Genomic DNA, 285456 nt, shown 5'->3' with positions numbered 1-285456 from the left:
CATCCAGAAATTTAATCATAGTCATTCAAATTTGATTTATTTTACTATTAAATAATTTTTAAAATTTTAAATTACAAAAATTATTGCATACATATGAATACTTAATTTCTTAGTATTAGCATCAATGAAATAATCGAAGTCTTTCACATCCAGTTAATAATTTTTAAAATTCCAAGTTATTATGCATATATACTTACTTTCTCTTAGTGTTATCATCAAACAAAATAATCATAATAGTCATTCACATCCAATTATTTCATTATTAAATAATTTTAAAATTCCAAGTTATAAAAACAATTAGATCAGGTATACTTAATTTCTTGTTATCTCGAAATGAAATAATATTTATATTTCATATCTAATAATATTATTAAATACCTCTTATAATTCTAAGTTGTAAAAACGACTACATGCATATATATTGTTACTTTCTTAGTGTTATTACCCAACGAAGTAATAATAGCATTTTACATCTAATTATTTTATTATTAAATAATTATTAAATTTCCAAGTTAAAATTACAACATTATACTTAATTTCTTAGTGTTATCATCAAACGAAATAATCATAGTTATTCACATCCGGTTATCTTAATATTAAATAATTTTTAAAATTTTAAACAATCATAATCATTCACATCTAATTATTTTATTTCTATAAAGTTATAAATTAAAATAATTTTTAAAATTTTAAATAATCATAACTATTCCTATCAAATTATATTTTGTGTATAAACACTATAAGAAACTAATTTATGATTATAAAATAATTATATTTTCAATCTATTTTAGAATTGTTTAAGTGCAATTTAAAAATCAGAAATAATTACACCTTGAATAAGATACAATTGCAAGTAGATGGAATAAATTACTAGACAAATTATATGATGCAACACTACTAAAATCGGTTATTATACTTCAATTTATGAAAATTCTCTAATTAAATGGCACCATTTTGTTGCATTGGTCATCCATATTTTTCATATTTCCATGTATAATCCATGTAATTGGTAGTGATTTAACTTAACAAATATAACAAAAGGGTAATCAAGTAAAGGAATAAGTAGTTTATAAGAAAATCGGTTTAAATATAAACCGGTTAAAAATTTAAGGGCAATTTGTATATAAATTTTTTTGTTAATTTATCTTTACTCTTTAATTTATTCGTTCTTAAATACATATTTCTAAATTACTATATTCAATGACTCAATGACCTCTCTTTAATTGGATTTCAGTTCTCTCTTTAATTGGATTCCTATGTTGTATTTCCTATATCCCTTATTCATACTTATTTTTAATTCGTATATTTTTCAAAAAATTAATCATATACTGAATTTTTCTGGCACTACAACAAATCCATCACAAAATTGGAGACACAATCATTTGTATTGGATTTTTTATAAAAGAGAACGAATTTTAAGGTATGAATAAAAGCATTTTTAGGTTAATGCATCTTTTAATCTTTTCTTTTTTCTCATATGATTTTATTTGCGTCTTTTAAATTTAATTGGAATACAAAAAATGAGACATTTTTTAAAACTATGTTTGAAACACAAAGTAATGATTGAGGGGTGAAAATTTAAGTCTCGGGTTTCGGGTATACCCGATCCCGACCCAATACCCGGCGGGTTTTGGGTACCCGAAACCCGAAATTATGGGTTCGGGTACGAGTTTGGGTAGTTAATGTTAGGATTTTTCGGGTTTAGGGTACCTGAAACCAGTATTAAGGTACCCGACTAATACCCAAGTAAACCCGATTAATTATGTATATTTGATAATATTTTTATTTAGTATAGGGTCTAAGGCCTGTAGGGTAAATTTATTTAATCACATTTAGATTTATGAATGCTTTTAGCATAATGCAACCCGATTTAGGGTTGGTTTGACGTATTATTGTTCTATTATCTAAAATTTAATACTTCTTTACATTGATGTTATGTTTTATTTAAACATCATGTTGCGTTATTTATGTTCTTACTTGTTATCTTTTCAATATATCGTTATGATTTTACTATTTTATTTACATGTTTATTTAAATCTTAAAAAATTATTTTAATCTCTTTCGAGTTTCAATTTATGCCAAAAGTTTCTTTATTTTAAAATTAAGTAGTATCTATTTGTCTAATGTCTATTATATATATATATGGTCATAGAATCATAATCTAGAGAAAGCTAAAGCATTAAAATTAAAGTTTAAACTTTTAATAATAGTCAATATATAGTAGTATTGTATTATTTTTAATAGATTCTATTCTCATCACAAAATAATTTATATAAATAGAATAAATTTAAAATATAATAATTTCGGGTTTATGGGTACCCGATTAGTTGGGTTCGGGTACCTGCATCGGATATAGGTAGCCGAATTCATATACGGATCGGGTATTGGGTATGATATTTTTGAGATTTTGGGTTTAAGTACCCGCAGGTACCCGAATTTGCAGGCCTACTCAATTGAATTAAAAATGTTCATAGCCATTTCTTTTAATCTGGTCAAGACTTATTAGTAAATACTAACATATACCAAAAAGATAGTATAAATTATTATACATCAACGCTCTATTCTATTATACACCCATATTTCTTCAGATTCTTATCTAATTTAAATCATACATTTAGTTTCTTTATATTTACGTCAATTCTTTTTCTTTTAAAAGTTGTATAAGTCTATAGATATTGATTGATGTAAATACACATAATAATAGATAAAGCAAAAATACCTCTAAGAGATAGTATAATTTTTATTGGAGATTAATTTGATGTAAAGCTAAACAGTGGTAATGAATGGAGATCATAAAAATTAAAGTTGTGGGATAGCTAGCCACCAAGAGTGGTGCCCAATCAAAGTTGAGAGAGAACTAATTTCAAATCATAATTTCTCATTCATTAATTTCAAATTGCGTTCACGAATCTATTTCTCCACAGTAGTTGTGTTTCTTGACCCCTCACTTTATAGGGCTGCATATATTTTGTGACAAAAATAGGAGAATGTAGGCATAAATTTGAATAAAGAAAATCAAGGGGCTGTTCTGTTTGTGAGTGAATTTTGGTGCAATAAGTGAAGATGGTGTGATCCAACAAAAGCAGGTAAAATCAATTGGACTCATTGTTGTATTGCTTTAATTTGTAGGTAATAATTATCTCCATCATTATTAACAACCTACTTGTATTTAATACTTTTAGGTATAAATGAAATTATTACAATTCAACTACATGCTACCTACATGATATTTTGGAAAGATATTACATACTAGACTTAAATACTAAAACAACAAACACAATTCAATAAATTTTAGCCTTTAGTTTGGTACTAGTATACTAGTGTATACTTATTTTGTTGATATATGCCGTCGAATTCAGAACTAGAAATCCACGTCCTTTTCCGACGTGACAACATGTATTAAAAGATACTCCCTTCGTTCCATAGCAGTCGAACTGTAATACTGTTTTTACTTTTATAACATTTTGAACCATAGTATTTTAGACTTTGGTAAATTTTCACAACTTTCTATAGAATTCTTCTGATACAAATTGACCTAACATAACAAGACAGCCGTCCAATGTATAAAAATAATATTGGAAATCTGTCAAACGAAGTGATAACGATATTAGACAATTATATTACACTGCTGATTGCAAATTAATAGACGTAGACAGACTCTTCATTTATTTTATCAATTTATAAAGTGAAAACGAAATTTCTCCCATAAATATTCCATTCTCTTCGAAAATCAAATTCGTATACTCCCAACACGTGGCGTGGTATAGATTCTCCACGACTTAACTATTACTATTATTATAGGCTGACTTTGCTTAGATACACAAATGAGGTATACTGTATTAAGTCATTGATTTTAAGTACAACCAAAAATTCACTAAAATACAAAATCATTGGCCCTCATATATTAAATTAGTAGTATAATATATGTATCATATAGTAATACGCAAAGGTTACAGTGTGTATAAACCAAAAATTTACACTCTACGCTACGGTTGTTAGTCAAAACAATTCACCTTAATTAACGCAGAATGAAAACTAATTAGCGCCGACAAATCCGCTGTCACGCACTAACACAGATCCACGTAGAAAATCATATTTATAGATTATGATTTTAATCATGATTAAATCAATCAAGCTGTCACCGATTTACATTTATTGATGAACTAGAATATTCTCATTTACCCTACAAATACTAAGGTTATGAACTTTTGGAATATACAAGTTGAATGAATGAAATTCTTCTTTTCCATAATTTATTCTTTTAACAAGGCATCAGAAAAAGGCTCAGAATAAGATTCATCACAGCCTGAGAATACCAAATCTCAGTCATGGCAGATCATTCAGACGATGAAGAAAAGCCCAACAACAACAACGAGTCAAGACTGAGAATGAGTAAGAACGTTACTCTGGCGGTCAAACTTAATGGAAACAACTACCCTCTCTGGCAGAAACTAATGAGGATAGCCGTTGTGGGCAGACCAGCTCTTCGGCACCTCACAAGTATACCTGCGCCTCCGAAACTAGGGGCGAAAGGCTATACTGAATGGGAAGAGACCGACATGATCGTGTTCTCTTGGATAATCGACAATATCGAAACTGATATCGTCGTCGACTTCGCACACCACCAAACCACTCAGGCCCTGTGGGAAAGCTTGTTCATCACGTTTGCAAGCACCGCTGATCCGTACCTGTTATACGACTTGGAGGAAAGAGCAAGTAAGATCGCGCAAGGAGAACAAGGACTCAAAACTTACTGACGTCGTCTCCATGGGATCTGGATTGAGATAGATCGGTGTGAGAATCGCCCAATTGGTTGTTGCGACAAAGGAGTCGGACAATTCCGAACATACATAGGAACAAGACGTCTTTTCAAGTTCCTCACCGGACTGAACGAATGATACGACGGAATCCGACGTGATATCCTCAAAGAGCATCCCCTGCCCTCAGCCGAGACCGCATACGGGCGGGTGAAACGAGAAGCTACCCGGCTCAAAATCATGTCGTCGGCAGCAAACTCAGATTCCCTAACAGGAACAGCCAGTGACGACTCATCATCGGGCGGTGTGGGGCTAGGATTCACTGCCCGAAACCAACCCCAGCAGCAGCAACGCGTCAACCAACAACCACCGCCACGCGCCGCCGGACCCAACCAAAAGGGAGGAGGATTCAAACAAGATAAATCAAAATTGTGGTGCTCTCATTGCGGGAAGCAGAAGCATGCCAGCGAATTATGCTTTCTCTTGGTCGGATTTCCCAAATGGTGGGACGAAGCTCAGAAGGAGAAAGCTCGATTGGCAATCGGCATGGATGACATCGGCGGCGGTGGATTATTCCCGACGGGAGGCAACCGGGAGGCTACCAATCCTCGTGGGAGAACAGGAGACAGGGACTCCCGGAATGGTGGGGGCGGCAGACATGGGGAGGCGACGGAGGTGATCGGAGAGGCGGCGTTCGCTGAGAGAAAAAGGGGCGCCACATATGGAGGTAACGGGTTAGGGCTTAACAACCCTAATCCTCCAATTTTTTTGCAACAAGGTCCCCCAGATTTATGTGATGTTAAAATTATACCCCCCCATGCATCTGATTTGCTATCTGCCCCCTGTAGAAATAAATATGTGCAAATTAGCCCTAAGCATGTGAAAAATCAAAAATCTGCCCCAAAGTTATCTGAAATATCATATGTGACTCCGAACCCATTTGCACCCCTAGAAAAAATTTCTATTGCTTGTATGACTCCGAACCCATCCTCGGGTTATCTTAATATACTTTTTCCTAAATTTTCTCGATTTAAAGACATTTCTTGTGAATCTTGTGTTTTGGCAAAAAGCCATAGACAATCCTTCAAATCCAGTGATACACGGGTTAAGGATATTTTTTCTTTAGTTCATGTTGATGTGTGGGCCCAGTGCCTATTATTGGTGACCATGAGTTTAAGTATTTTCTCATATTTGTTGATGAGTACACTAGGTTAACTTGGATATATTTTATGAAAAACAAGTCTGAGGTTTTTGAAAAAATTACCCTTTTCTTCACCTTGATTCAAACACAATTCCAAACCAAAATTAAGATACTCCAGTCTGATAATGGTAGGGAATTTGTTAACAAAGAAATGGCAGAGTTTTTTTAGGAGTAAAGGTCTAGTTCATCAAACAACTTGCCCTTATACCCCTGAACAAAATGGAGTTGCAGAATGGAAAAACAGTCTGAACTTAGAAGTCACTAGAGCCATGTTTTTTTTATTCAAATGTCCCAAAATTTTTGTGGCCCGAAGCTGTAGCTACTGCCGTGTATTTAATAAACCGTCTTCCTACTAAAATCTTGGTTATGCGAACACCCCTGCAGCTACTTTCAACACTAGCTAAAATTCCTGAACCCCTCACACTTCCGCTTAGAGTTTTTGGTTGCTCTGTTTATGTTCATATTCCCAAACAAGAAAGAAGTAAATTTTATGCTTGTGCGCTTAAGTGTATGTTTTTGGGATATGAGACTAATCAAAAGGGATATCGTTGCTATGATTCTGTTTCCAAAAAATAATAACAACCATGAACTGTAACTTCCTGGAATGTGATTATTTTTTCCACACCCAAACTCGGGGTCAGGGGGAAAGTTGTATTAGTCAGGGGGAGAATCCGAGTGATAGCATTAGACCCCTTAGTTGGGATGTGTTGCCACAGTCAGACAACTCAATTGTGGAACCAACAGATCAAGCTAGTGCCACCGCCGAGCAGATCACATCCGCCGTAGGGCCTCATCAGCCGCCTACACCGCAGTTATGTCCTCCTCCAGTGATATCTGAGGTAATTCCTGAAACTAGCTCATATAGTACAATTATTACTCCTAACAATCCTGGTGTAGAAGAGAATGCGGAAATCGACGGTGACACAGGACGATACATACTCCCTCCAAGGAGCACTCGTGGTGTACCGCCTAAGCGTTATAGCCCAGAGAAGACGAACTCAAGAAGCCGATACTCTGTGGCAAATCTGGCTAAGGCGAATCTGAGTGAGATGGCGAGGGCGTTCGCAGCAGCGCTCTATAAAGAAGAAGAAGAGCTCCCTCGAACAGCAGAGGAAGCCATAAAAATCGCCTATTGGAGAGAGGCGGTGTTGGTGGAAATCAAGGCTCTAATGAAGAACAAAACATGGGAAGTTTGCCTGAAACCTGAGGGAATCCATAACGTGGGATGTCGATGGGTATTCACCATCAAAAGGAGTCCAGATGGGTCAATTGAACGATATAAGGCGAGGTTGGTAGCAAAGGGGTACACCCAAACTTATGGAGTTAACTATGCTGAAACATTCTCACCTGTGGCGAAGATGAGTACCATTCGAGTTCTCTTCTCTATAGCGGCGAACAGAGAGTGGCCACTACACCAATTTGACGTGACCAATGCATTCCTACATGGGGAGCTGTCAAAACCTATATACATGGAGGTACCACCTGGCTTCACAGGGGAGTTTGAAGGAGGAAAGGTCTGCAAACTGAAGAAGACCTTATATGGGCTCAAACAGTCACCCAGAGTATGGTTTGGGAGATTCAAAGAAGTGATGAAGAAGTATGGGTACAAGCAGAGCAACTCCGACCACACACTATTCTTGAAGAAGGGAGAATGGAAGATTACATGCTTGATTATTTATGTGGATGATATGATACTTACAGGAGATGATGCAGATGAGATTGATCAGTTAAGGAAAAATTTGTTTGCAGAATTTCAGATGAAGGACTTGGGCTTGCTCAAGTATTTTTTGGGGATAGAGGTATTAAGGTCAGGGAGGAAATCTTCATCAATCAGAGAAAATATGTGCTCGACTTATTGGCAGAAACAGGATTGTTAGATTGCAAGTGAGCCGACACCCCTATGGTACAGAATCACAATCTACAGATAGTTGAAGGGGCAGAGTCAACTCCCCGAACTAGGTATCAACGTCTGGTTGGGAAGTTGATCTACCTATCCCATACCAGGCCTGACATCGATTATGCTGTGGGAGTGGTCAGTCAGTTCATGCATACACCTCAAGCAGCTGACTGGGAAGCAGCCCTGAGGATAGTTCGATATCTAAAGGGGACACCGAGACATGGGATTATGTTCGAAAAACATGGGCACCTAGAAATTCATGGTTTCACGGATGCTGATTGGGCTGAAAATCCGAATGATAGAAAGTCGACTGTTGGCTACTTTACCTTTGTAGGAGGGAATCTTGTCACTTGGCGGAGCAAAAAGCATAAAGTGGTAGCCTTGTCAAGTGCTGAACCAGAGTTTCGAGGGATTAGGAGTAAGCTAACCGAGATCCTGTGGTTGAAGAAGCTAATGACGGAGTTGAGTATAGACTCACAGAAGTCATGCAAATTGTTCTGCGATAACAAGGCAACAATCGGTATTTCTGAGAACCCAATTCAACATGATCGGACGAAGCATGTCGAGGTGGATCGACACTTCATCAAGGACAACAAAGAAGCCAAGATAGTAGAACTTCCCTTCGTGAAGTCTGAAGATCAGTTGACAGATATCCTAACCAAGGGTGTGGACTCAAGAAGCTTCCGCGAAGTATTGGACAAGTTAAGAATGGGTGATCCCATTGCTTAACTTGAGGGGAGTGTTGGAAAGTGTTGGAAAGAGAGACAACATTAATATGCCGCCCAACATTCATTATGAAGAGTTCCTAAGTGGTGCATAGTTCCTAAACTTTATAGAGTATCAATTTACATTTATTGATGAACTAGAATATTCTTATTTACCCTATAAATACTAGAGTGATGCACTTTTGAAATATACAAGTTGAATGAATGAAATTCTTTTTTTCACAATTTATTCTTTTTAACAGTTGGGAAGCAAACAAAATCAAGAAAACGCCATCTTATCCATTTTACATAATAAATTAGTTACTACTTTTATTTTATAATAATATAATATGATTTGGGACAGCACCAGAGTGACCAGACATCCCAAATTCCCAATCCTCCCTCTGACATCATTCTTCACCATATAATTTATAATGCTATATTTTATAATTCGTTTTTTTATTTATACTACTAAATAATTTGAACACCAAACCTGCCGGATTCAATTATAATGCAACTTGCTCTCACCAAACACTCTCCAAATTATATACTACTACTACTATACAACATTAAATGCAGCAATTGGAGTTTCAAAACCAATTAACAAACCTCAAATCCATGATTCCTTTCCCACAAAAAAAAAGAACAATAGATACTACCTAATTGCGTTTTTTTCAAAAAAAGGACAGATTAAATAACCTAGCTTCGAATTGATTCACCTAGCAAAGAATGCCTCTGCCTCACCGGCCATCGGCCGATGTGAACGAATCTGCGAAGCCGGAGGGCCGGGTGGGTATGCTCGTCTGAGTGTTGTCGTTGCTCCCCATGTAAGACGAGGAGGCATCGCCGTCCATCAAGCTCATTCCCTCTAGCGCTTGCCACTTCTTGAGCGCCTGAGGCAAGGTCATGTCGTAGTCGATTCCATACACATCCTCTGGATCAGCGGGCTCGGATGGCTTCCACATCTCCGCGAGAGACGAGAGCACGTTCACCACATGCCCCATGTCTGGCCTCTGGTATGGCTCCCTAGCTGAGCAGTGCCCGGCCAGCTCTCCCACCGTGCAGATGCTACCGAACGTCTCCTCTGTCAGTTCAATCGTTTGATCAATGGCTTTGCGGAATGTCTCCTTGTTGATCAGCATGCGCCTGAACCACGGAACCAAATGCTGGCTGTCGTCTGGGAACGACTCGTCTAATGCTTTTCTTCCCGTGATCATCTCCATTAGAATCACCCCAAAGCTGAACACATCGATCTTAGTACTCACTCGCCCCGTTACTACAACAAGTGCAAAACACATTTTAAACCAATAAACACCAACAATTCTGTGCTAAATCAACATAATCATACAAGTATTCAACAAGAATCAGCTATCCAACTCATTTCTTTGAAACATGTAACAACTCACAGCTAAAAATGTGACCTTTGAAACAGAGGTATCACATAAAAGCATTTATAATCTCATGGCTACCAAGAATCTTAGCAAAATAAGAAAAGCAATAGATAGCATCAAAGGAAACAAGTGAACCACCTGCATACTCAGGGGCAAGATAGCCAAAGGTTCCGGCCAGTTTGGTAGCAATCGAAGCTTTTCCGTCAGGAGCAAGCCTTACAAGTCCAAAATCTCCTACTTTAGCCCTCATATCATCTCCAAGAAGAATATTAGACGGTTTAAGATCCCGGTGAATAAAGCTCTGCTGAGCCAAACCATGGAGATATTCGACCCCTCTAGCAACGTCAAGCGCGATCGTGAGCCTCTTCATCCATTCCAGAGGCTGCAAACCCTCATCTTTCCAGTTGAACAAGAACCGGCTAAGCGTCCCCTGAGGCATGTACTCGAAAACGAGCAGCCTCTCATTCCCATCCAAGCAATACCCCAACAGAGCAACCAAATGCCTATGCCTCACTTTTGTAAGAACAGCAATCTCAGACCTAAACTCATCCAACCCCTTCTCACTGATCACGCCTGACTCCATCCGCTTCACTGCAATCTTAGTCCCGTCGTGCAGCTCCCCCTTGTAGACAGTCCCGAATCCGCCCCTCCCCAGTATGTTCCGCTCACTGAAATTGTCCGTCACGTTTCTCAGTACTTGGATGGAGATCACCATGTTACCAGCCTCGACAATGTGGAGGTCGCTCGTCCCACCACTCCCGTGGCTGTAGGTCTCACTCGTCCCACCACCACCGCCATTGACACTCGATCCAGCAATGGTGATCTTGACAGCGTCCTCAGAGCCCGAGAGGCGCGGATGGATGACTGTCGTGTGAGGAGACTGAACCCTCCCACTGTGCTTGCGCTTACCTCTGTAAGCGCAGAAGACCAGCGTTCCAGCAAGGGCAAGCGCGCACACTCCCCCAACAACCGAACCTACAACTACTCCCGTAGTAGATTTCTTCTCATTGCCACTCCCCAACCCACCACCGGTGGATGACCCACCCAAGTTCCCTTTTCCACCGCCTCCACTAGGCGTCACCGGGCCATCCTTGCCAAGGTTCACATTCCCAGCAGTCTTCAAATCAAAACCAGGCTTGAACTGAGGAACCTTCCCATAAATCTGATTATTAGAAATATCCAGCTCCACAAGATCAGGCAATTGGGTAAGCTCATTCGGAATAGCTCCGGTCAAGTTATTATTCGACAGAACCAGCCTCTGCAAAGACGTAAGCTTAGCGAAATTCGGAGAAATAACCCCGGAGAGGGCCAATCCTTTAAAATTCACCACAGTGATGTTCTTGCCAATGCAGGTGATCCCCTTCCACGAAACGCAGGGATCATTCCCTTTCCAGTTATCAGCAAATGTAGCAGGATATCCGAAATCCTTCACCACATCGAGCAAAGTATTAACACGAGGATCACATTCTACCCCGGGATCAGGCAAGCAGAAGCTGTTGCTACCGGGAAACATATCAACCGGCACGCTGAATTTGGGGGTTTTCCCTTGGAGCTTGTTATTGGTCAAATTGACTGAAATTAGGGTTTTCATTCCAACCAAAGAGTCGGGAACTGGACCAGTCAAGCTATTATCCCTTAACGACAGCTTCTGCAATTGAATCAATCCCGTGAAATCGGGCAAGGGGCCGGAGAAAGCATTGCTGTGCAGCCAGATATCAGTCAATTGAGTCATGTTTTGCACAACCGAAATGGAGCCGTTCATTCCGACCTTCTGCCCGTTCAGCCACAGACTCTGCATCGAGGAGCCGGAAAACGACGCCGGCAGCGGCCCCTCCAGATTGTTGAACGCCAAGTGCAGAGTAGTCAAGCTCGGAAACGTCTCGGAATCGAAGAAATCGGGCAATTGTCCGGAGACATTAGCGTTCGTGGCGGAGAAGGATTGCAAATTGGAGGCGCTCTTGAGGCTGGCCGGAATTTGCCACGAGCTGAAGTGGTTTTGATCCAAATTGACATTTGACAGCGAGTTCATACCGTCGAAGAAGTCAGGAGGGATGGAGGTGAAGTTGTTGTTGTTGAGGAGGATCCTCTGGAGCGAGCTCAACCCGGCGAGGCTCGGGAGCGGGCCGGAGAGCTGGTTGTTCATGACCTCGAAGATTTGCAGAGAGGTGAGTTTGCCGAGGGAGGGGGGAAGCGAGCCCTGCAGCTTTTGGTTCCCGATTTGGATCCGTTCGACGCGGCCGTCTCTGGAGCAGGAGACGGACTTCCACTTGCAGGGGTCCGCGTCAGTCCACCCGAGTTGACTCGGCGCGTTGATGCTCTTCTTCAGTTCCTGCATCACCGCCGCGTCGCCGGATTGGGAGCGGCTGGCAGCGGCTAGGAACGAGCAGACGGCGAAAAAAAGCAATCTTGATGCCATCCGGCGAGGAATTGGAAGGCGATTAGCACTTTTTAGGCTTCGATTTTGGGCGATGAAGAGAAGAATGAGGGTTGGAGAAAAGTAAAATGGTGTAATTTGTAGAAGAGATTATTTTCCTAATTTGTTTCCGTTTTTAATTTTTGGTAAAAGAGAGTAGGGTTTTTGGAGTTGGGGAGAGGGAGAAAGGGGGAATCTGGAAAGTGGTGAGTGCCATAAAAGAGGAGTCGGAGATAGAGAGTTTGTGTTTATTGAGAGGAGAAGTGGAAGAAGATGAGGATTACAGTTGGCACATGCGTCTGGGACCATTTTCGATTTTCTCTTTTTTCTTTTTTTTGGGGGAAATTTGTTAATCTGTTTTTTTTTTAATTTTTAAAATATATTCTCTATATCAATTATTGCTCCTGATTTTGGTATGTCTAAATTGTTGTAGTAATAATAATTAATCACATTTATGATTCAGTACTGTTTTTACGTTTGACTTTCATCAATTACAGCTAATTTTCGGACCCTAATCAGTAATCACAATCTGTGGGTTTGTAATATTTATTTTGAAATTGATAGTGATATCATAATTTTATAAATTAGTAAAACAATATTAGCCTATTAGGGAATGAGAATTCTGAAATGTAAAGGTTGAATACCAAAAATTTGAATATTACAAATTCATGTGTTTATATAATTCTTGAGCATTCAGAAAATTGAGCACTTAAAATATTTACCTACTATTGTATTTTTCTTAATTTTAACTCATTTTATTTATAACTTTTGATTAAATTGATTTATGTTTAAATAAAAATTACTAACATTTTATTAAAACAACAACAATTATACAATTAGATCCAAAAAATGGGAAGTGTGTCTTTACAAATAAAAAATGAGAATAATAATTTAATACTATATTTTGATTAATTTGAATTATTATATAATGAAATATATGATAAATTACATAGCTAATCCATGTAAGTTAAAAAATTAAAATTGAAATTGAGTATTTATAGATGAAAAACAACAAATTAAAATTATAGTAAATTTTTTTAGATTATTAAAAAAACTAAATCAACGTTACCCAGTGCCTTAGGGCATCCACTATAAAGCGGACACTTCCAATAGCCCCGCCCCTTCTCCTGTTCACAACCTCAGTTTATTTGTCTGCGCCCACAAAAAAAATAGTGTCTGCAACTATAAAGTGGACACTTCCAATAACCCCAAAATTTTTAGTCACTTTTCATTTTATTTATAACTTTTGATTAAATTGATTTATGTTTAAATAAAAATTACTAACATTTTATTAAAACAACAACAATTATACAATTAGATCCAAAAAATGGGAAGTGTGTCTTTACAAATAAAAAATGAGAATAATAATTTAATACTATATTTTGATTAATTTGAATTATTATTTAATGAAATATATGATATATTACATAGCTAATCCACGTAAGTTAAAAAATTAAAATTGAAATTGAGTATTTATAGATGAAAAACAACAAATTAAAATTATAGTAAATTTTTTTAGATTATTAAAAAAACTAAATCAACGTTACCCAGTGCCTTAGGGCATCCACTATAAAGCGGACACTTCCAATAGCCCCGCCCCCTCTCTTGTTCACAACCCCAGTTTATTTGTCTGCGCCCACAAAAAAAATAGTGTCTGCAACTATAAAGTGGACACTTCCAATAGCCCCAAAATTTGTAGTCACTTTTCTTTTCATTTTATTTATAACTTTTATTTTAAATCAATTATAATTAAAATTATTGGAATGTAAATAATTAGAAAACGAGGTGTAAAATGGGTGGTGGAGGAGTGGTATTTATAATACAATTTTTGAAAATAATAATAATAAAAAATTCCAAGGGCGGCCGGTGCGCCAATGACCGGCGCACTATAGGCGCGGCGAGGCGTGACCGGCGCGTCCTCGCACCCTTATGGTCGGAGGGCCTTCCGCCCCAAAAATGTTGTCCGCCTCGGGGCGGACGCTCCATGCACTATAGATCGGCGGGGCAGCGGCGGATTGGGGGCGGTCGGCGCGCCGCCCCTATAGTGGATGCCCTAACGCATCGTCCCAGCTTTATGTGTGTTTAAGGGCATCCACTATAAGGCGGACACTTCCAATAGCCCCCCACTTTTTTTGTCCATAGCCCCAGTTTATTTGTCCGCGCCCACAAAAAAAGTGTCCGCAGCTATAAGCCGGACACTTCCAATAGTCCCGCCACATTTCACTTTATTTTATTTTTTATATTTTAATTCAGTTATAATAAAATTTTAATTGAATTAACCCAGCTCATTTTTTAACTCAAAACAAAAAAAAACAGAAAACTAAAAAAAAGGAAATCAAAAAATAAAACAAAAAATCAAAAAATCTATCTCATTCATCTCCTTCATCAACCCATCTTCTCTTCACTGTAATTTGTTGCATTCTCTCAAAAAAATCAAAAGAAAACGAAAAAAAGGAAATCCGGCGACCGGCGCGCCGCTCGTGCACCGGCGTGTCCTAGCCGCCTGCTCGCCGATGGAGCTTCCGCCCCCTCCCAATCGTCCGCGTCAGGGCAGACGTGTTGGATTCTACTGATTACAAGAGATAACAGAACCGGACGTAATACAACCCAAAAGAAAGGAAAAGAAGGAACTGAACTTTAGAAATTACAACGTAGAATCGAAACTACTAAACCAGTATGATTAGCTGAGTCGAGGAGGCCTCTTCCCGCAAGACGAGATACGCCCCGGTAGTGCTCTTCGGTTTGTCGTGTCGTCCCCAAAGGTAAAACGGCTACGTCTCTATTGATGCAGCACCGCAATCAGTAGAGCTCCGGCGAACGGGATGGAGGAGAGGGCAGAGCTTCGACAGAAAACAATGCAGAGAGAGGGAGAGAGCTTATGATGCAGAATGCTTGGATGTGTGTCTCCTAATGCAGTGGTATGGCTAGCCTATTTATAGGCCAAGCCACCATGCAGGGTCAACTAGCCATTGAAGGCTCATCATGGCAATTCGTAACCGACGCCGGTTACAGGCGTGTGGCTGGAGTGTGCCACCCGTGTGTGGAGCGTGTGGATTTCTCACGTGGCAGCCGTGACTGTGCCTCGCTTGACGACGTGTCAAGCCACTTGGATTGCTGACTCGGCGGTGGTCTAAAAAGAATAGTTTGGGCCAAGCACCAAGCCCAAAGACCACCCAAAGACCAATTGCCAAGATCCAAGATCCAAGATCCAAGTTCAAGATCAAGATCAAGATCGGGATCGGGATCGGATTTGAGAAAGTGAATATACTACATTTATCTACGTAAAATGTAGATCGACGCTATGTCATTTAATCTCACAAAATTAAATGTCTCGTCACATTTATTATGTGGTCAAAATCCATTGACCGGGCATATTTATTACCATGATTTCTACAATCCCCCACATGAGTGGAAATAGCCGAATGCATATGCATGCAGACACAAGTTCAACCCTCGAGAGGTATAAAAGCATAAGGATAGGTAGTTGTTGGCCTTGAACCTTCCATAGTCGACACCATCGGATACACAGGCGGCTTATTAGCGCGATGCTTTGAACTAATCCCCCACGGCGTGCACCGAGACAATGGTGTTAACGCTTAAACACCTCAACCTCATTCGTTCTCACGTTTTGTGTCCATTGCGGTCTTGGACACCACTTTGGATTCATAAGTGTGTTTTATGAAGCGACCACACTTCACACTTACATAGATGATTCTTAGTCAAGTACCTTGCCATACTTGGTCTCTTTGAGAACTCCATCTCTTTGAGATTCATAAGAACCATTAGAAGTCATAGACTTGGCCTTTACCACTAGGCAAGTTCTCCAACACTCTATTGTTCTCTAGGGAATAGATATAGTTGAGTGTTTCTCATGAACTCTCATAGCTTAGTTGTCCCTTTGAATCAAGTTCTTGGGATCTCCAGTCATCATGGTTGGGTTACCACTATGATAATTCTTTAGTTTGTGGATTTCAAACCCATTCCCTCTAGCAACTTATTCATTTGATCACGGTTTAACCCTTTGGTTAGCTGATCCGCTAGATTATCTATTGACTTCACATAGTCAATTGTAATCACGCCAGTTGTGATCAAATGTCTCACGGTGTTATGTCGTCGACGAATATGTCGAGACTTACCGTTATAGAAGCCATTGTTTGCCCTTCCAATAGCCGCTTGGCTATCGCAGTGGATTAGCACTGGTGGCACTGGCTTAGACCAACATGGAATATCTTCAAGGAAGTTCTTAAGCCACTCGGCTTCCTCACCCGCCTTATCTAAGGCAATGAACTCCGATTCCATTGTTGATCGGGCTATACATGTTTGTTTTGTGGATTTCCACGATACAGCACCACCCCCAATAGTAAAGACGTATCCACTTGTTGAAAGTGAGTCTCTATTATCGGATATCCAATTGGCATCACAGTACCCTTCAAGTACCGGGGGTATCTCGAGAAGTGTAGCCCAAGATTTTGAGTATGTTTTAAATATCTCAAAACCCTCACAAGAGCTCTCCAATGCTCTTTGCTTGGATTGCTCGTGTAACGACTCAACTTGTTCACGGCACAAGCAATGTCAGGTCGAGTGCAATTAGTCAAGTACATAATGCACCCGATGACCCGTGCATACTCTTCTTGTGCAACGGGCTCGCCTTTGTTCTTGCTCAAGTGAACGTCGAGTTCAATTGGAGTCTTAACCGGCGCGCCATCATAGGCTTTGAATTTATTCAATATCTTCTCAACATAATGTGATTGTGTTAAGATGATTCCATCATTCGTTCTTAGAATCTTCATTCCAAGAATTACATCGGCTAGACCCATGTCTTTCATGTCAAAGTTTCTCTTTAACATGACCTTTGTATCGTTAATTACTTGAGTGTTGCTACCCAAGATTAACATATCATCAACGTAGAGACACACTATAACATGACCGTTATTAGTGCTCTTGATGTAGACACATTTGTCGCACTCGTTGATTTTAAACCCATTTGATAACATCACATTATCAAACTTCAAGTGCCACTGCAATGGCGCTTGTTTCAATCCATATAGAGATTTTACTAGCTTGCATACCTTTTTCTCTTGTCCAGGTACTACAAACCCTTCGGGTTGTTCCATATAGATTTCATCTTCTAGTTCACCATTTAGAAACGCGGTCTTTACATCCATTTGATGAATCTCAAGATTGTGCAATGCAGCAATAGCGAGAAGCACTCGGATAGATGTAATCCTTGTTACAGGTGAATAGGTATCGAAGAAGTCATGTCCTTCCTTTTGTTTAAAACCCTTTACTACTAATCGGGCTTTATACTTATCCACTGTTCCATCGGCCTTAAATTTCCTTTTAAGTACCCATTTGCAACCTAGAGGTTTCGCACCTTCAGGTAGATCTACCAACACTCAAGTGTGGTTTAGCAAAATTGAATCAATTTCGCTTTGAACAGCTTCTCTCCAATGCAGCCCGTCTGGGCCAGCAAAGGCTACTTTTATCGATGTTGGTTCTTCATCCAACATGAAAGCAATGTAGTCAGGACCAAAAGTTTTTGGTGTTCTGACTCTATTACCACGTCTTAGTACTGTATCTTTTGGATCGGGCCTTGCACGCTTGCGCGATTCAGGTTCCGCATCCGCTGATTTAGAACTAGTGGCTTCTTCTTCCACTGGTTTAGAACTAGTGGCTTCTTCAATTCTTGTCTCAGAATTGGTTGAGACGCATTCCTCGACTCAAATGTTGTTCCTACTGTGATAGTCGATATTTCAGACTTGTGAACAACAAATCGATATGCACTACTGTTAAGTGCATATCCAATGAAGATGCAATCAACCGTCTTAGGTCCGATTGTAACTTCTTTGGGCGGAGGAACCATCACCTTTGCCAAACACCCCCACACTTTGAGGTATTTGTAGGATGGTTTCCTTCCCTTCCACAACTCATAAGGAGTGACATCTTTTCCTTTGAGAGGGATCTTATTCAAGATATAGTTGGCTGTCAAAACAGCTTCCCCCCACATGTTATGTGATAATCCTGAAGTTAGAAGCAGTGCATTCATCATCTCTTTTAGAGTTCGATTTTTGCGTTCTGCAACACCATTAGATTGTGGTGAATATGGAGCAGTTGTTTGATGAATTATACCACTTGCGTTGCATAACTCCTCAAACGGGGCTACATATTCTCCTCCTCTATCGCTTCGAATCACTTTGATTTTACAACCAAGTTGATTCTCAACTTCGTTCTTATAATTTTTGAACGCCTCTATTGCTTCATCTTTACTTCTTAAAAGATAAATGTAGCAATATCTTGTGCAATCATCTATGAAAATGATAAAGTACTTTTTACCACCTCTTGTTTGCACCATCTTTAAATCACATACATCCGTGTGAATTAATTCAAGGGGTTTTGTGCTTCGTTCAACCGAATGAAACGACAACTTAGTCATTTTTGCTTCAAGACAAAATTCACATTTGTCTTGATTATCCACTTCATTAGCCTTTAGTAAATCTAAATTTACTAATCTTTTAATGGCTTTTGAATTTACATGTCCCAATCTACAATGCCACAAATTTGAAGACTCGGTCAAATAAGAGGAAGTAGATGCTTTATTCTTATTAGCCAATGGCTTTGGAACACGCAGTGATGCTACACTAAGCTTGAAAAGTCCATCGGTTACATAACCTTTTCCGAGGGACTTCCCAAACTTATACAATGCAAACCTATCGGATTCAAATACAAGTTTAAAACCCTTATTCACTAGTATTGATCCTGAAACTAGGTTCTTCCGGATGTCCGGAACGTGCAGCGCATCCTTCAAGGTGATTGAGACGCCAGACGTCATCTTGAGGATTACATCACCAACTCCGAGGATTTCAGACGAGGCTTGATTCCCCATGTTTATCTTTCTCCCTTCAACGTTGTTGTAGGTGGAGAACATACTTCTATCTGCGCAGACGTGTGCAGTAGCGCCGGTATCAATATACCAGCCACCCTTGTTGTTGTTAACCAGGTTGACCTCTTCAGTGACCACAACAATGAGGTCGTTCTCATCCCAGTCCTTGAACTCCTTCTCAACGACGTGGGCAGCCGGCTTCTTCTTCTTGCTGCGGCAGTCTTCAGCAAAGTGGCCTGGTTTGCCACACTTGTAGCAGTCGCCTTCAAACTTCTTTGAAGACTGCTTTCACTTCCCTTTGTCGTTTGGACGGTTTGGGCGAGGGCGTTTGTTGGAGGGACCGCTCCGCTCCAACAGGTTGGCTTTGGCTTCATTTGGGGTAAATCCCTTAGCCTTTTGGTCGCTTTTGCGCACATCTGCCTCAATGCGCAACTTCATGATCAAGTCTTCAAGGGTCATCTGCTTTCGCTTGTGCTTGAGATAACTCTTGAAGTCCTTCCAACTTGGAGGGAGCTTGTCAATGATCGTGCACCTTAGGAACTTATCGGGCAAGGTCATCCCTTCAACCACTAAGGAGTGGATGATCATTTGGAGCTCTTGGACTTGCTCCATGATGGGTCGAGAGTCGACCATTTTGTAGTCCATAAACTTGGACGCTACGACCTGTTCAGTCCCTGCAGCATTATCTATGCTGTATTTCTTTTCTAGGCTTTCCCACATTTGTTTAGATGTGGTTACATTGGAGTATACATTGTACAAACTATCATCTAATGCACTTAGAATGAAATTTTTACAAAGATAATCTCCTTTCCTCCAAGCTTCATAGTCTGCCATGACTTCGAGCCTAGTCTCTTGGTCGCTTGGCGCGGGCGGCTCGTTCTCCGTAAGGAAGTTGGCGACACCCAATGTTGTCAAGTAGAACAACATCTTTTGATACCACATCTTGAAGTCTGATCCTCCAAACTTGGGTAGTTTCTCGGCAGGTGGCATCATTCTTGGTGCCAAAGTTGCCGCAGTTGGTCCTTGGAAGGAACCAATTCCGTTGCCCCCGAAGGAGCCAACAACATGGTTGGGCATATGGCCCCCACCATTCATGTTAGGCATAGAGCCCGCCATGAACGTACTATCCCCGAAGGGACTAGCACTCGCATGAGACCCGAAGGCCCCAGCATTCGTGTGAGGCCCGAAGGCCACAACACTCGATCCATTAAAGGATCCGAAGGAACCACTAAAAGTGGAACCAACCGATCCACTCGAGGTGGATCCACCAGTGAGCCCAAGGGGGTTAACGAACTCCCAAGGGGTTGTTGATGAAGAGGGATAGCGTCCGGGAGTGGGCATCATCGTTGGAATCAACGACGTGTTGACCGGTCCAGTGGTCACCATGGTGGAAGGAATGGCGGAGGTGGTGGCAGCAGCAGCAGTGTTGGATTCCGTCGACATCTCCAGCAAAGGTGTTTTTAAGTTTCGAAAGTTATAGTTCAGTTTTATGGTCCAAAGTCCTTCAAAAGCAAGTTATCTCGTCTTGCGATTATTGGATTCTACTGATTACAAGAGATAACAGAACCGGGCGTAATACAACCCAAAAGAAAGGAAAAGAAGGAACTGAACTTTAGAAATTACAACGTAGAATCGAAACTACTAAACTAGTATGATTAGCCGAGTCGAGGAGGCCTCTTCCCGCAAGACGAGATACGCCCCGGTAGTGCTCTTCGGTTTGGCGTGTCGTCTCCAAAGGTAAAACGGCTACGTCTCTATTGATGCAGCACCGCAATCAGTAGAGCTCCGGCGAACGGGATGGAGGAGAGGGCAGAGCTTCGACAGAAAACAATGCAGAGAGAGGGAGAGAGCTTATGATGCAGAATGCTTGGATGTGTGTCTCCTAATGCAGTGGTATGGCTAGCCTATTTATAGGCCAAGCCACCATGCAGGGTCAACCAGCCATTGAAGGCTCATCATGGCAATTCGTAACCGACGTCGGTTACAGGCGTGTGGCTGGAGTGTGCCACCCGTGTGTGGAGCGTGTGGATTTCTCACGTGGCAGCCGTGACTGTGCCTCGCTTGACGACGTGTCAAGCCACTTGGATTGCTGACTCGGCGGTGGTCTAAAAAGAATAGTTTGGGCCAAGCACCAAGCCCAAAGACCAATTGCCAAGATCGAGATCGAGATCGAGATCGAGATCGGGATCGGGCACGAGGCCCGCGACCGCGAGCACGGGCTCGGGCTCGGACGGGCGGGCGGCGGCGCGCGCGTGTGCGCGCGTGTGGGCTCTTTCACCTATCTTGGTCCACTATAATTATTAAGTAACATAAAGTCACTTAATTTATACACATTAAAAGATGTGTTAATCCTCCAATGTGGGATAATTAACACTAGTTAATTATTCCTTAAGCTCCAACTCCAAGCTTTAATTAAAAGCTAATTATGCCCAACTTTAATCCACTATTTCTCACTCACCGGAAATCGGATTTGAGAAAGTGAATATACTACATTTATCTACGTAAAATGTAGATCGACGCTATGTCGTTTAATTTCACAAAATTAAATGTCTCGTCACATTTATTATGTGGTCAAAATCCATTGACCGGGCATATTTATTACCATGATTTCTACAAGATGCTTCCAACAATAGACAGTCGGGGCGGGCGGCCGGCGCGCCGCCCCTATTGTGGATGCCCTAATTATGGTCGGTTTGAACCAGCATGATCAACTGTAATTGCCCTATATTAAAAAAAAAAGATGATGAGGAAATGATTTTACTTTATTTGTGAGTAGTTATCAAATGGTCTCTTATGTTTATTGTATTGTTGAGGTGCATATGATCTTGACTAGCTAAATATCAGTGGGTTTTATAATAACATATGGCATTTTAGATTTTACGCCTTTTGTATACATAAAAAAATGTCATTTACATATGCTCTTTCCATAAAATTTGAAATAATATCATGTGATTCAGTGATTGGGACTACGGGGTTAAAAAATAAAGTAACGATAAACAACCAAATTTTGAATGACCAAAATAAAGTTATATTAGTATTTTGATGTATTAACTATATATTAAAATAATAAACGTAGTTGGTGGACAAGTTAAAAAGATTTGATTAGCCTTCAACTTCAACTTCAACTTCATTTTCAATTTTTTATTTTTATATTTGATAACTCTTAATTGCTTTTTAAATTTTAATTAAAATATGCATTAATTACATTTTATAATTTAAAAAAAGAAAAAAATTTATACACAAATTATTAATATATGACCACAATATTATGCACGTTCCATGTACGTACTATATATGCATTCATATATTTTAATTAAATGCATAAATAAACTAATTTTTTCTCAAATAAACCAATTTTTGGTTTATTGTTAAAAAAATATGTAAAACAATTCTTTCGTATGGATTGCTTCTTGTCGACAATTATTATGGGAGAATGAATGAGGAAATGCTTGACAGGAAAGACTAAATGTAAAAAAATTATGTGGCATTTTAACAATTATAGGAATAAATTTATTACAATATTGAATATAAATCATAAATGATGGAGTACAAAATGTAAGTCAATATTTATATTTTAAAATTTAGTGGTAGTAATTAATTTGAAACAAGTATCATAAAATTAATTTCTAAAGCTCTATGAATCACCCGGATAAAAAAGTGATCGATTTGTCTATTAGTATCGCCATAATCTTTTCCAAAGTATATTTAATGTATTTTTCCAAAGTATATGCAATTCTTGCCAACTGAGTGGAATAAAAGCTATGCATTGAGTTGATATTTTGGCATTTTATATATAGTCAAAATTTTGACTATTTTGAATGTACATATATTTATGTATAGAATTTTCGATTATTTTCATGTATTTATACTTAATTTTGGCTATTTTCATTTCGGCTCAACATTTTTATGTGATGCGAAGCGAAATCAATTTACCTAGCCAAAATTTTGACTACTCCTATTTTTAAAAATAATTTCATTTAATTTCCCTATTAAATTGGTGTTCAACAAGATACTATATAAAGTTCTTTAAGAGCGTCCACTATAATGTGGACGCAGCTATAGCCGCGTTTGGGGCGGAAGCGGGGCGGCTTATAGTGGGAAGGGTGTCCGCCGCGGGGGTGGACGCGGCGGGTGGGGGGAGGGGCGGCGGACGCGCGATCGCTGACTCCGGGGCGAGGACGCGGCTGAGGGTGGCTGGACAGAGAAAGAGTGGGGCTATAGCCGCGGCTGACGCGGCGGCGCGGCGGTTCGATTCGGGGGCGGCGGTGGGAGGGGGCTGTCCGCCCCCTATAGTGGACACTCTAATGTGTATGTAGTCACATCAAAGCCATACAGTAGAGTCGATGTTCGAAAAAATATTCACTGTCTAATTTCAACAAGAAGACATACTTAGTGAAAGCATTTGTTCATAAACGACAAAAAAATGTGATGAGAAGATTATCTCCAGCCAAATTTGGTGAGGTCAACGTTTAATGAGAATACAAGAAGTTGTAAATTGATACACTAAATTATATTATTACAATATTATAAAGATTATTAGAATTAATACAACAAGCTATTCCCTCCCCATCACTTAGAAATGGACTACATTTGCAATTTTGAGATAGCCTTCTATTCGAGAAAACTTTTTTCTCTCTAAACAATAGACCACATTGTCTTATGTTTCTTGTTTCTTTGGGTTCGTTAAGGTCCATATTTATTACTTGTGTCACTTCTTTTTCAGTTTTCACTTAGAAATGGACTACATTTGCAATTTTGAGATAGTCTTCTATTCGAGAAAACTTTTTTCTCTCTAAAAAATGGACCACATCGTCTTATGTTTCTTGTTTGTTTGGGTTCGTTAAGGTCCATATTTATTACTTGTGTCACTTCTTTTTCAGTTTTCATTTAGTTTGAATGGTGATTTCAGTTTTCATTTAGTTTGAATGGTGATGTAAGAGTAAGAGGGGATCATTCTATCAATACAGGGTGGTTAGATAATGACCCATGATTATGTTATTAAAAATGAGTCACTCACCTCTTAAAAAGCTTTATAAGGTGGAGGGTTATCCACACTTATATAGATTAGATGGGATCTTCACCAAGTCGATGTAGGACAGAATTTAGAGTTTTAACACGCCCCTACACGTGTGGGCCGGAATGACACATCGAACTTCCATCACGTGGGTAGGCAAGATAAGAGAACCATCATCGATATGGGTCGGAAAGGACATCGGTTTTCCACTCGTGAGGTAGATAAGAGATGAAGAGAAAACCATTATCGACTTGGGCCCGCTCTAATACCATATTAGAAATGGGTCACTCACCCCTTAAAAGGCCTTATAAGGGGGATGGTTATCCGTACTTATATAGATGAGCTAGGATCATGACCAAGTCGATGTGAGACAAGATTTAAGAGTTTTAACATGCCCCATCACGTGTGGGCCGAAATGACACATCGAACTTCCATCACGTGAGTAGGCAAGAGAAGAGATAAAAAGATAAAATTCATCTTCAACATTTGTAAATCATCCACTTGCTGGAATTAGAGTTGCTACCCTCGACAAATGCAGCCTTTTTCTCAAGCTAACGAAGGGGTTTCACACATGGTTGAGGCATAGGCAGTTTGATGTTCCTAAGCCAACAATTGCTTACAAGCTTCTAAAAATTGATCTCAACTCCCCTTGGCAGAAGGAATCAGAGACTTATGTATCTGCGTACAACTTCTCTATGAAGAGCAAAATCACATTTCAAACCAAGCTTTATAGAAAATCAAATCATGTCACATACTACCAAGACTGACATTAATCAGTGAAGATAATCTGGTCTATTGGATCAGTGACAAGAGATCGAGAAGACAAACTAGAGATAGAAAAACACCCTTGTTGATTGACGAAAATCAAAGAAACTGCCGATTATATCGGCGAGAGATAGACAAAGACAGGTCAAAGGTGTATAGGAGGATGAACACATATATCTAGAGCAGAAGATGATAAATACCAAAGAAAACATAGTGTAGAGAGGGTCGTACTAAACTGCGAGAAAACCGAAAATCAATCGGCTAAAAGAAAAAGGAAAACAAGAGATAGATCCGATAAAATAGGAAGAACAGAACAGACTTACAATCAACCGATTTAATCGGGCAGAAGACAAACTGATGCACAGATCAGAAACAGATAGACAATCAACCGATTCAATTGGCAGAAAACACAATCAACCAATTCCTTCGGGCAGAAAACACAATCAACCAATTCAATCGGGCATAATACAGAATCAACCGATTCAAACATCGGAATTGAACAAACAAAGAGAGATTTGAAGAGAGAAAAATCAGAACCTGAAAAGATATCAACCGCAAAAGAAGAGCGAGCAAATTCTACAGCAAAACTCACCAAACCACAACTGTACTGAGCCGAGCACATACTCTTCGGCAAAAATATAGAAACCTAACGAAAAACACCAACCCTAGATCTATGAAAATCAAATGGAAAATTCCAAAAAAGGATAGAGGAGATAGACGTAATCAGAGGCGCAGCGGATTTGCGCTCTGATACCATGTTGAAAATGGTGAATTGAATTGCATGGAGAAACCTCCATTGAAGAGCATGAATAAATGCAGAAACTGCCGATTACGGGAGAGAAAAGAGAAAATATCTTTTATTGACAACATTTTGACAAAAGTTACAGCAAATTACAATCAAGAGTCATATATAGGCTAAGTAAAAGGCTAACTAACTAATAAAATGGTAACTAATTACATTTGAGCACATATTAGAAATGGGACACTCACCCTTTAAAAGGCCTTATAAGGGGGAGGGTTATCCACACTTATATAGATTAGATGAGATCTTCACCAAGTCGATGTGGGATAGAATTTAGAGCCTTAACACGCCCCCGGACGTGTGGGCCCGAATGACACATCGGACTTCCATCACGTGGGTAGGCAAGATAAGAGAACCATCATCGATGTGGGCCAGAAAGGACATTGGTCTTCCACTCGTGAGGTAGATAAGAGATGAAGAGAAAACCATCATCTACTTAGGCCCGCTCTGATACCATATTAGAAATGAGTCACTCACCCCTTAAAAGACCATATAAGGGGGAGGGTTATCGATACTTATATAGATGAGCTAGGATCATGATGCTTGCTAGTATAAAAATTCAATACGAATTTCAAGAAATTAAAATACTAATACTCCCTCCGTCCCATAATAGATGACACACTTGGGAAATGGTACGAGATTTTAAGAGATTTTATTTTGTGTGTAAGACGAAGAGAGAAAATAATATATTTATATTCATGTGAGTGGGAGCTTTTTCCATAAAAGAAAATGTAACATCTTTTGTGGGACAAACTAAAAAGGAAAGTGTGACATCTATTATGGGACGAATGGATTACTATTTATTACATTTTTCAATTAAGGATTTCAATCTTACTTTATCCAATTAAAATGAGATTATTATTTAACATCAACTTTATAATTAAGAAGATGAAACTCTAATAGACATAATTATGTAGTCTATTATAATTACTTAACTATAAAAAAACAATTATAAAATAATGAATATAAAACTTAAACAAAGATATAATCTAATAGCTATAAATATAGTAGTAAAAAACATACGTATTTACTTGACTAAAAGTTACAAAAAGATGGAGATTGCATATATGCATTGTGTGTATGATTGTATATACTCCATATATGGTAATTGTAAAAATTTCCTTAAAACATTATATTATGCTATAATCATTGGCTATGTATGCCATATATTTTCATTTGGCAAAATAATATTGGTGGGACATACCACATCACATTGCCATGTGGTATGCCTATATTAGGGATTTTTTTCTCATTATTCTGGACGTAGATTATCTGTTAACAATGAATTCTAGCTAGAATCATGGGAATTATATAATTTTTTAAATTATTTTACCTTATATGACAAATTTTTTAGGTGAAATATCAAGATTCAATTAGTAACTTTTTTTTCCAATTATAGTGAATTTGAAACTAATCGATTTCAATTTTAGTTAATTAGTTTACCTTATACATTTGAAATTTAGTTTTGTAAAGGAAATGAAAACTAAAATAAAAGCAATAACACGAAAGATTTTTTCCCAAGGCACAAATCATTTTGTTTCCATGTCAAAATTATTTTGCCAAATTTCATCTTTATCCCTATGAGATATATAGTATTTTGTTTCCATGTGAAGATAATTTAGTCAAATTTAATCTTTTTCCCTATGAGATGGTAAATTATTTTCCGTGTCAAGATTTTATCTTATTATTATTATTAATAATTATTTTGTTTACTTGTCAAAGCTAGGGTTTGAATTTATTTTGAGTCGTATTTTGAATGTAGAGGTAGTTTCAGGTGTGGTTTTTGAAGAGTATTGCGTTCTGTCCTTCATCACTTGATCAAGTAATGATGAAGGAAGATTTGTTGAGTAATCTGCGGCAAGAGGTTATCTCAAAGATTCTGATAAAACTCCCTAGTATAAGCATTGCGATCTGCTAATTATTGCGCAATTTGATAAAAGGGGATGTGCAACCTTGGGGTATGCAGGGGATTGTTTTCGGTCATCAAGTCATGGGGTATGCAGTCTGTGATGAGGCCTGCCTACCACTTTCCAATTCGGTTTGCCTCCTCCTATTCAAATCCCGATCATAATCGTCTTGTAATTGATTCAACTGATGGTTTGGTTTTGGTGTGGGACGAATTGAAAAAGAAATACAATATTCTTTTTATATGCAATCCAATGACTGAGGAGTATATTGAGCTTCCTCCTTTGCCTGCTACAAAATGTATATTTAGATTTGAAGTGAGCAAGTTAAGTCAACAATATAAGGTTTTATGTGTTGAAGGTAAAACTAATTCATGTCATATATATACACTAGGAGGAGGAGGAGACTTTTGGAGAAGCATCGCGCCGCCACAAGCTGCTCCAATCTTTAGAGTTCTTGCAAATCGAGTGTCATGTCTTGATTTTGCTTTATTTTTTAACGGAAATCTCCACTGGTTAGTATCCGATTATGATAAGCACTTCTTGATTTGTTGCTTTGATCTTGAAACAGAGCGTTTCATGAGTTTTTCGGTTACTCCACCTCCTCCTGAAGAAGTATTAGCTGAGCATTTTTTATGACTTTTTCGGTTCCTCCGACTCCTAGTGAAGAAGTATTTATGAGATTCTTTTATGGACTATATCAAATGTATGTTTTGAAGGGTCAGCTATGTTTATGCGATAATACAGATAACTTGATTGTTGTTATTTGGATGATGAATAACTATGGACATACAAATTCTTGGGTAAAGGAATATGAGTTTAGCTTCCAGTTAACTCCGGATATCCTCTACTAAGTTTTTCCGCTTAAAGTTTTGGCAAATGGAGACTTATTATTCATTAGTAAAGAACGAGTATTCATCTATTCCAAAGTCAAAAGAAGTTTTGAGACATATAGTCCTTTTCCACACCTATTTTCATATCATAATTTGCCCAATGTTACTACTTATACTTCAAGCTTTGTTTTGCTCAAAAGCATGAGGATTTCCAGTGTTCGGTCCTTAAGTCTTTGTTTTGATTCAACATCTATGACGATAAGGAGGCTGATGGAGTCGCAATCGACAATGGTAAGGAGGCTGATGGAGTCACCATCGATGACGGCATAGTTACGGGAAGTGGCTAAAGAAGAGATCTGCAGCCATGGAAGAAAATTGAAGAAATATGGAACTTTGGATAGGAAGGAAAGGATTTGCTAATTTTAGGGTTTTTCGGCTGAAATGATTGAAGGTTTGAATATTGTTGATTTTCTGAATCAGGAGGGTCCAGTGTTTTGATTTGCATTAAGAATATATTGCTCGAGTAGATAGAGATTACTGATTTACAGGGACATTTTGTGTTTTCTCAATGGTTTAGGGTTTAGGGCATTTTTTTGTATTCGTGCTAAAGTAATGATAGTTTTTGGCATTTTTATTTCACCTTCTCTCTTAGTCTTGGTGTTTTGGTTACAAATCAAATATTTATTGGAAGAATTGCATGCTAGAAAGAGTTTATGATACTATATTTTTCTTGATAATTTGGCATCAATCTAGGTCCTCATACTTGGAGTGTCCACGGTGGAAGGCCGCGGCGGTGGGCGCCGCGACAGAGGAGATTGTGCGGGGAAGGCTGTGTGGACGGGGCGGAGGCAGCGCCGCAGCGGTGTCCGACTTATCTATAAAATATCTATCCCAATTCATTTTTTTCATTCCAATCCATTCTGTTTATTTTTATCCAATTAATTTTGTTCCAATCCAATTAAAATAATGTGATTTGTGGCTGTTATTGGGCTGGACAAAGTTTTTGTGGTTGTACTGACTGATCGGACAAGTTTTTGTGACTATGGCGTGGCTATTCCGCCTTATTGAGGACAATCTTATTTATTCGTTTATTTTAGTAGCTCAGGCAAACACTTTGTCAGCAATGCACTGTTTGCTATGCTTGTCTTGTCTCTAATAATTTTGCTTAAATTAAAAGCAACGTGTTCAAACGTGGCAGTAAGGACAACTGAGTTTCATACTCCCTTGTAGCCCTATTAACGGGCACTAATTTTTTTTCATCCTCAATTAATTGACATTTATTTTTTTTATTTTTGGTAATAAATCTTATATTTTAATAATTAATTTCACTCATATTTTGTAATAAAATTAATATACTTCATAAAATTAAGACAGACATCCCATTAATTTTTTCAATTCATTTTCTACAATAATTTTAAAATATGTGATAAGTCAAACAGTGTCAATTAATGGGGGACGTAGTGAAGTGAGTAACTGTTTTCTCAAATACTTTCATACGCAATTTAATGTAGCCTGCAAATACTTTCAGATTGGGGCAACATGTCTCAATAACTCATTGTGGGAAGACTCTATTTCATTTAGTAAAACGAATAAATGTAACCCTAACACATGACTCTTTTATGTCGATTTCGTGAGACAAGATTCAGTTGAACCCTAACATAATAGTACAACATTTGTACTGTTTGTTTTAGCTCAAAATATGCTAGAAGCGGAAGGTCCTTGATTTGAAAACTACCTTTGTATGAGTTACAATGCAAGTTATTACATAATCATGAAACAAATTACAACTAACTAAATTTTGTTTAAACAATATATTATCGATATATTGTAATCTCATATTCTACACAAAGAAGACTATTATAATTAGTTTTTTAAAATTATAAAATCAATTATTTAAAATAATATTTAATTTTTTAATAAATAAAAAAATCAATATTCAATATTAATTCTAATTTAAAATGTATATGCATCATTTATTATGAATGAAGTTACTAATTTAGGAACTAAGGAAATTATTCAAAGATTCTACTTTTCAAAAAATAAATTGTGTATATGGACAAATTTCAAAATACTCCCCGTACATGATTAAATGTCCTATATGGGTGTCAATTATGCAACTTTTTATTCAAATATTAAATTATCAATTAATGTGAGCACAACATCTATCAGTACTCTGATAAAAACATTACTTCACAGTTCACGGCGTAAATTATTTACATCGTATTTGGCAAATACATAGTAATAATAAAATTGCACTATGACAATAATTTTATCCAGTTCAAAGAATATAAACAAACTAATAAAAATAAAATTAATAAGATCGAAACTTCTCAAATCAATTGTGCTAATATAGCGGATGATCAATTCACAATTTCGAAGAAGGTAAACTTAAAAAATTTCAAAATTAATTATAATAAAAAATGAATATGCATCATTTTATTAAGAATAAAGTTACCGTTGTAGAATCTAATAGGCACTGATGTCATTAATCATAACTAATGCTTATATGGGTGAGAATTTCTTAAATCAAATTTCAAATTAATTACCTAATTTTTATTTATATATTAAACTAATCTATCTATACAAAGATACAATACCACAAACAAAAAATAGTTGCAAAATTTATCAATGAATCACATTAAAAATGAACAGATATAGAGACACACCAAGAATACAACATAGCGTACTAGAATTTCAGTCCATACAAACCACACCTAGATAACTTTTCAAATAATCTAAACCAAAAAATGAACATATATATACAAACACACCTTGAAGACAATATATGCACCCACAAAATTAGCAAAAAAACAATCAATGCAAATATCAACCCAAAACACATGAACAATAAAACTAAGCAAAATACCAAATAAGAGAATAAAGAACAAATTTCAAAATAATTATCCAGTTTTTAATTTAAATATTAAATTATCAATTATTGTGATCACAACAAAGATAATAACAAAGGCTCCGATCAGAATTGAACATAACATTTACGCGCGAATGTTATTACAGCTGGAAATAAATAAAAATAATAGAATTAATAAAATTACAAGACAAGCCATCATAGGATTATACCCGGGCAAGTTGTGTATAGTCGTAGAATATAACATTCTGAATTTAACATTAAATGGGCCGACACATTTGGGCCTGGTGAAAAAAGAGGCGGGTTTTTTCAAAAAATCAATGAGAACAATAAAATCTCTCACGAGCAAAATATAGTATACTCCATACTAAGGAAATTCTGAATAGGGAAGGAAACTATACAAAAAATCGTTAAATAATATAAATAACAAAAAAAAAATTGAAATCCAAGACTCCATAGATCTTCGGAAGGGAATTAATGTCAGAAGAATAAAGAACAAAAGTTATGATTAAATCATCTGCCAACAATATAGAAAATTGAAAAATAAAACTGATTATAAAAAGGAAGTGAAAAGATTAGATAGAATGGTCTCTTCATATATTTAGACTCAACGGGTAAAATTTATCTAATGAGATAAATGGTGTTGAGACAAATCCATCATGAGAGTAACAAATAAAAACAAAAGAATTTGCAAGAATGAAGAAGACAAGTACACGTATGAGATAAAGTGAAGAGGGTGGGGACATATATATACTTATTTCAATGTCAAACCCTGGAGCCCAATTTGATTTAGACTGAGCAAACATGTTTGGTTGGGCCTTGAAATATTTTGAAAATAAATAAAATTATAGTACTCCGGTTGGAAACTAATTAATTGTATAATTATAAGTTTTGTTTCCGGTTGGAAACTAATTGGCACTTGCGTGATTTACATTGTTGCGATTTCATGTCTAGTAAAGTTAAAGAAGACTAATAAATTATATTAATTCACTATATTCAGTCACCCTAAAAGATTACTCTTACTCCAAATGATTGAAAATTTATGTACCTTCAAAGATCATATTATTACCCTCTCCGTCTCATTCTAAATAGACCATTTCTTTTATCTCCTATAGTCCTATTTTTAATGACATATTTTTTAAAATAGAAACATCATTCTTTCTAACTTTTCTCTTTTTCACTTTATTCTCTTTACTTAACTCACAAATAACACTACATAAAATCTCGTACCAAAATAAAAATGTTCCACTTAAAATGGGACGGAAGGTGTATTACGTTGGTAGTAAAACCATATTAGACATTGATATCATAGTAATGTAAAGAGAAAAAAAGTAATGTCATCATCCACGTCTACTAAAATATGTGAAAGACATTTAAATAGATATATCGAATACTATAATAGTAGTCATATTTGGTGTAGACATGAATTTTAATAAATATAAAGAATAGTGTTCTTGAAAAAGTTAATGGAATATGTAGTCCATTTTTTTATATTGATTTTGTAATAGAATGCGAGTGAAGTTAGTTAGTTGAATGTGAGACATATGTGACTCTTATTGTGGGATGAATCGAAATGACAAAATGTGATTCTTATTATGAGACGGAGATGTATATCATTAAAAATACTACCACTCTACCACCGAACATAAATTCTAGAAAAATGATAAAGTAAATACTCCCTCCGTCCCACTTTAGAAGTCTCAGTTTACCTTTTTGTGTGTCCCACTTTAAGAGCCCCGATTGAAATGTTTCATATATGGTAATAGGCCCCACATTCCACTAATTTTTTCTCACTCATATTTTATTATAAAACTAATATATAAAAAAGTATGACTCACATTCCATTATCTTTTTTCACCAACTTCCCTTTACATTTCTTAAAACTCGTGTCAAACTCAAATAGAACTCATAAAATGGGGACGGAGGGAGTAGATAATATGTTAAAATAATCTCATTTCTATAAAAAATTTCTTTTATATGTACTTTTTTTCCTCTCTTTCAATACTTATTTACTTTTCCTCATCTCTATTATTTTACATATTTTTTCCTAATTCTCTCTTAATTTATTAATTTATCACTGAAATTTGTATCATCCATAAATAAAACTATTTTTTTGGATGGAGGAAATAATTCACTCCAACTAGGATTCAAGGAATTAACAATAAACAAATAAAGAGTCTCTATAGTTATTTTCTTATTCTAAAATTAATAGAAATGCATATTACAATTAATCGAACATAAGAGCTCCATCGTATAACCACTACGTATAAGAGCTCCCTGCTCTCAACCTTCTTGGGTTTTTTCTTTTATTGTTCTAAACTAGAACTTACATTCCTTGTTTGTTCTAGCCTTTTTTTTTATTCCGTGTTTGGGAGAGACGCATGACCCTCATGCGTCTCCTTTTAATGAGACGCATGACGGAGATGCGTCTTTCAGAGAGACGCATGAGGGACATGCGTCTCTCATTTTTTTCAATTTTTTTTGAACGACGCATGACCGTCATGCGTCTTAGGGAGAGACACATGAGGGTCATGCGTCTCTAATACATACACTACAGTAATGATTGCTATGAATACTGTGCTGATGGAGGCATGCATACTCCATTTGACCGAAGCATCAATTCATGAATAAAACATGAATAATAATGCTACTAGCCTACTATTTCCCAATTTCTCACTCTTCCACTTTCCCACTTTTCCACTTTTCACGCTTCCACTTTTTCCACGCTTTCACTTTTTTCCAATTTTAATAGAGGCATGCATTTACTCCATTCTCACTCTTCCACTTTTTCCCAACCCTGACCCAATCAATAGCAATCCCATTTTCTCAGCTTTCCAGAATTGAGAAGTAAAACAAAATTATGTGCTTTCGAATCACAAGAAATGAGACATAACATTATTGCACCCCATTTCCCTTTTATGACTTATTTTCAGAGAGCTGGCCAACACTTTCATTCACAAAGTCAAAACCAAAATAAATAACATCATTGTGATGCAAGTCCTTCAAGTCCTAATAATATTACAGTGATGCAGACCTAAATGACTTTTCTCTGTCATCGTTGTGGAATTATTTGGCAGGTGGTATGAATATAATGATAATTTTGAAAATGGTGAATGTCAGATATAACAATTATTTGGCCCCCACTTGTACCTTTTTAATAATATTTTGACGTGATAGACTTTATACCTTGAGTGTCACAGTATCCATACAATTTCTCCATCATTACACAATGGTCATTACACAATGGCTTACAGGTGCAGTGTATGTATTAGAGACGCATGACTTTTATGCATCTCTCCCTGACGGTCATGCGTCGTTTAAAAAAAATTGAAAAAAATGAGAGACGCATGTCCCACATGCGTCTCTCTGAAAGACGCATCTCCGTCATGCGTCTCATTAAAAGGAGACGCATGAGATGCGTCTCTCTCAAACACGGAATAAAAAAAAAGCTAGAACAAACAAGGAATGTAAGTTCTAGTCTAGAAAAAACCCCAACATTCTTCAACCGTTTCACACAGTTCCGCCAACCCCACACGCACAGACACAAACGCACTTGAAAAAGGCATCTCCCGCAATCTTCCTTCAAGGATGAAGCGCAAGCTCACTGCTAAATTCATACGTTTCAGAAATCGAAGAGCAATCTCTCTGTTTCAGGCTGAAGCAGCTCCGATCGCAGCTTTGTCGCCGGCGGCGGCTTCACATCTTACCTCTCGTTGTATTTTCCGGAAACGATTTACATTTTGCCACAGTTAATGAGGTCTCGTGTGACTCTAGTACCTCCTCGGTGAGCAAGCCAAATCCGGGGGAGATTCAGGATAAGGTTCGGAGAATTGTTACTAGATCATATTATATGAAGAATTTGAGGAATGCGAGCACACGATGAAACGATGGAGTTATCGGATGTTTCATGCGTGGAATCGTGTTCAGTAACGAACAGACTTAAATATGAAGAGATCGAATGTGAAGGAACTACAACTTGAAGAAGCCGAGGTCACCAAATCTGACGTTTCTAGCGCTTTGCGGTTTTCGTTTCCCGCGAACGACGCGATGGTGAAGGAAAATCAGAGTTCCGTTGGAATGCAGAAAGCGAGATCGTATTGGAGAGTACTGGCGTTAACGAGATTTCCTGCCAAGAATTATCAGATTCCGAAGCTGAAAATGACAATTCAGCTAATCACAGCGGCGTATCACTCAATTCCGCAGCGAAAGCAACCAAAAACAATGAAAATGAACACGCGCCTGAAGAAATCCGACCTCCACATCTCGTCGCATTGGACTTCGATTTAGCTTGCTCGGAGCAGTTCTCCAGCGGCGCCGTTACTAATCGTGGTGAAGAAGTATATGAAGAAGAGGAGCATAACTCCTCGTCGTCGGGAATTTGTTATGCAATTTCGGATTCTGAATTCAGTTCTGATGGTTGGGCGAATTTTTGATGGTAGTAAATGCAGGTAATGAATATAGATCACGACACAAGGAATTACGTGGTTCGATTTACTGAGGTAAATCTACGTCCACGGGAAGAAAGGAGGGCAAGATTGTATTGCTTGATCTGATTTTCCAGCTTACAAATACAGACTTGCTATATGATATTTGATGTCTCGAGAGCTCTCCCCTAGTCTATCTGATCTAAGTTCTATTTATACATTGAACTAAGATCGTGGCTTGCATCACCACTAACTAGGTCATGGCTTACATCACCACTAACTAGGTCGTGGCTTACATCATCAGTAATTAGGTCGTGGATGTCGTGGAGGTCATGAGATCCTGCATGGGTCCACTATCTCTTTGTTTGGTCCGCTATCCTGCATGAGATCCTGTATGAGTTGACACCACTATCTCCCAGTTCTGTCGAATAATGAGACCGAACTGCTGAACTATTACCGAACAGCTTTTGCCAATCTGAGAGTAGAGCTTGATTGGTCGGCTTTTACCGAGCTGTAGGCTGGGGCCGAACTCTTTGGTAATGCCGAACTGATACTCTTCATTGGAGACCGAACTGCTGAGCTATTGCCGAGCAGCTTTTGCCAATCTGAGAGTAGAGCTTGATTGGTCGGCTTTTACCGAGCTGTAGGCTGGGGCCGAACTCTTTGGTAATGCCGAACTGATACTCTTCCTTGGGCTTTGGGCTGATGGGCCGTCACTGCTATTGGGCTTGTTTAGTACGTACCCCATCACTACCCCCCCCGAAAAGCGAAGTGAATCACTTCGGCGAAGCGAGTCACTTCGGCATTCTGGATAAAGGTACGGGGAAGGCTGACGTCAGGGGACGTGCCTTGCGCGTGACTGCATTAAATGCGACAGTAAAATCCGGCCGTTGAATCCTGAAAAGGTGGGATTCGAAACGGTGCGATGATTTTGAAATCTTCTCCGAATCTGATAAATACGTCCTTTCTTCATCATTTGAACACTTTTGCTATTGCTTCTTCTGCATTCTCTCTCTTCCGCGTAAAAATTTCCTTCCGCTTTCAAGAATTTCTTCAGAATTTCTTCAGACTTTCAAAGAGTAAGAACCATGTCTTCTTCTTCTTCTTCTGAGTCAGGTAGCGGTAGGAAAGGGGGTAAGGGGTCTTCTAGCCGGAAAGAATCCGGGGAGAAGACCGTAGAGTATTTTCACAGCATCTTGAGTAAGGATACTGTGATATCCCTACACGAAAAATATTTTTTTCCTGGGGGGAAGGTTGCGATTCCCGACGACCTTCATAGGGCTGACTCGCCGCCGGAGGGTTACGCCACCGTTTACGAAGCCGGCTTGGAATGCGGGCTTCGTTTCCCTCTTCCCCCTGCCTTTGTAGAGCTGCTTGATTTTTTTCAACTCCCTTTAGGTCAGGTGACTCCGAATTCTTGGAGGCACTTATCGGCCTTTGCTGCCGAACTGCGTAGGCTAGATAAGGATCTGTCTCTGAGGGCAATCCTTAATTTCTTCCAGTTTAAGAGGAAAGGATCTTGGTTTTACTTGATCCCTTTACAGCCTTTTAGGGCCTTCTGCAAAACCAAGTGGCCAAAGTGGCAACATCGTTTCTTTTTTTATAATAGGACAGCGGCTTCGGGCTTTCCCTGGAGAGGGACGAAGTCCGTGATTCCTCATCCTCGGTTAGAACCGTTGGACGAGCTCGAGGGCGAGCTCAATAAGATTCCTATGATTAGGAAGCAGTACCTGGAGTCTGAGCTCGTCAAGGGCGACTTCGTGTTCGACTCCTCGTCTTCGGACGAAGAGACCGAGGGTGAGGAATTCTTTTTTGTGCCTTACTGCTTTTGTGGCGAAAACTAACCTTGCTTTCTTGCTTTTTGGCAGTGAACATGCTAAATAAGATTAGCCGCAAATCCTCCGAGCTTAAGGAGCCGGAGAAACAGAAGGCTACCAGCTCGGCGCCTGATGCCGAGAAGAATCCGAAGAGGCAGAAGACCTCTTCTTCGGATCCAAAAGAGCCGGAGTCCACTTCGGCAAAGAGGAAGGGGAAGACCCAGAAGCCCCCAAGAGCGCCGGAGAGAGACATCGTCTTGGCGCCCCCTTCGGAGCATGTCTGTGAGCCTTTTGCATGGCCAACGGACTTTGCCGAGGTGAATTCTCTTCTTGATTTTCTGGCCTCGCTTTTTTCCTGTATTTTTTGTGGCCCCTCGGTTGACTTTTTCCTTTTTCCATTTTCAGAGGAACGATATGCTCTCCAAGCTCGTCGCCGTTGAACTCTCCAAAGCGTCCAACGATTATGCTGAGATGCAGAGGAAGTTGGCGGCTGCTCGTCACCAGGCCGAACAGGCTAAGGCAGACTTTGAGAAGGCCAGAGCTGCTAGGATCTCGGCCCAGGATGAAGCCCAGTTTGCCAAAAACCAGCTCGTCATCCAGCGAGAGCAGACGAAACGGAGGGATGCTGCCGCCGTGGTTGCCCAAGGGGAGGTTCTCCGTGCTTTCGCGGAGAAACTCTTTCTGAGCAATCAATTTTCGGCCTTTGTCGGGGATCTGCTGAAACTGATGACCGATAATGCCGAGCAGGGGCCCGAAGTCGTCCTGCCGTTGTACGGCCGAGAGATAGCAGCTCGTCTCCAGAGTCTGCCGCTCCTTGAGGAGCTTGCTTCGTCCTCGGTCCTGCTTTCTGCTGACCGAGTTCGTAGTTGCCGAGCTGATCGGGACGAGAATATGGAGGCTATCTTTGCCTCCTTAGGGCCAGTTTCACCCGCTCCAATTTTCCACGGAGATGGTGAGACCGAGCAGCTTGATCAGCAGACCAGAGACAGGCAGGCCGAGCAAGAGGTGCTGCTGATCGGTGATGGGGGCACCGAGCAGACTGGGGGGAGCAGGGAGGCCGAGGCTGAAGCTGAGGCAGACAAGGAGAAGGAAGCTGAACCTCACCGAGGAGCCGGAGACGAAGCTGGCGGAGTATGATTTCGTCTCTCTTCTCTTAGTTTAGTTTCTTCCTTCTTGTAAAATGGCCTTGAAGCCCTCCTTGTGTAAAAAAAAATTTTTTTCTTATGAATGAAAAAATTCTTCTTTCTGCACTTGTGTCTTCGTATAGCTTTTCGTACTCTCTTTTACTCCTGTTGTGGTTTACTACCTGCTCAGTAAACTGAAATGCCGAACTGACATAGCTGCTTTGTATTCTTAACTCTTAAGGAGCTGGAGGTACTTCACTGGAAGCGGCTGTACTCTTCCGCTTTAGACGAAGCTGAGAAAAAAGCCATGGCTGACCAGATGAAGAATGACGAACTCTTGGCTTGTTTAGTAAAGCTGGAGGCCGACAATAAGGACTTAGAGTCCGAAAAGAAAGATCTGGAGGCCGAGCTGAACACTGCCGTCGCTGAGAGGACTGCGTATGAGGATTTCATCTGCAGGCGCGGGGGAATGACCATCTCTGAAGTTCAGGAACGAGTTGACGAATTGTGGGATGAATATCATGTACTCCGGAGGAACAATGCGCTGGAGAGCTCGGCTTGCCAACAAGTCGTGAAATCATTGCGGCGCTGGGCTTCTCGGTACGACATCATTCTTTCCCGGTGTCCCTCAATCGAGAGATTCCTTAGGCATTTCCCGCCAACAGATGCTCGCACTCCAGCTCAAACCTCTGATTCACTTGCTCAAAACCCTACTCCAAGTCAGCAACGAACTCAGGAGCAACCGGAAACGTCAAGACGAGAACGGACTCAGGAGCAACCGGAAACGTCAAGACGAGGACGGACTGAAGTTCGTAGAGGAGCTGTGATTATGAGTGAGCAAGATCAACAAATGATTCGTGAAGAGACTCTTCGCCGCCGAGGTGCTAGAGCTTCCCGGGCTCAGGGAAGAGGCGGTAGGTCGATTAGAGCATCTCGTCGACCTGCTTATTCTTCAGCTGCCCGGAATGACCGAACTCGGCTTCACGAGGATTTTGTGAATAGATGGCTCAACTTTAGCAACCAGGGACAGTAGAATAGTCCTTTGTAATGGCGTAACGCCTTCTTGTAGGGCAGCAGAATTATATGCCGAACAAGATTTAATAAATGAAATTTTCATTTCGCTTCTATCACTGCGTATTTACAGCTCAGCGAAAAAATTTCATCGTGCTCGTCCTCGGTCTTATGAAGTAAACTTCTTTGACCGGACTCGTCCTCGGTCTTATGAAGTAAGCTTCTTTGACCGGACTCGTCTTTGGTCTTATGAAGTAAACTTCTTTGACCGGACTTGGTCCTCGGTCTTATGAAATAAACTTCTTTGACCGGACTCGTCTTTGGTCTTATGAAGTAAACTTCTTTGACCGGACTCGTCTTTGGTCTTATGAAGTAAATTTCTTTGACCGGACTAAGCTTGTGTCCTAATTTGGCGAGTTTTATCGCTCGGATCGGACTTTCCCTTGTCCTAATTTGGGGATCGGACTTTCCCTTGTCCTAATTCGGCGAGTTTTATCGCGTGGATCAGACTTTCCCTTGTCCTAATTCGGCGAGTTTTATCGCGTGGATCGGACTTTCCCTTTGTTGCAGTTCGTTTCAGACGGACTGCTTGTTTCTTAAGCTGAATTGTGGTCTTGTATCCTCCTTAGAAGCTTGGACTCACAATCGTTGGCTTATATATGTTCTAAAAAGGGGATCAGCTTTCGAAGAACAAGATACCTCAGTAACATTTGTAAGAGACGACACGCATATAGACAGACAAAACGCACATAGACAAATAAAAAGGACGAACAAGATTTTAAACTTTTATAAAACAAGCACAAAGAACAAGTAAAAAACAAAGAAAGCACATACCTTTTAAGCGCAATCTGCAGACACTCTTTTGCTCTTTTTTGATCACCTCGGATGACCGCTATCCCACCTTTAGTGGGAATCTTGATGGTGAGGTGATAAGTAGAGCAAACGGCCCGAACTGCGTTGAGCCAGTCTCTTCCCAAGATGATGTTGTACGGGGACCGAGCTTTTACCACAAAGAACTCGATCATCGTACTGGAGCTTGTAGGCGCTTTTCCCACCGTGATCGGAAGGCTGATAATACCTTCAGGGCGGGTGTCCTCCTGGGCGAAACTTTTCAGAGGAAGTGGAGCCGGACTGAGCCGAGCTGGATCCACTTCTAGTTTATCGAAACATTCTTTAAAAAGAATGCTGACTGACGCTCCGGTATCCACAAACACTCTGTGGATCAGTTTGTTTGCCACTCCGGCTTGGATGACAATAGCGTCTTGATGAGGAGAGATGGCCGGGACGGGATCTGCATCTGAAAATGTAATCACTTCGTCCTGCTTCAGCCTTTTATGCGTTGGCTCCTCTCGATTGAAGCCTCTGCGCTCTGACTTCAGGGACGATTTAGTCTTCCCGGCAGGGAGAGCATCAATAGTCAGGATTACTTCATCATATTGCAGCTCGTCATCGTCTTCGGGGTCCTGTTGCTTTTTCAGATCCTGAGGAGCGCAGTTTGCACCTCTCTGCTTTTTGTTCTTTTTCGGCTGCTTGCTTTGGTATTTTTTTAACGTTCCTGCTTTCACAAGAGCGTCAATACCTGCAGCCAAATGTCGGCACTCCTCGGTATCGTGACCGTGGTCTTGATGGAAGGAGCAATATTGATCCTGAGGTCGACGCGCGGCCGATTTCGTCATCCGCTTTGGTTTTTCGAACATATCGGAATGCAGTTCGAAAATTTCCGCTCTCGACTTGTTCAATGGTACGAACTGAGCGGGCGGCTTCTCGGGATTGAGACGTGGCCCCAATCGGTCTTGCACCGGAGTCCTTTGAATCCTTTCAAAAGGAGTTCGGCGAGGATGTCCCTGATCGCCAAAAGGAGTTCGGCGAGGATGTCCCTGATCGCTATGATCGGGCTTCCTCCTGTCTCCTCGGGATGAGCTGTCTAAAGACCGTTTGCGACGGTCTGCCTCATCGGCACGGGAGAACTGGTCCGCAATGTCCCACATCTCTTGAGCTGTTTGCGGACTGCATTCCACGAGCTTTCTGTAGAGAGCTCCGGGCAGGATTCCATTTTGGAATGCCGAAATGACAAGTAGATCATTGAGATCATCTACTTGTAGGCATTCCTTGTGGAATCTCGTCATAAAGTCGCTGATCTTTTCGTCACGACCTTGACGTATAGAAAGCAGCTGAGCCGAAGTGATTCGGGCTTCCGCTTTCTGAAAGAACCTCCTGTGGAAAGCATCCATTAGATCTCGGTAAGATCTAATGCTGCCTTGGGGGAGGCTATCGAACCACCTTCTTGCGTTCCCGATAAGCAGCTCGGGAAACAGCTTGCACATATGGACCTCATTGAGACCTTGGTTCGCCATGTTATACTGATAGCGTCCCAGGAAGTCATGAGGATTCACTAACCCGTCATAAGTCATCGACGGAGTTCGGTAGTTCTGTGGCAAGGGAGTTCGGGTGATATCGTCCGAGAACGGAGTCTTCAATGCTCCGTACATGGCGAACCCGACATCTCTTCGGTATGGAGGAGATGGAGTTCTCCTGTGATTCCGGTACCAAGGAGGAACAGGAACATGTCGGGGTTGAGGATTCTTCTTCCTGGAAGACACGGCACTACTGCGGTAGTGACTTTCATGTCTGGATGAGGAGGGAGAATCCACCGTTTTCGTCTCCGGCTTTTGGCCCTTTTGCAGGAAAATTAAGAACTCTTCCTGCTTCTCGGCCAAAAACAACTTGACAGCCTCGTTCAAATCGGGCTGCTGGGAAGACTCGGGGCGATGAGTCTTTGAGCGGCTTGTTCCTTCTCCGTGAGAACTGGAAGTAGATTTCTCCCGAGGCTGTTTTCCAGACCTGCGGGCTGGACTAGCTTCCTCAGGGTTATCACGAACGGTATTATGGGTGTTATGTGATCTGGTATGCATTTTTTTTTTTTTTTTTTTTTTGGGGTGGAAAAAGGGTCAAAAATTCGCTTTATCACAAATTTGGTTCTCTGTTTCCCACAGACGGCGCCAGTGATGGTTGGGCGAATTTTTGATGGTAGTAAATGCAGGTAATGAATATAGATCACGACACAAGGAATTACGTGGTTCGATTTACTGAGGTAAATCTACGTCCACGGGAAGAAAGGAGGGCAAGATTGTATTGCTTGATCTGATTTTCCAGCTTACAAATACAGACTTGCTATATGATATTTGATGTCTCGATAGCTCTCCCCTAATCTATCTGATCTAAGTTCTATTTATACATTGAACTAAGATCGTGGCTTGCATCACCACTAACTAGGTCGTGGCTTACATCACCACTAACTAGGTCGTGGCTTACATCATCAGTAATTAGGTCGTGGATGTCGTGGAGGTCATGAGATCCTGCATGGGTCCACTATCTCTTTGTTTGGTCCGCTATCCTGCATGAGATCCTGTATGAGTTGACACCACTATCTCCCAGTTCGGTCGAATACTGAGACCGAACTGCTGAACTATTACCGAGCAGCTTTTGCCAATCTGAGAGTAGAGCTTGATTGGTCGGCTTTTACCGAGCTGTAGGCTGGGGCCGAACTCTTTGGTAATGCCGAACTGATACTCTTCCTTGGAGACCGAACTGCTGAGCTATTGCCGAGCAGCTTTTGCCAATCTGAGAGTAGAGCTTGATTGGTCGGCTTTTACCGAGCTGTAGGCTGGGGCCGAACTCTTTGGTAATGCCGAACTGATACTCTTCCTTGGGCTTTGGGCTGATGGGCCGTCACTGCTATTGGGCTTGTTTAGTACGTACCCCATCAAGTTCCGACTAGTCGCCGTCAATCTGGAGTTGCACTTCTGGAAGTCAATTTTCCGAGAGATCGTACGGAAATGAGAGTTCTTCGCCTACTTTTGAGTTATTCGGGCAATTTAAACAGCAGTTTTGCAGATCGACCTTTACCTTGAAGGAATGTGATGATCATAATTCGGATGAAATCAATGTGAGTTCCAAAATGAGTTAATTGTCACATTCGCATAGAATTGTTATAATTTTAGTTGTTTCTTCGTATTCTAAAATGATATGATGCGCATGCGCATACACCATTACTCTTCCTAGCAAATTGATCCATAGTAAACACAAGAGGCATACTTGAAAATTTAAAGTTAGATCTTATTTTTTCCGATATTTCATTTGGCAATTGTTTGTGGTTTTGTGGATTAGGGATTGGGGCTCGAAGATGAAGAGATCTTCAGGATGATGGGGATGAGAGAGAGAGAGGAGGCAAGCATATGTACATGATTATGCAGAGGGATACTGTAATGATAATGCCTACGGAGACCTAGTCATTCAGCAACGCTTGCAAATGGTACACTGGATGTTGAGGTCTGTGACTCTGCAGATTACTTCCTAGTATTTTGGTTTCATTTCATCCTCAAATTGCAAGAGTTAGAAAAAATATAAGAGTGAGATCATGCTTCCTTCAAATGGTACACTGGATGTTGAGGTCTGTGACTCTACAGGAAGTCCTCAACTTCAAATGCTTCCTTCCCACTGTGTACAACTTCCTTTGGTACATACATGGCTTCTCCAATTGCTTTCAGTGTATAACCTTCAGATTTAGATAATTAGATGCAGATCTTTTTTACTCGTCCTTATAGTATCAGTTTACTCTAGGATGCAAATGAGTGTTTGCTCAGGCTGTTTCGACTTTCAATGTGCGCAGGTTCTACCTTAAAGCTGCAAAAGCTAACGAGAACATGGAGAAGACAGCCAAATACCTTGCAGTACTCACACTGATGGGACACCAGCAGCTCTGCTACTGGCCATCAACGGTGGCAGCTGCACTTGTTATTATTGCTTCAATTGCAACTGATCAAGATGCTTTCTCCCACTTGGCCATGAAGGTAGGCATTTACAGTCTTGCTTCTGACTCTGAGCATTTTACTTTTGATAGTTGCGAAATTTGATGGTTGTACTCTCGTACCTCGACTATACAGATACATGCAATAAATGATGATAAAGATTTACCAGAATGCATTAAGGTATTTGTCATATTGCATGTATAGATTTCTCATATTCTACTTGTTAAGAAATTCAGCACTTTTCACCCTTAAACTCTGTGACAGAGTATGGAATGGTTGGTGAAGTACCTGTAGTAGCTGTAGCATTCATGAATCAAATTGTGAAGGCCAATCACTTTTGTGCAGTAGTTTCATTCGTTCATGTATACCGATCGTCATAAACATCCAATACGAGCAAGATTGTAAATTCGAATAGAATTTGTAAGCAACACATAGAATTCCTACTCTACTGTAAGGATCCCCTGATAAACTGTAGGGTGATCTTATTCTTTTCAACTGATCATAAACCAGTTACCACATTTAATCGCAGTACATTTAACACGCTGTCATTGTTTTGGTAGGTATGAAATCTTCAGTTTTTTTTCTGGAATACTCAAACCAATCAAAGATGCTTGCTACTCACATCAGCTGAACTGACCGGAAGAGCTGGTGACGAGTTGTAACGACTGGCATTGATGAATTGGGAATATATTGCATCCCCCTCTTTTCCTAGGCTCTTCCTCTTCTCCTCCTCCTCGACCCTCTCTGCCTTCTGCATTGTCATCGCCCCTACATCCTCGACCGCCTTTGTGATGGCTATGTATGCATTAGTGACCCACGAAGCTCCAGTCAAGACATAGCTATTGCCCTTGATGACAGATCCTGCACTGCTGGCTGTATCCTCAACAGCTGAATAGGCGGACTTTGTAATATCAGATACTTGAAACAGCTCATCCATTTCTCTCACCATCTCGTTTACTACAGCTGTCCCCACGCTTAGCGTCTTCCTCAGCCCAAATCTTCGGTCTAGGGAAGCAACGGTAGCCAAGGCGTGTACTGTCAATTTGTGCTTCCCGTCAAATGACTTCGCCCTTTTGAGGCTATCCTTTCCCAAGAGAAAGCCCCTAGCTAGCACGGTGCTCACCACATCCTCAGCCTTCTTCACAGCACTCGACTTGGGCGGCTTCAATGGAAGGAAACATCAAATGCACAAGTTACTAGATGCCAGAATGTCATTTATAGTTTGTTTTTTGATTTATTTGCGAGTAGAGTTAACTTACTGATGTGAAGGAAGCAGCATCTGGAGGCAGTTGATAATTCTTAATTAGAGTTATCGACACATAGTGATCAGCTAACTTGGATCCCTGAAATTTTGATTTATCTGAATATACTCAATTTTGATTTATCTGAATATACTCAATTTTGATCATTACTAGTTTCTCTGATCCATAAAATGAATAGTAATGCTCACATTCAAAAGTGCAGCTCTGTATGCTCCTTCAGAATCTATGAAGGTGATACAAGCAACCTGAGTTGCTTCACTTTCCCTGAAGAATGTAACATTACTCGTGTCAACCACACACGTCGCGTTTATTTGACAACGTTACAAGCTCAAGAAACACTGACCTCTGCATCTCAATATATACTATGCTCCCAGAAGAGGTAAAGAAGTCAAATATATTGCGTTCCGACACATGCAGCGAGACATTGCTGACCTTAATCGTCCTAACCTGTCAATATTGGATATTACGTAAGAATATCTGAAACTAAGGTTATAGTTATAGCTAAAACAAGTTTTATTTGTTAGGACATAAACCTCACATCTGAATCTGAAACGTCGATCGTCCAGCTAGGAGAAGTTGGCTGCAATTCTCCTTCTATTGTCTCGTTGTGATCCATCAATTCTGCACATTAACGTAGCCTAATTGTTACATTTCGATATATAGGTGTAATGATAAATATATAAAACTGGATCTGATCTTGAGAAAAATATACAATTGCACAACAATTTGTTTAAAGAAATGCAGATTCTTCCTTAGCCACATACATGTTCATTGCAAACCAACTCATGAAATGATCAAATGCAGCACAAAAAGAGAGGGATTAGGCATTAACTTTCCGATTGATTTGTTCAAGAACTAAAAATTACTGGTGATAAAGGGATTGATCTGAATCATCTGATCTGCTTACATATGAAATGATCTTGAGAATCTCCTCTGCTATCATTCCTATAAACTTTGGTTCTATACTCATATTTTAGTGTTACATAGGAAATTTATAAATCTGAAGGAGAAAAGTTGAGCTTCACATTAGAGAATTGATAAATTAATGGCCACTGTCAAATACCAACATAATATTAGCAAATGTCATCATAGAAGTAATATTGTAAGGATGAAAAAAAAATCCGGCAATTAAATATCTAGTACAAATTTAAACTAATCATATTTTGTGAATTTATCAAAAAGATTATAATTAGTATTAGCAAATACTCCAGAAATTACCTACAAAAAGGAAGAGGTATTCAATTCAATCACATCTCAAAATTTAATATTGTTATTTTAAAGAAATACTACTCGCGACGTGTACTCCTACATTTCAATTTGCTTTCAAAAACCCATGTAATCGATATCGATCATTCTTTATTGATATACACTAACGTTCTCTATCTATAAATATTTTACTCCTATCACTTACTAGTATTTTCATATGAATCACAGATTTAAACGTCTCCTCTTCCTTATTTGGCAAATTCACGGTACTGAAGAAGGAAGGATTTAAACGTCTCCTCTTCCTTATTCGACAAATTTGTCTTAATTTGACAAATGCAAAAAGTAGGAAGAACAAATAGACTGAAATTGTTGATTCATTGTTAGTAATTGATCACCCAACCTCGCTTTGATTACCACAATAGTTTTGATTTTATTACTAAAGTAAAATTTAGAAAATAAAGTTTAGGAAAAAATCAAAACAATATTACTAAAAGTTAGTGTATTTAAAAAAAATCATCCTAAAATTTATTCATGTATCAACATCGAAATAGCCTGTCTTGATCTGTTTTTGGGATTGGTGGGTTCGTGAACTAAAATATAAATGCTCGTATTAATTATATTCATGGACATTGTCTACATGTAATTTGGCAGTTTTATACATAAAAGGGTAGTTTATATCACAACAATTACTTATTTTAAAATTATCTGTAGTTAAGTTAATTAATACTATTATTAATAATGTCCAAAAGTCTTGTTACACCCAACCTCAATCCTTATTAGACGGCTTTGATTACCACAATAGTTTTGATTTTATTACTAAAGTAAAATTTAGAAAATAAAGTTTAGGAAAAAATCAAAACAATATTACTAAAAGTTAGTGTATTTAAAAAAAATCATCCTAAAATTTATTCATGTATCAACATCGAAATAGCCTGTCTTGATCTGTTTTTGGGATTGGTGGGTTCGTGAACTAAAATATAAATGCTCGTATTAATTACATTCATGGACATTGTCTACATGTAATTTGGCAGTTTTATACATAAAAGGGTAGTTTATATCACAACAATTACTCATTTTAAAATTATCTGTAGTTAAGTTAATTAATACTATTATTAATAATGTCCAAAAGTCTTGTTACACCCAACCTCAATCCTTATTAGACGGCTTTGATTACCACAATAGTTTTGATTTTATTACTAAAGTAAAATTTAGAAAATAAAGTTTAGGAAAAAATCAAAACAATATTACTAAAAGTTAGTGTATTTAAAAAAAATCATCCTAAAATTTATTCATGTATCAACATCGAAATAGCCTGTCTTGATCTGTTTTTGGGATTGGTGGGTTCGTGAACTAAAATATAAATGCTCGTATTAATTACATTCATGGACATTGTCTACATGTAATTTGGCAGTTTTATACATAAAAGGGTAGTTTATATCACAACAATTACTCATTTTAAAATTATCTGTAGTTAAGTTAATTAATACTATTATTAATAATGTCCAAAAGTCTTGTTACACCCAACCTCAATCCTTATTAGACGGCTTTGATTACCACAATAGTTTTGATTTTATTACTAAAGTAAAATTTAGAAAATAAAGTTTAGGAAAAAATCAAAACAATATTACTAAAAGTTAGTGTATTTAAAAAAAATCATCCTAAAATTTATTCATGTATCAACATCGAAATAGCCTGTCTTGATCTGTTTTTGGGATTGGTGGGTTCGTGAACTAAAATATAAATGCTCGTATTAATTATATTCATGGACATTGTCTACATGTAATTTGGCAGTTTTATACATAAAAGGGTAGTTTATATCACAACAATTACTCATTTTAAAATTATCTGTAGTTAAGTTAATTAATACTATTATTAATAATGTCCAAAAGTCTTGTTACACCCAACCTCAATCCTTATTAGGCAGCTTTGATTACCACAATAGTTTTGATTTTATTACTAAAGTAAAATTTAGAAAAGTTGGAAAATTGTGTATTATATGTCAAAAATAAAGTTTAGAAAAAAATCAAAACAATATTACTAAAAGTTAGTGTATTTATATATATAAAAAAACCATCCTAGAATTTATTCGTGTATCAACATCGAAATAGCCTGTCCTGACCTATTTTTGGTATTGGTGGGTTCGTGAATGCTCGTATTAATTATATTCATGGACATTGTCTACTTGTAATTTGGCAGTTTTATGCATCAAGTTGCAGCTATAATAACGATTTAATTAATGCCAAATACAGAGATTTCAATTACGGTTGAATAATTTGCATTAGATCATTATCATTTGACTAATCAAGAAAATGGGAAAAATTAAAGACATGAATCTTCTGCCGACTAGAGCTTACGTCCAAGAGTAAAAGACACAAATTCTTCACCTTACCATTATTTAAGCAGACATACATCCATTGCTCCGTTTGAATGAGAGAGATAAGATGGCGAATGTAACCAAAAAAAGAGTGTGTGTGACTGGTGGAACAGGTTTTCTTGGATCATGGACGATCAAGAGGCTACTCGAAGACGGCTACTCCGTTAACGCCACTGTCAGGCTCCATCCAGGTTCCTATTTTTTCCTCGCTTCTATAATAACGTGTCAATAAAGAACATAAAGTGAGATCATGCAAGTGGTTAGAAACATGATCAAGCAGTGGCGGATACACATATGAATGTCTAGATGCTTAAGCCCCTAATAAACTTTGTTTTTTTTTTATAATTTTCTTTTATAGTCTTTTTAATTTATATCAATTTCATGTAAATTCTTATATAAAATCCTCTGTTAATGAGCTATATTACATGATTATAGTTTGTATATTTTTTTTTATAAAATAGCCCGTATCAGTGATGATTTCTGCATCCGCCATATGGACCAAGTCATGTGCGTCAGACCAAGGATTCTAGTTTGCGTTTTTAATATGCGTCTCTCACAACTTGCATAATCAGACGCTTATGTATTTCAAGTACACGTTAATATGCGTCTCTTATTAACACACAGTGTTACCATTTCTCTATATTCGTCTACTTCGAGAAAAAAATCCTCGATTTTGAACTTTTTTTTTATTAATAGACCAAAAGAGGGACATTAGCTACCTCACGAATCTCCCCGGCGCGGCCGAGCGGCTGCAGATCTTCAGCGCCGACTTGGACGAGCCGGACACCTTCGCGGCCGCCATCAAAGGATGCGACGGCGTCTTCCACATGGCCCACCCGCTCGACTTCGCCGAGAAAGACACCGAAGAGGTGAAGCTCAAGCGCGTCACCACGGCCCTACGCACCATCCTACGCGCCTGCGCCGACTCCAAATCGGTCCGCCGCGTCGTCTACACCTCCAGCATCTCCGCCGCCCTCTTCAGCGCCGCCGCCGTCCCCGAGGACGAAAACTCGTGGACCGACGTGGAGCTCATCCGCAGCCTGAACACCTTCGGAGGGGCCTACGTCGTGACGAAGACGGTGGCGGAGAGAGCCGCCGTCGATCTGGCGGCGGAGCTGGATTTGGACCTCGTCTCCGTGTTGCCGACGTGGATCACCGGCCCTTTCATTTGCCCTAATTTGCCGGATACTGTTCACATCTCCATGGCCTTGATTAATGGTACATTATTTCAAAATTGTATATTTTAGTTGAGCAACAAGCAAACCTTAATTCGAATTGGAATTGATAATGTAGGTGATAAGGGACACTACCAGCACCTGAAAGAAGCGAGTTTAGTCCACGTGGACGACGTTGCTCGGGCGCATATCCATCTGCTGGAGTATCCGGCAGCGAAGGGGCGATACATTGTTGCTGCGGCTCAGTTCACTATTCAAGAGCTTTCTCATTTCCTTGCTGCTAAATATCCACATTATCAGATGCCTTCTCCTGAGTAAATTCAATTACTCCTACTTTTTTTCAAAATAATACTTACTATATAAATTGATTATGATTTATGCATTAATTTGTGTTTTTTTGGGGTGCAGTTTGTGGAAGGATGTGACGGCGGTGAAATCGTCGGGGCTGTCGACGAAGAAACTGGAGGCAACGGGATTCAAGTATGAGAATGGATTGGATGAAATGTTTGACGACGCAATTAAAGCATGCAAAGAGAAAGGGCTTATGTAGATTATTTGAATGAATTCGATTATGATAGATGGGCTCTTGAGCCCAGTTTGTGTCTCCTTTTTTTAAAAGTTTAAACTATATGATATATTAAAATTGAGATAATTACGTGTTTTATACAAAATGTTTCACATTTGTTTCAATTTAGTACAAAACGTATTAAGTTTACGTATTTCATATAAAAAATTTACCTAGTGTTTTAAAATAATGCATTATGTCAAGTCCGACTAACACCGTTAATTCTACTTACATCATACATACAAAATGTTTCACAAATATTTCAAATTAGTACAAAATGTTTTAATTTTATATGAATCATATCATTAGTGTTTTCAATTAACATTTCGTTAAATATTTTAAACATGGTTAGTTAGTTTTGTAATCTGTCCAACTTATCAACATAATGGGAATAATAATTAGAGATTTAATACAATTAATCACTCCAAAAAATAACAGTCAATATCATTTCTTCTAGCAATTGCTCGTGGTTTAAAAAAGTTTGTCTCTCAATATTCTACTTTTTTTATTGTATTCTTTATAGAACATATATAAAATAAGTCCATATTTCATCTTCACAAAATGGTTAATTTGAGCTTCGAACAATCAATAAGTATTTAACTTTTATGAAAAAGAGTCAATATTCTTTTGGTTTTATTCTCCATTGTTACGTTAGAAAGCTTCGAACAATAAAATGCAATTCGCTAATTTGATGGAAAACAGTGGTGATTTGTTTTTTCTATGTATTTTTCATTTTTTGAGTAATAAAAGTAATATTATTTGAAATAATTAATGTATAATTTTAAACTTTTTGTACGAATGCGAAACACTGGTGAAACTTTTTGTATGTATGATGTAATTGGAATTAACGGTGTTAGTAGGAAATTGACGGATGTATAGTTTTGAAACACTAGGTAAACTTTATGTACGAAATATGTAAAATTAATACTTTTTGTACTAAATTGAAATAAATGTGAAACATTTTGTATAAAACATGTAATTACCCCTATCAAAAATTAATTCTGAATAAAATTTTGAGGTGGTTGTTTTGAACTAGCTTGCTATTAATGAGTATTTGAAAAGGTATTTGTAATGCCCATTATAATGTAAGGTATCAATACTATATTTGATCACATTCACCTATATTAAATTAGGATAGTGATAAAATACAAATTCTAAATATTGTATAAACTTCAAATTATGATTTGGACCGTTAAAAAATGTCAACAAATGACAAAATAATAGCAAAAAAAGTGTCGAACACATTTTCAACATAGCATCAACAGTTGACACTGGTTGACATTTTTTTTTGCTACTACTATTATTTTATCATCTATTGACATTTTTTAATGGTCCAGGTCATAATTTGAAGTTTGTACATTATTTAGAGTTTGCATTTGATTACATCCCTATTAAATTATATGCTAAAAGTAAAAACTAAATAATGGTGAAAGAATGATAATTATCAATTAATTTATGATAAGAAATTCAAATTATAATAATTTAATCTATAGTAATAAGTTGAATAACTAAGATTTATATTATCTATAAGGTGGGATACAAAAGTCAAAAGATTTATACATAAGACATTATGGCTTTGGTTATCGAAAAGTTGTACACTTGGCAAAATTTATTGGGTAGGCCTCGCCGGCGAAGGAATATCCATTAGCATATATCAAAAAAATTCAAAAGGTGTAGATCAATTGTCTAGAGCGCAACCCCACACGCAGTAATATGAGTTTGTCGAAGCTACTAGCTTATTAATTAAATATTTATGGATAAAGCATTATATTATCCAATATTTTATCATCTCATTAACTTGTCTAACTCATCTCCTCTCACAAAGAGATTAGAAAATAAAAAGAACAAGAACAAAAGGGAAAGCCTTTTCATTCATTTCTCACTATATATGTATGTGATGGAGTACTAAGCACTACTGCTATTTCTTCAACAAATTTGAATACTACTATAAATTATGTCATCACTTTGCCGACTAAGTAGTAGTCGAGTAGTATTTTTTTAATATCAACACTTAAATGATTTATTTTAACACTTGCAAATGGCATGTTATTGCTTGGTATAATTGATCCAATTAAATACAAGGGGTTACGGCTGGACCTTCTAAGGCCAAAACTGTGACTAGTTTAGTGGTAGCACACTCATTTATTATAGAAAGACTTAAATTCGAATCCTGTGAAGCCTATTTTTTGGCTTTGTGCTATCAAAAAAAAAAACAATTTTCTATTTGATATTATTGTATTATAACATTATTTCATACCCCACCTCATTGTCATTAAATAAAACTATATACTACCAATTAATGTTAGTAAAATAAATAGAGATAACCATTGATAGAAGGGCCCCCGCCCGGCCAAAGACTGTGTAATTAGGCGAAAGAGATAAGGGTATTTGAGCACGTGGTATTTGATGATTTGGGGTTTGGATTTATTGCGGCCTAGCAGTTCAGAGTTATCGAGACACACTGGATAAAATCTCTTTCCAACAACCCTCACCTCTCATTTACCGTTGACTTTGACCGACTTTTTAACTACTTCCTCCTTCATTTAATTATGAGTTTTAAAAAATTGTAAATAAAAGTGAATACAATTTAATAAAAAATAAATCTATTAATATGAATATTACAAGTTAGTGAAAGGTGAAATTCATATAAGAAAAAAGATAATAATAAAACACTCATATTACATTATTTTGTGAACAAGCTAAAATGACAAATGTATTATTTCATGGACAAAAAGAGTGAATTAATTTGAAATTTAATTATCATACATATAGATTTATCACTCAAGTATATTTATATATATGTTGACCAAATTTTATTATAACTTAATACATCAATATTCTAAAATAAATTAGTGTAAGTTTTTTTTTTCGTGAAGTGAATATACGCTAAATTGTAAATACAAAAAAAAGATAAATCAAATATTTCATCCCACTCACAATAAATAGAATATTTCTCCATCCCAAGTTTTTATGCAGTTTTGTTTTATGAGCTGAGTAGAGATAGAATATTAAGAGATGTGTCATTTAGAATGACTCGTTCAAAAAATTAAAATATCACATAGAGGAGGACAGAAAGAGTAATAACTTTAATTCCATATGAGTTGAAAGGTAAAGGAAAATAGATTAAAATTGTTGGAACATGAGTTCTACTTTTATATAATAAGTATTATATTTATTTCATTATTAAGTGAAAGATTTTTTATTTAGCACAAGATTTTATGTAAAATTATTTTATAATTTAATTGAGATAATAAAGTAAGAGAATAAAATTAAGAATAATATTTATATTTCAAGACTATGTCTTTTGTACGCCTTTTGACTAACAAAACCCCTTTTGACTTCTCACCTAACCTCTCGTCTCTCTTTCTCTCTGAAATTCACCTCTCATCCCTCCATTCCCGCTCCCTTTCTTCCTCCTACTCCCCCTCTTCCTCCTGAAACCAGCGGCCACTCGCCTCGCAAGTCAGTCAAGGCACTCTCCCTCTTCCTCCAACAACCTCCATTTTCGTCTTAGATAGGGTAATGCATAATGCCTCCAAAAAAAGAGCACCAGCATCATCTTCGAGAAACCAGAATGACGACACAGGCACGGGCTATCGGAAACCAGTGGTGATAGATGTAGAACAAGAGACATGGGATATCCGTTCCACAAAAATCTCCGTCTTCAACCCGAAGTCTGAATATGGTATGGTTTTTTTCTGACTTATTTTGCTCCGCCAAAGCTAAATTGCGAAATTGACTAGTCCAGGGCTTATGGTAGATATTGTTAACTTGGTGGTATGGCATTTGTGTATTAATTTATTTTTTCAGTTAAGGGTTTAAATAAAGTGATAGTTACTTTGAATGCTTTGAATGTTGAACAGAGGCTAGGCCTGATCGGTTTAGTGTGGCTCTTCACCATGAAGGTATATTTTACAAGGAAGAATATATTGAGGGCAAACTGAACTACGTGGATGAATGTAGTGTTTTACGATTTGATTTGCTGGAATTGGTAAGTATGCTGGTGAAATTAGGATATGATAGGAAGATGATTTGTGAGTTTTACTACTGTCACCCTGCCTATAGTGATGCATGCATAGGCCCTGAAGTTGGACCTCTACAACCCCTTATTGATGACGATCAAGTGCCCCAATTTCTATCATTGGCTACCGAGAAAGAGGAGCTCGTACATATTTACGCGGTTGCAATAACGATGGCTGAAGCAGAAGCGAAAAAAAAGCTGGCCCATGATGAAATATGGAAGGAGATTTTCAGTCCTAAATCGAAGGGTGTTGTGATTGAAGAAATAGAAGAGCCACCATTGGTTGTACCAAAGCGAAAGCCGAGAAAGAAGGCGGAGTTTAATCAAGATTGATTGGGTGGTATGAACGTGATATTGAATTTGAAGACTTCCTTGAAGATAGTTTGGCGAAAGCACGAGATGAATGGATGAAGGCAGATTCTAAGAAAGAAGACATTGTGAAAGATCTGCTTGATGAATTTAATACAAATGTGGAGCAGGTACTGAGTTTGATATTTTGTTGTTTGTTTTTTTATTTGTGTAATTGCTGAGATAACTAATGTCGACATTATTTTGTAGGTTCATTCACTTTGTGCTTCATTATTATTAGGGTGTGTGCTTCATTGTTAGGGAGTAATTATATGTGTGATATTTATTTGACTTTACTCTTTTTTCAATGATGAAGATATTCTATATTTGAACCTAAGTTAGGGGTTTAGGAGTACTAAGTTTGATATTTAATTGATTTTCTGGACTGATTTTGATATTCCAAATTGTTAACTGAAATTGATATTTATCATACTAAATTTTTCTTTTGAACCTAGGCTTGGCTTTGCTAACTAAATTTTCCTTTTGTAGTCAGCTGAAGGGATGGCACCAGCACGTCCCGTTGTTGAGACTAATGAACCCTCACACTCAGTTGTTGAGAAAACAGAAGCTGCACAAGTTGAGAAAGCACAGGGTAGAGGTACAACCTGCAGAATATGAAGATGTTTACATGCCAAATATGGACCACTTGGAAGAACTACAACCTCAATATGTCGAAAACTTGGCCTCCGAAGCAGAAGGTCAGTTTATGGCAAATTTGGTCGAAGCAAACACTCATTTTGAGGAATACTTTGTGGGACAAGCAATTCATTTTGAGGAAAACTTAGATGAAGCACACGCACATGCTCGGATTGAGGAGTTCAACACAAGGTTGGCAGATTGCCAACTCGAGGAGGAAGGTCACTGTGAGGAAAACTTGGATGAAGCACATTCACATGCTCGAGTTGAGGAGTTGAACACAAACTTTGAAGACTGCCAGCTCGAGGAGGAAGTATACATGAATGACTGCCCTCTGCATAATAATGGCTTTGATGGTGATGGTGATGAAAATTAGGACTTCGACCAGTTCTTATCTCTAGCAAACATGTGTCGTGATGAGCTAATGTTTGCATCATTTTTAGCCGAACTGACCCAGCAACACAAAGATGTTGTGGAACATCACGATGAAGAACATCCTAGTGGTAGAATGGGTATAGGCACTGATTGCACCAGGCCATCTACCTCAAATACAAGGAAGACCAATAAACGCCGCAAGTTTTCTCCTATAATTGAGAAATCGGTTCTGAACACACGGCAGATGGCAGAAGAAGCTTATAAGCTAAATGATTTGGCCAATACCGGTCTTATGGATTTAGATTCATCGGATGAAGAAAGTGGGGCCAAGACTGGTATTCTTGTCCGCTCGTTCAAGTTAACTGATGAGTTACCATATTGGAATGTTGGAGATGTTTTCGGCGACAGAGAATACTTTAGAGAGGTCCTCCAACAGTACGCAGTGATGTATAAGAGGCCCGTTCATATCAAAGTAAACGACAACGATAGGTTACGAGCTGTGTGTCGTGGTAGTGGTGGTGACTGCAAATGGTTTGTGCATTTGAATAAACAATCAAATGGGGACTACGTGGTTCGAACATTGAAAAGAGACCATGTTCACACTTGTTCAGAGGTAACACACAACAAATGGATCACGTCTAAGTGGTTAGGGAAACGGTTCACTGAAAAAATCAAAGCAAACCCTCACATTCCACTAGTCGCTATTAGACAATGTGTTGATGAGCAATTCAGATCTACAGTTAGTCGAATGACGACATACATGGCTAGAGAAATTGCACTTAAAGGCATATATGGGGACACCTCGCAACAATACAAGAAGCTTTTCTATTACAAGAATGAGTTGATTCGGACGCATCCTGACTCAAGTGTTCACATACATTATGAGAATTACAGACGCACACAGAGCTCAAGTCCTAGGTTTCTGGAGATATATCTTTGCTTAGGGGCCATTGAAGATTGAATGGAAGCGCTTTTGTCGACCTATCATTTTCCTAAATGTATGTTTTATGCGTGGGATGTATAAGGGACAGATATTCACAGCCATCGGGGTTGACCCAAACAATGGTTGGTGGCCAATTGCTTGGGCAGTAGCCGAAACGGAAAGCTACGAGCAGTGGAAGTGGTTTCTAGATCATCTTGACGATGACTTGGAGCTATCAGCTAATGGTCCAAGATATGTCTTCATGTCTGATCAGCAAAAGGTAAACTAAATAAATTATCACATGTAACACATGATATATGTTTCATTTATGATATTGTTTAATAAAATTAAAGGCAGCTCTAGCTAGATTCTTTAAATATTGTTGTTTAACTGTCATTGTTCCCTTTACAGGGTTTGCAGAAGATCATTACAGAGAAATATCCTCAAAGTGAGCACCGTTTCTGTGTACAATATATGTACAACAATTTCAAGAAGAACTTTTCAGGGGATGTCTTGAAGAAAAAGATGTAGGCAATATCAGATAGCACAACTGAGGACGTTTACTTGAAGCATATGGATGCAATGCGAGTGTACAACCAAGCTGCATATCGGCATTTGGTGGGGGTGGCTCCGAAAGAAAGATGGGTGAGGGCGTACTTCTCTGGACATGCTAAGTGTGATACACAGGTGAACAACTATTACTAGAAAAGTTTCTTGTCATGATTTATGAATTAAATATAGGCTAATATTTAAAATATTGCGCAGCTAAACAACATGTGTGAGACGTTTAATTCGAAGATCGTAGAAGCTCGTGAGAAGCCAATTTTAACATTGTTGGAGGAACTTCAAACACAACAACTAGAGCGCATACAGATTAGAGGGCAGTGGGTGAAACAATACAATTTCCCAGTACATCCTGTGATAAAGGAGATTCTTGATGAGACAGCTGGCAAGTCTACCTCTTGGAGATCGTTGTGGAATGGTGAGAATGAGTATCAGGTCACGAGTCCTACTGGTCAGTTTGTGGTGAATATGCGATGAAGGACATGCACTTGTAGGCTTTGGCAAATCAGTGAGATCCCTTGCGTGCATGCGACATCATGCATTTTGAAGACTCAGAAACCCCTAACGGATTATGTTTCACCCTATTACTCGAGGATCAGCATGGTTGCTCTATTTGAGCATGTCTTGTACCCTATAAACGAGATGGAAAATTGGTCGAGGAGTTCAGATGTTGGTTTTGAGCTAGACCCACCGAACACTAAAAGGCAACGTGGGTGCCCAAGGAAGATTAGGAGAGAACAACCTCAGGTACGACTTCTTTTTGGGGAATACAATTTGAGATCGTTTAAATGTAGGTCATATGTGTGATGTGTTGTTGGGCATTGATTATGAATGCAATGCAATCTGATATGATGGTAGGTACGATATCATGAGAATGGAGTTGAGTCACTTCAGCGGGCACCCGTAATGACATGCGGTCGGTGTGGACAGTCTGGTCACAACAAGAGGTCATGTCAAAACGACCCTAGAGTATCCACCAGACAAACTAGTGACCCATCTCCATCATCAAGCAATCAGGTGCCAAACGCCTCAAGTCGTCAAGCCCCAAGGACTGCTACATCGTCTCGCAATGTTAGGAACGCTTAGAGATGTGGGAGTCGCAGAACGGCTGATTAAATATGTAATGCTTCTGTGGTCAACTTTGGAATACTGTCTTTTGACTTTTTGCTAAAATCACATACCGTCTGTTTTTTTGTCTTAAGTATTTGGGCTCCATGATTATTTTGTTTTTGGCCATGGAATATGAATGCAGATTGATGCTGATTTTACTGTACTGTGTATGTAGGATTCAAGAATTTATGTTGGTTATCAAAATCTTTTATGTATGATTTATTGCAAAGGTTGATATTTATATATTGTTTTGGAAATGAATACACATTCCAACTAACACCAAACTATCAAAATCTTTTTACTAAATACGATATTATGTTGTACTGGAAATGAATACACATTCCAACTAACACCAAATTCATTTATGGCTTTAAATTCGACTAAAATAAATACACATTCATCTCCATCGGTTTGCATATCTTAAACTACCAAACTTATATACAATGGAAGAAAATTGTAATCCAAAAGCTTATGGTGGTGGAAAATTGTCCGAGGAAAAGTTGAAAAGTATCTTCGCAAGACTAAAGCGTCCCCAAAATCAGAAGGAAAAAACATGAAATACTGATATTAGTTTCTCTGCTCGACTTTCAGAAACTACTGGCAATATCACACATGTTTCGAGCTCAACTATGAAAGCGAAGTGGAAGAATCAACAGCCAATCGAATGGGCAATGGAATGGGAACAGTGGTTGGAAGAGGATGAACAAGATCCCTTTTGAGTAGCCCATATTTTTTATTATGTATGAAGCTTTTCTAGATTTCCAATGTTCACATTTTGAAGTTTGTTTCACATTCCTTCTTCGACGAACATGGCAAACATATCCATAATTCATACAACACATTTTATTCCACCAAATCAAAAAGTACAACCTATTTCATCAAACTAACAAACAAAGCTAAAATTGCAACAAAAAAAGAACACCCAACAACCAAGATAAAAAAAAACATCTTTCCGTTTCCCATCCCTACCTTCACATTGAATCTGCCTAGATTGAACTTCTTCCTCCCCATCCCCACCTTCACGTCGAATCCGCCCAACCCAATCAACGTCCACAGACTTCGGATAACACCACCGAAAGTAATTGCAACCTCCAACCTTGCCTTTCTTCTCACAACACAAAGTATAGTATTCTGTTTGTTTCCTTTCTTGCACGACAACGATTTTCAGAATCGTTCTTTGGCGACACCAACAAGTATCGTATTGAAATCAAAGCCATCTACAACCATTTCCCCCTTCACCTGAGTTATTTACTGACACAGTAGACATTAGGAAAAAAACACGAAGAGGGAAGAAGAAGAAGAAGAAGAAGAAGAAGAAATTGGGTATTTTGATGAAGAAAAGAAATTGGGTATACTTTAAAGAGAGATAGATGGAAGAGAGAGAAAGGGTAATTGGAATTGGAACGTAAACATATTCTTGAAAGTAAAAGTGTGACATTGACCCATTTTTTGTATGGACAAAAATACCCTCCTAGCTTTTGGGGGGTATTTTTGGTATAAAATTAGACTGGAAAGTGAAAAAAGTATAAAAATGTGATTATTCCTTAGTTCAGAGACTATCAACGAAATTTTTAAAGTTCAGAGACCATTGGCGTGCAAAAAGGCATAGTTCAGGGACTATTTGCGTAGTTCAATCTTAAAAAATCTTTCAAAATGGTTCTTACTTTAAAGTATTTCCGGAAAATAAAATACGGAGTACTAGTAAAATATGCTTTGTAAATTATAAACAAAGGAAGAGTGTTAAGACACAAAAGCAAGAATGTGATCGTGTACTAACCAAAGATTTGTATATTTTATTAGTCAGAGGATATCTCCTTTACTTAATTCCATTGCTTCAAGATTTTGCTAACAAAATTAGAATTAATGATTTATTAAATCATTAATTTGGGTGATTTTATAAAAAAAATCCGTAAATGACATTTTGTTATTATGTGAAAGGAACACACCAATGTTATAATTATTGGCGTGTTTAACTAAAAAGACAACCAATAATGTTGGCGTGGTCAGGTTTTATTTTACTTTTCAAATGAAGTATACCAATATCATTGATGTTTTCTCTTTGCATAAAGTACAAAAAAAATCCCATTTAGAGACCTTAATTCAAAATAACTATTAATTCAAATTTTGGCCTACTAATAATGTGAGTCCGATTATACACATATATCATTTTTTTTCACATTTCTCTATTTTAGAAAATAGATGTAGTACTTATTTTGCACACTATTTATAAAATTTAATATAATCCATCATTATCTACTTTTACTAGCATAAAATAATAAAATAAGATTATTTTTAATTGAGAAAACACACTACATACATAAACAATATAAATATAAAGCTGCTAAAAACATGTCAGTTAAATAGATCAAACATGTCAGTTAAATGAAATTAATAATCATGAAAGTACTCTATTGTGTAGCACAGTACCAAAACTGAAAATTAAAATGCATATTTAGAAGAAATACACGCGCACAATATATAACCATACAATTTTCCATTACGTGTTATCTATGTGTGTATGTGATTAAGATGTCTCAACGTTAATTTTGGAAGCTGAAATTAAACTTAGGCCCCTCGATTTAATAGACTTGTGTTTAATTTTGAACTAGTTAAGTCTGTCTTATTAATGACTTAAGATTGTGCCATGACATACTCGAAATTTAAATTATTTATCTTATGCAATAGCGATTAACTACAACTCTGGATTCTATAGTATAATTTGTGTTTTATTGCACATAATTATATCATGAGGACTAAGAGACAATTTATTTCCTTCCCTCTAGAAGATATAAATTTTAATTCGAAATTAGTAATGTAAAATTGAGAAAATTAGTTTGGTATTGTTTTGTTGGGGGACGATGAAGAAATCTGTACTATTCAATAGCAAAATAAACATAAAATAGTAAAAGCATTGGTAGAATCAAGAATTGAAATTGTCATTTTGTTTTTCTTGATTTTCAATTACCATTTGACTTATAAAAGGAGGAATCTAAGCTGGCTAAGCTGCAACAATGGACCACTTTGCCAGCTATTTACTGTAATTATTTTAAATTATCTAAAGAGTTATCCATTAGAGCATTGAGCTAGACTGACAAAAATCCAAAGTCGAAGCACATAAAAAATTAAGCCAAGTTTTTATTGATTTGCTCTGATGATTTCCACTGTACTGCATTTCCAGTGTATATAAGCTTTTGAAACACACCCTTTTATCACATTTTTTTCCTTTCTCCATAGACTAGGGTTCTTCCCCCACTTTTTTTTTCTGGTTTTATTTAAACTAAATTTGGATGAACTGGTTCTTGAAATATAACCAGTTGTTTGTCCCTTGCTCTTCTTTGTGTCACATCTTTATGTGGGCTCTTGCTGTTTACTCCTAACAGGTGAGTTCTTATCTTATACATGCCCCTTTTCATGGTTATCTGTTTTGTGATCAGAAATTTATTCAATTTCCTGAATTCCAAATTTTTACTCATGTGTTGCAGTGTGTAGCTTGATTGGATCCTCACAAAGTCAAATCTTGAGAGCACCCTTTTTGATCTTATCTTGGTAGGCATACAGTTGAACCTTATTTCTTGCTCTATGTTTGGAGACAGAGAGATTTATCATGCATGTTAGTAACTGATTGTTCAGTTTCAAGCTTAATTTCACTCTCAGAAGGGGTCTTTATTGGTATGTTCTTGGATACTTGTTTTGAGAAAATAAGGTTTGAGGTTGTTGGGGTAGTGCTCTAGATAGAGATAGAGAGAGAGAGAGAGTGTGTGTGTTTGTGCTGTCTGTTTCAAGCAGAATTTCACTCTCAAAAGGGTCTTTTTTTTATGTCATTGGATGGTTTTTTAGAAACTAAGGTTTGAGGTTGTTGGGGTAGTGCTCTAGAGAGAGGGGGAGAGAAATGGTGTCTAGATCATACTCAAATTTGTTAGAGCTAGCTTCTGGGGAAGCTCCATCACCATCTTTTAGCCGTATGAGTCGGCGTATCCCTCATATTATGACAGTAGCGGGGATAATGTCCGATATTGATGATGATGGTTCAGACAGTGTATTGTCGGATCCATCGTCGTCTTCTCAAAAGGAGAGGATAATTATTGTGGCCAATCAGTTGCCTATAAAGGTGCACAAGAAAACGGATAGTAGTAAAGGTTGGACTTTTAGCTGGGATGATAATTCACTTTATCTCCAACTAAAAGATTGTTTAGGAGATGAAGACACTGAGTTCATTTATGTGGGGTGCCTTAAGGAGGAAATTCATCCCAATGACCAAGATGAGGTGTCTCAGATACTCCTCGAGACGTTCAAGTGCATCCCCACCTTTTTGCCACCTGATCTGTATAGCAGGTACTACCATGGATTCTGCAAACAGCAGCTATGGCCTTTGTTCCACTATATGTTGCCCCTGTCGCCCGATCTAGGTGGTAGGTTTAACCGCTCATTGTGGCAGGCTTATGTATCGGTGAACAAGATTTTCGCTGATAGGATCATGGAAGTGATTAATCCGGAAGATGACTTTGTTTGGGTCCATGATTACCATCTGATGGTACTGCCTACTTTCTTGAGGAAGAGGTTTAATCGGGTGAAGCTTGGCTTTTTCCTGCATAGTCCGTTTCCATCTTCGGAGATTTATAAGACGTTACCAATAAGAGAGGAGATTCTGCGAGGTCTGCTTAATTCTGATTTGATTGGTTTTCACACATTTGATTATGCCAGGCATTTCCTCTCCTGCTGCAGTCGAATGTTGGGGATTTCGTATGAGTCGAAGAGGGGTTACATAGGCCTCGATTATTATGGCCGCACTGTTAGTATCAAGATTCTTCCTGTTGGCATTCATATGGGTCAGCTTCAATCGGTTTTGAGCCTTCCAGAGACAGAGGCGAAGGTAGCAGAGCTCGTTAAGCAATTTTCAGGGCAGGGACGGACACTGTTACTGGGTGTTGATGATTTGGATATTTTCAAGGGCATCAGCTTAAAGCTATTAGCAATGGAGCAGCTCCTACTGCAGCACCCCGAGAAGAAAGGAAAGGTCGTTTTAGTTCAGATAGCTCTTCCTGCTCGGGGCAAGGGAAAGGAAGTCAAAGAAGTACAGGATGAGATATATGCAACGGTGAAGCGGATAAATGAGACATTTGGGGAACCTGGATATGATCCGGTCATCCTGATTGATAGGCCGCCTAAATTTTATGAAAGAGTTGCTTATTACGTTGTTGCTGAATGTTGTTTGGTTACTGCAGTTAGGGACGGAATGAATCTTATACCGTATGAGTATGTTATCAGTCGGCAAGGAAATGAGAGATTGGATAAGATATTGGGACCCGAAGCATCCATCCCAAAAAAGAGCATGTTGGTTGTGTCCGAGTTTATTGGATGTTCGCCGTCTCTAAGTGGAGCGATTCGAGTCAACCCATGGAATATTGATGTGGTAGCAGAGGCGATGGAATCAGCCATTGTAATGGAGGAACCGGAAAAACATCTGAGGCATGAAAAACACTATAAGTATGTGAGCACACACGACGTCTCGTATTGGGGTAAAAGCTTCTTGCAAGATCTGGAAAGGACTTGTAAGGATCATGTGCGACGCAGATGCTGGGGTATTGGATTTGGCTTGAGCTTTAGGGTCGTTGCACTCGATCCTAATTTCAGGAAACTGGCCATGGAGCACATAGTTTCAGCATACAAAAGGACTAAAACTAGAGCTATACTTCTCGACTATGATGGAACTCTAATGCCTCAAGATTCAATCGACAAGAAACCAAGCTCGAAAACACTCGATATCTTAAATAGTTTGTGCAGAGACAAGAACAATGTGGTGTTTATCGTAAGTTCTAGACGGCGAGACAAGCTGGATGCGTGGTTTTCATCATGTGATAAACTGGGAATTGCAGCTGAGCATGGTTATTTTATAAGGTATATGAGTTTACTTTATTTAGTACTAGTTTGTATTATACATGGAAATGTTTATAGGAACTAAATCACGAAAACTGGTAATTGGTATTTCCAGGATGAAGCGGGACGAGGAATGGGAAACCAGTATTCCGGCAGTAGAATGCAACTGGAAGCAAATAGCAGAGCCAGTAATGCAACTTTATACCGAGACGACTGATGGATCAGTGATTGAACCTAAGGAAATATCGATGGCTTGGTGTTATGAGGACGCTGATCCCGATTTTGGATCTTGCCAAGCGAAAGAACTTCTCGATCACTTAGAGAGTGTGCTCGCCAACGAACCTGTCACAGTGAAGAGCGATTCAAACTGTGTAGAAGTTAAGCCGCAGGTATTCTATCTTTTCTTTCACAGTCAGTTGAACATTCTCCTTAACAACAATTAAGCCACTTTTAGGCTATTATATAGTATACGATATACTTGCCAACATGTCACATCGATGTATGCTTCGTTTGCTTTGGAATCAATTATCTTTGATATCAATATTTATGTTCCTTGATTCAGTGTGTGGTATGAAATTCTGCTGTGACTAATGTGAATAGTTACATAACATTTTCATCATTTAGTAGTAATTGTATTTGAAATATAATCTTTTGATATCTGTTCCAGACATTACCTCTAAAAGTCTAAATACTGTCATAATTGATTAGCTATTTATCCCAATTTAGTGATTCAGGAGACTTATCAGAACCCGGTTGTCGTAACGAGTTTGATGAATGCAGGGGGTGAGCAAAGGTCTTGTAGCGAAACGGCTGCTATCCTCGATGCAGGAGAGAGGAATGTTGCCCGATTTTGTGCTGTGCATCGGAGACGACCGGTCTGACGAAGATATGTTCGAGGTCATAAGCAGCTCCACCACCGGCCCGTCCATAGCTCCGAACGCGGAAGTGTTTGCATGTACGGTGGGGCGGAAGCCAAGCAAGGCCAAGTACTATCTGGACGACACGGCTGAGATCGTGAGGCTGATGAAGGGACTGGCTTCTGTTTCGGAGCTTATGATACCTGTGTTGTAAGCATTCATCTTTCTGTCTCTCTTAATGGTTTGGAATTGTAAATTATAGACTAAAAAAAAGCTGCAATATTGTTGTCTTCCTTGTTTGGTGAAGTTTGGGTGAGCTGTATATATAAGCCTTCGATATATTTTGATCTCTCTCTCTATCAATTGTTTGAGGAAGCAAGATTGCAACACAACCTAAGATATGTTATTACTTTGAAAAATCTACATTTTTCTGAAAAAGTTTGATTTATTTCATGTTTTACAAATTCTAATGCCGGGATAATGTGCCATTCAATCAGAATTTGCATCATTGAAGTACTATAAAATTATGGAAAAATATTCGTTCACAACTAGTTAATCTGTGACAAGAAAAAGTTTTTAAGTTTTTATCTACTGAATTCAATAGTCCATCCCAATCCGCAAAGATATATGGATGTCTCACACAACTAATCCACATCAATATTGACTCAAATAATTAGCTAATTGTAAAGATTTTCTTGACGAGCGAGTAGCTAAGCCACCATATTTCGTACATAGACGGATTATATATGCATCTCATAAGTTTATAAGCAAATTATTTGGACCAGTTCCAGACACGTACGCAGAAATATTTATTGATAGGAGCTGAGATTTCTAAATTTTATTTTAAAGTATATTTTTAAGTAAGCTTGAGGAGGCTTTTACATTATAATTACACTAAACTTGAAAAAATTTTGTAAAAAATTAATTACAATGAGGGCTTTAGCCCCTCCTTCCTTTTCACTTGGGTCCGCCCATGACCTGTTGTAAGCTAGCTGCCTTGGCTAGCTTATCTGACCAAGTTATAAGCTTAGATCACCAAGTTTATCACTTAGGTAAAGAAAAACGAAAATTTTTAATTGGTGTATCCCTCCTCCTTTTCTTGATATATAGAACCACTATTTATGTTTCACAATTATTCAGCATGTCTATTTGAAAACTCTATTTTTGAAATATCACCATTTACTTTATTTTGCTAGCATAAAAATTAGAAACTAGTAACTACTATAATAGGGCGTCGACTCTTTGAACCTCATAGCATCCACAACCGTGCTCTTGCCAGTGGCACGGTTGTGGGCCCGGCCCCACTTTTTCTGCCTGCTCTCTGGCAAGAGCGCAACACCCACAGCTATGCTCTTCCGCAAGAACGAGCACAATTCAATTTAAAATTTAATTAAACAAAAACATTTCCATAATATGAAAATTCATTAAAAAATCGAAATAACATTACAAATTACAAATAAATTTAAAAAGACATAATTAAAAGCCTAAAAATTTAAAATTACATAATTAAAATCCTTAAAATTAAAAATTACATAATTAAAATCCTAAAATTAAAAAAACCACCACGCGTTGCCGAATTTCGCCCACATGTGTTTGATTAGGTCTTCTTGTAGCTCAATGTGGGTTCGGGCATTCGCCGCGACATATGCGTCGTAAGCGGCACGATGTTGTTCGTAGTATTCTTGTTCTTCGCGCTCCGCTTCCGCCATAAGATGGGTGAAATCCATTTGAGGTTTTGAGTGAGAGATGAAGGTGTAGATAGTTTGTATGAGAATTATGAATGAGAGATGAATGAGAGATGATTTGAAGTGATAAATGGATGATGAATGTGTGTATTTATAGATGAATTTGGAGGAAAAAAAATCAAAAAAATCAAAAAAATTCAGAAAAACGGGCAAAAAAACGGCCATATTTTTGGGATTTGAAAAATATTTTTTTTATTTTTTATCATTTTTAAAAATTAAATACCGAATTTTTAATTAAAAAAAATCAAAGGCAACGGCTATGTCGTTGCCCAATCGCGTGCCGCCACGTCGCCTGCTCGCTGGCACGGACATGCTCTTCGCAGCGAGCAGCTAATGCCAGCGGCGGTGGAGCTTGTCCGTGCCAGAGGCACGGACGGACGGACGCCGTCCGTCCACCGTCGCGCATGCTCTCATGATTGACATATATGAAAAGCTACAACCACATGTGGTAAGTCATCATCAATGGACATGGACCAATATATAGTCATACAACAAAGATGGCATAAATTCAAGTTTACACCATTTTCAGTCAGTGCCAACATCCACAATTCCACACCATCTACCCCCAATTTTAAAATTACTATAAAAATAAGTCGATATTGAAAAATTGAGCTTAAATTCGTGATTTATTTTGTAAATAATCGTAAAATATATACTCCATCCGTTTCATAATAATGGAGACGTTTCTTTTCGTCACGGAGATTAAGAAAAATTGTGTTAGATGAATAAGTAAAGGGAGAATAAAGTGAGAATTGAAAAAGGTAGGGAGATTAAGAGAAAAAAATGTAAGAGAGATTAAAGTAGGGGTGGAAAAATATGTTCACTTTAACTAAAAAGGGAAATGACTCTATTACTATGGAACGTACCAAAATGGTAAATGACTTTATTACTATAGAACGGATGAAGTAATAAATTATACTTCATCCGTCCCCAAAGAATATGCACTTTGGGGTCGCCACGGGTTTTAATGTAAAATTAGTGGAGAATGAGTTATACCGCATTACAGAGAAAAGACTTTCCAAAATTAAAAAGTGCATATTTTTTGGACGGACTAAAAAAGGAAAGAGTGCATATTCTTCGGGGACGGAAGGAGTAAATAAAGTTAAATAAGGAGTACAACTTAGTACGTGCATCATCATGGTTGGAATTTGAGAACTTTGGACGACTTCTTGTCCTTTATTTTCTGTAATCTTGACTAGCAAATAAGATAAGAAGACCTAGAAAGAATTAGAAAAAGAAAATGTGTGTTCATACTTGAAATTGAGTTCCAAAAAAAAGTTCACACATAAATGTCTCTTTCTCCTTACCCACACGCAAATGGCTATCATCAAAACCTCAATAATTAATTGCACTGATTAAAGACTACTTGGTGTTATGTTCACCTTTTGTTTCCAACATTCACACCCTGTTTTTGTTTGGACGATATTAAAGCATTTGGCTAAGGCTTTGTATCGAGTCCATCCATATCATTTAGGTTTTATCGTGTTATTATGTGATATATTGTTCTTTGTCGAGGTTTATAGATTATCATTATGTTGGAAACTATTTAACATCATATATTCAATAATACATAATTGAATATAAATAAAGCAAGATCTTCGAACATGTATTTCACGTATTAACCATAAACATGATGGATCGAAAACTTACCTTGACGATCCATAGCGGAAGCGATTGGAGAAGACGGAGAGAACTTCCTCGGACTTTCTTTGGCTTAGTGGCGCAACTCCAACTCCAAGGATTTGTTTCTCTCTCTTTCCCTCGTTTATGTGTTCTCTGTAATGTGTGTGATTTGATGGGATCACTACACTTGTATTTATAGGCAGAGAGAGGACAAACCCTACTTATCAAACCTTAAAGCTCTTTCCATCAAAGTGGCTACTTAATTTATGACGTTTCTTTTTGACCAAGTAATACCAAAAATCAAATGAAATAATTGATCACAATAATTTGATTTGTTAGTCAATACTACATCAAAACCAATTAAACCATAATATATGCGTCCATTTTCCTTGATCAAAGAAATGAAATATTCCTTCCACTTAATGACTACAATCAAATACGCATACATATGCTCATAATTATATGTCCTCCTTTTCCGTACTTGTATAGGAACATATATTTAGTCAATCTTAATGACTAATTTAGAGAATAAATTATGGCTAATTTAATTGTGATAATTGAGGGAAACGTCACATTCCAATTATACATTAATAGCTAATTGATAGCTAATTAATTAGGGAAAGTGTGTCTTATATCAAGGTTATGTATTTTATTAAAAATCCAACTCTATTTAGGATTCTATCACATGTCACATATGTGAGACTTAAAACTTACATATTAAACTTTTTATTAATCGAACCAAGGATTTTGAGACTATGTATGAAGATATGAGAGATCTTCAGAGCTTTTAGGAGTTATAATTCTCGTAACTCGTAATATGGTCAACACTACAACCAACAATCATAACGGGAGTTTAATGATATTTATGTTTATCCTAGTAAAGATTAAGTCGGAAATGGAATAATAAATTTATAATTTGAATTCTATCGAGAGTTGAGGAAATCAATACCAATTCTCTTTGTACTTGAACTTTAATTGTTATCTTTTTATGTGTTTCACTTTATTTGCATTAGTTTAATCAAAACACTCTTGAATCTAGTGATGGAGATAGTGTTAGACGTTTAATTACAGTACTTAAAGCTAATCATTAATCTTCGTGGATACAATACTCCTACATATACCTTTAGTTATACTATATGTATATCATGTTTCGACTAGACATGATACCATTATGATAGTTATCATAATTTTGATTAGTAAATTAATTAATTTACATAAATTGAGTGTTTAGTAGATTAAGATAATTGTGAGTTATCTTATTGTAGTGTTTGGTACAATAAGTCACAAGCAAGGATTAAAATTATGATTGCCAAAATTATCCTCATTAATTTAAGTTAATTACTAAACTATCCTCCTTACAAAAATTAGAATCTTTTCAAGCTAAACCTTACAAAAATAGCATATTTTCAGACTAAACTCCTTACGTATCAAAAAACGTATATTTATTCTACCAAAAAAAATATATTTTAGTTTGGTATTCTATTTTTGTAAGCAATGATTATTTTGGTCAAATTTTATGAATAAGCATTGATTATTTTGGACAATCTATATGAAAATATTTTATCAAGTGTCAAATTTTGTACGTTCAAATTTTTTGAAGTTTAAAGCATTTGTGGATTGAACAAAATCGTACATATTTTTGTTTTAAAAAAAACAATTGCCTTCAAGTATTACGTAATTATAATTAGAATATAATATAATGAAAATAAAGTGAGAACAACAAATTGACATCAACAAAAATCATAACATGATTTAATAGGAAAATTACGTCTTTCAATACAACAACATAAGTAAAACCAACACATATTTTGGTTTAGGGTTAGAAATTTTGATGGGTAAAACTGTATTTTGCTAAAATTAACTAGGCTTCCACTACTAGAAAAACAGCATAATACTACACCAAATTTGTGGCACTTAATTAAAACTGCCATTACAGACAATCACTCATTACACCAATATTTCACCACACTTATATCCTAAACTAATACTACGTCTCCAAATAAGTGTCATAAAGAGAATCATTTAGTGGCACTTGTGAGTCGTACAATGTATCCTAAATTATTGAGAACTTTGTTTCACCTCAAAAAAAAGAAAAAAAAGGCTCCAAATATTCAGAAGTTTTCCCTTCAAATTTTCGCCCAACGTTTCCCCCTAATTCTCAAATTTCTAATTATTCAGTTTTCAACTCATTTTGCCCTGAAATTTCAATCAGCTTTCGCCTAACATTTTCCCCTGATTCTCTAATTTCTAATTATTCAATTTTCAACTCATTTTGCCCTGAAATTTCAATCAGCTACGGAGAAATCTGCTACTCTGCAATCTGCTTCCCAGAGATAGCAATAGCAAGATGGAAAGCCTAATAATTTTCATAGTCTCGATTTTTTTATTTATTTGTGAAGATTTAACCTTTTTGATTGTGTTTAAATTGTGAAGCCTGCAAGGAAATTGGATTCGACCACCGACAAAGTAAAGAAGCCACGTCGCTACCGCCGGGAACGGTTGCTTTTAGGTTCCACAAATGTTACCACAAATTGAAATTACTCCTAAGAAGGTCTCCTAACTTCGTATACAAATCTTTATTTCAATTCTAGTGACAAAATAAGGATCTTCACAAGTTTATGTGCCATCACAAAACAGTGTACTAATATATGTTCCTTATTTCTTCTTGTAAAATGCTCCTTATTTGCTTATGATTGAAGCAACAGTTGTGAAAGAAATGTTTTGTGCTTGTGCAGTTGTGCTTTAAAAGTTATTGGTGCTACTGCTTTTTGATTTTTTTCTACAATTGGAGTAGTTTGTCACCGTTTCTGTGGAATCCTGTACGTATTTGGAACTAAGTAGGCTATATTTGCTGTGTTTTGGTTTGCAGGATTTGAAAAACATGAGAACATGAATAATGGCTTACTTTCTGTTGCAGCTGCTTCAACAAATAGTGCTTATGGTACTTAATTTTCTTATGTTTGTGTGCTTGTTAGTTCACATCCTTTTTTGGGAGGGGAAAAGCTGAATTTTTTATAGGTAGTTGCTTCAACAAATATTACTTACGGTACTAAATTTTCTTATCTTTGTTTGCTTGTTAGTTCACATTCCTTTTTTGAGAAGGGAAAAGCTGAACTTTTTTATAGGTAGTTGTTTATGGGGGCTCTGGACTGTGCTATCTTGCTTGGTAGTTTTCATTTATTGGTTTTTAGTGTTCAAAGGTCGTAGTACGGTTTATAAAAAGTTTAAACACACATGGATGCATTTAGTATTTGATAATTCAGATTTTGTTCCTGTAGTTAGGATCCACCATATACTTACAGTATGTTAGTAGAATAAACATTTATAAATAATTTATCCTATATTAATTAGGTTTCAATATTAGTTGATGTGAATATATATGCTTAGTATTGATTGTTATTCATAGTATTTGTTTATTGGCTTATTAATCAGATAGTAATATGACGACGACATACATTTACTTGAGGAAATGTTGATTTTCTGGAACTTCTGCATATTCTGGTTTGAGTTCATCGAAAGTTAAGAAGTAGATGAATGTGAATATGTTGTTAAAATACTTGGTCAATATGGATCTTGTAAGTTATAAATATTAATGATTAAGTTGAAACAACTAACTTTATATTTTACTATTTAGTTTTAATTTTTTGAAGCATTGAATCTAAGTGTATTATGTAAATTATGCGTCCTTAGTATTTAAGTGGTAACAACTTTATGTTTAACTTCCATCACTATTAAACAACTATTTCAAAGTCAATTTTTTTGGCTTTTTCTCTGAACTGCTATTCTCTTTCCACTTCAAGCATGTGCTAGTTGCATATTAGATCCTTGATTCTGCCAAGCTTTTAGAAAATAGAGTAACCGATAAAGATCTTATTCTATATTACAATGCTTAAGTATTCCAGGGAGCAATAGTGATTATGTCAAATACGCCTCCTACTGCGAGACATATTGTTGATGCTACTTTTGACCGACAACACCATGTAAATGGTGGTAAAAAGTGTATCAAAAGAATAAGACATCAAAGATTACTCTAGTTTTTCTTGAATTGCTAATTATTGTTTTCTATCTCTTACAGAAATGGGAACAAAGATGCATTACAAAAGCTACTTCCCAGGGGTTAAGATGGTGAGACCTTAATGATGATTCTAGCAGTAGTAGTTGGACCTTATCTTACAGGACCAATATGGTGGCAAAGAATGCTTGTTGTATTTAAGAATCTGGTACTTTTATCATCTTTTATCATTATATTTCTCATTCTAAGATCAACTTCCAATTGCTTTGATCAACTATATAATGCATAGCTTCTTAGAATTTCTTTGGGCCCATGTTTTTTAACTCCATCGTATTTATATAATTTATAGGGACATATGGAATAGTTCAATATGAGTGATCTTCATAATGGTTTTCCTTTATTAAATTCTTTTCATGGCAGAACATATGTTGCTCCAGTTAGATTTGGACACTTTATACACATAATAATCTGCTTCATTTTCTGGAATACTTGTGTTCTTATGTACCTATAAATTAATCATCTCTTTGGATATTTCTGTAGCAGGAAAGAGTGATGGATTTTTTGGAGGGTATACAACTCTATTAAATAAAGATTTATAGGTAACCATCCTCATTTACAAAGTTTTTGGGCATCCATTTTCTGACATGTGTGTTTTCATCCCATGTAGTTATATTTTATTCTTTGATATAGTTTCTTTCTTTCAGTTTTTTCATTCTTCTTGTACATAGTACATTGGTTTATGTAGTAACTCCAAGTTTTAAAACTGAAATGTTTCAGGTTGCGTCGCAGAGAACATTTGCTCATTTGACAGCAATAAGAGACTCACGTATCTAAAGAAGCAAGCATGTCTCGTGCAAATATGTTATGCACTTTTGGATAGATAGGACTTTACAGTTTTTACTACATGGAAGATGAACAACACTTAATATGTTCAGTATGCGTGTGAAAAAACACATTACATTTTGGCATTAGATACTTGGAATTTTTGTTACTTAAATATGACATTTTATTTTAATGAGTTGTTTATGTAATTTTGTTGGATGAATAATTATAGTTTAATATGAATTTTTTATATGTTGGAAATGAAATTGAAATATTATTTATGTTTATAAAGGTAAAATGTAAAATGTAAATTTTACGTATTTGAAGGATGTAAATATAAATTATAGAAATTTGTAGACTAGATTGTAAATTATATAAAATGCAGGATGAAATTGTAATAATATATATTTATGGGGGGTATTCCTTAAATTTTCGTCCAAGTATATTGGTGTAGTCTAATAGAACATGTTGTGGCAATTGCTAGTGCCATTAGATGTGATTCTTCATTACATTTTTTTAGTGTAACAATGATTGATCTTTACTTACACATGAACTATTACTACATGTGTTGGGGCTGACACTTGCTTCAAGTGCCATTATAGATAAAGTGTAATGTTAACATAATTCTTGTGGCATTTTAAAGTGCCATAAAAAGCCAATTTTCTAGTAGTGTTCCATGATAAATAACATAGGATTTTGGGTAGTTACAAATATGAGTGAAACATAGGATTTTCAGTGGGCTTTGTGCGGACCGGATATAAAACACGGGCTATTAGTTTGGTAACATAACTACCAAACACATAAATAAACCCAGATTATTCCCTTATCTAGGAGTAACATAGCTACCAAATGGCCCTAACTATTTTGTACACTTATGGTTAATTATTAATGTTAATAAAAAGTGAATCACATGTGTCTGCACAATTAGCTGAGTTTATAGTTCTTATATCTTCGTGCACATCTTGAGTGATGTAGTTTCAGTCCGTTTATATTTGCAACTTTCAATAGTATTTTCTTCCTCTCTGTCATTTGAATAGTTTTGTAGTTGCTCTAATTTTTTTTATTTGACCACAGATGTTTCGAATCCGCCTTCAACGGAATCGTATTAATCCTGCTCGACTGAGCTTGCGGATTAAGACCGAAAGTCTCCCAACAGGTTGCTCTATTAGTTGTGAGAGTGACTATCTCACTAAACAGTTAATAAAAAGAGATCTCAATTAGCAAGTGCATTTTGAAAGAGGTCTCGTTTAACAAGTGAATCTTGCTGATAGTCTCCTTAATTACAATGATTCTAGCTATTAATCGGCCCTACTATTATTTATGTTTTAATGCTTCTGTTGATATATAGTCTTTATTAGATGCGTTGACTTCTTAGAATAACTTTCGTGCTTATAATTTTGCAATTAATTCTCGGGGAAAAACAAGGAAAAAACAACTTGATATGTAGTGCTTGAGTTTATTACTAGTAGGTAAAAAAAATATCAGCAATTAATCAGATACCAAATCTAGATTATTAAATACTGCATTTGTCCAAAATAAGAAGTCTTCGGCCAAAACTGGTAAGTAAGAGAGATATTGACAAAAAAAATGATAGAAATAGTAAACATGTTGTGTCAAATTGCCAATATATATACTAAGATATATAATACGAGAATATCACGCAGAGGATCATCATTTCCCTTTTTCACGTCAAACTATACGACTTAAAACAAAAATAAATCTAAATTTGTGGATTAATTATTATAGCTTTGTCCAAAATAACTATTACACTCAACTCTCAATAAGAATTTCGATTTTTATTAGGGTGTCCACTATGGGATAGCCGCGGCTATAGCCCCGGGCGGGGCGGCCTATAGTGGGGAGAACGTCCGCCCCGAGGCAGACGAAATTTCCAGGGCGGGCGGTCATCCGGCGTTTTCGGGGCGAGGACGCACTGGTCCGGCGGGGGCGGGGCGGAAGTGGGGCGACCTATAGTGGGGGCGGGGCGGACGTTTCTTCATTTTTTTTTGTATTTTTTTATAATTCAATTTAATTTACCTATAAATACACATCATTTCACTCATTATTTTTACACCATTCCAATTCTTCACTCATACTTTCTCTCATTAAAATTTTTGGATTCTATTTGTATTTAAAATGGACGATTTCTAGAACGACGCGTGGAATTTCCAGTACTTTAATACGACGAAAATGTAGTGTTCAATTTTAATTTCTTCACTTATGGCCGTTTTCTTCTAATTACGTATAGTACGATAAATTTAATTATAATTGAATTAACATAAATGAAAAAAAGATAGGGGCTATTGAAAGTGTCCACCATAGTGGTGGAAACAAAAATTTGAAACTGTAGACAATAAATTTGGGGCTATGAAAAAAAAAGAGTGGGGCTATTGGAGTTTCCACATGGACACTTGAAAGTTTACCCAATCAACCACACGGAAACGTGAGACAGTTGCATCAGTCAACTTCCCCTATTTATTGTATAAATTTTCTTCAAACAAGACAAGAAACCTATTTAATCAAGTCTCTTCCAATTTTAATATTATACTACTACTACTACTATATATATTAGCCAAACTCCATACACAACATTTGTGTGCAGAAATCGACTTTTGGGAGAAAAAAAAAATAAAAACTAGATATTTTTTTTAATAAAGAAAGAATGGGTGATGGAATTGTGCAAAGGGCTCTCTCGAGCCTTGGCAAAGGCTTCGATTTATCATCCGATTTCCGACTGAAATACTGCAAGGGCGACGGCCGCCTCGTCCTCCTCAACGAGTCCGACACCCGGGAGCTTCGGGTCCCGGGGTTCGGATCCCTGGCTGACGTGTCAAACGACATAAAATGCGACAAGGGTGACCGTACGAGGTACCAGACCGACATCCTTGACTTCAAGCAGGTTAAAACATGAACCAGTAGCTTCTTTGGTTGAACTACGAACCAATAGCTTAAGCAGTTCGTTTTCTGATCCGGTTTTTTATTATTTTTCAGATGTCGGAATTTTTCAACCAGAAAAGCTCGGTTGGCGGGAAGATCCCGTCAGGGCTTTTCAATGCGATGTTCGGGTTTCAGAGCGGGTCGTGGGCTGTGGATGCTTCGAATACGAAGAATCTAGGGCTAGATGGGTATTACATCGTGCTGTTTACACTTCGTATTGATCGACATCCTTTGATTCTTGCTGATCATGTAAGAAATGAAGTTCCTTCCAAGTGGGACCCAGCTGCTCTTGCCAGGTAATTAATTACTGATTTGCATTAATCTGCTTATTAGTATTCAAATTGAAAATAGATGCAAGTGGAGTTGAAATTTACAAATTATAGTAGAGTTTTATTTTTGTGAATTGATTGTCGTTTATACCATTGTGGCAAAAGATGTTAGAATTAGGGAACTTTTTTTTTGGAATTTGTTTCTACAATTTGCCAAAGAAATAAGCTTAGTCAATCCTCAAAATGAATTTCTTCCAAAGGAGTATTAATGTTGACCCACAAATATATTTAAAAAATATTAATGCGTACATATAATGTGAGGTCGAAAACATAGTCGGTCTCTGTCTCTAAGTACTAATTGCATGCGACATTATGAAGACTTATAAGTTAATTGAACATTTCAAACTTGTAAATGTACTTCAAATTTTCAAAATCCTATAAAGAATATCAACGTTGCCTCTTTAATTACTTTAATTAATTTTCTATTTGACCACTTCAATTGATTTTTTTAGATCTTTTTTTTTTTGGTTCTTGACATGTCTTTGTAAGTCATTTAGTTGAAATCTCCATTATTTTAGATGTGGACATAATATTGTTTTTTCTAAAAAAAATTTAACATAAAACCAACAGTGTGGAGTAGCAAAGTTGGATTGTTGCTTTCACCGTAGTTTGAGGCTTGGTCCGTTTACCTTAAAAAATTCTTATCTGTCAACTTTTCCATAAGTCGGCTATATCAATTTAAGAAAATGACATTACTCTAGGGAGCTTTGATTAATATGGTCATAATGTAGTACTACTAGTGTATTTTCTTAAAATAAAATTTTTATTTCCAGATATGAGTTCCACCGATAAATAAATTATTGGGAAATTGTGGTATAGATTACAGTATTAGAAAAAGCAATGTTAATTTGATGAATAATTTTGGAATGTGACAGATTTATTGAAAAATATGGTACTCACATAATTGTGGGGCTGAGCATAGGTGGAAAGGATGTAGTATTAGTAAAGCAAGATAAATGTTCAAACATGGACTCATCACAGCTCAAGAATCATTTGGATAATCTTGGTGATCAGTTGTTCACTGGGGCCTGCCCCTTTTCTCCAAATCATCCCAATCAACTACTACAAAACAACAAGGTTTTGTTTCTTTCTTCCAATTTCCTTTTTTCCCCCTTATTATGTCATTATTATTGAGACTAGTGTTTATTAATTAATCACAGGCACCGCAAGCTTTCCGTGAGATCTTTGATCCACAGCCAAATCTCTTCAGCAATTACGCTTCAAAAGATGTACTATGTTTGATCACTTTTAATCTTACATGTAGAGATGTGATCAAATTCAATAGTTTCCAATTTAAATGAATGTCAAAGCAGAGCCCCTAAGTTGGACTTTAAGTCTGGCATGGGAGGTATTTATGGTAAATGTGAGAGAAAAGAGAAATAAATGGAAATTGGGATGTGTGTAGGGGATAAGAGTGATATGTTCAAGAAGAGGTGGAGATCCAAGAGTGAGCACACATTCTGAATGGCTGCCAACCGTTGGATCAAAGCCAGATGCCATTCATTTCAACTTCATTCCAATCACTTCTCTTCTTAGAGGTCTCCCTGGCAGAGGCTTCTTGTCCCATGCCATCAACCTCTACCTTCGTTGTAAGTCACTCTCACTTAAATCATCTCACATTCATATTAAATAATTTCTTAAAATTTAAAAAATAAATAAATTATGGACAGATAAGCCTCCAATTGGAGACTTACAGTACTTCCTGGACTTTCAAGCCCATAAAATATGGGCCCCAATTCACAACGACCTCCCTTTGGGCCCGAAATTGAATAAGGCTTTGCAAACTCCATCTCTCAGTTTCAACTTGATGTGGCCAAAGCTATATGTCAATACTACTCAGGTGAATAAACATAAATTTGCATAAATTTATTCATAACTCAATGATTTATTAGTAGAATTATGTTTTTTTTTTTCAAATTTTAAGGTCCCATTATTGAATGTGAATAGGTCACGGCGGGAAACACCCCTGTCACTGGAATGCGATTATATCTCGAGGGAATCAAATCTAACAGGTATGAATTTACAATCAATTTTGGATCAGTTGCAGATTTAATCTATCTTTATAACTAAGTGTTATATTTATAGTAGCAAAATGAATAATATCTTGCTTGGTGGAGTAACATTCACATGTGTATTCAGGTTGGGAATACACCTCCAACAGTTGGTAAACCCACCGGTGCTCCTAGAAGACAAGCTCCACCAGCCAGGCACGTGGCGGGGCACGGAGGACACACCCGACCACCACCGCTACCTCGAGCCAATCCACTGGAAGAAATTCTCCCACGTGTGCACCGCCCCAGTCAAGTACGACCCGCGGTGGCTCAACCCAGGGGCCGAGGCCGCCTTCATCGTCACCGGAGCCCAGCTCCACGTCGAGAAGGATGTCCTCCACCTCCGCCTCCTCTACACCAGAGTCTCCGCCGCCTGCATCATCCAGTCCAACTGGATGCAGACCGCTTCCGCCAACCACTCGTTCAAATCGGGGTTTTTCTCCTCGATCAGCACTTCCATTACCGGGACCACTGACAAGGACAAGTCGGAGCCGGTGATCATGGACTCCGCCGTGTACCCAACCGGGCCGCCCGCACAAATGCAGAAGATGCTCAAATTTGTGGACACGACGGAGCTTTGCCGGGGGCCGTCAGATAGCCCCGGGCATTGGCTGGTGACGGGGGCCAAGTTGGACGTCGAGAAGAGGAAGATATGCTTACGGGTTAAGTTCTCTTTGTTGAACCTTTCCTCGCAGGCAAACACTATAAACTAATACGTCACGTGCACACAGAGAAAGGAAAAGAGGGTTAGCATTTCTTCATTCTTTTAATGGACTTTTTTTGTCCAATAAATAGTATTTTCTGCATTCGTTACAAGTAGAAGATGCTGTTGCAGAATCTTAAATAAGATCAACAAAGTTTCCCAAACGAAAATACTCTCTTTTTATTGAAAAAATAAGGTAGTAAACTAACATAGGAGTTGCTGCTACATAGCAGCTGTTAACCGCATACAAAATTTCTCATCATAACTTTAGCAAACAAATAGAAGTACAATTCTACAGCAACAATTCAGCAATCTGGACGGCATTTAACGCAGCACCCTTGCGTATTTGGTCTCCACAAACAAATATGTCCAACCTATTTTCACAAGAGACGTTCGTGTTGATAATCATACCAAATTTTATAAACAAGTCGAATATAAGCAGATTCTTACCCGTAGTTCCCTTCTTGAGACACATCTTGCCGTATTCTTCCTACTGCAACATCATCTTTGTTAGAAACTTCTAGCGGGGTGGGGAAGTTGTTCCCTGCACGATCATCAATCACCACAACACCCGGGGCATTGCTAAGAATCTCCCTTGCTGCAACCTGATGGAAATAAGAGGTCAGTATTGAAGAGGAATATATTACTTCTTGCACATTATTATTCGTAGATATCTGAGCTGCAGCAGCTAAGTATAAAAATCGGGCAAATATGATGTGACTGTTTCATCGGAACCTTGCACCGGATAAGAGAGAAATAGTCCAAGTAACAAATTTACCTCGTCTAGAGGTGTCTCGAACTGAAGATTGACACTCTCAGCATGAGCACGCATGACAGGTACTCGAATACATGTAGCAGTAACTTTGACATCATTATTATTCTGCAGGGAATGACAGCGAAATCGCTTAGACAGCTGATGTAGTATGCTAATACATCAAATACAATCTGTAGAACTAAAACAAAAATGTTACCCATATCTTCCTTGTCTCTTTAACTAGTTTCATCTCCTCTTCATTGTATCCATTTGAAAGAATGGGTGCATTATGCGAGAACAAGTTGAAGGCATACTGTAGATTTAAGAAATTTATACAAAGCAATATTGAGAAGATGGAAGAATGGTTTATGAAACTGATCAGAGTTGCAATACAAAAATAAAGAAGAGAGATTTGTTGACCTGCTGGCTAAAGATGTTACAAGTGGGCTCTTTGCCTTCCAGTACCTGTTAGGAAACAATGTTGTTTCATTCACCCACAAGTTGGAAGATAGATTTAGATCAAAACATGGAAAAGAAAAGAAGAGAAAAATACCTCACGAGTCTGCTGTTCCAGCTCTTCCATTGCTGCAGCACCTGCACCACTAGCTGCCTGGTATGTGCTGACAACCATACGCGTTACCTGCATAGCATAATCAGCAACATTCGACAATGAGACACGCACAGTCCATGAGAACATGACTAAATATATGCCAAATACAAGGAGAATAATATACATTCTGAATAGTATTCTGGGGATGCAAAAAAGAGGGATAAACGACACAGCTAAGGTGCTACAAGAGGGCAATGCAACTTATTAAACAAAATGCCAAGACTCTGCAGCAAGTTTCAAATAAGATTTTTACTGAAGCAGTAGAGTCTAAAGTCTGCCACTTGGGTAAATCAAACAGCACAAACAATGGCTTTCATTAATCAGGTTTCATGATTTTAGGGTGCATATTGTTGCTCAAATTAGATGAGACAGTACTTAACGAGGATAACAAAAACCAAATACATTATCCAGTATGCGAAGATGAAAATTTTGAAAGTATCTCAGATCAAAAATACAATTTCACTTTCCCTAAATGAATAGCGTGCAATAGACCTTAATCAGAACTTGGGTATTCAGCGTGAGATCTATTGTATCTATGCAGTTCACTTAATATGTACAATTACGAACATCATGTCAGTCACCGACTGTAAGCAGCTTTCCTGCACTGAACTTAAGAAAATCGATGCCTCTCCCTTTCGTAGATTAAACTGCAAAATGTTGATAGTATAGGCGCTTGTCCATTTATCCAGCCCCATCTGTAACAATTCTTTAACCAGACAATGTAGCTATCACAGCATACCCGTTCGAGACTACTAAACCAACACTCCACGAGCTACTACAATTAATTAAGGGATCAGAAACAAAATCTAAATGTCTTATTTCTCCTCAACTCCTTATGCAACCAACCACCTTACTAGCATAGAAAGCACACTAATTCAAATTGCACTTAAAATTTAGCTTCAAATAGAGCATGATAATAAAAATAAATTTAAAAAAAAAAAGAACTTTACTTTAGCACGGCGATGCAAAGGCGTGGCGGCCATGAGACAAATAATCGTGGAGCAATTCGGATTGGCAATGAGCGCCCCTTTCCTGCTCCCGAGCTTAATTCCGTCCATGGCCTCGGGATTGACCTCCGGTATGACGAGCGGAACCCCCTCGTGCATCCTGAAGGCGGAGCTGTTATCCACCACAATGGTGCCCTTCTCGGCCGCAATCGGGCCGAACTTCTTGCTGATGCTCCCTCCGGCGCTGAACAGGGCAATGTCGACGCCGTCGAAGCTGTTCTCGGTCAATTCCTCGACGGTGTAGTCCCGATTCTCGTAATTGAGGGATTTTCCGGCGGAGCGTTTGGAGGCGAGGAGCTTGAGGGATCGGTAGGGGAAGTCTCGGTCGGACAGGACGGAGAGGAACTCCTGGCCGACGGCGCCGGTGACTCCGACGATGGCGATGGAGGGGCCGTCGTCGCGGAGGGACATGCGGACATTGGAAGAGCGGGAAACGGGGAGCGTGGTGGTTTTGTGGAGGAAGGGAGGGGTGGTGAGGTGGTGGTGTTGGTGCAGAGAGAGTGCGGGGAGCTTCATTTCTTTGGATATTGGAAAATGGGTGGCGCCGGCGGCCTTTGGTTTTGTAGGGTTAAATGGGGCAGATAGATATTCAGTCACCTGTCGTCGGCGGCGGCGGATTCACTTTTTTAAACACAAATCAAATACTACTCCATTAATCATTAGTATTAATCTAAAGTCCTATACAAAATACAACTAATATGTACGTAGATTGAAATGCATAGTAAATATTAACATAATTTAAATTAAATTATTTACATTTAGTTCATCAAATTAAAAACAATTCAAAATTGAGATAATAATTATTGCTAGCAAATTTAACCAAAAGAAATTGTCATAGTGCAAATGAACTCCAACTAAAATAAACAATAAATCAATCTATTCAAAAGTTATTTTAAAAAATCACTTAGATTTATTTCAATGAAACTTTTAACATAAATCGACTACAATAATTCACAGTTGGCTATATTTAATCACACAGTTATTACAAAAAACCAGAAGTTTTTAACCATAGACTCGATACTTCCTCCGGAACCATATCGAAAACCAAAAAAAAGTTTTGCAGAGTAGTACTCCCTCCATTCTATAGTAATAGAATCATTTTGTTATTTTGGTACGTTCCATAATAATATAATCATTTCTTTTATTTTTTAGTAAAAGTCAACACATATCTCCATATTTACTTTACTCTCTCTTACTTTATTCTCTCTTCATCTCTCTACCTTATTCATTTTCCACTTTATTCTTCATTTACTTAACTCACCTAACACAATTTTTCTTAATCTCTGTGCCGAAAAGAAACACCTCCATTACTATGGAACGGATGAAGTAGTATTTAATAATGCAACGGAAAAAGGTAGTAGCAAATAAGTGAATATTTAGTTATTTTCGATATCGTAGGAATTCTATTGTTGTCATGTTTGTTTTTGGTTTTAGAGCACCCACAACCGTGCTCTTGCCAACGAGCATGGTTGTGGGCCAGGCCCCACTTTTTCTGTCTGCTCTTAGGCAAGAGCATAACACACACAGTCGTGCTCTTCCGCAAGGACGAGCACAAGGGTCCCACCATTCTATTATTCAATTTAAATAAAAACATTTCCATAATATTAAAATTCATTAAAAAAATCGAAATAATATTACAAATTACAAATAAAATAAAAATTACATAATTAAAATCCTAAAAATTAAAAATTACATAATTAAAATCTTAAAAATTAAAAATTACATAATTAAACTCTTAAAAATTAAAAATTACATAATTAAAGGCTAAAAATACCCCATGTAAGACTATTCATCCGGCGGCATACCCCCAATTGTTTTTAGAGACCCAATATCATGGTCTCATGCGATCGAAGTTGCGCGAGGGTCATAGTTGATCTATCGGCCATATTGAGTTGGGCCAAAATCGCCCACAACGAGTTGGTGGGGGGTGGAGGTGACGCATAGGGAACGGGAACGGGAGCGGGTTCGGGAGCATCGCCGGATGGAGTCGCGGCGCGACGGCGGTTGGTCGCCGGCTTCTTCCTTCCTTGTGGTCGGCGTTGGGAACCGCTCGGGCCGGCATCGGGGCTACCCAAGTTAGCTCCGGCAAGTTGGCTAGCCATGTCTTCAGAGCCGGCGTCGGATATGGATACCAACCTTGACCGTTTGGAGGAGCCGCTAGAGGAGGATGTTACGTCTCCCCTATACTTCAGATGCGACCGCGTCTATTGCTAAATGTTGAGGTACTTGAACGGCTTGTAGTTCATGGATTGGTAGGTCGACAAGGCGGAACTGATGATGTCGACCTCGCTCCGGACGCTCCCCGCCGACCGCTCTTCCTGGATGTAATACCCCTGGAACTTTTGGATTTCTTCGTTGGCTCTGTATATGGCGTTGCTCACCATACTCTCGTTGCGCTCGATTGTTCCCACCGGCCGGTTTTCATTGTACCGGCGACAGATGCGCAACCTCCGGATCTTCGGAGATTGACAAGAAAGCCTTGAACAATTGCTCTATCTCCGCCGGAGTGTACGGTGTGCGGACACCGCGAGTATGAGGAGTCGAAGTTTGGGAGGGGCCGCTCGGCCTCGCTCTAGGTTCGGTGCCCACTCGTATTGCCCTTCGGGGCATCTTGGTCGTCGATCGGGTAAGGCCGGTAGCCACCCAAAACTCCCGAACTTTGGGTTTGAGGATGGGCCGAATATTCTGTTTCCAGACTAGGAAACGGTTGTGAACCGAACCAATCGAGGTTCCAACCGTGGGAGCCCGGAGGGTGATCGCCATGGCCGGACATTGTTATGTTGTAGGAGTGGAAGAAAGATTGAGAATGGAGAAAACGGATATACTTTTTTTAGAAAGTGGGAAAATATTTTTTTTTATTTTTAATCGGTTTTTTAATTAAAAACCGATTTAAAAAAAAAAAAACAAAATTGCCAACGGCTAAGCCGTTGGCCAATCTGCGCCGTCCACGTCACCTGCTCGCTGGCACGGACGTGCTCGATGCATCGAGCAGCGCCGTGCCAGCGAAGCGAGCGCAGCAGCGAACAGCGTCTCCGTACCGCTGGCACGGACAGACGGACGCCATCCTGCTTACCGTTGTGCATGCTCTTAAGTTTTTAACGATAGACTCTAATACTTCCTCCGGACCTTTATTGATATCCATATTTGATCGGGTTTTAAGAAACTATATTTGACTTTATGAAAAAAAATGAAAGGAAAAAATTAATGGAGCGTATTTTTTGGTTTTTCATTTGAATTATTTTAATGGTTCAGATTATTTACATATAGTAAGAATAAAGGGTTGTGATAAATGACAACTCCTAGGCCATTTTGCAATTACAATAGTAGTACTACAACTTTATAAAATATGTAGTAGCTTTGTTTTATTATATGTTCCTGTTTATAATACTCCATAAAAGATAGAGGACCTCGTTTTCACATAGACAAACCTGCATACTAGGATGAATTTGACAACAACATATATAATAATTCACCACATTAGTGTGCAGATTCAATACACCTAAAACCATTAATCTCTTGATCTTGCATGCGTTCCTCTCTCATTCTTCTTGATAAATCCATAGATGGAAGCTACTAAATCAGCAAGTGGTTAGGATCATGTCAAATAACTTAAGTCAGTCATTCCGTTAACGGCTGAAGCTCCACGTCTTGAAGAAGGGTCAGCTTCGCTTTCCCACCATACTCCTCCGGCAACACCTCCTCACCAACTTCCCTAACGAATTCCTCTTGTTCCTCCTCGTTTGTCACGATCACAATCTGAAAGTATATGGAATGTCTGCTCAGTTCTTCAAAACAAGACGTATAATCTAAAACCAGACCGATTCTAGTTTTAGCTTATCTGAAGTATCAGCGTTTCTATATACTCCTTCCGTCCCACTCTAAGTATATCATTTTCCTTTTTGGGATGTCTCACTCTAAATGACACATTTCTAAAAATAGAAATATCACTCTCTCTACTTTTTCCCTCTCTCATGAGTACTTTATTATCTTCACTTAACTCACAAAACAACACTACATAAAATCATGTGCCGGAATAGAAATGCTCCACTTAGAGTGGGACTGGGGAAGTATTAAGGTTCGTCATCATCCCATTCTATACCTTTTCCAAAGTTGCTTTCTCAAGGAAGCGCGAAACCAGCCTCCAAACGCGCACAAAAAATCCCGGCATGTGTAGCAGGTAACATTTGGCTAGGCGCTCGGGATAATATGCCTATTCAGACGAATCATAATGTGACAATCTGTGTACAAATATATGTAGGAACATAACAACAATACATGAATGACTTAAATTTCCATGGCCATGTTCTTTGAAAATGCAATCTGCGTGATCAAATATCCGCAGCAAACATGCAATTCTTTAGTTTTGCGACAATGAGAGATTTTAATCCAGAAAACGGTGGTAAGAGCTGAGCACTTACTTGCAAGAACTGAAATCCAGTGATCAAACCACGAGCATCAACGTTCTTGTAGCCAATTTGTTGTAGATCAAGAATGGCAATCAGCTTTTCATTTCCTATTTCTTTGCCTCTAAAGCCACTGAAATCATCCAAACAAGTCCACACCATAAATTCTAAATTTATTAAACAAAATAAGGAATCATAGTAACTCCTGATTCTCAAATTATTGGAGAAGCACAGAATTTGATCACCGATGACACATCAAGTAGCACCAACCTTAAAATGAGGCAACTTATACAAGTGTGGAAATAAAAGAAAATTGTTCAGAGCAGTGTATAGACCCTTTAAAACACAAAATGAACCTAAACGAATGTAGCTCACGAAACATTCAATTTTTTTATAAATGCAAACAACCTAATGATAATTGTAATAAAAAAACATTCTAGGCCAGCATCTGGAATGACTTGAAGAATATTATGGAGCGAAAACTATACCTTGCTACGGTTTTGTCAAGCAGATGAACCACAAATTCTGCACCATGGGAAAGGTTTGCATCAGAACAAAGTTTAGTCACCGCAATTCTATCAAAGCAGCACCTTATTCAGAAAAGGGTTGGGTTCGGAATGTATTGGCTATCCCTTAACCATTATTTCATCGAAACTCATATTGAATACATCTACTAGTGTTTATCTTTCTGTTAACAAAATTCTGCCCAGTTGAGTCCAAAATGGAACATGATATATCTAATAGCATGTGGTTATGTCTAGCAATTTCTCATATTGTAGAAAGCACACAATTAGGCCCACATACCAGTCCACATCCATCCCACAAAATTCCACTAACCTCCCTTAGCCTATCAACCAACCAATGACGAGGACAACATTTTCCCAAAGTTCAGCACATATTATAAGATGAAAAAGCTAGTCCAAAAACAGCCACTTGCACCACTTATTCATACACACAATATCAACCAATCGACAAGTAGCCTAATTATAGCAAACCATCGTTTAACAAAAAGAGCCAAAAAAAGTTCATCAAGATACTACTTGAGGGTGGTAGATGTTGCCTACTTATGGAGGAGAGGACCATCAATCCATCATATTCAAACTTATCATCAATGGCCCCACAATAAAAATTTTTTTAAAAAAATCAGTAGGTGAATAATGCTCAAACTTCTCCACAGTTCTTTAATCTCTCCCCATTCTCCCACCCAACAAAAAGATGATCGAATTCGAATCCATACAAACTAAACAACAAACTCAAAATTCAATTTTGAAAACCTAAACAAAAGAAAATGTCACAAACTCTTGAATTGAAGAGCATCCTTGGCAGGAAAATGCTTGTTGGCTTTGCAAATCACCAAAGGATGGCCTTTTGTGGAAGGGCCCTGCAAAAAGATCTTTTCCGCGCTTAGTTCATCGGGAATTTCCGATTCAGGGATGGAATTTAGGGGCACAAAGGAAGCCCTCCAATCCCGCCACTGCACAAACATCTTTGCAGCCTTGTCGATGTCAAATGATCTTGCGATCAGGAATCTCGTGAGAGTTATATCCCCATATCTCTGCACAAAATTGTCCCTTTTTGGTCAAAAACTAACCAATTTCTCTCCCAATCTGTGAAAATGTGAAGGATCAGAGAGTACCTCAGTGGAAGAGCCAAGATTGTGAACTGCCCTCCTGAGCTGGGCGACTGCAAGTTCTTGATTTTGGTCCATTTTTGGTCTTACACTTGCAAAAAAGCTCTAGTCTTGCAGTAGCAAGCACCCAACCCAATGTGTGGAGCGGAGAGAGAGAGGTACGGTTGGAAAATGCTAAATTCTCTCCGTTTTAATGTGAATGCAGATGCCAGTTTATTTAATGCAAAATAGGCTTTTTATTTTTTTTCCTTGATTTTCTGTTTTTTGTGGGAGTGGAATAACATTGACTTCATAACTGAATGGTCTTATTTAAGTTTAATGCATCCACAGTGGCTTTCGTCCACCCATAGCCCAGCCATAAATTTATCCTACCATATCATCAGTACTAAAAATTCTTCTGCCACATCATCAGGACAAGCAAATAGCTCAGCAATAGCCCAACCACATCACCCCTAATTATATAAAACAAATAATTGACAATCACACAAAATACGGAATTAAATTTACGACACAGATACGGGAAAGTTCAATTATATTATTAAAATTAAAAAGTACATTAATTAAAAAAATTACATTAATTTAAAAAAAAGAAGGTACATTAAAAAAATTACATAATTAAAAAAAAAACTAACACCATGCAATCCTCCGCGCCCACAACTTTTCAATTAAATCCTTTTGGAGTCGAATATGAGCATCCACTTGGCGCATGTCGGCATGTGCTTGGAGGAGACCAGCTTCATCGTGCGGGATCCCATTTCGTACGTTGGGGGCGGCTATGCCGTGGCTTGGACCGGCTTCATTATCGCCGTTGGCCCAACTAGTCAGTCGTACACCTTCATCTTCGACAATCATGTTGTGCATGATAATACAGGCGTACATTATATCAGCAATGCAGTCGATATGCCACAAACGCGTTGGACCCCTAATTGCCGCCCATCGAGACTGAAGCACACCAAATGCGCGCTCCACGTCCTTGCGCGCCGACTCCAGGCGTTCCACAAAGTAGGTCTTCCTCTCATCCGATGCGCATCTGATCGTCTTCACAAAGACGGGCCACCTAGGGTATATCACATCCGCCAAGTAGTAGCCCATATCATATTGGGTCTCGTTGGCGACAAAACTGATGGCTGGACCGACGCCCTGGCACTGCTCGTTGAAAAGGGGCGACGAGTTGAGGACGTTGAGGTCGTTGTTCGACCCGGCTATCCCAAAATACGCATGCCAAATCCATAGCCGATAGTCAGCAACGACCTCCAGGATCATCGTGGGATTCTTTCCTTGTAGCCGGTCGTGTAGAACCCCTTCCAGGCAGCGGGACAGTTCTTCAACTTCCAATGCATACAATCTATGCTGCCTAACATACCCGGGAACCCATGCTTCTTCCCGTGCATCTGCATCAGATACTGGCAGTCTTCGTGAGTAGGGCTTCGAAGGTACTGATCACGAAAAATTTCAATCACGCCCTGACAGAAATACTTCATACAGTCAAGGGCAGTCGTCTCACCAATGTGGAGGTACTCGTCCCACATGTCTCCCGCCCCTCCGTAGGCCAACTGCCTGATTGCCGCAGTGCACTTTTAAATAGGTGTGTGGCCGGGTATGCCAGCCGCATCGCGCCTAAAGCGGAAATACAGATATCGCTGCTCCAAGGAGTTAATAATACGTATAAACAGGGCTCTGCTCATCCTAAAACGGCGCCTGAAATGGTTGTCGTTGAACCGCGGCTCCTGTGCGAAGTAGTCTGCGTATAGGCGCTGATGTGTAACTACGTGATCACGTTCAATCACTGTTCGGCGGTGGACAACTGGTCGTGGTCGAGGTACCGCCGGCTGCAAGGCCCTCTGCATCAGCCGATCAATCTCACGGTTCGTATAGGCCTCTAATGCTTCGTTCATTCGACGTTCGTACTCCTCAGCATCCCCACCACTACCACCAACGTTGCTCATTTCTCGTTGTTGATCTTGTACAGAAATTAAGATAGAGAGAGTACTCGTTAAAACAAATTGTGCGAATGAAAATGAGGTGCAAATCGCGTATATATAGTGTTTCGAAAATTTTTAAAAAAAATAAATTGGCTCGCCGACCGCTCGCCGGTCCGCCCCCTACAATGGCGGCTAGCGGACCGGCGAGCGCTCGCTGATCCGCCAGTGCTAGCCGATTTTTTCGCCGAAATGGCGCTCGCCGGTTCCAATGGTTCGGCGAGCGCCGGAAATCGGCTAGCCGGCCCGCTCGCCACCATTGGAGATGCTCTTATTTCTTTTTGTGTAATTGAAGTTGTGAAAACTCTAATCAAAGTGTGTTTTTTAATATAAATTAAATAAAACAGGACTCGTGCAGCAGCAATTTTATGATGTTTGACCAAGTTACTGACAGCTAATGACTAAAGTTAAAGTGTGATTCAATTAATGATTCTAGACTAATCTTTATTAATTTAACTTAATGTGTTTAATTCGATTTGTTTTGAGTGCCGGTATTTTTAATGCGTTCACCGTTACTGACGGAGGTAGACAATTAATGATCATTGAATTTTTCATTTTCTAATAAAAAAGTCAAATGCAACTAAGATCTCTATGATATTATCTACTCCCTAGAGTCGTTCAATCATACACAGACATGCATATCACACGTAATTAAGATATTTCTTTATATAATTATATTTTACAAAAAATCATGACTTTGTATTTATAAATAAAAATATGTTTGGATGATTAACGGTATTACCATTTGGGTAGGTGCAGCGCCGGTCCTGAGGTTCCAAAGACCCGGGGCGAGACTAAAAGTTGAGGCCCTATTTATATATTTTTTCCTTCCATTTTATAATAAGTTTCATCCAGCAAAAAACTAATAGCATATCAAAAGAAATTCACTTCAAATAATTATTACATATTACCTTCAAAAATTTCTTCTAACATTTCTTGATGCGAAGTCGTTGATGATGGTGTTGCTGTCAACCTCGTCTAATAATTTCTTCTCAATACATAAAGTGGCAAGCCCGTTCAGCCGTTGTTGAGACATCGTAGATCTTAAATAATTCTTCAACAGTTTCAACTTTGAAAAGCTTCTTTCTGCCGATGCCACAGTCACAGGCACAGTAAATAATATGCGATAAGCAATTGAGATATTTGGATAAGAATCCATTTTTCTAACATACTCAAAAATGTCCATAGAAGACATTGGCCTTTCCGGCAAACTTAGCTTCAAAACCTTCAACTCAGATATTAGATCATTTACCTCCACATCAGATGTGTCATGCGAACAGTTATAAACAAACAATCGAAGAAATAAACAGTCGACTACGCCCAATCCTGTGAAAATATACCCCAAAGCCAGGCGATCGATCAAACAAATCAAAATACAACAAAAAAGAAGAGTTTTGCAGGTGCAAATAACGGGGGAAAGGACCACAATTCCACAAACGAGCTCAAATAAATCAAAAGAGAATCGAATGAAGAAAAAATCGAATTTCAATTGCATACCGACATGGCGACATGACTCTTGAGCGAGAGATATTCCAAAGCATAAAATTAGTTGAGGAGCGAATTGTAAAGAGAGAAAGGTAGAAAAGGATATATGGGTTTACATATATAATATATATATATACCTGAGGCTAGGGAGGGGCCCTGCAAATTTGGGGGCCCAGGGCGGCCGCTCCACTTGCCCCCCCTCAGGTCCGGCCCTGGGTAGGTGTTGAGTTTGGGATGGGTATGGAGAGTAGTCACTTTAAATCCAATTATGGATGAGCATGTTAAGTGACCAAGAAGAGAGGTTTTTGGTGTAATGTTTGATGATGATTCTCATTACAGACGTTCCCTTTAGATAGGGATACAAGACATGTACAAGGAAGATTTCCAATATGGTAACTAGATCACTATTATTCTAAACATAATTCGATCAATCTCTTGAAGTATGGAATTGATCCTTGATTTATTCTTTCATATTCTAATCAAATCTTTTCTTTATTCTAACACCCCCCTCAAATTGAGTAGTGGGATCCCCGATACTCAATTTGCCAAGAACCTCTTCAAAGCTCCTTGAGCTAACTGTCTTGGTCAATATATCAGTCAATTGATCTTCAGAACACACAAACGGGAATTCGACCACTCCATCTTCAATCTTTTCCTTGATGAAGCGTCTATCCACCTCAACGTGCTTTGTCCGGTCATGCTGAACTGGATTCTCTGAAATGCTTATGGCAGCTTTGTTATCGCAGTATAACTGGCTTTTCCTTGGAGTAGAATCAATCTCTGTCATCAACTTCCTTAGCCACATGATCTCAGTCAGACCATTCTTGATTCCTCTAAATTCTGCCTCTGCACTGGACAGAGCTACCACCTTCTGCTTCTTACTTTTCCACGTTACCAAGTTTCCTCCAACGAATGTAAAGTAGCCTGAGGTCGACCTTCTATCCACTGGATTACCTGCCCAATCTGCATCAGTATATCCATGGATTTCTAAGCCCCCATTTTTCTTGAACACTATTCCATGTCCAACGGTTCCCTTCAAATATCGAACTATCCTCAGTACAACTTCTAAATGCTCGGCCTGGGGTTGATGCATAAATTGACTTACCACCCCCACAGCGTAAGCAATATCAGGCCTAGTGTGAGATAGATAGATGAGTCTCCCAACCAATCGTTGATATCGCCCTCGATCTGCTGCCTCGGCTCCATCTCATATCTTCAAGCCATGATTTTGCGCAATCGGGGTCTCAGTTGGCTTACACTCTAGGAGGCCTATCTCTGCTAGGATGTCCAAGATATATTTTTTCTGCCTCAAAAATATTCCTCGTGGTGAGCGAAGGACTTCAATCCCCAAGAAGTACTTAAGATCACCTAAATCCTTCATCTCAAATTCCTTAAAAAGATTCTCCTTCAAACTCTTAATCTCTTCTGCATCATCACCTGTAATAATCATGTCATCAACGTACACAATTAAACAGGTAGTCTTTCCCTCGTGTCTCTTCAGGAATAGTGTATGATCTGAATTGCTTTGCCTGTATCCATAGCTCTTCATTGCGTCTGCAAATCTACCAAACCAGACTCTCGGTGACTGCTTCAGCCCATATAGAGTTTTCCTCAATCTGGATCCTTCGCCCGCCTTGAACTCATTTGAGAAGCATGGTGGTGCCTCCATGTATATTTCTTTCTTCAACTCACCATAAAGAAAGGCATTTGTGACGTTGAACTGGTACAGTGGCCAGTCTCGATTGGCGGCAATGGAGAGGAGTACTCGGACCGTGTCCATCTTAGCTACTGGAGAAAAAGTTTCTGAGTAGTCTATTCCATAAGTCTGAGTGTATCCTTTAGCCACCAGCCAAGCTTTATACCACTCAACACTTCCATCCGGTCTCCGCTTGATAGTGAAAACCCATCTACACACAACTGGCCTCTTTCCTTCGGGTAGTGTTGGATATTTTAGTGTAATTAGATTAACTTGATTGATCAACGTGATCATAATGAGACATCAAATAAGTTGGAAGTGCGGAGTGTACACTTATTTCAATTCCTTATGATTAGACGGGGGTTCGGCGGTAGCGCCCCCGAGTAGCGGGGTCCAAGGGGCAGAGCCCCTGGCTGGGGTCGAAAGTTGTTGTACAGAAAATTCTTTCGGAAACGTAATTTCTGAAAGTTGAAGGACTATTTTGTAATTTCCTATTCCCGCCAAAAACTGTTAAAAACAGTTATGAAACGAAGAGACGCGACTCTTCGTTTTCAGCCTCTTCTTATGATCAATTTCTGGGTTCAAAGTTTGACAGGATCTACATACGAATATCTTCGAAACCTGAATTGTATCCGATCAAATATTGGTAGAACCGCCAAATTGATTTGATCTGAAAGTATTTCACGCCTTTCAAGACATCCGATTTGTTCACGTTTTGTTTAAACTCCCTAACAAAGATCAAATCAATTTCTAAAAATGTCGAACAAGGAAATGGCGAAGGAAGCAACGAAAGGTTTTGCGAAGTTGGACAAGTTTGCTGGCCAGGATTTCAGACGCTGGCAGAAGAAGATACATTTCATGTTAATGGGTCTGAAGGTCGTGTACGTTCTGAGTACTCCCATGCCCGAGGCTATTGATAATGAAACTCTGGAACATGCAAGAAGGCGGATGAAATGGGAGAACGATGACTACATATGTCATGGTCACATTTTAAATGGTATGTCTGATTCCCTTTTTGATGTGTATCAAAACGTAGAGTCTGCTAAAGAGTTGTGGGATTCCCTCGAAGCCAAATATATGGCAGAAGATGCCTCTAGCAAGAAATTTCTTGTTGGAAATTTTATTAACTATAAAATGGTTGATTCGAGGCCTGTCATGGAACAATACAACGAATTGTTGAGGATATTGGGACAGTTTTCCCAATATGATATGAAAATGGATGAATCCATTTATGTTTCTAGCATTATCGATAAACTGCCACCCTCCTGGAAGGATTTTAAAAATAATTTGAAACACAAGAAGGAGGAGTTGAATCTGGTCGAACTTGGAAGTGACATCCAAATCGAACAGTACATACGTGATATGGAAAAGAGCTCTGTCGGTAGTGGGAAAACAATGGTTGGTTCTTCTGTGAACATGGTGGAAGAGGGTGAATCTTCCAAGGCTGAAAAAGAGAAACGATTATTTAAAGGAAAACGGAAGTTTCAAGCATACAACAGTAAGGCTGGAGATAAGAAGCCTAAACTGATGTGCTGGAAGTGCGGTAAATCTAGGCACTTCAAGAGGGATTGCAAGTCTGGAAACGGAAGAAGTAAGGGAAAGAACGAGGCTGGTACAAGTGGATCCAAGGATCCGGGAAAACAATCAGGTTCGTTTTCTGTACCTAATGATCATTCTGTTGAGAATTATTATGCATCAATAATTTCTGAAGCACTTTATGTGCAGGATGATGATCTCTCGTGGTGGGTTGATTCGGGTGCAACGTGTCATGTGTGCAAGGATCGTCAATGGTTCAAAGATTTCAAACCAATTGAAGATGGATCTTCTTTGAAGATGGGCAACGTTGCAACTGAACCAATCAAAGGAATATGAAATGTTAGTCTAGTATTTACTTGCGGAAACTCTTTAGTTTTAGAAAATGCTGTGTATGTACCTGGAATTCATAAAAACTTAGTATCTGGTATTGTATTAAATAATTGTGGTTATAAACAAGTGTTAGAAAGTGATAAATACATTCTATCTAGACATGGTACTTTTATTGGATTTGGTTATCTATGTGGCATGTTTAGGTTGAATCTAGATGTTTCTTTTGTTAATAATTCTGTTTGCATGACTTCTACTAGTTCTAGTAATCATGTTAGTAAATCAGAATTGTGGCATGCTAGATTAGGACATGTTCATTATAAGAGATTGAAAGACATGTCGAAAATGAGTTTAACACCAGCTTTTGAATTGAATGTTGAAAGGTGTACAACTTGCATGTTAACTAAGATTACTCGACAACCTTTTAATAAACATATCAGTTAAGATACTAAGGTAATAGAACTTATACACAGTGATTTGTGTGACTTTCATTCGACCCATCACTTGGTAATAAAAAGTATGTAGTTACTTTTATTGATGATGCTACTAGATATTGCAATGTGTATTTGTGCCATTCAAAAAATGAAGCTCTTGATAAATTTAAAATCTTCAAAGAAAGTGTAGAGCTTCATCATGGTGTGAAGAATAAATTTCTTCGCACTGATAGGGGAGGTGAGTATTATAATCCAATATATTTCGAATCTACCGGTATAGTACATCAGACCACTGTACCATATACACCACAACAAAATGGTGTAGCGGAAAGAAAGAATAGAACGTTGAAAGAAATGGTTAATTCAATGTTGTGCCATTCTGGCCTAAGTGAAGGATTTTGGGGTGAGGCTATGTTAACAGCCTGTTACTTATTGAACAGAGTTCATAATAAAATGAACAAGATAACCCCTTATGAACTTTGGCATAAAAAACCACCAAAACTGAGTTATCTCAGAGTTTGGGGTTGTCGGGCTATGGTAAGACTAAATGACCATAAAATAAAGACCATAGGTCAAAGAGGTATAGATTGTGTATTTCTTGGCTATCCCGAGAATTCTGTCTGTTATAGGTTCTATGTAATAGAACCTAATGACTAAGTATCCGTGCACTCTATTATTGAGTCAAGAGATGTTGATTTTGACAGTGAGAATAGATTCACATCTTTACCTAAACCTAGAGGTATGATTGCAAGCTTTAGTAACTATGATGTGACGAACAAAGTGACTAATACACCTCCTGAGGCTAGGAGGAGTAGTAGAGCAAGAAAAGCTAAGTTTTTTGGTGATGATTTCCAACTGTACTTGGTAGAATGATCAAGGAATGAAATTAACTTTCAATATCAATATTGCTTTAATATTGGTGATGATCCAAGGACCTACAAGGAGGCTATGGCATCGAGGGATGCTGCATTTTGGAAAGAGGCAATCCAAGATGAGATGGATTCTATAATCCAAAATAATACTTGGAAACTGACTGATTTACCACCTGGGTGTGAACCTTTGAATAGTAAATGGATCTTCAAAACGAAGATGAAGGTGGATAGAAGCATAGACAAATATAAAGCCAAATTGGTTATTCAAGGCTTTAGACAAAAGGAAGGAATTGATTTCTTTGACACCTATGCTCATGTTGCAAGGATTTCCACCATTAGATTATTGTTAGCACTTGCTGCTATACATAATCTAATAATTCACCAAATGGATATTAAGACGCCTTTTTGAATGGTGAATTAGATGAAGAGATTTACATGAAACAACCAGAAGGCTTTGTCATGCCAGGTAATGAACATAAGGTATGTAAATTGGTAAAATCTCTTATGGACTAAAGCAAGCCCCCAAGCAATGGCATCAAAAGTTTGATGACGTGGTGTTGTCTAATGGTTTTTTATTAAATCAAGCAGACAAGAGTGTATATAGCAAATTTGACACTACTGATAAAGGGGTGATCATTTGCTTATACGTAGATGACATGTTGATCTTTGGTACTGACCAAGATCAAGTGGATAAAACAAAGGAATTTTTGTCATCTAAGTTTCAGATGAAAGACATGGGAAAGGCTGATGTGATTCTTGGAATTAAGATTACACATGGAGAACAAGGAATTTCCATTTCTCAATCACATTATATTGAGGAGGTGTTGGAAAATTTTATTTTCAAAGATTGTTCTCCAGTTAAGACTCATTTTGATCCTAGTGCAAAACTTGTGTCTAATAAAGGAGTTGCTGTGAATCAGCTTGAATATTCAAAGGCTATTGGATTACTCATGTATGCCATGATTAGTACTAGACCAGATATAGCCTTTGCAGTTGAAAATTTGAGTCGCTATACTCACAATCCAAGTTTAATCTATTGTCAAGCAATTAATCGAGTATTTAAATACTTGAAAGGAACCATGGATTATAGTTTGTCTTATTCTGGATTCCTTTATGTTCTTGAAGGTTATTCGGATGCAAGTTGGATTACCAATATGGAAGATCATTCTTCCACAAGTGGTTGGGTATTCCGTCTTGGAGGTGGTGTTATATGTTGGGTATCAAAGAAATAAACTTGTATCACAAATTCAACAATGCAATCAGAGTTTGTGGCATTAGCAGCAGCTGGTAAAGAGGCTGAATGGCTAAGAAATTTAATATATGAAATTCCATTGTGGCCTAAACCGATATCACATATATCTATCAGATGCGATAGTGCAGCTACCTTGGCTAAGGAATATAGTCAAGTGTATAATGGAAAGTCAAGACACTTAGGTGTTAGACATAGCATGATTCGTGAACTTATTACGGATGGTGTGATATCTGTGGAGTTTGTGAGAACTCACAACAATTTAGCCGATCATTTGACCAAAGGGTTAAGTAGAGATCTTGTGCACAAGTCGGTTATAGGGATGTGATTAAAGTCCACTACAAATCTCTGATATTAAGATACCCAATTCCCATTAGAGTATGGCACTAGATGCTGAATTCAATGTGGAAGGCTTAATAATTGGAGATTGGAACACATTGAAGAATCATCCCAAGGTATGTGTTCAAACCTACAAGTTAAAGAGGTTGAATGTATATATTCTTAATAGTTCTTTTGAAAAATTGCATATGTAGGTGCAAGAATAAAGAAACTACCTATATAAGCATGAAGATTAGCCGCTTCAAGAAGCTAGGACTTGTCGAAGGCTTCGACATGTTTATGAAGGATAAGGACATAGGCTAGTAAATATAGTGTCAAGATAGAACATATTTGTATGTAAACTTTTGTGTGCATTATCTTCGTGTATTCAAAGTGAGTTCCCATGGTTCAATCCTTAGAGACACCATGGGTATTCGAATGTATGGAATGTATAATGTGCTAAGGTGAAATTCAATCGTTACGATATTTCATTTATGCAAAAGTTTGAATTTTGAGATGACTTGTTTTAGTTAATCAAGGATTGCACTAGAATAGGGGAGGATTGTTGGATATTTTAGTGTAATTGGATTAACTTGATTGATCAACGTGATCATAATGAGACATCAAATAAGTTGGAAGTGCGGAGTGTACACTTATTTCAATTCCTTATGATTAGACGGGGGTTCGGCGGTAGCGCCCCCGAGTAGCGGGGTCCAAGGGGCAGAGCCTCTGGCTGGGGTCGAAAGTTGCTGTACAGAAAATTCTTTCGGAAACGTAATTTCTGAAAGTTGAAGGACTATTTTGCAATTTCCTATTCCCGCCAAAAACTGTTAAAAACTGTTATGAAACGAAGAGACGCGACTCTTCGTTTTTAGCCTCTTCTTATGATCAATTTCTGGGTTCAAAGTTTGACAGAATCTACATACGAATATCTTCGAAACCTGAATTGTATCCGATCAAATATTGGTAGATACGCCAAATTGATTTGATTTGAAAGTCTTTCACGCCTTTCAGGACATCCGATTTGTTCACGTTTTGTTTAAACTCCCTAACAGGTAGTACACACTTGTCCCTAGTGTGGTTGCGCAGTAAAACATCTATTTCCTTTTTCATGGCTTCTCTCCATTGTTTGTGCCTCATAGCCTCATCTGCTGACTGTGGGATCTCCTCATCATCATAGAGTGCTTCCTCAAACGCCTGAGCCATCTCAGTTAGGTGACCTTTTTCCATATTTGCAATAGAGTATCTCGCCTTTCTGTTGATTTTCTCTGGAGTATACCTCTTTGGTGGTACTCCTATGTTCACCCTTGGAGGTAGTATGTATCGTCCAGTGTCAGGATCGATCCCCTCAATGTCATTTGTTTCATCTTCTTCAGAGTGATCATTATTCTCCCCCTGACTCTCATCCACAACATTAGATCCATTAATCTCATTGACAGGAACAAGAGTACTTACATCCGATATCAGGAGCGGAGAGTCGGTATTAGGACTTGTGTCACTTTCTGCTTCAGTCTGTACAACATCAGAGACTTGCCCAGCGGAGTTGCATACTGCTTCCTCTTGTAGGTCCGTTTCTGGTGCACTTGGCATTGACACCTAGCTTAGTTGGTCACTAACATTTTCCCTAGTATCACTCTCCCCTTGACCGCTAAGATGGGTATAGAAGTACTCAGATTCAAGAAAATCACAATTCATGGTCATGTATATACGATTAGACTTAGGATCAAAGCATCTATAACCCTTTTGGTTCACCCCGTAGCCCACAAAGACACATTTAATGGCCCAAGGGGATAACTTTGTTCGTTCATGTTTTGGTATATGGACAAAGACTGAGCAGCCAAAGACACGAGGTTCTAGGGAAAGATGTTGAGGGATAGTCGTGTGTAAGGCTAGGGTATCGGTTGGTGTTTGGAATTTTAGTATATGGGTAGGTAGCCAATTTAGAAGGTAAGCAGAAGTGGCAAGGGCTTCAGGCCAGAAGGTTTTTGGAACTTGTGATTCTATGAGCATGGCACGAGTCATTTCTAGTAGGATTCGATTTTTTCTTTCGGCTACCCCATTTTGTTCTGGAGTGTGGGCACATGTGGTTTGGTGTATCATTCTCTTTTCTAGGATAAACTGTTTCATTTTGGAATTGACAAACTCCCCCATTATCAGAGCGAAGGATTTTGATTAGTTTTTGGTATTGTGTTTGGACAAGGTTATAAAAGTGGACAAAATGTTCAAAAACTTCAGATTTATGTTTCATACAGTATACCCAGGTCATACGGGTACAATCATCAACAAATATAAGAAAGTATCTAAAGTCTTGTCCCCCAACTACTGGTGCGGGCCCCCAAACATCAGAATGTACTAAATCAAAAATGGTTTCAGTACGAGAATTACTCAAATGATAGGAGTTTCTATGGCTTTTAGCCAAAACACAAGTCTCACAATACATGCTAGATTTTGGAATAATATTAGGAAATAACATTTTTAAATAACCCGGAGAAGGACGTCCTAAGCGTCGGTGCCAAAGCCAAGCTTCCCTATCAGCAGACCCGTGAGTTAGCATGGAAGCTCCTTTTTGGGCTATCTTATCCACGTAGTACAGCCCGTTACTTTCAGTGCCACGCCCAATAATCTCTCCGGTCCTGATATCCTGTAATAGACAGAAATTTGGTTGCAGCAGCAATGTACAATTTAATTCCTGAGTCACATGACTGATTGACAACAATTTATGGGAAAGTAAAGGGACATACAAACAATTAGATAATTCTAAAGTTGGGGAAATCTTCACAGTCCCCGCCCCTTTTACAATTGTAAACTCCCCACTAGCAGTCTGAATATGAGATAAATGAGGTTTAGTAATATCTGACTCATCATAAGTCAACGTATCAGTAGCCCCGCAATAAAAAATCCACCTATTAATTTTTCCAGATCCTGCAGACACAACGCACTCTGCCCTAAAATTTTCTAAGACTTGAAAATGATTTTTACATTCAATTGGGGCTGATTCATATTTTTCTAAAAGCCTGGGGTCCTTTTAAGAATCTGGGAATTATTTGGGGCAAAATTGATAGAATTTTTGGCATGGGGTAATTTTTCTAAATTCATAAAACTCTGAGGGCTAGGTTGCAATCCTAACCCTAAGACCATGTTACCTCCCGCCGCCTCACTCATTTCTTCCTCCTCTAATCGGATTCCTCCGGCGGCAAATTGCCCAACTCTGGTTGTTTTTGGTGGTGCGCCAACCAGCTGCTCGTTGCCCCGAGCGTGAGCGACCACGTCACGGTTGCCCTCGGTGGCGACGAGGTTTGCTGCTCCTCCATCCGTTCCAACAGCTGCAGCGGCGTGGCCTTTGCTCCACGGTGGTCGATTAGTCGCTGGTTTGTGCTTCGACTCCCACCAGTCCGGATACCCCACCAATTCAAAGCATTGCTCTCTTGTGTGCTTCCGTTTTCCACAATTTGTGCACACCAATTTGGACCGATCTTCATCCGTTCTCCGTTCATCGGAGTGTCGCTGGTTCCACCCTCCGTTGCCGCTACTGCCGCCGCGGCGCGGAGCATTGGAGTGGTTCGGCCTCCCCCTGTCTCTCGCCGTGAATAGCCCTGCTCAGATCCAATCTCCTGGGGATTTCCGTCTGTAGTGCGGAGGATTTCCGATCGAATATCCTCCCGCTTTACTATGTTGTATGTCTGCTCAGCTGAGGGAAGTGGTTCCATCTTTAACACTTCTCTCTTTACAAGTTCATACTTATCATCCAGTGCAGTAAGGAATTGATAGAGTCGATCTTGTTCTGTTTCTTCATTGTAGATTTGGATATCCTCTCGGTACTTCATCTGGTTAGGCCGTTTCTGGTCAATTGCTGTCCAAATCTCATTGAGATCATTCCACACTTTCTCCAGTGTGTTGTTCCCTTATTTTAGAGTGCTCGCCCTACGGTGGAGATCGTATGTTTGCAACGAATCTCCGCCGCTTTTATATGTTACAGCTAGGCTGTCCCATATGTATTTCGCCGTTGGTTGTTGGGCAACTCGGCTGACCAGCTTGGTCTCGATGTTTTGGACTAGCCACGTAAATACACAATGATCGGCTTCCTGCCACTGTGTAAATGTTGGATCTGTTCTCGGCGGTGGGGGTGGGACTCCGGTGACGTGAGATACCATCCCTCTTCCGCTAATTGCGTTGTGCATCAGGATGGACCACACCGGATAATTCTCTCCGTTGAGTTTAAACCCTACTGTCAAGGGCTGAGAATCGGTTTTGTATATGGTTTTTTCTGGTTTGGTTTCGTGAATTTCTGGTGGTTGGTTTTGCATAAGTCTTTTACGCATGAAGTTTGAAAAGAGGCGTGCAAACTCATCCGCTTCGGATGTGTTCTGGCCGCCGGTTATCTCTTTTTCGGTTTCTGACATATCTTTCTTTCACAGGTATTTGGTCAAGAGGTTGAAAAGGGTTTTACGAGCGATGATGAAACTGATTCTGAGCTCCCAGAATCGCCCGCTCTGATGCCATGTTAAGTGACCAAGAAGAGTGGTTTTTGGTGTAATGTTTGATGATGATTCTCATTACAGTCTTTCCCTTTAAATAGGGATACAAAACATGTACAAGGAAGATTTCCAATATGGTAACTAGATCACTATTATTCTATACATAATTCGATCAATCCCTTGAAGTAGGGAATTGATCCTTGATTTATTCTTTCCTATTTTAACCAAATCTTTTCTTTATTCTAACAGAGCATGCATTTGTAAATTCTAGACCTCCGCCTATATAAATAGGCCGAATTTATTATTCCTCTGTTCCATAAAAAAAGTTCATATTTAAATATGAAAATCTTTTTTTCCTTCTTTTTTATTTTATCATTTATAGACTCCACTATCTATTATATTATTTCAATCATTTTTTTTGCTTCTCTCTTATCTTACCAATTACTCTTAAAACTTGTGACATTCTCAATTAGCTGATTTTTGTGGGACGAATGGAGTATAAACTTATAACGTGTCGATCATCTATTAAATTCACACATATAAATTGTGCAGACGTGGAAACTCATTATTGATAAAGCTGAGAAAAGATTAGGTCCAGAGCATTTGTCCTATCGGCAAGGAGCTTAGACATTGTTGTAAGAGGTGCCGAGTTCGAGCCCTCATGACATCATTTGTAATTTCCTCCTTTATATAGGAGTTTATTTTGGAAAGTTCGAGCCCTCATAGTTGTATTCAAAAGCCCCAAAAATATGGACAATTGATATGACACGAGAATTAAGACAAAATTGGTAAAGTAAAAAAGGGAAGGAGAAGAATAGTTAAAGTTGAAGGGGTTGGCAGGGGAAGATGTATCATGCTCATAACTTGAATTTAATCATGTTTTAGCGTAATTGAAACCTAAACAACTTACTACGGAGTTAGCCAATTTACCTCGTTAATTCTCCAAGGAATCGAAGTTGGCTAGCGCCTTCTCCACGTGAAGATCTTGAGAACTAAACCACGGATCTTCTGACTGGTTCCCGGACTGTACGCTGATATCAGTGTGGGCTGATCTCACCAGAATACTAGGACTTAAATAAAGAAGACGAAAACTCCTGACAGAGGGAGTTGAAAAATCGTCCCTCTTGTGCAAGGAGATGGGGACGAAAATTTGGAGAAAATATTAAGTGTTTTTATGTCTCCTTTATTCTCCTATTTATATTAAGTCACATATTGGGCCCAGACATGGATCTATGGAAGAATTTGGATATGGCCTCCCCCAATTAGCTTCTTACTAATTAAATTGGACCCACAGTTTAATATAATCTTATATTGGAATATTACGAGCAGCCACTACATAAGTAATATTGCACTGCCCATCCAAATCCGAAATTACAAGTATTCCGGGTTTCCATTTGTTTGTCGTTCATTTCTCGTGCTTAAGATAGAAACGTCCATTAATTAATTAATGTCTTCTATGAACTTAATTAATTAACATATTATTAACTCCAAGAGTGGACTTAGCAAGAAACGCTTATTTATTTTTCATAGAGTAATCAAACTCGAACTAGCTAGGTTCCGAATAATAAAACCTTGTTTCGAGCTCCTCTTGTGGACGTTATCAAACGAGACTCACCTCGCGCACGATTCAATATAATAGCAATCCTAACACTGCTATATATCAATCACCACTACCCAATATACCAGGATTCTTGGGTTGCGAAAAACCTGCATCTTTTGGTAGTTCAAAGTAGTGCATAATCAATACCGTTTGCTCAATGCTAACGTACATTGATTAAGAAATTAATTATCAACACCTCGTCTTTCAGTAGATAGCATAAAGATTCATCTTACTGTTGGATCCAATTCAGTGCTATATCACACCAATGTCATCTTATTTCAGTAAGGCTTAGAAATATGCGGACTGGCATTGCAACCTTTCACGATAGGTAGTCTAGGCCTGTCTAGGTTGTGAAATTCTTATTTTTCATTTGTTCAGAACTGACCGTGTTACCTTAAAGTGGACGACGCTCACAACCGGTCTACTAAAACAAAGACTTAAGCTTTGTTACGTTAATTAAACATTTAAATATGCAATAAACATTCATTAAATGTAAAACATAACACCATTATTACAAAAATAATCTGTTGCATCCATTGGAAAATAAAATATAGAGTTTTACATTATTCAATCACTCGAAAGGTGATTTCTAGTATACAAACTCTAACAATCTCCCACTTATACTCAAAACAGCTTTCGAGTATTCAAAAAAATTGTGCATTACGTCTAATTCTCCCACTTATACTTAAAGCGAGTTGAGGTCTTGAATGATTCGAACTCCCATCCCTTCAACATGGCGCTCAAACGGTTTCACCGCCAATGCCTTTGTAAAAGGATCTGTCAGGTTGTTCTCTGACGCAATCTTGACCACTTGTACGTCTCCTCTCTGCACAATATCTCTGATGATATGATACTTCCTCTCTATGTGTATGCTAGCTTTGTGAGCCCGTGGTTCTTTCGAGTTTGCCACAACACCAAAAATGTCACAATAAATGGTGATGCTCTTGGGCAGATTCGTAACCACACCTAATCCATAAGGAAATTCTTGAACCATATAGCCTCTTTTGCATCCTCTGAAGTGGCCACATACTCGGCTTCCATAGTAGAGTCCACGATGCATTTCTGTTTCACACTCTTCCAAATTACGGCTCCACCTCCTAAGGTGAACACATATCCAGAAGTAGATTTTCTCGAGTCCTGACCAGCTTGAAAATATGAGTCAGTATATCCTAAAGGACAGAGCTCGGCTGCATTGTAAACTAGAGCATAGTCCTTAGTCCGTTTAAGGTACTTGAGAATGTTCTTTACGGCAGTCCAATGTCCTTGGCCCGGATTCGACTGATATCTTGCCACCATGCCAACAACAAAGCAAATATCAGGCCTTGTACAAAGCATAGCATACATGAGACTTCCAACTGCCGAAGCATATGGAATCCTTCTCATCTGTTCTATCTCAGATGGCGTTTTGGGGCACATCTCTTGAGATAGATAGATGCCATGTCTAAAAGGTAAGAAACCTTTCTTGGTATCCTGCATGCTAAAGCGACTAAGTACAGTGTCGATGTAAGGTTCTTGAAATAAGTACAACGTCCTCTGTTCAAGATTCCGAAGAACCTTGATCCCGATGATGTGTCCCGCGTCTCCCATATCCTTCACCTCGAACTGGTTCGACAACCAAGTTCGTACTGATGACAACATCTTTTTATTGTTTCCAATTAGAAGAATGTCATCTACATATAAAACTAAGAACACAACATTCTCATTTTCAACCTTCTTGTAGACGCAGCTTTCATTTGGGCACTTTTCGAATCCAAACTTATGAACAGTCTGATCGAAACACTAGTTCCATGATCTAGATGCTTGCTTGAGGCCATAAATGGCCTTCTTAAGCTTCCAAACCATGTGTTATTTTCCCTTCACGGCATATCCTTTGGGTTGTTCCATGTAAATGGTCTCCTCATGACTCTCGTTCAAGAACGCAGTCTTAACGTCCATCTGCCATACATCCCAATCCATGTAAGCTACTATAGATAAAAGTATCCGGATCGATTTGAGCATGGCCACCGGGGAGAAGGTCTCGTCGTAATCGACACCTCCCCTTTGGGTATATCCCTTGGCCACTAGTCTTGCCTTAAAGACTTTAACTCGTCCATCAGGTCCACGTTTACTCTTGTATATCCATTTTCTCCCAATGGCAATACAACCTTCGGGTAGGAAGGACAAATCGTAGACGTCTTTGTCTATCATATATTGTAGTTCTGAATCCATTGCTTTCACCCATCCGCAATGATCGAGATCCGCCTGCGCCTCTGTAAAGTTCCAGGGATCTAATACATTGCTGTCCGAGGAGTGATCCATAGATTCCTCCAAACCAATGTATCTATCGGGCTCACGCGGCACTACAATACTGACAAACTCATAATTTAGGATGGTGTTGTGGGTAATGAGATGGTGATTTTGATGATTTAAGGTGTTTAATTTAGGTTTTTATCCACACATACACTAATTAGTGTTTTGACGAGTTTGTCGAGTGTTTGGAGCTAAAACAGGTGAAAATGACTTGAAAACGAGCTTGAAGGAAGAATCGCCCACTATATTATTCAAGTCATCCGCGCTTCAATGCGCGACTTTCGTATAATAGCCATAACTCTCTCATCCGGACTCCGATGGGGGCGTGCAAGATACTCACGCGAAGCCCTTTCGAAGACGAAGACAATGCTTTTGGAGGATTTTAGAGGAAACGCCCGACCGGGCGATTTTTATGGGGAAAACGCCCAACCGGGCGTTTTAGTCGCGAACTCCAGAAAGTTCGCCCGACCGGGCGTTTTGGCGACTTAAAATCGCCCGACCGGGCGATGTGTTCTGCGAGGCTTTACGTCTGTATTTCCGCCCCGGGTATAAAAGAGACCGAGGGTTTTCGTCTCCCACATCTCAGAGCCCCAATCCTCCTCCCTCTACACATTCTTCTACTCCATCTCTCACACATAACTCATCCATCTTCCATTGGAGCGGAGCTCTGCAGATCCAGGCAAGAAACGATTGAAGATTGAAGATTCAACCTTGGGTTCTATCGATTTCTTTCATATCTAGTGCTATTATTCTTATTTTTACTACTTGTCTATGAGTAGTTAAACATCATATGTAGATTTTTTGGTGAAGACTATTATAAACATGTTTTGATTTATTGAATTGAACTTTTCCTAGCTCTTGTGATTATTTTGCTTGTTCTTGTGCTTTTATTGTTCTTTTGTCTGGCCAACTTGAGAACTATGTTCGTTTAAGTAGATTAATCGAGAGATAGCTAGTTTTACGTGGTAAAAGGAACGAGTACAACACATAGGTTTATCTGCACTCGAGAGAGGGGACCCTTTGTGAGGACTTGAGTCTTAGGAACTTAAGGAGTTAGAATCTAATCTATTGGAAGGAGACTTTGATAGTTAGAATCTAATCTACTGGATAGGTGCACTCGAGAGAGGGCTTATCTGAAAATCGCGACTTTCCTAATAATCCTGGAGACACATAAAGGTAAAGGTTCTGTGATATTAATCATCACCAGGTCGTAGTAGTTGGATCCTAAAACTCTACTTTCTTTAGCCTGCTTTGTATTATTTTGCTTTTATATTTGTTTATATTTATGTCTTAGTTTATAAAACCAAAACCAAAAAAAGCTTCGTGTCTCTAGATAGTATATGACGCTTAGTATATGATAGCCAGTTGCAATCTTATTCCCTGTGTTCGATATCCCGGTACTGACCTTTAGCTATACTAGATCTACCCTGTATGCTTGCAGGTATTTTTAGTGCTAATAAATAGTGCATCAAGTTTTTGGCGTCGTTGCCGGGGAATATTATTGCATTAAGCTGATATTGTAGAACGGTTGATAATACTAATTTAGAGTTTAATATCTTGCATAGTTTTATTGTGATTTTTTCTCTTTATCTGTTTTTACAAGGGTTGCTATTTGAGGAGAGCACGGAGCACAATAATGGATTACCCTCCGCTCCTGCACAAAAGGCATCCCAAAGGAAATCCCGAGAATGGGGGTTAACTTTTGAGCTTCAAAGAACGTCAAGCTAAAGACGTTAACCAAGCGCTTGTTGGGAGGCAACCCAACATCGGTATCATTTTTCTCTTTTTTGTTTTAGTTTAATGTGTTTTCTTAGTTTACTCATGTCCATACCGACTTTACAAACTTATTCTTAATTTAATTTTGAATAAGTTTGGGGGGATGAAGTGGTGGACCTTGAGTTTAGTTGTTTTTGCTTGTTTTTGTTAATTTTTTTTTAATAATCCCGGGGTGAATCTTGTCATGAGCATAACAAAGAAAATTTAGAAATACTCATGTTTAGGAACATCAGACCGAGTTGCCTACGATTAAATGTTTGTGTTGATTGAGTTGACTTGATGCATTGATTTGAAGGTTTAGTGAAAATGTGCATAAATAATGAATTGCTTGTTTGCCTTGAATCTTGCATAAACCTTGTGAGACTTGAGCCATAGATTTCTTCCTTGTGTGATTTATCTGTATTCATGTATTTGTTTCTAGAACTTGCTCCTAGTCTGCTTAAGTCTGCAAAGTGTTTAAATGATAAAAGAGGACGTTAGGCCATCCTTCTTAGCTACTTTATATATCCAAATTATTGACCTTACTCAAAATATTTTTCCTAGCTAACCATTTTGAGCCTTTAAAGCCTTTTTCTTTGAAAGCTAAATAAAGGGGAATATTCATACACTCTTGAAGAAAGTTAGTTCATATCTAGTGAAAAGAGTCGGAGAGATAAGGTAGAAAGAAAAGTAGTGTGCTTACTTGTGAAAAGTGCATAGACATCTGTGGTTTGAATAAGATAATTGGTCGTGCACAAGAAAAAAAAAAGAGAGGATGTGCAAAAGAAAAAAAAAGGGAAAATAAAAAAAAATCAACGGAATTTGGGAAGTGAGAAGAAATTTAGACTAAGTCTAGAATTTACTGAGATATGAATTGTTGGTGGGGTGCTAAGTTTGATGTAGTAGAAATTGATCACTTTTGCTATGTTTGGGTTTAGTCACTTTTTAGCCATATTTCCTCACCTTACCAAAAAGCCTACATTATAACCTTAAATAAAGACCTTTCGGATTTTTGATTTTAATCACATAAAGTAGAGGAGAGATTAGACTTCGAGCAAGCCTATGGTAAACTTTGCATGTTGCATGATCTGAGAGCATATACTTTTTCCAATATACACTTTGTGAGTGAGTGATAAACACACTTCTAAACACTTGTGAGCGCATGTACTTCAAGGTGATCAACGAGCTAGTAATGAAAATGCACTAATAAGCTTTGCTTGATTTGATTTGTATTCTTGTCAAACTCTTTATTTCTTGTTACAATTTTTGAGGCAACTATGAAGTCTAGTTCTTAGCATCCGTGTTTCTTTATTAGTTTTTCTCTTGTTTTGTTTGAGGACAAACAAATATGCAAGTTTGGGGGAGTTGACAAACTCATAATTTAGGATGGTGTTGTGGGTAATGAGATGGTGATTTTGATGATTTAAGGTGTTTAATTTAGGTTTTTATCCACACATACACTAATTAGTGTTTTGACGAGTTTGTCGAGTGTTTGGAGCTAAAACAGGTGAAAATGACTTGAAAACAAGCTTGAAGGAAGAATCGCCCACTATATTATTCAAGTCATCCGCGCTTCAATGCGCGACTTTCGTATAATAGCCATAACTCTCTCATCCGGACTCCGATGGGGGCGTGCAAGATACTCACGCGAAGCCCTTTCGAAGACGAAGACAATGCTTTTGGAGGATTTCAGAGGAAACGCCCGACCGGGCGATTTTTATGGGGAAAACGCCCGACCGGGCGTTTTAGTCGCGAACTCCAGAAAGTTCGCCCGACCGGGCGTTTTGGCGACTTAAAATCGCCCGACCGGGCGATGTGTTCTGCGAGGCTTTACGTCTGTATTTCCGCCCCGGGTATAAAAGAGACCGAGGGTTTTCGTCTCCCACATCTCAGAGCCCCAATCCTCCTCCCTCTACACATTCTTCTACTCCATCTCTCACACATAACTCATCCATCTTCCATTGGAGCGGAGCTCTGCAGATCCAGGCAAGAAACGATTGAAGATTGAAGATTCAACCTTGGGTTCTATCGATTTCTTTCATATCTAGTGCTATTATTCTTGTTTTTACTACTTGTCTATGAGTAGTTAAACATCATATGTAGATTTTTTGGTGAAGACTATTATAAACATGTTTTGATTTATTGAATTGAACTTTTCCTAGCTCTTGTGATTATTTTGCTTGTTCTTGTGCTTTTATTGTTCTTTTGTCTGGCCAACTTGAGAACTATGTTCGTTTAAGTAGATTAATCGAGAGATAGCTAGTTTTACGTGGTAAAAGGAACGAGTACAACACATAGGTTTATCTGCACTCGAGAGAGGGGACCCTTTGTGAGGACTTGAGTCTTAGGAACTTAAGGAGTTAGAATCTAATCTATTGGAAGGAGACTTTGATAGTTAGAATCTAATCTACTGGATAGGTGCACTCGAGAGAGGGCTTATCTGAAAATCGCGACTTTCCTAATAATCCTGGAGACACATAAAGGTAAAGGTTCTGTGATATTAATCATCACCAGGTCGTAGTAGTTGGATCCTAAAACTCTACTTTCTTTAGCCTGCTTTGTATTATTTTGCTTTTATATTTGTTTATATTTATGTCTTAGTTTATAAAACCAAAACCAAAAAAAGCTCCGTGTCTCTAGATAGTATATGACGCTTAGTATATGATAGCCAGTTGCAATCTTATTCCCTGTGTTCGATATCCCGGTACTGACCTTTAGCTATACTAGATCTACCCTGTATGCTTGCAGGTATTTTTAGTGCTAATAAATAGTGCATCAAATACTTGGAGTAGAAGTTGAAATTTCGGGAATTGTTTGTACACTAGGTACGAGTTCTTGGTTAATGACGGAAGTTGGCTCGTCAAGAGCCACTTCACTGATGGGCTTATGATTCATTACAAAGTCTTCCTCTAAGAATGTCGCGTGAGTACTCACAATGACTTTCTTGTCTCGGAGACTATAGAATTCATAAGCTTTCGATCCTCTAGGGTACCCTATAAACACACATACCTTCGTCCTTCATCCCAGCTTAGTTGGATCCTTTTCCAATACATGAGACGGGCAATTCCAAATCTTAAGATGTGCTAGATAGGGCTTGCGCCCAATCCACAACTCATAAGGAGTAGTAGGCATGAATTTTAACGGTAAGTTGTCTAAAATATGACTTGCAGAAAGCAAGGCATGTCCCCAAAATGAAATAGGTAGTCGTGCATAACTCATCATCGACCAGACAATGTTCAACAACGTCTTACTCCTTCTTTCAGTCACGCCATTCTGCTGGGGCGTGCCCGGCGCGGTCAGTTGGGATTCAATTCCCGCCACCGATAAGTAGTCCAAAAACTCGGCACTGAGGTACTCGCCTCCGCGGTCAGATCGCAGGCTTTTGATACTCTTTCCATGATACGTCTCCACATATGCCTTAAACTCTTTGAACTTGTCAAAAGATTCAGACTTGTGGCACATCAAATAGACATATCCAATTTTCGAGAAGTCATTAATAAATGTGATGAAGTATCAAAAACCGCCTCTTGCCTCGGTCGACATTGGTCCACACACATCGGTATGAACGAGCTCAAGTACTTATTTGGCCATATTGCCCTTAGCCTTAAAATGCCTCTTGGTCATCTTGCCTTCCAAGCAGGATTCGCACGTATGAAACGGCTCCTTCTCTATACCTTTGCTAAGGTCTTGGTCCACAAGAGAATGGATCATTCTTTTATTGGCATGACCAAGTCTAAGGTGCCATAAGTACGTTTCGTTCATTGAACTTGAAGATACTTTTCTTTTCCTTGAAATTTTCGATGTTATATTGAGTTCTGATTTGCGATTATTAAACTGTGTAGATGTGATTGTGTATAGATTGTTTTCCATGATACCACGACAGATATAAGAACCATCTTTCTTAACAACGCAATTATCAATCAAAGAAATCGAATATCCATCAAAAACCAATTTAGAAACTGAAATTATATTTCTTCTAAAAGAAGATATCAACAAAACATTCTTCAAAATAAAAAATCTATCACTACTAAAACGCAAATAAACGTCTCCCACTGCTACGGCCGGCACTGGAGGCTGTGAAGTAGTGAGCACAAAATTGTACTCTTCAGTTGTGAGAACGATGTCCAAATTTTGTTTCCATTCTATGTAATTTTGGCCCTCGAGTTTGTTTTCTTTAAGAATTGCAGAAAGACGATTGAATGAAATTTTGACGATTTAGTTTGCACTGCAAAACAAAAGATTTACTATTTGTCATAAACTTATGTAAGAAATTTGAGTAGATTAGCCATAAAACTTTTCAAAATCTTACAACTGTAAAATTAAAATTTTGTACCCTCCATAAGAGGTCAATACGCATTAAAATTTTAGCATTTTACTGGTCACAACACCGACTAATAGTCCAGAGACCACATAATGGTATGACCGCCTAATGTTGCCTAAGCAAGACCACCAGATTTAGCATTACAGAATTTCATTTCTACAACACATTCCCATAACAATGTTCATGTGCTGCTAATAAAATCAAGTTATCTCATAAATTCTGCGTGAACACCTGAATCTCGCAGTTTCTTAGGATTATTGTCCCCACATAATGGGTGACGATAATATTAGAAACCACATTCTAGTTCACACTATTTATATTTGAGAAGTCCGCCCTCATGAACTTACTATTTCTTAGGATTATTGTCCCCACATGATGAGTGGCGATAATATTAGAAATTAGCTTCACAAATTGCAGACCAATAGATAACATACAAATTCGTCTTGTTGGTGGATCTAATTCAGTGCTATGCCACACCAATGTCATCTTATTTCAGTAAGGCTTAGAAATATGTGGACTGACATTGCAACCTTTCACGATAGGTAGTCTATGCCTATCTAGATTGTGAAATTCTTATTTTTCTTTGTTCAGAACTGACCGTGTTACCTTAAAGTGGACAACGCCCACAACCGGTCTACTAAAACAAAGACTTAGACTTTGTTACGTTAATTATACATTTAAATATGCAATAAACATTCATTAAATGTAAAATATAACAACATTATGACAAAAATAATCTGTTGCATCCATTGGAAAATAAAATATAGAGTTTCACAGTATTTAATCACTCGAAAGGTGATTTCTAGTATACAAACTCTAACAAAAGTAGTGTATGTGGATAGTTTGACCCACATTATTAGCAGTGTTCAATGATGATATAAGTATAAATAAGTTGATGTAAGAAGTAATAAATTGAGATAACTTTTCAAAAATAAAATGCACATATTTATGTGAGATGAGCGAAAATAGAAAGTGGACATTTTTTTATGGAACTAATAGAGTATTATTTAAGCTTTTTTTAAATGCCTAAGAAGGTGGTGAGGTGCATTATCTAAATCCAGAGGCGATTCTTCTGGGCAAAAAGAAAGATGAAAAGGGGAAGGGTAGAACTTGATTCCATGGGAAATTTTCCAAAAATCAATTGATGAAGGTCTGTCGCTACTTAAAATAATGATGGAGGTTTATACACGTTCATAATTCATTGTGAAAGGAAATCATTGGATCCAAAAGATTGGATATTGGGAGAGTGAGTAGGCAGCTATCACCAAGAGATTGGATAGTAGGTGGCAATCAAGAATATGTTATTTACTTCTTTGCCAGCTGAATTATGGAGTAAATAGTTCATCCTTCCTGTTTTAATAGATATATGTACTTCCTTCATTCCATGTTAATTGCACCATTCTATTTCGATTCGTCCCAAACTACTTACACTATTTCTAATTTAAGTTAGAATTAATGTATTTAATTAATATGTTAGATTAAGTTAAGCATTCATTTATTAAGTGATGTCTTATTACACTTAAAATTAAAATTTAATTACACTAAAAAACCAATCCCAAATTTACGACCTAAAATGAAAAGTGCGAGTAATATGGGACGGAGGGAGTACATAATTTTGACAGCAACTCGCATAAACTAACTACAACCACAGACCATATCCAACCTACCATATCCAACCTTAAAGAAAATTGACAGGCTCCTTCAACCCACGATATATGGAAGCTCGAAAAGCTTAGAGCTAAACTATACAAGTGCTACAATGAATAAATCACAAATTCTAAGACCAATACCCGTCAACTACACAATTCACAGCCGGCTGCTACAAGATTTAGATATAAATATTTCAATCTAACTCATATTTATTACTTATTCCCTAAATTCTAGGTGGGAGAGCTATTATACTTGTGCATCCTCTAATCCACCAATACGCTTCGTCAAGAAACCTCATCTCTTCAGTCCCACAACGCAGCATACAGTTGGTACATTTTATTTAGATGAGAAAGACAAACTTCAACATTTTCACTACATAATCACATGTTTCATAGATCTAGACAGATGGCTTAATAGATATTACTGTGATGAATGCAAACAGAAAGTTTACCTAGTCAGAGAAAATACTCATCAGATCATTTTGGGAAAAGAGCTGCTTTACTGGAGTCCCCAATTTTACACTTCCCACCAGATCCATATTTGGCTCTTGCTTCACTTTGTTGCTACTGCTCTCAAAAGATCTCACTTGACTTAGGTTGCGCATTGGCAATTCCTGTTCATTGACAGCAAAGCGGCTAGGTATGGACGTTCCTCTACCTGTGTATACATGATTCCCTGCTGGTCCTTCCACCAAAAGCAGCTTACCATAAGAACCTTGATGCACGACTGCGTTGATTGTAGAGGCTGAGCTCTGAACTCTTTGACAAGAACTTTCTTGTATATTTCTTGAGCAAGATGATGTAGATGAAACAGAAGCTGCATCCCTAGGCACACTCACTGCTTTACATTCCACTTCCAAGACTTGTCCAATACCTGACGAGATCAAGGGGTTATTATGATCCACTGCAGAATTTCTAAAGCTGCAATTTTGATTGACAGAAGCAGGGCTATTTCCTGCTTGATGATTTTGTGAAGACTGAGATGGAACTACTAAGCAAGAAGGTTTCACATTGATTGAACGACTTGGCTCTGGCATCATAGATTGCTTCTGCTGTTGCTGTACAAAGGTTAGCAAACCGTCCGTTTCTGTGACAGTGCCAAGGTTACAGGCTGGTACCAAATCACCAAGGATTTTCGACGACCAGGCTGCAAATTCGGGGTGTACGTCGCCATTGGACCTAAGAGGCTGAGAACTTTGTTTGGAAATGTTGGGTGAACATTTTATCAGAGGCTGGGCATAAGCAACCCGATCCACAGAAACACATTTAGACCCTTGAAGAGATGCATGCAGCAAAGTTCTCTGATCCACCCCTGGCAAGATTAAGTTCCCTGTGGGTCGAGAAATCTCAGCGTGTAGAGCTGCTAATGTCGGTGGAGGAAGTTGGCCAGAAGCTGCCAATGCTTGAAACTCAATCCTTCCAAGTGAAGCTAGTTTCAGATTCTGCTCCACTGGCCCACAATAAGAAGAAGCAAGACCAACCTGTTGATGAACTACCCCACTCAACCTCTTTAAGTATAGTCTAAATTTCTGCAGATTGACATAATAATAACCAGAAATGAGATAATCAAAATGAGAGTTGTATTGTGGAATGTGGACTTGAAGCTCTGACAAAAAAATCTTATGTGAAAAGATGTGATCCATAGCATAGCAATGGTAGCAACAACCATCGAATTATACAGAAATTGTGTGAAATATTAAGGCCCGACAAGAGATCGGTATTATGAGTCAAGGACACTGAAGAAACAGACTACTACATTTTTTCACAAACAGTCAAGGACAGCTACATTACATAGTTACATAAGAAAACAAAGCATTTCCGATATCTCCCATATTTCCAAGAATATCTGAACAGTTGTAGCCAAGGATGACATCGGAAAAGGTTAAGTATTTTCAAATTTTACACTATTATCCTGTAGTTGAAAGTAAACTATGGCACATAAAGATTCTAAAATCACCAATGCTGTATCATATATTTTCAGCTTTGGAATTATTCAGAGATGAGATGCAACCAACAAAGACTAGATGTGAGGGAAAAAATGAGACCTGTAAATGACTAGCAACATTCTCCCTTGTCAACCCAGGGACATTCATCAATTCAAGAATTCTCTTGGGTACAGCCTCTGAAAAGAATCCAAAGATGCTAACAGATGTCAACAATTACATAGATAAATTTAAAAAATATATATATCTCCAGTGAAAATAATGATATCGATCTCTAAATGCATTTATTGCACCAGTAAGTTAAGTTTTCAATAATATAAGAACGTAAAAGGCAAGTCCATACTATCAATCCCGAGCTGATTTACAGCAGTGACGAATTGCTGATGGAGCTCTACTGACCAAACCACACGAGCCTTCTTTGACGTGGTAGGGTCATCGTTATCCGTTTCATCATCTTCATCTTTCGAGTCTCTCCTTTTCTTTTGCATTTTATTAACCTCGTCAACGTCTGCCCCTTCATTCAAAGAAGAAGCATATTCATTATCCTCAATCCCTCGTTTTCGACGATCATGGTCTTCCACGCTACACGAATGATCATGTTCTCTCATTTCATACTGTTTTTTCCTAACAACATGCTGCCAAATATTCTTTAACTCTTCGTCCCTGATAGGCTTAATTAAGTAATCACAAGCTCCGTGCCTTACTCCACGCATGACCAGATTAGTCCTTCCATCCGCCGACATCACTGCACAACAGAATCAATTGTCAAGTAGGCATAACCAATTTTTGAAGGCTTATCCACAAGAAGGCAGAAGCATCACTCACTTATCACAGGAAGGCCAATTTCCAGTCCAACTAGCTCAAGAAGCTTGAAGCCATCCATATCCGGCATGTGAACATCACTCAGAACTACATCAAAAGAGCCTTTCCTTTCCCTCAATAAGTTCAGAGCAACTGTAGCCTGCGAACAACTGGTAACTGCAAGGACATCAACACTTTGAAATAGTATAACTCATCACAGCTGAATCCAAAGTGCTCTCAGCTAATTAGAATTCAATTGATTGCATTTCAACGGTAATTCGCTTAAAGTCGCAGCAATCAACAAACTAACGCACTGAATCGTGAAATTGAGCAGGCGAAAAATCAGAAAACGTGACTAACCATTATACATGCACTTGCGAAGCATTTGCTCCACAACGCGGAGGCAGATGACGTCATCATCCACTACTAAAACCCTCAGCCCCACCGGGAATTGCTGCGACACCTCCAATTTTCCACCGCTCGTGCTCGCCATTATCGCCTCTGCCGAAATCGCCGGAAACCATGAGACGAGAAGAGATCTGGAGGAGAATAAGAAGCGAAAACAAGGAGCACAGCAGAAGGAGAGCAATGATTGAGTAGGAAAGATTTAAATATGAAAAAGGATAAAGCGGAAGAAACTGCATCAAAGGTATTGCTAAACAATCTTTGTACGGATCTGTCTGCCGTCATTAATGCGATGCATTCCGTATTCATTAATTATCGAATTTTAGACTAAATGCATCTAAATATGGTAAATTTTATGTTTGCCGACAACAAACTAAAACAAGAAAAACCACTAGAATATGCTTTTATTAGATTAGATTGGTGCTCATTCTACATCACATGCATAAATTTAATTTTAATAACATTATCAAATATTGTGATAATACAATCATTTTTAAATTTATTGCAAATAACTCTTGCCACGTTTTTTTATCCGTTGACTCATTATTATATAATTAATTGTCTATAATTACATTGTGAAATTATTTAGTTGGAGAGAGTTGGCTATGACTCATCGTCATGTAATTATTTATCTAAGTTATAGTAAAATTTATCTCATGAACCAAACTAATACTTTCTTCCTCCCAAGATAGTTGAGTCATATTCCGTTTTGGATTGTTCTAAGATAGCTGAATCATTTTCTTATTTGATAAAAGTTTTATTCACTTTCTTATTTTACTTGGTATTCATCTCGCTTATTTTATTCTTTATTTTATTTTATTCTTTTTTTTATACATGAGTTTCTTAAATTTTGTCCCAAAACAATTATTATACTTCTTCCGTTCTATCTTAAGTGATTGATTGTTTTTTGGCACGTGTTTGAAGAAAAGGATAATAAATAGTTAAAGTCGAGAAAAAGGCGTAAACAGGGACCGAGGGGGTATAATCTTGTAAATTGATTGGAACCATGAAAGTTGATGGGGACCAAATACATGTCCATATTAAATTTATATCACTGATTGTGACAGATCGCATTTACCACTTTAAAAATCACCCCCAATAAAAAAATAGTACCAACCGTGATTACTAGTAACTTTTTTCAGTTATTCACCTACCTCAATGATTAAAGTAAATAGACCCTGTGTAAAGCCGGATTATGGCACACAAATTCAATATTTATAAAGGGTAGTGATTTAGAGACATAATGTCTCCATGCCATAATACCTTTATGTTTTTTTTGCTATGACTATTTTTTAAATTGAGACTATTTTACCCTACCATTAATAATACCATGAAATTTGCACTATTTTGTTCCCATCATCAATATATCAAGATATATACTATTATTGTTGTTTCCAAAAAATAAGATTGTATTTCATAATTTTAGGAATTGTTTAACACTATGAAAATAATTGGATGAGACTACTACTCACGTTTTACATTACTATTTTATTGTATCATATATCAACTAGTTGAGATTTAAAATTAAGAATATAAATAATTATAAACTCATTTTATTAATATTATCTATATTTAAAGAGTTAGGAAGAAAATACTAAAATAGCTTTAAAATTTTAACAACATATGATTATATGATCTGAGTTGTAATATTAAAAAATTAAGAATTTAAAGAAATTAAAATTTTTGAAACGTGAAAAATTAAAATTATGAAAATTTTAAAATCAAAACCGCAAACTCAGCAAGTATTAATACTCCATATCATATACGATCAATTTTAATTTATTGCATGATACAGCGAACTAAGCTAAGAATTATACTACATATTTATACTAGAAAAAGAGAAAATATTAACTATATAACTTAAAAATATTACATAGACTTTTAGGAACATGTGATTATTTTTTTTATCAATATCCGATTGTAGCGTTCTAAAAATTAAGAATTCAAATAAATTAAAATTTTAGAACATGAAGTATTTAGAATCAAATCCGCAAACTCTATCTATATGATTATCAAATTTTAGTTTGTTGCATAATATAGTGAATGAGTCAATAACTCCTAATATTTTGTAAAAAAAGAGAGAAAACTTTAAGTATATATCTTCATAATATTAAATAAATGAGTTAAGAATATGTGATTATTTTTTATTGAGATTGGATGCAATGTTTCAAAAACTAAGATTTTAAAAGAAATTAAAATTTTTAAAAGTAAAGAATTAAAATTATAAAATTCTTAAAATAAAAGCACTAAACTTAATTTGTAATATTATATATCAAAATTTTAATTTATTGCATAGTGAGTGGGGCCAAGAAGTCTATTTTATTTATCGATAACCGATTATAATATTAAAGAATTGAAATAAAATTATTAAATTAGTAAAATTAAATCTGTAAACAAAATTCAAATCAAAATTATGAAATTCATAAAACTAAAATCATAAACTTAACTAATGATTTAAGAACATGTAATATCGATGTTCAATTATTTTGACGAAAAAAAAAAATCATGAACAGTAATTTTAATTTATCTCATTGTCATGTATATCTTTAATTAATTTATTATTAAATGTTTGACTATTTTGTATTTATATTTTTAATATTAGTATAGGTTTTATTAATAATATTAAACCAAGAATAAGTTAACTTAAGTTATCATCATTTGTGAATCCTATGTGAATCACTATTAACTTTTAAATAAATTTATATTTATTGTAACTAATTTTTTAATTGAGGGAATATTAAAAGTATGTCATAATTATAGGGATAGCAAATCTTATTCACTTTGATTAGAAGATGTAACGGTTATAGGGACAAGAATGTACATACACAAACCATAAATTTAATAAGAAATTAAATATAGTATAAAATGACCATTTAATCCTCACTTGTGGCATTGTCATTATATCTCTAAATCATTTTTATTTAGTTTAAAGCAATTTATAAAGTACTAATTGGTTTCAAATTAGACGTTTAAATTCACAACCTTGAACAAGTATTAAAATCCAGTCATTTGATAAAATATCTTCTCAAATTAAAGTGACAAAAAATTGAAATTTCCGATGATCTGAATTTTTTTGGATAAGTTTAAGTACTGATAAAAGAGAAGTGGAATATGTTATGTGTATATTATTAATCGTGATTAGGTTAACATTTTTATAGTGAGATTTACACCCATATGGCAAGTTTCAATTAAGTAACTAGAATCCTCTATACATGATAAATACTAGATCAATTTACAATTCTCGGCTAATGATTGTGGTTTATATTTTAAGATAGCACTCTCTCCATTCATTAGTAGTGGAATAATTTTATCATTTTAATACGTTCCATAACAGTGAAGTCATTTCCATTTTTAGTAAAAAACAACATATATCTTCTCTCTTCCTTTACTCTCTCTTACTTTATTCTTTTTTCATCTTTCTACTTTTTTCATTTCCTACTTTATTCTTCCTTTATTTAACTTACTCAACAGTCAACAAAAAATTTCTTAATCTCTGTATCAGAAAAGAATACCTCCACTATTATGGAACGAATGAAGTATTTTATAAATGAATAATGTTTTGGAGACATAATGTCTAAGACATAATGAGGTTAAAATGGTAATTATATATTATGTGGTATTTTTAATTAAAATTTTATTTTATGTGTTTACTTTACTACCCCTATATTAATTTGTGTATTTATTACACCTATAACCTATTTAAGGATATAAATGTAGATTATGCATATATTATGCATGCATTTAATAAACACGTGAATCATATATACGATTTTAAAATATGACGGGATAATATTTTTTTATCTATTCCCCTTTTATTGCATTTATTTAAAGAAAATTTTAAAATATAGAGTAGTACAATTTTACTACCAAATAAAAAATATTGGATTTCTTTACAAATTAGTTTTATAAATTTTAGTTTAAAATTACTAACTAAAAAAAGATATTAATGGAGCTTATGATTCTTCATTTTCTTAATTCTTAATATAATTAGTTGATGTATGATATATTAAATAATCTAAAATGAGAAAATTTGATTCATCCAATTATTTTCGTGTTAAAAAATACAATAATTTTTTATTTTTGAAACGTTATAAAGTTAACTTTCTAAGCATAATTTTATAGAGTCGAAAACAAATATTACATGTGATAAAAGTTAAGAAAATTAATACAAAAATACAAAAGATAACGCAAATAAATGATTCATCATAATAACTACTACTATTATTTAATCATACAATTCAAATTTGAATAAGAAATTTAACAAAAAAAATAATAAAACCGGCTATGAAAGTATAACATAAAAAAGAAAATAACTCATAATTAAATTATCAACTGATTATATAAAAATTTATTTGAAAAAATAATAATAGATGAAGCTATCAAATTATTTTATTATTAAATAATAATTTAGTATGTATTTTGTTAATTACTATTATAGTAACTAATTTATAATCTAAATTCATGATTTTTAAATAAATAAAATAGTATAAAATTAACATGAAAAAAATTATGTGTAAACATATAAAAAGTTTCGAGCATGATTGTAGTTTATCTCTAATCAAATCAATAAATATGCATTTAGATAAAGATATTTAATTTGATTTAATATTCCTTAATTAGATTTGTATCCATTTAACATGATATTGGGTAAAGTAGTCATAATAAAAAAATATATCTATGTCAAAATGCCATAAGGGTATTATGGCATGGAGACATTATGTCTCTAAATCACTACCCATCGGCAATATGACAATTTCAAAATCAACCGCTAACTTATTTCACCATTTATAATATTTTTTGTTCAATTTTCAATTTAGAAAATAAATAACACTAATTTAAAACACCAAGATGATTTAAAATTAAAATTAATTAAAATCAACCAAATAGTAGGAAACTGGGAATGGTAAAATTAGGAGAACAATGTAGATATTTATAGATGGAAAAGGGTTTTTAAATTAAGTAAAAATAAAAAAAATTCAAAAAATTGCGGATTTCAACCTACAATAAGGGTGGAAAAAATGGCACAACGTCAGGCACCCACCCATGGGTACAGTTGTTTTTCACGGGCGGTTGCATTCTACCATCCTGTAATAAGGCCTTAAAATGCGGCGACCCTATATTTAGGACTTATTGTGAGTTAATAGTGATAAAATGTAAACTCTAAATATTATACAAACTCCAAGTTATGATTTTGAATGTTAGAAATGTCAGCAGATGACAAAATAACAGTAACAGAAAATGTCAACACAATATCAACATAGCATAAATTGTTGAAAGTGTGTTGACATTTTTTGTTATTGTTATTTTGTCATCTGTTGACATCTTTTAACGATCTATATCATAGTTTGAAGTTTGCACAATATTTATAGTTTGCATTTGATCATATCTCTATCGTGAATGCCCTAAAAGACTGTCTATCTCTCTTTTTTTTGTTTTCTAATCAAAAGAAGAGTAGTACAATTTTAAAAATTTTGGCATCCGAATTTTTGGATGAATTTTAGTTATTACTAGTATAGTTAAAAAGTTAGATTTCATTTGCTACATTAAAAACGAATCTAACTGAGACGAAATTAAGAATTCAAATATCAATTATCTCAGGAGCATTTTGAAATTTGAACCAATTAGAATAGGATTTTAGAGTTTAATGTCAAAGCAAGTGGTGTAAAATTTCGCTATTAGCACACACGTCATAAGCAAGTGAAAAATCTCACTAGTGATAAAAATGGCTTAAAGCATTTGTATATTATCCTGTTATCTTTTCCCGATTTAAAAAATTGTAATCCTCAAAAATATTGAACCTTATCGTTGTGCATCTTCACATCCACCAATTCACATCTACTCCCATTTCCTTCGATTCCATGTTAAAGCAATTGGGTAAATGGACCTCAAATTCCATGCCACTCTTCCCTCATCCCAACACATTTTCGTACACCCAAACAGCCCCCTCCTACTCCTCTCCCGTCTCCAATATTCCCCTGAAAATCCGAATCAAACGAGCTAACGAAACTCTACATCGTGCAAGGAGAAGAGTAATATATGAGGACGAGGATTATGGATATAACGAAGAGTTAGCGATGCTCGAATCTTACACTCAATTGGTGAAAGATGAGATCCTTTTGGTACAAGCAATGGTGGATGATGAACAAGTTGAAGTTCTCATCTACAAGGTACATTATCCTTACTATTTTTGAAACTTTCCTTTATAATTTTATATACTATATTTATGTAAAAATTAAATTAAATTAAATTTAAAATCATATTGAAACAGGGATTTTCGTCGTGTCTGAATTATGGAACCTCTTCAGATCCTTCAAGAAGTGTGTTGCCAGCAAAGGCAAGGGTGAGAAGCATAGATAGAGCTAGAGGGCCGTTTGATCCTTCTAATATTGAGTATATTGAGCGAGCCATCCCTTTTCCTCAATTTCAAACTCGTCTCCACAACCAAAAGTGAAACACCTCCCTTATTTTTATCATTATCCTTTTTTCGTTTTTATTAAATGCTCTTTTTTCTTCTCAAGAACTCTCTTTTTTTCCATATCTTTTCTAATTACAACATATTATGTACCTAAATTTTGTCCTCCTAGCTCGATTAGGCAGGTTATAGTTAAGGATTAACTGAACTGTAATAGTATTTGTTAGTTACCCCCTGTTGGAAAGAGATCAATTAAGAATCAATTAGGGAATTAGATTGATTTGCACACATTAATTGTAATTGATACTAGGGTAAATCTTACCATGTATAGAGGGATCTTGGTGTGTATTTGAGGCTGCGTATTCCTCACTGTAAATCAATCAAGAAAGATGAATAAAATTGAGCCTTTCAACATGGCATCAGAGCATGCTTTTTCGATCCTAATTGGTGAACTCAGAAATTGATTCGTCACAGTTCAATACCCCTCTCAAACCCTTCGACCAAAACCAAGGCAGACACTCCATCCATACCTGCAATGGCAGACAACAAAGAAGAGAAGCCATATGTAGAGGATTCGAGATTAAGGATGAGTAAACAAGTTACTCTGGCAGTCAAGCTCAATGGACACAACTATCCTCTCTGGCACAAACTGATGAGGATAGCCATCGGAGGAAGACGGGCAAACCGATACATCACGGGCGTACCAGAACCACCACTACCGGGGGCAAAAGACTATGCCGAATGGGAGGAGACCGACATGATAGTATTCTCGTGGATAGTCGACAATATCGAAACTGATATTGTTGTGGATTTTGCGCACCACCAAACCGCACAAGCTCTGTGGGAGAGCTTGTTCGTCACCTTCGCAAGCACTTACGATCCGTACCTGTTGTATGATTTGGAGGAAAAGGCGAGTAAGATAGTGCAAGGAGAACAAGGACTCGAGACTTACTGGCGGCGTCTCCATGGAATGTGGATCGAGATAGATCGATGCGAAAATCGACCAATCGATTGTTGCGACAAAGGGGTCGGACAGTTTCGAACATACATCGGGACAAGGCGATTGTTCAAATTTCTCACCGGATTGAACGAAAAATTCGATGGAATCCGGCGAGATATCCTCAAAGAACAGCCGCTGCTCTCAGCCGAAGTTGCGTACGGTAGGGTGAAACGAGAGGCTACCCGGCTCAAAATAATGCCGCCGGCAGCAAACTCGGACCTCCCAATCGGCGCGACGAACGGCGATTCATCATCGGGCAGAGTAGGACTCGGTTTCGCTGCCCGGAATCTACCTCAGCAACGACACAATCAATCGCCACCACCACGCGCCACCGGACCCAACCGCAAGACAGGATTTAAACCGGACAAATCGAAATTGTGGTGTTCTCACTGTGGGAAGCAGAAGCATACCAGAGAATCGTGCTTCCTCTTGGTCGGATTTCCCGATTGGTGGGACGAAAACCAAAAGGCGAAAGCCCGATTAGCGATCGGGATGGAGGAAGGCGGAAGCGGTGGACTATTTCCAGTCGGAGGGGGCAACCGCGAGGCCACCAACCCTCGGGGGAGGAACGGAGATGGAGATTCCCGAACCGGCGGGGGCGGCAAGCGTGGGGAGGCGGACGTGATCAGAGAAGCAGCGTTCGCCGAGAGGAGAGGAGCTGTCGGGATAGGAGGTAACGGATTGGGGTTTAACAACCCTAATCCATGTTTTGTTTTGCAATCAAGTCCTCCTAATCTGAGTAATATAGGAAATCCACCCCATCAGTCCCAGAATTTGCAATTTGCACCCCATATTAAGAATGATGCTCAATTTAGCCCCCAGCATGTTAAAAACCGAAAAACAGCCCCAAATTTATCTAAAATTTCATATGTGACCCCAAATCCCTTTGCACCCTTAGAAAGAATTTCCGCTGCGTACATGGCTCGAAGTATAACTGATTTTAAGGAAAGTGGGTGGATATTTGATTGCGGGGCCACAGATACAATGACATATGATAAAAATGATTTTTCTGTAATCAATGAGGCTACAAAGAGTGTGATTCAAACTGCCGATGGGGAACTGACAGCCGTAGGTGGAAGTGGAACCATAGAAATTTCACCCACCTTGAAATTATCCAACTGTCTTTATGTGCCCAAATTATCTCATAAACTCATGTCCATTAGTCACGTGACTAAGGAGCTCGATTGTACTTTACTGATGCATCCTAATTTCTGCGTATTACAGGATATCAGGACGAGGAGGATAATTGGGCGTGGCACTGAGCGTCAAGGCCTCTACTATGTGGATGAGATTACTCAACAAGGTGGCACCGCGATGCTTGCTCACGGATCTGCTAATCGAGAAGCCTGGTTGTGGCACCGCAGATTGGGACATCCATCCTCGGGTTATCTTAAAATTCTATTTCCCAAGTTTTCTAAATTTAAAGACATTTCGTGTGAATCTTGTGTTTTGGCGAAAAGCCACAGACAATCGTTCAAAACTCGTGATACACGAGTTAAGGATATTTTTTCTTTGGTGCATGCTGATGTGTGGGGCCCTGCGCCTATTACTGGTGATCATGGTTTTAAATACTTTCTGATTTTCGTGGATGACTGTACAAGGTTAACTTGGATATATTTTTTGAAAAATAAGTCAGAAGTTTTTGAAAAAATTGTCAATTTCTTCACCTTAATTCAAACACAATTTCAAACGTCGATTAAAATTCTCCGGTCCGATAATGGTAGGGAATTTGTTAACAAAGAAATGGCAGAATTTTTTAAGAATCAAGGCCTTGTTCATCAAACCACTTGTCCCTATACTCCAGAACAAAACGGCGTAGCAGAACGAAAAAATAGATTAATCTTGGAGGTCACCCGAGCCTTGTTTTTTGACTCAAATGTCCCAAAGTTCTTGTGGCCCGAAGCCGTTGCTACCGCAGTGTACTTAATTAATCGTCTCCCTACAAAAATTTTGGGTATGAAAACCCCCCTGCAGGTACTTTCGTCCTTTGCAAAAATTCCTGAACCTTTTACTCTTCCCCTTCGTATTTTTGGTTGCTCAGTTTATGTGCATATTCCCAAACATGAGAGAAGTAAATTTTCTGCATGTGCTCTTAAGTGTGTTTTTCTCGGGTATGGAACTAATCAGAAGGGGTACCGTTGTTATGATCCAACCTCTAGAAAAATAATAACAACCATGAATTGTAATTTTCTGGAGTGTGAATATTTTTTCCAAGCCCAAACTCGGGGTCAGGGGGAGAGTTATAATAGGAGCCCTTGGGAGAACACGAGTGATAACATTAGACCCCTTAGTTGGGCTGTGTCGTCACAATCAGACAACTCACTGGCGGAACCAACAGAGCAAGCTAGTGTCACCGCCGAGCCTATCACGTCCACTGTGGAGCCTCCTCGGTCGCCTACACCGCAGTTAGATCCTCCTCCAGTGATATCCCAGGTAATTCCTGAAACCAACTCAGATAGTACAATTGTTACTCCTAATGAGCCTGGTGCAGAAGAAAATGCGGCAGTTGATGGTGACACAGGACGTTATGTTCTACCACCAAGAAGCACACGGGGTATTCCGGCAAAACGCTACAGCCCCGAAAAGAAGAGTTCAAGAAGTCGGTATTCAGTGGCTAATCTAGCTAAGGCAAACTTGAGTGAGATGGCTATAGCATTTGCAGCAGCCCTCTATGAAGAAGAAGAGTTACCAAGTACAGCAGAGGAAGCCATGAAAATTGACCATTGGAGAGAGGCGATGCTAGTAGAAATGAAAGCCCCGATGAAGAACAAAACGTGGGAGACGTGCCTAAAGCCAGATGGAGTCCGCACAGTGGGATGTCGGTGGGTCTTCACCATAAAGAGAAAGCCAGATGGCTCTATTGAACGATATAAGGCAAGACTGGTGGCAAAAGGGTATACACAGACATATGGAGTCGACTACGCCGAAACATTCTCTCCAGTTGCAAAAATGAGCACTATTCGGGTACTGTTCTCGATAGCAGCAAACAGAGATTGGCCACTACACCAGTTTGACGTAACCAATGCATTCCTACACGGTGAACTGGCGAAACCTATCTACATGGAGGCACCTCCGGGTTTTTCGGGGGAGTTTAAAGGAGGAAAGGTGTGTAAACTAAAGAAGACTTTGTATGGGCTCAAATAGTCACCTCGAGCCTGGTTTGGAAGATTCACAGAGGTAATGAAGAAGTATGGGTACAGTCAAAGCAACTCCGATCACACACTCTTTCTGAAGAAAAGGGATGGTAAGATCACATGCTTAATCATTTATGTAGATGATATGATACTCACAGGAGATGATGAAGATGAGATCAACCAGTTGAGAAAAAACTTGTTCACTGAATTCCAAATGAAGGACTTGGGATTACTTAAGTATTTCTTGGGAATAGAAGTATTGAGATCAAGAAAGGGGATCTTCATTAACCAAAGGAAATATGTGCTCGATCTCCTAGCTGAAACTGGTCTACTTGATTGCAAGCCAGCAGAAACTCCTATGGTGCAGAATCATGGACTCCAGATAGTTGAAGGGGCGGAATCAACCCCTCGCACGAGGTACCAGCGCCTAGTGGGGAAATTGATCTACTTATCCCACACCAGGCCCGACATTGCATATGCAGTAGGAGTGGTCAGTCAGTTCATGCATGCACCTCAAGCCACTCACTGGGAAGCAGCCTTGAGAATTGTTCGTTACCTTAAGGGAACACCGGGACATGGGATTATGTTTGAAAAACATGGACACTTGGAGATTCATGGCTTCACAGACGCAGATTGGGCCGGAAATCCAAACGACAGAAAATCGACCGCCGGATACTTTACCTTTGTAGGGGGAAATCTTGTCACTTGGAGAAGCAAGAAGCAAAAAGTAGTGGCACTGTCAAGCGCTGAGGCAGAGTTTCGAGGGATTAGAAGTGGATTGACTGAAATCCTATGGCTAAGGAAGTTGATGACGGAGCTAGACTTGGTCTCACAAGAGTCCTGCAAACTTTTCTGCGATAACAAGGCAGCAATCAGTATATCCGAGAACCCAGTCCAACATGATCGAACGAAGCATGTCGAGGTAGACCGACACTTCATCAAAGATAACATTGAAGCTAAGGTGGTGGAAATCCCTTTTGTTAGATCTGAAGACCAATTGGCTGACATCCTCACAAAGGCAGTAGATTCGAGAAGCTTCCGTGGAGTATTAGGCAAGTTAAGAATGGGTGACCCCATCACTTAACTTGAGGGGGAGTGTTGGAAAGAGATCAATTAAGAATCAATTAGGGAATTAGATTGATTTGCACACATTAATTGTAATTGATACTAGGGTAAATCTTACCATGTATAGAGGGATCTTGGTGTGTATTTGAGGCTGCGTATTCCTCACTGTAAATCAATGAAGAAAGATGAATAAAATTGAGCCTTTCAACACCCCCAAATAAAATTATACTATAATTGCCTTCAATATAATCTAAAGAATCGTCATACCAAGCCTCAAAAAATAAAGACATATAAATTAATCACCAATTTCCTAGCATTGTCGAAAAATAGATGTTACTATTGTAATCAACAAAATCATTTGTCGAAAAATAGATGTTTCTATTGTAATCAACAAAATCATTTATGTGGTGTTTAGTTGAAATAGTGTAGAAATTTATTATGGTGTAACGTAAAAACGGATATTGGTTTCTAAAATCATGAATTTTGGTCGAATTTTGGTATTTTCGGCCACAAACTTTAAGATTGGTTTAAAATATCACAAATTTTACATTTTGTTTGTTATTTCCTATGGGAGGTTAATCATCATATCCAACTAACTTCCGTGCATTTTTTATCCTACTTGGCACTACTAAATCAATGTGATTTTCTACGTAACATTTTATTATATTTGTCACGGACTTAAAAAGTAATCTAAAATATCATAAACATTTCACGGTTGCCCACATATAATAAGATTTTTGCCGAAGATATCTTATTTGGGCTGACATGGGAAATAACAAACAAAATGTAAAGTTTGTGATTTTTTAAACTAATTTTAAAGTTAATGGGAAATACCAAAATTTGACCAAAATTCATGATTTTAGGGACCAACAACCCTAGTAAAAATGGTGTTAACTAAGATAATTAGCCTTGTTGAATCATACGTAGTTTGTTGTGTCTTTTGATATTGTATACATTAATTAGTCCAATCCAGTTCAAGATTAAGATTGTTTGCAATAGGGTTTATTGAATTGATTCGATTAGTAAAGGATTGGTGATAAATATCCGTTGAGAAACTTACCAGCAAAATGGTGTTTAGAGCATGAACAAACACTACTAATTATATGATTTGGTTGACATACACTGAGCAAAATATTTGTTAACTTAAATAGGAGTAATAAAATTTAAATATTGTGCGCAAGTAAGAAAAAACATGTACGTCAATAACTTATAACTTAAATATCAAAATTGAGTTATCATTAGATTTTCCTAAATATAAGGTCTTGTGTTAAATTATGCCATGTGGTGTTTTATTTTCTATGCTATTGTGGTACATGAATAGTATGATCTTTTCCAGCGACTTAACCACGACAATAAAAAATACTTCATCCGTTTCACTTAAGATGTTCACCATTTTTTTTTTAATTTGTCACATTCAAGATATCCACTATCTCAGTTGGAAACAAATCACCTTTACAGTCTTAGCACTATACTTTTAAGAAACACAAAAGAAAGAATGACACTAAAAATGCATGGAATCAAACATATGCTTCCATGGAAACTAAAAAAAAATGCTTATTCATAGGCAAAAGAAATTTTTTCTTTAAAAGAAAAAGGTAAAACTAAATAAAAGATCAATTTAACCAGAAATTGAGATCGAGTTATACACAAACACAGACTCATAAACAGATACAAATAAAATCATACACAAAATCAGCTTGCTTAGAATTCACAATCTTATCTCCTCTTCTAAGCTTATAAAATACTTCATTGAATACAGAGTAGTATTTTATTATATTTTGACATGTGATTTCCAGCTCACCCAAAATTTGAGATATTTTTGTTTCAAAACTGCATATGGTTTCTCGCTTGGAGCATTGTAGTACTAGTAATTAATTTCGAATTCATTAGGTCCACTACTGAAAAATGATGGGTACGTGTTCCAAATTCACTTAGCGAATTAGCAATGGGGCGCCCTATGACGCGCCACGTCAGCAGTTTTATCCTCCTACCTCCCCACCTGCACTGGGGCGCCTATGCGCCCTATGGCGCGCCACGTCATCATTTTTTTAATATTTACAAAATCCAACCGCGTGCCATCGTCCGCGTCGATCGTCTGCGACCTCCACAATGGGGCGGACGATGACCATCGTCCGCGACAGCCGCAATGGGGCGGACGATGGCCATCGTCCGCACTATCCTCCGCGACCGAAGTATAGGGCGCGACTATCGTCCGCGCCCTATGGCACGCACCCGCAATGGGTGCGGATGATGGATGGCGCGGACGATGCGCGCCATCGGGCGTGCCATCGTCCGCCCATTGCAGATGCTCTTATCAATATAAAAGTCAACCATCTATTATCCTAAAGTTCACTTTTTTTCAAATTACAAATACAGACTCCGAGTAAATACATTAAACACAAAATGTCAACTAGAATATTTATGTTAATTAATAATAAATTAATTGTAATTAACTTTTAAAAAATATCTTAAAACGTAAAATGCATATAACTATTTTAAAAATAAAATTCACACAGCATATATCAAATTAAAAATAATTTTATAAGGATTCTAACGAGATCCTACGTGCATATGTTTCAATGTCAAAATCTAATATTATTTTCGTAAATTTTCATATATTTTGCAACAGTTTAATGTCAATATAACTAACATAATATGTCAACTTAATACACATAAAATGTAAAATGTAAACTGTGTTGACATATTGCATACTGTTACAATAGAAATATTAGTTGTTACCCACATACATAACTCAGTGTTAGAAGAAAAATTAGGTGCTATGAATCAATGAATAACTAATGAAAAATAGGGTATTCCGTATTTCCACCACTTGCATTTTACTCCCAAAATATCTTGGGCGGTGACGTGGACGATCTCATTGAGATATTTTTGATATTTTCCCACCAATCACACGACAAATATCCCAACCCAGTTCCACCCACTCTCCCTAAATTACTTCTTTACCCCTCTACGCTCCACCTATTTACCAAATTACTCATCCTCACCAATTCTATTACTGTCTCCTAAATAGTTATAGGAGTAATATTATTCGTATAACAAATTATTGTTTCTCCATTCATAATTGTAGCAACAATTTAATTCATTGCTACCAATAAAATTATTAAGTGTATATAATATTTTTTTATGATCCTTGCTTTAAATTGAAACACACGAAACGACGGAATTTAACATTATAAGCTAGAATAAAAATATTTATCTTTGGATATAAAGTTTAAGTTTCCATTATATATTTAACTGTTGCGGCTAATGCGCACAAGATGCATATTTCTCTTTTTGTTTTATTATTTAATTCATTTTCATCCTTGTATTAATCATTTCATTTTTATATTATAATTTTAAATCTTTTTAATAAACGATAACGAATTTGAGGTGCTTCTATACTAGCCATTTCATCTTTAGTACTCCCTCCGTTTCACTATAGTTGAAGCGGAACTTTTGGGCACGGAGTCTAAGAAATGGATGTTGGGTGTGTTAAATAAATAGTTAAAAAAGTAAAAAAGAGGAAAAGGTAGAGAAAATAAAGTGTAAAGTGAATAAGGTAGAGAAAATAAAGTAAGAGAGAGTAAAGTAAGAAAGAGAAAAAAATTACCATATATGGAAATGACTCAACTATGAAGAAACTTCTCGAAATGGAAAAATGACTCAACTATAGTGAAACGGAGGGAGTAACAATATCAATTCAAGAGCACTAGTCAGTGTATAATTTGTCTTGCGGATAAAGAGTTTTTTAAACTCGAACTTATAACTAGTTCAAAATTGACTTTATTATTTTATTTGTAATTTCCATTTGATTTGATTTGTATAAAAAATATAAGTATGGTGTATAAACTATTTTTTCTCATATTTTCAATTCTCTATCTTGCACAAAGTTTCTTACAATGAATACGCTTTTCATCCTGATATTTGATAAGGTAATGGCAAAAGATAACATATAAAAAAGTCTCTAATACTATAGCTAAATGAGTCGATAATCAAAAGGAAAATAAATCCATTTTTGAAGTGCAGAGTGCATTTTCGTAATTAAAGGCCCAAAGAAGTGCTATCTGTTAAGTCACTATATATTACTACTACTTGCTCTTGCCCAATCGAATATATATTCAATTTTACAGAGAGAGTGAGACACAGAGAGGAATGATAATGGAAGATAGCGAGGAAGAGAAGGAACGCGACCGCATGTTTCGGAAGCGCCTCAAGTGGGGCGACGAAGCCGATTACATGGACCACGACGCCGGACCCGATGTTTTCCCTGCTGACCGGTTATTTTACTCACCGGAGCTTGCGCCGACCTCGATCATTGTCTCTGATGTCATGGAGCCGGACTTCCCGGTCATATATGTCAACACCGTCTTCGAATTCTCCACTGGATTTCGCGCCGACGAAGTCCTCGGTCGCAACTGGTAAATCAATTGTGTGTAACTGTTCCTCAATGTTGAGGTGTTTGACTCGAGAATTTTTATGCGTTTTTTTAATGGAAATGGAAGTATGTTGTTTTGAATTGAAAGTTTTGCTTGAGAAATATCTAGCGTCCTCATTTTTGCTTCCCCTGAATTAGTACTTTATTCAATAGGATCACTTTCTGTGCTTCTCCTTTTGATACTCCATGGATTTTCTCTTTAATTTAGGTTTCGTTAACGGAATTATGTTAACTTTTCCCTCACAGATTAATAATGTATTTTACACTTCGTTTGTGTAAACATTAGTATTTGATTTTAAGAGATTGTTTATAGTGTACAAATAAACTGAATGCTTCAGCTTCGTGAAATGAGTTAATTAGTTTGATTTATTTTTGTTTATCAAGTTTTTATCTAAGATCTGTAGCTCTGAAGCATTGCATAACAATTTATACAGTTTATGCTATATTTGTATCTATTCTGAGGTGTTGTATGCGTTATACATAAATATCCTGTGAAAGCACCTTATAACTGCTGAATGCTCAGATCCAAAGGTTATGAATCTGTCCTGAAATTAACATTGTATTCATCAGCCGCTTCCTGCAATTTAGAGACCCACGCGCCAAGAGACGACACCCCTTGGTTGATCCCGTGGTTGTCTCGGAGATGAGAAGATGTCTTGAGGAAGGTATTGAATTTCACGGAGAGCTGCTTAACTTCAGGAAAGACGGTACTCCTTTAATCAACAGCCTGAGACTAATGCCAATTCAGAGCGATGATGGTGTGGTCACACATGTTATTGGGATTCAGATATTTACGGAAGCAAAGATAGACTTGAATAATGTATCATATCCCGTGTTCAAAGAGACATATCAGCACCAAAGGGACAGCAAGTTAGTGGAACCCTTTCAAGAGGGTGGAGGTACACTACACAGCCAACAACAACAACAGCAAGAAGTATGTGTGCTTCTGCAGCTGTCTGATGAAGTTATAGCTCAAAATATTCTGTCACGATTGACACCCAGAGATGTTGCTTCGATTGGGTCTGTCTGCAGAAGGATCCGGCAGTTAACCAAGAATGAACATGTAAGGAAAATGGTATGTCAAAATGCATGGGGAATAGATGTCACAGGTGCACTGGAGTTGATAACTAAGAAGTTAGGATGGGGGCGTTTGGCGAGGGAACTTACGACTCTAGAAGCAATTTCTTGGAAGAAGTTCACTGTAGGAGGTGGAGTGGAGCCGTCGCGTTGCAATTTTAGTGCATGTGCTGTTGGTAATAGGCTGGTTTTGTTTGGGGGGGAGGGAGTGAATATGCAGCCAATGGATGACACGTTTGTGCTTAACCTCGATGTCAAAAATCCAGAATGGCGTAGGGTAAGTGTTAAGTGTTCTCCTCCAGGGCGTTGGGGTCATACGCTCTCTAGCCTGAATGGCTCATGGTTGGTAGTTTTTGGTGGTTGCGGAAGACAGGGATTGCTTAATGATGTATTTGTTCTCGACTTGGACGCTAAGCAGCCAACGTGGAAAGAAGTCTCTGGCGGAACTCCTCCACTGCCTAGATCCTGGCATAGTTCTTGCACACTAGAGGGCTCTAAGTTGGTCGTCTCAGGTGGATGCACCGACGCAGGAGTACTTCTAAGCGACATGTTTCTGTTGGATCTGAACATGGACAAGCCAATGTGGAAAGAGATCCCGTCTTCCTGGACCCCATCATCTAGATTAGGCCACTCGCTCTCTGTGTATGGACGGACAAAGATATTGATGTTCGGTGGCCTAGCAAAGACGGGGCACTTGCAGCTGCGGTCAGGGGACGCATACAGCATCGATCTGGAGAAGGAGAAGCCAGAGTGGAGGCAGCTTGAATGCGGCACAGATGTTGGAGGACAGAATGCAGTGGTTCCACCTCCACGACTCGACCATGTCGCTGTAACGATGCCCTGTGGACGGATCATAGTATTTGGCGGGTCAATAGCAGGCCTTCATTCTCCATCTCAGCTGTTTTTGCTGGATCCGTCTGAAGAAAAACCGTCGTGGAGGACTTTGAACGTACCAGGGCAGCCGCCAAAGTTCGCATGGGGGCACAGCACTTGCGTTGTTGGGGGAACCCGAGTTTTGGTCCTTGGAGGTCACAACGGGGAGGAATGGGTTCTAAATGAATTGCATGAATTATGCTTAGCTACGAGGCAGGATTCTCCATGACCACGACTCAGTAGCTTCTTCGTATTTTGTATTATTATAGCTAAAAATCGTATATATGTTTGTGTGTGCTGCTTGTATTACCCAGTGTCAATAGCGTGTATTTTAATTTCTCTTTTCATTCTATGTTATATAGTTGCCTTTTTCGTAGAATATTTTTTGTATCTACTGTTCGTTCTTCATATTCAAGTGCATTTTTCTGGTACAAAACAGAAGATACATAATTGGTAAATGAAAAATGTTCATCATTTCCATGCAACTGAGTCAATTTCATCACATGCTGCCTTGTATAGTTGAAGCCTCTTGGCTATGGATTCCCTTTTCGCCATAAGGGATGGATCTTCATCCAACATCTTACCCAGTTGCTCCTTCTGTATACATTAAATACATCATCTTACTTTTTTTGCTCAAATATATATATATATAGAGAGAGAGAGAGTTAGAACTTAATTTAGGACCAAATACCTCCTTCCTTCCAAGTTGAGCATAGAATTGATTCAGGAGTGATCTCTTAGCCTCTCGAACTTGGCAATGAACGACGGCCTTTGGAAGTGTATTCTTCATGGTATCGCATACCATATTAACATATGCGGACACATTTGTACCTGTTACCAATTGCTCGCATTACTTACTCCAAGACATGGTATATAAGTGCAAAGTTACTCAGATTCTCGTCGCCACAGGCACAAGAAAGCTTGATCGCGTGGAATAGAGATTGGAAGATGTACCGATTTTACGTAAATGATTGTCAGTATAGCGGTCTGCATTTGGACCCGAAGATGAATTATTATTATTATTATTATTGCCTTTCTCTGGCTCTGTGTTTAGCTTCCTGAAAAACTCTACTGTCAGATAAGATGACTCCATTTCCACTAGTCGTGAAACTGTCCTACGGCTTTCGTCACGAAATCTCTCCAGTGCATCATTTGCAGCTGCTGCGATTTCAGATTGGAGTGACGGGAATCGTTTCAGTTCCTACATGCCCATTTACTCAACATTAGGAAAGATAACCCTTTGGCCTAACAATGTCATAACTAAAAGTGCTTACCTCTGTTTCAGAAATAGATTTTCTCACTAGTTCCTTCAGAACGAAATGCACCTACAAAAACCATTACAGTTGAGAGTTAAGATCACCACCTCTGCATATACTGCCACATACGAAAATTAAGAATAAAGTTAAGAATAGCCAAAATACAAAGACCATGTCAATTTCGAATCTGAGAGGAAATTTTGTATACCATCTCCAAGTATATGAACCCCGATGAAGGTATAGCAAAAGGATCTGAATAGAACTTAATCATCACTAAAATATTATGGGAGTGTAAATCTAGGCATATAGATGATATATTGGGCCACCAAAGAGTGACTTATTCATTGCTGAAAACCAAGATAGTGATATGGGCTCAAAGAAGGCAATGAGGAGGTGGCAGGCTGAAGTCCATGTGTACTGATTTGAGTAGGAAAAAGCAACACATGTATCATCAAATCTTATTATTATAGTATAATAAAGAGGTTAAAGAAGGTACCGCATCAACTGAAGCATCAGCTGGCCCTTTGAAATAGCCAAGTGATCCCTCAATTAGCCTCCTGTATCCTTGCTCGGGAGCTATCAAGTGAGGCTGATACCCATCTGCTTCTGAAATGACTTTCCTAACATTACTTTGAGACAGATGTCGATCGAATGGGAGTTTCTTAAGGGCAGCTGGTAGTTGATGATCAAAAACGCCATATATCTTATCTCCACCTGGCCTCCTGTGAAAGAAAAAAAATTGAAAAGGGTATCTCAATGTATTCCAGATAAAGGATTCAGAAGAAGGCACTGTAGAAACTTGCAGATCATGAACACTAATCTTTAGAGCTGTGAAATCTTGCATATTATCACTAACCGGATATCTGATTTTCTTTTAAGGACCTCCTAATCTGACACTGCAGTTCCCAGTTAAATATTCACAAAGTATACAATTTGTTCGTCAATGCTTAGAACTCAGATAATTTTGCTTGGAATTTAATGTCCCATACGAATGAATAATTTATTCAACTACTGTTCATGAGAGCACCATTCCTTACATAGTGCTCAGACGGTTTTATATCTGTATTGGAAGTAAAAAGTAGGAATTATACATACAGACAATCTTAATGATGGGAGCTCCAAATTCCAAAATTAAGCCAATAGTAACAGAAAAAATTTTCACATAATGATCCTACAAGTAATCATTGACCAATTTCAACAATGTGAAAGACTCAAATGTGATGCCTTTTTTATGCTCAAAGTTCCTTCGAGGGTCCTTCCATGAAACTCACTTCACTTTGGCACAGTTCTTTGGTTAAGTTAAGTTCATTCTGTTGCCAGACCATTACTCTCCATGTAATTTGTAATTATATATTACTAATAAACTTTTTTCACGTCCTACTAGCAATGTATATAGCATTATGTAAGAAGTGTCTCATGAACAAATTAAATCATTGTTCCAAGAAAAAGCCAAGTATTGTTTTGATCATATATCACTATATGAGAGGAGATATTACGCGACACTATCACTTCTTTTGACCAAGTTTCTAACTACATAGTTTCCACCAACCGGAAACTCAACTCATCACATCGAGATACAAACCCTAGTGAGAATGCATTTGATCATATGAACTAAATCAGCTTGGAAGACTGAAGGGCTAAAATTCTATGAGACCCTGAGCACATAAGAAAAACAATGAACATTACCCTCCATCTAGATGTTCCTTAAAAATCCGATCAAAAGCACGGCACATTTCCAGAATCGTGTAGAGCTGCGCCTGAGAATCCATGTAAAATATTTTAGATTAAGAATAACAAAGCATTCATGCTCATATTGGTATCATTTTTATTTTATATTTTTGGTATTACCCCTCCATCTACCCCAACGGGCCTGCCTATTCTGTCCAATTCAGCATTCAGCTCGTCGATTGTCTTATTTATGAGGGCAATAATGCTGGGAATGCGCTGCCTAATGACCATCTCCAAGTGCTGATGCACACCAAAGGAAAATGAAGTATAGTTACCAAAAAGTTTGACTCACTTATAAAACCAGAAAACAAGGTAATTGTGGGTTTACATACCTGAGACGAGTTTTGCAAGATATTCCGCACCCATTTTGTGACTCAGATGTCCATACTCTGGGCTGGACTCAAAATATTCCCTTTCCTTCTGACGGGCTGCTATCATGTCAACATTCTTGTTAATGTCAGCTTGTGAACGGTTCACTATGCCCACCCAGGGATACACAAGCCTGTACGATCTGCCTTCAATAACCTTAAGAAAGAAAATATTAGATAAGTAAATGAAACAAAAAGTTGCAAGAATTGGAAGATGGGTATAGATTGTCAACTTTTGAATAATGAAAATCTAGGTTCTATTTCTGCAATAAGAAAGATAAATTCTTACATCAAGTGCATTGGTTCCTTTGTCCATTAAGTCAAGTTTAGTTAACACTCCAAATGTCCGTTCACCTGAAATTCAGAGGAGCAGATTCACCTTTAGTTTTTGCACTCAATGATTGTTCAGACACACCACATGCACGCGGACAAGCAAATAAAGAATGAGCTAATAAACCATTGAATGGTACCTGTTGGATCAACTTCTCTTGCAAGCTTTATAGCATCAGAAGTTGCAATATCTTGATTGGCAGGAGAGATAGCCAAAATAATGCAATTTGGCTGCACAGTAAACATTCAAAGAAAAATGAATAATAGAAGGAAAGAAATTCAGGTTCTCATAGTAGTATCTCAATATCTTTAGTTAGAAAGGTGCAAAGTTTGATCAAGTACCATTTAAACATAATGGTACCCTCACAAGTGAGTTAAATAATCTCTCTGTCAAGAACATGAAAAACTAATACATATTTACGTATGCTATCCGATGCAGCATTACAGAAATCATGTGAGTGAGCAAGATAAACCAAAAAAAGCTACTAGATATCTGTGCTCAAAGTAAGGATGTTAGATTACTCCTAGTATTTTACCTTCTCAACATAGGAACGAACCATCATTTCTATATCTTGAACAATAGTCTCTGGCTGTCCTTCTGAAAAGTTAAGAGTTTGTCCCACTCAGCTTATATGATCGCTATAATAGAGAACCAAATGTTGATTTTACACAAAGACACACACACTATATATATTTGATGGTGTAGAGCTCACCAACAGCTACCTTTGTCAGTCCTGGAAGATCAATGAGTGTTAAATTTACAACTGCATGAGAAAGAGAACAGATACTCCAGATGTCAAAACAAAAATAATGATTGAGGAGTGAATGGCAGAGAATATATACAGTAATAACACATCAAAGTAACTGAACTGCTAAGTGTAATATATCCCAACCACAGAAAATCAGTGATTTATTCAATTCTACCAGGAAATATCCATAACTCAAGCAGTTCAAAACTTAGGTCTTTCACCAGTCTATGTAATACATGAGCGCAAAGAATGAGCAATCACATTGAGAATTTATAAGAAATCACATGCATCTGTTCTCCAAAGGTACAAGTATGAGTTTTGGGTGGGCATCAAATTAAGGATAGGCATAGCACATAAATTATCCCTCCTGGTTCACGGTGTAACAGATTTCCAGAAGAAATAGTATCCATGTATAATGGGAGAAACCATTGGAACATCAGGGAGTCATCCAGGTTATAAGCTAAGCAACAGTAGTGAGGCCAAGACTAGTGACAAACCATTAGGTGAATAAATGCTTAATTGGATAGGAACATTAGAAATTTGTTTGGTCTGCCCTGTTATACGATCTGTCTCATCGGCTATTTCTTTCCGAACAGCAGCTGCACCGTCAAAAAATGCATATTAATGAATAAAGATCATGAGGTAATATATTGGTCAGATATTTATGCAGTCTAAAAATGATTAATCTGAACAGAGGTGAGGAAGTTTAAGTAATATCCAATAAAATGCAAACTAATCTTATCCACCTGCCCAAGTATCATATCTTATGGCTGGTGTATCAAACAAAATGGTATATTCTTTACATATTTTATATTCCTTAAGTGTATCTCCACTTTCTCACTTCCCATGTCCTTTTTTACATCAACAATTGATCTTAGTATTCTGTATGGTGTGAAAGCAGTAATATATTTGATTATGCCTCACCATATACAGAGACCTACTTATAGTATTGCAAATGCCTATAAGCATGCCCAGAAAAGATTGCATAAATTAATTCCTCCTGTAAAGGTAATTGTGATATTACTGTACATGAAGTTTTTACCCTTCAACCTATGCTCTCCAAACTACTCAGAAAGAGAATCCACCATGTAAAAAAAGGAAAGAGAAAAATAGGGGAAAAAAATGAATGGAGACTCTACTCTGATGTAGAATCTAAGTTATTGGAGTTATACAATAAAAGGCATAAGGAAACTAAAGATACTATAAAAAAATCCAGAATCGGACATACCAAAGTCAGCAAATTTCTTTCGTGGTGCATGTAGAAACTCTGCATACTCTGTCCCTCCCTCCGTTTTATGGAGTTGTAACACCAATGGCCTCCTCGTCACAATGCCTTAATTACAAGAATTTAACATATGAAACAGTAGCAGACCAACTTATACACCTGTATAGCAGTTCTACATATTCCAATAGCATAAGCTGCATTTGAGTTCTACAAACAATTATGAAAAGTTAAATGTACAATACAGAATTATGATTTTCCCCACAGTTTCAATGATTTTCAACATTTCTACCCTGTATGAGAAAAGATAAGTCATGTGATACATAGCCGCAGTCAGCTAAAGAGGGTAAACCAAACTACAAATTAATGTCTCCTTAAATACAAATAGTATAAACATAAATGTGTCTTGTCATCTAACATTTGATCTCTTATTGTTCTTTCTCAGTTTGCATTATGACATAGCATATTTCTCCTCAAATAAAATAGGATCCTTAGCTCAGTAGGTGCTAAACCAATAGTAATATTTAGCTCAATCCATCTAGATATTGAAGATTGATACAAAAGATCCAATATCAGGCGCAATCCTCGATCTCGATCGACAATGGCATTTTAAAATAAGAAATTATATATCAAAACATTGTGCAAACAGTTCCCACTGAATTCTTTTACCAATCAAACGGAAACAAATTTAGTTTCCTAATGAACACTAGATAAAATATTGTAGCGATAATCTTACACTAGTTCAGTACAATGGCTGACATTAATGATTCACCTTCCAATCTCTCAGCGCCACAAATTAAAATGTTAATCGACACGCATTATGATTAGTTATTTCAGGCCAGGAACAGGAATGCTGATCGGTTAAGAAAATATCGACAGAAAAACGAAGAAAGCATTAGATATAATACCGGATCCACGAGGCAGAAAATCTCTCCCGACGACGCTCTCAAGGACCGATGATTTGCCCGAGCTCTACATTACATGAATTTAAAATTATACACTAATTTAAAGAGGTTAATTTGATAGTATTATAGATGAATACCTGGCCGCCGACAACGGCGACGGAGGGGAGGGCTTCCCAGAGAGACATGCCTTCGCCGCCGTGATCGCCTAAAACAGTGCATGCTCTTTGAATTCTGTTTACCAAACCGATTAAGCTTTCCATTGTCGCCATGTTTGGAGATGTGGAAAATGAGAGTGAATGTTGAGAAATGGGGATCGGATTCGGATCTGCGATGACGTAAATGAATCTGAGAGAGAAAGAGAGGGAAACGGGAAAAACGGTCGAGGAAGTGGCGACGTGCGTGTTACATAATAAACAAAATAAAAAATAATAAGAGTTTAAACTGGCTTTTTTTATTCTAATAAAAGAGAAAGATAAAAAAAAGTATATATATCAGTCCAAAGGTGAACGAACATACAGAAAATGCAATAATCGTCACATGTGCTAGTTCATACTCCAAATACTAATAAGATGAAGCGAATGTGATGACAAACTTTATAGTTAACTAGAGTCAGAGAGCGTTATTAAATTGTAACACTAGTTGATAATAAGATGAATGTAACATTGTCGCGAGTTATTGCTCCTTATGTCACTAGAGCATTGGGTTTCCTTCTATAACCAGAATAATTATCCATTTATATTGATTCCATCTCAAATTTTCTAAATGAGATTTCTGAATTTAATTTATTCTTAGGACTCGTTCCGTTAGACTTGGACAACATTCATTTGGCAAGAAATAAAAGTTGAAATAGTTTTTTGAGCATATTTGTGGTGGCCGGGTAATGACCGACCGACCAATGCTGAAATGAATAGGTTGTTGGTTTTTCATCCTCGTGCCTAACAGTAGATGACCATAAACCCCTCAAATATAATTGCTACCCTCCGATTTGAACTTGGCGAGGTAAATGAAATTTATGGCGTTCTTCGGAGAATTCAATTTGCCCCATAATTTTGTTGGGGGGCTTCCAGTGCAGACATAGGTCAAATTGAAGCGGGTATTGTGTTCAAATCACCGGTGATAGGTGTCATCTCAGTTATGTTTCATTCAGTCATCAATTATGCTTCAATATGATTCGACATGCCGTCTCTCCGAGAAAGTAGGGTAGGGTTCCAGTTGTGTGAAACAAAATGACAACAATTTGGGTGGGGATGTTTTTATTTTTGGCAGGGGTAAATAGGTCATTTCGACTAGAATTCAGCCATTCTTCTTGACTCATCAAAAGTACTCCCTCCCTCTGTCCGTCTACAGTTTTGCCATTTTGGTCTGTCCGTGAGAAGTTGTCAATTTTATTTTTTTTATCTTTGGTAAATGGACTCCACTTTCGACTAACTCTTTATACTCATTCTATTATAAAATTAATATATAAATGTGGGATCCTTATTTTATTAACTTTTTCATCTATTTTTTCTTCACATTCTTAAACCCGCACCGAGTCAAATTTGGACAATATTTCATGAATGTAGGAAGTATATCACAAATTTACGAGAACTATATCTGGGCATCCAAATAGTGTGGGCTTGCACCTTTTACATGGGCTTTCCAGTTTGGAATCATATAAACCGAACGAATGAAAGTGGGCTGATTTGAGGCCATAACCGGCCTTTTCAGCAAAGGCGAATCGGGCCTTAACATATTAATTTTAAAATATAAACTATATTATTCACTCTAATATAATATCTTTACTATTTAATTAATTATATTCTTATGATAAATAAAGTTACTCATATACTTAAAGCAATACTACAAATGTAATTAGACATTTGTTATAATTAAGTTCTTTATATAAAATAAATATATTAGTATATAGGGATGATCAAAGTATAACTAATATTAAGTATATAACTAGAGAACAAATCTCAGTCATTAGATCAAAATAATCTAGTTCACTGGGCGATTTTAGTTCACTATAGGAAGGAGTGAACCAAAACAACATTATAGTGAATGATTTAGTTCATTGTAAAGGCGTTTTGGTTCACTCCTTCCTATAGTGAACTAAATTCGTGTTATCTAATTATGCATTTAAATAGTCGCCCCAATTTATTACTAACACACACACACCCATATATAGTACTGCTATGTAAACAAATGTTAACTAATTCTCAGTCCAGAACCTAGAACCTTCAATATTGTGCATTAAAATTATCAATGCAAAGACATAACTTTATCAGTATTACATATGAATTTTAATATCAACACAGAACATAAATATATCAACAAATGTTGATATTCTTATATCCCAGTATTGATAATTTTAACATACAAAATTGAGGTTCTCAATTGAAATAAGTTAGCATTTTAACGCAACCCACTAATATACTATTAGCTATTTAGCTTTATTTCAAAGTATCTTGAAGCAAAACGATTTATAATCGCTTTAATATGACAAAATAGAATAATTGATCATGGAAGGACCAACCAACAAATGACATCTCACTGTCACACAAACCACCCATCCACCGACTATTAACTAGATACTCCATTTTATTCAAAGTTATGGGTTTTCATTATTCAGCATTTATTTAAGAGTTGAGGAAAAAATAGGGCAACATGTGATCCGATAATAACATTTCAAGTTTCCCTATATACATTGCATTTATGTGTAGCAACACAAGATGTTGCGAATTCCCAGATACTAAAATGATATGATTCCTATATGAATATATGATAATGAAAGTATCATATCTTTATTCTGTTAACAAAAGCAAATCACTCTGACACATACACCAAGCCCAGAGCCTAACAAAGAATATTTTGACCACGATGTCACACCAACCTGGACAAGTTAATGTATACAGACTGTATTCATACGAATTCTCACAATTCCAATGATCTTGAGATAATTAATAATCAGAGCAAATCGGCAGATAACAAATAAAAATAATGTAGCATGTCAATCAACATTTGCTAGAGCTAGAATTCTTCAAATGCAAAAAAGTACACCAAGATGGAAAAATCTGATATTTTATCGGAAAACAAGAATATCGACAAACCTCGACAAATACCAATCACACTATACTAAAGATTCCAAATATAGACTGCAAATAATAGAGAGGACGACAGTATGCGGGCAACCCATAAGCCAACAAGTTACCTATACAACATATTAAACTGCCACTCAAATATATCATCAGCCAAAAAGTTAGCTCCACTTTCATGCCTTCCCGTTCGTGCGCAGAGGAGTGATTATAGTAGTCTAAGTCAGAAGCATACCTATCGTTTTTCCACGAAACCTCATCATCTTTGCATCATTTTCTTCTCTTCCCACAACCAAAGAGCCATTGGCATGCTTGTTACGATTATACAAACAACAGTGATAGGGTGAAATTAGAAAATGAGAAGGACGAAACAACCAAATCCCTCAATGCTGTGACTGGATTATCTGCTATTGTGTGTCAGGCCGCTTCTTGTTACAGTCCTGCAGATAATTATGCGTTAATTCATAAATCATGGTGATGGTCTCAAATAAAGACTCGGAGCAAAACAGAAGTGGGGGTGCAGCAAAATGCATCTCTCAAAAATCTTGACAAGCTTGTATGCAAGCAAATAAGAATATAAGATGACTAAATTGGGCAGTAGTTCCATGTCATAATCAAGGTCATCCATCGCTTAGTCGAGCTTGAATATGAACACCAATTGCTTCAAAAACAACAATTATGTGCTGCACATGAAAATTAATTTATTAATCCTAATCGATATGTTTCCAAACCACACAGGGCCAAGGAAGACTAAGCAGCTCAATGTGAAATCGTGACAGTTATGATTCAAATACTGAACCCACATATTGAGCAGAATCCAATGCATGGTTTCCAAGAAATAAATATCATTAGTTGGTACAACAAAGAATAGTTAGCCATCATGATTCGACAAACGAAGTCAACAAAATAAGCTGCAATTTAATGTTGGCATACGGTGGAGAGGTCAGTGTAGCTGGGACAAAATCAGAAAACCAGGACACATCATGTGACAAGACCAGTATACTAAGGAGAACAAGAGCAAAAGACAGAAAAACAGTCAGCATAAACTAGGTGACTTCTAGGATATGATTTTAAAAAATGAGTCTACCGGAAAATGCAATGTACATAAAAATTAAACCGCACATATAGTGGAATAGATGATATATAATATCAAAGATAGAGGATATGAAACTGGGTATTCGCCAAAAAATTTACACACCGAGTATGCAAAGGCCCATAAAAAAAAAGAATCAAACCATTAGCAACTAACAGTGTACTAATGCATCTAAGATTCCATTGGCAGCTAACAGTGTACTAATGCATCCAAGATTCAGTTCCCATGCTACGTGTGTCCAGAATTTCTTTTTACATCTGATCCACCACATATATACCTAAAGGCTAGAGAAAGACTACCCAAGGAAAAATACTTAAGACAGGTTTATTCAACAAGACAATCCTAGTATGAATAGATTTTTGGCATATGCAGTCAAGTAACTAAGTTTCTAAATACTAATATAAGTCAAATCGGTTCCTGCTTTTCAGAACCAACCACAATATATTTTCAGTAGGTATCTTCTAATGGAAAACCAAGCACAATAGATCTTCCAAGCATACTCTATGTTATGATACAATGGAGGATGGAGTGGGAGTGGGTGGAGTCATTGGCCCTTGTCAAGAACTACTATAGAATACCTTCCAGGAAGCATCTGAGAGCTGTTCACTGAACTCTTCGAATTCCCCAACCTTTTGGACTTATTATCATGTTCCTTGTCCACCCGCATTGCAGCCACCTCCTTCTCCATAGCAGCCACCTCCCTTCTCATCTTTTTGGCCTCCACTTCCATTGCTTTAGTCAAAGTTTCTACCTTCCTTGCTAACATCTGATTGTGGAAAGGACCAAAAACCTTTAGCATTAAGACAATAGCAACAATGGACTTAGAAAGGAAAGAAATCAACCTCAATTGCATCATCCTTGTCTTTGAGGCTTTGATCCTTTTCGTGGCAAGCTTTCCTCAATGAAATCACCTCTTTTTGTAACATATCGTATAACAACCCAGGCACACTATCTTCTTTTTCAGTAGCTTGTATGTCACTAGGTTTTTCTACTTGAGTTGCTTTCCATGCACTACTTTGTGTCTCAGTTTCCTTAGTTCCATCACAAGATTGGCTTTGCTTAAAGTTCGGTCCTAGTCCATTTAAGAGAACTTTGGACCTGTCCAAAGATCTTGAACCACCATCAAATGACTTTGATGTCCCCTTTGCATGTTTCAAGACTGAACTGCTACCAGAAGATCTTAATTGGAATGATGGTGATCTCTTGGGTAAGAAGCCATTGGAAGTCAATTTTGAAATGTTATCAGCTCCACCCAGCGACTGGCGTCGTAAAGGGCCATTGCTTGAGCTTCTTCCCTCTGATGTACCACGAGTTGCTGTGTTTGGTGATCTCAAAGTCTCTTCGAGAACTTTCAAACGTAGCTGATATTTTTCCTGGTGTGGAAGATATATGTTTAGATTCATTATATTTTAGTCAAGCTTTCTGATTTTGATAACAATATAGCAAAATAAGCCATTTACTTTCAACTGGGCTTCAGATCTTGCTGCCCTCTCAGTGATGGCTAACTTGTCCTTGAGTGTCTGCATCTCCCCCTTTGAAGATAGATAATGATATTATGAGAACTAACTCAAAGTATTGACTTGTGAAATACTACTACTCCCACTATCGCATTCATAACATTTTGACAAGTAAGGAAAGGATGTATAACTAACTACCTGCAAGAACCTTCTTTCTTCTAACCATTGTTTGACAGGCATTACTTTGTCATTCGCATCTTTCCATTCATTAGCCACCACAGTCGCTACCCTATTAGCCGTTACCTTGGCACGAGCTAACTCCCGATCAAGAGTTTTTCTTTCTTCCTGAAATTAAAATAGTTTTAGTCGCTTATGCAAAGAAAATAATAGAATAGTTTTGTACAAGTATTGATGATTTGAACAGTGTTGATGCGTATATAACATTACATTCATCTCCTGAACTTTACGTTGGTAGTCCCGTACAGCATTGGCAGCTGCGCCACCAGCAAGCACAGCCTCTTCGAGTTCACGTACAGTTTGCGTAAGTTTTTCAACCTCAGCAACCTTTTGCCGATGCATTTTGTCTAGTATCTTATTTTCTTCCTGATCAAGCATATATGATCTTTCATTAGAGGAAGAAGACAAATTTGTCTGCCTTCAGACTTTTTTTATAAAAAAAGAGAGAGAGAACATCACAAACCTGGCAAATTTCTATCTGCTTCATCAGTTCTTGGTTCTTGTTTTGAAGGTCATCGACCATAGAAGCTTTTGCCAGTGCTACCTGTACAGTTCTCTCTGCTTCAAGTAGAGCAGCCTCTTTTGATTTTGTAAGCCGGTCCAGTGCTTTGTTATCATCCTGCAGCTTTGACATCTAGAAGGAACAAGGAAAGGTTATTTCATTAATGCTTTCAATAAGTGTAGTTCAACGACAAGAGCAGAAGCATAGAGACACGGACCTCCTGGCGAGCAAGCTTGAGCTCAGCCTCCAATGGAGCCAAGATTGCTTCAATTGGAGGCATATCATCATCCTTTTGGGCAGCATGAACTCTCCTAAGCGTGGCTTCAGCTGCAAATTGAGCCGCCATGGAAGCCTTCTTTTCATCATTAATTCTCTTGATTTCAAGATTCTGCCCACAAATGTTAATTCCCATGAATGTTAATTAAAGAACGAACATCATCAAAATTATATAACCCGGAAGAAAAGAGGGAAGGAGAAAATCTAGAAAAAGTACCTTGCTTTCCAGAAGCGATTCTGTTAATTTGAGCTTCTCATCCACCTTTCCCAACTCATCAGTTAGCTAAAGTAAAACAAAGAAACCTCAGATTTCTGACATGATTCAAGTTCATCAAGGTACTTGCAGGGAAGGAAAAGAAAAGGAAGAACGAAACAGAAGAAAATGAACTAGCTTAAATAGTGTTAACACATAACCACTACAATATACATGAAAGGCTGACTTCAGATTAATGGCCCAAGCCAAATTATTTCAGACTCTTGAGTTCTTCTGAAATGGAAGAGCACTAGCAACCTAAATTTATGGTGTCGTGTTGAATACATGATCCATTAAATTGACATGTGTCTGCATATGTAATAAGACCGACAAAAGAAACATAATAACCTGATAACCTCATATCTTTCTTCCAATGTTTTGATAGCTATGGAACTTGGAAACAGGCCTATGGGAAAACTAGTTCTCAAAACAACACTACATCCCTAGTTAACTCTTCCCAGTTTTTTTCCAACATAAAACATAAACAAGGCTGAGATCAAGATGGCCACTAACAGATACTGAAAACACTGACACTCTAATAAGGAAGGTTAATAAAGTCTTACAGCGATGATTTCAATTTTCAAGAGTGGTAAAACAAGTCATTACCGGTCCAACAACAATGAGGGAATCACAATATTGTCAAAGTATAATATGATGATAAAAGATTAAAATTGGATTGATGTACATAGATATCCCTAAACTCATCCCAATACCCTCCTCTCGCAATCAACCCCATTTCCTCTGAACACAGAATATAGATTAGGCATCAGTTTGCGGGAATGAAACTTAAAGCAGTGAAGAAGACATAGTCCACGAAAACAAATTTCAAATAAGAGCAAAAGAAACCTCTTCAACAGCTTTTTCACGAAGTCTCTCGGACAACTTTAACGCCTTGATCTGAGAATGGGCTTCTCCCAACTCCCTATCCTTATCTGCAAAACAGCAGCCCTCGCTAAAGTGTCCATTTTCATCTCACAACTTTCTAAAACTTCACATAGTGGTCCATTAAAAATAAAGATAAAGCAAATATGGATAAATAAACTAGGATATGATTTTGTTCGGAGCTTGCAATTAACCTCTATTATTTCTAAATTTACAATTCCCTAATTAAATGCACATATCAGAGTGAGAATCTAGTGGATCCAGCTGAAGAGACTCACCTCTGACTTCGTTTTCCAGTCGATTGAGCTCCACCTTCACCGGATCCGAGCCATGGAGCAGATTTATAAACTCATCCGCGTCGAGGCTCGGCCGCACCGACGCCCTCCGCCGCGAAGAACCCTTGCTGCTTCCCTCCTTGAACGACGCCGACACGGTTAGCGGCGTGGACGGCTGCGCATTGCCGCTGGCCTCTCCGGGATTCCGCTCCGCCGCAAAGGCAGCACTTCCCTCGCCGGAAACCTCCGCCATCACTGATCTATTTTCTCTTCGCACCGCGCATCAAATTTCCGAAAACTTGAGTATTAATTATCACAATGCCTGTGTATAGATACAAATTTATGAGCGGGCGAGAGAGATTTGGGAGAGATGAATTCAAAAACAGTGCACACTGCTTCAGTGGGTATAATATGAGTGAAGATGATAGAGTTTTTTCCAGAGAGAGAGAGAAGTGATTTGGGACTGAGTTCAAATCGGCGTGATTTTATTTCTCTCTCTACAAAAAAAGGAAAACTTAAAAAAATTACAACTATTTAGTTCTAATTAAATAAAACTTTTGCACGTAATGACCATTAAACCCCTAGGAAACAACTTGAATTGAGTACGTCCGAGAAAGACCCGGGGTAGAGTTGTCATATTAATAATTAGAGGGGTGGCTGTAGCAATTTTCAAAAAGCAGAGTGAGATTATTTATGTAATTATGCTAATTCAATCTACCTCTGCGACGCAGATAGCAAGAGGAAGTACTAACAACACACAAATAAATCTTAATTAAATGCCTTTTGTAATAAATCCATCTACGTACAATATTTGAGTTGGTTGAAATTCGCACATTGAATACACGCATGTGTAAGATTAAATCGGATAGTTAATACGGTTGATTATGGTAACGTTATTTTCACTATAAAAGCTGTAAATTTTTTAAAATTAATTGCATAAATTTGGATCGTACACAATCTAAAAACTGAATTCATCGGTCGTGAAACATAAGGAAATTAATATTACTATTACAAATTACCTTTACACGTTTAAAAAATAAAATTTCATTTGAATGAAAACAATAAACTTTTTACAAATGTAAGTGTGGACATTTCTATTTGTTATTATTAGAGCATCTCCAACGCCATTGGAAAACGCAATTTTGCAGTGGAAAACACCTCCAATCATACTCCAAAACGCATCTGAAATCGTCCTTTTTTTGCGTTCGTGAACAGTATCACGCCAAAGATGCACTGCAATGTAGCTACTGCATTTCACTTTTTGAAGTTCCTGGAAATTGCAATTTGCTCCCTCATCCTTTGTATTTTGGAATGGAAGCCACGATCTATGGAGAGATGGAGATGGTTGAAGAAGATGTGAAGGGAATTTTGAGATGCAGAGAAGAGAAAAATCAGAGAAGATGAAGAAGACGAAGCGGTGCTGAGAGAGAGAATTAGGTTTAGAATATATTTAATTACTATTATATGTATAATGGCATGGCTAATTAAACCACCTCCAATTAAACATATGTGGAGTATTTATTTGAGAATCTAAGATAGGCTAATTAATTACTATTATATGTATAAATGTAATGATTGCACAATATTTATTTGTTGGACGGTTTTATCAATATTTATATAGTTCAAAAAGTTAATTGATATTTAGTTTATTTTATATAAATTATTAGTATTAAATATTTATTTTGTGTGATTTGTGAATTTATATTTAATATAATTTATTAAATAATTTATTGAGTATTAGTTATTTTATTGAGTATGAATTATAATATTAGTATTTAATATTATAATATAACAAATATAAATTAATAGTACAATATTTAGTAATAAAAGTACTCCTATTAGATGACACGTCCTAAAAATGGAAATTACGTTACAACGACATAAAACTAAAATAAAGACAAACGACATATTACAATAACAAATATGAAAAACATAATCTAATAATCCGGTAAACCAGAACCAGAACCTCCTATATTATCGAAGTACGAGGGATATGTTCCAGTTGCATAGTCATTTGGTTGTTCTTGTTGCTGAGCTCTTTTTTGTAAAATGCGTCTTCTCTCAACTTGAAAATAAGCACGACTATCAAGATCGACTATGGAGCTCAAGTCCATAGCCATGATTTTATTTTCTTCCTTCACAGTTTTGAGATCATGGCTATTCTTTTGTTGTTTCAAAAACATAGACATGTTATCATTTGCTTGTTTCATGCCTGCAGTATATAGCTCATTTTGTTTTTCTAGAGTAGCAATAATTGATTCCGAGTTATCAGATTGCTTTTTCTTCAGTTTACCCCTCTTCACCCCGATAGGCCTTGATGAAGAAGAACCGCCAAGGATTTGTACGTTTGATGCATTATAATTTGAAGTTAGTGTATATTTTATTAAATGCATAATATATTTAATATATATATATATATATATATTATTATAAACAATTGTATCAAATTATTTAATTATATTTGGAAAATTATTGACAAAATGTTGTGGGGTGAATGTGTAATTTAATAAATATGTAGTTAAGATTGAAAAAGTAAAAAAAGTAGGTGAATATGGAATATTCTTTTGGGTTTTGGGTTTGGTGTAAATGGTTGGAGTAGAATTACTGTTTGATGTGACAGAACTGGAAAAATGAGTTTGAGTTTGATGTAAATGGTTGGAGATGGCCTTAGTAACTACACGATCACGTACTATCAATGATAATAAGTGTGCTCGCTAATATGGTACTCCTTCCGTTCCCTTCATTCTATAATAGTAGAGTCAATTCTTTTTATTACGGAGATTAATAAAAATATATTAAATATATTAAGTGAAGAGATAATAAAATAGAAAAAATAGAAAAGTAGGAAATAAGTGAGAGAAAAAGTGTTACTTTTTCCTAAATAGGAAAATGACTCTACTATAATGAACGTCCTGAAATAAAAAAAAATTACGCTACTATTATGGAACAAATAGAGTATTATTTAAAAGAGAAAACTAGCACCTGAATTTTGGATTAGTAATAAATAGAGTAATCAAACCGTAAAACATCAAATGATAGAGATATTTGCACTTTTTTAACAATTTTTTTATCTAAATTTGACTCATGCTAATTTTGCATTAAAAAAAGTCACCCACAAGTGTACGGGCTAAGTAGCATATGGCAAGCTAAAATTATCGATCCTCAAATACTAAAAGCCGGTTTGAGTATTACGATGCAACTTTGAATACTATTTAGACTACTAAAAGGGGTTTTGGTTTTCTATAACTAAGATCAAAGAATAATTGATCAAGTAAAGACAAATAACTAAACAAGACAAACGAAGGATGGTTTTTCACACAAATTTGGAAAGGTAGGGATATGGATCTGTTAGTATGGATCACAGGTTTCACCTAGGGATCATGCTCATTTATTAGTTCTCATGTGTGGCTAGGAAGGTCGGGTTAATTGGTTAGACCCCCTCTCGGGTGCATCTAACTCGTGGATTAATCCTTAGTGTATGAGTCTCCTCTATACAATTCAAGATTAACTCCCTAGAACAACGGGCCCACGTCCTCTCTCTAGCTCATGCATCTCTCGATTACATGTAACGCACGTAGTTGTTGATTACCTAACCATTCTAATCATGCATCTCTCAATGTCATTAATTAGAACAAGATATATCAAATTGTTAGCTAGGCAATTGGATAATAAGAGCTCAATAACCAACAAAAACCAACACAAGAAATAGATAGCATAAATCAAGGATCAACCCATGGATTTCATACAAACATCACCACATCCCTAAGGAAAATTTAGCTACTCATGTTCAAATATGAAACAAAAAGGAAAACAAAGCAAATGGAAAGACATCTATACTAATATAAAGTGCCAGTTTGTTAAAAGGACTTATTTGCCCTTTTTGGCGGGAAACTTCAAAGCATCTTTATTTACCCTTATGGTCATTTTAAAAATGGGAGTTGCTGTGTACTTATTTTTTTTGTCCATTTAGTTGTTTATCTATTACAAATAATACACTATTAAATGCAGAAATTGTGTCTGCACATGTGAATCTGTGAAAATTTAATAAACAATGTAAATTCCATGTTCCCAATGCTGCTGATAGTTGTGCTCATGTTAATACACCACTCCTTCCATATGTACCTGATAATAAAAATCACATTTGTTAGGTGGTTGATTATATCTAAGAAATAAAGTATAATCATTCTATATAACCTTTTGTATTTCATTTGTGCAGTACACGTTGTGCAACATTTTTTTTAATTACAAACTCAATAATGTCACTGTTTGACTGACAGAAATCATATATTAAATCCAAATGCAAATATTGCCATAAAGAATAATGAAATTATTATCTTAAATCAATTAACTCTAAATGCAAATCATGACATAAAGAATCATGAAATTATTACCTTAAATAAATTCATAACCTTTGCACTTAGACGGTGAGAGTTTCAAAATTTCTCATCCTTAAATCCTTTGGTAACCTGTGTATAAACTATAATTGTTAGTATATTATCTTCTGTAAATCTGTTCCTAATCATTTCATAAAACTTTTATTGTTAATATAGTGATACAAAGTATCTAACCTTTGCACTTCAAACTGTGTAGAGATACATAGTTTCTCATCCTCAAATATTTGGTAATCTGTGCATAAAACTGTTATTATTAGTAAATTAGTAATACTAAAGCATAGATGAAAGCATTATACGTAAAGAGTGGTGTATTAACATGAGCACAACTATATCCAAAAGTTATAATACAGAAATGGTGTATTAATAAATATCCATATTGCTTTCAAAGATGTAATAGATCTATTAACTTTTGATTATCTAACCTTTACTTTCAAAAGTTTCCTAATCCTTTGTCTTAGTATTACTAATACAAAAGCAATTTTAGCCGTTAATATACTTAAACCTGAAATCCAAAATTGTGCTCTAGAATTAAACTAATTAATAGTGTATTATTTGTAATAGATAATGTGCTCCAGAATTAAACCTGAAAATCCAAAATTGTGCTCCAGAATCATGTAAATCTGTTCCTAATCATTTCATAAAACTATTATTGTTAATATAGTGATACAAAATATCTAACCACTTTAAACTGTGAAGAGATACATAGTTTCTCATCCTCAAATATTTGGTAATATGTGCATAAAACTGTTATTATTAGTAAATTAATTACTTAAACCTGAAATCCAAAATTGTACTATAGAATTAAACTAATTAAATCTGAAATCCTAGATTGATAAATCTGATCGATATATTTTGTAATCAGATTTAGAAAGTAGATTTGCATAGTTTGTGCTCTAGAATTATGTATTATATTTGTATCTATTACCTTTTGATTAGCACCGATTTTCCACATCTGCAGGTGTAGCTGAAGAGTTTCTCATGGATGAATCACTCTTCTGCACCTTTCCAAGCTCTGTGTAGGTAGATACCAGCCTGTGTCGATATTTTCATCTCACTTTTTCGTTTGGGTAGAGAGGATGCAGCTGCTTTTTTTAGGGTTTCAATGAACCTCTTTTGTATTCCTGCAAAATAGGATTTCTTTAAATACACAAATATCCAGTAATAACACATTTATTGGACAGTTAAATGGGACATTTAATGAATGAATAGCTTTTAATGATGCTTTCGTTTTCCCAGATACAACTGCCACTCTTTTTAATTCCTTTTTTAAATAGCTGGGCTGTTTAATAACCCTGATTTTGTCAGATACTCTCACACTCTAATTATAAATCTGTTAAAATATTATTTGTTATATATTTTATGGTAGATAAATGAAAGGTTCATATATTTCAATGCTTCATGTGAATGGAGTTATCAAATCATATTTTGGCTTTAGTTTTTCCAGAACTCTTACCATGCTTTTAAAAGATCTTCTTGGCATTCTTTTCCTTTCTTTTATCTCCTTCTTCAGTAGTATAATACCTGCACAAAAGTAGACTTTTATCTCCATCTAAGAAGTTTACTCCTTCAAGTTCAGGTACTTATTTAGCAACAGTATAAGTTCTCTATTTTGACTAGAATTTGACACAGATATGATTTTTTTACAATCTGTGAAGCCTGCTATGATTAATAATTAAACATGCTTTGAAAAAACAATTGATTTATGTGTTATGAAGTTGTTAAACGTTTTTGAGCCAGGTGTTTAAAGCCAGGTATGAATGCTTTCGAATTTTTTCTCAGATGTGTAGGTTTTCACCAATATGTGACAATCATGTACAAAAATCATGAATACAAAGGTTGGGAAAAGGATTTAGTTACCTTCAGTTTACGTCCTCTGTTAGTTTACAAACCCATATGACATTCCACCGCTTTCATCGGCGCCCTTTCCGTTCATTTTGTTGCCTCATATCTGCTATTGTACAGATGAGAACAGATCTGCTATCGTGTAGAAAAACAATGAGTGTTCTATGAGAACAGATCTGAAATCTAAATCAATTACGAATCGTTTAAAATTCATGAATCAAGAAATGGATTTTACCTTTAGTATAGATTTGTGGAGAAACTCTTCGATGTGTAGGAACAAATCCGTTTAGGGTTTTCGAGAGGTAGTATTTCGCTGAATGGAGTGAAACTACTTCATGGTGCGAGTCGATTTTAATCCGTCGCCGATTCATACAAGGATTATCACCGATTGGGGACTTTGTGATCATCATCTAATGGGAGAGGGATGAAGGATCGAACGCCGCTATTGAGGAGAAGAACCGATTCTGCAAATATCTTATTATTCGGTAAGTTAGGTTTAGTTGATTTAATTAATGAATAAATTAATAGCTTAAGGTTTAGGGATTAATTGTAGTTAAATTGTTTGGGACAATTTTATTGTTTTCGGCCTCTTATTTAATTTATTCTTTGTCCATTTTTTTTTATCTATTTGGGTTGTTTTGTTTTAGATTTTTTAATTGAAGGGTTTGGGCTTTTTTTAAACTTAATTTAGGCGAAATCATATATTTTTTTGGGTGCATCATATTTTCTGGGCCTGTTTTAATATAATGTATTTATATAAATGAATAAGAACTTGACAAATTTCCTTTGGCTGTGTCGTATGTAATGACCATTAACAAAAGTCAAGGTCAATCTCTGTCTCATGTTGGATTATTTTTACGAAAATCAGTCTCCAGTTATGGACAGTTATATGTTGTTATATCTAGAGTTACGAGTCGTGGAGATCTCAAGATTTTAGTTTGTGGAGATGAAGAGGATAATAGAAGCGATGCTACTGTTAATGTTGTTTACAAAGAAATTTTTCAAAACTTATGAACTATTGGTTGGTTTGTCGTTGTTTTCTAATTCTTCTATTTAATCTCTACTCAAATAACATGTTCTTTATTTGTGTATCTTTTTCTAACTAACTCATACTCATTGACCATTAGTCATACATCTCTTATTTGTCATTTATTTTACTCCATTTATATCATAAATTAAAATTGTACAAAATTGATTGCCGAATATGAAATATTTCATTTATAGTTGATGAGTAAATTCTTCATTTATTATAAATGTTTTATTTATAATCACATTTATGTTTTTGTAAATCTTTATATTATTTTTACTTCTTAATTTCTATATTTCATTAAAATTAATATTCATTATTTAAAAATTATATGCCCCGTGCATAGCACGGGTGTAAATACTAGTGGATATAAAATGAAAACTAGAACTCCCTATGGTAGAAATGATGGTGGGGAGTCTTCTCCTTCAATCTCTTGAGAGTGGAAGCTCCTAATCCTTCATATCCTCTTCAAAACCTTTCTCTCTTGCTCAAAATCGTCGTGTGGGAGTTAGGGCTCAAATGTGTGAAGTCCTCTTTTATATCCGGAGCGAAAATCAGCAAATAAAAAGTCTGTGTAAAACGCCCGACCGAGCGATCCACAAATAACAAAACGCCCGACCGGGTGTTCTCTCTGGAACCCGCAATCTCTGCAAAACGCCCGGGCGGGCGTTTCTTCGGATGAAAAATGCCCGACCGGGCGAACTCTCTGTAATCTCGTTCGCTCCGTTTTGCCTGTTTTAACCTGTTTTTACCTCAAAACTCCAACAAACTCATTACTTCATCTAATTGATGACTAAATGGGTGAAAACGTATAATAAACACCTTAATTCAACAAAAACATGGATTAATCAACTCTAAAACCATCCTAAACTATGAGTTTGTCAAAATTACATAAACTCATATTTTTGATATATTTAATTAGTCATGAAATGTATATAATGTCAACTTTATTCATTTAAATCTATAGTTTCTGATCAATTACGACTTTTGGGAATTTAATACTCCTTTCGTCTATACAAATAAAGACGCTTTCATTTGTTGTCCGTCCCATAAAATTATCTCATTCATTTATGAAAAGTTCTCTCAAACTCAATACACATATACATCAATTTATTTACAACTTATACCAACTATGGCCCACCATTAAACACTAACAATAATACGAGTCTCACTATACACAAACATTATTTTAACTATCATTCTCCTCATCTCTCTTACTTTACCAATTATGCATTAATTTTCGGGCTGTCCAAATGTCCTTATTTTTTTTGGGACAAAGGGAGTGCATTTGTTTAGAATTTGCTAAAAATACATGTGATCGGGTATGAAAAGACGAGACAATGAACAATAGGTAGGATTCAGGGAATCTCATTTGAACTGAGTAAGCGTGGGATCAAAATCCACTTAGTTTGAGTGACACTGCGGTCTGCGAGATATCAATACAAAAAATTTCACTCGATCGAGTGAAATTCTTCCAAGAATTCAATCGACTCGAGTGATTAACCAGAAGTCCAGTCCAGAAAGTTCCACTCAATCGAGTGGAGTTCGCCCCAAAACCGACTCAGCTCGAGTGGAATCGAGTTCGTCAAGGTTAGAGAGTTTCACTCAACTGAGTGGAATTCTTCTCAAATTCCACTCGGCTCGAGTGACATTGCAAATTTTCGCCCAGAAGACCTACACTCGGGTCAAGACACTTCATTATCAATTCTCACTTGACTAAGTTGTTGTTGCCGTTACAAATTTCTTTCCAAATTTAGCCTTGATTAAATACCACATAGGGCACAGATTTATTCATCTTCTAGAAGCCCAAAACACACACACACACACTCTAAAACACTATTAGACGAGGAAAAAACTGAAGATTGAAGACTTTGAATTGAAGATTGAAGTTTCCACTCGGATTCTTAGTCTCTTAGAAGTATCTAGTTGCTATTTCTTATGTTTTTTTTATTGAATTCTTGTTTTCAAACTTTATTGTCATCATAAACAAGAGTAGCTAAACCGTTTCGTAGATTTCTTGATGAAAATGCATTTTGATTTTTCATTGCCTTGCTCTTGTAGTTGTTTGGATTATTTCTTATGCTTTCTTCGTTCAATGGATTAACTACCTCTTGAATGTGTGAGGATTAATTAAATTAATCGAGAAATGAAATAAGTAACCTGGAATTAAGAATCATTCATCCTTAATCAATAAAACTTGGGAGAGTTGAGGTTTTGTGCAAGAACTTTGGTTTAATGTTGTTGGGAGTTAGATGTTATAGATATCAAGGGGACTTTGATTTTAACCTCTGATATACGAATTTATCACCTAAGGAGGGGGTTTAGTCTGGTTAAATGAACGACCTAATAACTCTAGAGACACTAAAAGGCAAGTGAAATTTATTGTATAATAGCTTCATTGGATCATGAATTTCTACATTCTTTCGTATGTTCTTTTTGACCTCATATTTACTTGTAAGTCTTGTCATTAATTTAATTTCATTGAAGTAGTAATTTGAGAATGAAAATTCAATTTGATTATGTAAATAGTAGTCGAAGTTGGTTCGTAATACTTAAATTGAGACTGAGACAATACTCTTTCTTGTCATTATTCCATTAGCCTCGTAGAATTGATGAATAGTAAAAGCGAATGCACTGCCCTCAAGCCCCTAAATACCATTTCCATAATTTCAGTTTATTTATGAAGAGAGAGACGACAACTTTCAGCCGTAATCCAAGTTACTTTTTAAGATGATCTAACATTTTGTGGCAATTTTTAAAATGCAACAAAATATCATATCACCTCAAAAGTTGAAAGTTGTCTCTCGTTAGGCGTTACAAGCATACTAAAATGCTCTTTTAAGATAATTAACTATAGTCACAACGTTGTCATCTCTCTCATCTTAAAAAGGGGTAATTAGCTATAGTCTGCGTTTCATATTGACTATACAATTCACAATTGACCACATTAGACATAATTAGATATTATCAACACTAATTTAATAATACTATGATTACATGCCAATAAATTATACTCCTAATTTAAAATTTATTAAATACTAATATTAGTAAGTCGAATATGCACAAAATTTGAAATAAAAAAGACACAGGTGAAGTTGGATAACAAAAGTCAATCACATACAGAAAACCTACTCCTCCTTCATCAATTCCATCTTCACTCACAATTCCCATACTCCCCTAAACTAAACTCTTTTCAACACCTCCATCAATTCCTATTTTCCTTTCTATTTTAGTATCTTCACAAAAACCATGTCCTCCCCCACCGCGCCGCTCCTCCGCCCCCGGCAGCCGGCGGCCCGCCCCTCCGCGTTCTCCCTCATCCTCTCCCGGGCGGCGTCCACCACGCAGCGCCGCGGCGCCTCCGTGCTGGTCCGGGAGACCGCCGCCCGCGAGCTGGAGGAGCGCCGCGCCGATTGGGGCTACTCGAAGCCCGTGGTCGCCCTCGACATCATGTGGAACCTCGCCTTCGTGGTGGTGTCGGCGGTCCTGCTGATTTTCACGGCGAATGAGAGCCCCAATGTGCCGATTAGGGTTTGGGTGTGCGGTTACGCGCTGCAGTGCTTGGTGCATGTGGTCCTCGTTTGGGTGGAGTACAATAGGCGCAATTCGCGGCGCCAGAGGAGTGCGGAGAGGGAGCAGCAGGGCAGTGAGGATGAGTATCACAGTAGCAATGACGAAGAAGATGAAGCCAGAAGTGGCTTCTTAGGCATCACTGACGCTTCCAGGTTACTGCAAATTCGTTTGATTTTGTTACTTTATTGCCTTCAGACTTATTTGGATAAATTTTTAAATTATAATTTAGGCCTTTAGGGTTCTTGGATATGTGTAAGTTCATGAGAATGGCTTAACAGCTATTTCAATTTTCAGCTGGAGAGTTAATGTGGCATCAAACGGAGAGCCTCTGACTCTTGTATTCAATGCTTCAGCTTGTTCTTTTCTAATTATTGTAGTTGGAAGTTTCGAAGTTCAAACACTATGGGGAAAAAGTGTAGTGCTTGTTAACCTATATGCCCTCTTACTATAGTAGTCTATCAGGATGGAAGTTTCTATGAATTCTAAAATAGTTTGATTTTAATGTGTATCCTCCTTACTACTAAAGATGCATAAGGTTGTTTTTATAGTTATCTGAATCTGTGCTATTATGTCCTTAAAGTCTTAAGCTTTGGTCTTTAGGTTTTACGGTCATACGTACTAAAACTCGTGATTATGTGATCACAGATTTTGAGGGCTCAAATATAAAATAATTTGTATTCAGTTAATTATTCTTGGCTCTGAACCAGTGTTGTTAAAAACGCGACCCGAGCGCGCTCGGGGCGTGGGGCGCTCAGGTCGAGACCGGCTTCGCCCCGACATGGGTGAGTCGAGCGAGATTCATGCATGGGGCGCAGTTGGGGCGGTGGGGGCGACGGGCGACTGGGGCGAGCCGAAGAGGTTTTCCTGTTGTGTTAACAAAATTTTTTGGGTTTTGAAAATGGAGATGTGCTTTAATGGGTAGAGAATCGAGGCATTCATTAATTTAATCCACCTTTTCCTCTATTCTAGATTAATTAATTGTTTTCTCAGCCTCATCATCTCTGCGACCCACTTTTTGATATTTCCCTAGATTAATTAATTAGTTTTTATACCACTAGGTTAGTCTAATTAAATTATTAATTCTTATTCAACCACTCAAGTTAGAGTCTGTATGGATTCCAATGCATTAGTTAGTGCAGTTATTTTATTACTCAATAATTCTTTTTTTACCCACTCTACAAGTTAGAAAAGTAAAAATTTTAGTTTTTTTTAATTAAAATATTCATTATATTGATTAAATACCTTTAAATAGTACTACATAAATGATAAATAATCTAGAAAATGGTACTTTCACACCAAGAAGTCTTTTTCACACAATGTATTTCATTAACCTGTATTAAATGTATAGATATAGCTTAATTAGGCTAATAGTACGCCCTGATTCGTGGGTCCATATTCAGATGTGATATGGAGTAATGATGTATGTAGATTTATTTGATGTGATAAACATTCAAGCAACAAACTTATAAAAGAGACACAAATATAATCATCATTCGGCTATTCTGGCGCCTCGATTCGTGGGTCTCTCGCCCCGTTGCCCCATCGCCCCGCGACCCGGGATCCCCCCTCATCGCCCCGGGGCGCCCCGCGACCCTAACAACACTGCTCTGAACCTTGTTTAAGCTTTAGTTATGTTGGATTTGGTTTCTTGATAATGTGCCAGAGAATTTGAATAGTTGTAATCCCTAATCCCTAAGAAATGGGAAATCTGGAGACTGGAGTGTCATTGATAAGATAGTAAAGAGATTTATTCATTGATAAAAAGAGAAGAAAAACAAGAATGGGAGGTTGGATTGATAGTCATGTGTCTCCAAAGGTGTTTAGTAATGTCATTACGATTAATGTGTTAGATTGGCTAAGATGGTGGATTATATATGTTGGCTATTGACTTGGTATAATCAAATTGATTTTACAGTTTCTTATGAGTGTATCTATCTGAAAGTTTCTCGTTTTCGTAAAGAAAATTGTGTTTGTTTCTTCTTTTATTTTATTAATATTCTGAGTTGGGCCTCTTGAAACTGTAATTTCCGAATTCCAATTAATATCAAATGCCAATAAGGGTTTAGTTAGTGTATCCTTTCATTCACAATGCTGGTTTATTTTCATGGCACAACAGTAGCGTCAAACGATGCGAGTCTATCAATACAATGGCATCATTTATATGGTGGATAGTTGGCTTTTACTGGGTTGTCTCTGGTGGTGAAATTCTTCTAGAAAATGCTCCACGACTATATTGGTAAGTTTTATATCTAATGCTGCTGCTTTTTCTTTTTCTAATTATTGTTCTTAGTACTCAAACATTCCTGCTTTATGCCATCTGCAAGATTCTTTGTGTCTTTGAAATGGCAAAACCATTATCTTGCTTAAAAACTATTAATCTTGCACTTTTTTTTTGTATTTTCTTGTATATTTTCATTACCAAAAGAGGTCTAATAAGCTCTGGTCTTGTAAGTACTGCAGGCTGGCGGTGGTATTCTTGGCCTTTGACGTAATCTTTGCCATATTTTGTGTTGTATTAGCATGCCTTATTGGGATTGCTCTCTGCTGCTGCCTACCGTGCATCATTGCCATTCTTTATGCTATTGCTGGTCAGGTATGACAAATCAGGCATGAAGAAATTTTATGCTATATTACTAATATAACCGTTTTGTGTGCAGGAAGGTGCATCAGAGGCAGATCTGAGCATGCTACCCAAATACAAATACCAAGCCAACAAAGATGAGGATACCGTAAGCAATGCAGCCGGCAAAATGGTTCCAATTGAGACGAGTAGTGGGCACATGGTTAACGAGCTAATCCTTTTGCCCGAAGATACAGTAAGTGTCTGTGCAATTTGTTATCCAAATTTGTATTCTGCATCATAAAAGTTGTTGATTCCTCATTGGAAGTTTCTAGATTGCGCAATGGCTATGACTTTGTTTATACCCTTCTATATTAATGTATATGCATCTTGTTCATGAACATCAGTGCTCAAAATATATTTCTTGTAGCCAATGTATAGCACCTATTACTTCAACAAATTGGCACAGTGAAAGCTATCTTTTCATCTCTATATATAGAAAAGGAAAAAAATTCATTGTAGATGTTGCATCTTAACATTGTGATTTCCACATATGTTTTGGTCAATGTGCTCCATTGTTATTTTTCGTCTTCCAGGAATGCTGTATATGCCTCTGTCAGTACGAGGATGGAAATGAGCTACAAGCTCTCCCTTGCAGACATCATTTCCATTCTGCGTGCATTGTGAAATGGCTTAAGATGAACGCCACCTGCCCGCTATGCAAGTACAACATCCTCAAAGGGAACGATCAAGTTTAAATCGAAGTGACCAATGCATGAAAGCCATATGCCCGGTTCTGGTATTTGAGTCGATGCTGTGAATGTGCTGTCCTCTGTATTTGTGAAGTAGCTTTCTGTAAATAATCCGTACCGGAGCCCTTGGTCTCATATGAAAGGAAAAAAGTGCCCGCCATGTAAATACATGTGATACCATTAACTACAGTGTTTTCTTAGTTGATGTGTAAAGAGATTTGACATATAAACTTGTATACAGAAGTAATCTTTTCTAGTGCTATGCTCATTGCCTTCTTGCACTAGGAAATTGTAAGTCTTTTCTTCTTTTGCTAGTACCGATTGTTTATGGTAAGCGTGTTAAAGGTCGAAGAATAGGATGAAAATCTGAAATTAATTCAGGTTGTTTGGAAATTGGAAATATTTACATTGCTGTTTTAGTATGACTTCAATGTGCTATATTTGATTCTGTTCTTATGTGTTCGATTTTTTAAAAATTATTTATCAAATGAACCAATCTACATAGTCTTAATCCAGATATTGTATATTCATTTATTCTGACAATCGACTAAATAATTGATCATAACTAATTTTGAAACCACGTGTGAACCTCCCCATATAGCTATTAGACATCAGTATGCAGGGGTGGAATTTGCGATAAATTTTAAATTTTAAAATCACAAATTGTATTACAATTTATGTTTTCAGTAATATAACGTTGTGACATTTATGAGGTAGATTTATGGAGTATCACTGTATCAGGTAAGGCATCCAATGTTTCCAAGAGTGATGCAATATTAGAAAAGTGTTACCAGAGTTAAAAAAATAAACCAATAAATGAGTTAAATAAAATTTATGCATGTCAACGATCAGCTTTACATGCACTGCAATTATTATGGGACAATGATGTCTACCTTAGCTTCTTGTATGCATGAAGTTCCGTTGTTCTTCTGTTTTCAAAAGAAAAACACAAAACAAAATTATATTCTTGATCTAAATGCCGCTACAGAAATGATTATATGTCTCACTCAAACTGACCTAAGCTGTGAGCTCCTCAGAAACTGCATCATTCCCAACTAAGCGGCGAACAAATTCAGCATGCAGTGAGTGTCCACCCTATCAAGTTCACATTTGTTAGGTAATAAGTCTAATCAACCTATTCGCATTGTTGGTGTCCCTTACAGTCAAGAATCGGGGCAAGTAATATGCTGTTTGCTCATGTTCATGTAGCACAAACTTTCTGGCATTACTTGGTAATCTAAAGAAATTGAGCAAACATCGAAGATAATGTATTTTCTAGTATTTTTGCAGGCAAGGAATAATTAATCCAAGTGTTTTTCTAGATTCCAGAAAGAGGCTATTGATGAGACAAGCAACACACCTTATAAGCAACAATGTGAGCCACCAGAAGACCTTGATTACCCTCTTCAGCCAAAAGGGAAAAATCGCCAATAAGATCCAACACCTTATGCCTGCAAGGTTCATTGTCGTAGCGCAGAGGTGGATTCATCCATCCCTTAGTCATGCTGTAAAAGTAAACTAACCAGAGAGTGAGTGAGATCCAACCTCCTAAAACTACACATGATATCCCAGCTTGAGATAAATACTATGAACATTATATTGTACAGTATCGAGTTGCTTAGATTATCTCTCACCTACAGACAATAGCTGTTTCTGCCGAACCCCCTTTGATAAGTCCTAAGTTGCGCATATGTTCCACCTGCAGAGGATATTTTATTTAGATTTAGTAAATTAGGAAGTAGTTATTTCTTGGCTCAATACACATTCAAATAATTAAAAAAGACCTCTACAGAGACGAAGCCACTCAAAGCTGGAAACGTGTAGAAGATAAAAGATACTATTCTGGTGACTGGTCCTATACGATGAGTCAAACTTCTCGCACACATATTTTTAAGAGGATACATGAAGCTGAGAAAGTGAAATGGTATAGTCTAGTTTAACCATGAAAATTATGTTGGTCAGTCGCTAAGTCTAATAAGCATGGGAACAGCCTAGCAAAGAAAATGAGCAGTTACCTCTTCATAAATACAAAATGTTCTAGATGGACCAATAGAATTGGAGTAGATAGATTCATCCAACATTGAGGAAGAGAACCATTGGCAACCAATTGCAGGTGCCTGCAACAATAATTTATGTGAGGGTATAAACAAGCAAGGAATGGGGTTTTAATGTCACCACCACACTCTTTAACATTTTATTGTGTAAGTTCCAAATACCTAAAAACAAGAGTGCAGGTTTAAAAAAAGTTACATATCAGATCACAAAAATGTGGTCTAGTTGTTATTTAGCAATCTATATAGGCGCAAAGAAAGGTGTTTTCAGCAATTATGGTGCGCAACCAAGAGAATTAGATAGAAAACATGGTTGTCATTAATTATTTTAATAAAATCTGTTTGTTAGCGCATTAAAAATACCTGTGGGTAGTCAATCCCGTATGTGATACAGACTTTCGGGTAAGGGATTGCTGCTATAAAAGAATCATTATGCAGCACATGAACAGGTTCGTTGAGATACGGCGCTAATTTTTGACAACTTTGACCACCAATATCTACAGCCACCTTTAATCCGGATTGATTGATTGCGTCCACCCATTCTCTTGCTGACCCGTCAAAGATAGGAACCTGGAACATCAATACTCCTACATCATATAATACGAGATAATGACATTCATCAATCATACATTCTTCCCCTCATTAGAATCATCGTTATGCCTGTGCTACACTAATCAACCATTAAATGAGAAAATGCATGCAAATAAGTGTTGCACCAATGTTGTTGCGGCGCACTTCTTCACGTTTGTCACATGAATCCCTCTGAATGCAGCATGGCTACTTGTTTAGAGCGTGTTTTGACTAACCTAAACATCTAATTATGATGATATGGCAGAGATAAACTTTTGAACAGATGTTTAGAAAGAACAAAAAAATAGTTCTGATAATTATCAAGAACACCCAGTTTTTTCTCAGTTTGATGATGATTAGTTCTAAATTATTAAACTCATTAAACAACAATGAACAATCTAATCTGTTAAATTATTTTCACTGAAGAAAATAATTGAAAAAAGTTCCTATAAAACTCAACCAACAAATTGAATATCACAAATATCCTAATCCCACTTGTCAAATCTACACCGCAACAAGCTTCCCTCTACAAAAAAATTCTCCTTTGCACATTCGCTCCATAAACACAACTCACGCTTTTTAAAGATTGGTTAGTAGCATCAGCCCATAAGGCATCTAAGGCTATTAAGTACTCGAAACGTAAGGGGTTGATAATCCAAAATATGTGATAGAGTGAAAGATCAACCAAGAGTCTTTCAAGTTTCAACTAAACTTAGGGATGAGTGGTGATAAGTCTCTCAGTCTATCTCCTTGCCTTGGTTAACCATATTTCAGTTGTATCTGTCTGTCCCTGTGTTTTAGAATTGGAGGAGCTTTAGGTAGTTTCTAGGATTAACTATAAGACTCCAAACTGAAGGAGTAAGGTATCATGAGCTTTGCAAGCCTTGATCTTAACTAAGTCAATACGAGTCCATGAAAATGCATCATCAGCCACTTCAAATGCCTAATCTATTAAAAAAAATTAACCCTCGAAGACTAACTAATTCAATTGAAATAAAATTTATTATGAATAGCAATAATCTGGAAATCAACTCAAGTAAAAATATCTACCAAATCCCAGTATGTTAGATGAAACCTAAGGCCATCCACAACGCTGTTCCTATACCGTTCCTTAAACCACTATTTGAGGGTCCCACTGTACTTTTTTACTCCATTCCTTAACTAAGGAATGGAACCTGCAACCCTTCGTTCCTTAACCGTTCCTTAACCGTTCCTTAAATTACTATTCATTCAATTTCATTTTTTTTTATTTCCAACCCAATTCAATTTAAATAAACACACTTTAATAAAAAACAAACACACTTTATTAAAAAACACACAACACTAAAAAAAAATTCAACTTAAACTTAAAAAAATAAAAAAAGCACACAATTAAAATCCTAAAAACATAAAAAACACACAATTAAACGTGGGAAAATAAAAAAACTACTCCGCCGGCGAATCATCCTCTGGAGGCGGTCGAGGTTGAGGGGGAGTCGGAAGGCCAAGTTGTGCTGCCATATACACAATTCCGTTCCACCAGGCCGTGAATTGGGCGTACGAGAAGCGGGAAGTGTCCGCCATTGTGGCGGTCATGTACGCCACCATAAGTGTGTCCGAGCCTCCCCGCGAGCCCGATCCCGAGGCCAACTGGCTTGATTCGCCTCGGCCCTTCCTCGCTCTAGCCGTCTTCGCCACCTTCGTCCCTTGCGGCCGACGGCGCCCACGGCTGGATCCCCCGTATTCGTCGGGCGTTGGATCCCCCGTACCCCCAAACACCTGCGGTGTACCCTCGCTGGCCTCACCGGTGTCACCAGACGAGTAGTGGCCGCTCGCCGTGTGCTTCGTGCGCTTTGAGGTTGAGCCCGAGCTCGAGCGGACACCGCCGGCCCACCTTTCCTCGTCCTTGACGAGCTGCCAAATATCAACATATTTGAACTGTAGACCGGTGTCCTGGTAGAAGACGCGCAAAGCCGCCCTCAGAATGTCGGCGCCCGAAGCTCCGCTTTGGTAGTTCGCCGCTTCGGCCGAGTAGATGCCGCAAAATTTTTTGACCTGTGCGTCGACTCGGCCAAAGTGAGCACGGAGCATTGTATATTTGCGCTTCCGGACCCCTTTCGGCTTAGTCTGGTGGTAGACATCACGGACCTTTTCCCAGAAGCACTTGGCGGCTTGTTGGTTCCCGACGATGGGATCGTACGAGACGGTGAGCCAGGCGGTGTACACCGCCTTAGTTTCTTCGTTGTTGTACGGATGCCGGCCCAGATCCTCCAGTTCCTCCTCCTCGGGTGCCTCAGACGCAGCCCTAGAGCTTCCACCGCTTCGGCTTCCTCCCTGGGTGGGTTCTACGGGGATATCCTCCCGAATCTGGGACAAACCCTGAGAAAGCCGCGAGCCGGGTGGTCGAGCGTAGGCATCCACATTGAAAGTGGGTGGTTGGTACCCACCCGGCGTCGCCGATCCCTGGGTGCCCGGCGTCGACGACCCGGAACCACCTAGTGTGTTGTACATGGTCTCTCAATCGCCGAACGCGTTGAGATCCCACCCACCGGAGCCGCCACCGCCGTAATTCCCGTCGCCGGACATTTTGTGAAGGAGATTGAAATAGAAAATTGGAGAGGAATTGATGTTGGTTTAGGAAGAGTAGATGTGTAGTTGTGTGTGAAATGTAATAAATTAGGTGTATTTATAGAATAAGAAAATAAAAATAAAAATAAAAAAAATTTAAAAAAAGTTAAAAAAACGGTAATATGACTGTTTTAAAAAAAAATTATAAAAATATATTTTTTTTAAAAAAAAATTAATTATTGCGTCATCGCTGACGTGTCCCACTCGCGGGCCGGCGAGTGGCAAGCACGCACGAAGCGGGGAGCGCCACGTCGCCCGAGCGCGTGGCGGCACAAGCCGTGCCGCGTTCCGTGCCGTCGGCACGCGGAACGGAATGGGAGCGGAACGGTGCGCCGCAACGCGTTCCGCGGCGAAACCATTCCGGCGGAACGGCACGCGGAACGCCGGCGGCACGCGTTGCGGGTGCCCTAAAAACTCCATCACTTGGCTAAAGGTAAATTGCACTTTAATTCAACAACTTTTCACAAGTTAGCACTTAACACGTTACCCCAAAAGTAACTTCCAAAGGCATTTACATCCTGAACTAACATATATACAAAACACACTATCCCAAATTTCCCAATGGAATTTCGATACTAACTTCCACTGAGTACTTCTTCGCCAACCGCACTTATGTATCTTTCCCCCTATTTTCACCTTCAAAAGCAACCAAATGAGTTCTTTTATTGGGGGCGGATAAAAGAACCGTAATGGTAACTTGCTAAGTACCCTTTGTCAGCTTTCAAATCATTCCGTTTGTCGCAGGTGCAAAATTGCGACTTTAGGGGTTAAAACACTTTTTATTTACTTTGGTGAAGCACTAAAATGGTTCAAATTAAAAGGTAAAACCATAAAATTTCACTTTTAAAATGTGTCGAATAATGAAACACCAACACATGCGCATCAGTTTGATTGAACTATGAAATTTACCAATTTCCAGGAAATTACCTCAACAGAGCGATCGCAATTGTTGGATCCGCCAATCTCAATGCGGCAGTTATCGACGCCACAGGCCTCGAGAGCGGAGAGCAAGTGCTCGACGGTTCGAACGCTGTAGCCATCTCTCGAAAGCGCAGTGCATAGAGGCGTGTCCCTCACAATGTTGTCAATCGATGCGCGAATAACGTTTGACCCGAAGATGAAGTAGCGGCCGGCGCGGGCGGCCTCCGACAGAATTTTAACAGTGGATATTTCACCCGAGTGGAGTCCCTGGCCGGTTCTCTCGATGCAATTCGCCACAGTCTTCTGTAGCTTTCCCGTCTGCGAATGAGATCGTAGTTAGGCAGCTCCTGCAACTTCACTGTATAATAAACTCTGTGTTTGTGTGTGTGTGTGTGTGAGAGAGAGAGAGAGAGAGTACGGGTTTCCATGAGAAGAGGGCGGAAGATTTGAGAGATTTGAAGGCGGCGGCGACGCTCATTTGAATACAATCGCTGCTGCTGCTGCTGCTGTAAATTCACTGCTTCAGCTATAATTAATCTTAATCAGTTGATTATATTGGTATCTTTCCTTGATTAGCATAACGTTGCCTGGTTCCATCAAATTTTAAATGGTCAATTTTGTCATTTAAATTGTACTACTTTTTACAATTTATTTTTTGAATCATCGTTTTAACAATCATCTAAAATTCTGAAACTTCTTTTGAAAACGAATTTCACTACGATTATCGAATAATATAGTGATTCAATTCCTCTCAGTTAAAAGAAGCTCAAAGCATACATTTGTTTTCAATTACTCCGTATAATTTTTGTTTATTTTATTGGTAGCTAAACTATAAAATTCTATGATTTGAAAATTAATACATTCTTATATTATTTTAATTATTTATTTCTGATATAAAAATATTATAGTATTATTGTATTTATTACTGTGTGATAACGCTTCTAATTTTGTTACAAGTACTCCCTCCGTCCCACATAATTTGACCCAGCTTTCCATTTCGGGACGTTCCACATAATTTGACTCATTTCACTTTTACCATTTTTGATAGTGGACCCCACATTCCACTAACTCATTCATACTCACATTTAATTATAAAACTAATATATAAAAGTAGGACTCACATTCCACTAACTTTTTCAACTCACTTTTCATTACATTTCTTAAAACTCATGCCCGATCAAAGTGTCCCAAATTATGTGGGACGGACTTGATTTTCAAGTGATATGCAATACGGAGTACAATTGAGAGATGAGTGTTAGATAGAAAGACACGACAGATTAATATATGATCTAGAGGTTTGAGAGTAATTAGTAAGGACATCTTCAACTAACTAGACGCCAAATCTTTTTAAGTATATAAAACGTATCTAATTAGTTATTACTATACTGCAAACACACACCCTTTTTTTGTATTTTTCTACAAACAACACCAAATATGGGTGTATATTGTAGCCGTTGCAAAATTTTGTGAGATATATATTCAAAAAAATGTATAAAATATGAGTTTAGTATAAATAATTGAAGCAAAAATTACCGTTTGATGTTAAATATACTTAAAAATAAGTTTTGGTTTGATGTAAATAGTTAGAGATGCCTAAGGGTACAGAGAGGTCCTAAGATCATCTTGGAGTTACAACATATATGATGCTTTAATAAACATTTGAAGTAATCAACAATCTAGATTGTTCGATCGAAGGTTTAGAATAAATAAGTGCTCACTTTACCAATTATGCATTGAAACTTATGTTATCCTAAATGTCCATATTTTTATGTGATGGAAGGAGTATAATTAAAATTACTAAAAACTAAAATTACACATGCATAATAAAAATCCTAAAAAATAAGTACTAATAAAAATTACTCTTGCGGGGGAGATGCGAAGCCCAATTGACGTTGGAGAAGCTCAACAACCCGGTAAAATGCCACTTTTGGTGCCAGTACCATACGGGTAGTGTCGGTAACTAAGGTTTGCAACAAATATCCCAGTAATAGTATTAGGAATTAGAGAGATTGGGCTTCCTCTTGGCTTGGTCTGTCTTGTCCCCTGCCTCTAGCCTATGTCGCCTTCGTCCCAAGCAGACGACGTTGCTAACCGGCTCCAGATCTCTCCCATAACCGAATCCCTATCCCTTCCCGAACCGACTCCTGACCTCCTCATCGGGATCGAATTAGCTAGCGCCACTTGATGAGTAATTGTCACCTACTGTGTGCTTTGTGCGTGTTGAGTTCGAGGTCGTGCTCGATTGACTGCTATTCGCCCACTTGTCGACCCCCCACACCCTCCACTAAGTATTGACATACTTGAAGGGCCTCTCGACGTTATGTTGGTAGATGGTCATCGCCGACTTTAGAATGTTAGACTCTCTCATTACGTTGCAGTACCATCTCTCTTCATTGTTGTAGATGTTAGTGTTGAGAAAAGGAAGCATCAATAAGCATTAAAGAATAATGAAGTTCCAAGAAGCATTGAAGATGTGCATGCCTTGTTCCAATAATAGTGTAGTTCCATGAATATACATTTATTGTAGGATCTCAAAGGTCACCAACATCCCTATAAATATATGGTTGTTGAGTACCATTTCATCATTCAATCAAATACAATAATCTTCTCCCATTGCTTTCTTCTCTAAATATGTTGCCTATACCATTTAACATGGTATCAAAGCGGGTTTGGACTCAGATAAGGTATCATCATCGTCCTTGATACCTTTCTCGGCCCCTTCCCGTTTTTTTTACCTTTTTCCGCTGTACCTGTAACCATAAGCCAAAATGTCAAATGACAACTATATAGTAACCGAAACCTCAGATTCATCTATGGCAGATGAATTTGCCCCGCAGTTTGCCAATTTTATGCGCAATAGTTTTGCGATGAACCAACCAAATCCACCAGAAACAGCTGCTGTGCCATTCAGAATTGACACGCAGCCCCTCCACATTGGTGGGAACAAGTTGAATGGAGAAAATTACGCCCTTTGGTCCGTATTGATGAAGACGACAATAAGTGGTCGGGGAATGGTCTCTCACGTCACCGGAGTGCCTCCTCCCCCACCGCGAACCGATCCAGCCTTCATACAGTGGCAACAAGCCGATCACTGTGTGATCACTTGGTTAATACAAAACATCGAGCCTCGACTGGTCAGTCGAGTTTTACAACATCTAACGGCGAAGCATATCTGGGATGCGTTGGCCGTCACATATGGGAGCGGAAGAGATAAAATACAGGTGTATGATCTTCAGTTCAAAGCAACCACACTGAGACAAGGAAGCAGTTCATTAGAAGAAATATGGAGCCGGTTGGGAGAGATCTGGATTTCAATCGACCAAAAACAGACGAACCCAATGAAATGTCCAGAGGATATGGAGATTCATAACAAATTCATACAAGATCAGAGAGTATGTTAGTTTCTCTATGCAATTGATAGCAAATATGAAACAACCAAGAGGGAGATACTGAAAATGGACCCACTTCTCTCCGTCGACTATGCGTACAACCTGATTCAGCAGGAGGAGACACGACTCCGAGTGTTACAACAGGCAAACATCGGCGGAGCAGCTGCCACGGATGGAATCGGAACTGGCCTCGCCATCCGAGGGTGGCAGAACCCTACCGGCGGCTCTCGGGGTGGCGGTCGCGGCAGCAATGGTGGTGGTCGCGGCGGCGGCAATGGCAGAAATCGGTGAAGTGATGAAGAAGACAAGTCAAAATTGGTGTGTTCCTACTGCAAACGGAAAAGACACACAAAAGATTCATGCTTTGAACTAATTGGGTATCCAGATTGGTGGGAAGAGAAGCACGGCAAGCCGCCGCAACCGCAAACAATCTGGAACCGTGGCGGGCACGCCGCCGCAGCAGTTGGAGGCGACGGAGGCAACGCCGTGCAGGGGGTCTCGCAAACCGCCGGTGCTGTCCAGCCAGGAGGAAGGACCGGAAATGAGGCTGCTCAGCCGGCGAACAAAACCGGGGCAGCAAACTTTGTCGTCAGCGGAAGTGGGAGTGTAATTCACGATTGGAGTGAAGAATTGATGAGGGAAGAGGCGGCGCCCGATTCATGTAGATTAGGGTTAGGGGGCTCTTTTATTAGAAGCCCCAAATCTTTGGGAAATTGTGGGTTTTACCCCACCAAAATTCTCAGTCACAATTAGTCCCCAAATCTCCTAAAAATTCCATAATTTCCCAAACTACTTGCCAAAATCGATTTCAGCCCCTCGAGAAGCTTGGAGTTGTGTGTGCAGTAGTATCTAATGGCCATGAAAAAAATGATAAATGGATTTTTTACTGTGGGGCAACTGATACCATAACATATGATGCCTCAGACCTTACCAATCTTCAGAAACCTCTAAAATCTCATATCCAAACTGCCAATGGAGAATTTACAGTGGTTGAGGGGGCTGGAACTGTTAACATTTCCCCAACTTTGCAGTTATCAAATTATCTCTATATTCCTTCGATGTCTCATAAGTTATTATCCATTAGTCATGTCACAAAGGAATTGAATTGTACGTTACTAATGCAGCCACAATTTTGTCTGTTGTAGGATATCCGAACCGGGAAGATAATTGGGCGTGGCACTGAACGTGATGGGCTTTACTATGTGGATGAGATAGCTCAAAAAGGGACTGCCATGTTAACTCACGGATCAGCTGACCGGAAAGCTTGGCTTTGGCATCGGCGCTTGAGTCATCCATCTATCGGTTACTTAAAATTGTTATTTCCTAGTATTATTCCTAAGCATGACATGTACTGTGAAACTTGCCTTTTATCCAAAAGTCATCGGAACTCTTACCCATTAAGTAATACTCGCGTTGAAACCCCGTTTACCTTAGTACACTCTGATGTTTGGGGGCCCGCACCAGTTATTGGGGGACAAGGTTTTCGATATTACTTAGTTTTTGTGGATGATTGCACTCGCATGACCTAGATATATTTCATGAAACAAAAATCTGAAGTTTTGTCACACTTTATCCATTTCTATAACCTTATCCAAACTCAGTTTCACAAAACCATTCAGGTCCTTTGGTCAGATAATGGGGGGAAGTTCGTTAATTCTAACATGAAACAATTCTTCCAAACCAAAGGCCTTATACACCAAACCACATGTGCTTATACTCCCGAACAAAACGGTGTGGCTGAAAGGAAAAATTGATCTCTCCTCGAAATGACTCGTTCTATGTTTATAGAGTCAAAAGCCCCGAAACACTTCTGGCCAGAAGCCATTGCCACCTCAGCCTATCTCTTAAAACGATTGCCCACAAGTATTCTCAAACACAAAACTCCCCTACAAGTCTTGTCCACCTTCACAAAAATTCCTCCGCCCTTGACTCTTGAACCTCGCGTCTTCGGATGCTCCGTTTTTGTCCACATTCCTAAACATGAAAGAACTAAACTATCCCCATACGCTATTAAATGCGTATTTGTAGGATATGGGGTAAATCAAAAGAGGTATATGTGTTTCGATCCAAAGTCCAACCGGATGTTTGTTACAATGAACTGCTACTTTCTTGAAACTAAGTACTTCTTTACCCATCTTAGCGGTCAGGGGGAGAGTAATGTTAGGGATAACAATGATACGGAACCGCTAAGTTGGATCTCAATGCCACTGCCAACGCCAATCAATCCTGATGCGGATCTAACAGAGAAAACAGTAAGCAATTCCGCTGAGTGGTAGAGTCCATTGTGGAAGGTGACATCGCCTTAAATATTTCTCCGTTAAGGTTATCCAATGTAAGTACTCCCGTGGATACAGATAATTGTTTGGCTAACACTGTAAGTCAGAAGAAAATTCAATTGAGGCCGAAGAAAGGGAAATCGAGGAAGTCGAGGTCGAAGGAGTTGACCCTGACACTGGGAGATACATACTTCCACTAAGGTCAACAGAGGAGTTCCACCCAAAAGGTATACACCAGAGAGGATTGACAGGAACAAGCGATACTCTACTGTGAACCTAGCCAAAGGCCATTTATCAGAGATGGCTCGGGCCTTCGAGAATGCACTATATGAGGAAGAAGAAATACCACAGACATGGGAAGAAGCTATGAAATACAAGCATTGGAGGGAAGCAATGAAGAAGGGATTGATGCACTGATTCGAAACCACACATGGGAGAAATGTGCTCTACCAGAAGGGAAGCGACCAGTGGGTTGTCGATGGGTCTTCACTATCAAAAGAAGACCTAATGGCTCGATAGAAAGGTACAAGGCACGACTTGTCGCAAAAGGTTATACTCAAACATATGGAGTTGACTATTCTGAGACATTCTCTCCAGTAGCTAAGATGAACACTGTTCGGGTGTTGCTATCTATTGCTGCTAATAGGGACTGACCATTACACCAGTTTGATGTGACGAATGCCTTCCTACATGGAGAGTTGAAGAAGAAAGAAGAAGTTTACATGGAGGCACCGCCAGGATTTGCAACAAATTTTAAAGTAGGTGAAGAGTGCCGATTGAGGAAGACCTTGTATGGATTGAAGCAATCTCCAAGAGTATGGTTCGGAAAGTTTGTTGGGGCAATGATTAGCTACGGATATACACAGAGCAATTAAGACCATACGCTATTTTTTAAGAAGCAGGGTGATAAGATCACATGTTTAATCATATATGTTGATGACATGATTATTACAAGTGACGAACTAGAAGAGATTGAGGAATTAAAGAAAAATCTTTTTCAGGAATTTGAGATGAAGGACTTGGGGAATCTCAAGTACTTTCTTGGGATTGAAGTGTTAAGGTCAACTAAAGGGATTTTTCTGCGACAAAGGAAGTATATCTTGGACATCCTAGCAAAGACTGGCCTACTGGAATGTAAACCAGCAGACACTCCTCTGGCAGTTAATCACGGATTACAAATCAGAGAAGGAGCCAAGTTGGCTGACCGTAGTCGATATCAGCGACTAGTCGGAAAACTCCTATATCTCTCGCACATTAGGCCAGATATTGCCTATGCAGTTGGGGTCGTAAGTCAGTTCATGCATAAGCCGCAGACAGATCACATGGAGGCAACACTTAGGATTTGTCGGTATTTGAAGGGAACTCCAGGGCATGGAGTATTGTTCGCCAAAAATGGGCATCTTGAGATTCATGGTTATACAGATGCTGACTAGGCAGGAAACCCAAATGATAGAAAGTCTACAGCAGGCTACTTTACCTTTGTTGGAGGTAATTTGGTATCATGGAAAAGCAAGAAACAGAAGGTGGTGGCTCTTTCGAGTGCTGAAGCATAATTTCGTGGGATTAAAAGTGGGTTGACTGAAATTTTATGGTTAAGGAAATTGTTGAAAGAAATTAATCTCCCTCCAAGCAAGTGCCAGTTGTATTGTGATAACAAAGCCGCTATAAGCATCTCACAAAATCCAGTACAACATGATCGAACGAAGCATGTGGAGGTTGATAGACACTTCATCAAAGAAAACATTGAGAATGGGATTGTTGAACTCCCTTTTGTTCGCTCTGAGGATCAACTTGCCGACATCCTAACTAAAGCAATCAACTCAAGGAGCTTTGAAGATGTGCTTTCCAAATTGAGTTTTGGAGATCCCACCACTCAATTTGAGGGGGAGTGTTGAGAAAAGGAAGCATCAATAAGCATTAAAGAAGAATGAAGTTCCAAGAATAGAGTTCCAAGAAGCATTGAAGATGTGCATGCCTTGTTCCAATAATAGTGTAGTTCCATGAATATACATTTATTGTAGGATCTCAAAGGTCACCAACATCCCTATAAATATATGGGTGTTGAGTACCATTTCATCATTCAATCAAATACAATAATCTTCTCACATTGCTTTCTTCTCTAAATATGTTGCCTATACCATTTAACAGTTAGTGAATCTTTGTATCTTCGGGCTCACTAGGTCGAAATGACACCGAAGCATCTTCGTTGTCTAACTAAGATTTATTTCCAACCTATTTGTATTGTAGGTTACAGAAACTCTCTCCCAAAAAATCTAATAGATTTGTTGGTTTACCACGACCAAATCCCCCAAAGTGGCGACCTACTATTCGAACAATTTCTCCATCCCTCCGAAGTTGAGATAATTTTAATTTTTAATTAATTTCTGACTTTTTTAAAAAAAATATGACAATGGTCTAAACAAACGCCGTGTGGATGTCACAACTCATTGATAGAATGCCACGGGAGGGGAGGACGTGTGTCTCGCTGGTGAGCACCTCTCCTCTTCGCCGTGAGGAGACGCTTGCAACACGTCTTCTCCGTAACTAGTCTTTCCAAGACCAACCCATTTATGGCTCGATCATCGTTAATGCTCTTAGTAATTCCAATTACTCGAAGGATATCGAAAATAGTAGTTAATCGAATTAGAGTTGTAATTTCGTCAATAAATCTAAAATTTGGTTACACATTAGTTTTACTACGTTCATGGCTAATTTTTATTTTTAATTACGTGGATATGCCAATTTGCCAATTTTCTGAAAAAATCTCCTGACTATGGGATTTAATGTCAATTAAAATAGTACTCCTAAGACAGTAAAATTCATAACACTTGCTGCTTGATTTTTTTAAAATAAAGTAAGAAATGGTTGAAAACATATTTTTCACATAGTAAAAAATAATGATTTGTTATATAAAAAATGATAATATAGCACTGAAAAATTGCGAAAGATCGATCATACGTATATTGGTTTGACTAATTAATGAATAAAGAATAAAGAGAGAAAAAAAATCACATCTGTGTTATAAATTATTCAGAAGAAGATCGTGATGAAAAGAAAAGTTTATTTATTTGTATATTTTTGGGAGTAAGAGGGGTAATTTAGTAAATTTAGGATGTACACCAATCTCATGAGCTGTCTGAAGTCACCCCTCCGTCAATATCACGATGCTATCGATAATCGAAAATGGTACTAAACCAAAACAAAAGAACCCTAATTCGATAAAAACAGAAATTAGTAAAGAAATTGGGAAAGAGTTTCTCCCAAAAGTTTAACTCTATCAACGTTCTCCACTCTCTTCCAGATTTTACCCCCTAATTTTGCGTACTCCGTGACTAGATCTGCTCTCGCTCTCGATCACCGGAATCCCTAAATATTTCGATTACACGCATAACTACCACTTACTTTACACCTGATTGTGATGAAAACTAGATAATTTTGCTTTTATTCAGACGGTTTTTCGATGGCGGATGCACTATCCGTGGTTCCGGCAGCTGTTCTCCGTAACCTCTCTGATAAGCTCTACGAGAAGCGGAAGAATGCTGCTTTGGAGGTGCACAATTTGCATATGCATACAATTTCACTTGCTATTTTAGAATTTTGTTTGTGTCATTTGCCGTTTATCCTTCTGTTTATTTTGTTTTCTTTTCTCCTTTTTGGATCTAGGTGGAGGGGATAGTGAAACAATTAGCGATGTCCGGTGATCATGATAAGATCACTGCACTGATCAATTTGCTGACTAATGAATATACCTACTCGCCCCAAGCGAATCATCGTAAAGTATGTTTTTAGGCTTTATTCATTTAGCTTTTCCATGTCTACTTATTGAAGTATCTGAAAGTGTTCCAAATTGATATAATGCGTTGTGCTGGTAGAGAATTTTGCTTTGCTCATTTTCTTGTTTGCATTTTCTTTTTGGGTTTAGGGAGGTTTGATAGGATTGGCAGCAGCAACAGTGGGTTTGACTTCAGAAGCTGCACAACATCTTGATGTAAGAATGCCACCTTGAATTTTTTCCTTCTTTTTTCTTGTGGCTGTGTTATTATGCAGCCTTCAAAAAGTTGATCAGTGGCTTATATTTTTCTTGATATATCTTCAAACCAGTGGTGTGGACAGTTTTCAATTGGTAAATAGAAAATTTATGGTTTGATGTATATCCTAAGAGTGTTCAGGGTAAAGAAATAACACTATTGACACAATGCATTGGCTGGCCATAGTGGAGCTAACACTACCTATACCTATGTCTAGAAGAACTTTTAGCTCTTGATATATGGACCCCGGTGATATGTTAGATTACTTATTGCAAAACGTGGTGTGATGTTAACCACTCCTTGTATATATTTGGTGATTATGTTTGAAGTTTGTATGTCTGTGGGCCTAAGAGAAGGATGCTTGTCTACTTTATTATGTGTTTATGATTCTTTGGCAATGCTGTAAGCTGAATTGCATCTTTAGAAGAAGCAGAACAATACTATTAACTATGAGGAACTGTTCTTTTGTAACTCTGTATCTGTATGCATGCTATATGTTCCTTGTTAGAACTTGTTGTGAGCATTTTCTAAGAGGAAATGATATGTATATATTTCTGATATTATTTTCTGTATCATTTATGTATAGCTGTTTCTGCGTTTCCTGCCTGTAGTTTACTTCCAATTTTTTATCGGCAAAATATCTTGGATTGTCCCAGTAAACTTTGTATTTGATTCATTTATTTCTCCTTTGGGGTCAAAGCAAATTGTTCCACCAGTCTTGAACTCCTTTGCCGATCAAGATAGCAGAGTTCGTTATTACGCTTGTGAAGCTCTGTATAACATTGCAAAGGTGGGTAAAAGGATCTCTGCTATACTCATTTCCTTTTATTCATCTGGGATTCATTATCGGTAATTTGCAGGTTGTCAGAGGCGATTTTATAGTGTTCTTCAACCAGATATTTGATGCACTGTGTAAGCTCTCAGCAGATTCAGATGCCAATGTACAGAGCGCTGCTCATCTTTTAGATAGACTTGTAAAGGTGTAGATTTCTTTTTATCCTTAAATTAAAGATTGTAAGATAGTATTAATTAAAGCTTCGAAGAGTAATTATTGTTCCTTTTTGTTTGGCTTTGTTTGCATGCAGGACATAGTCACTGAGAGTGATCAATTTAGGTCTGTGTCTGTCATCTAATAGTTCATGTCTCTTTATCTGTTTTTAGTAATCGATTCTCTAGTTGATCTCAACATGTACCAATTTATTTAACTTGGCACTAATGCTTCTTCAACATGCACAGCATCGAAGAATTCATACCTTTGTTGAGAGAACGAATGAACGTCTTGAACCCTTATGTCCGTCAATTTTTGGTTGGCTGGATTACTGTTCTAGATAGCGTTCCTGATATAGACATGCTAGGTTTCCTTCCAGATTTTCTTGATGGTGGGTGTCCGAGTCGAGTTTTTATTTGCTCTATTGTTGTTGATGCTGTTATATTGCACATATTAATTATTGATAATGTAATTGTAGGCTTATTTAACATGCTGAGTGATTCCAGCCATGAAATAAGGCAACAAGCGGATTCAGCACTTTCTGAGTTTCTTCAAGAAATCGAGAACTCTCCAGTAAGACTTATGCTACTTATGACCTAGCACAATTTGCACTCTTATGTGTTTGTACAAACTATATTTCTTAAGACAAGGATTAGTTTTCTTCCAAATATGGGTGCTGAAAACTACTACATCAGTGAGGTCATGGAAGTGAACCTTTTATCTCACCTATATGTTGGATTCACTAGTAAGTTATTTTTATTGTGCGCTCGGAACTTGTGATGCATCAGCTATGGCAATTAGTTATTATTGTTTATTCTGATTAATTGTCAACTTAAGCAGATATATTATCTGGATGACTTGAACTAACATGTCTAATTGCGGTACAATAGCTTTAATAAGTGAAACTAGCTTGCATAACAACTTATAATTTCCTGATGATGAGGCAGATATTTTCTACAATTTTCTCTCTTGTTTATTTTTTCGACTCTAACCCTAAAGATTCAAACTGCAGAAAATCTTACCCGGTACTAGCTAAAGTACAAAATTATGACAACTTTTATTATGCAATATTGATGCCAAGTTGATGTATGATATCCCTTAGTAACTTAATTGATTTTTTTACAAAAAGATCCTTCTGGATAGCCGATAGGGATAAGAAACTTTAGCATATCAAGGAGTTCTAAGTTCTAATATAACTATCAGTAGGCTGCGACAGGTATCATAATCTAAGATATATCTTATCATAATTATTGTCATTAGAGGCACTCCAAGATAATGAAACAGTAGAATTAGAAAAAAACTACTTTATCATGGAAATGACTACTTTCTCCCCCCACCCCTCTCAAAAGAAGATGGACCTCCACTTCAAACTACCTAACAAAGCAAGGACTCTGAAACTTTTGGGGAAGAAAGAAAATCTGTAGAAGATATCTATGGAGTCATGGGCTATTAAACCAAACTAGAAGATATCAGTTTTGGCTGTGGATCTGAAAGCTTATGGTTCCCATGTTGGAATTGGATTTTCAAGCAATGTTGATTTCATTTTCTATTTTTGGATGAACTTCATATCAATTTGCTGACTGAAGCCCATATTGAAGTCTGTAGATTATGGCCGCATGGCTGAGATACTGGTGCAGAGGGCAGCTTCACCCGATGAATTTACTCGACTGACTGCTATTACCTGGGTAAAGTGTATTCATGCACAAGATGCCAGCATTTACAGCTTGCTGATGACTTGATCAAAGTAAATATTATGCTGATCTTTCTGGATAAGTGTGAATGAGTTCTGCTTATTCTACTATGCAGATTACCGAGTTTGTAAAGCTTGGTGGAGACCAACTTGTTCCCCATTATGCTGATATTCTTGGTGCAATCTTACCTTGCATATCAGATAAGGAAGACAAGATCAGAGTTGTAAGTTCCTATTTGAGATGATCTAGTGCTTGTTTAGTTGCCTTACCCATGACCATTTCATATCCAGTCGTACTTGCCACTCCTATACATTCTCGTATACAATTTTTTATGCTTCAAATTCAATAGGCTTATAGATTTTTTTGTCAGGTTGCCCGCGAAACAAATGAAGAACTTCGAGGAATCCAAGCTGCTCCAGGTGTAGGATTTGATGTCGGAGCCATCCTTTCTGTAGCTAGGAGGTAATTATCTCCTTGGATTGAATGAACATTTAAGGCGACATCTATTTGATGTAGCTAGGCATCTTGATGCACCTAAGAAAATGTGAGAACTGAAAATAATGGTGCAATGATTTGCTTTTACCTTGAAGTGTTCCACTAGTCTGCAATATCTCAAACTGGGTATGCAGAATAGTAAATGTTACTTTTGGCCATGTTTATCAGGCATCTGTCTAGTGAATGGGAGGCTACACGAATTGAAGCACTGCATTGGATATCAACCCTGTTAAATAGTCATCGGGAAGGGGTAATCAATAACCTTCCTTTACTTACTCACTGGTTTGTTAATGTGATTATATTATAGAACATTGGTGAAATTGTTGTAGAATTGATTGACACAGTCGACACTTGCGTAAAATTTGAAGTATATATGTTTCCAAGTGTAGTAGATAGTTACTCACTTGCATAAAATCATAATTTTCTTGTGTAAGCAGTGGCTTTTAGTATGTTGGGAGCTTGGGGTCTGCTCTATTAATGAGTTTAATTGATAAACAATCTGTCAAGATAATTGTGGTGTCTTTGAGGTGGATTTTAGCTTTTTGAGGGTTTTAGTTGGGAAATAGGTTTTGATCTTGGGATTTAGTTTAGGGCTGGTGTTAGTATGACCACCCAATCATCACAGCCACCAAAAGAATGCTCTGTGAAATCCTTGACTTCTCAATAAGTAGGTCTAGAGGTTTGAGTCTCGGACCTTCTGTATCTCAGATACACACTGTCATTTGTGTCTTGTAACAGAGTTATTTTTTTTATTTCTTTTTCATTATATCATTATATCCAAAATGCTTTAAGGATTCAATACAGTACATAAATAAGTTGACTATGTTTAAAAAAATATGCATTCCTTTCAAAATTCATACTGATTTTACTTTTACCTTGCAGTTTGTGATTTATGGCATGTTAGCATTGAACTTTATTTTGACTGAACGCTTGGGCTTCACGAATATTGTTATTCTCTTCTTATTGGATCAGGTCTTATCATTCCTGAGCGATGTTTTTGAAACTCTTTTAAAGGCACTTTCAGATCCTTCTGATGAGGTATCTTCTTGCAATCCTGTAATGATTTTATAAATGCACTTTTTACTGTATTTGACCTAGTGTGACCAGAACTTTTAGAATATTTCAACTTTACAAGTAAAATTTGGAGCTTATTACTTGAGTCTTAGGCTCTTAGCTTAACTCTATAGTTCATGAATTTTCTTGGATGAACATAGTAAGGTGCTAATAATTGTAACTTTTTAGTTTCTAAACTGGTAGTTGGCATGCTTCTCACTTAAAGATGAGCTGTGAGCGGAACTCATCTCTTATATGCTATTTTCCACTTTATTATGGTTTTGTTTTGAGATATGACTTTATAATTGCTAAAATGGTTGATTCCCCATTAAGGAAGTTCTGAGACTGGTTTGATTGCTTTCTCTTCAGGTAGTGCTCTTGGTGCTTGAGGTCCATGCACGCATTGCCGAAGATGAGAAGCATTTCCACCAGCTCATTGTTTACTTAGTTCAAAATTTTCGGGATGACAACTCTCTCTTGGAGAAGTGAGTCTTTAGCTTTGTGTGTAATTTTCCCCTTGCCACTCTCCCCATCCCCGTTCTTTGTCTTTTCTTTTTGGGCTGGTAAATGCTAAAGTATTTCTTGTTATAGTTTGTGTAATGATAAGTTGCATTTTTTTGCTGCTCAGACGGGGTGCTTTGATCATTCGTAGATTATGTGTGCTTTTAGACGCAGAAAGAGTTTATAGGAAGCTTTCCACTATACTTCAAGGAGAACCTGAATTGGATTTTGCATCTATTATGGTTCAGGTATCATCTCTTTGTGCACCTATGGAGTGTTTGCCGTATTTTCTGATCAATTTATTTAACTATCCAATTTCATTTCTTTATTTCTCTCAGGCTTTGAATTTGATTTTGCTTACTTCATCTGAGTTGGCTACCCTTCGTGACCTCCTGAAAAAAACCTTGTTTGATGCTGATGCAAAAGATTTGTTCCTTTCTGTATATGCTTCATGGTGCCATTCACCTATGGCTATTATAAGCCTTTGCCTATTAGCTCAGGTGAGGGCACACGTTTGTGGTCTGGTGCTTCATCTTGTCCTTGCCCGAATTTCCGTTTACACCCTTTCCTTTACTAATGTTGCCTTGTGTTTGTGCTTCCTTTTGGGTGTCATTTACAGACCTATCATCATGCAAGTACTGTCATTCAAGCACTGGTTGAGGAAGATATTAATGTCAAGTTTTTAGTCCAATTGGATAAATTGATCCAACTTCTTGAGACTCCTACTTTTGCATATCTAAGGCTTCAGGTAAGTTTACTCGGATGTTCTCTTTGCAGATGAAATTCATGCATTGGTGTACTCTTTGAGATGGACCTGCATTTACTTGTTCAGTTACTAGTATTTATGTAGATACGTGGATCTAATCTCACTGCCTACTTATGTTAATGTTACTATGCATGGTGTATTCATGGAAATTGTTTATCGAAACCTGCACTCATGCGAAATGTACCATAGTATGCACTGTTTTATTCATACTGGCTGGTAACTCTTTAGGCCACATTCTGCTCTATGTGAGGTCAACATACGCTTTAATACTGTGATCTATTGGCGCTGATTACCATGAAAGACCAACTCTTTTTGTATGAGAAAAATAAGATAATGTGATTAACATGTCAGTTCTCAGTTCTCACTTAAGTGATGTGTGACTATAGCTCGTACATTCTACTCTGGGCTATCACTCTCGTGATACCCGGCACAGGCTCGTAAACATATACATCGTTGGTGCTTCAGTCACAATAAGATAGCAAATTGAAATAGAAAACTTGCATCGGCAACTGGAGCAGTTTGGTAGTTCGTAATAAGAGATAGTCAATGAACCTTTGAGAAATAGTAAGATATTTCAAGTTTATGCTAACATTTATATTTACAAAGTACAAACTAAGAATGAAATTTAAAGAAATTAGTTTGCATGACTTTTCTACTATTCTGTTTGAAATGTGCACCCAGAAGGCTAGATGTGCATAGGAAAATGTATAGAATAATGGGGAAACTGACCCCACCTTCAATCATGATCTATGGCTAACCTAGTTAAAATGGTCATTTCAGATTATCGGGTCATACATATATGTGTATACTTTTATAGTTTGCATGACATTAACTTGGACTTGAGCTGCATTTAATTACCAAGTTACAAGTTAGAAGGCTCAGTTTCAGTGCAAGAGCTAATAGTCAGTTGCAGAGAGGTGACAAATTAAGATTGAAAACCATGGGTCCAGAAATAAGTTGTACTCCTTCCAACCCATAAAATTATGGACATTTGGGACGGCACAAGTTTTAATGCACAATTGGTAAAGTAAGAGAGAGAGAAAGAAAAAGTAATTGGAGTATTGTTAGTGGATACTGGGGCCAGCCTCATTAGAGAGAAAGAAGTTATCAAAAATTGAAGGGTCTATTTTTATTGGATGGACCAAAATGGAAAATGTCCATATTTTTACGGGACGGATGGAGTATTTATCATGTTTGTAATCTAGGTGACATTTTAAGACCCTTGCCTTTTTCAGCTTGCGCCAGAATCTATTTATGCTTAAGTTGCATCACTATCATGCTTAAAATGTAATGTTATTGCTACATGTAGAAGTATAGAATCTGTAGGTGCATGGATGATGTTGAATCTTATTAGTCTAAGAAAGCTATGCAAGAAGCTTAATTTAGTATGCATGATGAGATATCTTCTATTAGTGAAAATCTATATTTTATAATCAAATTGAGATCTTGTTTTCTTGTTGCAGCTTCTCGAACCAGGAAGATATATATGGTTGTTGAAAGCATTGTATGGCCTCCTTATGCTTCTACCCCAGGTATGTGTTGTTGAAGCATTGGCCACCACTAGTAGTCACATTATTACAAAAATAATCATATATACTGATAAATGTAGATGCACAGATGATGTTGAATCTTTTTAGTTCAAACAAAACCATATAAGCATCTTAATTTAGCATGCATGATGAGATATCTTCTAGTAAAAGTTCATTTTTACCATCGGATAGAGATCTTGTTCTCTTGTTGCAGTGTCTAGTTAGAATTTTTGATGACTTGAGATGAAAAAAGCATGTACCATCTCTAGGCACCTAGTTTTCAGTGAAATGATCCAACAGTTCAACCAGTTTGCCTGTATTAACTGACCCTCGTTTGTTTATCGTATTAAGGAACTCTGAGGACTTACCTATTTAATTTGGAAATTCCTTCATATATATATTGTGGGGTAGGGGGATGTAAACAAATATCTGAAAGCATTTTATTACTGGTTTTATACACAACAATTTTGTACTTATGTAACCTAAGCATGGTGTGTTAGATAGAGTACTATACTACCAAATGTGAGGAAAAGAGAGCAGTTTAAAAGAAAAAGCTCACTGATGTTACTTGTTAGTTGCTGATGCTGTAAGCTAATTCTTTTGCTCACTGGAAACACTCTTTGATGTTTTCTCATTAGCTTTGCTTTATCCCCTTATGCAGCAAAGTGTAGCATTCAAGATTCTCCGCACCCGATTAAAAACTGTGCCTCCGTATTCTTTCAGTGGTGAACAATTCAAGCAGTTGTCACCGGGGAAGGCTTTCACAGAAGCTAATCATGTTGGTGGATCACAAATTGCAGAGGATGGTGACGGAGATACAAGGAATGGTCATAACGGGATAAATTTTTCCTCATTTCTCAAGGACTTTGTCCGAGTCCAGGAGCAGCATCGTGCACATTCAAAGATGCAGTCGCAAGTTCGTTGTAGTACATCATCCTCTAAGGTTCGTCGCTTCCTAGTTCCTTCACAGCATTATGTACACTCTTTTGAGTCAAACTTTGGTAACTTAGTTTTTAGAGCTGAGATGCGAGATTCATTCGATCAGAGCTTCCCCTCGTTAGTATTGAAAGGAGTCATCTTCTCTTGTTGTATGCAACTCATAACTGTCGGGTGACTACATGAACAGGACATACAAAGACCGGAAGAAGCAAACGGTGCATTGGCAGTGCCAGATACAAACAAACCTCCTTCAAGGACTTCTTCCCGTAGAAGTCCTGGGCAGTTGCAACTGTAACCGTTTCGCCCGTGTTGTCAAAAATTTGTTATACAGTGGGTTTGAGCGTTGGAGCAGAGAGAGGGATCCAGCAGCAGAAATTGTAAATTGTATATTCTGGTAGCTTCTTTAATTTAAACCATAAGGGTGGTGGGCATTGGGGTCTAGCAAAGCTATTCTTTCTTTCTTTCTCTTCTCTTCTCTTTCCTCTTCTCTTCTCTTCTCTTCTCTTCTCATCAACTGACAGATATACCCATGTGGTTCGGTTGTTTTTAATGAAAACCATGTGGGGCCAGATAGGTTATTATTGAGTTTGTTTCATATTCTATCTTTGGGTCATGATTCATCTGCCACAAATTGTATAATAAAGTACACTTTGCATCTCATTTTATTTTAGTTTCTCCATTAGCTTTACCTGTTTGATTTTTCATGCTGATTTAAAGACGATTACATCATATTTCGACGAATTATTTTACTTGGAATCCAAAATCATTAGTAGAATACAAGAATAGCAAAGCATACAAGATTGTAAAGATCAAGACATTGATATTCTACAGAAGAATTGGCGATGAGAAGGGAAAAAAGGAGTGGGTACATGAATTGTTGATTTCATCATCAGCTTCTTCGCCACTTCTCCATTCAACTTTTCGATTGGATTTGACGTGATCCCTACATTGGGAGCTTGGTCTCAGAATTCGAACATGCTTTGCTACTACATGTTTCGTCTCATCCGACATTGATCCTGCAAACCAAACTGTTCAACGGATTTTCGAATGCCTGCCTCGTCCTCGTCTCAACCCCTCTCTTCCGAAGCTTCCGTTCATTGGACAATAAATTCGCAAACCTGCCAAAATCCATATGTTAAATTTATTAAAAATAGGCAATTCAATTTTTTATGTAGAGATATCATGAGCATGTCAATACTACAGTACCTCTTTAGAGCTTGTTCATTGGTTCCACCATCCGGGACGGTTCAGTTAGACCGGACATCAAATTGACCCTTGAAACCGGCTTAGACAGCATTTCATTAGCAATCGTGACAATTTCACCTAAGTTACCTTGTGTTGCAGCATTGATAAGGCTAATTTCGTGCATTGGTTAAGGGGTTAAATTTACACGTTTGCGGGGTCTAACACATGTTTTAAGCCAGGTATGTAGAAGGTTTTCGCCAGATCCAGGAAAAGAGAAGGACATTTGCATGGTCCAAGGAACTGGCGGATAAGTGAGCAATTTGAAGAAAAATTACAAGACGGAGGAAATCAAGATGCTGAAAGGTAGAATGGAGATTTCTACGAAGGCTTCTAGAAGATTATGTCCGCACCTATATAAGGGAGAAAGCATGCAATCTGGAGGGACCTTCTCGGTGGAGGCCTCATTAACAGATCGTAGCTCATAACTTACTCACTTCTGCACACTTGGGTATTCATGAGGGAATCGTAGGGTAGTTCTGGGTTATAGTTTGCTAGACAGTACCGTCCTCAAGGAGGGCGAAGATACAATTTAAACGCTTTCATTTTTAGTTTCCTGTCGTGGATCTCGCCGAGCTTCGCCGTTCGAAGTTCGGACCTGTTTGCGGTTGAATTGCTTTTGGTTATTAAATTTCTGTTTTTCGTAATTTCTCTGCTTATGTCGATTTCGATTATGGATGTTTATTATTCTGAGTTTGTTGTGATTGCTGAGTTTGATGTTTGAACTTCGTATTGGTTGCTGAGTTTGGGTGAAATCGTTGGAATCTGGTGTTGACCGGAGTAGATCTTGTTGAATCGGGAACTATGGAGCTGATTTTGGTTGTTGTTGGGTTCGGACTGCTTGGATCCGGAGTGGATTGAGCATCCGACGTTGGATCTGAAACAGAGTGATCGAGATTTATGCCTAGCTTTCGTGTTTTCATTTCATTCCGTCTAGTATATGTAGATATGCTTTATTTCCGGTTGTTTGCAAGTTTCCAACGCCCGAATTTCTATATTCTGTTTGAATCTAGATATGTGCTCTGTTTTCTTCATGTTCGAGTTTGATTCAGCTCCTAAGATACATGTCGTTGTTAGTTAAATGCTTTGTTAGTTAGTTGCAGCTTTAATTTCGTACGTTTCTGTTTCTGGAATATGGTCCCCACTGTTTACCTGCTTTCTGTTTAGTGATATTAGGAAATCGTTTGCTCGGTCTAGTAAGCTAGTTAGTTATTTTGTTACCACAAGGTTGTTCGATGTCAGCATGATGTTTACAGCTTCCTAGGTCTAGAGGTTAATTTCGTGCCTAGGTCTAGTGGTAGTTAAACCTCAACCCAAATTTGCGTGGCAGCTGCCGTTTTTTAATCCAAAGTTCCTCAGATGCTCTCCTACGTATCCATCTTCGTGGGATCGACCCCTACTTCCCTATACTAGTCTATAGTATAACGGGTTGAGGGATCTTTGAACGCGAGAAGTGTGTGTCCAACGACTGAACCTTCTATATTCTCTTGAGTTCCTAGACCAAGTGATCTAGTGGATTCATTGGATTTAGTGGATCGACCTAGAACAATAGAACAAGAACACATGTCTATCAGCACACTCGCGCACTTCAAATAAAAAATGGGCAAGGGCGCGTACGGTTGTGCAGGCGGTTGCAGGCATGATGTAAGCAACCGTTCCCCTTCCCATAAAGTAATATTTGAATTTCGAAACTGTACCACTTCCCTCTCAAACAAAAATCTCTCTGTCCCATGTAAATGATACTCTCTGCGACACCATACTTATGCAAAAACAAAAGAAAATGAAACGCCAGACTCCCAGGTCGAGGATTCAAAAAGTGACAAAACATTTTCCTTGAAAAGTCTGGTGTTTCGAAAATATTTTTGGGAGATTAAAAGTTTTTCATTTGTTTGGGATTTTTAATTAAAAAAAAACGATTAAACTATTTACACATTCAATTTAGCACTCTCGAGATTCCCTGGTTCAGTGAATAGATATAAAAAAACATCCCAATTTACCTGACCCAGGAATTCATTGAGAGCACTACTTGCTAAACTGATTAGGCGATAATGGAGAGTGCGCGTAGTGGCATTTCCTCCACTACACACAATTCAGAATTATCCCTAAAAACCTTCACCCGATGACCATTAACAAAAAAGGGAGTAGAGTTTGAGGCACTTCCCTGGATCTCCACTGCTCCATTCGCTCGGAGGCCAACAATAGTGTACGGCCCAATCCATTTGGATTTTAGCTTTCCTGGTAGCAGCTTGAGTCTGGATTGGAAAAGGAGAACCTTCTGACCAACGTGAAGTTCCTTGACCCGGAAGTTTTTGTCACGCCATAGCTTCGTCTTCTCTTTGTACCACATCACGGACTCATAAGACTCAAGCCTTAATTCCTCCAGTTCTTGAAGCTGCAGTTTCCTCTCTTCTTCACACGCCTGAGGGTTCATGTTAATTTCCTTGACCGCCCAATATGCCCTGTGTTCCACACCTACAGGCAAATGGCACATCTTCCCAAACACTAGCCTGTAGGGTGACATCCCAATAAGCGTTTTATAGGCTGTCCTGTAGGCTCATAGTGCGTCGTCAAGCCTCTTACTCCAGTCTTTCCTTGACGGATTCACCGTCTTCTCTAGTATTGCCTTGATCTCTCTATTTGATATTTCCGCCTGCCCATTTGACGGAGGATGATAAGGTGTAGACAGCCTGTGATGGACTCCATATTTTTTTCATTAGAGCTTCTATCATTCGGTTTCGGAAGTCTGTTCCTTGATCCGAAATAACAGCCCTAGGCACACCATACCTGTTAAAAATGTTAGACTTAAGAAAATTTGCCACCTCACCAGCTTCACAAGAGGTGGTAGCCTTGGCCTCTATCCATTTCGACACATAATCTACCGCCACAAGGATATACGTGTTCCCATATGAGAATGGAAAAGGTCCCATAAAATCCATTGCCCAGACGTCGAAGATTTCGCAGACGATTACTGGGACCTGTGGCATTTCGTCTCTTTTGAAAATTTCCCCTGTCTGCTGACATCTCTCACAATTATGGCAGAATTCGAAGGCATCCTTGTGTAACGTAGGCCAATAAAAACCACTATCTAACACCTTCCTCGCTCTCTTCCTTGGCCCAAAGTGACCTCCACAAGATAGGGCATGTCAATGATTAAGCATATCCCTCTGTTTCCATTCTGGAATACACCTCCTAATTACTTGGTCGAATCCCATTGTACATAAATATGGGTCGTCTCAAAAATAATACTTGGCTTCGCTTTTCAGTTTCATCTTCTGGGCTCGGGTGATTGATTGAGAACTTGGAACCTCTCCCGTGACCAAGTAGTTTGCTAGGTCTGCGAACCACGGCTCAGCGCTCAATTGACACTTCCCATTTCCCAACAGATGGGTCTAGGAAATGTTCCTATACAGTACAGATGCTCCTCCGGGAATGCATCAGGTATAGCTTCATCCGTCTCTCCTTGGAAAATCCTGCTCAAGTGATCAACCACTTTGTTTTCTGTCCCCTTTTTGTCTCGAACTTCCCAATCAAATTCCTGCAAAAGTAACACCGAATGGATTAATCTTGGCTTGGATTCTTTCTTCGCCAACAAGTACTTGATAGCCGCGTGGTCAGTGAAGACTATCACCCTCGACCCCAGCAAGTACGGGCGAAACTTCTCAAACGATTATACTACCGCCCGCATTTCCTTTTCCGTGGTGTCATAGTTCTTCTGGGCTTGATTGAGTGTTTTCGATGCATAAAAAATCACATAGCTTTTCCCATCGATTCTTTAGCCTAGTACTGCCCCCACTGCGTAATCACTTGCGTCGCACATTATTTCAAACGGTAAACTCCAATCTGGCGCTCTATTGAGGACGGTGTTACCCAACTATTGTCTAGCAAACTATAACCCAGAACTACCCTACGATTCCCTCATGAATACCCAAGTGTGCAGAAGTGAGTGAGCTATGAGCTACGATCTGTTAATGAGGCCTCCACCGAGAAGGTCCCTCCAGATTGCATGCTTTCTCCCTTATATAGGTGCGGACATAATCTTCTAGAAGCATTCGTAGAAATCTCCATTCTACCCTTCAGCATCTTGATTTCCTCCGTCTTGTAATTTTTCTTCAAATTGCTCACTTATCCGCTAGTTCCTTGGACCATGCAAATGTCCTTCTCTTTTCCTGGATCTGGCGAAAACCTTCTACGTACCTGGCTTAAAACATGTGTTAGACCCCACAAATGTGTGAATTTAACCCCTTAACCAATGCACGAAATTAGCCTTATCAAACTTCTCACACTTAATCCATACTTGTCCTCAAGTATGAAAACAAAAAAAATAGAAATAAGGCGAATTTCAATGCATGGTCATCCTTGACTGACTCTATAGACACAAACAAAACAAAACTCCTAGACCTAGAAACACTAACAGACTCAAAGAGAGAAAACAAACTCTTAAAGAAAACATAGAGAAAACACAAAGGCATGAACTAGCTTCAACTTTTAAGCAGCCGTCCCCACAAGCTTAAGGCCTATCCGATTTGTCTACAATCTCCAAATCCTCCCTTTTCCTTCTTCTACCTAATCGGTCTGTCAGTTCGTCAAGATAGCCTATTGATTTCCCATTTGTTAGATTCACTCGATCACTCATTCCTTACCAGGGATGTTAGGATCGAATCACTCTTAAGTCAATGTTACTCCACTGATGCGTCGGGTTATGATTGTTTCTCCTTCTTATAATTCTCCTTTCTTTTTAACTTCCTGGGTCAGGTTACTGTTGCTTCCTGCCCTTAGGTAATTTTTCTCCTTTTTCTACTCTCACTTTTTATATTTTCCCCTGGACTTTGTCCAGCTTATACCTCCGAATTCTGTTTATTTTATTCCTCCTCTGGACTTCGTCCAGCTTATACCTCCATTTCCTGGACTTCGTCCAGCTTATACCTCCAGGACCCAATTTTTATTTCTCTCCTTACGACTCTTCTCCCTAAGCATCAAGTGGTGGCCCCTTTTATACAAGTTAGCTCACAATGTATAGGCTTATAACTCACATTTATGGTGGGGCTTCACAACTAGGTCATCTAAGGCATCCTCTATCTTCCTTACTTCATTCAAACCGAATTCAGCTTATTAAGGAAAATGGCCTCAAAGTTGATATGCATCCTATCTTCAATTGCTCTCACTAAGGGGATCTTGCCTTATTATGTTCACTAGCTCATGCGACACACATAAAGAAACTAAACCTAAATCTAAAGACACCTAATCACATAAGAACACAACTGTACGACTCCCTCCCCCTCCCACTTCACTCAAGCTTGTCCCCAAGCAATCCTAGTGAAGGGGGGAAACAGGGAAGTACAAACAAAACTCAATAAAACATTAAAAAAAACTTCAGGAACAACAATCCTGAAAAAGCAAACAAACTTCTCACACTTAGACCGAGCAGCGGGCTAAGTGGGAGAAGGCACAACAGAAGAACAACCAAAACATGCCAGAAAAAATACAAACTTCTCACACTTAGACCAAAAATTGGGATAAGCGGGAGAAGACGTAATCACAGGCAAATATATACAGAATACGACATGCTGGGAAAAAGAAAACACAGACACAAACAACAAATATATAAACATAAAACGAAAGAAAGAGAAAAAACTAAAAGTAAAGTTACTTGGTCAAGGGGGCTTCATTTCGGGGTTTGGCTCCCTCGGGAGCCAACCTGCGGTGGAACGTAAGGGCGGGTTACTTTTGCTTTCTTTCTTGCCGGCGAATCCGGCTTCTCCTTCACTTCCTCACTCGGTTGCTTGGTCAATATCTTCTTCCTAGTCAGGGTCTTTGAAGCCGACGGGGCTAGCAGAGGTTTAGACGCGGGTGGGGGATGCTGTGGAGATGAACTTCCTGGCCCTGGCTGGGTGGACACCTTGCTGGGTCCAGTAGTCAGTTTCGCCTGAGGCTCGGAGAAGTTCACCTTCAACCATTTGGTCATCATCATCATTAACTGGACAGCCTCCGCCATCCGATCGTTTTGCGTAGATGACTTCCCCACCAAGACTGTGACGCGCCCCTTGAGGGCCTGCATCCCTTCTCTAACTCCCCCGAGTTCTGTCCGTATCCCGGCCATTTCTTTACTTGCGTCACCGAGTTCCTTGCTCATCACACCTATCACCTCTCTGAATTCACCCAATTCTTTGTGCATCGCACTCACTTCTGCTTTCATCTCCTCCACTTCCATGCTTGCCTTCGACTCACCAACATCCTGCTCTATCTTGACTTGGGGCTCCAACCTGCTGACTTCGTAGAAACAAACCTCCTTCCCATGCATGTACAACAACCCCTTGTTGAAAAAATAGTCAACGTTAAAGATTTCTGGAGGCTCACACATAACCACCTCAGGGGCAGATTTGGCGATCTTCATTATTGTGTTTCGCTGAAGATAAGCCCCTAAGAGGTGACACGTGTACATGTGTCGGGAAGGGTTGGCGGTCATTTGATGGCATGCCTGGGCTAACCAGTAGCCTAAATGCACCCTCAATCCCGTGGCCATGCACCAAGTGAAGTATAAATCCGCCGTTGTCAAGGCCGAGTTGGCAGTTCCCATGAGATTGTAGCTGACGAAAGTCTGAGCAAATCGAAGGATGTGATTCTCTATATGAAACCCCTTGGAAATACTTGTCTTAAACTGTCCCACCTTCGGATGGGTGATGAACTCCCAGGCTGATTGTGGTTTGAATCCTGGCGTAAACTTCGGCGCTCCAACCACCCGATCATTCCATAGCCCCTCATCATCCTCCGTACGCGTAAATAGTCCCATTCGGAGGGACCATTCTCGGATACTCATTTCATGTTCCACGGTGAATAGGCGGAAAGTGATGGAATCGGCATCCAAATCAGTGGTTGGTTTCAAACGGAACGTAGAAAAGAATTCACGTGCCAGGGCCGTTGGGACCTCCGCAGAGCTATGCTTTAGTAACCAATCGAACAATAAGCTAGAATTTTAGAGATGAAATATAAAGTATTTTACATTGCTACTTAAGCAGAATTCAAATAGTAAAATACAATTACTTCAGAGAAAACGCAAATACTCCGTCATCAAGAGAAAGGCAACCGAGAAAATTGATCAGAAATATGCAGAAATTATTTTTCCCTTTTATGCCAACCAAGAAAATTGATTCAGAAATATGCAGAAACTATTTTCTCTTTTAGAATATAAAAACGAAAATTTAAATAAGAATTCAAAATTATTTTGTATTTCATCCTCAACTAAATCAAAATCTGATGAAAATCTTAACTTCTTTACCTTCCTTCAAATCGTAACAAACTAAATTTTAGTATAAGGTTACGGGATATTAATCGATAATAACTCTATTATTTATTTATTAGCTAAATTTGATTAATTGTGTGATATTATCATATTAGTCACTAATAACTCTTTTATTTGTATTTATTTGATTAAAAGCATTTTAGTTCATCTCAAATTATCTTTTCCCACACTCACACTCACATTCACATTCACACTCATTTCTCCTCTATCCTGTGTTTATCTTTAACTCACACTCCTTTCTCCTCTATCCCCTCTGTATAATGGATCCCCTGCTGTGGAGGGGTGCACACCAGGGGATGCTGCTCCTCACACCCCAATATTTTATAATTTTTTTTAAATTTAATTAAATTAATAAAATAATGGGGTGTGAGGAGCAGCATCTTCTGCTGTGCACCCCTCCACAGCAGAGGATCCATTCCCGTATATTAACCCATACTATTACCTTTCTCTTTACACTGACTAATTTACCGTTGGATACACCTACCTAATAATTACACTCACTCTATGGTCACAAAAATTTAATGAAATAGTTTCTGACCAAAATTTTGAATTTGAATTTAATGAAATAGTTTCTGATCAAAATTTTGAATTTGAATTTCAATACTAGTCCCTCTGTGATCAACTTTCTACTTTTGGTTGTTTCATCTCAAATAATTTAGTTTCTTCTTTAGCAAAAAAGTACCTCATCCATTTCATCTAAGATAACACTTTTCTTTTAGTTTGTCTCAAATAAGATTATAGCACATTTCTATTTTTGGAAAGAATAAAACAAATTTCTCTCCAATAATACACTCTACTATTTTTTTCATTCCCCAATTAAAATATTCAAATCTCTTTCTCTCAATTTAATAGTACTTACGTCCACATTTTCTCTCTCCACTTAGACAAATTAACCAACTCCTGAAATCTTATGCCGACTAAGAAATGTGTCTTCTTAATCAGGATGAAGGGTGTAACACTCTCTTCTCCCGTTATTTTTCATACTTTATTCTCTCTCATAATACTTTATTTTCTCCACTCAACTTAATAAATACTCCATCCGTTTCATTGTAATTGAGTCACTTCTTTTTTTGCATTCGTTTTAAAAAAGTAATACTAATAAGTTAAAGTGAAGTTATGTACATTATTCTCTTTCTTATTTTACTCTCTATCCATTTGAATTATTTACCATCATTTATCCAAAACGAGGGTAAAAAAGAAGTGATTCAATTATAATGAAATAAAGAAAGTAATCATTTTCATGAAAAAAGTTGATCATTTGCATGGGGCGTAGGAGGTAATATTTATGTCTGAGTATATTACATTTGCTTTAGTTTTGTAAGTTTGAATATTAGGAGTATATACTAGTGTGCATATTTAATTTTTCAATACTCTAATTGACGGAAAATATAGTAAAAATTGGAATAACTATTTCTCAATAATAAAAAAAAACAAATGGATGGAGTATTAAATTCCATGCGAGCGCTCCTCCAAAAGCAAGATGCGATGAGGAGAGAAAAGGGGCATGTTTTTTTAGCTTGGTGATGGTTGGTGTTGAGGAGCTCGGTAATGAGAAGAAGCCAGAGCGTAACAGATATACTCTTTCTTATTGATGCCTGAGATCTTTCTCGGTGGTGATGGTCAAAACCGGACTTCTTACTCGTGGAGGCCTACGGCGGATGGGGAAACACCCTCATTCCCTCCTCTTTCAATGTCGGAATAGCCTTTACTGTCACGATCATGGCCGGTATCGCACTCTTCGCCACCCTCGTCTACTCCTCCCGTAGGTAAACACAAACACCAATCAAATCAAATCAAATCAAATTAAATCAAATCATCATCAAAATTGATATTTAGCTGTAACAATTTCGGAGAGGTTTTTTTCTTTTGGGTATAGGTTTGAAATAAACGAAGTAGACACATATAATTAGGTACATATATATAATGTTGGTACAAAAACAACCATTGATAAGGCGGAAGAGCCTGGGGTCGATTAATACGGCGTCGTCCGTATCCAAGCCTTCGTCGTCATCTTCTTCTTTGTGGATTCATTTGAGATCGGTTTTGTTTATCATATCCTCGCCTTCTTCACCTGTTTCTTTCAATCGGTTAGTTTTTTTTTTCATACTCTACTCATTTCTCCAAACTTATGATTTTGATCCTTTGTTTTTTAATTCATTGTCTAAAGATTTTTTCCCTTTCCCATTTCTTTCTTTCTCCTAAAGTTCCATTCCACATTTCTCAATCCCGAAGGCTCTTGTCAGTATTATAGAATAATCAAATTCTAAGTATTTAAATTTGGTTTGAGAATCAAAGAACGTAACTTTTATTATACTTTCCGGCACTCTTCCGCTTTTAGGGATATTGATAGGCCTTGGTTGGCCTATCGGTGACGAAGAGCACTAGACCGAAAATTAGTATTGCGGGCGGAACCCTAGTTCGAGAATTAGGGTTTGATATTTGAGGAAGAGAGCAAAATGAGAAAAAAAGATTTTATTCATTATTTTACAATGACTCGATCTAATGGGAATTCTATAATATATAGAATTCCCCCTACTTGAGACTTGGGAAAGAATCAAAAGAAAACCCAAGAAGATTGACTCGATCTAATTCTAAATTAAAAAGTTCAAAAAGGAAAATAAAATATTACATCAAATCTCTTTTTAATAAGTGATAAAATCTCCATATCTTTCTGGTGGATTCCTCCTTCTCTTTGGTCGATCGTTTCTCTGCTGCGTTTCTTGATCATGGTCGTTGCTCGACGCTTCTTCTTCTCCTTCGGATTCATGTAGGCTCTTGGAAATCTAACCACAAAGAAAATTGAAGATTTTGTGACATGGCAGAGGAACATACGTCTTGATGCTATACGTCCAAATGCTGAATGGGTCATCTATTCCCCTTGTCAAGTTTCGGTATCAGAAGAGAAGGCACACCAACTGGCAAAGAGTGTTGGATTGAAGGACTATGATCATCTTGAGCCATCTAGAGTTCATCATGCGGTTCGTCTTGTTGCTATCCTTGAAGCGTATGCTGTGTATGATTTCGAGATTGGTTATTGTCAGGGTATGAGCGATTTGTTGTCTACAATCATATCCGTGATAGAGGAAGACCACGTGGCTTTTTGGTGTTTTGTGGTTTCATGCAGAGAGCTAGGCATAATTTTCGTCTTGACGAGGTTGGAATCAGGAGACAACTGTTCATAAAATGTAAGGACTCACACCTATACAGGCACTTGGAGAAGCTTCAAGCAGAAGACTGTTTTTTTGTGTATCGAATGGTGGTACTGTTGTTCAGAAAGGAGTTGACATTTGAGCAAACGCTTTGCCTGTGGGATGTGATGTGGGCAGACCAAACAGCAATTCGAGGAGGAATCATCAAGTGTTCATGGCGATGGCTGAAGCTACGGGCTCCACCAACGGAGGATCTACTGTTGTATGCAATAGCTGCTAGTGTGCTGCAAAAGAGGAGGTTGATAATCGACAACTATAGCAGCATGGATGAAATCATGAAGGAGTGCAACAGCATGGCTGGTCATCTTGACGTCTGGAAACTCTTGGACGACGCTCATGATTTGGTAGTCACTTTCCACGACAACATTTAGCACCAGAGCCTTTTCTTTTACCTATTTTTCATCCACACGTAAAAAACCACAGCTTGTAGTGAAGTGGAAACAAAGCTGTTAAGATATGATGTAACATTATTTACATGATTTTCACTACAGCCCTAACTATTCAACTAGAATTTATTAATTGAGTTGTCAGTTGTTTAAAGATAAAATTACGTATTTAATCGAGTTATTTAGTAATGCATTAATTTGACTTTTAATTGAGAGAGAAAGAACACATATTTTTAGTTGTAATACACAGCTGATAATACAGGCTGCAAAAGATTTCAGCGTAAAACAACCCCAATTTCATTTGAGATTATTTTAGAACCGCCAAGAAAATATTTTACATTAAATTTATTGGTAGTCTAGTTTTTTTCTACAAATATTTTGTAGTTTGTAGACGTTGTTTTATTATAGATGATGTGAACAGTTGTATCTCTTAAATATTGTTCTATTACTTTTATTTGTTAGATTTTGATCTAATAAAATACTCCCTCCGTCCCATTACAAGTGATGGATTTCTTTTGGATACGAGAATTAAGAAAATGATATATATTGAGTTAAAGTGGAGAGATTAAAGTATGGGAGAGGAAAAAAGGAAATTGATCTTGTAGTGGGATAACTCAAAAATGGAAAGTTGATCACATGTTATGGGACAGAGGGAGAATTATTTTAAGTTGGCTGAAAGTGATTTTCAGTTTTCTAGTACACATAGCCAATTTAGTTCGTAGGTTAACTGATGTTATGAATTACAATCGAGGTTTAAACTATTGTTCGTTGAGCCACACAGTGTTCTTTAAGTTTCACCGCGTTAACAAACTTATTCAGACCGATAATTCTAACATGCATCAGTGGTGTTGGATAACCAGTTGACTACCCCTTGTTGGGGTTACGCAAGACACGAAAAACAAACAGGTCCTTACGGATCTATTTAGGTGATTACGTATTCGATTCCAATTTCATGCAATTAAACTAGATATATAGATAAGACACATCAAAACACATACAACATGCAATTTGATGTATATTTGATTGTTACCTCTTTATCTATTGAAGGATTGACGTTGCTAGCTGCATCTCATTGTGATCCTTGGTTCAATACGAATCTTCCATTCTATTCTCACATCCTTGATTGTTCATCTGTGTGAGCGAATCTTGAAAAATCAACAATAGTGTGATATGGGATCTTGGGAGACCAATACAAAAAACGGATTGTCTTGATCTAATCCTATGAATTAGCTACGATAGAACAATAACAAAGACCAAAACTCTATCAATCCCTTTGGAGTGGCTCAAAAATCGAGACAAGGGAGAGAGAGAGACCACGTGAGTGGCGGCTAGGGTTAGGTGGGAGGAGTGTGTTGTGTCTTGTGTGCTAGGGTTTCCACATCCCATCACTATTTATAAGTTGGACTAGGTTTGGGCTAGAATGAGGATCCATGGAGTGAATTAGATGTTGGGCTCACCCATTAGATAAATATCTAATTAAATCAATTAATACATGATTTAATATATTATCCAATGTAATATTATTTTGTTCCACTTAAGAATAATATTGCACTCCCATCTAAATCACCAAATTACGAAGAACTTGGGTTCCAATTTATTTTATAATATTTCTCGCGTTTAAGATTATCTTAATCCATTAATTTAATTCTTTGTATGCTATGTTACTTGAATTAAATTAATTCTCCAAATAGTTTTTCTAGTTTGAAACTTTATTTATTAATAATGGAATAAAATTCCAACTGCGCAGTTTTCTGAATAATAAATTCTTTTTTCAAACACCTCTTGGGGATTAATCATACCACACTGGGCACGCAAATTCTCTGAAATAATATTCTAATATATTCATGTTATTCAATTACTATACCACCTAAGATATCATGATTGAGTTGCGAAAAACTCTCATATTGATAAGTCAAAGTGACGTTTGATTAAATAAACAATATCAATATTATTTGCATAGACTAGTAAATTTTCTGAAATATATTCTTTCAGTAGATAGCAATAAAGAATATATTTCGTGATTGATCCCTTCAATGCTTTACCACACCAATGTTACTAATCTCTTCTTAGGTAAGAGAGAATTATCAAAAAAAGTACAACCATACGAATATGTAGTCAAGGTCTATCTAGGTTGTGAACTCGTTTTTCTTCTTATTAGATCTCGTCAAGTCCACTACTGGAGAACCCATGAGAAATCATCAGCTTCCCCTACTTTAACCTTCTTAGTAAGAAACCTTATACTTGTTTATTTATATTTCAATAAATAAATCATTATATTATATTATTTATTCTCATAATTTGGTAAACAAGTGGACGTGGAGTTTCTCGTATGCATGCACAAGCTGACTGTACAAAGGCATGTACGCTCGAAGCATCTTTTAGTATACAAACTCTAGCACCCCTTAGCTCCTTCGTGATGGAAACAACACCTAAGTAGCTGCATAATAAGACAATTCCTTTGATGATTCAAAACGAGTCTACTACTATAGCTAGAGCTAATATGATCAAGAAGTCCATGATGTTGTAGTAGTTGAAATTAGGGGTGAGCAAAAAAACCGGAAACCGAATATCCGAATCGAACCAAATCAAAATTTTGAAATTCAGTTCGGTTTTTCGGTTCAGCTTGGTTTTTAAAATTCAAAAAATTCTGTTTTTCGGTTCGGTTCGGGCGAAGAAAAAACTGAAAAACCGAATTATATATATATTCTATTAATTTAATATATTATATAATATATATATATATATTCTTTTAATATATTCTACTACATAATATATATTATATGTATTATTAATTTTATATTATATATATATTCTATTAGTATATATAAAATAAAATAAATTACATATATATATATATATATATATTAATATTATATGTTTTTTTTTTCAGTTTTCTGGTTTTTCAGTTTTTTAAGTTCGATTTTTCGGTTTCGGTTTTTCGGGTTCGGTTCAGTTTGGATTTTGAACTAAATTCGGTTTTTCGGTTTTAGTTTGGTTTTGACAAAAAAATCAAACCGAAACCCGAATGCACTCCCCTAGTTGAAATAAAAGTCCAAGTCCAAGACCAATATACATTGACCCAAATGGTGAATATTATCCACGTTGGGGGGCTAATCTATGCATGAAGATGGACCCATAACATATCACATTTTAGAGACTCAAATTGAAGAGAGAAGATATGTTATTCGTGCATCTTGGATCAGCCAAAATGAAGAGTCTTTTTAAGTTACTTTATGTGTTAAATTAGTGACTTTAGGTGTCCTAGAGTCACACCAATAGTTTAAGAGTTATTTTTTTACTTATTATGAGTAATTTTAATAGCTTAAGTGGTGCTAATAATGTTAGGCTCTTAGAGTTCTAGCCTATCGATAAGGTTGTAAGCATGTCATTTAAAGACAATTTTGATGATAAAATAAAAATCTACTCTTTCTTTGTGAGTTGGACTCTCTTTGTAGAGGTTTTCACATGGTTAGAAGTTATACAAACATTTTGAGTATGTCTTATACCATTCAACCATATCGAGGTTCTTGGCTGATCATATAACGAACAGGTCGAGGTTTCTAAGCTTTTGGAGTGGTAAATCTAGATTCCTGATTCTAGGGATACTGCTGCCATGCTCATACGTTGGGTTTTTGGATTAATATATCCAACAGGTCCTTCATCATATCCGAATATATTTACTTCATTCCCAAAAGGCATTTGTCGTTTTGAAACCTCCTACTCACTCACAGCTCGGATCAATGCTTTCACTGCAACAATCACCAGGTTAATGCACACCAGGTTAATGCTGCCTCTAGCCACCAAAGATTGTGGAGTTGTGATATATTTTGGAAATTTTGAAAATTCGGCCCCATAAATACGAAAATAAATTTTTGAAAATCATATACTCTATGATTTAGGTTAACAACACAATTTTTGGTGTTGTGATTTATTAATGGGGTAAATGTCTTGGGGAAATCGTACATCGATTCCAGTAATCTGATGCAAAATCATACATTTGTTTACTCAGACTATTGGGATAAATGTGCGATTATTTTGGTATTATTATTTTGGGGAATTGCAAATCGATTCTAGTAATATAAGATAATTGGAACCAATTGAGATTACTAGAATCAATTATTCTCCTGAATAATAATACCAAAATAATCGCACGTCGATTCCATTAATCAGAGCAAACAAATGTTTAATTGCGCATGTACAATTTACCAAAAACCATTTTCCCCTCAATTAGTATCTACTTGAATTTAGAGGTTGTGCTATTTTTTTGTGTAGAGTCAATTACGTTGTATTGTATCCACATCTTAAAAAATATAGCAAACAAGATCATAGGGCGGTAGGACTGTGTTGGACGACGATGGTAGTGCATTTGAGTCGTTTGAGTTCATCATTGTAGTATACTATTTTTGTGAGTATTAGATGTTCTGTGTAATAGCACATAAACAATAATTAAATAAGTAAAAGTAACTTTGTAATAACATGATTTTCATGACTTTATATAGAGAAGCAAATATCACCTTTTGTCCTAAATATTTTCAACTTTAGTAAAAAAATGTCTAATGACTAGTATTATCACAAAAATGTACTTAGAATTTGTATCCAAAAAAATGTGGATACACAAAATGACAAGGGAATCAAACATAAGGCATTGGAATATTTTTTGGGCATAAAGAAGGTATTTGGAAAATGAGCATAAACTATTACTAATAATTATCTTTAGATTGAGAATTTTTTAGGAAGCAATAAAACGTTAATGAGTTACTACTACTTAGTACTTACCTAATAAAACGTTGAGAGAAATGGGCTGTTAAGAGGCCATGTCTAAGGACTGGGCCCATAATATTTGGTAACTAAACTTTTGAAAGAAAGAAATGGATACCTTTGTAATCTTTACTGCCACTAGACTGAAGAGAATTTCACTAAAATTAGTCGTTGCATTTGCATAGTTGCATAGAGATAGAGACGGAGAGAGATCTCCGTTCAGTTTCCAAATCCCAATCTTTACTGCCACTATGTCTACCAATCCCGACCACTCCGAATTACAAAACGGATCACCCGAACCCGAACCTTCAGCTGCCGCGCCGCCGACCGACGCTCCAGATCTCCAGAAGCCTGATCCCAGCGACACTGATGGACATCCACCTGATTCCGAGAGATCGAGAGAATTGCAGCCGGAGAATTCCGAGGTTTCGAATTCTGCGCCGGAAGGAGAAATCTCCAGCGAATTAAGTGATGCGGATTCACGCGAAGGGAATCGGACATTTACTATGAGAGAGCTGCTCAATGAATTGAAAAATGGAGACGCGAGTGTCAACGATGGCAGAGAGTCTGGTACTCCTCACAGGTTAGTCAATTGCACTGTTAATGCTCTAGGAATGATATATTTTTCTTGTTTATTTTAAATCTTAATTATGTGCAACTGATTGTAATGTGGTCAGATACTGGATCTAGGCCAGTTTCATAAATTTATGATGCAATGATAGTTGATGCTTGTTTAGTGGGAATCTGATGAGTGCTGCATTTGTCTGTGCTTAGATCTCTTTGAACTGATGTTGTAGGCAGTCATATTCTGAAATCTTTTGGTGTATTTTTAAGTGATTTAAATTTGTGGAAATCGAACGATGTATTAGTGCACAAGTGGCCGTACATAAAAGTTGGAATCCCTCACAACTACTTATTTATGTTCCTAGAGAGGTCAAAGTTGAGCAACACGAACATGATTAAGTTCTGAAATCTTTTGGTGTATTTTTAAGTGATGATTTGAATTTGAAATTAGTGGAAACTCGCACAATTGTAGTGCTCAAGTGTCCGAATATAAAAGTTAGAATCCCTCACAACTAATGAAATGCTTATTTTTTTTCATAGACAGGTCAAAGTTGAGCAACACGGACATGATTAAGTTCTGAAACCCAAATAAAATGTGGGCAACTGATGTTCAATTGTATGGATAGTGTAATACTGACACTTGTGCAAGAATAATCATTGGAAGCAGTGTTATGTAACACGATTTGGAACACAATCTCTTTTTTAAATATCTAAATCTTCATTACAAATTAAATCCAACCATACTAGAGTTGGCTAGAACTGTGCAAACTTTTCAAGTTATGAATAATTAAATTTGTTAAAGCATTGGCAGTGCGGTTCATTAGGCTTTGTTAAGTATCCAGTTATGTTTAAGGCGAAGGAACGTAATTGCTCTAACATTGTTTTATTATTTCAATCTGTTCTGATAGATTAAAACTTTTGGTTGGATTTTTGATGATATTTCAGCCAACAAAACTCAGAACTGCATATCGAGCAGAACAATGCTGCTATGGAGTTGATTAATAGCGTCACAGGTCTTGATGAGGAAGGTAGATCTCGACAAAGGATTCTTACATTTGCTGCCAGGAGGTAAAAATCTTACCTTCAGCGTATATATGATGAAACTGCAACATATATTTGTACATTTTATTTCTGTTTTTGTTAGGGTTATTGTAATTTATCATGCCACAGTTCACCATGTGCATTTTCTTGTTTAAGTGCCATTTTCGCTATCCAAAATAGGGCTTTATTATTGTGCCTCTTCTTTCCACTGGCTGTGTTACTTCAGTGACATACATATGAATATTAAATCCTGGTGGAAACTTTTTGAGTGATAATGACTAGAAGCTGTTTAGACTCATTCTTATGCATTAAAAAATTAATCAGACTGAACTCATAATAGTTTTAACTGCTGTTTTCTTATGCTTTCTACCGTGCCGAAGCTTCGCATTAGTTAATCACATCTTCTTGCATTGATTTGCAGATATGCAACTGCTTTAGAAAGGAATCCGGATGATTATGATGCATTGTACAATTGGGCCCTGGTTCTTCAGGTCTGAGTGGTAGAATGTGAATTAGATTTTATAAATGTATTTCACTATTTTCCTTGCATTTTGAACTTTACTTCGGTAACTTGAGGTTTTCTCCCGAAGCTAGTTAGTGAGCTGTGAAAGTTTTGGATGACTTTAAAAGTTAAAGGTGAATATGTTGTGCTTTACATGGCTTTTGAATACTCAAGTTACTGTTATCAGTAACGGATGTAGTTCAATGGGGTTACATAGAAATTACTGCCTTGAAGTTGCATTTTTCTTGAACGCTGTAAAGTTCTCTGAAATTTGCACTGTTGATGCAGGAAAGTGCAGATAATGTAAGTCCAGAATCCAGTTCTCCTTCCAAGGATGCTTTGCTTGAAGAAGCGTGTAAAAAGTATGAAGAGGCTACACGCCTTTGTCCCACTCTTAACGATGTATGTGCCACTGCTACACTGTGTTATTTTTTGGTATAAGTATACTCTAATTTGTAACTTTTAAATATAATGGGAATTGGGAAACAGTACCCTGATGCTTTTGATGTTAAAAAAAATTGCCTTATTACTGCTCAAATCCCTTATTATGCATGCATGTATATGTTTCATCGTGAGTGTACGAGTATCTTGCAGTAATATGAATGCTTGCTTGTTTTTCACTTTTACATGGATAATGTGTATTTAATTAGAAAAATTCATTAATGCCTTATCCTCTTGGCTCTTGAAGATATATTAGTTCAATGAAAACTGATTTATAGTTTCTTTATGAGATTGAGATTGCAAGTAGTTAGGAAAAACTCATTAATGCATGATGCTTTTGAAGATATATTAATTCAATGAAAACTTAACAAATTAATAGTTTCTTTACTAGATTGTAAATAGTGACACAAATTATTGCTTTTACATATATTCACTTTTTAACACTTAAATAGTTTCTATTATTTAAATGGAGATATGTGAGATTTTTCTTCCTTTGCCAGGCTTACTATAATTGGGCTATAGCAATATCTGACCGGGCTAAAATGCGTGGTCGGACAAAGGAAGCTGAGGAGTTCTGGAAACAGGTTTGTTCTATTGGCATTCCTTCTATTTTATGAGATGAATCCTTGTGTTTATTGTAGTATCTTGCTCAATTACTTTGTCCATTCTTTTTGTTCACTTCTAGCAACCTTTTATTTTTTGTGAACTAGAGCTGGTGACATCGAACCCTTTGGTCCTGTAAGTCTATCAGTTGAAGCATTATATTAATTGAATCAAGTTGGCAAACTTAAGAAAAAATGTATAAGTAAAAGAGGAAGAGGAAGAAACATTATTTTTTCCCATTTTAGACTCTGTTTATATTAGTTTGGTAAATTGATCTTTTAACAGATTTTTCATAGTATTGCACAAATTTATAAGTGGTGGTGCTCTGTTGATCCACAAGTGTGTTAACTATGTCAACATCAGCAGTCACACTCATTCTTAATCTACAATGACAGATTCCGATAACACACTTTACAGTGTATGTTAATGTATCTTGCCCAGTGGAAGGTGTGAAGTTAAATATCGAATAATCGAATTGAACTTTTTGTAGAAAATTCTGATTTCTTATATGTTGATGTGGTATTTGTTCATCTTTATATAGTTTACTCTTTTTCTGAAAGATGACTAATCCTATCTAGTCAAATGTTCCCGGATTTAATATGTTTGGCTTTGGCGTATGACTTCTTAATATTTAGATTTCCTGTGTAATTCCTGTAACTTGCTTAAGCACATGCCATGACTTCCATGATATTGTTAAATGTATTGTATAATAACTTTGTTCCTTACTGTTCTATTTTTTGCAGGCTACAAAGAATTATGAAAAGGCTGTCCAACTCAACTGGAACAGTCCTCAGGTAGATATTTGCTATCTCTGAAAAAGTGAATAGCCCCCTTTGTATCACAATTGTGCATCAGCTGCTGATTCCGTATCTCAATTGTGCATCAGCTGCTGAGCAGAGCAATGTTCATTGATGTTCTCTTGAAAATATTTTTCAATTTCTTCCTTGTCTTGAGATCCCTACTGCTATCTTGTTCTTTTCTTGATATTTACTAGTTTTAACATGAATTTGCAGGCACTTAACAATTGGGGACTTGCTCTACAGGTGTGTTTCATAGTATCTCATCTATAGAAGCCATTGTTTCCTTTCAAATTAATCTTGTAATAAGATGATAAGTTTAGCACTCCCCTTTATCCATGTACCATGTAGAGACTTACATTCTTTGTTCTTGTGCTCAAATTTATGTTTCAGGAGCTCAGTGGAATTGTTCCTGCTCGTGAGAAACAGACAATAGTCAAAACTGCTATAGGCAAGGTATGAGAGTCATAGTTCTCATTAAAGGCTTTGGACATTTAACTGAGCCTATGTTTATAAATTATTTCTAGTCTGATCATCTAACACCCTTATTTGTCTGCAGTTTCGTGCGGCAATACAGTTGCAGTTTGATTTCCATAGGGCAATTTACAATCTTGGAACTGTACTGGTTAGTTTGACACTTGTCTTGCTCTTTGATAATTTATTGGTATATAACTGTAGAAGATGAATTTTGGCACTCTAGCATAAATAAGAACTGGGAATTAGAAAAAGGATGCCATGCATTGGTCTTATTAAGCCAAAATTTGCAGTATGGCTTAGCAGAGGACATATCGAGAACTGGGGGACATGTGACTGCAAAGGAGGTGTTACCTGATGAATTATACAGCCAATCTGCAATTTATATTGCAGCTGCACATGCATTGAAGCCTAATTACTCAGTAAGCACACTGTGTTTGATCATTATCTATTATTCTTTATATCACCCTGTTACATCATACTCTTGTTTTTCATATTTTATGAATTACTCTAGAGTGACTTATCCTACATCACTGAGACAGACAACCTGAAAGTTTTGCACCGCTTAATTTTTTTTACCTGGTATTGTAAATAAAATTCCCATTCTTCCTATTATTTCCCTTGCAATAAATGACAGAAACTCTATAACAATCGAAACCAACATTCATTAACAAGGTTATTTCAGTAAATGATAATTAATGTTTTTTTATAGGCAAAGTCTTCTGTTATATGTGTGAGGTAAATATAGTCTCTGCCTTTGTTTAATGAATGGGGTAGATCATAGGCCACTTCGACATCTGCGATTGTATAATTTATTATCACTTTGAAGTAAAATCCTGATTTTGCAATTATGTTGCTGCTCTGCTATTATTTTGTGTCATGTTATCATATACTACTATACATTCTTATAACTAGGGGGTTAGTATTCGGTTTTCTGTTAGGTCATTTGAACCCAAAAAACCAATTATATATATGTGATTCGGTTTTGTTCGGTTTTTAAAAATCCAAACCCAAAAAACTGAACCAAATTTCAAATTTTGGTTTGGAATTTGGATCGGTTCAATATTTGGTTTTTGGATATTTTCCTTTCCCCGACTTGTTAAATCTTCCATTTTCTGTTTTGCTAAAAATTCTTCTAGTGTTATCTGAAATCGAAGTGTTGAGAGGCAACCTCATTTGTTTTATTGTTATGGTTCAGGTTTACACTAGTGCTTTAAAGCTTGTGCGGTCTATGGTGAGTATTCATTTCTTTGACATTATACTTGTGCTTCATGCCTTGTCTAGAGAATGTGAACTTATATGGAGGTTCTCTAAAAATGTTATACCAACAGTTTGTTTATCTTGCACCCTCATACGCATGAAGATGACTGATCTCTAACTTAATTTACGTATTTAATTTGGCCGAATTGATTGTTGTATGATAAATCACACTTATGTTTGTTCAGAGATTGGAGAACATTCTCTAGACTAGAACCCCCTCACCCATTCCACTTATCATGGCTATACTTAAAAACTGAGCTTGGATGATAAATAAGCTTGAAATTTGAAAAATTGACATTTGACCTTGAAAGAATGCAATTTATAAAATACTTCCAACTCCCCATGGCCACAGGGGTGGGCCAAATATCTAACAATGACACAACAAGCTCTGATAGCAACTACTTCAGCAATACTATATCTACAACCTGCCTTGGATATAAAGAGCTAAATATGAACAGTTCTCTAATCTACTCCCCCTTCCCCGGTTTCGTCATTCCGACTCATCCCCTCCCAGACCTTCCATCACTTCTTTTCACAATTTCCTAGGGCCTTAAATTGCAAATTAATATTCCGTTCTTTATGAAAGGCATGAATTGTATAGAGGCATAAATGCAAGACATTAAAGAACGATAATATTTACAAGTTACCAGTGAAACTATTTAACTTCTCACATATTGTAGAAAGAGTCAATCTTCAAAGTTTAAAGGAATTCTAGTTTGGATAGAGCATTTTATTTTCCCCAATTTTTCTTTGTAATGTCCTATTCATCTGTTCATATTTGCCAAACCTTCTCCTTGTTCTGGCAGCAGTAGATACTTTGCACTTCTATTTATCTTCTTGGAGCTAGTTATACTTTGAGACATCCTTTGTCCAATTAATACGTCTGAACAAATTTGTATTTTCTCAGCTTCCATTGCCATATCTAAAGGTTGGATATCTGACAGCACCGCCCGTTGGGAACCCAGTTGCACCTCACAGTGATTGGAAAATTACTCAATTTGTGCTAAATCATGAAGGGCTTCAACAGGTAGGAAAAGTCTTTGCTTATGCTTAAAAAAGAAGGATTGTCATTGTCATACTTTGTCTGAAACATATAGAGCAAGCATCAAATTCTCTCTTTGGGAACAAGGATATTCATCTCGAACCTTTGATATTAAGCAAATTAAGAATACAAAGTGCCCTTATGTAGCAGTAATCGAATCATCTGAAGCGTACTATGTTCATATTTCAGATAACCTTGTTTTGCTGGTGGTCTTTTCACCCTTCATGACCATTTACTTAAAAAATGACCCAAATTTTGAAAATTTACTTATCGACTCCTTACCATGGTTACTTGTCTGCTGAAAATTGCCATGAGGTTCTTCATCACACTATCTATTCTTTTTTATGCTATCCTTGTCTGCATCACAATGCTACTTTTTCAAATGAAACCTAAAAAAACATTTTCGTGCAGATTAGCAAAGCTGAAGATAGATATTCATCTCTAAGCCTTTCATCGAGATCAGTGGATTCGCCCACCAGTAAACCAGTCATCAGAATCTATGTTGCAGATATTGTTTCTGTATCAGCGTGTGCTGATCTTACACTACCACCTGGCGCGGGCCTGTGCATTGACACAATCCACGGACCTGTTTACCTGGTAAGATGCTTATGCTAACCAAGCATTTCTTCGTTTTTTCAAAAATCAACCTCCTGCTCTCTTCTTCTGCTTTTTGATGTCATTTTGTTTGCCGCTCGCTGCAGGTTGCTGAATCTTGGGAATCTTTGGATGGGTGGCTCGATGCCATTCGATTAGTTTATACCATTTTTGCGCGGGGTAAGAGCGATGTTTTGGCTGGTATAATAATTGCCTAATTTTGTACCTGTATAATTGTGATGATATTGCAAAGTATTTTCTTGAGGAGGCGTACTGTTAGTTTAAGAACCGGTTAAGGTTGTTTGTTCATGTAGGCTCTGTATATTAGACAATTATTGCTATAAAAATGAGGTAGAGTTTATACTTTATATTATAGGGACTTTGCAATCATTACCGAAACTTATAAAGATACTGCAAATTGGATGTATATAGGGTTTTGCAGCTTTACAGTTCTAGCCATCGAGACAAATTTCTTATTCCAAATATCCAATTTAATTTAACCAGCAAGTATGTAGTACTCCTCCCTCTTTTGGCAAGAAGATTGAAAAATAGTACTCCCTCTGCTCCGTGAGGCATTTCATTTTGAGCACCCGTTTTAAAAAAATAATAATAAATGGTTAAAGTAGAGAAAGCGTAAAGTAGGATAGAAAATAATATAGAGAAGAGTATTATTTATCATATTCTCTATCTTATTTTACTATTTCTCTGCTCTAACCATTTATTATCATTTTTCTAAAACGAGTGCTCAAAATGAAATGCTTCTATTACTATGAAACGGAGGGAGTACTTACTAAAAGGGTTAAACTGATATAAGAGAGTTTAGTAGAAGATTGAATAATTTTAAAAGTGTGTTGTTTTTTGTCAAAACAAATAAAATTTAGTTGGTACAATCTGGAAGGAATACACACTCAACCTATATTTTAATAATTTTACAAGTAAATGAGTTCCCCAACCAGCTTATTTTTCTAAATAATATGTACTTCCTTCGCATCATAAATTTCTCATTTGTTTTTACTATTTTTTTTGATAGATCTCACATTCCACTAATTTTGTCTCACTCATTTTATTATAAAACTAAGGCTATATAAAAGTAGTATTCACCTTCCACTTTTCAATCTACTTTCTATTATATTTCTTAAAACTTGTGTCCGGTCAAACGTGGCCTTGTATTATTGGACGGAGGGAGTAATACTAATACATGCAAAGGAATGAATTAGCTAGGACTTAGAAATCATACATTTAGATAGCCTTGGTATACCAATGAAGATGTTCTATTAAAAGTTCGAAATTTGTGTTTAGGCCAAATGAACAATTGGAATTAGAGACGTTCAATCGGTCTATATAATGGAATTTGAAGATAGTTAGCAACCTAACATGACCCTCTAGGTATATTTGTAAGAATATTTATATAAGATGGCTTGAAATAAAAATATTTTAAATATGTAGTACATCAAAATTGAAGGATTGACACTTGACAAACATGGGTGGTGCAAAAGTTGCCGCTGATGATTAGTGATGGACGAGGACGAAAATGCAAGTGAACTCTATAAAGATTTTTAGGTTGTGAAGTCTCTGCAGATTGAGCAGCAGTAGGGCTGACGGTGAGGTTATTTCACCTCATTGTATATAGCTATAAGATCTTACATTTATTGCCATTTTATTAAGACTCGTTGAAGGGACTTGCTTTCTCTAGGCCTTAAGTACCACTTGTCAATTATAGAATCCACAAACAAAACCTAAGAAAATAATTTTATTAGACTCGACAAAGTATTAGAAACACCAAATACACAAGACACAGTACGTACACCACGCGCCATAGTTAAAATAACAACCAAATACACAAAACACTTGTGTTGAGACTCGGTTTGAAACTTCTGCAATCGCTTTGCAAACAAAGCCACAGAGGGACAAACCTTGGAACCACATTATTTAGAAAAACAACCCTGAGTAAGGACTTTTCATTGTCTCCCCCTCTGTATCCATTGCTTCATTCTTATCAAGTGGAAGTCGAACCTGAACTTGAAAGGGAAGATCATCCCCTTGTAAATCCATTTGTTCCTCTACTATCTCTTTTGCACTTGTCACCACTGATTCGCAGCAATGAACCATCAATATATTTTGGAGTGTCGGTATGGTATGTATCCAATTTCTGATGGCAACCCTTCCAAACGAAAAAGATGAAGCTTCTCAAGACGTGGAAAGATGGAACTCGCTTCTGTAGTCCAGTGTTTCAAGCTAGGACACCAATTAATTCCCAAGTATTTGAGACAAGGGAATTGCTGGCCTTCAAATATTTCCCACTTGCCTGTTCCAAAGCAACCAAGTGATAAGTTGAACTTCTCAAGAAGGCGCAACGAACCTATATCATTTCCCATTCCAAGTCATTTTCCATCATCAGAGTCAAGCTCTGGAGGGTTTGGGGAAATGTGAGGAGTGAGGACCTCATATAAAGACAAATTCCCTCTAAAATCATACAAACATGAGATATGGGGGGATTCTAATTTGCCCAGACATTTAATATTGCTCAGACAATTCCCTTGCTCCCTGAATAAGTCATCCCCAATTTCTTAGCAAATCATGAACCTTGACTTGTTTTATGTTTCCTGTAGACCCCAACTCATCAGCTAGAACAAGGTTTCTATCGACTAAGTCCTTTATGAACTCTTTCCCAATTGTTTCCACACTTTTTGCATCTATTGGCTTAAGAAATCCTTCAGAGCGTTGAAACTCTAGTTGCATCATCTTCCTCAAACACACCCATATATAAGAAACATGGCTTTAAGTGGACGGCCAAATGATTGTAACTTATTTTCAACAATCTCAGACAATGCTTATCATTGTCTAAATTTACTATTGAAGTTAAGTTATTCCTTATTCATCCCCAACCTTTTTTTGTGTGTTCCATATTTTTCAAAATACCTCCTATTACAACAATTGATAGAGGAAGTCCTCTACAATTGTTTATAATTTCTTTTCCAACCTTCTTCAGTTCAAGTGGAAAAGGTTCCTCTCCGAACACATTTTTGGAGAATAGGACCCAACTATTAGCCTCGTCCAGAAATTCCATTGAATGACTATAACGATTGTTTAATTGGGAACTCAATTGCGATTGTCTTGTCGTCACCATTATTCGACTACAATTTCCATTGTTAGGAAAGAAATGTTGTAGTATTTCATTCCAAGTCTCAATATCCCACATATCATCCATTACGATTAGAAACCTTCTACCCGACAAATACTGGTATAGTTCTAAGCCTAACTCTTCTTCACTCCTTTCACTTATTTTTTCCTTGTCTTTGTTAGTGGCTTGACAAACAATTTCATATAGAATTTCTCTTGTATTGTAATGTTCAGAAATAGTAGCCCAAGCACAAATATCAACGCTCCTTAATAACTTGTTCTGAATAAATAGTTTGAGCGAGAGCTGTCTTACCTATCCCACCCATTCCAACGAGCTTTTCCATGATCCCATATAAGACATGATCAGAGATCACAATCTTGCCACAGCTATTCTTCCCGGTGGAAGAGGAGATGAATGTATGCCGTTGGTCACGGAAGGAGCACCACCATCTTGATCCGATCCATTTCTTCTATTACATTTTGTATATCTTGATACAACTTGATTGGATCCTTGTGACACCGAAAGCAATTGAAGAAGCGTCTGCTTTTGGTTGCTTCGTATCTTCTGAGCTGAATCTTGTCTGCAATACGAGACTCGATAACATCTTCAGCCGCATAAGCTGCATCCGCGATACTCATCTCCAGTGGATCTGCTTCGTCGCTGTCAGAAAAAGGGGACTTGTAAGCTTTGAGAAATTCTAGCAGGAAGATCACACTTTTAGTGAGAGATTGAATTTTGAGAGAGATGGGTGGGGAATGATGGTGTTCTATGGCATCTATGATATTCATTACAGAAACCAAGGCTGCATAGGCTGCCATGATCTAACCTAAAAACCGAGTGTTTTCTGAATATGTTGGATAAGAATTTGATAAAAAAAATTATTTGGCTTCTACTAACATAATGTTGAAGAAAACACGCACTTATGAGTTATGAACTATGAAGGCTGAAATGATGAATTATAGCATAGGTGAATGGTGCTGATTAATGATGATAAAGTTTGTTTGTACGGAAATTTCGGAGTAGATTCAAGGCAATATGTAGGTTTTGTCAAAGCAACTCAACAAATTTTAATTCAAAGTTGGTAGGCTAATATTTGTCCTATAAAGTATAGATAAAAAGTATTCTTACAATAATAAAGTTACAACAATTATTAATTACTTTGGTCATGCATGGAACATCAACCTCTTGCTTAGATAGTTCGAAGTCAATAGTTTCCTTTTATATTTTCCAAATATGAACCACTTTACTCTAAAAAAAGAGAGAAAATACCCAACGACTTTACTTAATAATATGGGAAAAGGAAATTTATTGGTGGCCTCATCACATTAGACATTAGATAGTTGTTATAATTTTTTAAAACAATTTTGATTTCCTTTTCTTTTCTTTTTGAGAACGCTTAGGCCCTCAGGCAGTACAAGTTGGCCAAAATTAACTAAAAGTTAAGTTGGAGGGCCTTTTCTTATCTAAAGGTAAATTTTTATTAAATTATAAGAGAAGTACTTTAAAAAATGAAGTGGTTACAACACATGCAAGATGTAATGAATCAGAACACAAATTGTAATTGATAGTCATACAGATTATGCATAAATGTTTGAAAATTTGTAGCTCTCTGAATAGACATGGCCTCCATTCAAGTTTATGAGATTCATGTATTAAGAGCATCCGCAACGGTGGCGCTGCTCGCCACCTCCGTCCGCGCTGCTAGCACGGACGCCACCCGCCACCGCTGCGCTCGCGCCGCTGGCACGGCGCTGCTCGATATCGAGCAGCGCCGTGCCAGCGAGCAGCTAACGTGGCGCGCCCTCATTCGTCAACGGCATAGCCGTTGGGTTTAAATAATTTTTTTTTTTAAAAAAATCGGTTTTTAATTAAAAAAATCGGTTTTTAATTAAAAAAACTGATAAAAAAAATTCCACTTCCCAAAAAAATTATATCCGTTTATAACCGTTTTTTTCCACTTTTTAATTTTTTTAAAATTTTTTTTACCCCAAAAATACACACTTTCATCTATAAATACCCTCAATTTCACTCCCAAAAATTCACATCAAACTACACAATTCTCTTCATCATTCTCTCATCTCCATTCTCATCTTCAATCTCTCATATCCATTTTCATCTTCATTCCCTCATACCCTACAACATCACTATGTCCGGCCAAGGCGATAACCCTACGGGCTCCCACGGTTGGAACCCCGAATGGTTCGGTTCACAACCGTTTCCTAGTCCGAAAACGGAATATTCGGCCCCTCCTCAAACCCAAGATTCGGCCGTTCCGGGTGGCTACCGTCCATACCCAATCGACGACCAAGGTGCCTCCGAAGGACGATACGGGTGGACACCGGAGCCTAGGCCGACCGCCCCCTCCCAACCTCCGCAAGCTCCTACTCGCGGCAGCGGTGTCCGCACACCGTACACGCCGGCGGAGATGGATAAATTGTTCAAGGCGTACTTCGAAATCTCCGAAGATGCGGCGGTTGGCACGAACCAATCGGGCGATCACTTTTGGTGGCGCGTATCTCGCCGGTACAATGCAAACCGGCCGCCGGGAACGATCGAGCGCAACGAGAGTATGGTGCGCAACTGCATCGGCCGAGCCAACGACGAAATTGGCAAGTTCAATGGCTATTTTCTCCAGGATACACAACGAACATCACAACAAGCTTCTCTCTTCTCTAGCTCTCTACATCCTAGTTCACATATAAGAGCATTGCATAGCTCGTTTCTCGGAACTCCATCAAGTTCGCCGGTGCCTAGCGGGTTTGAGGTGCTTCTACACGTTAGGAGGAAGTCGTTTTATCTTTGGGGGCAATACGTCATTCCGTGAGCACTAGCCGGGGCGTAATTTGTCTTGCGGAAAGAGGGCTTTCCTCGACTCGACTTATAAATTTGGTTTGCTTTATTTTCGTTGTAATTTTCATTCCTCTATTTGCTGCAAGTTTCCTTTCGATTGTAATAGTTAGAGTACCGCATGTACACGGCTTGGGAATTTCTTCCCATTATTTCTAACAATCGCAAGACAAATTAGTGTACTCTTCTAAGACAGGATTATACCAATTGAAGTTGGAGGAAACAAGAGCACCAAAGCTGGAATGAAGAAACGAACAGTACCAATGTTCATGAGCTACGAAATGGTTAATTCCTTGAGATCTATTCTCTTGAGAATTGTGTTTATCGTTTGTTAGTTGACAAGCAAGACCAATTTTGACTTGGTAGTAATAATTGGGATGCATGGGTTGTTGAATATACCAATGCACATATGGTTCAATATAATTGTGTACTTATTGTTGGAGACAATATTGTGCAAATTATTTGAACGTGTTGTTATAAACAACAAAGATCACGAGGTGATCGCAATGGTCTCCGATGTGAACCATGGTAACAATCCAAATGAATGGTTTGTTGATACAGGTGCCACATGTCATGTGTGCTCCGAAAGAAGCGTTTTTTCTACCTATAAATCTGTTGGAGGTAGAAAAGTACGTATGGGAAACCAAGCCTCTTCTAAGGTGGTTGGTGTGGGTAATGTGTTCCTAAAATTAGGATCTGGAAAAGTTCTTACCCTTAGGGATGTACTGCATGTCCCAGACATCCGAAATAATTTGGTGTCAGGCTCACTTCTAGTAAATCATGGATTTTCACTAGAATTTGAGTGTGAAAATGTTATATTGACCAAGTATGAAAAGTTCATAGGTGAAGGTCACCTAGTGAATGGGCTTTTTGAGCTGAATGTTACGGTCATTCACCGTGGAAAAGGAATAAGCAATAAGGAAAATGACACATCCTCTTATTTGCTTGAAAGCTCTGACTTATGGCACAATAGATTGGGACATGTAAATCTAAATGCTATAAAAAGATTAGTAAATCTTAATTTACTAAAAGTAGATAAGTTTAACTCACAAGAAAGATGTGAAGTGTGTGTTGAAGCCAAAATGGATAAACTGCCGTTCCATTCGGTAGAGCGAAGCACAAAACCTCTTGAATTGATCCATACAAACGTATGTGATTTGAAATTTGTGCAAACAAGAGGTGGTAAAAAGTACTTCATCACATTTATAGATGATTGCACAAGGTATTGTTACCTTTACTTATTAAGAAGTAAAGATGAGGCAATTGAAGCGTTTAAAGACTTCAAAAATGAAGCCGAAAATCAACTTAATTGTCGAATTAAGTGTGTTCGAAGTGATAGAGGTGGTGAGTATGTAGCTCCGTTTGCAGAATTATGTCATGCAAGTGGTATAATTCACCAAACCACAGCTCCATATTCTCCTCAATCAAATGGTGTTGCTGAACGCAAAAATCGAACACTAAAAGAGATGATGAATGCTTTGTTGATTAATTCAGGATTACCCCAGAACATGTGGGGGGAGGCTGTGTTAACAGCGAATCATATCCTGAACAAAATTCCACTAAAAAATAGGGATGTAACTCCTTATGAGTTGTGGAAAGGGAAGAAACTTTCGTATTCATACCTCAAAGTGTGAGGGTGTTTAGCGAAGGTAGAAGTGCCACATCCGAAACAAGTTGCAATATGCCCTAAAACAGTCGATTGCATCTTTATTGGCCATGCACTTAATAGTAGTGCATATCGTTTCCTAGTCCATAGGTCAGTTGTGCCTGGCGTGGCTGAAGGAACAACGATTGAGTCAATGAATGCTATATTCTTTGAGAATGTTTACCCTTGTAAGAGGCAAGAGGATCGTTCTAGTGAAAGAATGATGGATGAATCCACTAGTTCTAATCCTCCAAAAAGGACGAGGTCAAGTCCTGAGATGTTGAACCAAGACGTGGTAAAAGAGTTAAAGTTGCTAAGACATTTGGTCCCGACTTCATAACTTTTATGTTGGATGACGAACCAAAGTCAGTGGCGGAAGCTTTGTCTGGCCCAGACGCAGCGTGTTGGCAAGAAGCTATCAACAGTGAGATTGAATCCATCATGAGAAATAACACCTGGGTGTTAGTAGACTTGCCTGAAGGCTGTAAGACTTTAGGGTGCAAGTGGATTCTGAAAAGGAAATATAAGCCCGATGGTACTATAGATAAGTACAAAGCTCGCCTAGTTGTCCAAGGCTTTAAGCAGAAAGAAGGGCATGACTTTTTTGATACCTATTCACCTGTTACGAGAATAACTTCCATTCGGGTGCTTCTTGCGATTGCTGCTTTGCACAATCTTGAGATTCACCAAATGGATGTGAAAACTGCGTTTCTGAATGGTGATCTGGAAGAAGAAATATATATGGAACAACCCGAAGGGTTTGTTGTGCCTGGGCAAGAGCGTAAAGTATGCAAACTGGTAAAGTCATTATATGGGTTGAAGCAAGCACCATTACAATGGCATTTAAAATTTGACAACGTGATGTTGGCAAATGGTTTCACTATCAATGAGTGCGATAAGTGTGTTTACATTAAGAACACAGATAACGGTTTCGTTATTGTGTGTCTTTATGTAGATGATATGTTGATTACGGGCAGCAATAGTGCCATTATCAATGAAACCAAAAACATGTTGAAGAGAAATTTCGACATGAAAGATATGGGTTTAGCTGATGTGATTCTCGGAATCAAAATTAAAAGGAATCATGAGGGAATTGCTCTGACACAATCTCATTATATTGAGAAAGTGCTAAAGAAATTTCACTCATTCGATTGTGAGCCAGCTAAGACTCCATTGGAACCCAACGTGCATTTGAGTAAGCACACGGGTGAGCCTGTAGCTCAAGAAGAATATGCAAGGATCATAGGGAGTTTGATGTTTATCAAAACTGCACCCGACCAGATCTTGCGTGTACGGTGAATAAGCTGAGCCGATTTACGAGCAACCCAAGCAAGGAACATTGGAAAGCTCTGCGTAGGGTTTTGAGATACTTGAAGTATACTCTTAACTTTGAGCTGCAGTACACAAGATATCCCCAAGTACTTGAAGGGTATTGTGATGCAAATTGGATCTCTGATTCAAAAGACTCGTTCTCGACGAGTGGTTATGTGTTCATTGTTGGGGGTGGTGCTGTTTCGTGGAAATCAACGAAACAGACGTGTATTGCTCGTTCCACCATGGAATCTGAGTTTATTGCATTGGATAAAGCAGGGGAAGAAGCCGAGTGGCTCAGAAATTTCCTAGAATGTATTCCATGTTGGAAGAAGCCAGTGCCGACAGTAGTGATATACTGTGATAGCCAAGCAGCTATAGGGAGAGCACATAGTGGCTTATACAACGGTAAGTCTCGACATATTCGTCGGTGACATAATACCGTCAGGCAATTGATCACAAGTGGTGTTATCACAGTTGACTATGTAAGGTCAGTTGATAACTTAGCGGATCCGTTAACAAAAGGTTTAAACCGTGATCAAATGCATAAATTGCTAAAAGGAATGGGACTGAAAACCACATCTTAAAAGATGATTATAGTGGTAACCCAACCATACGATTGGAGATCCCATGGGCTTGGTTCAATGGGAAAACGAAGCTATATGAATCTAGTTGTAACACTCGGAAGATTTTCAATCTTCGCCCATTCTTTAGAAAACATTGAGTGTTGTAACCTGCATGTGGTAAGAGGCTAAGTTTTGACTTTTAATGATTCTTAGAAACCTCGAGGAGGTGGGTATTGCAGGATACCTGGAAAAGAATCACCTATGTAAGTGAAGAAGTGTGGGCCGCTTCAACATGTGAATCACTTATGAATCCAAAGTGGTGTTCCATGGCCAGTAAAGGACACAAACGTGAGAACTGATGAGTTTGTAAATAATATTGTGTCAATATTATTGTCTCGGTATACACCAAGGAGGAATGGTTCAAGGCATCACGTCCACCAGGCCGCCGGTATGCCCGATAGTGTTGACTATGGAAAGTTCAAAGCCCCAAGCTACTATTCCAAATGCAATATTGTTTCTCGAGAATTGAGCAAAGAGTCTGCATACATGCATTTATGTCTGGTGTTGGTTTGAGCTTGCAACGCTCTAACCAATGTGGGGGATTGTTGGAAATGTGTGAAATGGAATGGCTTTTAGCCTTTCATTTCCAAGTCCTTTGGCCTTTCACCTCATTTTGGTTTATGGTGTCCCTTAATGCCAAGACCTTTGAGGTGGCCTCCCCCATCCTATAAATAGGTGGAGCTTGGGAGAGTAGAATACACAACGAACATCACAACAAGCTTCTCTCTTCTCTAGCTCTCTACATCCTAGTTCACATATAGGAGCATTGCATAGCTCGTTTCTCGGAACTCCATCAAGTTCGCCGGTGCCTAGCGGGTTTGAGGTGCTTCTACACGTTAGGAGGAAGTCGTTTTATCTTTGGGGGCAATATGTCATTCCGTGAGCACTAGCCGGGGCGTAATTTGTCTTGCGGAAAGAGGGTTTTCCTCGACTCGACTTATAAATTTGGTTTGCTTTATTTTCGTTGTAATTTTCATTCCTCTATTTGCTGCAAGTTTCCTTTCGATTGTAATAGTTAGAGTACTGCCTGTACACGGCTTGTGAATTTCTTCCCATTATTTCTAACATTTCCACCCTCCTCAATAATATGTCAATACTCCATTCAAATCCCTCATCAAATTCAACACTTTCTTAACAGAAAAACAAACCACCATGTATTGAGGCTTTGTAGAGAACGAGATAGAGAATCTCAAGATCAAATCGTTCTACACTCAGAAGGTGGAGTTGGCGGCGGCGGTGCGGAGGAGGTGTTGCGAGCTAGAGGAGATTCTCGAACAAAACTCTTCCAGAAACTACTGAGAAAACAATAAATTATTAATTAAATAAAAAATCCTTAAAATACTGCAAATAAACTAAATTCTTACTCAAGTAAAAAAAATAAAAAATGGAACTTGTTCCAAGAAATGTGTTTGAAAGACACTAAACCACTGAAAAATATTGAAAATTGGATAACTATATTTAATTACCTTTGTATGAAAATAAAACTCGACGGAATCGCAGAAATTGAATCGGCAGATGAACTAGGGTTTCGGAGTCTTGAATGAAAAGGAGGAATGAAAATCTAGGGTGATGGAGTACATTTTCGATAGATGAATCGTCCAAAAGATTGTGCTTTAGAATATAATAATAATAATAATAATAATAATAATAATAATAATAATAATAATGCCTACATTTTCGCCATTACCATATTTAATGCAAAAGGTATTTTTTCTGTATAATGATGCTCGTATCATGCAATCTAGACCATCCATATCTTAAGTTATACACTATAATATGTGGTAGGGTAGATAATTCATCTAAAGATGAAATTCTACGAACAATACCTTACCAAACATGTTTTAACACATTGTTCGGTTTGCTAGATAGAATAAGAGCATCTCCAATGGTAATAGGCCTGCCATAGGCTAGCCACAAACTCCTCCTGCCACATCATCAGCACTAAAAACTCCTCCTGCCACATCATCAGGACAAGCAACTGGACAAGCAATAGACTAGCCACAATAAACAAAATTATAAAAAACAAATAATTAACAATCACACAAAATATGGAATTAAATTTACGAAACAGATATGGAAAAATTCAATAATAATATTTAAATTTAAAAAAAGTACATTAATTAAAAAAAAGTACATTAATTAAAAAAAATCTAACGACGTGCAGTCCTCTGCGCCCACAACTCTTCAATTAAATCCTTTTGGAGTCGAATATGATCATCCACTTGGCGCATGTCGGCATGTGCCTTGAGGCGGCCGACTTCATCGTGAGGTACCCCCCTTCGTACGTTGGGGGCGGCCACGCCGTGGCTTGGGCCGGCTTCATTAGCATTGTCATTGGCCCAACTAGTCAGTTGTACACCTTCATATTTGATAATCATGTTGTGCAGGATAATACATGCGTACATTATATCAGCAATGCAGTCGACATGCCACAAACGCGTTGGACCCCTAATCGCCGCCCATCGAGACTGGAGTACACCAAATGCGCGCTCCACGTCCTTGGGCGCCGACTCCTACCGTTCTGCAAAGTAGGTCTTCCTCTCATCTGATGCGCATCTGATCGTCTTCACAAAGACGGGCCACCTAGGGTATATCCCATCCGCCAAGTAGTAGCCCATATCATGCTGGTTCCCGTTGGCGATAAAACTGATGGGCGGAACGACACCATGGCACTGCTCGTTGAAAAGGGGCGACGAGTTGAGGACGTTGAGGTCGTTGTTCGACCCGGCTACCCCAAAATATGCATGCCAAATCCACAGCCGGTAATCAGCTACGGCCTCGAGGATCATCGTGGGATTCTTTCCCTTGTAGCCGGTCGTGTAGAACCCTTTCCAGGCAGCGGGGCAGTTCTTCCACTCCCAATGCATACAATCTATGCTGCCCAACATCCCGGAGAACTCATGCTTCTCCCCGTGCATCTGCATCAAATCCTGGCACTCTTCAGGGGTAGGGCTTCGAAGATACCGATCACGGAATATTTCAATGACTCATTGACAAAAATACTTGAGACAATCCAGGGCAATCGTCTCACCGATGTGGAGGTACTCGTCCCACATGTCTGCCGCGCCTCCGTAGGCCAACTGCCTGATTGCCGCAGTGCACTTTTGTATATGTGTGTGGCCGGGTCTGCCAGCCGCATCATACCTGAACCGGAAACACAAATATCGACGCTCCAAAGCATCAACGATACGCATAAACACTGCCCTACGCATCCTAAAACACTGCCTGAAAAGAGGCACCCCAAACCGCGGCTCCTCCGCAAAGTAGTCTTCATATAGCCGCTGATGTGCAGCTACGTGATCCCGATCAATCACTGCTCGTCGGTGGACAACAGGTGGAGGTCGAGGTACCGCCGGCTGCAAGGCCCTTTGTATCAACCGGTTTATCTCGCGGGACGCATAGGCCTTCAACTCTTCGTTTATTTGCCGTTCATACTCCACAGTATCACCACCACTACCACCCGCGTTACTCATTTCACGTTGTTGCTCTTGTACAGAAATTAAGATGGAGAGAAAACTCGTTAAAACAAGTAGTGCGAATGAAAATAACGTGCAAATCGCGTATATATAGTGTTTCGAAAAATTTAAAAAAAATTGAGCTGGCCGATCGCTCGCCGATCGGGAGCCTGCAATGGCGGCCAGCCGACCGGTGAGCGGATCGGCCAGCGCCCGAAAATCGGCGTCGGGTCACCGATTTTTTCGCCGAAATGGCGCTCGCCGGTTCCAATGGTTCGGCGAGCGGACCGGCCAGAGCCGGGAATCGGCTAGCCTGTCTGCTCCCCGCCATTGGAGATACTAAGATATAATCTATGATTAAGTTGTGAGACTATTTTAGTTGGAATGGGTTGACTATGACTAATTACACATGATTATCCAACTTAGATTGAGTTGTGAGATTCAATCTCATGAATCAAACACACTATATGTTTAATATTGAGATACAATCTTGGAAACCGAACAACCCCTAAGAGGCAATAGCATATATAGTAGGGTGGATAACTCATCTAAGTATGGAATTATCTTCACTTCCAAACATGCTTTAAGGGTATGTTTTGATCCTAGTGCACCCGTGTTCAATAATATGCGTTGTTTGAGTTTAACATACTTCTAGCTCTATGTTTGACATGAAATGTGATAAGGATCTTCATGAATAGATCCATCAATATTTCCAAGATATGCTCCAAATGGTGTTTAATTTCCATTTTAATACAAAATAAAGGAGATAGGGCGAGTTTAGCAAAAAAAATAAAAACTAGACCAAAAAGGATTTGATGAGGATTAGAAAATGAAGGGTGTATAGAGGAAGGAACCATCCTTAGGACCTAAGACCTCTCACAAAAAGATGAAGACAACCTTGACTATTTTTACCAAGACAAACACTCTACTGGTTCCAAGACAAACACTCTATGAATATGCTAACCATAGATGCATACATTTATTTGAATTGGTATAGAAAGAGAAAATCAAGCTGCTTACAAATAGGAATTGGATAAAATCTCACAACAAAGATAATCCATAAGAGTCTTTTTAAATCAACATTTATCAACAAAACTAGGGTTAAAGTCTCACAAATGATTATACTTCATCCGTCCCATAGAAATAGGTTAATTGGGGATGATGCAAATTTTAATGCATAATTAGTAAAGTAAGAGAAAATGAGAAAAAAATGTTGAAATAGTGTAGTGGATAGTGTGACCCATAAAGAATAAAGTAAAAGCAAAGGAAAAAAAGTTGTAATAAATGTATATGGACTATTTGTACGGGACGAACGAAAAAAGAAAATTCGACCTATTTCTGTTGGACGGATGGAGTATATATGTAGGTTTGAAAACCCAAGAAAAGGCCTTTAAAATGGGAAAAATTGGCAAAACAGACCAAAACGCCCACCTGGGCGTTCCACACCTCATTTCGCCCGACTCAGGGCTAACTCTCTGGCCAAATCTGCAAAAACAGAGCAAAACAACCAACCGAGCATTGTGAACATCTCATTTCGCCTGATCTGGGCGTTTCTTCTGAAGTCAACCGCTCTTCATACGACTTTCGTAAAACGGTCATAACTCTTTCTATCGAACTCCGATTGAGGCGTATAAGGTATTCACGCGAAGCTATTTCGAAGGCGTTGATATTCGAAGCCTTGAAAAGAGAGTTTAGACATCATTTGGATTGGTAGATTACTATTTGAATCATACCTCAACTACATCTTAGAGCATCCACAATAGGAGTGAACTAGCAATAGTTTAGCTAAAAACTACTCTTGCCACATCATCATGCCCTTCCCACAGTCTAGCGACTGCCCTAACCAAGCAACAGCCTAGCCAATGCCCTAGCCCTCCCGAGAAATAAAAATACCAAAAACAACAACAACGAAGTGAATTGGAGAAAAAAACTGAAATGGGAATAGAAAAAAAAATCGGCTAGCCGGTTAGTCCACGCCCGACCTCTCGGTCGTTGGTTTTTCATCCTCTTGGCTAGCCTACCGCAATAGAGGACTAGCCGAGCACCCTAGCCGCACGCCGGTGGCTAGGGCGTTGGCTAGTCCGCTCATGTGGATGCTCTTAGCTCTTTGTTATGACCTTTCCTTTTTCTTGCGCCCCAATCTATCTGCGACTCACGGCGTACGAGTGACTCTTGAGGCACGACGTCTATAATCATATCAAAATGTAAAACTGAAAAAATATAATTGTGTCATTCTTTCCTTAAAAAGCACTAAAAACTTACGTCAACCATTAGATAATTAAACAAGATTTGATGGACCAGATTTGTACTTGTAGGGATCAGACCACCATGACACTAGTTACTAGGACCTCTTTTGTATTACACCGCTTACTGAGATGGCTAATCTCAGAGAATACAAGCCAAGATACAAAAGACAGTTACACATATAAACCCTAGGTACAATCTACCTATCTAGAAACAAGTTACAATCAGGAAACCCTAGCTAAGACTGGATCCTCGTCAGACTCCAGACCTGTACACTAAGTAGAAGGGTCAGTATAACAAGAAAGGACTCAGTCTAGAGGATATGGCTCAGGTAAAAGCACTGACTGCACTAGGCCTTGGACCTCCCCAAATCTCAACCGAGAAACACAAAGAGGAACACCGTTGAGAGGATTACACCGTCTGAGATCAGAAACCCTAGATCTCACCGACTACCACACACCACAACCTTCTCACACACGGATCATTCACGAACACTTGGATCTCCGCCTCACACCACAAGATCTCACAAGAACACCTCCGATCACAGCCAGATCTAACCCTGCGGTCAGACCTCAAACCAGATCTGAAAAGGAAACCGAAGTAGTCACCTATCTCCAGATCAGAGTCGATGACCTACTCTAAAACCGAGGATCATCGGAGGAAGAAAGAGATTGGAGAAGAAGACCGACAGTAACCGCCGGAGAGAGTGAGAGAGTGTATAGAGAAGGCATAGCAAAATCACAAGAGAGAGAGAGAGAATAGACTAACTGAGTGAAGGAAGTGAGGAGGCGGAGTCATAACACTCAGCAAACAAACACAACCCTTCATCCAACGGCTGGGACTCAGGATCCGTGTGGAGGTGCACACGTGGCGGACATCGTGGCTATCAAATAAGTGAATTAAATGAGACTGGCCCAAATCATATTTGGGCCTGATTTAATTCCCAACGGGCTTGTCACAATATTTGGCAATTGCCAGAATGAAGTCCAATATTTACAATATTTAACAGTAGATGTGAAAAATCTTGAAGTTTGTTGTGTTCATTACAAAGCAGAGTTTGGTGTTTATAATTTATAAATATAAATGAAGTGATAATTTGTGAAAACCTTCTTACATAAGAATATCGAAAGACTGCATCTGATTAAAATTTATCAGTCTTCGAAAGACTGCATCTGATTAAAATTTATCAGTCTTCAATTAGGTGAGTCCGCATGAGCTTTACGTGAAGAAGTGATACTTTATCTACATAAATAAATAAATTGGATAAGTTTATGAATAACTCTAAAACCATGTTAATGCTTTTGAACAACGCTGGAAATTTATTGTTTGCTAGCAAATGTATGGGAATTGGTAGTCAACGCCTGCATAATTATACTTCTAACATAGGAGTAATAATAATATTATTACCAATGAACAAAAAAGTAGTACTATTGCTTATAACTTTGGAAAAACATTAAAAATATAAAGAAGTAAAATTAAAAGGCCAATAATGAAATTGGTAAGAAAAACAATCCTGAAATCTAAAAATATCGATACAATTCGGACTATCGTAACAAACAGAGAGACAAAAATAGGGAGAGACAGAAAAGTAAGAAATTTTCAGCAGACTTCAACACAGTCCATATCTATAGACTCTCACTGTCCATTTCTGGATTCTCTCATGATTCAGTCACAAAGAAAGCAAAAACAAGAAGAAAATTCATGATTTAAAGCTAAACTTTTGGTGGAATCGAAGCGGAATTTTTTGAGATTGATTGATGGCTGCGTGATAGAAATGGGGAAGACTTACTCGGCGAATCCGAATGATTACAAGCTTCTAGAAGAGGTGGGATACGGCGCCAGCGCCACTGTTTACAGAGCGATCTATTTGCCTTACAATGAAGTGGTGGCGGTTAAGTGCTTGGATCTCGATCGATGCCATAGCAATCTGGTTCGTTCAATCTATTCCTTTTCCTCTATTTGTGGTTAGCTTCTGTTAATTTGCTTTGATTCCGTGTGTTTTGGGGATTTAATTTCATTTGAGGTGACTTTTGATCTAGTTGGGGGTGCATTTCTGTTGTTGCTTGGAGAATTTCAATGCATCCGCAGTTTGAGATCTCGGTGCATTGATGTGCAATTAGCTAGATAGAGAGTGTTGAGGGCGAATCCTTGATGAAGCTTTGAAATGGTTCAATTTGAAATCTGTTGTGCAATTTGGTTTCTATATGGTTATAGGTTAAGTTAGCTAGCGGCTTATCATTAATATGTAATTTGAAGGCTTGAACCAAATTTATTTATTCTTAAGGAAATTTAGTGTAAAGAAGTCCAGCCATTATCAGCTGCATTGAGTTTGAGAAGCATCAGATAAGATCACTCTTTCATTTGAGAAATACTGTTGTTGAGTTAACTTAGAAGAATGACATTGAAAATCTCGAGGAAGGGCTGATTGAGAAAGATTTCATCTAACCTGGCTTTCTGTTGGTTAATGAGCTATATTTAATGGAATTGTTTCGCTACAACCAAAAGAATTATCAATCAATTTCATTTCCCCAAGAAACCTATTTCATTAATATACGACCATAAAGCTAATGTTTGGTGTTGGTTTATTAGCATAAATGCAAATCTATTGCCTTTTCTGTTAAAGCTACCTTGTTCAGAATTAAGCCTCATTTTCCTCGTGTCACTGTGATATAAGGTTGACATAAATGCTACAGCTGTTGATTGCGTTCCTGTTAGTTATAACATACTCCCTCAGTCCTTTGCCAAGTGATGCGCTTCTTTTTTAACGTGTTTTAGGAAAATGATAATAAATAATTAAAGTGGAGATAGAGTAAAGTAAGAGAGAGAATAATGTAGAGGAGGGTCTCATCTACACTATTCTTTCTCTTACTTTACTCTCTCTCCTCTGTAACTATTTATTAGGAGTATTATTTTCCCAAAACACATGTAAAAAAGATGCGCCTCACTTAGCGAGGGACGGAGGGAGTACATCTTATATATCCTAGATAAGTGTCAATCATTATTCGATTATGTCTTTTTAGGTCAAAAAATGTAAATTCTTTCGATGTCATTTATGGAGTACTCCTATTATTTACTAGCAGTTTGTGCTAACTAGAATCTAAATGAAGGTCAATGAAATTTGAACTGGAGTACTCCAGATTAAGTTAGACGTAGAATGGGCTATTGAAGTTGTAAAAAGTCAAATATGCTGGCCATAGCCAGTTTTTTTAAACATGTTAGCGCATAAATTATGAGATGAATGTGAGCATATAAATTAACACTTTTAAGATGCCAAGAGCAATATTGCTGTTATGAGTTCCACATATGCGATCTTATGGTGTGAAGTCTGGCATCGGATCTATCCTGAAGTTCTGACATGTATATAAGTGTGTGTGTATCAAACTGTATTTATTGATATTAATTTTCATAAAATTTTAAGGTTCATATAATCAAAATATGGATTTTCACTATACAATATCAAATTAATCATGACATTTTCTCCCCATCTCTGACTAGTAATTAAATAGCTAAGTTATCTTAACCCCCCCCCTCTCTGAATGTGATAGAACTTAAGATAATATCACAGCCAAACTTCTGTATCTACTGCTTGTCATCTGCTACAGGTGAACATGTAGTTAGGCGTTGACTACCTTATGGCACAATGTAAGAATTATTAATGGCTGTTTCTCGAATCGTATGAAGGGAATCTGCATAATTAGCTTTTGCCAATGACTTTCTGCTTCTGAGATATGTTGCCTTATGGGCGTTTACTACCATTAAAGAATTGTATGCAGAGAAATGTAATCTAACTATCTCAGTTGGCTCAGAATTCTTAATGTAGGTATATTGTAGTATTCCTGTTAAGTTTAGATCTCTTTGATGGAAGTTCTTGTTCTTCCTTGGATACTAGTTTCAAAATATAAGAATATTTTCACCAGTTAATGTAGCTTATTTTTCTGTTAGGATGAGTAGATGTGGTTAGACTGGAGTTTATGATATTATCTTTTCTGCAGGATGATATTCGCCGGGAAGCTCAAACGATGAGTTTAATAGACCATCCTAATGTCATAAAATCTTTTTGTTCATTTGTTGTTGACCGCAACCTTTGGGTGGTAATGCCTTTTATGGCTGAGGGGTCTTGCCTACATCTCATGAAAATAGCATATCAAGAAGGGTTCGAAGAATCTGCCATTGGATCTATCCTGAAAGAAACTTTGAAGGCTTTGGATTACCTTCATCATCATGGCCATATTCATCGTGACGTTAAGGTTAATTAATTTTGCAAGTTTGCATCTAGGCAGATCACAGACACTGGACTTGTTTGGACAATATGCATTAAGTAAATTACTTCATATTTTGTTTAACATCTCTTACAGGCTGGAAATATATTGATGGATAGTAATGGTGAGGTGAAGCTTGCTGATTTTGGTGTTTCAGCCTGCATGTTTGACAGAGGTGATAGACAGCGTTCGAGGAATACCTTTGTAGGCACACCATGCTGGTGTGTGTCTCTCTCTCTCACATGTACACACACACACATTGAGGCAAAAATACTACACTAACTCCAGTAGTTATCCAATACCCATTTACTTTCTATTATGCATATCTCCCAGTCTCACTCACTCTTTTGATACCTACTGCTAATTTTAATTCATTATGCAGGATGGCCCCAGAAGTGTTGCAGCCAGGAACTGGATATGATTTCAAGTGGGTTACTCCATGTTCTTGTATTGGCTTGTGGTTCTAAATAAACTGTGTTTTATGCATGCACAATTTGATGAGCATAAAAAAAGTGTTTGTGAATGTATCATTTAAGTTTAATCTACTCTCGTAGATTGCGATTTGGATAATTATTAATGATATCTCCTAGAATCTGTACTGGCAAATTAGTTTCAAATCTGAGGTATGTGTAAGATGGTGGTGCAATGTTTACCTAGAAATTTGTTTTCATTCCATAAGCTACTTTGGCAGAATCCTAACTGTGTGACTTTGATATGACGTCTGAAGTCTGAAAATGTCTATTTGAAAGACTAAAGTCAATTTCAAACTCTAGCTGATCTATTCTGGAAAGAACATTTCTCACTTTAAATTATCACACCAAGTAATTTTATCATATTGGATCCATGCTCACCTTGTACTCCTATTTGTTAGTCTCCCATCATGATTGTTAGCAGTTATAGATACCTATTCCTTTTGTGCATTATTTATAGTGTTTTTTGTTAAATATTCAGGGCTGACATTTGGTCATTTGGAATAACTGCACTGGAGTTAGCCCATGGACACGCACCATTTTCCAAATATCCTCCAATGAAGGTGTACATCTCTACATAAGAGCTCTTTTTGTGGATGATACTGTCCTAAACACTTTTTGATATATGCCTCTACGCTCCAATAGGTTTTGTTAATGACCATACAAAATGCTCCCCCCGGACTTGATTATGACCGTGATAAGAGGTTCTCTAAGGTATTCATGATATTTCCAGCTGCACCATGTTCACTGAACACTTTTATGGCCTCTAAATTATTATTACCAGTGTCCATGATTAGTCGCGTTTGGCTTTTGACAGTCCTTTAAAGAAATGGTTGCTATGTGCTTGGTAAAAGATCAAACAAAGAGACCAACTGCAGAAAAGTTGTTAAAACACTCATTTTTCAAGAATGCAAAGCCTCCTGAACTCATTGTTAAAAAGTTGTTTGTTGACCTGCCACCACTATGGAAGCGCGTGAAAGATCTACAGGTATATCCCGTTCATGGAAACCAGCAGGGTTCAGAAGTAATTTTCTAGAATTTATGTTGATATTGTTGTGAATTGCACGCAGATCAAAGATGCTGCACAACTTGCTTTGAAAAAATTGCCTTCAGCTGAAGAGGAGGCTATATCTCAGGTTTGAAATGCATCAGATCCCATTATTTCTTTTATTTTGTTACCTATTTATGATAAGCAAAGATTTACTGCAATGGGACACATATCTCTTTTCTCTTGCTGGTATAATACTTGATGCTTCTAATGCTATTTGCCTTTTACATGGCCTACATGTGAGAGATTATAGATAACTTCTCCACCCCTGATGTTCACAAAAAGTAGAATGAAAAAGTGTTTGTATCCGTTTATGAGTGTTTTTATATTTGATTGGAGCGAAGGAAGTTGTAAACCCTCGTTCTCTCCTTATTCCTTTCTTGCTCATTAGCCAACCGCTACCAACAGACCTCATGTTCTATTGAGTAGACAGTTGAGCTAAACTGCTGGTGTATATGATCAAACAACAGCTGGAATTGTCTTATCTCATTAACAAGTTGATAAGTATGGGGCCCGTCTCTATTTGTTTATTTTATTACTATTTTGAAGAAGTAATGATGTGAGGATATGTAGAATCTGCCATTTAAACACTTTGCTCAGGATTTAGAAACATTAATACATTCCCTGTAATTTGTGGTTTGTGCATTTGTTGTGATTATCTTTCTTGATTGCATAGCTTCTGTTCTATTTCAGAGTGAGTACCAGCGAGGAGTAAGTGCTTGGAACTTTGATGTTGAGGATTTGAAGTTTCAAGCATCATTGGTATGTTGAGAGAAGTCTTATTTATGCCCATCATCAGTATGGAATAATTGTGAAGATTGGAAGTGATCCTATAGGCTGTTTTATTCTGCAGTTGCTAGACGAGGATGAAATACAAGAAATCCAAGAAGAAGCAGACAGTATAAAATCTAATATGAGCCAAAAGGTTGTTTTCATAATTATTTACTTCTTAAGACCTGTCAGTTTTTTGTCATTTCTTTTGTTTTTTGTTGTATACATCTTGCTATACTTGATGCTTATACAAAGTTAAGAACGTCGATAACAAAGTACCTTTTTCTTGTTTGTAGAGTGCATCTGATTCTGTACCAAAACCAGCAGTCCACAACATTGGCAGGTAACTTGAAAATATTCTTTCCATCTTTATGCTACGTTATTATATTGTTGCCTTGTAAAGGTTATTTGTCTACAGTTCTTAATTTAGTTTTAGTTTTTGCTTCTGTTCTGATGCACGTGAAGAAATGAGTTTACTATATGGTAAACTTATGTCCCTATTAATACCTAAATAATTTTTCTGCTGTGTCTCCTTTCATCTCCAGTGAAAAGATAAATGGTGATGAGCTGCTTGTAGTTGAGAACCTTACAAATAAGGGACAGACATATGAAAGTGGCATTAAAGAGTTTGACAATAAGGCAAAAACTGATATGAAGAAGAGCAATTCAAAATCTGAGCTGCCAGCATCACTCGTAGAGAATGAAGGAGCTCAAGCCAAGAATAAAACTCAGACAGGCAGAGCCCGTCAAACTCAAAGTGGACCACTTGTGCCTGGTATGGTGCTAAGTAATTCACAGTCAGAAAGAGCTCGAAAATTTGAAAGGTTTTCTGCCTCATCTTACTCTTGTTATGTTTCTGCAGCAATGGTGTGTTATCTATCTGACGAGATAATAGGTAGCATGATAGGGGAACTACTTAACTGCTAATAACATGAATTTTATCGCTATTCTCATTCTTTAATGTGGCTGAATATTCTAGCTGTCGCTGTGAACTTGATAGTTTGATCTTTATACACCTGGAATCTATTGTCTTGATGTTTCTTCCTTCAGTTTTACTATGACTCTAAAATGAACGCTTAATTTGTCTTACATCCAGAATATCTCCTTTCATGCTAATTGGAAATGCTCTTCAAGTAAACTTGTTTGTGTGCTTTCTCTGGGTAACTTTATTGGACCATTTTCTATTTGAATTTCTTATCTGAAGAGTTAGTTTCAACTACTTTAACTTGACAAAAGACTTCTTACTTCCTGATGTTGGGATAAATACATTATTAGGTAGGGCCGTAGGATATTCAATTTCTAGCTTAACTCTAAGAACTTTGCACGCAGTTCAGTATATGCTCTGATATACATGCATTTTCTAGTGTTATGCTATGTTTCATGCTGTGAAGAGCATGAAGAAGGGATGCTCACCTTCGTGGAGTGCATGGGTTTATTTAGTCATCAATTTTTAAACTGATTCTATATCATGGAGATGTGGAGTGCACGGGTTTGTTTACTCATGAATTTTAAAACTGAGCGAAATTAACTTGCTATATTTTCCCTGCGCAAATTACAAAATCTTTGTTAGATCTATATGGTCGTTTCTTGGCTTTTGCAATTCAACAGGATAATTCCCCTAATCTAATTTCACTGGTAAATATAAAATTGTGTTCATTAGGTATGAAATTGATAACCACTTAGTGGCTGAGAAGTCTCAGCAAGTGCGAAGAGCACCCAGTTTTAGCGGTCCTCTAAACCTTCCGAACCGAGCTTCAGCAAACAGTTTATCAGCTCCAATCAAATCATCAGGAGGTATATTTAATTAGCATGCATAATTGCATATAACTATTTTTGGATAAATTCTTGGAAGCATATTATATCATCTTTTTTGTTTCCAGGGTTTAAAGACACATTGGAGGACAAATCAAAAATGAATTTGGTACAAATAAAAGGGCGGTTCTCCGTGACGTCCGAAAATGTAGATCTTGTAAAGGTATAACTCATTTAAGTACTAGATTCTTTTTCATGACTGTTACTTTATTGTTTCTCATGATTGTTCCTAACCTAACACAATGACTAGGATATTCCACTATCCACAGTCTCTCGGCGAAGTTCTCAGGTAAGAAAGGAGCCACCTTTATTCTTTTAAAATATGGTGACAGTTTTTTTTATCATATAACTGGATGTTCATGTGGTTCTCAGGGGTCACCACTGAGGAAGTCTGCTAGCGTAGGCAGCTGGATATTTGATTCCAAACAAATGGTGTGTATGCTTCTTGTATCTATTGATATTTAAATTACTGCCGCTAACTGGATATTTGATTCCAAATTACCGGTCTTTCTGATGCTCTTGCTATTCAGCCCCAAAGCCAGCCACCCAAAGAAATCGGCTATAGTAATGGATTTGCCTCAGTTCTGATGCCTCACCTTCAAAATCTCTTCCAACAAACATCAATTCAGCAGGTAAGATAGTTTTCAAAATTCATTTGTCTTGTCAGGTTTACAGCTTTTCTCTCAGTATGCATTGCTTCGGCCAAATCGCAATTTCCTTTGTTTTAAATTCTATTAAACCTTGGATCTCATTTCTCCGTCTTAATTCCAGGATCTTATCGTTAATTTATTAAGTAGCTTGCAAATAGCGGAGGTTGAAAATGGTGCGTTTTTTCTATGTTTAGCATATGACTGAATGATCATGTGTTTATTTGGCTGACCTATTCCCCTTTCCAGCTCCTCAAAATGGGAAACTGCCTCCTTTACCTCGTGGTTCAGACACTAATGGCAGTGTAAGTACACTTGCTGATAATTTGTTCATTTTGGTATATTTTTTTGTTTAATTCAAAGGGATTTTGTGTGGAAGAACATCAGGTTTTTATGGTTCAACATAAAATTTTAACTTTTCTAGAGTGAACATGTGTTTGTGAAATTATTGTCTAGGGAACTACCTACATCTGTTCGATAGAACTATATGCCAATATGTCATGTTTTTTTAACCTCTTTAACAATTAGTAGAAAATTGCATCATAAAAATTCTTGCTAATCTATTCAGTATTTACCTATACAGTACACAGGTTTGACATCTAGAAGACTTTCTTGCTCTGTTTTCTCAATATTACAAAACCAATTTATTTGATTTTACTTAGCATTCTTTGTGTGTGATTAATGTTAATATTGTAGATTAGTCATAGTACATTCAACCGTTAAACTGCAAAAAGGAATTGATTACCATCATTTGTCTTCCACCACAACATAGCCTAGCATTACTTCCTGAATTGTAGGTCCAAAACCACAGTAAGAAAAAAACACAGCCATAACGTCTTATGTACCTCAATCTGAAGTTTCAAAGTTTAAAAAAGCGCCATCCTACTCTTTGGTTTCAATTATTTCATCTAAGACTCCAACCTGAGATATTTTTTCCATGCCAACTGTGGCTTGTGATGAAATAATATCTTTGCTTGTTGTGGCACAGAATTTTATGATAGATAAATCTCTACAGCATGGTGATATGAGTTTGCACTGGTGCATACTGCTGATACTTGTTGCAATTTTTGCAGGTTGAATCTATTGTTTCTGAAAGGGAAAGGATGCTGCTTATGACGATATCTGAACTCCAAGCTAGGTGTGTTGTAATTTGACTGAATGAGACAAACAAATTCTCTAAGAGCTGTAATATCCATCTTTCGGGTGGGGGGTTACCTGGCTTGTGAATGGGAATGGGGGAATCACTGTTACCCTAAAAACTGAATTGTTCCTACTATCAAGCACAACTTTCATATCTTTCTATCATCTTTGTCATCAAATTTCCTATCTCTCTGGTCGCCTGCAGGATGAATAGCTTGACAGATGAATTAACTTCGGAAAAGCTCAAATACATGCAAGTGAGTTCTTCTTGCACATATAGATAGTGTTTGTGTTGCAAAAACTTAAGAGTATTAGAGTTCAGAGTTCTCACAACGACATATAGTTTGATGACCACTCTTTTCCACTCCTGGCAGTTACAACAAAGACTAAATGCAGTGCCAACACGTGAAGAGGATGAAGATAGAAGGGGAGGAGATTCATGATTTCGGGTATATATGTCAAATGTTTTTGTTCATCCATCACACCTTGAGAGTTCAGGTAAAACTAGAGAATATAATGATATATTGGGCCACATAACTGCTGCTCTAATATTAATTAGCATTGGTTTGATTCTCAGGGTGAAAATGTAGAGACAAATGCAAGATGTTGTTGGTTATAGCTGGAATGAAGGGTTGTATGTTGAATAAGAGGGTTAAAAAAGATTCCAACACCTTGTTTGAGGATTGAAAGAGAATAATGAAAAGGTAATGAGCTGAGTTGATTTATTTGGTTGGTGGGGATGGAAAGTAGGTGGTGTTGTGTTGTGTTGGTAACCTCAAGCCAATGTGTATTATTTGAGATTAGATGAAAAAACCAGTCGCATTCAATGTAATGCCGAATTATAACTGTAATTCTGTGAATATATAATCTGTAATATTATGTGCTGGTATATACTTTGTTTTTCATGCACCACTAATAGTACTTTTTAACGAAAAATAATCACTTTTCAGTGTATTTTGGTTTCAAGTAACTGAGTATAAATAATGTGTAAAATTATGTGCTGGTTTTGTGTTCAAATTCTATCTCTCAGGTTATTTTTCTGTCTTCTTTTTGGTAACAGCTAAATGATATACGGAGTAAAATTTATTCTATATATATCTAACATGATTCTTAAGGATTTTTAATTTTAAATCAAAATAAAGAAAATTGTAAGTAAATATTATATTACTCCTTCCAAAAATTGTAAATAAATATTCCTCCTTCCATCTCAAGTTGAGGTATTTTTTTTGACATTGGATTTAATAGAGTATAAAGGTTAAGTGAAGAGGCAATAAAATAGGATAGAAAACAAAATAGGAAAGAGATATAAAAAGTTGAGTAAAATAGAATAAAGTTGGGACGAATAGAAATACAGCAGATCTTAACTAAATTGAGACAAATGAAGTATTATATTTTCTTTATAATAATAGAAGTAATTAAATTAAGGAAAATGGGTTGATTATATTTGAGGAGATGAAACTTTAGGCCTAAATAGGATGTAAAAATAGTCGTATTTTCACTCTTCTATTTTGCAATTTGCCTTTCTGCGTTTGTTAAATAGGGACAAACTTAACCATAAAAAAATGTATTACTACTGCATAATGTTTTTGACGTAATTGTTAATGACAAACTTGGGCATACGTCAAAATGGATGTCTTCTTTTTTTAAACTAACCTAATAAAGCATGATTGCGATTTTTTTGTTATGATTTTTGTTGAATCATTCAAGAGAGATTATTTAATAAGAGAGCAAAAATTATACACTCATTTTTATCATAAAATATCAGTTGAGTATAATTTTCTATTTGTAATAATTTGAATACCCTATTTATTCATTAAAAGAAAACATTTTAGCAATAAAATTCTAATTTCCTATTTATCTCATAATTGTAATAATTCGAATACTGAATAGCGAAAAAACGCCTTAACAACAAAACTTCAATTTATTGAGAATTAAAGGAAATCATGTTTTTTGTTTTGTTTTTGTTATTTCTGATTTTCCAAGCCCAAAACCAAACAAAACATTATGTAGGCGCACATACCAAATAAAAGATGCCAAACCTCTATAATGGCACGGATTTCAAATTTCCATTGCTCGAGGATTAAAATTAAGACTAATTGTAGTACTTATTAAATAAAATTAGTATAATAAGTACACAATAATGACAGTTTAGCTATTTGATTTCCGATCATATCGCACAAGGCGCACGTTTAGATGCGACCGCCGTCCAACCTCTTTCAATGATCTCTCTCTGCCTCACTTCGTCGCCGTCAGCTTCTCTCTCGCTTAAGCCCTCTTACTTTTCCTCCACCAGGCCTATATACACACGATACAACCAACTCAAAAAACTCAAACAGGTATTCATATTAACATCTATACTAAGCGTTTTTGGTTTGATTTTCTTTTGCCGGTGTAGTTTTTTTTAAGTTAGTATTGGTTTGATTTAGAGGAGGTCGGGAAATGGCAAGGTCAGGGCGGAGCTCTCTACCGACGCGCCGGTCGCTATGGCGATCGGCGCGTGCATTCTCAACTCGCTGATTTTTCCGGCGGCTCCTTCGCCGGAGGATATGGAGGCTGAATCTCTGATTGACTCCGCCGACGCGAGATTCGCCGTTATGGGGATCATTAGCTTCATTCCTTATTTCAATTGGATGGTAATCACTCTTTTTCGTCTCCATTTTGGGGATCTGGTTTGACAGTTTGATTTTTAGGTAATGATTTGAGATATGGTGCTTTATTGATGTAGAGCTGGGTGTTTGCTTGGATGGATACTGGAAAGCGGCGTTACGCTGTTTATGCTATCGTCTATTTAGCCCCTTACTTGAGGTTTGAACCACTCTTTCATTTTTCTTAGTTTTAATAAATGTGATTAGTTTAACTTCGTTTAATTCTTAAGGTAGCTAACGTTTAAGTTGAGAATGGAATTTACATGAATAAAACTTAGTCAGAGAAGAAGGTTTCTCATTTTCTTTTTAGCACCAACTCACATACATCCACACTCAAGCACACTTCAACTTGAACCCTAATGAAAAACGTCTTGCCAATTGAGTCTCTCATTGGTTTAAGGGGTAATGGCACTTTGTTGCTGAAGCATGAACATTTCAATCCTTTCTATCTTAAGCTTTTAATTGCATTTTGGATGCTCAAATTCATGAATATAGTGATTGCTTTCTACTGTTAGATGAGAGCTTACAAAATTTGCATACTTTAGTCTTAGCAGGTAAAGTTAGTAAAACAATAATCCATGGCATAGCAAAAATGTACCCACATTTTGGCAGATGGAGAAGATTTGAAATTCATAAAAGAGTGAATCAGCTCACAAAAAATTATTTGATGGTATTCAAAGGGAGAAATGCCATCAGCTGGCCTCTCTTATATGAGTTGAAGACTATCAAAATGTTTTGAAGTTGTTTAAGTAGCTTTGTATTGCCTATCCAATATGTTTCTAAGCTTATACAGATGAACTTATCTTCAATAGACTCCGGATGCATGTGTAACACTGGTCTTATTATCCTATTCATATATCATGTTGCACAATGGAGACTGCTTTGATAGAAAGTTCAAAAACATCACTCTATTGGCACAATCTTCTAAATGTTTGGAATATATGTGTTCATAAATACATAGGTAAATTTGCACTTGCTGTTTGTTTTTGCAGATAGGTAGTTATCAGTGGATTTTTTCATGTGTAAACTCTAAAATCATGTACTCCTTATTTCAGTTTGCCAGCATCTGCCTCCTGTAATGCAATTTGCATAATATCATTTTGACGTAGTAGACTTGTTTTTTCAGGTCGAATCTATCAATATCTCCCGAAGAGAGCTGGCTGCCAATTGCTAGCATTCTCCTTTGCATATTTCACATTCAGGTGGGAGAATCTCAGATTCTTCAGGATGGTATATGATCTCTTAAACTCTAGATTAAATGAACCTTTTGTTGTTGGCAGCTTGAAGCAAGCATTAAAAATGGAGATATTCAGGGCTTCAAAATATTTAATGAGGCTGCAAACCATCTTTCAGCAATAAGGAAGAAAGGCAAAAAATCCAAAGAGGTATGCTATTCAAAACAAAGATTGAAATATGTATAATGCTTACGGGTTATATTATTTAGTTTGATTTATGTTGCTTGACAGAGGGAGGAGAGAAATGATTTCCACAATCTGCCCTCTGCACGTGAACACTATAGAAATGAATTAGGTGATTGGTCCAATCCCCAGAAACACCACAACGATAATGAAATATTGAATGAAGATGAAGAGGGCAATGCTTGATGCTGCCTTTGTTTTAAATCTCGATATGTGCATTTACATCAGTGCTAAAGATTACAAGCAGGGTATCTAACAGTGTATTGCGAATTTGAATATACATGAAATTGTTCTCGTATGAAAAATAACTAATGGCGATTAGTGAACTTGAGTTCAGGTTTCAGATAAGTTGCACTATATAGTTCGGGTTATGGAATTCAGTTTTAGTTTTGGGTTTATATAATAATTCTTTGTTAGGGAGATTTACAGAGAATGTGAACAATTTGGATATTCTGAAAGGCGTGAAAAACTTTCAGATCAAATCAATTTGGTGGTTCTACCAAAAATTGATCGGATACAATTCAGGTATTGAAGTAATTTGTATGTTAGTTTTCGAGAGCTCCTTTGAACCCAGAAATCGATCATAAGAAGAGGTAGAAACGAAGCATCGCGTCTGTTCATCAGTTAACTGATTTTAACTAATCTTTAGCGGGTTTATAAAATTGCAAAATAGTCCTTCAACTTTTGGAAATTACATTTCTGGATGAATTTTATGCACAGTAACCCGCCAGGGGCTGCCGCCCCTTGGACCCCGCTACTCGGGGCCACTGCCCCCGAACCCCCTTATAGTCATAACGAATTCAAATAAGTGTACACTCCGCACTTCCAACTTATTTGATGTCTCATTATGATCACGTTGATCAATCAAGTTAATCCAATTACACTAAAATATCCAATAATCCTCCCCTATTTTAGTGCAATCCTTGATTAACTAAAATAAGTCATCTCAAAATTCAAACTTTTGCATAAATGAAATATCGTAACGATTGAATTTCACCTTAGCACATTATACATTCGAATACACATGGTGTCTCTAAGGATTGAACCATGGGAACTCACTTTGAATACACGAAGATAATGTACACAAAAGTTTACATACAAATATGTTCTATCTTGACACTATATTTACTAGCCTAAGTCTTTATCCTTTATAAACATTTTGAAGCCAAGTCCTAGCTTCTTGAAGCGGCTAACCTTCATGCTTATATAGGTAGTTCCTTTATTCTTGCACCTACATATACAATTTTTCAAAAGAACTATTAAGAATATATACATTCAACCTCTTTAACTTGTAGGTTTGAACACATACCTTGGGATGATTCTTCAATGTGTTCCAATCTCAAAATATTAAGCCTTCCTCATTAAATTCAGCATCTAGTGTCATACTAAATGAGAATGATCACCCCTTCAATGAGAATGATCACATCAGCCTTCCCCATGTCTTTCATCTCAAACTTAGATGACAAAAATTCCTTTGTTTTATCCACTTGATCTTGGTCAGTACCAAAGATCAACATGTCATCTACATATAAGCAAATAATCACCCCTTTACCAGTAGTGTCGAATTTGCTATATACACACTTGTCTGCTTGGTTTAATACAAAACCATTAGACAACACCACGTCATCAAACTTTTGATGCCATTGCTTGGGGGCTTGCTTTAGTCCATAAAGAGATTTTACCAATTTACATACCTTATGTTCATTACCAGGCATGACAAAGCCTTCTGGTTGTTTCATGTAAATCTCTTCATCTAATTCACCATTCAAAAAGGAAGTCTTAACATCCATTTGGTGAATTATTAGATTATGTATAGCAGCAAGTGCTAATAATAATCTAATTGTGGAAATCCTTGCAACATGAGCATAGGTGTCAAAGAAATCAATTCCTTCCTTTTGTCTAAAGCATTGGATAACCAATCTGGCTTTATATTTGTCTATGCTTTTATCCACCTTTAACTTTGTTTTGAAGATCCATTTACTATCCAAAGGTTCACACCCAGGTGGTAAATCAGTCAGTTTCCATGTATTATTTTAGATTATAGAATCCATCTCATCTTGGATTGCCTCTTTCCAAAATGTAGCATCCCTTGAAGACATAGATTCTTTGTAGGTCCTTGGATCATCACCAATATTAAAACAATATTGATATTGAAAATTAATTTCATTCCTTGATCCTTCCACCAAGTACAATAGGAAATCATCACCAAAAGACTTAGCTTTTCTTGCTCTACTACTCCTCCTAACCTCGAGAGGTGAATCAGTCACTTTGTTAGACACATCATAGTTACTAGAGCTTGCAATCATGCCTTCAGGTTTAGGTAAAGATGTGAATCTATCCTCATTCCCAAAATCAGCATCTCTTGACTCAATAATAGAGTGCACAGATACATAGTCATTAGGTTCTATGACATAGAACCTATAACAAACAGAATTTTCAAGATATCCAAGGAATACACAATCTATCCCTCTTTGACCTATGGTCTTCATTTTAGGATCAGTTAGTCTTACCACAGCTCGACAACCCCAAACTCTGAGATAACTCAGTTTCGGTGGTTTCTTATGCCAAAGTTCATAAGGGGTTATCTTGTTCCTTTTATTAGGAACTCTGTTCAATAAGTAACAGGCTGTTAACATAGCCTCACCCCAAAATCCTTCACTTAGGCCAGAATAGCACAACATTGAATTAACCATTTCTTTCAACGTTCTATTCTTTCTTTCTGCTACACCATTTTGTTGTGGTGTATATGGAGCAGTGGTCTGATGTACTATACCAGTAGATTCGAAATATACTGGATCATAATACTCACCTCCCTTATCAGTGCGAAGAACTTTAATCTTCACACCATGATGAAGCTCTACACTTTCTTTGAAGATTTTAAATTTATCAAGAGCTTCATCTTTTGAATGGCACAAATACACATTGCAATATCTAGTAGCATCATCAATAAAAGTAACTACATACTTTTTATTTCCAAGTGATGGAGTAGAATGAAAGTCACACAAATCACTGTGTATAAGTTCTAATACCTTAGTATCCTTACTGATATGTTTATTGAAAGGTTGACGAGTAATCTTAGTTAACATGCAAGTTTTACACCTTTCATTATTCAACTCAAAAGCAGGTATTAAACTCATTTTCGACATGTTTTTCAATCTCTTGTAATGTACATGTCCTAATCTAGCATGCCACAATTTTGACTTACTAACATGATTACTAGAACTAATAGAAGTCATGCAAACAGAATTATTAACAAAAGAAACATCTAGATTCAACCTAAACATGCCACAAAGATAACCAAAGCCAATAAAAGTACCATGTCTTGACAGAATATATTTATCACTTTCTAAAACTTGTTTGTAACCACAATTGTTTAATACAATACCAGACACCAAGTTTTTACGAATACCAGGTACATATACAACATTCTTTAACAGTAAAGAGTTTCCGGAAGTAAACACTAGGCTAACAATTCCTAATCCTTTGATTGGTTCAATTGCAACGTTGCCCATCTTCAATTGGTTTGAAATCTTTAAACCATTGACGATCCTTGCACACGTGACACGTTGCACCCGAATCAACCCACCACGAGACATCATCATCCTGCACATAAAGTGCTTCAGAAATTATTGATGCATAATAATTTTCAACCGAATGATCATTAGATACAGAAAACGAACCTGATTGTTTTCCTGGATCCTTGGATCCACTTGTACCAGCCACGTTCTTTCCTTTACTTCCACCGTTTCCAGACTTGCAGTCCCTTTTGAAGTGCTCAGATTTACCGCACTTCCAACACATCAGTTTAGGCTTCTTATCCCCAGCCTTACTATAGTTTCCTTGAAACTTTCGTTTCCCTTGAAACGATCTTTTCTCTTTCCCAGCCTTGGAGGATTCACCCTCTTCCACCATGTTCACAGAAGAACCAACCATTGTTTTCCCATTACCGACAGTGCCCTTTTCCATATCACGTATGGACTGTTCGATTTGGAAGTCTCTTCCAAGTTCGACCAGATTTAACTCCTCCTTCTTATGTTTCAGATTGTTTTTAAAATCTTTCCAGGAGGGTGGCAGTTTATCGATAATACTAGAAACAAAAATAGATTCATCCATTTTCATATCATATTGAGAAAACTGTCCCAATATCCTCAACAATTCGTTGTATTGTTCCATGACAGGCCTCGAATCAACCATTTTATAGTTAATAAAATTCCCAACAAGAAATTTCTTGCTAGAGGCATCTTCTGCCATATATTTGGCTTCGAGGGAATGCCACAATTCTTTAGCAGACTCTACGTTTTGATATACATCAAAAAGGGAATCAGACATACCGTTTAAGATGTGACCACGACATATGTAGTCGTCGTTCTCCCACTTCATCCGCCTCCTCGTCTGTTCCAGAGTTTCATTTTCAACAGCCTCGGGCATGGGGGTACTCAGAACATACACGACCTTCAGACCAGTTAACATGAAATGCATCTTCTTCTGCCAGCGTCTAAAATCCTGGCCAGCAAACTTGTCCAACTTCGCAAAACCTTTCGTTGCTTCATTCGCCGTTTATTTGTTCGACATTTTCAAAAATTGATTTGATCTTTGTTAGGGAGATTTACAGAGAATGTGAACAATTTGGATATTCTGAAAGATGTGAAACACTTTCAGATCAAATCAATTTGGTGGTTGTACCAGAAATTTGATTGAATACAATTCAGGTATTGAAGTAATTTGTATGTTAATTTTCGAGAGCTCATTTGAACCCAGAAATCGATCATAAGAAGAGGTAGAAACGAAGCATCGCGTCTGTTCATCAGTTAACCGATTTTAACTGATTTTTGGCTGGTTTATAAAATTGCAAAATAGTCCTTCAACTTTCGAAAATTACATTTCCGGATGAATTTTATGCACAGTAATTTTCTACACAGCTCGACCCCAGCCAGGGGCTGCCGCCCCTTGGACCCTGCTACTCGGGGGCGCTGCCCCTGAACCCCCGTCTAGTCATAACGAATTCAAATAAGTGTACACTCCGCACTTCCAACTTATTTGATATCTCATTATGATCACGTTGATCAATCAAGTTAATCCAATTACACTAAAATATCCAACATTCTTATCAAATGCTGCTAAGATCATATTTGTCATTCATGTTTGATTATTCTCTTTCGATAAAATTTCTTATGACCGAAATGATATGCGACTACTAAGAGTGTCCACTATAAGGCGGACACCCCCAATAGCCCCGCCCCAGTTTTTGTCCATAGCCCCAATTTTGTTGTCCATAGCCCCAAAATTTTGTTTCCGCCACTATAGTGGACACCTCCAATAGCCCTTAAATTTTATAATCAATTTTAATTTTATAATGTTTCAAGCAATTATGAATAAATTTTCGGGCTATACGTAATTAGAAGAAGACGACTATACGTATTAAAATTAAAATTAAAATTAAAATTAAAATTAAAATTAAACACTAAATTAAAAAAAAAATTAAATTCGTCCACCTGCGCGGCGGACAGGTCTGCCACTATAGGCGCCGCGACTATAGTCGCGTCCGCCCCAGAGGAGGCGCGTCCTCGCCCCGGAGTCGCCTGAAGCCCGTCCGCCGCCTACCGCCACTATAAGCCGCCCCGCTTCCGCCCCAAACCGCGGCTATAGCCACGGCTATCCATAGTGGATACCTAACTGAATCAAATATGCTACTCCTATAAAAGAAATGAGTTATAAAATGAATTCGAAAAAAAAAAAAACTCCGGATTGCGTCTACGTTCCGTCAAAACTGCACATGAAATGGTTTTATTTATAGATAATTACTAATATTATTCGAGCTAAAACTTATCCCATTTTCATCTCACTTCGTCACTGTTTCCACTTTCCAGTAATGGCGTCTTCCTCTCTCTCCTCATCCTCACTCTCCACTCTCCGAAAATCGCTCGCCATTGCTAATTCCACCCCCAATTCCAACTCTCATTCAGTCTCATTCCCAAATTTTCAGCAAAAAACCCTACCACAAACCCTAACCACTAATCGCAAACACCTGACGCACTCCTCCACCAATTCCACCGCCGTCCCCGCCGTATCTCCACCGCGATCCCTCAAATCCCGCCTCAAGAACGGCGAGACTCTGTATGGCATCTTCCTCCTCACCTTCTCCCCTACGCTCGCCGAAATCGCCGGTCTCGCCGGCTACGACTTCGCCGTGGTGGACATGGAGCACGGCCACGGCGGGATCTCCGACGCCCTCCCCTGCCTCCACGCCCTCGCCGCCGCCAACACCGCCGCCGTGCTCCGCATCCCGGAATCCTCCGCCGCGTGGGCGAAAAAAGCCCTAGATCTAGGCCCGCAGGGCATCATGTTCCCGATGATCGAAAGCCCGAAATCGGCCCGGAAGGCCGTGTCGTACTGCCGGTTCCCACCCAACGGCGTCCGCGGGTCGGCGCACACGATCGTGCGGGCGTCGGACTACGGGATCGACGAGGGGTATTTGAGTAATTTCGAGGAGGAGGTGCTGGTGATGTGCCAGGTGGAGTCGGAGGAGGGGGTGAAGAAGATTGACGAGATCGCGGGCGTGGAGGGCGTGGACTGCGTGCAGATGGGGCCGCTGGACTTGAGCGCGAGCATGGGGTATTTGTGGGACCCGGGGCACAAGAAGGTGAAGGAGGCGCTGCGGGGGGCGGAGAAGGCGGTGCTAAAGGGGAAAGCGGCGTATCTGTCGGGGTTCGTGATGCCGCACGATCCGGCGACGGAGCTGCGGCGGAGGGGGTACCATATGGTGTCGGGGGCGGCGGACGTGGGGCTGTTCAGGAGTGCGGCGGTGGAGGATGTGAGGAGGTTTAGGGCGAGCTTGGTGGATGATGATGATGATGCTGGCAAGGAGAGTGTTGTAGTTGCTGAGGAGAAGTACTGGAGTGAGTGAAATGGTAAATGGTAAATGATCACTGTTTGTTTCTTTGGTTTGTTCATCTCGTCTGATTTGGTTTGCTCGATTTTGTAATGCTCTTCAATGAAACTTGCTATAGTAATGCTTAACATTTCTATGCGATGACACAAACACTTGTTGGTTACATTGTTTGCTAGTAAAATTTACTACTACATCACAGGCAGAGTTCAGGTTGTCACTCACACATACATTCATTTCAGCTAATCACACAAATTTATGAATTCATGTTATATTATTGCATATAATGATCAATTCTTGGTTAGAATTTATGGCTGTTGAGATGCATCCAGTTTCTCCAACATCCAACTGTAGCACATGCCATCTGTTATGCAAATAATTGAATTATTTACCCTCCACCATTTGAAACATTCATATTCTCCTCCAAAACTAAATTAAACACTAAGAGCATCCACTAGCGACTGGCTAGTTGCTCGTCTGTCACGGAAGTTCACTATTGGAGCCGGTGAACGGATGACGGACGAGCGCGACGGACGAGAGGTTGTCTGTGGTGGGGAGGCGTTACCCGGTCGGTCGCCCGTCCGCTCGTCCGCTATTGTGGTCAGGCGACGGACGAGAGCATTTTTCGAACTTTTTTTGGTGCTAGGCTATTGGTTAGTCCTAGTGCTAGGCTATTGCTATTGTACAGTGGGATGTTCTAGTGACGTGATAGGATATGTTTTTGGGATGTTCTAATTCTAGGTTATTGGGATGTCCGTCTTGATGTGTTTTTAGAATGTTCTAATGCTGGCTATTGGGATGTCCGCTTACCATGGATGCTCTAATGAAAAACCAGTTGTTTATCATGTAAAAAAGTCCGTATGTTTTCGGAAATGCCCTACAATTACAGAGGAAACGGGCAAGACAAAGATGCACTTAGAGTAAATTTGTTTCTCGTAAAAGAATTTAATACATTGACCCGAGTGCACAAGTCACAACTGTACAAGCCCACATTGTGCCTAAGGGCTAGAATTATTAAACTACCACCTAAATTTCACGTTTTATTTTGAGGACATTATTTAAACCACATATATACCTAAATTACACTAATGCTACTAACATTACCATTTATTCCTTTCCTACTTTACCAATTACTCCCTCCGTCTCATTAGAAATGAAACATTTATTTTTCAGCACATGATTTTATGTAGTGTTGTTTTATGAGTTACCAATGAGAAAATAAATTAAAGAAATGAAAAAATAGAGTTTTTGTGTTTTCCAATTTAAGGAATCATTTCATTTTTTTGGGACAACCCAAAAATGAAAACGATTTTTAACGAGACAGAGTGAGTATACATTAAATGTGTGTTGAACCAATTGTCATACCTTACAGGGACAGAGGAAGTATACAATTATATTTATATTTAGCAATAGATTTTATAATTTAAAAATATATTAAATACATTTTATATGTAATTATATTTATATTTTACTGTATATACCATATTTTTGATATACCATAATCATGGTATATACCGAATTTTGGTTTGCCGCAGTATATGAAAATTCGTACCATTACCTTACCGTAGTGAAAATCTCGGTATACCTAAAATTCGATATTCTCGATATCTTTTCTAGTACTATAAGACCATTATTTCGATATTTTTGCCACCATTAGTACTACTTCAAGTGATCAAAGACATGGTGCTGAGGAAATCAACCGAGGAATGACATACATCCATATGCCATGATGTACTATAGATTTTGGCTATTCGACGTCGTTTAGAGGGTGAAATGGTCTTTTTATCGTTTTTCGGATTTATTTTTAGTTTCGTAGTTGGCGTAATAGTTTCTTTTAATTCCTAGTGTTTTTACCAACTTATAAATAGTGAGTTTCACTTTTTGATATCAGATTTTGATTATTTAGAAAAAATTTATTTTTACTACAGGTTAAAATTGGTCTCGTACATTTGCCAAAAAATACTTTTTTAGTCCCACACATTTGGCTTCTAATCCTAGATAACATGTTTGGTCTATATTTAATTATTCCCTAAAAAATTAACTGTCAACGTATTTTGACCTCATTAATCAAGGAACCAAAACACATTGTGCATGACCAGAAACTAACATACATTTAAGAGCATCCACAACGGTAGACGGACGGCGTCCGTCCGTCCGTGCCGCTGGCAAGGACGAGCTCCGCCGCCGCTGCGCTCTTACTGCTGGCACGGACGTGCTCTTAGCTAAGAGCACGTCCGTGCCAACCGCAAGAGCACGAGGCGTCGACGTGGCATGCTCTGATTGGCCCGTTGATTTATCATTTTTTATTATTTTTTTAAAAAAAATCGAAAAAATCTGAAAAAATCAAAATTAATAAAAAAAAATATTTTCCCACTTCCTAATAAAATATATCCATTTTTTCCACACTTTTAATTTATTATTTTCATTATTTTTACCCCAAAATTCATACTTTCATCTATAAATAGTCTCATTTCAAACACAAAAAAATTACACTATACCAAACAACTCTCTCAATCTCAAATTTTAGGATTTTAATTATGTAGTTTTTAATTTTTAGTATTTTAATTATGTAATTTTTAATTTTTAGGATTTTAATTATGTCGTTTTTATTTTATTTGTCATTTGTAATATTATTTAGGTTTTTCTAATGAATTTTAATATTATGGAAATGTTTTTGTTTAATTGAATTTTAAATTGAATTGTACTCGTCCTTGCGAAAGAGCACAGCTGTGGGTGTTGTGCTCTTGCCAGAGAGCAGACAGAAAAAGTGGGTCCGGGCCCACAACTGTGCTCGTTGGCAAGAGCACGGTTGTGGATGCTCTAAGAGCATCCACTACGCATCCCGCGTCCGTCCCGCGTTTCGTTCCGGAGGGACGGAACCGCCGCGGGACGCGTTGCAGCGAGGCGTTCCGTCCCCAGCCCGTCTCCATGCCGTCCCGTAGCCTGCGACCACGTGACGCGGGACGCGACGTCTCGCCACGCACCGAGGCGACGTGGCGAGCTCCCAGGGCATGCGTGACGCCCACTCGCCGGCCCGCGAGTGGGCGTCGTCACGCTGACGCAACAATTCATTTTTTTAAAAAAATTTATTTTTTTAAAAATATTTTTTATTTATAAAAATTGTTTTTTATATTTAAAAATAATTTTTATAAATAAATGAATACAATAAATTCGTATTAACCCATATATATTTGGTGGGCTTGCGAATTTATGAAACTCATTCTTGGTTGTCTCTCTTTTATAGAGACAACCTTGAATGTTTTATGTTCCACTTTCGATGTGGGACAAACTCATTATTGGTTGTCTCTCTTTTATAGAGACGTCCTTGAATGTTTTATGTTCCACTTTCGATGTGGGACAAACTCATTATTGGTTGTCTCTGTTTTATAGAGACATCCTTGAATGTTTTATTTTCCACTTTCGATGTGGGACATACTCATTCTTGGTTGTCTCTCTTTTATAGAGACATCCTTGAATGTTTTATGTTCCACTCTCGATGTGAGACAAACTTATTCTTGGTTGTCTCTATAAAATTGTATTTTAAATTATGTCATTTTTATTTTTTAGGATTTTAATTATGTCTTTTCTATTTTTTAAATTTTAAGTTGTAATGTTATTTTATTTTTAATGAAGTGTGGTTTTTATTAATTAATTTGTTGGAGAAAAAAAATAAAAAAATAAAATTGAATGAATAGTAATTTAAGGGAAGGTTAAGGGACGGAGCGTTGCAGGTTCCGTCCCTTAGTTAAGGGGTGGAGTAAAAAAGTACAGTGGAGCCCTCAAATAGTAGTTTAAGGGACGGTATAGAGACAGTGTAGTGGATGGCCTAATGAGCATGACCAAATATGTTTTTTGTGCAAATGTACGGGAACAAATTCGTTAAATATTAACCAAAATATATTATTTAGAACCAGAAATTAATATAATTGATGTGTAGAACCAAAAATCTTTTTTAAGAAAATGTACGAGACCGATTTTGGATTTTAATCTTTTGCATATTTTACGAAACTAGAGTATCTTTGATAATTATCTAATCCAATCATTTTATACAAGATTTTGCATATTACCTGTTGGACCCGACCTCGGCATCGTGCTATAATACTCCCTCCGTCTGCCATTCAAAGCCCCATTTTTCTTTTTTTGTCCGTCTATCAATAAATGTTTCATTTCACTTAAACCACTTTTGGCGAATTTGTTAGTATAATATTACTCTACCCATACATTTTTTTGACTTAATATGAACTTTATCTATTCATATATAAAAAATATTATAATTTTCATCTACATTAAATAATAATTTGTATATTTTATTATATTCACTAAATTTTGATATTTATATATACTATATTACTTTGGGGAGTGTTATATTGCTAACTCAATACTTAATTGCTAACTACAATTAAATAATAGCCCTTAGATATTCAAATCAAGGGCCTAGAACATCAGTCCCGAAATGTCAATACGATCAATACAAAAAGTCAATAAGGGTATTAATGTCAATTTACAACAAATTAGTTGTAAGTAACTTTTGAAAAATATCACATAACTTTAAAACGCATATAACTTTCTCGATTTAAATTATTTTTTTGCACAACATATATCAAATTAAAGATAGTTTCATAAGGATTCTAACGAGATCTCACTTGCATATGTTCCGATGTCAAAATTTGAAAAAAATTCAAAAATTTTCATTTTTTTCGTACAACAACAAATGTCAACATAGTATATAAAATATGTCAATATAATACATGTAGAATGTTATTCTTAAAACAATGTGTAACATAAGCAATGTGTTGACATTCTCAAAGCATTGTGTTGATATTTTCAAATCACTATATTCACATTTTCATCCAAAACTCTAATTTGTAGTTTTTTTTATCTTTTTTTATTTTATTAATAAAAACAAAAATTACACGTGACAAATTTTATATCACTAGATTTCTAAAATCCTATAGTCTTAAATTAGTTGTAGTTTGCAACTAGAGAGTAAGTTAGCAATTGATCACTCCCCATATTACTAATTATCTATAAGATATAACATTTTTGGAGACATATAATTAATTATTTTATCATTTACTAAATTTTAAAAATATATTTTTTATTATATATTTAATTATATATATATTTGTTACAGTAAAACGGTTCGACCAGTGGTTGAATCGGTCCGACCACTTGATGTTGAACCATGAACCAGTAACTTTACCGGTTGACTTACGGTCCGGTTTTTAAAAAATTGATAGCAACCAAATTCGGAACTATCCAGCGTTTACAACTCTATTTATTAACTAGTACTCACTCGACTCAGCTACTTCTAGCATTCTTAGTCCTGTGACTCATGTGCTATTACATGTCTAGAGCCTTCGTCCTAGCGGCAAGGAGCTTAGACATTGTTGTATGAGGTGTCAAGTTCGAGCCCTCTTGACCTCGGTTAATTTCCTCCTTTTTATTTTTTTATTTAAAAAAAAACATGTGCTATTATACGGAGTAGTTTTTAATATTGTAGCTAACTCTACGGAAATTTCCCACTAATTCAACTAGAATGACCCGCTAAACCCATTGACTATTTGAAGCCAATTATGGGACTGTTACGATAAACAATACAACCACGTTTTTATTTAATATTATTTTAGGTGTAGCGAATTTATGGCGATTCACATATTCAACCAACAAAGTCTATAAATACATTCACAAATTTGTCCCCTCTTTAGAAACATAGAGTAAGATGGAAATCTATTCACCACCTCCACCTGTTCCTGCAATCAAGAATGGAAAGAACTTAAATGAAAGACGTAAATCAGCAAAATTTCATCCATGCATTTGGGGAAACTTCTTTCTCAAGTATAATTCAGATAACACGGTTGGTATATATATTCATAACAAAACACTCTCATTTATTATACTTTTATTCTAATGCTTGTTGCATTTTATGTACGACTGTATAATATATATGTGTAGGACATCATTGATGCTGCTCAACAAGAAGAACTCGCAAAGCACAAAGAAATGGTTAGAGAAATGCTCTCCCTAACTGCGGACGATTCAACGTGTAAATTGGAACTCATCGATGCGATTCAGCGTCTAGGTGTGGAATATCATTTCGAGAAAGAAATTGAGGGATCTTTGAAATATATTCATGACAATTACAAGCAGCAAAATAGCAAAAACAACGATGATCTCCGCACTGTGGCTCTTCGCTTTCGTCTGCTTAGACAACAAGGTTACAACATACCATGTGGTAATTAAGATTCCTACACCCACACCTAGCATGTTGAGAAATTAATATGATTGCTAATTAGTTTTTACTTCAACAGAGGTGTTCAGCAAATTCACTGACAAACAAGGAAATTATGAGGCGGCGTTGCAAGACAACGTTGAAGGTTTGCTGAACTTGTACGAGGCGGCCCATCTTTTGAAACATGACGAGGAACTTCTTGACAGAGCAATAGAGTTCTGCTCGTCTCATCTTCGCGCTTCAGTGCTCAACAAGGCCGCGGATGTTTCTCTCTGTAAACGTGTCGGAGAAGCTCTGAAGATGCCAAACCGTTGGAGTCTCACAAGATTGGGCGCCAGAAAGTTCATTTCAGCGTACCAAGAAGACGAGTCACATAATGAAACACTACTGAATTTCGCAAAACTGGATTTCAACATAGTGCAGAAGATGCACCAGAGAGAGCTCAGTGATGCTACAAGGTTATATTTAGTGTTAATCCATTTATTTATACTTCGATAATGTACTTATAAGTTGGAATCTGATTTTGAATAGGTGGTGGAAGAAATTTGACATAGCGAATAGAATGCCTTATGCAAGAGATAGGATTGCAGAATTGTACCTATGGATGCTAGGAGTCTTCTTCGAGCCATGCTATGCTAGAGCAAGAAGCATATTACTGAAAGCCATTTGTATGGCTTCTATTGTTGACGACACATTTGAATATGCAACAATAGATGAACTACAGATTCTAACAGACACTGTTCAACGGTTGGATCTCAATTTTCAATATGAAAATATTGTTTTTACTTATTCGTACAATATTTGAATAAATTTCACCTAACAAAAGTCTTTTATTATCTTTTTGCAGTTGGGATGTTAATGAGACCTTGGAGGATTCGCCACCATACATCCAAATGTGCTACAGAAGCCTTATTGATACTTTTACCGAATTGGAAGACGAAATGGAGAAATCGGGAGAATCAAACCGCGTCCAATATGCAATACAAGAAGTATGATTCATGCACCGATTTTTATTCTGTGAGTTATTATTTTTATTTAAAATTTTTTTTGCAGATGAAAAAGTTAGTGTTGGCATATTTGGAGGAGACGAAATGGTTGTATGATGATTATATTCCAACAGTAGACGAGTATATGAAGGTCTCCCTCCCAAGTTCCGTTTACATGATGTTGTCAACAACTTCTTTGGTGGGTATGGGAGATCAAGTTAGCGAAAAAGATTTTGATTGGATTATAAATGAACCTCTAATAGATCGAGCATCAACATTAGCAGCTCGATTATGGAATGACTTAGTTGGAGATGAGGTATGGTATTATACCCCTTTTATTAAAAATGATAAGTATATATGTAACACATTATATCACATTTAATTAACTTTTTCGGCTCATATTTCTTAAAATAAGTGCAAAAATAATTAAAACTCATATTGTTGGACGAATGGAGCATACATGTGTATTGTATTTAAATTCAAAAACAAATCTTATTAATGGATTTTATATTTTTATTCACGTGCAGAATGAGAAGAAACCCTCGTCAATACACTCTTACATGAGACAGTATGGCGTGTCGGAGGAAGAGGCTCGTGCTCAAATTGAACAACAAGTGAAGAATGCATTGAAAGATATAAATCAAGAATGCCTTGAGCCGACATCGGCATCCATGCCAATCCTCATGCGCGTTCTCAATCTTGCTCGAACCGCCAAACTTTTTTATTTGGACGGGGATGGCTATACCGATCCCAACAAATCCAAAGAAACGGTAAAGATGTTGCTTATCGAGGCCGTGCCAATTTGAAGATATTAATCTTCAAGTTATCTAGGAACATTTCAATAAAAGATTATAAAATACTTTGTACTATGTAATATACTTTATCAAGCAAGATCTTCAATTTGTGCAACATCTTATAAAAACTAGTACTCCCTCCGTCCATGATTAAATGTCCCATATTTGATCGGCCTGAGTTTTAAGAAATTGTTTGACTTTGTAAAGAACAATGGATAGAAAAAGTTGGAATGTGAGTCCTACTTTTATTTTAAACATATAATATCAATATTTTTAAGCAATGGCGAGCACCATATATGTGCTCGGAAAATGCCGAGTACCATTATGTGCTCGGAAAATATAAAGAAAATAATTAATAATTTTTCAACAACAACAAGAATTTAAAACATGTCAATATTACATATCAATATTTTGAAGCAATACAATATATCGGAAAATTTGTATATGAATCCTTCACCATAAATGTGTATGACAATATTAAAATTTATTTTAAACATATTATATCAATATTTTTAAGCAATGCCGAGCACCATATATGTGCTCGGAAAATGCCAAGTACCATGTATGTGCTAGGAAAATAAAAAAAAAAAATTATTCAACAACAACAAGAATTTAGGCTAGCTTGTGTTGCATGCAGAGACTGCTGATTGTACCTCTTGAGGTAGCACATGAAATTCTTCCCAATGCAACAACCATTGAGGTGAGGTGAGGGGTTCTGTATCTTTATTACTTATGAATTTTATGCAGCTGGACGTTGAGTTGCTGGCTATCAAACAAAACTCATTCGGGTATGCACTTCCTCCAATTCCAAATGTGTTTTTCTCATTTCATTCAGACAGTGTTTCTCATTTCTTACAGAGTTAATGCACCTTTAGGTCCTGGATACGGCGCTAGTCCCCCGTTTCATGTCTCGAACTAGCCAAGAAGCTCTTGAACCAGCATTTTTGCATATGCCAAGATCTCTTCTAGAATCTGGCTTTCTCTTTCCATTTCTCAAACCATTGTGCCCTAATCCCTCTTCCCTTGCTTGTTCAGGTTGCCAAGTGTGTTGAAATCTGGTTGCCCGAGCTAGTTCTTCTGGCTTTTCTGTTGTCAGGTATAGTCTAAACTGATTTTTAGTTTAATTTCTTTTCCTTTTTCTATCTTCTGGTGGAAATTTTCTTGATTTTGATGATAAGTTTGTGTCAAATCATATGTTTCTCCAAGTTGATGATGCATGGAGATAATAGGTGACTGTTGCCTTCATCTGTTTAGTATGTCATCTGTGTTTGCATTCAATTCCAACAAGAATACATACCTTTTTTCATATATATGTTAATGTTTTTGTCTATTGTGTAGATTTCTTAAGGAGCGTCGATAGGACGCTCTACTCCACCCTCCGATGATTCTCTAATACATGATATTTAGGGATGTTGGACGAGAGATTCTCACTGGATAATCTCAAATGAAAACATACAACAACAAATAACATTGAAGATTGAGGCAACTGAAGATGTACCTATGGGGGATGAATGGGGCCGCCATCTCATACAACTTGCAGATTGGAGAAGTGCGAGCGGATTCAAATTAGCTTAACATAAGTGTAGATGGATTCGGGTAAACTAATTGTAATGGTGTAGGAGGAATAGTATAATAAAACAATTGTAAAACTATTTTATTTAATTTAATTTTATTTGAATTTTGTTTTCTTTATCTATTCATTAAATAATTTTGATATTTTTTATTAATTTTAAAATAATAATAAATTAATAAATACTAATATATTTAAAAGAAAAACAAAAATAACCTGTTCCGAGCACTTATATGTGCTTGGAAATATTTTAGAACTATCAACTCGAAAATTCCGAGCATATGCATGTACTCACAAATTTCTGAGCACATGGAGGTACTCCTGAATTCCCGAGCATACGCAAAGTGCTCGCAACATCCAAACACATGTAGGTGCTCGCATTATTCAACCCTGTATTCCGGTATTCCGAGCACAACAAGGTGCTTGGAATGATCGTGTGTTGACCAGTTTGGCGACCACTATCGTTGCTCAGATAAATATTCCGACGAAGCAAATACCGAGCACTTGAATTGCTCGGAAAGTGCTCGGTATTTCCCAATTTTCCGAGTACTTTTGGCCTAATATCGAGCACTTTGGTGCTTGGTAAACGGTGTTTATTTTGTAGTGAAATCAAAATTTGAAAAGTTTTTTGGTATAATTTTAGTGCAAACTTAAAAATAGATAGTTTTACAAAAACCTATAATAGGATTGATTTTGCAGTACTGTTGAAGGTATTATTCTATTACATTTTAAGTTTTATAGTACTATTGGAGATAGTTTAAGCACGTGAATTAGTAAGCAAAAAAAAACACACGTGAATTAAAGATGTTTGGACTCACCTAATTATTAACTATGCCTTCTCACTGGATCTTTTGATAATAAAAAATCATTCCATAAATTAAATAGGTTATTACGTCGCCCACTCGACGAATATTTTAATTAAATTGAAATTTTAATTGATAGCTAATTATTAAAATTTTGCTAACCCACTCTCTATCCTATATTTAAATAGCAATATTACCAACTTTCGATGCCACATTAGTTTCTTATAAATTTCACGCTAATTAAAGATTAATTGTTCAACAACAGTTTGAGCAAATACAATCATTTTTTAGAAATGAATCTAAAGTCTAAGCACTTCAATAATAGTTCATACATGTCCCATAAAAATAGGAATACTATCATTTTCCATCTGTTTTACTCTCTCCGTCTACAAAAAATAGGAATATTCTATTTTTATCTCTCGTTTCGGAAAAATGATAATAAGTATTTAAAGTGAAGAGAAAGAAAAGCAAGAGAGAGAATAATATAGACAAGTGTGATCATGAAATCCAGAGAGAGACATACACGACCGACCAAGGCTGATCATGAAATCCAGAGAGAGAGAACCCTAGTATGATCCACGACGTGTAGTTCACTGCCGTCGCCGGCGGCATCTGTCCGCACGCCCCGATCAATATCAGCATGTTCACCAGCCTTATCCACTCCTGCCCCGGGATCGCCTTGGCCGCCGCCCACACCAGCACCGGCGCTACGGCCACGCCCAGGAAGAACCAGTTCACCGCCCCGTACAGCCCTTGATCCCCGAACATCTTCCTCGGCCCGATCAGCCCCCACACCACCGACGCGTCGTAGAACACGTGGTCGCTCGGACACGTCCACAGGCTGTCCGATGATTGGTCGCAGATGTCTGGGATCGTCTCCATTAGCCACCAGGCGGTTGAGAGGTAGACGATGGCCGCGATGAGCGTCCCCACCACCTGCGCCATGAACATTGTTCTTGGTGGGATCTACATGTAGCGCCCCAGCTTGAAGTCCTGGAGGAAGGTGATAGCCTGAGTCATGCTGATGTAGCCGTATACCTTTAAGCACATGTTCGCCACCGGATACCCCGGGTAGATGTACCCGATTAGAGCATCCACTATAGGCGGCCTTCCCCAATAGCCCCGCCCCTTTTTTTTCCACAACCCCACTTTTTTATCTATAGCCCCAATTTTTTCCTCCACTGCCTCACTATAGGCGGACACTTCCAATAGCTCCAAAATTTTATAACCAATTTTAATTTTAATTTTTTCATTTCATTTTTAAATTAGCTGAATTGAAATAATTATAAAACGAGGTAATTGAGACCGAATATTCGTTGTATTGGCAAAGGTAAAATTATACAACGAATGTAAAAAAAATTACAAATAAAAACGCCGCCATCGTCTAATCGGTGGCGTCGTCCGATTCCTCTTCCTCGTCTCCGTCGCCTTCTCCGTCTCCCCCGCTGCCGCCGGCCGCCGCTGCCCCAGGACCCTCATCAGCCAAGCGCAGACGGCGCTGGATCCGACGTATGAGGTCGGAGTATATATTCTTGATGTACGGGTCGGTTGCCGCCTCGTATTTGCTGCAGGCATCATTCAATTCGTGCGCCAGCTGCGCATATACGTTATCCCTCAATACCTCGCTGGCAAAAGGGGACCTCGCTGGGATGGATTGCCGCCATATCCCGATTCGTGCGAGCCGGGGGATTCGTCGTCTCCACCGTGCATTTTTTTAGAGTGAAAGTGTAGATAGTGAATGCGGGGAAAGTGTGTGAAAATGAAGTGTGTGAAAGTGTGTAAAAATGGATGGTGGAGGAGTAGTATTTATAGATGTAATTTTCGAAATTTTTTTTAAAAAAAAAATAAAAAAACTCAAACGGGGCGGACGTTCATAGCCCGTCGCCCCACTATAGATCCCCCCCCCCCCCATTCGCCCCGCCGCCACCACCATCGCCCCGTCCTCACCCCGTAGGAGGCGAAGCCTCTACCGCCCCACCCTCGCCCATTTTTCTTGTCCGTCCCGGGGCGGACGTCCGATCCACTATAGACCGCCCCACCCTCGCCCCAGATTTTCGTCCGCCCCCTTTCCTCCTATAGTGGATGCTCTTATGTACTCCGTGATGATGTTCAGCCCCGGCGTCTGTAATTATTCATATTTATATAGATGAGATAAAATCATTAACAAGACAATGTGAGACAAGATTTTTAACAGAACCTGGTTAGTGATGGCCGTGATGATGCCGATGGGGAGACTGAAGAAGATGGCGATGACACAGGTGAGTACAACCCCCCACCACGGGAGCTGAAGCTGCTCGTTGTAGTACTCGCAGGCGAAGATGGTAAGCGTGACGTTTCCGACGAGGATGCACCAAAACCACCACTCCGGCAGTTGCCTGTATTTGCTCATGAGCTTGGTGTGTATGTCCTTTTCCTTCTCGTTGAAGCTCGATTTGCTCTGCTCCCATATTTCCCTGCCGTGGAAGAGGATGACGTGGACGACGGTGGCGGCGAAGCCAACGCCGTAAGTCATGACGAAGAAGGTGCTGAGGTGGAGGTGGCCTTGCTGGCGGTAGGCGGCGTCGTCGAAGTGGAAGGAGGAGTCGATGATGGAGGAGATGTTGTAGATCTGGCCGGAGGAGGTGAAGAGGTCTTCGGAGAAGATGGGGAAGACCTTGGCGTCGTAGAGGTCGGACCAGTAGCTGATGGGGGTGAGGACGTACATGACGATGAAGAAGCCGACGGCGACGTTGGCAGTGGCGAACCAGGGGCTGCCGAGGTAGGAGGAGATGCTGGATCAGTCGAGGCCGTGGAGGCCGGAGCCGAGCTGCTGGACGAGGACGGAGTGGGGGAAGAGCCCAGCAGATCCAGGAGAGGGAGGTGAGCATTTGGAAGAGGTAGCCTGGGAATATGTAGTAGGCGAAGCTGCAGATGAAGGCGATCACGAAGAACTGGGTATTTACTTACTTTGATACATACATGATACATCACTCTACTTGTACATTAATGCTCACTATATGGAAATTCAATTGATATAGTAGTACTTACTTACTTTGTCATGTCACAAAATAAAGTTAATGTAATGGTGTGATTTTAAATCAAGTTAGGTAGTATACTATGTGTTTTGTTTGTGAAATAAGGATCTCACTTTGTTATTTACTGGAGTAGTTACGTTAGTTAAGGTAGATAATAGTGATCGTAGTGAATCATGTTTTATTGAGGGAGAGAGGGAGTATGAAATGAAGTATTCTAAGCCTAGGGCTTAAATGATAATTCTACAAGTTGGCAGACAATCCATCTGGGAATAAAAATAGAGTAAAGGCCAAAATTGGTCCTGAACATATAGTCATTTTACGATTTTGGTCATAAACATTATCTTTTGGATTTTTTGGTCCTGCACATATGGACATTTGATCATTTTGGTCCTGCACATATGGAAATTTGATCATTTTGGTCCTCCGTCAACATTTTCGTTAAAAACTAACGGTCAACATTATCTTTTGGATTTTTTGGTCCTGCACATATGGATATTTGATCATTTTGGTCCTGCACATATGGAATTTTGATCATTTTGGTCCTCCGTCAACATTTTCGTTAAAAACTAACGGTCAACGGCCGATTTTTGACTAAAACAATGGGTTGGGTCGGGTCGTGTTTGGGTCGGGTTTGGGTTATACGTTAAGAAAAAAATATTTATTTTTTATTAATTAAAAAATTATAAAACTTTAATTTTTAGTTATTTTTGTTGATTAAAAATATTATAACGACTAAAACATGATGTTATTATACGATTTAAACATGATATTACACGACAAAATAAAAAATTACCAAATTAAAATAATTATTTTTTAATCAAAATAATAAAATTAAAGTATACTAATATTAAATCTATATAATAAAATTAAATAATTAAAAAATTATTTTTAATAAAATCTATACTTTAATTTTATTAATTAAAAAATATTAATTAATTTTTAAGAATATTATGCTTAGATTTTAACGAAAATATTATGCTTAGATTTTAAGAAAATAATTATTTTTTTCTTAACGTGTAACCCAAACCCGACCCAAACACGACCCGACCCAACCCATTGTTTTAGTAAAAAATCGGCCGTTGACCGTTAGTTTTTAACCAAAATGTTGACGGAGGACCAAAATGATCAAAATTTCATATGTGCAGGACCAAAATGATCAAATGTCCATATGTCGAGGACCAAAAAATCCAAAAGATAATGTTGACCGTTAGTTTTTAACGGAAATATTGACGGATGACCAAAATGATCAAATGTCCATATGTGCAGGACCAAAAAATTCAAAAGATAATGTTTAGGACCAAAATCGTAAAATGGCTATATGTTCAGGACCAATTTTGACCTTTACTCATAAAAATATAATCAACTTGAGGTGATTCATTTTAAGTAGTTAAGATTGTACTATTTTACATCTTTTTCTGACATTTAGATGGATCATTCATCTAGAAATTTCACTGGGAAATGGGAATGATTCTATTAAAATGTACTCCCTCGGTCTATATCAGTGAAGTCATTTTGGTACGTTCCATATTAGTGGTGTCATTTCCAATTTTAGTAAAATTCAACACTTTTTTTTCACTTAGTTTCCTCTCTCTTACTTTATTCTCTTTTCATCTCTCTATCTTTTTTCATTTCGTACTTTATTCTTTCTTTATTTGACTCACTTAACACAATTTTCTTAAATCGTGTGCTGAAAAGAATTGCCTTCACTAGAAATTCGTAGTTGTTAATTGTTAGAGCATCCACTACGCTGTCCCCCACCGTCCCTTAAACTACTATTTGATGGCCCCACTATACTTTATTCCTCCATCCCTTAACTAAGGGACGGAACCTGCAACGCTCCGTCCCTTAACCGTCCCTTAAATTACTATTCACTAAATTTCATTTTTATTTTTATTTTCCAACCCAATTCAATTAAAACAAACACACTTTATTAAAATTAAAACAACATTAAAATTAAAAAAAATAGAAAATGGACATAATTAAAATCCTAAAAAAATAAAAATGACATAATTTAATTTTCTCCGCCAAAGTTTTCCCAAATGTACTCAAATAGATCCTCTTGAAGTTGGGCGTGGGCGCTAGAGTCGCATGTCCTTGCCCGAATAGACAACCGTTCTTGTATTGACGGATGCGCTCCACTTCGCGGCGGACTACTTGCGGTTGAGCTTCCGGGGGATTCGGGGTCGAACCAATTTCCCGCCTCGGGTCCTTCGTCTTGGACAATCATGTTGTGTAAGATTATGCACGTACACATGATGTCGACTATGCTCTCCATGAACCACGAACGAGTCGGGGCTTTGATGATGTTGAAACGCGCTTGGAGAACCCCGAACGCCCTCTCCACATCCTTGCGAGCAGCCTCCTGCTTCTGCGCAAAAAGAGCCTGCTTTGGGTTCGCAGGCCTGTTGCACGTCTTCACGAAGGTCGACCACTTCGGGTAGATGCCGTCGGCGAGATAGTACCCCATTTTATACAGCCGGTTGTTGGCGACGAAGTTGATGGCCGACGCTTTACCATCCAAAACTTCGGTAAAGAGGTCGGACTGTTGTAGCACGTTTATGTCGTTGTTCGAGCCAGGGACCCCGAAGTACGCGTGCCAGATCCAAACCGGTAGTCGGCAATGGCCTCGAGTACAACGGTTGGGTGGGTGTCTTTGTGGCCGCTCGTGTAGGACCCCCTCCAAGCCACCGGGCAATTCTTCCATTGCCAGTGCATGCAATCGACACTGCCAAGCCCGGGGAATCCGTGCACTTGTTCGTGCTGGTCGAGGAGGAACTGACAATCGGTCGTGCTTGCCCTCAGGAGAAATTCGTTGGTAAAGGCTGCCCGGACGCCTTTGCAGAATTTGAGCAAGCACATGCGCCCAGTGGTGTCTCCGATGTGGAGGTATTCGTCGAACATGTCGGCCGTTTGTCTAGTCGCAAGCTGACGGATTGCTGCAGTACATTTCTGCAACGTCGTGTGGCTGGGACGCCCGACCGCGTCGAACCCTTCTCGGAAGAACTCTTCCCGGGCCGCCAAAGTATTCGCGATGTGGAGAAATATCAGTTTACTCATGCGGGAACGGCGACGGAAGTAGGTTTCTCCCCAAATCGGGTTATTGCAGAAGTAGTCGCGTACTAACCTTGCGGCGGCTTCCTCCCAGTTGCGATGGATGTATGTCCGGGAGCGTCGTGGTGGCGGCGCGGCTTCCTCCGCCTCTCGGCGTCGATCTTCTTCAAGTGATTGTTCCATTAGTTGACGCATTTGCTCAAAAGGATCCATTTGTTTGAGTTGATTTAAGATGAAATTGGAGTGGTTATAGAGAGGATTTGAGAGGAATAGATGTGTGTTTGTGTGTGAAATGAGTATGAAATAGGATTATTTATAGAGTAAATAAATAAAAAAATTTTAAAAAAAAGAAATTTAAAAATTAACGGTAACATTACCGTTTATATTTTTTATTAAAATTTGATTTTTTTTAAAAAAATGAATTATTGCGTCATTCGTGACGACGCCCACTCGCGGGCCAGCGAGTGGGCGTCACGCATGCATCGGGGGCGCGACACGTCGCCCGGGCGCGTGAGGGGACGACGCGTCCCTTGTCTCGCGGCTACGGGCTATGGGACGGGACGAACATTGCAACGCGTCCCGCGGCGGAAGCGTCTCTCCGGGACGGAACGCGAGCCGCGCGCGGGACGCGTTGTTAATTGTTATACTACTCCTATCTCTTTAACATCATTTATTACTTATTTTATGGATGGAACCTGACCAATTCATTCGATTCGAGACCACTTCTTTGTTATTTATTCTATTTTGAAAAATCCCCACCTCATATTTTGAGGCAGCCCTACGACTATATTTTGGTATTGGCCTAATTGGAATCTTTTATACTTACTTCCTTTCAGGTTATTTGATTTGTAATCCTTTTTGAAATATCCTAATATAGTTGAGTAATTTTCTTATTTAACAAAAGTTTTTGTCTCTAATATTTTTTACTTTCTCTTTTCCCCTCATATTTTATTCTCCTTCTTGAAGTACTTTATTTTCTCTACTTCAACTTTTAATATATTAATTTTTTAAATCTAGTACCAAAAGAAATATTTCTCGACAAATGGAGTACTAATTTAGAACATTTTTTCCTCTGAACTTCAGTTTTTTCCTGGGCTATATAAACTGGCATATATATTAATTGGTTTTCAACTAAATTGAAGTCAACAAAAATTTATCAGATTTTATAATATTTTGGGATGATTGGTTTTCCAGGGCTATATATTTCAAAATATTCTAGAATCCGATCAATAATAAATTTGAGTTATATTTATAGAAAAAAGAGTAAAGACCAAAATTAGTCATGAACATATGCCCATTTTACGATTTTGGTCATAGACATTATCTTTTGAATTTTTTGATCATAAACATTTCAAGTCGGATCACAATCGGTCCAAAGTTAACTATTCCGTCAAATTTTAACGGACAACGTTTTTAATCCCTATTTTGACCAAATTAAGAGATTAAATAACACAACAAAATTTAGCGACGGAATTAACAACGGAACAAATCCGTCACTAATTGGGAGAAACGGAGCAGAATCCAACCCTATTTCTATTATCCTCAAATTTTCCGATGACGAAATGCCCCAACAAATCTTTCATTTCCACCAAATTCTCCGCACACTGGAATTCCTCGCTGCAAACCCTCCCCACCTCCCGATCGAATTCGTGCACAAACACATGCGTCTCCGCCGCGCCGCCCCTCTTGCTCCGTGCCATCACAACGGCTGTGAAAATCGCCGAGAGCCGCCCCGGCGCCGCCCCTAAGTACCCCCTCAGCCCGTCGACCAGGATCACATCCCAAGCGATGTCGTACAGGTGGTTAGGCAGGTCGTTGACGACCAATTTGCAATCGGGGAAGAGGAGATTCTGCACCGGCCGGCACTCCCCACTCAATTGAATACTCAATCAGATCGTACAATTCGCTCACCATCATCGTGAATTGGACGTCGTACGCCTCAATCGACTGCTGCTTCTCCTCCAATTTCAACACCAGGTACGCGTTGTCGCTGACGAACACGGTGCGACCGTTGTGGTTGAGGGAATTCCACAATAGGGTTTCGTGGCTGAGCCCGAAGACGAGGAGGTTGCAGGAGGCGGAGCACGGGGGCGACGGTGTTCAGCTCGTCGGCGGACATGCGACCGGTGGAGGAGGCATTGAGGGCGGCGTAGTGGAGAAACGCGTCGAAGATGGAGTTGGGGAGGCTGGATTTGGAATTCTCGGCCGCGGCATCCCTGGTGGTGAAGAAGGTGAAGGCGAAGGTGAAGATGAAGAAGAGGACGAAGACGAAGAGCCACGCGCGGTGGGAAGGCCCCGCCGGCGCTCCGTGGTGGAGAACGATGAACTTGGCGCCGGTCTTCATGTGGATGAAGGCAAGGTGTTTGATGAAATGTGCCTCAGTGGGAATCTCCCAATACCAATTAGTGACGGATTTGTTCCGTCGCTAAATTTTGTTGTGTTATTTAACAACTTAATTTGATCAAAATCTGGATTAAAAATATTGACCGTTAAAATTTGACGGAATAGTTAACTTTTAACCAATTATGATCTGAGTTGAAATGTTTGAGATCCAAAAATTCAAAAAATAATGTCTAGCACCAAAATCATAAAATTGACATATATTTAGGACCAATTTTGACCTTTACTCTAGAAAAAATACACGCAAAAACAAACATGTTATTCAGCTTGGCAACGAAAGCTAATCGGGAGATATTTCTATTTCTATGTGTATATTTATGTGGTCTAAATATGAGCATTCAAAATTTGAACGCAACTTGCGTCTAGTAGCTATCTATCTATTCCCGTCACACTTGACTTAATATGACAATAAATAATAGTACTACCAAAATATCAAAAGAAGACGTTTTGGCAATGAACGACAAGAATTGGTTATGCAAATGATGTTGCTTCTAAAAATTAGCAACCCCAAAAAATTTAATAAATTTATCTATAATTTCCCTTAAAATCCAAAACATACTACCAATATAAAAATTCAATTATACACTCATATTATATTACGTATCCAACCAATCATAATTGCATAAAATCACCGTTCTTCTTTTTTTATAATTGTGATTGATTGAACACATGTAAGAATAGGTAAAGATAGGTTTGAATTTCTTAATTATAGCATCCGACCAATTGAACTTATAAACATAATACTGACTTTATTTAGGATACTGCTAAAAAAGATGATTTCAAATAAACAGAAAAACTTGCCTGAACAATGAGACTTGGACCAAGTTAGCGGTATCAAAGAGACAAAGAAATCGAGAATAGGAGATTAGGGAAAGGAGGTATCATTGTATTTTTGTATATTGTTTGTACATATTCTGCATCCTCTTATAGGTGGAGGAATAATGTAAATAAGGTAGAGAACCAATCTATTCCTAGTAGAATCAATTATGTATAAATTACACGTTAATTGCTCTACTTTCCCGGATTAGATTATCTTCTGTAATCTTCATTACTCCTTTGTAATCTTTCCTTCTTGACACTCCCCCTCAAGTTGAGCAACGGCATCTCCGATGTTCAACTTGCCTAGAACTTCCTTGAAGACTTTGGTATTGACTGCTTTGGTCAAGATGTCTGCCAACTGGTGTTCGGACTTGACAAATGGGAGCTCAATAACTCCCTCGTCGAGTTTCTCCTTGATGAAATGACGATCGACCTCAACATGTTTGGTTCGATCATGCTGGACTGGGTTTCCGGAGATACTAATTGCTGCCTTGTTGTCGCAGTATAGTCGACTGCTTTGTGTAGGTGGGAAGCTCATTTCTGATAGTAATCGGCGCAGCCATAAGATCTCTGTTATGCCGCTTTTTACTCCGCGAAATTCTGCCTCAGCACTTGACAAAGCTACCACCTTCTGTTTTTTACTTTTCCAGGTTACTAAGTTTCCTCCAAGAAAGGTAAAGTATCCTGCCGTGGATCTTCTATCATTTGGATTGCTCGCCCAATCGGCGTCTGTGTACCCATCAATCTCTAAGTGTTCATTTTTCTCAAGAAAGATCCCATATCCCGTTGTGCCTTTCAAATAGCGAACGATTCTCAACGCTGCCTCCATGTGACTTTCTTGGGGTTGATGCATGAACTGGCTCACTACTCCAACAGCGTAGGCTATGTCTGGCCTAGTGTGTGCAGGATAGATTAATTTCCCGACCAAGCGTTGGTACCTCGCCCGATCAGTCAACTTGCCCCCTTCTTCAATCTTCAATCCATGGTTTAGTATGATAGGAGTTTCTGCTGGTTTGCATTCAAGTAGACCAGTCTCTGCTAATAGGTCTAGAACGTACTTTCTTTGACGAAGAAATATACCGTACTTTGACCTTAAGATCTCGATTCCTAGGAAATATTTCATTGCTCCTAGATCCTTCATCTCGAATTCTTTAAACAAGCTTCTCTTCAGATTCTCAATTTCTTCTTCATCGTCTCCAGTAATGATCATATCATCAACATAGATGATTAAGCACGTGATCTTGTCTCCTCTTTTCTTCAAGAACAACGTGTGGTCAGAGTGGCTTTGTTTGAATCCAGCGGAAGTCATAGCCTGACAGAACCTCCCAAACCATACTCTAGGGGATTGCTTGAGGCCGTAGAGTGTTTTCTTCAATTTACACACTTCTCCATTCTTGAATTCTCCGGAATAACCTGGGGGGGGGCTTCCATGTATACTTCTTCATTCTCTTTCAGTTCTCCATGTAGAAAAGCATTAGTCACATCAAATTGGTGTAATGGCCAATCCTTGCATGCGGCTACGGAAAGGAGCACCCTTACTGTACTCATCTTGGCGACTGGGGAGAAGGTCTCATCATAGTCTATCCCATAGGTCTGGGTGTACCCCTTGGCTACCAATCTGGCTTTGTACCTCTCAATTGATCCATCCGCTTTGCGCTTGATTGTGAATACCCACCGACATCCTACCAGCTTCTTCCCTTTTGGTAAGATGTGCTTCTCCCACGTTTGGTTCTTCATCAAGGCTTCCATTTCATTTTCCATTGCTGCTCTCCAATGTTTGTGGCTCATGGCTTCTTTGACAGAATGTGGTATCTCCTCATCTTTGTATAGGGCTGCTTCAAAGGCTCTGGCCATTTCAGTCATCTGTCCAACCACAGTATAGGCTGCGGGATATCTTGACTTTCTTCCCTGCCAGTCAGGAGAGTACCGTTTGGGTGGGACTCCCCTAGTATGTCTATAGGGCAACGTGTACATTCCTGTGTCTGGGTCCACCCCTTGATCTGTGTTCCCTTCATGGGTCTCCCCCTCACTGTTAGTTCCTTCATCCTCCTGTCTCACATTGTTAGTGTCGCTAACTTGAGAAATATTATCGGAACTTACCTCAGGAGTAGAAGACGGTGAGGATAGATTGGGGTGCTGATCGTGGGACATCGTGGATGGCTCAATGGTATCGTTTGTCTCCTCTGCGGGACCATCTTCGGGCTCCTGGCTTGACATCGGATTAGGTAGGGGAACAAGGCACGGTGAGGGTGGCTTTGGAGAGTTAGTGGGGTAAAGGGAACTTGTGGAGTCGCTAGTGTCTGTCTCCCCCTGACTCCCAAGTTGGTGGTAGAAGTATTCGGTTTCAACGAAGTCATAGTTCATGGTGGTGTAGAGGTGGCGAGTTTTTGGGTCATAGCATCGGTAGCCTTTTTGATTTACACCATATCCGACGAACACACATTTGACCGCATATGGTGAGAGTTTTGATCGGTCGTGCTTTGGGACGTGGACAAAGACTGTACATCCAAAGATTTTGGGTTCTAGGGACAGAGAGGATGGTATTTCAGTAAAGGTAGATAGGATGTCGAGGGGAGTTTTGAAGTTTAGGGTGAATGTGGGGAGTCGGTTTTGTAGGTAGACTGAGGTGTCTATTGCTTCGGGCCAGAAAGATTTAGGTGTCCGTGACTCGATGAGAAGGGCCCTGGTCATTTCAAGAAGGGTCCTATTTTTCCGTTCCGCTACCCCATTCTGCTCGGGAGTATAAGCACAGGTGGTTTGATGAATAAGGCCATTATCAGAAAAAAAGATTTGCATTTTTGTGTTAACATACTCCCCCCCGTTGTCTGATCTAAGGATTTGGATACGTTGCTTGAATTGTGTTTGGATAAGGTTGTAGAAAGACACGAATTTCTCAAAAACCTCCGACTTATTTCGCAAGAAGTAAACCCAAGACATTCTAGTACAATCATCCACAAATAATAAGAAGTATCTAAATCCATTTCCACCAGTAACGGGTGCGGGGCCCCAAATATCAGAGTGTATCAAAGAAAAAGGGTTGTTCACACGAGTATTGTTTAATTTAAATGAGTGTCGATGGCTTTTGGCCAAAAAACAAGTTTCACAATTTAAACTATCTGAAGCAGAAATTTTCGGAAAAAGTAGGCGCAAATATCCTAGAGAAGGGTGCCCTAACCGACGATGCCAGAGCCATGTTTGCTTGTCTGTCAGTCCTTGAGTTATCATCGCAGCCCCGGGTTGAGCCATCCTGTCCACATAGTATAGTCCTCTGTGTTCAGTGCCACGCCCAATTATCCTCCCCGTCTTCGTATCCTGTAAAATGTAGAATTATGGTTGCATTAGTAAGTTACAATTAAGTTCTCTCGTTACTTGACTAACAGATAGCAGTTTGGAGACAACGAGGGAACGTATAGGCAATCAGATAGTTTTAAATCTGGTAAAATAGTAATTGGGCACGCCCCTTGAACATGTGCTAAGTCTCCACTCGCAGTCTGGATATGGGTTTTTTGTGTGGTGGAGATATTGGTGAAATCAGAGGCATCATAAGACATGGTGTCAGTGGCTCCACAATCAAATATCCAATGATCAATTTTTTCTTGGCTTTCGGGAATAGTTGGTAGGTCGGCCAAGGCTTGGAAGGCATTTCTACATTCAATACTGGGCTCGGTACATGAAGTTTTGTCTCGTTGGGCCTCTAAGTAAGATTTTGATTTTCCAGGGGGTCCTTTTTGCAATATACTAAAAGTCAAGGGTGTAGATTGACACATAAATGACATAGGGGTTCGAAAATTGGATTTAGCATAAGATGTGGGTTCCTTTTTGTATAAAGGAAAACTATGGGGTAAAGGATGAGTTTTAAGAGAATTTGGGGGGTTTAATTGATAAACACCCCCTTTACCTCCTCCAAACCTAGCCGCCACAGTCAGACCCTTCCCGATCTCATGCTGTGCTCCGTTTCCGACTGCTGCCACCGGCGGGACCGTCGGCGTGATGCTGCTCGCCGAGACTCCACCGCTGTTTGGTGATGGTCCGGTGTTGGTAGCATCGGTAGGCCATCCTCCTGCCACTGCCACCGCTGCTCTGCCGCCGCCGCCGCTTCGGTTCTGATTCCGATTGGCAGCCCTCGCTGCCCTGGTTTTCTTCATCTCGTCCCACCATTCGGGATACCCGATTAAGAGGAAACATCCCTCCTTGGTGTGTTTTTTTCCTCCACAGTGAGAGCAAGTAAGTTTGCTTCTATCTTCTTCTCCGGTTCGGTTGCGATTTGGGTGCGACGAGTAGCCAGGTGGCGGTGGTCGGTTTATGGCCGCTAATCCAGCGCCGATGCCCCCCGTCGGTGGTTCCTTCGATTCAGGTTTGAGGACTCTAGAATTTATCGCCTCTCGTCGTATTATCCCATACGCTTGCTTTACTGTTGGGAGAGGGTCTTTGTTGATGATTTCCTTTTTGACTGCATCGTATTTGTGATCTAGGGCTCGTAGGAACTGGTATAACCGGAATCTTTGTTCTCTCTGGTTGTATTTTTCAATTTCCGTCGGGTAACTCATTGGGTTTGGATCTTGGGTGTCAATCATGATCCACAAATCTTGAAACTTGTTCCATAGTTCCTCCAGTGTCATCGTCCCTTGTCTCATGTCATATGCTTGTTGATGCAGATTCCATACTTGGACAGGGTCAGAACCGCTTCCGTATGTGACGGCGAGCCCATCCCATAGGTCCCTCGCCGTCTCATGCCGAGACACCTCATTCACCAGGCTTGTGTCGAGGTTGTTGATGATCCAATTGAATACCGTATCGTCCAGTTGTTGCCACTTTGCGTAGCCGGGGTCTTCGATCGGGGGGGGGGGTTTGAAACTCCTATTATGTGAGATGCCAATCTTTTCCCCCCGATTGCTCGCTTCATGAGGGTTATCCACAGAGGATAATTATCTCCGTTCAGTTTGGTTTGCACAGAGATTTCCCCAAAATTCTCGCGGTGGTCGGGTTGGGTTATTTTTGGTGGTGTTGGCTTTATTTCTGGTTGCATGTTGAAGTTTTGCTTCATGAATGCTGCGAGTTGTGCAGCAAATTCGGGTGGGAAGCCAGTTTGGCTACCCTCGGATGTGTTTTTTTCGAAGTTTCTGGCTGGGAATCTGACATGGTTTGCTGATTTTTTCAGGCTTCTGGTTGGTTAGGCTAAGGGCCGAGAGGGGTTAGGGACGATGATGACTCTGTTTCTGAGTCCCATGGAGCATTTGGCTGCTCTGATGCCATATCAAAGAGACAAAGAAATCGAGAATAGGAGATTAGGGAAATGAGGTATCATTGTATTTCTGTATATTGTTTGTACATATTCTGCATCCTCTTATAGGTGGAGGAATAATGTAAATAAGGTAGAGAACCAATCTATTCCTAGTAGAATCAATTATGTATAAATTACACGTTAATTGCTCTACTTTCCCGGATTAGATTATCTTCTGTAATCTTCATTACTCCTTTGTAATCTTTCCTTCTTGACAAGCGGGCCACCACATAGCCCCTGGCTCAACCAGATACCTCCTGTATATTCCAGCCCATCCAAACCCCAACACCTACCATTCAAACCCAATAAACTTTAGGCTAAATTCATACTTCTAATGTGATTGGGATGACCTGACCTTTATATATTGCTTGCGGCTTTACCTGAGTGGTGATGACGACCATGAGGGAGACGGAGAAGCTGATGTGTTTCTGGTAGAAGACCTTAACGGTGGTGACGATATGGATGGCGTAGACGGTTCCGGCGCTGGAGTTGGCGAAGATGGTGATGAGGACATGCTCCTTGACGTTGAAGGGGCTCGGGTTGAGGGTGAACCCCCAGCAGGTGCCCCTGAAGAAGACGCGGCGGGTGATCTTGGCGGCCATGAGCTGGCCTAGTGGCACCACCGCGATCTGGGCGGAGATGGCGGTGATGGAGAGGGGCTCTGTTAAGGATGAAGTTCCTTAACTCGTAGATTTTGCGTCGAACGTCGCGGGAGCTTTTGCCCGTCGATCAATCCGGCGTCAAAATTAGGGTTTTATGCGTTTTGCACGTTTAAAAGGAAAGAGAGTAAGAGAAAATAAAATAGAAGGATAATTGATATTTCTTGAATGATCAAAATGACTAACAATGTCCACTATTTATAATAGTGGATACTAACTTAATGAGTAAGACAAAAGATATGAAAAAGATATGCAAATCCATAAATAATAATAATAATAATAATAATAATAATAATAATAATAATAATAATAATAATAATAATAATAATAATAATAATAATAATAATAATAATCGTATCAACTCCTCCATAGTTGAAATCCACCTTGTCCCTAAGGTGGGCACCATGAAGCAACAATGAGTGTCGAGGAATCCTCCTGGGTCAAACATACACCGAATAGTTGAGCGTCTCCATGCATCAATGCGTCCATGAATGCTCAAGCATAGAGTGTCATTTTGCAGAGGAATCAACCGGGCATCGGCGTCGAAGAAAGTTGATCGATGATTAATACTTGTAACATCACCAACATGCCAAACCACATATACACATGCAATTACCTTCTTCATATCCTCAATGGAACCATCTTCGTCTTCTTTGAACAAAAAAGAATCAATCTTGTTGCTCAACATTGTAATATCCAACATGTTATGCTCTACCACATGTATAGGTTCTCGGCAAGTAAAAAAAACATTACATGGATCATCTATGCCATCTTTACTACCATAAATTGGTCCACTAACATCAACACTAGAATGAATAACATCGTTTTCCTCTTCATCATTATCAACGACAATTAATTCCATCAAGTCATACCCGAAATTGGAGTCGCACGACAGAGATATTGTGGCTGGTGGAGGTGGGATAGCACCGACAACAGGCAGCGAGCTTCTAGATGGATCGTGATGGAGATCAGCTAGGGCGGCGGCGGTCATCTGTGGTAGGGGACACGATACCGGCTCCGTGTACATGACACTGGCTATAGGGTCTGGTGGAGGTTGTGTCGCGGCGTGTGGATCGCCCAGGCAACGTTTGTTTGTATCCATCCGAGACGTCAATTGCTTGACAGTTGCAGTCAAGTGCTCAAGCTGTGAAACCAAGGCAGCCAATTGTAGGTTCGGTTCCAAATTCGGCGTCACCGGATCACGTGCCATGCCGAGAGGCTCCAAACCCGAATATGGCAGTGGTTTCGACAAATCGAAGCCTGTATAGGGCGGCTGCGCAGCAGCTGGTCAACAGCTCGTTGCTGGTACGCTCCTAGTTGGTAGTAAGGATTCACGGTCTGCTCGTCAATATTAGGATTCGAATGCTGAGGCAGTTGATAAGGCTGAGAGTATCCCTGCTGCGTGCACAACCTTGCCGGGTCCCAACAAGAGGGCGGTGGTGGCAAGTACAAATCTGGCTCGTAGGAAGATGGTTGCTGATACGCAGTTTCCTGGCGCAGCCATGGCGGGTCCCAGGAAGTGGGTTGACGGGCTTGGTAGGGATGGTGTTGTGGGTGGATTCTCCCATCCTGTGGATATGGATATGATGGTTGTTGATCTAACGCTCTGTTCGGATGGAGCAGGGGTTGAGATACGGGCTGCCATGAGTGGTAATCCGCCTGCCGGAGTTGATATCCGATGTAGCCGTACGCCATGTATACAACGATTCGGAGGAAGAGCTCTCAATGAAAGCACCAATTATTAAGGATGAAGTTCCTTAACTTGTAGATTTTGCGTCGAACGTCGCGGAAGCTTTTGTCCGTCGATCAATCCGGCGTTAAAATTAGGGTTTTGTGCGTTTTGCACGTTTAAAAGGAAAGAGAGTAAGAGAAAATAAAATAGAATGATAATTGATATTTCTTGAATGATCAAAATGACTAACAATGTCCACTATTTATAATAGTGGATACTAACTTAATGAGCAAGACAAAAGATATGAAAAAGATATGCAAATCCATAATTAACTAACTAAATAATAATAATAATTATAATAATAATAATAATACTAATAATAATAATAATAATAATAATAATCGTATCAGGCTCCGTCCTGTACCAGAAGAACTGGTTCAGGAAGGAGAGGAGGACGCACGAGAGAGTGCCCAGGAACCACATTCTGAAGGTCAAGACAGGTAAGGTCGGGTCGTCCGACGTGGACACCTTGAGGGCCACCTGCTTGATCGGAGAGTTCTCATCATCTTCACTGTGTGTCGATGTCGGCAGCACTGATAACACATAGTAGCAATTACACAAAGACAAGATTATGCAGATTCAGATTCAGTGGACTTACAGAGAGGGGATGTGATTTGATTGGATGAATCTGGTTCCATGGTTGTTGCCTAGAATAAAGAAAAAAGTGTAGGAAGAATCTTGGAGAATATGGAAGGAATCAATGAGCAGCTGGATGTTGTCCTATCTTACTTAATCTCCATTAAAAATTGACGTTGAAGGTTAGGTTTGGTTTGGTTTGGTTTGGTTTGGTTTGGGGGTAGATATTAGAATTAGAATTTTGTACTATTGACTTATTGTGCGTGGTTGTTTATTGTATAAATGTTCATGTGCTACATGCCTTAATAATTACTAGTACTTCTGTGTTTTACTAACATGTAGTGCGATTGAGTTGTCAATTTGTGACACTGTGTCCTTTTTTCCCTCACACAAACAATAATACTATGATATAAGCTTGTTATAAGTACGAATGTCATGATAACATATAGTACTAGCAGTGGAGAAGGGATTCCATCATATTATAGGGATAAAAATGTATATCCTTGTGGGACTGAGTAAAAATGAATGAGTACATACTTTAATGGAACGTCTGTTTGATAGTTATGATTCGCTATGATATTATTTTAGCTTTATTTGATTGGTACTCTCTCCGTCGCTATTAAATGTTCTATATTTCCTTTTATGTTCGCCCTCCATTATGTCTCATTTAACTTAGAGCATCCATAACCCTAGCCTGGATTCAGGTCCCAGGTCCCAGGTCCCCTACACGTCATCATTCCCCTAAATTTGAGTCCCAGCCACAACTGCTCTAACCCTGCATGCCTCAACCCGGGCCACAACTAATAAATGACACTATTCACAACTTCAATCTATTTTACTCGTAAAATAAAAAACATCGAAAATTTAAAACACGAAAAAGTTGTTCTTCAATCGGAAATTGAAAATTACAACATTGAAATTTAAAAATACAAAAAAAAACATTAAAACATAAAGTCAATGCTGGAAAACGTTGGTGCGTGTCCAAATATCTTCTATTAGATCGACTTGGAGGCGAGTGTGTAGTTCGTCTTGGCGCATCGCAGCTGAACGGGCCATGACATTGCGGATGTCGGGAGGAAGGCCCTGCACGGGCGGGGCGGTGACAGTGTAGTCACTCCCGGTGCTGGAGAGCTGATCGTCGCTCCACAAAGTGACACTTTCTTCCTCGTCCTCAACGATCATGTTATGCATTATGATACATGCATACATGATGTCGGCGATTAGTGGACGCTGCCAACCACGGGTCGCTCCCTTCACAATAGCCCACCGTGCTTGGAGGACTCCGAATGCACGCTCCATAACTTTCCGAGCAGCCTCTTGCCTTTCGGCAAACAATGCCCTCCGATCCGTTGTCGGACATGTGATAGTCTTCACGAACACGAGCCATCGAGGGTATATCCCGTCTGCCAGATAGTACCCCATACTATACCGACGGTGGTTGGCCGTGAACTCTACGTTCGACGCTCACCCGGCACACAAGTCATTGAACAATGGAGACTCGTTCAACACATTGAGGTCGTTGTTCGACCCCGCGACACCAAAGTAGGCATGACAGATCCACAATCGTTGGTCAGCAACGACCTCCAACTCAATCGTGGGATGTGTGCCCTTGTGCCCGCTAGTGTATTATCCTCTCCAAGCCGTTGGACAATTCTTCCACTGCCAGTGCATACAGTCGATGCTGCCAAGCATCCCTAGGAAGTTGTGGGTCCGCTCGTGCAAGTTCACCAACTTCCTAACTTCGTCGGTCGTTGGCTTTCTCAAGTATGTATCCTTGAATGCTTCGATGACTGTCCGACAGAATTTAGCTAGGCAATCCCGTCCAGTATGCTCGCTTACATAGAGATACTCATTGAACATATCTGTTGTAGTTCCCTAAGCGAGTTGACGTATGGCAGACGTGCATTTCTGCAAAGTCGATATACTTTGCCGGCCTACAACATCAGTGGTTTGGCAGAAATACGAGTCACGAGCTACAACTGTGTTGACAATGCGCAGGAACAAAGGTCTCCGCATCCGGAACCGGCGACGGAACATCTGATCACTCCATCGCGGATCGCTAGAGAAATAATCTATGAAAAGCCGCAAAGCAGCTTGTTCACGGTCTCGGTAAATATACATCCGAGTACGTGGTACCCGGACTTGTTGTTCGTTCCAAGCTTGAATAGCAGCTTGGTAGCGTTCAAGTTCGTTGTTGATTTCTTCTTGGATTGCCGGTACCGCCTCTTCTAACATTCGGGACATTTGAGCATCGAATAATTTGACGAGGAGGCATTTTTTTGAATTTTAGGAAGAGAAATGAAGTTGAATGGATATGAAAATGGATGGAGTGGTATTTATAAATAAATTTTCAAAAAAAAAATTAAGATGCGGCCCGGCCTGACCCGAACACGAATTAACGTTGGGCCGGACCGCGTTGCGGCCTGTCCCAAACCAATTAACCCTAGGCCGGGCCGAACCCCGAGAGCGTCCTCAGGCCTCAACTGTGGCCCCAGGACCTGCCCAGACCGCATCTTCCTCTCCTCCAACGCAACGCCCGGGCCGGGACTCGCTCATTGCTGCCCGGCCCAAAGCGTTAAGGATGCTCTTAGACTATAATTTGATAAATGGACCTTACATTCCACTAACTCATTTCACTCACATTTTATTATAAAATCAATATATAAAAGTAAAATATATATTCTACTAACTTTATCTACTCACTTTTTTTTTAATAAAGTTAAACAATTGCTTGAAATCTGTGTCGGTTAGATATTAGATATTTAATCATAGACGGAGGTAGTATATAAATCAAATTTTCTTTTTGTTCGTGTTAGTTTCTGGCCTGCCATGAAATTAACCCAATAAGTAGGTGGATTAATTAACCTACACTAAAAATTCAACTATGATAATTAACTTAAATTTTCTTATTACAATCAAATTTTTCACCTATAATTTAATAAGGGTATTTTGATACAATTACAATTCAAACTTAACCAATATATCAAACATAAATTTTAAATAATACTACTATTTTATTTATCTAATATACCAAAACTAACTCATGTTTACTTATCCACATAAAATTGAATAATTTATCTTACTATTTTGTTAACTAACATGATAAATCTTAACCGACTATCAAAGTTTAGTACAAGTATACGCAACGACAGACCCAGAGGGTCGGGCGGGGTCGGCCGACCCCACCGTCGGTCCGTGAGTACCGCTTGGGAAGCTCTATAATCCGCCCTCCGACCCACGGCAGCTCCGCCTCTCGACCCCACGTATGACAACTCCGCTTCTATGGAAATCTAGAGAATAAATTAGAAGAGAGTAGAGAAATATAGAGAAACCATTGTTGTGGATTATAATAGGAAGGAAATTAAGAGAAGAAGAATGAATTTTAAAGATACTGTAATAATTTAGTGAAGAGGAAGCTTCATTGATGAATTTTGAATCTGAAGAAAACTGTAAACTAGTTGCTAAGTTGCATTATAATTGGCAGAAGATAGGGGCGGCGATTTAGTACATCTAGGAATATTATTTCTATTTATAATTTTTATTTCATTATTTTTTAGTTTTATGATGTAAACTAGTAATTAATAATATATTTAATACTATGTGCTTGTTTAATTTGTGTAACTAATTTAGCTTTAGTAGATCCTATAAATATGTTAAATATTAAAAATATGTTAATTAGCATAGTTAATTGATATAATTCAAGTTTTATAAATATTGTTTTCGACAACAAAAATGATAAAAATAATTATTTAACATATATTATATATAATGTCACTCCACTATCACCACCGTTGATGGATTCATTTTGACAGACCTCCATAGACTGCAATGTCAATAGAAATTTATATCTATGAATATGCTAAGGGCTTGTCAAAAGCAAAGATGCAAGGTTCAGTGTCACATATAACTAAAGAATACTTTTTTTTTACCTTTGGCTTGGCAATTTGTTTTAGAGTTTCAGCATATCCTTTGAGACTCTGCATGAAGTTCAAGTGTCTGATGGTTCGTTCCAACAAACGATCAATGCTCATCTGTCATATCAACAACAAACTATGTCAAGAAGCTAATCAGATGGATGGATAGATAAATAGATAAATTTCAAGTTAATTCCTCACCTTCTCTCCATTGGGAATGAGCTCCCTCAACTCTCCAAGCCGGTCTTGGATCATCTGTCGATCTTTTGGCCTTGATTTGCTCCCCGGTTTAGCCTTCTTTTTCTTGGTTCTCACTTGCTCCTCATGCCTCCTAGACGTACTAGCAACCAATGAACAACTATCATCAACACATGAACGCGGCTCCTTACTAACTAGACTATTTTTTGCCTCAGGGTTGTATGATTTCATTTCCCCAACATGTTTAACTTGGCTTGGGCTCCATGAGAAGTTGCCAGTTCTTCTTCTCTTAGCAGCAGACGACAACTGATCCTCAAACGAACAAGGGCTGCTAGTATCCAAAAGCTGGTCAAGGCCAAACTTGGAGAACAAACTGTTGGAGTTGCTCCCAACATTTTTCTGTGAGATGCAATCAGATCCAGTCCAAACCACCGGGTTTTTCCTAACAGCTTCGACTCCCATTGAACACTTAGCATCATCACTTGATCTCAACGCATTAGTCGCTGAACTTTGTAATGAATTGGTAGGTACAGAAGTTGAAGTTGTTCCACTCAAACGTGACCCCTTCGTTGATGCATTAGAATGTGGAGAATACAAGCCGAAGTACTCCTCCACAGTTAGCAAGCCAGAGAGTTTCTCTGTTGGAGTTATGATAGATGAAGTGTAATCTTGGGCATTAGAATCCCTTGAGAGGATAAGAGGAGCATTGGAGATTGAATCTTTGCAAGATTCTTCGTCTATTGGCTCGGGCAAGGATGTGGGATGAGGCCAAGAAGAGGTCAGAGTTGAACAATCACCATAATCAGAGAAATCAAGGAAATTGGCAGACTCTAAGAGCAGATCTGCTCCCATCAAATTCTCAGAATGGAAAATGCCATTCGACAACGATGAATCAAACAGCATATTACTAGAATCAAAGAAATGGCTATCTAACTGAGTCTCATTTCCTACACCTTCAATCCCATCCATTTCTCTGAAAACTTGCTGCACTTGTTCTACAAAACTTTTCATCTCAGGATTCTGAAACAAAAAAGTTTAAAGATTGGTTAAAAGAGTATCCAGAAATAGACTTCGTTTCATATATAGAGACACTACTAACCTTGTGAGTGGATCCAAGCTCCACAACTCCCCACGGTTCCACTGAGATCACAGCAATAGTCTGTAACACAAAATTGGATCAATTTCTATTTGGAGCACATGATGATATCCAACTTTAAAAACTTAAAACATTTTAATTTCTCCAAAGCTCACACCTTTATCCCAATAGAGAATTGGCAAAAGAACTCAGAATCATCCTGCCAAAAAGCCATTCTTGAAGTTAGAAGAGATGTTACACACTCACACACACACCTAATAAAAAATAAGAACTTTTTAAAGTATTAATAGATACCTGGGAAATGTCATGACTATCAAACGATACTACACTATTTCTTCTTTCATGAAAAGCATCTGAATCCAACCATAGATGGTTTTTTTCAATTGCAGTTTGGCCAATTATCCTGCACAGTGATTTTTCATTATTTTCCTATTCAAGAAACATATATGGGGCGATTAAAATAATTAATATCCATAAATAGCTTACCCTCCTCCCACAGCATGTGCTTGCAGAAGCATGGAATCAATCAGCGTTTCCATTTGTTCTTCATAGTAGCAATCTTTCAATGTCAATAGTCTAAATCACGAACAAAAAAGTTCCAATAATTTCAAATTAGTCAAAAAAAATTTATAAAAAGTTGAGAGAACAAAATTAGAAGTTCAAAACTTGAAATCAAGATAGAATTATGCTGTTTTTAGCAAGTATTGCAACCAATGTTATGTAGTGATTGAAAGTATAGCCAAAAATATTATAGTGGAAAACAGCTAATCATCAATCTAGTAAAAGTATCCATTTCGACATTTTTTTTGTTTGCGGAGAAAGGTAAGTATTCAGTAAAGGTAGTTACTTTTCTAGACAAGAAACAGAAAAAGGAAAAGACTTGCTTCATTTAAAGAATTCATGGTAAAATAAAGTTATAATCTTGAAAGTCGGAAAATACTTCTTAGTTTAAAGTTGAATATGAGAAGCCAAAATATCTTTTTGAACACAACTTTGATTCCAATGGAAACCATGTTATAGCACCTAAATCACATGCAAAGAGGGGAGAGAAAGGGATTACAATGAATTTGTCTGATCAAAACCCCAGAAAACTGCATAACTCCATCCAAAACTATAGCAAAGATTCTTGAGGGTTTCCTTCATGATTGAATCAAACTTTGTCGAAGAAAAAAGATGCAAGAACTCCAAGTAAATCGCTGTCAATCAGTTGCGGACCTCCAAAGATCTCTCTTTTATATGTGATGTCGAAAACCCAGAAGCTGAGATCACATAACAATCAAGAAACATAAACAAAATGCAGTCTTTTTCAAGGGATGATTGATAAAAACAGTGGTGAAAATGAAAAAGCAGGCTTTGGTGGAAGTGAAAGTGGTTTTGGCTGGGGGTTCAGACTAGGGTAGAAAAAGCAAACACAAACACAGAGTTTTAGAGCAAAGAATGAATGGTTGTGAGTAAAAGTGGTGGTTTTTGAAGAGTAGAGAGACAGTAAGTGGAATAGTAGTAGGAAGATGAAGGCTGGATGTCTGTCTCAAGCTCTGAACCAAATGTCCTAAAGCTTAAAAAGAGGCCATCATAATTAGAGCAAACAAAACACAAAAACAGCAAATGCAGTTTTTCTAAAAAATGTGAAGCTAAAGCGGATTTAATACAAAGGCCTGGAGATATATATATATATATATAGGGTTTTGATCTATGCAAAACTGGATTTAAATACAGAAACGCAGAACAATATCATAATTAGGGCACTTTTAGGTCATAATTAGGTAATTTGTAGGTCATGCTAACAAAGCATGACCTAAAACGATCTTAGTATGACATTAAATCCAAATATTATAATATGACCGAAAATTGCTTAATTATGACCTTCCGTGTTTTTGGTTAATTATTGACCATTAGATCATCTAATCCTAGGGCTGAGATTTGGTCTGCATTTCTGGATTTAAACACATACTTATTTTGATCATCTTCCTATATATATATATATATATATATATATGTGTGTGTGTTAAGTTGGGATGGGTAGGGACTTGGGAGGGTGAGAAAATATCAAGAAAAAAGCAAAAGCAGATAAAATATTATTTTTCAAGGGAACAAAGATTTCCTCATTTATGTAAATGAATTTATGGATTCTTTATATCTGTCTTTATTGCGAGGAATATGTTTTTGGAAGATCTTCAGATGGGAATGGATCCATTTTGCAAATTCTGTGTGATGTATGACATATTTCCCTCGTTCAAAATATAAATTCTTTCCTTTCTATCTGTCTCCTAAAATTAAAACTTTCTATACAAATTTTTTTTTTATCATCCCCATCCGTGCTCTTCCCAACGAGTACGGATGTGGGCTCGGACCCACTTTTACTCCCTGCTCTTAGGCAAGAGCACAACACCTATATCCGTACTCTTCCGCAAGGACAAGCTCAAGGGTCCCACCATTCTATTATTCAATTTAAATAAAAACATTTCTACAAAATTAAAATGCATTAAAAATATCCGGATGATAAATGTGTGTATTTATAGATGATTTTGGGAAATAAAAAAAATAAAAAAAATCCAAAAAAGGTAAAAAAAACCACCATATTTTTGGAAATCTGAATTTTTTTAAATTTTTGGTATTATTTTCGATTTAAAAAAATGAATTTCCAACAGAAATGCCGTTGGCCAATCAGAGCGCGCTAAGTCAGCTACTCGCTGGCACGGACGTGCTCGATGTATCGAGCAGCGCTGCGCCAGCGGCAAGAGCGCAACGGCGAGCAGGCGGTTCGGACGGACGGACGAGTGTCCACTCACCGTTGCGGATGCTCTAATGAGGTTAAACTCATTCTTCCCTAACATACTTTTCTTCCTATCTCTCTTATTTTATCATTTTTGTGTTAAAAGTTAAAACACTGTGCCATTGCAAAAGTTTCAATTTTTAAAGGACCTGAAATATTATTTCTAATGTAATTTTCATTTTTTATTTTGTCTTTGGTGGTGGAGTTGGGATAAGATATAATGATGAGAGATGTCCTAGTACTTGAGGTAGGTGGGAGATTATTATTCTCTCCCTTCCATAATAATTGTCACTTTTTTTTCATTTCGATCTGTCCCACAATAATTGTCACACTTTATTTTTACTATAAATAGTAAATAGATCTTACATTCCATTGACTCATTTCACTCACATTTTATTATAAAATCAATATAAAAAAGTGGGTACCATATTCCACTAATTTTCAACTAATTTTTCTTTACATTTCTTAAAACTCGTGCCCACAATAAGGGTAACAATTATTGTGGGACGGAGAGAGTAGTAATTAAATAACTACTAGCATAGTAAAAAATACTCCCTCTGTCCCCGAGCACGAGTTTTAAGAAATGTAAAGAAAAGTTGGTTGAAAAAGTTAGTGGAATGTGAGACCCACTTTTTATATTGGTTTTATAATAAAATGTGAGTGGAGTGAGTTAGTGGAATGTGGGACCTACTTACCATTTATGGTAAAAATGAAGTGTGACAATTATTGAGGGACAGACCGAAATGAAAAGGAGTGACAATTAATCGAGGACAGAGGGAGTATATAGT

The 285456-nt window shown here is 38.0% G+C and overlaps 23 protein-coding genes, 3 long non-coding RNA genes and 2 pseudogenes across 41 annotated transcripts; 16 read left to right on the top strand and 12 right to left on the bottom strand.

Annotated features, from left to right (window-relative positions):
* Positions 1–9159: 9159 nt before the first annotated feature.
* Positions 9160–12630, bottom strand: LOC121755562 (receptor protein kinase TMK1-like). Its single transcript, XM_042150877.1, has 2 exons — positions 10089–12630; positions 9160–9835 (listed from the first exon to the last, which is right to left on the bottom strand). Exons 1-2 carry the CDS (start codon positions 12364–12366, stop codon positions 9300–9302), a joined length of 2814 nt encoding a protein of 937 aa, XP_042006811.1. The 5' UTR covers positions 12367–12630; the 3' UTR covers positions 9160–9299.
* A 31564-nt stretch (positions 12631–44194) lies between these two features.
* LOC121754036 (cyclin-SDS-like) lies at positions 44195–45307 on the top strand. 2 transcript variants are annotated; one of them, XM_042149363.1, is made up of 4 exons: positions 44195–44319; positions 44473–44653; positions 44738–44791; positions 45172–45307. In XM_042149363.1, the coding sequence occupies exons 1-4, from the start codon at positions 44234–44236 to the stop codon at positions 45175–45177; spliced, it is 327 nt and encodes a 108-aa protein (XP_042005297.1). In that variant the 5' UTR covers positions 44195–44233; the 3' UTR covers positions 45178–45307. The 2 variants fall into 2 exon arrangements, with proteins under 2 accessions (XP_042005297.1, XP_042005298.1); XM_042149364.1 differs by lacking the exon at positions 44738–44791 and having other exon boundaries at positions 45172–45305.
* LOC121754034 (binding partner of ACD11 1-like) lies at positions 44993–49490 on the bottom strand. 5 transcript variants are annotated; one of them, XM_042149359.1, is made up of 6 exons: positions 49469–49490; positions 46412–46494; positions 46217–46320; positions 46062–46137; positions 45871–45954; positions 44993–45773 (listed from the first exon to the last, which is right to left on the bottom strand). In XM_042149359.1, the coding sequence occupies exons 1-6, from the start codon at positions 49488–49490 to the stop codon at positions 45213–45215; spliced, it is 930 nt and encodes a 309-aa protein (XP_042005293.1). In that variant the 3' UTR covers positions 44993–45212. The 5 variants fall into 5 exon arrangements, with proteins under 5 accessions (XP_042005293.1, XP_042005294.1, XP_042005296.1 ...); XM_042149360.1 differs by lacking the exon at positions 49469–49490 and adding an exon at positions 46706–46816; XM_042149362.1 differs by lacking the exon at positions 49469–49490 and adding an exon at positions 46781–46797.
* On the top strand, positions 49490–51280 carry LOC121754033 (vestitone reductase-like). Its single transcript, XM_042149357.1, has 4 exons — positions 49490–49644; positions 50150–50671; positions 50747–50942; positions 51037–51280. Exons 1-4 carry the CDS (start codon positions 49521–49523, stop codon positions 51176–51178), a joined length of 984 nt encoding a protein of 327 aa, XP_042005291.1. The 5' UTR covers positions 49490–49520; the 3' UTR covers positions 51179–51280.
* A 10968-nt stretch (positions 51281–62248) lies between these two features.
* Positions 62249–66249, top strand: LOC121755557 (alpha,alpha-trehalose-phosphate synthase [UDP-forming] 6-like). Of its 2 annotated transcripts, none has more exons than XM_042150872.1 (4): positions 62249–62549; positions 62652–65064; positions 65159–65432; positions 65824–66249. In XM_042150872.1, exons 2-4 carry the CDS (start codon positions 63059–63061, stop codon positions 66112–66114), a joined length of 2571 nt encoding a protein of 856 aa, XP_042006806.1. In that variant the 5' UTR covers positions 62249–62549; positions 62652–63058; the 3' UTR covers positions 66115–66249. The 2 variants fall into 2 exon arrangements, with proteins under 2 accessions (XP_042006806.1, XP_042006807.1); XM_042150873.1 differs by lacking the exon at positions 62249–62549 and having other exon boundaries at positions 63369–63501; positions 63605–65064.
* A 5120-nt stretch (positions 66250–71369) lies between these two features.
* Positions 71370–74328, top strand: LOC121755060. 3 transcript variants are annotated; one of them, XR_006040615.1, is made up of 5 exons: positions 71370–71819; positions 72138–72209; positions 73344–73393; positions 73821–73879; positions 74058–74328. It is a non-coding gene; the product is annotated as an uncharacterized LOC121755060 (long non-coding RNA). The 3 variants fall into 3 exon arrangements; XR_006040614.1 differs by having other exon boundaries at positions 73344–73488; XR_006040613.1 differs by lacking the exon at positions 72138–72209 and having other exon boundaries at positions 73344–73488.
* Positions 74329–76666: 2338 nt separating this feature from the next.
* On the top strand, positions 76667–80286 carry LOC121755532 (MACPF domain-containing protein At1g14780-like). The gene is made up of 8 exons (XM_042150839.1): positions 76667–77001; positions 77094–77335; positions 78244–78445; positions 78529–78597; positions 78774–78957; positions 79039–79208; positions 79316–79380; positions 79508–80286. The coding sequence occupies exons 1-8, from the start codon at positions 76765–76767 to the stop codon at positions 80130–80132; spliced, it is 1794 nt and encodes a 597-aa protein (XP_042006773.1). The 5' UTR covers positions 76667–76764; the 3' UTR covers positions 80133–80286.
* Positions 80278–83128, bottom strand: LOC121755533 (aspartate-semialdehyde dehydrogenase-like). Its single transcript, XM_042150840.1, has 7 exons — positions 82437–83128; positions 81430–81516; positions 81297–81341; positions 81094–81189; positions 80901–81002; positions 80573–80727; positions 80278–80496 (listed from the first exon to the last, which is right to left on the bottom strand). The coding sequence occupies exons 1-7, from the start codon at positions 83007–83009 to the stop codon at positions 80415–80417; spliced, it is 1140 nt and encodes a 379-aa protein (XP_042006774.1). The 5' UTR covers positions 83010–83128; the 3' UTR covers positions 80278–80414.
* A 2701-nt stretch (positions 83129–85829) lies between these two features.
* Positions 85830–88785, bottom strand: LOC121755534 (SEC14 cytosolic factor-like). Its single transcript, XM_042150841.1, has 6 exons — positions 88533–88785; positions 88196–88451; positions 87385–87421; positions 86912–87029; positions 86593–86703; positions 85830–86249 (listed from the first exon to the last, which is right to left on the bottom strand). Exons 1-6 carry the CDS (start codon positions 88602–88604, stop codon positions 86112–86114), a joined length of 732 nt encoding a protein of 243 aa, XP_042006775.1. The 5' UTR covers positions 88605–88785; the 3' UTR covers positions 85830–86111.
* Positions 88786–112475: 23690 nt separating this feature from the next.
* Positions 112476–117959, bottom strand: LOC121753964 (two-component response regulator ORR21). The gene is made up of 6 exons (XM_042149276.1): positions 117616–117959; positions 117280–117432; positions 116798–117199; positions 116557–116633; positions 114964–116040; positions 112476–112766 (listed from the first exon to the last, which is right to left on the bottom strand). Exons 1-5 carry the CDS (start codon positions 117746–117748, stop codon positions 114964–114966), a joined length of 1842 nt encoding a protein of 613 aa, XP_042005210.1. The 5' UTR covers positions 117749–117959; the 3' UTR covers positions 112476–112766.
* A 5463-nt stretch (positions 117960–123422) lies between these two features.
* Positions 123423–124275, top strand: LOC121755399. The gene is made up of 2 exons (XM_042150703.1): positions 123423–123827; positions 123929–124275. Exons 1-2 carry the CDS (start codon positions 123519–123521, stop codon positions 124109–124111), a joined length of 492 nt encoding a protein of 163 aa, XP_042006637.1. The 5' UTR covers positions 123423–123518; the 3' UTR covers positions 124112–124275.
* A 134-nt stretch (positions 124276–124409) lies between these two features.
* LOC121755398 lies at positions 124410–126342 on the top strand. The gene is made up of 2 exons (XM_042150702.1): positions 124410–125745; positions 126297–126342. Exons 1-2 carry the CDS (start codon positions 124608–124610, stop codon positions 126332–126334), a joined length of 1176 nt encoding a protein of 391 aa, XP_042006636.1. The 5' UTR covers positions 124410–124607; the 3' UTR covers positions 126335–126342.
* A 7058-nt stretch (positions 126343–133400) lies between these two features.
* LOC121755457 (adagio protein 3-like) lies at positions 133401–136035 on the top strand. Of its 2 annotated transcripts, none has more exons than XM_042150746.1 (2): positions 133401–133689; positions 134277–136035. In XM_042150746.1, the coding sequence occupies exons 1-2, from the start codon at positions 133424–133426 to the stop codon at positions 135883–135885; spliced, it is 1875 nt and encodes a 624-aa protein (XP_042006680.1). In that variant the 5' UTR covers positions 133401–133423; the 3' UTR covers positions 135886–136035. The 2 variants fall into 2 exon arrangements, with proteins under 2 accessions (XP_042006680.1, XP_042006681.1); XM_042150747.1 differs by having other exon boundaries at positions 133574–133700.
* An 80-nt stretch (positions 136036–136115) lies between these two features.
* LOC121755458 (phragmoplastin DRP1C-like) lies at positions 136116–142564 on the bottom strand. The gene is made up of 16 exons (XM_042150748.1): positions 142352–142564; positions 142218–142281; positions 141316–141420; positions 140585–140686; positions 140052–140102; positions 139875–139936; positions 139479–139569; positions 139298–139362; positions 138975–139165; positions 138761–138884; positions 138599–138669; positions 137409–137634; positions 136931–136981; positions 136611–136857; positions 136348–136487; positions 136116–136253 (listed from the first exon to the last, which is right to left on the bottom strand). Exons 1-16 carry the CDS (start codon positions 142481–142483, stop codon positions 136128–136130), a joined length of 1848 nt encoding a protein of 615 aa, XP_042006682.1. The 5' UTR covers positions 142484–142564; the 3' UTR covers positions 136116–136127.
* A 2580-nt stretch (positions 142565–145144) lies between these two features.
* Positions 145145–150752, bottom strand: LOC121755602 (microtubule-associated protein 70-2-like). The gene is made up of 11 exons (XM_042150918.1): positions 150267–150752; positions 149953–150038; positions 149071–149136; positions 148795–148965; positions 148539–148709; positions 148286–148441; positions 148037–148183; positions 147842–147913; positions 147224–147754; positions 146960–147147; positions 145145–145728 (listed from the first exon to the last, which is right to left on the bottom strand). The coding sequence occupies exons 1-11, from the start codon at positions 150514–150516 to the stop codon at positions 145689–145691; spliced, it is 1878 nt and encodes a 625-aa protein (XP_042006852.1). The 5' UTR covers positions 150517–150752; the 3' UTR covers positions 145145–145688.
* Positions 150753–154140: 3388 nt separating this feature from the next.
* Positions 154141–156871, bottom strand: LOC121755603. 2 transcript variants are annotated; one of them, XR_006040834.1, is made up of 7 exons: positions 156735–156871; positions 156515–156631; positions 156111–156178; positions 155583–155778; positions 154832–154901; positions 154655–154729; positions 154141–154385 (listed from the first exon to the last, which is right to left on the bottom strand). It is a non-coding gene; the product is annotated as an uncharacterized LOC121755603 (long non-coding RNA). The 2 variants fall into 2 exon arrangements; XR_006040833.1 differs by having other exon boundaries at positions 154832–154889.
* A 3750-nt stretch (positions 156872–160621) lies between these two features.
* Positions 160622–164725, top strand: LOC121755854 (E3 ubiquitin protein ligase RIE1-like). Its single transcript, XM_042151270.1, has 5 exons — positions 160622–161251; positions 163216–163335; positions 163560–163692; positions 163757–163915; positions 164256–164725. The coding sequence occupies exons 1-5, from the start codon at positions 160776–160778 to the stop codon at positions 164415–164417; spliced, it is 1050 nt and encodes a 349-aa protein (XP_042007204.1). The 5' UTR covers positions 160622–160775; the 3' UTR covers positions 164418–164725.
* Positions 164726–165052: 327 nt separating this feature from the next.
* LOC121755853 (probable UDP-3-O-acyl-N-acetylglucosamine deacetylase 1, mitochondrial) lies at positions 165053–171272 on the bottom strand. 3 transcript variants are annotated; one of them, XM_042151266.1, is made up of 9 exons: positions 170979–171268; positions 170567–170878; positions 166826–167032; positions 166427–166528; positions 166196–166342; positions 166046–166110; positions 165772–165916; positions 165429–165506; positions 165053–165340 (listed from the first exon to the last, which is right to left on the bottom strand). In XM_042151266.1, exons 1-8 carry the CDS (start codon positions 171036–171038, stop codon positions 165429–165431), a joined length of 1116 nt encoding a protein of 371 aa, XP_042007200.1. In that variant the 5' UTR covers positions 171039–171268; the 3' UTR covers positions 165053–165340. The 3 variants fall into 3 exon arrangements, with proteins under 3 accessions (XP_042007200.1, XP_042007201.1, XP_042007203.1); XM_042151267.1 differs by lacking the exon at positions 166196–166342 and having other exon boundaries at positions 170979–171197; XM_042151269.1 differs by lacking the exons at positions 165053–165340; positions 165429–165506 and having other exon boundaries at positions 165791–165929; positions 170979–171272.
* An 8130-nt stretch (positions 171273–179402) lies between these two features.
* Positions 179403–188903, top strand: LOC121755763 (protein VAC14 homolog). 2 transcript variants are annotated; one of them, XM_042151140.1, is made up of 20 exons: positions 179403–179775; positions 179889–180002; positions 180148–180213; positions 180954–181043; positions 181114–181233; positions 181339–181367; positions 181490–181632; positions 181720–181814; positions 182840–182926; positions 183048–183155; positions 183303–183394; positions 183596–183677; positions 184400–184465; positions 184850–184965; positions 185133–185229; positions 185320–185481; positions 185601–185729; positions 187211–187279; positions 187938–188219; positions 188403–188903. In XM_042151140.1, the coding sequence occupies exons 1-20, from the start codon at positions 179686–179688 to the stop codon at positions 188508–188510; spliced, it is 2145 nt and encodes a 714-aa protein (XP_042007074.1). In that variant the 5' UTR covers positions 179403–179685; the 3' UTR covers positions 188511–188903. The 2 variants fall into 2 exon arrangements, with proteins under 2 accessions (XP_042007074.1, XP_042007073.1); XM_042151139.1 differs by having other exon boundaries at positions 185109–185229.
* A 9570-nt stretch (positions 188904–198473) lies between these two features.
* On the top strand, positions 198474–200334 carry LOC121754352 (annotated as a pseudogene).
* A 4903-nt stretch (positions 200335–205237) lies between these two features.
* LOC121754231 (protein HLB1-like) lies at positions 205238–212793 on the top strand. The gene is made up of 14 exons (XM_042149605.1): positions 205238–205690; positions 206617–206739; positions 207134–207203; positions 207503–207616; positions 208156–208239; positions 209002–209052; positions 209272–209301; positions 209449–209511; positions 209615–209680; positions 209823–209951; positions 210728–210763; positions 211697–211816; positions 212243–212428; positions 212533–212793. The coding sequence occupies exons 1-14, from the start codon at positions 205359–205361 to the stop codon at positions 212641–212643; spliced, it is 1515 nt and encodes a 504-aa protein (XP_042005539.1). The 5' UTR covers positions 205238–205358; the 3' UTR covers positions 212644–212793.
* Positions 212794–214157: 1364 nt separating this feature from the next.
* On the bottom strand, positions 214158–216529 carry LOC121753961. Its single transcript, XR_006040525.1, has 2 exons — positions 216467–216529; positions 214158–216206 (listed from the first exon to the last, which is right to left on the bottom strand). It is a non-coding gene; the product is annotated as an uncharacterized LOC121753961 (long non-coding RNA).
* Positions 216530–229214: 12685 nt separating this feature from the next.
* LOC121756162 (serine/threonine-protein kinase BLUS1-like) lies at positions 229215–238730 on the top strand. Its single transcript, XM_042151634.1, has 23 exons — positions 229215–229604; positions 231667–231921; positions 232030–232154; positions 232316–232360; positions 232885–232966; positions 233049–233117; positions 233221–233391; positions 233474–233539; positions 234145–234213; positions 234305–234376; positions 234519–234565; positions 234768–235046; positions 235883–236016; positions 236103–236197; positions 236285–236323; positions 236407–236466; positions 236565–236666; positions 236806–236857; positions 236931–236986; positions 237755–237819; positions 238027–238078; positions 238196–238319; positions 238399–238730. The coding sequence occupies exons 1-22, from the start codon at positions 229449–229451 to the stop codon at positions 238262–238264; spliced, it is 2160 nt and encodes a 719-aa protein (XP_042007568.1). The 5' UTR covers positions 229215–229448; the 3' UTR covers positions 238265–238319; positions 238399–238730.
* Positions 238731–239918: 1188 nt separating this feature from the next.
* Positions 239919–242227, top strand: LOC121753752. The gene is made up of 6 exons (XM_042149002.1): positions 239919–240157; positions 240248–240454; positions 240547–240626; positions 241593–241668; positions 241747–241851; positions 241933–242227. Exons 1-6 carry the CDS (start codon positions 240041–240043, stop codon positions 242068–242070), a joined length of 723 nt encoding a protein of 240 aa, XP_042004936.1. The 5' UTR covers positions 239919–240040; the 3' UTR covers positions 242071–242227.
* A 5460-nt stretch (positions 242228–247687) lies between these two features.
* On the top strand, positions 247688–248936 carry LOC121756474 (2-keto-3-deoxy-L-rhamnonate aldolase-like). Its single transcript, XM_042152030.1, has one exon. It carries the CDS (start codon positions 247754–247756, stop codon positions 248786–248788), a length of 1035 nt encoding a protein of 344 aa, XP_042007964.1. The 5' UTR covers positions 247688–247753; the 3' UTR covers positions 248789–248936.
* A 5556-nt stretch (positions 248937–254492) lies between these two features.
* Positions 254493–256794, top strand: LOC121754351 (bicyclogermacrene synthase-like). The gene is made up of 7 exons (XM_042149728.1): positions 254493–254627; positions 254726–255005; positions 255082–255460; positions 255534–255749; positions 255850–255991; positions 256056–256304; positions 256516–256794. Exons 1-7 carry the CDS (start codon positions 254493–254495, stop codon positions 256792–256794), a joined length of 1680 nt encoding a protein of 559 aa, XP_042005662.1.
* Positions 256795–259462: 2668 nt separating this feature from the next.
* Positions 259463–276799, bottom strand: LOC121753985 (annotated as a pseudogene).
* Positions 276800–279681: 2882 nt separating this feature from the next.
* LOC121756311 (transcription factor bHLH157-like) lies at positions 279682–283506 on the bottom strand. 3 transcript variants are annotated; one of them, XM_042151815.1, is made up of 8 exons: positions 282956–283506; positions 282382–282471; positions 282190–282298; positions 282053–282094; positions 281899–281958; positions 280803–281819; positions 280617–280718; positions 279682–279977 (listed from the first exon to the last, which is right to left on the bottom strand). In XM_042151815.1, the coding sequence occupies exons 1-8, from the start codon at positions 283036–283038 to the stop codon at positions 279762–279764; spliced, it is 1719 nt and encodes a 572-aa protein (XP_042007749.1). In that variant the 5' UTR covers positions 283039–283506; the 3' UTR covers positions 279682–279761. The 3 variants fall into 3 exon arrangements, with proteins under 3 accessions (XP_042007749.1, XP_042007750.1, XP_042007752.1); XM_042151816.1 differs by having other exon boundaries at positions 279682–279967; XM_042151818.1 differs by lacking the exon at positions 279682–279977 and adding an exon at positions 279984–280510 and having other exon boundaries at positions 282956–283505.
* Between the last annotated feature and the right edge of the window lie 1950 nt (positions 283507–285456).

Source organism: Salvia splendens, chromosome 11, assembly GCF_004379255.2.
Source record: "Salvia splendens isolate huo1 chromosome 11, SspV2, whole genome shotgun sequence".
NCBI classification, from domain to species: domain Eukaryota; kingdom Viridiplantae; phylum Streptophyta; class Magnoliopsida; order Lamiales; family Lamiaceae; genus Salvia; species Salvia splendens.
This window is presented reverse-complemented; position numbering and strand designations above follow the sequence as displayed.

Excerpts from the sequence above, each read along its gene's own strand:
- LOC121755562 (XM_042150877.1), bottom strand. The coding sequence starts at position 12,366 with ATGGCATCAAGATTGCTTTTTTTCGCCGTCTGCTCGTTCCTAGCCGCT. Across the intron at positions 9,836-10,088 it reads TCTTGCCCCTGAGTATGCAG|TAACGGGGCGAGTGAGTACT; the intron begins GTGGTTCACTTG and ends CACTTGTTGTAG.
- LOC121754036 (XM_042149363.1), top strand. The coding sequence starts at position 44,234 with ATGGTACACTGGATGTTGAGGTCTGTGACTCTACAGGAAGTCCTCAAC. Across the intron at positions 44,320-44,472 it reads ACTGTGTACAACTTCCTTTG|GTTCTACCTTAAAGCTGCAA; the intron begins GTACATACATGG and ends CAATGTGCGCAG. Across the intron at positions 44,654-44,737 it reads TCTCCCACTTGGCCATGAAG|ACTATACAGATACATGCAAT; the intron begins GTAGGCATTTAC and ends TCTCGTACCTCG.
- LOC121754034 (XM_042149358.1), bottom strand. The coding sequence starts at position 46,767 with ATGATTCAGATCAATCCCTTTATCACCA. Across the intron at positions 46,495-46,739 it reads GATCAATCCCTTTATCACCA|AATTGATGGATCACAACGAG; the intron begins GTAATTTTTAGT and ends GTTAATGTGCAG. Across the intron at positions 46,321-46,411 it reads TCGACGTTTCAGATTCAGAT|GTTAGGACGATTAAGGTCAG; the intron begins GTGAGGTTTATG and ends CAATATTGACAG.
- LOC121754033 (XM_042149357.1), top strand. The coding sequence starts at position 49,521 with ATGGCGAATGTAACCAAAAAAAGAGTGTGTGTGACTGGTGGAACAGGT. Across the intron at positions 50,672-50,746 it reads CTCCATGGCCTTGATTAATG|GTGATAAGGGACACTACCAG; the intron begins GTACATTATTTC and ends TTGATAATGTAG. Across the intron at positions 50,943-51,036 it reads TATCAGATGCCTTCTCCTGA|TTTGTGGAAGGATGTGACGG; the intron begins GTAAATTCAATT and ends TTTGGGGTGCAG.
- LOC121755557 (XM_042150872.1), top strand. The coding sequence starts at position 63,059 with ATGGTGTCTAGATCATACTCAAATTTGTTAGAGCTAGCTTCTGGGGAA. Across the intron at positions 65,065-65,158 it reads GAGCATGGTTATTTTATAAG|GATGAAGCGGGACGAGGAAT; the intron begins GTATATGAGTTT and ends TGGTATTTCCAG. Across the intron at positions 65,433-65,823 it reads GTGTAGAAGTTAAGCCGCAG|GGGGTGAGCAAAGGTCTTGT; the intron begins GTATTCTATCTT and ends TGATGAATGCAG.
- LOC121755532 (XM_042150839.1), top strand. The coding sequence starts at position 76,765 with ATGGGTGATGGAATTGTGCAAAGGGCTCTCTCGAGCCTTGGCAAAGGC. Across the intron at positions 78,958-79,038 it reads CATCAACCTCTACCTTCGTT|ATAAGCCTCCAATTGGAGAC; the intron begins GTAAGTCACTCT and ends AATTATGGACAG. Across the intron at positions 79,209-79,315 it reads TATATGTCAATACTACTCAG|GTCACGGCGGGAAACACCCC; the intron begins GTGAATAAACAT and ends GAATGTGAATAG.
- LOC121755533 (XM_042150840.1), bottom strand. The coding sequence starts at position 83,009 with ATGAAGCTCCCCGCACTCTCTCTGCACCAACACCACCACCTCACCACC. Across the intron at positions 81,517-82,436 it reads CTTTGCATCGCCGTGCTAAA|GTAACGCGTATGGTTGTCAG; the intron begins GTAAAGTTCTTT and ends TATGCTATGCAG. Across the intron at positions 80,728-80,900 it reads TCGAGACACCTCTAGACGAG|GTTGCAGCAAGGGAGATTCT; the intron begins GTAAATTTGTTA and ends TATTTCCATCAG.
- LOC121755534 (XM_042150841.1), bottom strand. The coding sequence starts at position 88,604 with ATGGACCAAAATCAAGAACTTGCAGTCGCCCAGCTCAGGAGGGCAGTT. Across the intron at positions 88,452-88,532 it reads ATCTTGGCTCTTCCACTGAG|AGATATGGGGATATAACTCT; the intron begins GTACTCTCTGAT and ends AATTTTGTGCAG. Across the intron at positions 86,250-86,592 it reads AGAAAGCAACTTTGGAAAAG|ATTGTGATCGTGACAAACGA; the intron begins GTATAGAATGGG and ends ATATACTTTCAG.
- LOC121753964 (XM_042149276.1), bottom strand. The coding sequence starts at position 117,748 with ATGGCGAGCACGAGCGGTGGAAAATTGGAGGTGTCGCAGCAATTCCCG. Across the intron at positions 117,433-117,615 it reads TCGCAAGTGCATGTATAATG|TTACCAGTTGTTCGCAGGCT; the intron begins GTTAGTCACGTT and ends ATGTCCTTGCAG. Across the intron at positions 117,200-117,279 it reads AATTGGCCTTCCTGTGATAA|TGATGTCGGCGGATGGAAGG; the intron begins GTGAGTGATGCT and ends TCTGTTGTGCAG.
- LOC121755399 (XM_042150703.1), top strand. The coding sequence starts at position 123,519 with ATGTTAAAGCAATTGGGTAAATGGACCTCAAATTCCATGCCACTCTTC. Across the intron at positions 123,828-123,928 it reads TTGAAGTTCTCATCTACAAG|GGATTTTCGTCGTGTCTGAA; the intron begins GTACATTATCCT and ends ATATTGAAACAG.
- LOC121755398 (XM_042150702.1), top strand. The coding sequence starts at position 124,608 with ATGGCAGACAACAAAGAAGAGAAGCCATATGTAGAGGATTCGAGATTA. Across the intron at positions 125,746-126,296 it reads AGGAGCTGTCGGGATAGGAG|GATATCAGGACGAGGAGGAT; the intron begins GTAACGGATTGG and ends TGCGTATTACAG.
- LOC121755457 (XM_042150746.1), top strand. The coding sequence starts at position 133,424 with ATGATAATGGAAGATAGCGAGGAAGAGAAGGAACGCGACCGCATGTTT. Across the intron at positions 133,690-134,276 it reads GAAGTCCTCGGTCGCAACTG|CCGCTTCCTGCAATTTAGAG; the intron begins GTAAATCAATTG and ends TGTATTCATCAG.
- LOC121755458 (XM_042150748.1), bottom strand. The coding sequence starts at position 142,483 with ATGGCGACAATGGAAAGCTTAATCGGTTTGGTAAACAGAATTCAAAGA. Across the intron at positions 138,670-138,760 it reads CCGTTGGGGTAGATGGAGGG|GCGCAGCTCTACACGATTCT; the intron begins GTAATACCAAAA and ends ATGGATTCTCAG. Across the intron at positions 136,488-136,610 it reads CAATCATTTACGTAAAATCG|GTACAAATGTGTCCGCATAT; the intron begins GTACATCTTCCA and ends AATTGGTAACAG.
- LOC121755602 (XM_042150918.1), bottom strand. The coding sequence starts at position 150,516 with ATGGCGGAGGTTTCCGGCGAGGGAAGTGCTGCCTTTGCGGCGGAGCGG. Across the intron at positions 148,442-148,538 it reads AGCAGATAGAAATTTGCCAG|GAAGAAAATAAGATACTAGA; the intron begins GTTTGTGATGTT and ends ATGCTTGATCAG. Across the intron at positions 145,729-146,959 it reads TCTCAGATGCTTCCTGGAAG|GACTGTAACAAGAAGCGGCC; the intron begins GTATTCTATAGT and ends AATTATCTGCAG.
- LOC121755854 (XM_042151270.1), top strand. The coding sequence starts at position 160,776 with ATGTCCTCCCCCACCGCGCCGCTCCTCCGCCCCCGGCAGCCGGCGGCC. Across the intron at positions 161,252-163,215 it reads GGCATCACTGACGCTTCCAG|TAGCGTCAAACGATGCGAGT; the intron begins GTTACTGCAAAT and ends ATGGCACAACAG. Across the intron at positions 163,916-164,255 it reads TCCTTTTGCCCGAAGATACA|GAATGCTGTATATGCCTCTG; the intron begins GTAAGTGTCTGT and ends TTCGTCTTCCAG.
- LOC121755853 (XM_042151266.1), bottom strand. The coding sequence starts at position 171,038 with ATGAGCGTCGCCGCCGCCTTCAAATCTCTCAAATCTTCCGCCCTCTTC. Across the intron at positions 166,343-166,426 it reads CATTTTGTATTTATGAAGAG|ACTATACCATTTCACTTTCT; the intron begins GTAACTGCTCAT and ends TGGTTAAACTAG. Across the intron at positions 165,507-165,771 it reads CTCACATTGTTGCTTATAAG|GGTGGACACTCACTGCATGC; the intron begins GTGTGTTGCTTG and ends TGAACTTGATAG.
- LOC121755763 (XM_042151139.1), top strand. The coding sequence starts at position 179,686 with ATGGCGGATGCACTATCCGTGGTTCCGGCAGCTGTTCTCCGTAACCTC. Across the intron at positions 185,730-187,210 it reads TTGCATATCTAAGGCTTCAG|CTTCTCGAACCAGGAAGATA; the intron begins GTAAGTTTACTC and ends TTCTTGTTGCAG. Across the intron at positions 188,220-188,402 it reads GTAGTACATCATCCTCTAAG|GACATACAAAGACCGGAAGA; the intron begins GTTCGTCGCTTC and ends CTACATGAACAG.
- LOC121754231 (XM_042149605.1), top strand. The coding sequence starts at position 205,359 with ATGTCTACCAATCCCGACCACTCCGAATTACAAAACGGATCACCCGAA. Across the intron at positions 210,764-211,696 it reads TAAAGCTTGTGCGGTCTATG|CTTCCATTGCCATATCTAAA; the intron begins GTGAGTATTCAT and ends GTATTTTCTCAG. Across the intron at positions 212,429-212,532 it reads TCCACGGACCTGTTTACCTG|GTTGCTGAATCTTGGGAATC; the intron begins GTAAGATGCTTA and ends CGCTCGCTGCAG.
- LOC121756162 (XM_042151634.1), top strand. The coding sequence starts at position 229,449 with ATGGGGAAGACTTACTCGGCGAATCCGAATGATTACAAGCTTCTAGAA. Across the intron at positions 233,392-233,473 it reads AGCGCGTGAAAGATCTACAG|ATCAAAGATGCTGCACAACT; the intron begins GTATATCCCGTT and ends AATTGCACGCAG. Across the intron at positions 238,079-238,195 it reads AAAAGCTCAAATACATGCAA|TTACAACAAAGACTAAATGC; the intron begins GTGAGTTCTTCT and ends CACTCCTGGCAG.
- LOC121753752 (XM_042149002.1), top strand. The coding sequence starts at position 240,041 with ATGATCTCTCTCTGCCTCACTTCGTCGCCGTCAGCTTCTCTCTCGCTT. Across the intron at positions 240,158-240,247 it reads AACTCAAAAAACTCAAACAG|AGGAGGTCGGGAAATGGCAA; the intron begins GTATTCATATTA and ends GGTTTGATTTAG. Across the intron at positions 241,669-241,746 it reads TTTGCATATTTCACATTCAG|CTTGAAGCAAGCATTAAAAA; the intron begins GTGGGAGAATCT and ends TGTTGTTGGCAG.
- LOC121756474 (XM_042152030.1), top strand. The coding sequence starts at position 247,754 with ATGGCGTCTTCCTCTCTCTCCTCATCCTCACTCTCCACTCTCCGAAAA.
- LOC121754351 (XM_042149728.1), top strand. The coding sequence starts at position 254,493 with ATGGAAATCTATTCACCACCTCCACCTGTTCCTGCAATCAAGAATGGA. Across the intron at positions 254,628-254,725 it reads AGTATAATTCAGATAACACG|GACATCATTGATGCTGCTCA; the intron begins GTTGGTATATAT and ends ATATATGTGTAG. Across the intron at positions 255,750-255,849 it reads CTAACAGACACTGTTCAACG|TTGGGATGTTAATGAGACCT; the intron begins GTTGGATCTCAA and ends ATCTTTTTGCAG.
- LOC121756311 (XM_042151815.1), bottom strand. The coding sequence starts at position 283,038 with ATGAAGGAAACCCTCAAGAATCTTTGCTATAGTTTTGGATGGAGTTAT. Across the intron at positions 282,299-282,381 it reads GCACATGCTGTGGGAGGAGG|GATAATTGGCCAAACTGCAA; the intron begins GTAAGCTATTTA and ends ATCACTGTGCAG. Across the intron at positions 281,959-282,052 it reads AATTCTCTATTGGGATAAAG|ACTATTGCTGTGATCTCAGT; the intron begins GTGTGAGCTTTG and ends TTTGTGTTACAG.